Here is a 282,744-nt window from a genome sequence, read left to right as displayed (position 1 = left end):
CATTCCTAATTTTGTGCACCTTTCACAGCTGCTTACACCTGCACAAAGCATTACTGCTGTGCTGATACAGAAGTATTTGCCTCCATTTTACATTGGTATAATCAACAGCAAAGATGGGGACTTTATAGGATCAACACACACACACACACACACACCCTGAAACTGTATTTTTCCTGTAGTGTCAAAGCAGACCTGTGCTAATGTTACTCAACACCCCATCTCTAATAAACAGACACACAGCAAGGAAAGCCAGCAACAGGAGGGAGTAGGAATAAGTAGGTCATGCTCTTCATAGATCCATTTTCTCCTCCCTTGCAGGTATGTTAAGGGCTCAGATATGAATAAGTAGATGCAGAAGAATCTAACTGCACATGAGGGAGTCTAGCTTGTGCTGCTCAGAATGCATCCAAAAACTATCCATGTGAACAATTTGTGTTTCTTTGTTTAGATAATACAAGTAACTGGATTCTTAGGATGAAATTTTTCAAATTTAGCTTTTAATGAGACACTAATGTGTCCAGAAAACAGGAGTTCTTGTGTCTAGTGTGTTAAAAGAAAACTGATCACAATATGCTGTAAGCTACTGACAGAGATGTACTGTATAGCACAGGTTAATTTATTTTGTCAGATTTCCAAAGAACTACGAACGTGGGAGATGTCCTAACTTTAGTGTATATTTCTCTCTTGGAACTAAATGAAAAACAGATGTGCAAGCTCCACCAAGTTTTTTCACATCTCCTTGGAGAAAATTGGCTGCTTTTTGAGGGGTTAATGCTAAAAACATTTTTTTTTGTACTGCCAAGTCTAAAGTCCTCTTTCTATCTGTTCTAATTTGTCATGTTATGGGCAACAAGGTAGGAGAAGTATTGCTATGTTACTGTTACTGTGAGGTGAAGGACCCAGGAAAGCTCTCTGTTTTGCAAAAGGCTCAGTGCCAACACCTGCATCTCACTGGTAAGGTAATGTTTTAAGCAGCAGCAGTTACTTTCTTTACAGAGATTTGTCTTTGCTTAATGCAGGATAATGTGTTATATGGAGAGTGAAATTGTAATCTGTATTGTCAGGCATGAAAAGAGCAAAACAGCTGACAACTTAGATCAAATCATAGGAATAGCACTGCTCATTACTGCATAATATCCTTGTTCTCTTAATTCCTCAGAGACTAGAGCCAAGGAGGTCAGTTGGTCAGGTTTCTTGGGCTCCCTGTATAGTCAGTGGGGAAAGACTCCTCTAGAGGGCAAGTCTGAGCAGAAAATTAATTAAACTTTGAATTGCCTTCCCAAAGGAGTCTGTCTTTCTCTGTGCTGATAGTGGGAGAATGGTCTCCCTAGGCTAAACTTAACCATTGTGGTTACCCCTGAAGTTACTCAGTTGCACTACTGACACTGGAAGATATATTTTCTAGCTTGGCTGGAGTATCTCCAGAAATATCCACCTCATTTCCCCTTCTCTTGGTGTTCCATTTCCCAGGACCTTTTTTCTAATGTAGAGTGTGATTATTATTTTTTTATTTATCTACAGGCTTTGACTTCTTGTTCTGCCATTTTCTTGAATGCTGAATGTTGTTGTCAGTCACTTGTAGCTTAACTACATAGAAATTATTGTCTAAGCTTTGTCTGTATCCCCTGGTGCAGGATGAACTGTGCCATTGATGCTTTGTGTCCTTTGTCACTTTCCCAAACTTCATATCATTTTTTCCTTCTTTTTGTGGTTATTTTTTACTTTTCTATAGTGTCAAAGGTTGGAACAAAACTTCACACAGCATTCTAACTCAGCTAACAGACTTGCATATCTGGTCTGTGACCTCCTTCCCAGAACTGATGCTATTTAAAGCAAAAGAAATTAAGTGTTCTGCAAGTAAAAAGCCAGTCTTCCTTGTTCAGATGAAATGAAAGGAAGGTACCCCCCCATACACATACACTTCTCTGCAGCTCCCAGGGTAAAATGTCCTGATGCTTCTTATCTCATAGTTTCCCAGCTCTTTTTTCTCCAAGTGTATTTGGTTTACGGGGGGGGTGCTGCAGGGGTGGCCTCTGTGAGAAGAGACCAGGGGCTGCCCCTGTGTCAGACAGAGCCAGTTCTAGCCAGCTTCAAAACAGACCTACCGCTGGCCAAAGCTGAGCCAATCAGGGAAGCTGGTGGCACCTCTGTGAAAACATATTTAAGAAAGGATAAAAATCACTGTGCAGCAGCTGTGAGAGACAGGAGGGAGAAAATGTGAAAGAAACAGCCTGCAGACACCAAGGTCAGTGAAGAAGGAGAGAGAGGAGGTGCTCCAGGTGCCAGAGCAGAGATTCCCCTGCAGCCCATGGAGAAGACCATGGTGACGCAGGTTGTTCCCCTGCAGCCCATGGAGGTCCATGGTGGAGCAGATATCCACCTGCAGCCTGTGGAGAGCCCACACTGGAGCAGGCTCCTGGCAGGAACTGCGGTCTGTGGGGGACCCATACTGGAGCAGTCCATTCCTGAAGGACTGTACCCCCTGGAAAGGACCCATGCTGGAGCAGTTCTTGAAGAATTGCAGACTCTGGGAAGGACTCACGTTGGGAGCAGTTCGTGAAGGACTGTATCCCGTGGGAGGGACCCCACGCTGGAGCAGGGGAAGGAGTGGCAGACACAAAGCATTATAGACTGACCACAACCCCCATTCCCCACCCCCCCTGCGCTGCTCAGAGTGGGAGGAGGTAGAAGAGCCAGGAGTGAAGTTGAGCCTGGGAAGAAGGGGGGGGGGGGAAGGTGTTTTTAGATTTGTTCTCATTTCTCGCTATCCTACTCTGTTATTAATTGGCAATAAATTAAATTAATCTTCCCCAAGTCGAGTCTGTTTTGCCTGTGACAGTAATTGGTGAGTGATCTCCCTGTCCTTATTTTGACCCATGAGCTTTTTCATCTTATTTTCTCCCCTTGTCCTGCTGAGGAGGGGGAGTGAGAGAGCGGCTTTGTGGGCACCTAGCGTCCAGACAAGTTTAACCCACCATACCAAGATAGATACTGCATTTGACTTTTCAATCAATTGTGGATTTTTTTCCCCCTCACTCCCTTTGATTCAGTAAAATTTGTTTCACTGGTTCAGAGATTTTGTTCATTTATGTCAGTGCTGTAGATGGAATGAATCAGCTAGATTTAATGTCAATATTATGCACATTGACATTTTTCATTCTAGCTACCTGAATTACTGGGCACAATTCTACTGTCTGTCCTCAAGCAAACTTCCAGTGGGAGTTTTAACTCTATAACGACTGCAGGATTTGCCTGTTAACCAGTCATCACTTCTTTTTCTTGCACAAGCTTTTGTAACTCTTCTCTATCATTCTTAAGAAAAGATACAAAAGTGGCTACTGAATATTTTTCCTAGTGTCATGGTTTAACCCCAGCCAGCAACTGAACACCACGCAGCCGCTCGCTCACCCCCCACCTCTGGTAGGGTGGGGGAGAGAATCGGGAGGGCACAAGTAGGAAAACTCACGGGTTGAGATAAAAACAGTTTAATAATGGAAATAAAACAAAGTAGAACAGTAATAATAACAATGATAACAACAACAATAATAGAATATACAAAGCATGCGATGCACAATGCAACTGCTCACCACCCGCTGACCGACGCCCTGCGTGTCCCAAACTGCAAGAGCCCCCCCACCTCTAGTTTTTATACTGAGCATGACATCACATGGTATAGAATACTCCATTGGCCAGCTGGGTCAACCGCCCCGGCTATGCTCCCCCTGCCAGCTTCCCCTGCACTTGGCAGAGCATGGGAGGCCGAAAAGTCCCTGGTGCAAGCACCACCCAGCAACAACCAAAGCATCAATGGGCCATCAACGTTCCTCTCATACCAAACCCAAAACACAGCACCCCCCACCCCCAGCTACTGTGAAGAAAGTTAACTCTGTCCCAGCCGGAAGCAGGACACCCAGTTTTTCTTTTATTGTATCCTTCTTGCTCAAGACCATTGTTAAGGGATGTTAGGAATGGCCACACCTCCAGCAGCTCTGGCCCAGGACTCCCTCCTGCCCGGCCACTGGAACCCAGCCTGGTGCACCCAGGGACCTGGGGTTTCTGCCCAGGCTGAGGGACATAGCTGCCGCTTTCCCATTTGGAGGTTCAACCAGTAGCAAAGCTGAGCACATATCACAGAGACACATACACAGGACACTGAGATGGCCAGTCACACAGACTGCCACAGACAAGGCACTGCCTTCAACAGCACCTACATATAGGACTCACATAAAGCACAAACACAGACAGCCAAATCCCCTTCCTCCTCTTCGTCTGGCAGAGACAGAAGTTCACTAGTGAAGGCACACACACACACACCAACCTCTAGATTCACAAGCACATGCACATTTGCGGATCCCTTGAGTACCAGCACGGCCCCTCTGTCTGCCTGGTACACCTGCACGGATCCCCCTACTCACCAGCTGGTCCAACTTGCAGTTTGCTAGTGAGTTACGTGCACACACCTAGTCTGACTCCAGTTGCTGGCACCCAGTCCACTCACACCAGTCCCCCCAGTAGCTGGCACTTAGTCCTTGCAGCATGCATACACACAGGATAGAGAATGAGATTACACAGAGAGATAGTTAAGAAAGGATTTAATAAGAAGATAGGACGGACTGCAGTGATCAGGCACAGGGCTCAACCAGAAAAGCATACTGTCTGGCCCCGTTTTACATGCAACTAGCCCCTTTTATACCCCTTTTGTCTACCCCCACTTTGTTCCTCCTTGCTCCCCCTTCCCCTGCGTGTTGCCTCATCAGTTGGCATAGTTCCACTGACCCCTTCCAAAATCCTGGACCTGCTTCTCCTTTTGATTCCCACGTACAAATTGCTTCAGAGTCACTCCCAGCTCTGTGCAGGCTGCACAGAGGTGAAGGAAGAGGCATGTTCCAGCCCCATCATTCCTATCACACACCTTTACTCCAACCACCCTGCCCAAAAGAGGACTGCACACACCATATCTTTATCCTTGCAATGTATTCTTGTGCTCTCTTCCTCATTCTGTCTTAAGACCCTGGCTTACTTTGCACTGGTACAAATGTACTGGTTTGGGTTCATAGAGTTTTTGTTGTTGTCCCAGGCTCCCTGTAAGGTGCACTGTTGATTCCATGAACCAGATACCTTTGTTTTCTAGAACAAATGCACAGAGACAAGACCCTTCTCCCAGCTGCCATCAGTGCCTGACTGGAGGGAGTCAGGTGCTAACTCCTGCCTATATCTGAGAACACGTTGACTACTCTGTTCAGACAGTGACAGCAGCCGGAGGTACCTCTAGAGAGAGCTGTATGCCATTCTGATGAGCTTTCCCTCCCATAGTGCTATGGGTACTGTATGCTATTTTTAAGGAGAAGCTATTTGCTCTTCCTGTTATCAGTATTGTTATCTTCCAGGCAGTTTTATTTACAGAAAGTACCACTTCATTTTCTGTACATAACCAAATCAAAGATTAGAGATGGTTGTTCACCTCAGGCCTCCAGGACCCTGCAATATTAGCTTCTAGTGAAGATGTGAAGATTAGAAATGCACTGTACTTGTAGCACATTCAAGTGGATAATTTTATCTTGACAACTAGATATGTTTAGTGTATTGTTCTTGTGTTTACTTTTTTAGAGCAGCTGTCGTGCTTTAACCCCAGCCGGCACCTAAGCACCACACAGCCACTTGCTCACTCCCCCACAGTGGGATGGGGGAAGAGAACTGGAAGGGTAAAAGTGAGAAAACTCGTGGGTTGAGATAAAAACAGTTTAATAATTTAAATATAATAATAATAATAATAATAATAATGATGATGTAATGAAAAGGAAAATAACAAAGAGAGATAAATAAAACCCAAGACAAGTGATACAAATGAAAACAATTGCTCACCACCAACCTCTCTAACCTCTCTCCTCACCATTCCTCTCTAAATTGGAGAGGTATGGATTTGATGGGTGGACTTTCCGGTGGGTGAGGAATTGGTTGGATGGACGCATCCAGAGGGTAGTGGTCAACGGCTCAATGTCCAGATGGAGATCGGTGACGAGTGGTGTCCCTCAGGGGTCCGTATTGGGACCAGTCCTGTTTAATATCTTCATCAATGCCATAGACAGTGGGATTGAGTGCACCCTCAGCAAGTTTGCAGACGACACCAAGCTGAGTGGTGCGGTTGACATGCCTGAGGGACGGGATGCCATCCAGAGGGACCTGGACAAGCTCGAGAAGTGGGCCCGTGTGAACCTCATGAGGTTCAACAAGGCCAAGGGCAAGGTCCTGCGCCTGGGTCAGGGCAACCCCCGGTATCAATACAGGCTGGGGGACGAACGGATTGAGAGCAGCCCTGCCAAGAAGGACTTAAGGGTACCGGTGGATGAAAAGCTGGACATGAGCCAGCAATGTGCGCTCGCAGCCCAGAAGGCCAACCGTATCCTGGGCTGCAACAAAAGAAGTGTGGCCAGCAGGTCGAGGGAGGTGATTCTTCCCCTCTACTCCATTCTTGTGAGACCCCACCTGCAGTACTGCGTCCAGCTCTGGAGCCCTCAGCACAAGAAAGACATGGACCTGTTGGAGCGGGTCCAGAGGAGGGCCACAAAAATGATCAGAAGGATGGAACACCTCTGTCCTGGTTTCGGCTGGGATAGAGTTAAATTTCTTCCTAGTGCTGTGTTTTGGATTTAGTATGAGAAGAATGTTGATAACACACTGATGGTTTTAGTTGTTGCTAAGCACCCTGGTAGTCAAGGACTTTTCAGCTTCCCATGCTCTGCCAGGTGCACAAGAAGCTGGGAGGGAGCATAGCCAGGACAGCTAGCCCAGCTGGCCAATGGGGTATTCCATACCATATGATGTCATGCTCAGTATATAAATAGGAGGCGTGGTCCAGGAAGTAGCGATCGCTGCTTGGTCGGCGGGTGGTGAGCAATTGCATTGTGCATCACTCATTTTGTATATTCTATCATCATCATCATCATCATCATTATTGTGGCGAATAAGGACACGGACTCCGTCTGAGAGGGCACGAAGACGAAGACGAAAAAAACCCTTTATTATACAGCACAAGCGCCTTTTTATACCTCACATCATGCCACGTATGCACTTCAAAGAATTCCCTAGTACATCCCCTAAGCAAAGGTCATCTCGACACTCTTCCTCTAATTTCCTTATCTTTGTCACGCCCTCAGAACCGTTAACTGCCACCTCTTATCTCCCTTTTTCCCACGGCTTCTTTCACTTTCCATCTTCCCATGGCTTCTTGTTTACCAATGCTATGATACTGCTTGTACTCTCAGGCATTGATTCCTCCACATCTCCCCCTTTTTCTTTTACAACAAACACTAAGCTAACTGACTTTTCTATTATTCGTTTCACACATTGCAATAAACATAGTACACACAAGAATACATACAAATACAATCAAACGTATAACTCCCAGTTCAATCAAACTCATTACCCATTTTGCCAAGCCCCAATAATTCTATTTCTTGTGGCTCTACACTCAGGGGCGGACGGTACACCAAACATCCGTCCCAATTGTCAGTCACATTGCGGCCGCCACTACAAAGTGTTGCATGCAGCTCCATGAGACCTAGGGTCCAATTGTCCCATGGGAGCCCCACTAAGCAGATGGAAAAAGGATCTCCAGGTGACGAGAGCAAAAGGCAAATGGTCTCCTGGCCTGTCTGATTCGCAAGGGCGATCCAGATGTTCTCTTTGGGCTGCGGTGGGGCCCAAAACGCGCTTATGCCTGCGACAACGGCGAAAAAGACGGCTTGACGAACCGCGCTGGTACCCATCTTGGTCCTCGATCTGTGGAGACACAAGCATACCCTCGACCCCAGGTTATCAATGAAAACGGGCCTTCCCACTCATGAGATTCCAGGTTTCTCACCTTTACCCACGCCTTGTCCCTTATGATTGCCTCATGACCTTCAACAGAATCAAAATGTCTGCAAATCGGGGGTCCACCTTCCTCAGCCCACCGATTGAGAAAATTAAGAACATAAACGGCTTTTGCCAATCTTTCCTGTGGGGTCAAATCCCCTACTCCCCCTTTTTGTTTTGTTAACATGTCTTTGAGCGAACAGTGCGCGCGCTCAACAATGGCTTGCCCTGTGGGACTGTGTGGAATTCCCATGATATGAGTGATTCCCCATGTTTGCAGGAATGTCCGTGTGGCTTGGGCAACGTACCCGGGGCCGTTATCTGTTTTTATTTTGCTCGGTACTCCGAGAATGGAAAAAGCAAGAAGAAAATGTTTTCGGACATCCCGGGACTTTTCCTTCAGTGTGGGCTGTGGCTGCAATTGCTCCCGAAAATGTATCCACTGAGACGTGGACACATTTGAGTCGACCAAAGTCGGGAAGATGTGTAACATCAGTCTGCCAAAGTTCGAGCGCCTGCAAGCCACGAGGGTTGACTCCCCCCGGGTGTGGAGGGCCCGCACACTGGCACTCAGGGCATGCAGTGACAATTTGGCGTGCTTGCGTAAGTGGTAAATGAAACATTCTAGCCAAGGCCTTAGCGTTCTGATGATAAAAGTTATGTGAACGCCTCGCTTGCTCAAATTTCCCCGGGACAACAACAGCCCCTGCAAGCGAATCAGCCAACCGGTTTCCCTCAACCAGGGGCCCCGGCAATGCAGTATGAGATCTGATATGTAATATAAAAAAAGAGTGGATCCTTCGATGAATGTGTTCTCTGAGGGTTTCAAACAGAGCAAAAAGCTGGGCATTATTTACATCTTTCAAATAAGCAAACTCCATGCGGGACACTACCCCTGCAACATATGCAGAATCAGTCACGATGTTGACAGGGCATTGCCATTTTTCAAACACTCGTACCACTGCCGCCAACTCCACGATTTGTGGTGAACCATCTTGTTTCCGGATATCAGATTTCCATTGATCATGGTCGTCCTTCCAGACAAGGACAGACTTACCCGTGCGCCCGGACCCATCCGTGAAGACCGTTAGAGCGTCCAAAGGGGTCACGCTACATTTCGGCAATTGCTGCAGTGGTAGCGGGGACTGCAGCCATTTATGACTGGGAGGGTGAATAGAAATCGCTCCTGTAAAACCTTCCATAGCCATTTGAAAAGGTACAGACATTTGCATCAACCAAGTTAACATAGGCATCACGACAGGAATGTAAATGGTATGTGGCTCTTTTCCGCACAGCGCTATCAACCGTTGCCTTCCTCTCATGACCAGGGATGCAAACATTTCTGCTCTAGTGGTGGTGGTTTTTCCAAATTGGTGGGGAAGAAACACCCATTCTATGACCAACAACTGTTCGCCGCTGGGTGTTGGCTTCCATTGAAACAACAAACCATATGGTTGGAAGTCAGTGTTCACTATTGCTAACTGAAAAGGAAGCTCTGGATCACAGCGCTGTGCTTGCCGAGCCGATATCATTGTAGCAATCCGCTGCAACGCTTGCTGAGCCTCGGGGGTTAACGTTCGTCGAGACCCCAACGCAGGATCACCTTTTAGCAAATTAAACAGAGGTCTCAACAGCTCGTTGTTGATTCCCAACAGAGGCCTTACCCAATTGATGGTGCCCAATAATTTCTGCAAATCAGTCAGGGTGTGGACCTGACTACTGATCTTGAGCCCTTGCGGTATCACAGTTTGCTCAGTAATGCGCCACCCTAGATATTGCCAGGGAGTGGTCTGCTGCACCTTTTCTGGGGCAACTATCAAGCCGTTACGCTGGAGGCTCATTACGACAACCTCCATGGCCCCTCGTATCATGGCCTCAGAGGGGGTTGCTACAAGGATATCATCCATATAATGATAAATTACGACTTCAGGCAATTGGGCGGGGGCTGGACTAAGGGCCCGAGCCACGAACCATTGACATATGGTGGGACTATTTTTCATGCCTTGCGGGAGCACCGTCCAATGGTACCGTTGACTCGGCTGGGCTACATTGGTCGCGGGTACAGTAAAAGCAAACCGCAGCGCGTCATCTGGGTGTAGCGGAACGGTAAAAAAACAGTCCTTAAGGTCTATTATAGTGATGTGCCAGTTCATAGGTATCATGGTTGGTGAAGGGAGACCTGGCTGTAGAGCTCCCATGTCCTCTATAGCCTCATTTATACGTCTTAGATCGTGAAGGAGCCTCCACTTTCCTGATTTCTTCTGGATGACAAAAACTGGTGAGTTCCATGGGCTCGTGGATGGCACAATGTGCCCAGCGCACAGCTGCTCAGCAACTAGGTCCTGCAAGTGATGCAGTTTATCCGTGGGGAGGGGCCACTGATCCACCCATATAGGCTTTTCACAGGACCATTGCAACTTCAGGGTGTGCTGCCGATCAGTAGCCCCTAGGATAAATTTGTCCCCAGCATGATTCCCCATTGTGACAAACAGTCTTGTCCCCACAGCGTGAGAGGGGCCGGAAGAACGAACGGTCGGACATTGGCCCGCCGACCCTCCGGTCCCTCGATTTGAATTAATTGAACACTCTGCAGTGGTGCTGTCTGCCCTCCAATACCTGTAAGGGCAATTGGGACCTGTTTCGTCGGCCATTGAGCTGGCCAGTGTGACTGCGCAATGACTGTCACGTTGGCTCCGGTATCAATAAGGCCGCTGATGCGCACAGACTGCTGAGGGCCACCGCCTGACAGGCAGCAAGGCTGTTGCAGTCGCCCCGCAGCGACAGGCTGCGCCCACCACAGTTGTGGCGTGCCGGTGGAACCAAAACCTCCACTCCCCCGTTCCTGAGGCTCCGCCGCAGGAGGGGCAGCTCGAAAGTAGACGAGCTGTGCTATTCGTGCTTCTGCCGGCACGTAACAGGGCGGAGTAGGCGTCCACAACATGATTTTAATTTCTCCCGTATAGTCTGCATCGATAACCCCCGGGAGAACGAACAAGCCCTGTAACGTGGCGGATGAATGTCCCAGTACGAGTGCGCTGTAACTGCCACCTAGCAGCCCCCACACTCCGGTGGGCACTGCTTGAACAGCCGTAGAAGTCAGGTTCACTGGGTGGGAGGGGGCCAAGTCCACGCCGGCACTTCCCCATGTTCGGGCGGATAATTCGGAGGCACGGATGCCGGCAGGGGGCTGGGGGCAGTTTCCATCATCGCATGGGGGGCTGCTTGTGTCATCGCGCGGCCCCTCCCCGCGCTCCTGCAACCGTTTCCCTGGATAGGCTGACCGTCTTTATCATACCGCGACTGGCATTGATTCGCAACGTGCCGGCCCTTCCTACATTTTGGACACGTTCCCAGTTGTGAGTCAGCCAGTTCCCGCCTCCGCCTGCCTGCCTGCGGGCACTGCCTCTTAAAGTGACCGGGACGGCCACAGGTGAAGCACGTCTGTTGACTAAACTTAGAGTTTGCAAAAGCAGTAGCCATCGCCACAGCCTGGTGCTCCGTGGTCCCCACACGGTTGCATTCCTCTATCATTTCAACTACCGTAGGGTTTTTTAACGGATGGAGCACCTTCTGGCAATCTGCATTAGCATTTTCAATTGCCAATTTTTGTAATAATATTTTCCGCGCTTCCTCATTCTCTACTTGTTTGTCCAAAGCATCTTTTAATGTCTCGATAAATTTCATATACGGTTCCTGTGGTCCCTGCCTAATATTAGTAAATGAGCGTTGGGGCTTCCCTACATCGGGGACCTTCATAAATGCTAGGTAGGCAAGATTCTTTGAATCATTTAGGGCTTCCATTGGGAGCTGTGCCTGGACATGGGCAGTGGCATATCGACCCTCTCCTACCAATGCGTCAACTCCCAAGAATCTCACTGGATCTGTCGCGGGACGCTCCAAATACTCCAGTGCTTTTGCCTCACAGAGTCGCTGCCACTCCCCATTCCAGAGCATAAACTGAGCAGAGGAGAGCAACAATTGTGCCAGCGTTTTGCAATTGAGCGGACATAACGTATAACTCCTCATGACCGACCCTAGCATGTTTGCAGAGTAAGGGGCACTGAGGCCAAATTCAATCACTCCCCTTCTCAACTCCTTCACTACTTGGAAACTCAGAGCCTCCCACCGGGGCCTTTGATGAGCTTCATAAATCACCGGGAACGCCCGGACCTCACGGAGCTTAGCCGCGAGGTCAGAGTCCCCTTCTTTCTGTGCCTCCCTTTGAATCCCCTTCCACACATCATGCAGATGTGGGGGATATAAATCCGGCTCTTTCTCTGGGTTGACCGGTCCCTGATCGAATGGATTGGGATCATCACTGCCGCTACCCTGCTCCCCGCAGGCAGCCACTGCTCCAGCCTTCAGTGGCCGGGGGCGCAGAAGGCTCTTTGGCCACAGATGCACTCCCTCCTGAGTTTTCATCTCTCAGCTTGTCTTTAGCACTGACATGCTTTTTTAGGGTCTCATTCAGAGTCCTCCAAGGCGCTAGCAGTCCTGCAGCCACTGAGTCCGAACGAGTGGCAGCATCCCAAAGCTGGGTGCCTGCTTCATTCCAAATTTTTGGATCATAAATGTTAGTAGAATCGACTCCCTCAACGGTGGTTGTCACCCACTTCAGGAGTCGTCTCAAGTCCCCATTATCCATGGTTACTTGATATTTTTTCAGGATCAATTCCATGGTCCTGCAAACAGTTTTTTCCTCCTTTGTCATGTTTAAACCCATGACTACCGTCCCCCGCTGCTCACCTCTGTTCTGCAGAGACGATTCGATGTCACTATCCTGTTTCATTTCAACAGCTTTTCTCCCGTTTCCTTTCAACGGCTTTCTTCCTGTCTCTTTTCGACGGCTTTTTTTCCTGTTTCTCTTCAACAGCTTTTGTTCCTGTTTCTTTTCAACAGCTTCTATCCCGTTTCCTTCCAACGGCTTTTTTCCTGTTTCTTTTCAACAGCTTTGGCAGTTCAGCGGGGCTCGCCACCGGATCGGCAATTGCCGACTTTATGGCCCTTCAGACAGAATGTCCCTGTCCCTGTTCGGGCGCCATTTGTGGCGAATAAGGACACGGACTCCGTCTGAGAGGGCACGAAGACGAAGACGAAAAAAACCCTTTATTATACAGCACAAGCGCCTTTTTATACCTCACATCATGCCACGTATGCACTTCAAAGAATTCCCTAGTACATCCCCTAAGCAAAGGTCATCTCGACACTCTTCCTCTAATTTCCTTATCTTTGTCACGCCCTCAGAACCGTTAACTGCCACCTCTTATCTCCCTTTTTCCCACGGCTTCTTTCACTTTCCATCTTCCCATGGCTTCTTGTTTACCAATGCTATGATACTGCTTGTACTCTCAGGCATTGATTCCTCCACAATTATTATTATTATTATTATTATTATTATTATTATTATTATTATTTTCCCTTCCTTTTCTGTTCTATTAAACTGTCTTTATCTCAATCCACGAATTTTACTTTTTTTTTCCCCGATTCTCTCCCCCATCCCACTGCGGGGGGTGGGGGGAGTGAGCGAGCAGCTGTGTGGTGTTTAGCTGCCTGCCAGGTTAAACCACTACAGACCTTTTTGGCACCCAAAGTGGGGCACGCAGGGTTGAGATAACAACACATCTGACCCGAACGGGTTAAAACAAATTTGTTATAAGCATTCATTATACCAGTTTATTAGTTGCTGGTCACAATGTTGGTTTATTTGCTCTCAGACGTTAAACCACGACAGAGTTGTTGGATCTGTTCTTGGAGTTTTGGTATGTAGCACCTTACTGGCTGTCTATACTGCTGTTTGTCGGTATTTATGTGGGGTTTATCATCTCTGGGAGATGGATTAAGGTCATCGCTTTGCTACACTGTGTAACACTGGCTTATGGTATGATAAAATTATTGGTCAGGAGATTGTACTCAGCACTGCCGTCATCCCTGTGCTTCAGGAGCTCTCTCTCGGAAACTATTAATAATTACGCTTTTTACCTCTTCTCCTTGGAGAGCCAATTTATGGGGGAGACAGCTTCCTTCACCTTCCCCTTCTCCTCCAGGCTGATTACAATAGCTCTTGAGGATTTTGAATATCCTTGGGATGTTCAAACCAGCACGTTCCTATTCCTATGTCTCCTGAATGTGTTTCAGGCCTTGTTTAAGGTTAAACAACTATTTAAGAATACCACCCAGAGATCTGCCCCGAGGCGGGATAGTTATGAGTGGCAGGGTGTGTGGGATAGTATGGGCAAGTGGCTAGGACAGTGGTCACCTCCAATGTTTTGAAACTTCACCCCTGAACAAGTGCAGAATCCTGAAAAACTAGTAAAATATTTGGAAAACGTATGCTGTCACCCTGGCAATTCCAGAGAAACACAAATCACTGCAACGTGCTGGGGCCTGGCCCATGCCTACTGAGCCCTGTTCAACACTATTCAGAACCCTCAAGGGGGAGAGAAGGTCTCCAGATCTGACAACAAAACGACAGGCACTGCGGCTACTCCAACCCCAGCAACAGGTACTACAGCTGAACCAGAGGACCAACCCTTGCTGGTATCCGTTGCCCCTGTACATAAGAGGAAATCTTGTAAGCGAAAGTCAGGTCATTTAGAAAGGGATGATGGAAAAGCAGGGCCATCACGAGGAGGGGAGGAGGAAGAGGGAGAACTCATAAATGAGACGGAAACCACCCGATCCCTATCCCTGAGTGAGCTGCGAAATATGCGGAAAGATTTCAGCCGTCGTCCAGGCGAGCACATTGTCACCTGGCTGCTCCGATGCTGGGATAATGGGGCCAGTAGCCTGGAATTAGAGGGTAGGGAAGCCAGACAGCTGGGATCCCTTGCTAGGGAAGGGCGCATTGACAAAGCGATTGGACAAGGGGCACAGGCCCTCAGCCTCTGGAGGCGACTCCTGTCAGGCGTAAAGGAAAGGTATCCCTTCAAGGAAGATGTTATATGTCACCCAGGCAAATGGACCACTATGGAGAGAGGTATCCAGTACCTGAGAGAATTAGGCGTGCTGGAGGTGGTTTATAGTGACCTGGACGATGACCAAACACCCAAAGATCCAGATGAAATCCAGTGCACACGACCCATGTGGCGGAAGGTGGTACGGAGCGCACCAGTGTCGTATGCCAGTTCATTGGCAGTACTGTCCTGGAAAGAGGAAGAAGTACCAACGGTGGATGACGTGGTTAGCACACTCCGGGATTTCGAAGAAACTGTCTCCTCCTCCCTTGTCTCGGCTGTGGAGAAACTGTCCCGGGAGGTCCAGCAACTCTAAAAGGATATGTCCTATTCTCCACCTGCACGGACCAGTATCTCAGCCATTAGGAGTCAACGTTCTTCTGCTCAAGAGAGAGGATATAGAAAGTACACACCACGGGGCACCCTGTGGTTTTACCTGCGTGACCACGGAGAGGACATGAGGCAGTGGGATGGAAAACCTACCTTGACCCTAGAGGCACGGGTATGTGAGTTGCAAGGAAAAACAATCACACAAGGGGGTTCTCCCAGGAAAAGTGCTGCTCCAGTTTCCAGAAGAAACCTGTCTCACGACGGTCCAGTTTCCAGTGAACAGTTCCCCAGACAGAGTAGAAGGGCTGATCTTACTTTGGATTGGAATGAAGAAATTCTTGACTCGTATTTACAAGAAGTGAGTAACAAATACTATGACCAGGACTAGAGGGGCCCTGTGTCTGGCCAGGTGGAGGAAAGGGACAACCGGGTTTACTGGACTGTGTGGATTCGATGGCCTGGCACATCAGACCCACAGGAGTATAAAGGCTCTCGTAGACACCGGTGCACAGTGTACCCTGATGCCATCAAGCTATGAAGGGGCAGAACCCATCTGTATTTCTGGAGTGACAGGGGGATCCCAAAAGTTAACTGTATTGGAGGCCGAAGTGAGCCTGACCGGGAACGAGTGGCAGAAGCACCCCATTGTGACTGGCCCAGAGGCTCCGTGCACCCTTGGCATAGACTACCTCAGGAGAGGGTATTTCAAGGACCCAAAAGGGTACCGGTGGGCTTTTGGAATAGCTGCCCTGGAGACGGAGGAAATTAAACAGCTGTCCACCTTGCCCGGTCTCTCAGAGGACCCTTCTGTTGTGGGGTTGCTGAGGGTTGAAGAACAACAGGTACCAATCGCTACCACAACAGTGCACCGGCGGCAATATTGCACCAACCGAGACTCCCTGATTCCCATCCATGAGCTGATTCGTCGACTGGAGAGCCAAGGAGTGATCAGCAAGACTCGCTCACCCTTCAACAGTCCCATATGGCCATGAGAAATTCTAATGGAGAGTGGAGACTAACAGTAGACTACCGTGGCCTGAACGAAGTCACACCGCCACTGAGTGCTGGCATGCCGGACATGCTGGAACTTCAATACGAACTGGAGTCAAAGGCAGCCAAGTGGTACGCCACAAGTGACACCGCTAATGCGTTCTTCTCCATCCCTTTGGCGGCAGAGTGCAGGCCACAGTTTGCTTTCACTTGGAGGGGCGTCCAGTACACCTGGAACCGACTGCCCCAGGGGTGGAAGCACAGCCCTACCATTTGCCATGGACTGATCCACACCGCACTGGAACAGGGTGAGGCTCCAGAACACCTGCAATACATTGATGACATCATTGTGTGGGGCAGCACAGCAGAAGAAGTTTTTGAGAAAGGGGAGAGAATAATTCAAATCCTTCTGAAGGCTGGTTTTGCCATAAAACAAAGTAAGGTCAAGGGACCTGCACAGGAGATCCAATTTTTAGGAATAAAATGGCAAGATGGACGTCGTCAGATCCCAATGGATGTGATCAGTAAAATAACAGCCATGTCCCCACCAACTCGCAAAAAGGAAACACAAGCCTTCTTAGGCGTTGTGGGTTTTTGGAGAATGCGTATTCCAAATTACAGTCAGATCGTAAGCCCTCTCTATCAAGTGACCCGGAAGAAGAACGACATCAAATGGGGCCCTGAGCAACAACAAGCCTTTGAACAAATTAAACAGAAGATAGTTCAGGCAGTAGCCCTTGCGCCAGTCCGGGCAGGACAAGATGTAAAGAATGTGCTCTACACCGCAGCCGGGGAGAATGGCCCTACCTGGAGCCTCTGGCAGAAAGCACCAGGGGAGACTCAAGGTCGACCCTCAGGGTTCTGGAGTCGGGGATACAGAGGATCCGAGGCCCGCTACACTCCAACTGAGAAGGAGATATTGGCAGCATATGAAGGGGTTCGAGCTGCTTCGGAAGTGGTTGGCACTGAAGCACAGCTCCTCCTGGCACCCCGACTGCCGGTGCTGGGCTGGATGTTCAAAGGGAGCGTCCCCTCTACACATCATGCAACCGATGCTACGTGGAGTAAGTGGGTCGCACTGATCACACAACAGGCCCGAATAGGAAACCCCAGTCGCCCAGGAATCTTGGAGGTGATCACGAACTGGCCAGAAGGCAAAGATTTTGGCATATCCCCAGAGGAGGAGGTGACGCGTGCTGAAGAGGCCCCACTGTATAACAAACTACCAGAAAATGAGAAGCAATACTGATGGGTCACTGATGGGTCCTGTCGCCTTGTGGGGAAGCATCGGAGGTGGAAGGCTGCTGTATGGAGTCCTATACGACGAGTCGCATAAACTGCTGAAGGAGAAGGTGAATTGAGCCAGTTTGCAGAGGTAAAAGCCATCCAGCTGGCCTTGGACATTGCTGAATGAGAAAAATGGCCAGTCCTTTATCTCTATACTGACTCATGGATGGTGGCAAATGCCCTGTGGGGGTGGCTGCAGCAGTGGAAGCAGAACAACTGGCAGCGCAGAGGTAAACCCATCTGGGCTGCCCATTGTGGCAAGATATTGCTGCCCGAGTAGAGAACCTGGCTGTAAAAGTACGTCACGTAGGTGCTCACGTACCCAAGAGTCGGGCCACTGAAGAACACCAAAACAACCAGCAGGTGGACCAGGCTGCCAATAATGAAGTGGCTCAGGTGGATCTGGACTGGCAACATAAGGGTGAATTATTTATGGCCTGGTGGGCCCATGACACCTCAGGCCATCAAGGAAGAGATGCAACATATAGATGGGCTCGTGATCGAGGGGTGGACTTGACCATGGACGCTATTGCACAGGTTATCCATGAATGTGAAACATGTGCTGCAATCAAGCAAGCCAAGCGAGTAAAGCCTCTCTGGTATGGAGGACGATGGTTGAAATATAAATATGGGGAGGCCTGGCAGATTGATTATATCACACTCCCACAAACCCGACAAGGCAAGCGCTATGTGCTCACCATGGTGGAAGCAACCACAGGATGGCTGGAAACATATCCCGTGCCCCATGCCACCGCCCGGAACACCATCCTGGGCCTTGAAAAGCAAGTCCTATGGCGACATGGCACCCCAGAAAGAATTGAGTCAGACAACGGGACTCATTTCCGAAACACCCTCATAGACGCCTGGGCCAAAGAGCACGGCATTGAGTGGGTCTATCACATCCCCTACCATGCACCAGCCTCCGGGAAAATCGAACGATACAACGGACTGCTAAAGACTACACTGAGAGCAATGGGTGGTGGGATATTCAAGCATTGGGACACACATCTAGCAAAGGCCACCTGGTTAGTCAACACCAGGGGATCTGTCACTCGAGGTGGCCCTGCCCAGTCAAAACTCTTACGTACTGTAGAGGGGGATAAAGTCCCTGTCGTGCACATAAGAAATATGCTGGGGAAGACAGTCTGGGTTACTCCTGCCTCTGGCAAGGGAAAACCCATCCGTGGGATTGCTTTTGCTCAAGGACCTGGGTGCACTTGGTGGGTGATGCGAAAGGATGGGGAAGTCTGGTGTGTACCTCAAGGGGATTTGATTTTGGGTGAAAATAGCCAATGAACTGAATTGTATGATGTTAAATGTTGTATGATATTGTATGTCATCACTTCTATGGTTGTTATGAATGGTATTGCATTAAAAATCACCCAGATTAATGAAGAATGAACTAACTCTGATGAAACCGAGCAAAGTGCAACGATGATAGAACCGGACGAGTGCAGCGATAATGGAACCAGAACTGGCTTCAGTATGCAACCGTCCAACACCACACACCATCTCTCCGGCCCTGAAAGACTGTTATGACAGATGGAGCCCAAAGTCATGGACTAAATGAACCCAGTGGACATTTTAGAGGGATGGCCCATAGACTAAGGGAATGATATCTCTGTGTGTGTATGTGTATGTATATATAAAGACAAGAAAGGTGGTGGTGATTAATTGGGAAGTATTGAAAAATGTGACACCTAGGCATCACTGTCTCCCACAGCATTCTCCTAGATAAGCTGGCAGCTCACGGCCTAGACAGGTACACTCTTCGCTGGGTAAAAAACTGGCTGGACAGCCGAGACCAGAGAGTTGTGGTCAACGGAGTTAAATCCAGTTGGCGGCTGGTCATGAGCGGTGTTCCCCAGGGCTCAGTTTTATGGCCGATCTTATTCAATATCTTTATCAATGATCTGGACGAGGGGATCGAGTGCTCCCTCAGTAAGTTTGCAGACGACACCAAGTTGGGCGGGAGTGTTGATCTGCTGGAGGGTAGGAAGGCTCTGCAGAGGGACCTGGACAGGCTGGATCAATGGGCCGAGGCCAACTGTATGAGGGTCAACAAGGCCAAGTGCCGGGTCCTGCACTTCGGCCACAACAACCCCATGCAACGCTACAGGCTTGGGGAAGAGTGGCTGGAAAGCTGCCCAGAGGAAAAGGACCTGGGGGTGCTGGTTGACAGCCGGCTGAACATGAGCCGGCAGTGTGCCCAGGTGGCCAAGAAGGCCAATGGCATCCTGGCCTGTATCAGAAATAGTGTGGCCAGCAGGAGCAGGGAGGTGATCGTGCCCCTGTACTCGGCACTGGTGAGGCTGCACCTCGAATCCTGTGTTCAGTTTTGGGCCCCTCACTACAAGAAGGACATTATGGTGCTGGAGCATGTCCAGAGGAGGGCAACGAAGCTGGTGAAGGGCCTGGAGCACAAGCCTTATGAGGAGCGGCTGAGGGAACTGGGACTGTTTAGTCTGGAGAAGAGGAGGCTGAGGGGAGACCTCATCGTGCTCTACAACTACCTGAAAGGAGGTTGTAGCGAGGTGGGTGTTGGTCTCTTCTGCCAAGTAACTAGCGATAGGACGAGAGGAAATGGCCTCAAGTTGCGCCAAGGGAGGTTTAGATTGGACATTAGGAGAAATTTCTTTACTGAAAGAGTGGTCAGGCCTTGGAACAGGCTGCCCAGGGAAGTGGTTGAGTCACCATCCCTGGAAGTATTTAAAAGACGTGTAGATGAGGCACTTAGGGACATGGTTTAGTAGGCATGGTGGTGTTGGATTGGCGGTTGGACTGGATGATCTTAGAGGTCTTTTCCAACCTTGATGATTCTATAATTCTATGATTCTATGATGTAGATGATATAGAATAAGGGGTGGATACTGTCCTGGTTTTGGGTCGGGCAGAGTTAAATTTCGTCCTAGTGCTGGTATAGTGCTGTGTTTTGGATTTAGTATGAGAAGAATGTTGATAACACACCAATGTTTTCAGTTGTTGCTAAGTACCCTGCTAGTCAAGGACTCTTTAGAGGCTGGGAAGGAGCATAGCCAGGACAGCTGGCCCAGCTGGCCAACGGGGTATTCCATACCATATGACGTCATGCTCAGTATATAAATAAGAGGCGTGGTCCAGGAAGTAGCGTTTGCTGCTAGGGTCGGCGGGTGGTGAGCAACTGCATTGTGCAGCACTCATTTTGTATATTCTATCATTATTGTTGTTGTTGTTGCTATTATTATTATTATTAATAATATTAATATTTTCCCTTCCTTTTCTGTTCTATTAAACTGTCTTTATCTCAGTCCACGAATTTTACTTTTTTTTTTTTTCTATTGTCTCCCCTGTCCTACTGCGGGGTGGGGGGGGAGTGAGCAAGCGTCTGTGTGGTGTTTGGCTGCCTGCCGGGTTAAACCACTACAGCCTCTCCTATGAAAAAAGGCTGAGAGATTTGGGGTTATTCAGCCTGGAGAAGAGAAGGCTTCAGGGAGACCTTATTGCAGCCTTTCAGTACTTAAAGGGGGCTTATAAGAAAGATGGCAGCAAACTTTTTAGCAGGGCCTGTTGCGACAGGACAAGGGGGAATGGTTTTAAACTAAAGGAGGGTAGATTTAGACTAGCTATAAGGAAGAAATTTTTTAGAATGAGGGTGGTGAGAAACTGGTAAGTTGATTTAAGGAAAATTAAAAGCTGACTTCAAAAGAAATTATTACTTAAGTGAGAGGTATGTGAAGAAAAAAATCACCTTGAGCAAAAAAGTTCCCTTTTGCACAGTTACCAGGACATGGGAAAAGTAGATGTGGAAAATTGATCTGGTTTTGGTAGTCAGAGTTCCTGGTGCAGAGGATTTGCTGGATCAGGTTTTGGTTTGTTCAGTCTTTAGCTGCTTTGAAAAGCTGAGTCTGAACCATCTGTTTTATTCATAACTATAATAGCTCAAGTGACATTGTTTATCTAGCATTGGGGTAACAGTGTTGTGCTTCGGTGAGAAAATCAGTCACAAGGCATCTGCTTAAGGAGGATGTAAGGAGAAATTACATATAATTACATATAATGGTTAGGAAAAATGTTTCAGTACATTAATATATTTATAATTGTTCTAAATATTATATAGATACTTAAGACAGCTCAGAAATGGTACTGTATAAAGAGCTTCAAAGAATTGTCACTGTGGTTAGCCAGTAATAAGAAACAAGCTGCATATGAAAAGCCTTCCATGGAGTCCTTTTGTAGACTTAATAGGTTTTGGAATGAAAACTAAACTCTACTTCAGCCAAGAGCTCTGCTTGGCTTTGAGAAAACGCTCAAGTCCCACTCAAGTTTGAAGTTTAGTGTCTGTGTGTGTTTTCCTAAATTAGGGGCTAGTGACCTAGCCTTGCTTTTGTTGAAATTTAACAATAATGTTACTGCTATTTCACTGAAGCAGAATCAGGCCCTAAATTCAAATGTGCACCTGACACAGATTGTGTCTGTTTTGTGCTGTCTATAGCTGCTTAGTACTAATTATGGCTCCCACTGGTATTTTCTGTCACAGATGCTCCTGTACTAGGACCAGTGATGTAGATGGGAATTGGCAGAATGTTCAGGCGCTGATAGTGCAACTTGCTGTGCATCATTCCTCTCCTCCCATTGTGTTTGCATGCAGTTCCATTTATTGCCATGGGACTTCCCATGCAACTCGGATATAGAATCATAGAAAGGTTTGGGTAGGAAGGGACCTTCAAAGATCATCTAGTCCAACCCCATCACCATGGGCAGAGACATCTTTCACTAGAAACCTGACCTTGAACACTTCCAGTGATGGGGCATCCACAACTTCTCTGGGCAACCTGTTTTCCAGTGTCTCACCACCCTCGTCGTAAAAAAAATTCTTCCTTATTTCCAACCTAAACCTACCCTCTTTCAGTTTAAAACTGTTGCCCCTTGTCCTGTCATTACAGGTCTTGGTAAAAAGCCTCTCTCCATCTTTCTTATAAGCCCCCTTTATCTATTGAAAGGCCGCAATAAGGTCTGGACCCGCTCAAACAGGTCCATGTCTGTCTTGTGTTGGGGACCCCAGAGCTGGACGCAGTACTCCAGGTGGGGTCTTACGAGAGCGGAGTAGAGGGGGAGAATCACCTCCCTCAACCTGCTGGCCACGCTTCTTTTTACGCGGCCCAGGATACGATTGGCTTTCTGGACTGCAAGCACACACTGCCTGCTCATGTCCAATTTTTCGGCCACCAGTATCCCCAAGTCCTTCTCTGCAGGGCTGCTCTCAATCCATTCATCGCCCATTCTGTACTGATATTGGGGACTGCTCCGACCCAGGTGCAGGACCTTGCACTTGGCCTTGTGGAACTTCATGAGGATCGCATGGGCCCACTTCTCCAGCCTGTCAAGGTCCCTCTGGATGGCATCCCTTCCCTCTAGAGTATCAACTGCACCAGTCAGCTTGGTGTCATCTGCAACCTTGCTGAGGGTGCACTCAATCCCACCTACCTATGTCATTAACGAAGATATTAAACAGTATTGGTCCCAGTACGGACCCTTGAGGGACACCGCTCGTTACTGGTTTCCATTTGGACATTGAGCCGTTGACTTTAACTCTTTGGACACAGCCATCCGGCCAATTCCTTATCCATCTAATAGTCCATCCATCAAATCCTTCTCTCTCCAATTTAGAGGCAAGAATGTTGTGGGGGACCGTGTCAAAAGCCTTATAGAAGTCCAGGTAGAGGGCATCAGTTGCTCTTCCCTCGTCCACTGATGCAGTCACTCCATTGTAGAAGGCCACCAGATTAGTCAGGCACGATTTGCCCTTGGTGAAGCCAGGCTGGCTGTCTCCAATCTCCTCCCTGCCTTCCATATGCTTCACCATAGCTTCCAGGAGGATCTGCTCCATGATTATACCGGGCACAGAGGTGAGGCTTACTGGTCGGTCATTCCCAGAGTCTGCCTTTTTAAAAATGGGTGTGATATTCCCTTTTCTCCAGTCACCGGGGACTGTTCATGAGGGTAATGTCAATAGGCACTTTTCTTACAGGCGCAGCACCCAGCCGCACAGACAGCTAGAAGTAGCCTCACGTTCGCAGGCCCTGGTCCTCATGGGGGACTTGATCCATCCCAATATCTGCTGGAGGGACAACACAGCAGGGCATAAGCAATCCAGGAGGTTCCTGGAGAGCATCGATGACAGCTTCCTGACTCAAGTGATAGAGGAGCCAATGAGGAGAGGTGCTCTGCTAGACCTCCTACTGACCAACAAGGAGGGGCTCATTGGGGATGCAAAGGTCAAAGGCAGCCTTGGCTGCAGTGACCATGAGATGGTGGAGTTCAGGATCCCGAGAGGAGGGAGAAGGGTAAAAGGCAAGTTCACAACCCTGGACTTGAGGAGAGCAGACTTTGGCCTCTTCAGGGATCTGCTTGGTAGAGTCTCATGGGATAAGGCTCTGGAGGGAAGAGGGGCCCAAGAAAGCTGGTTGACATTCAAGGATCACCTCCTCCAAGCTCAAGAGTGGTCCATCCCAACGAGCAGAAAGTTGGGCAAAAATGCCAGAAGGCCTGCGTGGATGAGCAAGGAGCTCCTGGCCAAACTCAAGCACAAAAAGGAAGCCTGAAGAGGGTGGAAGCAAGGGCGGGTAACCTGGGAGGAATACGCAGACGTTGTTCGAGCATGCAGGGCTGAGGTTAGGAAAGCTAAAGCCCACCTGGAGATGAATCTGGCAAGGGATGTCAAAGGCTTGAAGGGTTTGTGTGTAAAGCAAATGTAAAGCAAAGGAAGGCAAGGGACCCTTCATTGGACTCCTCACAGAGGCATTAGTGGCCACTCGCACTTTGCTAAATGCTGATAAGAGGAAGCTCAAGATGCTTTACAGTGAGTCAAGTATGCAGAAGCACAAGCAGCTGCCTTTGAATCTCGTAGTTTTGTTAAGGAACGATTACTTCAACAATTGGAAACTAACCTCAGACCTCTGGCTTTACACCAGCTAGAGTAAGAGCATACATGCCCAGTCTCAGAGAGTGAGATCACTGAAAGAATACTGAGACCTGAAAATGAGGAGGATGATTCTGATTCTGACCCTGAATTTTCTGCCCCCACATCATTACCCAAATATAATCTGGATAGCACAGCTTCATTGTACCCTATAATTAAAACTTCCACGGTACAACTCCTGCCTGCCGGAGACAATGGCTGCTGCCTCAGGTCACGACGAACACTACAAACTATACTGCAGAACAGTTAAGGCAGATATCCTTACAGTTTGCCAAAAAGGCGGATAAGGACTGGATAGGATGGGTAGCATGGTGTTATCAAATGGGGGCTGGACAGACAGAAAAGCGTACTGACCAGCCCCATTTTACACGCGACCAGCCCTTTTTATACTCCTTTCTGTCTACCCCGTCTTTGTTCCTCCCCAATTCCTTTCCCCTGCACATTGCCTCATCAGTTGGCATAGTTCCACTGACCCCCTCCAACATCCTGGACCCTCAGGTGTGCATCCTTATCAGTTGCAAAGTCCCAGTTTGCCTGCACTTTCTTGATAGCCCATCAATTAGTGTGAATGACCAGGTTTGTTTCTGGTTATCTTTGTTAATGCTAATTGGTCAGGTTTTATGTCTCTGTGTGTTTGCCTCCCTCCCTTTCCGTATCCTCCCAGCTGAGAAAATGAACATTCTCACAATCCATATCATAGCCTTACCAATCAGTGCGACTGACCAGGTTTGTTCTCATCACGACCTCCCTTACCATGTGTGGGTCAGGTTTGTGTCTCTGTATGTTCTTGTGTATGGCTTCTTTGACCAGATACCCTTAAAGGAGCAGACACTCTCCTTCTACATACCCTTACAATGAAGTGGTCAAGGAACCTGGGTCATACTTTATTCTGCACAGGCAGAATGAGTATATTTCTACTAAAAATGTATCAAGGCTCTAGTGTTACAAAAGTTAATGCTAACACAAACATATAAAACCATGGCAAATACTGTGGATCAGGGTTTATGCTTTAGGCAGTAAGCAGTTTAGCTAGGGTACATATACATGAGGTGCAGTCACATAGTTTACTTCAGTGTAGACACACTCTAATTATTAGCAAGTGGAAGAAGCTGTTCATGAGGGTAAGGGACAGTTATCCTTGGAGATACTGAAAATTTCACTGGACAAGGCCCTGAACAACCTGATCTGATTGGACCTGCTTTGAGAAAGAGTCTCCATCAGTGGAGATATTCAAAACCCGATTGGACGATGTCCTGAGCAACCTGCTCTGGTTGACCCTGCTTGAGCAGGGGTGGTGGTGGTGGACTAGATGATCTCAAGAGATTCCTTCCAACCTCAGTGATTCTGTGATACCGTGTGATTCTGAGCAGCATGTTGGACCAGAGACCTCTAGACATCCCTTCCAACCTACATTATTCTATGATCATTCAGCTCCACCCATGACTCCTTCAATGACCTCCCCCCCCAGTGCTGTTTTGTTCTTAAGAAGATCAACTAAAAGGTCCTCTGTGAGTCATCTGTCTTAATCCTCAATTGCTCCAGGCTGTGCTGATAGAGCAGAGATCTCTCAGGCACAAACAGCTGCTGCAGAATCTCACCTGGTTGTTCAGGTGGACTGAGAAAGTCTTTTCTGATGCTTTGCACCTGACAAAGCCAAAGACAAAGCACTGTATGATCACACCTCTCTGCTGGCCAGAGGTTTCAGCACCATCTTTATCCATCACCATCTTGAAACTGTTGTCACTGTGTTATTCTCCAGCTTCAAGGATAGAGACACTGAGCTCGTCACTGAGCAGTCTCATCAGTAAGAGCCACTGTAAAAGACGTTGCTGCCCAAGGTATTACACTCCTTTTTAGTACCTGCCTTTCCTGGCACCATCACCTTGGCACTAGGAAATGGGACCCCGGGGCTCTCCATATTCCTTGTCAGACTCTCTGTTGGCATAAGGCTGCAGCAAAACCCTTTCTGTCCCTGGCATGCACGCCTCCTTGTTGGGCCGCTGGAGTCTAAGCCTTCCACTCTGTGATTAGAGGGCTGGTGCCCTCTGCCATTTCACAGCATTAGCTTGAGCAACCTTTCTCACTTGCATGAATCTTATTGGTCTTTCTGGGACTGGTTGTCCCTGGAGTTTTTGAGGAAGGCCACCAGCTTGTGCTTACATCTTCATGTGGTTGCAGAGGCTTGCCACAGCCTAGTGGACGTTTTCCATTATCTAAGCCCATCAAAGGGTTCCTTGCCCATCAGTAGGCCTTGCTGGAGCCAACCTTGGTGGTACAACCACCATCTTTTGTTGCCCTTAGGTGAAGCATGTGGAATGGTACTGTTGGGTTGTATTGGGCAAGTTAGCAATTATGTCCGATAACGGAGATCAGATTGGTATTGTGATTGAACCGTATATTGCAATTGCTATATTTTGCTAAGTGTAGCTCACATTTGTATTGTGATTTCAGCATATTTTGTATCACTCTGCTAAATTAGAAATCCTGTGTAACATCAACTATCTTCAAATAAGTAAATTTGATATCAAACATTACACCCTCCACACGTGGAATATCTAAAAGAACCTGGTCAGAGAATATTGGACTCTGACATCTGGTCATAGGGGATGCGCAAGAAAGCTGAGTCCCCATTAAAACTGATTCTGTCACAGTTTCCTTGTGTAACGTCATGCAAGTCATTTCACTCCTTAATCTTCCACTGATCACAAAAGTAATAACACTGCTCTGCCTTTGCGGGACAGGACTTGGTCATGACAGGAACCTGAACATGTGCACTGGAAGTGCAGGCCTCACAGCTGTGGGGGCTCTGAACTTTGCAATTGCCCAGTCTCTGCAAAACAAACCCTCAGTTGGAACTTCTTCATTCCTGACACTTCACAGATTGTATTTTTTTGCCAACTGCCTCTGATTTTCTCCCCACAGCCCCAACCCTTGACCCCACATGCTTTCACACCTCATTTTCATTTTTTGGTGGTGGGCACTCAAATATGTCAAAGCCATTTGACAGGCTTGTTTGACTGTCTTTCGGCACTTCCTCCTCCACTTTCATCTGTTTTCTGTTGTCTTGGATCTTACTTTGCTTCTGGATTTCCTCCAGTGGCATCCTTCCTCTCCAGTCATGGTACTGGCTTGTGTCTGGTTTTCTGGAATGTCTCTTCCCCAAGAAATTGTGGCAAGGAATTCACAGTTCCAGAGCCTGGTCTCAAGCATAGCAGGACAGGCCCTACAAAGGGAAGTAGGCAGCTGTTTAGCACTCACAGAGGACATTCAAAAACCAGCATTAAACAATGCATTAAAAAATCTGGAGGGGAAAATATTAAAGCACTTGACTGGAAAGATTTCTGGAGTTTATTCACTGTGGGGAATATTTTAGCCATTAAATCATTTTGGTTTATATCTATAATTTTTATGCATCTCATTTTCCTCTTTGCTTGTTTCTCTGGAAGTTAATGGACCCGAGAACTAACAGCACCTTACACACTGAACAACTGAAAGAGATTCGGGCTGCTCTCCACATGCCAGCCTTTGTTAATTCCATTCAGCTACTCCTGTGCTGTTGGTGCTGGCTGGACTCCAGTAGCCAGGGGGTAGATGTCTCCCTGGTATGATTCCGACTGCAAACAAATAGGAAATCCAGAGTCACATCGGACACTAGTTACAGTTAGGTTTGGCACCATGCTTAGGAGCATGGCAGAGGAAGTAATTTTTTTTATCTTGGTTTGAGATGTGCACCACAAACGTTTACCAGCACTGACACAAAATTTTCTCACCTGCCCTGAGCTTCCCTCCTCCTGATCTAAATCATTGCTTGGAAGAAGAGAATTTTGAAGGTCTATTTTAATTCATTTCAATAAGGCTTTTACACATCCAGACAACATATTGGGAGATGGGTAACGTGGCCCTTGTTAACACAATGGATACAAAGAATTGGCACAAGCCACAAATCATCAGCCAGTCTGAGATTAATTGGTTCAAGGAATAATGTTTGAGGAACACAGGCTACGCAGCCTGCTCACTTCTTACCGTAACTCTTCCAGTGGGCAACACAGCTCCTCCAAGACAGCACGCCTCCTGCAGAACAGAGGGCCTTCTCTCCTGGTGTCAGAGAGAGGCCCTAGGCACTCCCTGCAGCTTGGGACTTGGAGAGGTGTTTTTACAATCCAAAGCTCTGTCTGTGTTGAAGCCTCTGCCCTGGCAGGGACAGCTGCTCCAACAACTGCTGGGGAATCTGCCCTGTGGCATGTTACCACCATACCTGAGACTGTTAGGCTGGTACAAATTCAGCTGAGGCACCTTTCTGCACAAACTGGTGCACCTCTTGGCTGTGTCTGTTAGCTGCCTTCTAGGAGCTGCCTTCTAGGCCTGGCTCTTATATTGGCTGCCCCCAAGCACCGGCTAAAAGGGTGCTTGACCCTCCCTAATCAGGAGACAGCTGCAACAAAGGCTCCATGCACCTTGGAGCCTTGTATAGGACTTTCCTTATGTAGGACTTTTCCTTATCCAATTACTAGATAGCAGATCTGATATAATGTACTCTTTTTTTTTAAAGGGGAACTAGCGTGGTATTTTTATTGTTATGAGGTTGGCTGCCTTTCTGGCCCTTTTTAATTGGAGAGCATCCACTAGGTTTCATATGTAGTCTTCCCACTTAAACACCCTGGGCTCCAGTCCCTTTCCTCTAGCTGTGCTAACCCACCAGATCCATCTGAGTTCTGGCACAAAAGATATTTGGTTTTGGCAGTCCTGTGACATCAGTGAGGTTCTTGAATGAAATCTGAGTTCTGGAACAGTGTTTAGACAAGCTTTTAAAAAGATCTGCCACAGATATGTTACTGAGCTACTATTTGTCTGTTGATGATAGTCAGCCTACTGTCTTTTTGTGGCTCCACTAGAAAATGATCTTGCAAGTCTTTAAACCTGTGTGGTGGGTTGACCCCAGCTAGCAGCCAAGCACCACACAGCTGCTCGCTCACTTTCCCCTGCAGTGAGATGGGGAGAGAATAGGAAGAGCAAAAGCAAGAAAAACGTCACTCCTTCATTCCCAACTCCTCTACCTCCTCCCCCTCAGCGTTGCAGGAGGGATGGAGAATGGGGGGGTTGCAGTCAGTTCATAACAGTTCCTCTCTCCTGCTCCTTCCTCCTCACACTTTTCCTCTACTCCAGCATGGGTCCTCTCCATAGGCTGCAGTCCTTCAGGGAATATCATAGAATCATTAAGGTTGGAAAAGACCTCTAAGATCATCCAGTCCAACTGTCAACCCAACACCACCATGCCCACTAAACCATGTCCCTAAGTGCCACATCTACACGTCTCTTAAATACTTCCAGGGATGGTGACTCAACCACTTCCCTGGGCAGCCTGTTCCAAGGCTTGACCACTCTTTCAGTAAAGAAATTTCTCCTAATGTCCAATCTAAACCTCCCTTGGCGCAACTTGAGGCCATTTCCTCTCGTCCTATCGCTAGTTACTTGGCAGAAGAGACCAACCCCCACCTCGCTACAACCTCCTTTCAGGTAGTTGTAGAGCGCGATGAGGTCTCCCCTCAGCCTCCTCTTCTCCAGACTCAACAGTCCCAGTTCCCTCAGCCGCTCCTCATAAGACTTGTGCTCCAGGCCCTTCACCAGCTTCGTTGCCCTTCTCTGGACACACTCCAGCACCTCAATGTCCTTCTTGGAGTGACGGGCCCAAAACTGAACACAGGATTCGAGGTGCGGCCTCACCAGTGCCGAGTACAGGGGCACGATCACCTCCCTGCTCCTGCTGGCCACACTATTTCTGATACAGGCCAGGATGCCGTTGGCCTTCTTGGCCACCTGGGCACACTGCCGGCTCGTGTTCAGCCGGCTGTCAACCAGCACCCCCAGGTCCTTTTCCTCTGGGCAGCTTTCCAGCCACTCTTCCCCAAGCCTGTAGCGTTGCCTGGGGTTGTTGTGGCCAAAGTGCAGGACCCGGCACTTGGCCTTGTTGAACCTCATACAGTTGGCCTCGGCCCATCGATCCAGCCTGTCCAGGTCCCTCTGCAGAGCCTTCCTACCCTCCAGCAGATCAACACTCCCGCCCAACTTGGTGTCGTCTGCAAACTTACTGAGGGAGCACTCGATCCCCTCGTCCAGATCATTGATAAAGATATTGAACAGGACCGGCCCCAAAACTGAGCCCTGGGGAACACCGCTCGTGACCGGCCGCCAACTGGATTTAACTCCGTTCACCACAACTCTCTGGGCCCGGCCGTCCAGCCAGTTTTTTACCCAGCGAAGAGTGTACCTGTCTAGGCCGTGAGCCGCCAGCTTCTCTAGGAGAATGCTGTGGGAGACAGTGTCAAAGGCTTTACTGAAGTCCAGGTAGACCACATCCACAGCCTTTCCCTCATCCACTAGGCGGGTCACCTGGTCATAGAAGGAGTCATAGAACATCTCCAAGGATGGAGATTTCACAAATGCTCTGGGCCCCCATTTAGTGTTTGACAACCCTCATGGTAAATTTTTTCTTATATCTAATCAGAATTTCCCATGTTCCAACTTGTGTCTGTTGTCTCTCATCCTATCCCTGTGCACCTCTGAGAAGAAAATGGCTCCATCTTCTCTGCACCTTCTCATTAGGTAGTTGTATAGAGCAAAAAGATCTCCCCTCAGCCTCCTAATGCTGAACAAATTCAGTTCTCAGCCTCTCCTTATATGTCATGTGCTCCAGGTCCCTATAATCATCTCAGTGGCCTTCCACTGGACTCACTCCAGTATGTCCATAACTTCCTTGTACTGTGGAGCCCAAAACAGGACACGACACTTCACATGTAGTTTCACAGTTGCCGAATAGAGGGGAAGAATCACTTTCTTCAATCTGCTGACTCCACTCTTGCTAATGCAGCCCAGGCTACTGTTGGCCTTCTTTGCTGCAAGGGCACTTTGCTGGCTCATGTTCAACATTTTGTCCCCCAGGTCCCCCAGGTCCTTTTCTGCAAAGGTGCTTTCTAGTGAGCTAGCACCCTGCCTGTCCTGTTGCACTGGGTAATAACAAAGAGGACAAGCTGGCAAACTTAGTGTCATCTTCTGAGCATGAAGCTATTATAAAGCCATCAAATGGGTTCCACTTGATTTCCAGCGCATTCTCTTTGTTCCCACATATTTTGGGATAATGTGGGTCAAGCCTGCCTGTCTGGAAACAAACAAACAACTATATCAAATCCCAGGTGAGCCATGGAATTATGGGATGTTTTCAATCAACACCTGAGCCAGCTCCAAAGAGAAACACCTCTTTTTGCTTTGTACATTCCAAATGCCCCAAATGTTATCCAGAATACTCTCTCTGCTAAGAATGGGTTCTTGCTATCCCTGAAAAGCGAGTTTTGATCATACAACTGATAAGAAAGTACTCTGGTACTGCCTAGGCCCTGCCAAGTACACACTGCTAAGGGCTCAAGGCCCAAGTAGAAATTGAAACTGCTGAGGAAAGCAGGGATCAATTGGTTCAGCCACCAAACCAAAAATTAGAAGGGAAATTCTTCAGGGTGGACTGAATCTTTTACATTTTTTTAAAGATTTTTGGACAAAACAGAAACATCTCTTACTTTATTCTTGACCCAACACATTTCTTCCAAGAAGAATAAAACCCCTATTTGTTTCTGGATTTTTTTTTTTTTTTTGTCCCTGTACTGGTTTTGGCTGGGATGGAGTTAATTCTCTTCGTAGCAGCCCATGCGTTTCTATGTTTTGGATTTGTGACCAAAACATTGTTGATAAGATACCAATGTTGTAGCTATTGCTGAGCAGCGCTTGCACAGAGTCAAGGCCTTCTTTGTTTCTCACTCTGCCCCTCCAGTGAGTAGTCTGGGGGTGGGCAAGAGGCTTGGAGGGGACACAGCTGGGACAGCTGACCCGAATTGACCAAAGAGATATTCCATGCCGTATAACGTCATGCTCAGCAATAAAAAGTGTGGGTAGTCTTTCCAAGGTAGCTGTTGCTTGTAGACTGGCTGGGAATCGATCTGCTGGTGGGAGGTGGTGAGTGACTGCCTTTGCATCACTCGTTTTTTTTCTTTCCTTCTCTTATTAAACTGTCTTTATCTTGACCCATGAGTGTTCTCACTTTTGCCCTTCTGATTCTCTCCCCCATCCCACTGTGTGGTGGAATGAGCAAGCAGCTTGTGGGTGCTCAGTTGCTGGCCAGGGTCAACCCACCACAGTCCCTTCAACTACCTTTTTTTAATACAAAATGACATTTTGAAACAAATTGCAAACCCATTTTCTCTTCTGACAGGTTCAACATTTCTCTCTATTGTTTTGGAAACCCAAATCATTCACCGGATTCAGTTTGCACTCAGGATTCCCCCCCCCAATAAAGGCAGGTCTGAACAGTGTAGTCATTGAGAAAAATCACCCAGTTGTAGGAGTTAAGGAGCAGCGAGGACCTTATACCACAAGGGGACTGTTTTGGATCGGGATAAATCCTGACTGCTGACTCCACAGGTCGCATGAGAGTCTGCCAGAAGTGGCTACAAATTAAAGTCAATACATATGTATTAGAAAACAATGATGGGGATTTGGTTAACATCAGAAAAGCATTCTTCTTTTGCTTCCTCCTAGTAGGAACAGGAGTAATACATGGAGCTTTGAGAGCCACCCTTCTCTCCCCAGCCTTGTGTATGAGAGCAAAGGTTGGTCACAATGACAAGGACATGGTGGCAAGCTGGTTGTGATGGCATACCTATTGCCAGTTTTTATACCACGTGGAAGATTCATAAATGAACCTGTCATGAAAAATGCAAAGCATGTGCTTTTCTGGAAAACAGATGCTTTTGTGGGAGTACTCTCCACACATGCCTAGACATAGACATTACAAAGATAAGACTGAGAGGAAATAATTTTGTCCATAACCTGAATGTGTCTAGGATTTCATTCCCAGCCTTAAACTTCTACCAATTAAAATCTTTGAATGTAGAAAAGAAAATTATGTATAACAATTCTGGCTTTACTGGAAAGCTTGTCACATAGACTAGGACTAACCTGCTTTAAAGTGAACATCCTGAGGGCTTGAAAGATTTTTTTTTAGATTACAATCTAGAATAATTCATTTTAAAAACAGGGACATTCAAAGTGAAGACAGAACATAGATTAAAGGGTTTTATAAATAAACATTTCCTCACCCACTGCATTATCTTGCAGACAGGTTCTTCCTTCAGGGCTTGGTCTCAATCTAGCAACCCTGATCTATAGGAAAATTCTGTCACCTCTGAGATCTGGCTGCATCTGGATTCAGGTTCTCCCTGCTCCTCTCAGCAGACTCCCAGGCTGTTCTGTTGCTTGCTCACCCTGTGCTAAGCTCTGTCTATCTGCCTTATCCTGGAAGCTTCTTTTTCCCCTGCTGCCCCAGCAGGCTTGGTTGATCCCAAGAGAAGCTACTGCCCTCTCTCCAGTCAGTTCCACTGACCCAGTATAATCTAGCACCCTTGAAACGGAACAGAACATATGGTACATAATAAACTACAAACAAACCGTTTAATATCCTTAGTCTAAGATATACATCTATACATACAAATAAAACTCTTACATGCTGAGGGAATATTCTTTCTAGAGATGAAAACTCAGCAAATACATACATGTTGTACTTCACAGAGTGGTACCTGACATTTCAGTTTTCTTTGCAGAGGTGGAAAACAAGTTAAAAGATTAAATGGGAGCATGTACAAAAAATATGAAAAGACACTGGAGGAATGAGAATAGCCTCCCAAACCAGAGGTTGCTCACCCTGGCAAACATACATTATAAAACAAGTGGTACTGGTTTTGGCTGGGATGGAGTTAATTTTCTTCATAGTAGCTTGTATGGTGCTATGTTTTGGATTTGTAACCAAAACATTGTTGAAAAGACAACAATGTTGTAGCTATTGCTGAACAGTGCTTGCACAGTGTCGAGGATTTCTCTCTCCCCTTTCCCCCCGCTCCCCGGCGAGTAGGCTGGGGGTGGGCAAGGGGTTGGAGGGGACATAGCTGGGACAGCTGACCCCAACCAGCCAAAAGGATATTCCATACCATATGACGTTGTGCTCAGCAATAAAAGCTGTGGGGAAGAAGGAGGAAGGGGGGACGGTCGGAGTTATGGCATTTGTCTTCCTAAGTAACCATTACGTGAGATGAAGCCCTGCTTTCCTGGAAATGGCTGGTGTCCTGGTTTCGGCTGGGATAGAGTTAAATTTCTTCCTAGTGCTGTGTTTTGGATTTAGTATGAGAAGAATGTTGATAACACACTGATCTTTTCAGTTGTTGCTAAGTACCCTGTCAAGGACAGCTTCCATGCTACCAAGCAGAGGCTGGGAGGGAGCATAGCCGGGACAGCTGGCCAACAGGGTATTCCATACCATGTGACGCCATGCTCAGTATATGAATGGTGGGCATGATCCAGGAAGTAGTGATCGCTACTTGGTTATCGGTCAGCGCGGGTGGTGAGAAATTGCATTGTGCATCACTCATTTTGTATATTCTATCATTATCATTATTATTTTCCCTTTTCTGTTCTATTAAACTGTCTTTATCTCAACCCACGAGTTTTTCTCACTCTTACCCTTCCGATTCTCTCCCCGTCCCACTGCGGGGTGTGGGGGGAGTGAGTGAGCGGCTGCATGGGGTTTGGCTGCCTGCCAGGTTAAACCACGACAGCTGGACATCTGCCTGCCGATGGGAAGTAGTGAATGAATTCCTCGTTTTGCTTTGCTTGCGTGCACGGCTTTTGCTTTCCCTATTAAACTGTCTTTATCTCAACCCACAAGTTTTCTCTCTTTTACCCTTCTGATTGTCTCCCCCATCCCACTGGGTGGGGGAGTGAGCGAGCAGTTTTGTGGCGTTTAGCTGCCTACCAGGGTTAAACCACAACACAGGCCTTCCTTTGCTGACTGTAGGCTATTCTTTCCCTCCATGTGGGCCAGATGGAGTCCATTTGTATCTCTGCAAGGCCTCCATTAGTGGAGGGAAAGGAGCAACTGGTGTCAAAGTAGAATAGTGTCTTCTGCAAGTGTTATGAAGCAGTGGATAGCTGCGAATGCTATCAGACCTGGAATGGACACCAACATGGTGATATCAGGATGCTCAAACTGTCCAACCAGGTGTTTCCCTGTTAGCCAGGGAAAGCACCTGACCCTACTCCCATCCCAAGCCTACTGACTGCGGAAGCAGGTCAGACTTGTGTGGTATGATCAGTACAAAAGGTTTGATTTGTTGTTCTGCTCCAGCTGCAGTGATCAAGTGCACAGCTGCCTGACAGGGACCTCCGAACAACAACCATCACATCATTTGCATACCTTATTATCCCTTTTCCCATTTCTTGGCCCTCCTTTTCGCCACCCCAGTCTCCTCCCAAATAATGATTTTTTTCCCCATTGGTCCCAGTTTTGCTTCATCCATACCCAAATTTGGTATTTCTTATATCATTACGTAGGTCATCTTGGCTGTACATGGTATTACTGATGCAGTTACCTAGGCACTGCCGGCCTTGGAAGACTCTGCTCCCCAAAAGGTCCCCATCACTGCCCTTCAGTTAGCTGTGAAGCTTGGCCATCTCTCACATCACTCCTTGTGAAATCCAGCCACCCCTCACAGCACTGTCTGTAACTTCTGTCAGCTTCTCGCTCTGTTATCTGTCACATCCAGTAATTTCTCATGTCATGTCTGGTAGTTTCTCATGATCTGTTCAGTTAGTTAAACATCAGTCAGTGGCCTGCAGCCTTAATACCTCCTAGGTAGAATGGTTTGGAGATGAGTGGGGTAAGGAAAACATGAGACTTAAAGGCCTCCAGTTTTGTATTTTGAGGTCCTCCAGTCTGAGTGCTGGAGTACTGTAGCTGTTAAGAGATGTTAAGAGAGAGAGTGGCTACTTTCTCCAGCAGCTCTAGTCCAGGCCCCTCCTGCCCAGTGCACCCAGGGACCCTGGGTCTCTGCCCAAGGTGAGGGTCGTGGCTGCCGCTTTCCCATTTGCAGGTTCAACCAGTAGTGAAGCAGACACACACACACGCACACACAGAGGACACTGACATGGCTGGCTACAAAGACTGCCACAGACAAGGCACTGCCTTCAACAGCGCCGACATATAGGACTCACATAAAGCACACAGACAGCCAAGTCCCCTTCCTCCTCTTTGTCTGGCAGAGACAGAGGTCACTAGTGAAGGCACACACACGACACACTAGATTCACACACACGTTTGTGGATCACCTGAGTACCAGCATGGCCCCTCTGTCCATCCGGTACCACTGCCCAGATCCCAGGCCCTCTGACCTGCTTCACAGGTCCCCTACTCGCTGGCTGGTCCAGCTTGATGCTCGCTAGCAAATACACAGCACTCACACACTCGTCCCACAGGCACCCCACACTTGCAAGTTCCCCCAGATACCAGCACAGACCTTCTGCCCGCCTGATCCCCCTGCCCAGATCCCAGGCCCCTCTGCTTACTAGCTAGTCCAGTTTGAAGTTTGCTAGTGAATGACATGCACACCCCCAATGCACACCCAGTTTGGGGAAGATACAGACACTCGGACCCCCCAGCAGATGGCACCAGGCACACAGGCTGTGACCCGTAGTCCCACTCTAGCTGCTGGCACTGAGCCCCTTACTCATGCTGGTTCCCCCCAGTAACTGCTTTTTGGAACACACACTGTTCCCACCCCAGTGGTTGGCCGCCAAGACCCCCACCTGCTCCAGTAGCTGGCACTGAGAACCCCACTTGCTCCAGTAGCTGACACCACAGGCCGCGGGGCACCTACACTCCCAGTCTGATTCTAGTAGCTCACACACACACAGAGGTCTCGCCAGTAGCTGGCACCTAGTCCTTGCAGCACACATACACACAGGCTAGAGAGTGAGATTATGCAGGGAGATAGTTAAGAAAAGATTTAATAAAAAGATAGGACAGACTGTGGTGATCAGGCACAGGGCTCAGCCAGAAAAGCGTACTGACCAGCCCCATTTTACAGGCAACTGGCCCCTTTTATACTCCTTTCTGTCTACCCCCGCTTTGTCCCTCCCCAGTTCCCTTCCCCTGCACATTCCCTCATCAGTTGGCATAGTCCCACTGGCCCCCTCCAACATCCTGGACCTTCAGGTTTGCATTCTTATCAGTTGCAAAGTCCTGGTTTGCCTGCCGTTTCTTGATAGCCCAGTGTGACTGACCAGGTTTGTTCTCATCACTACCTGTCATTTGTTGGTCAGGTTTGTCTCTGTATGTTCTTGTTTATGGCTTCTTTGACCAGATACCCTTAAAGGAGCAGACACTCTCCTTCCACATACCCTTAAAGTAGATATAATTGTAGAGGACTGTTGTTATTTATTTCATTTTTTAAAGATATTTCTCTGATCATTTTGGAAAAGCAGAGATAACTCTAGAACAGATGTAATTTTTGAATGGAAAGAATTTTGAAAGTTTAGCTTGTTTTACCAACTATACTGGTCACTTATGGTTGTGCACTTCCTTCCATGTGGACAATTAAAACAGGCTAATATAACTTCCTTCTCTCCTTGCCTTCATTAAGACAAGAATTATTGTTTTCAATTGAATGGGAATATAAAGAGTGACTCCTATCTGTCTTATAGCCCATATAAACTGTTTACTAGTTGCCTAGTCTTGCACAAATACCAAAGTGAGTTTTTAGTCATACTGTCATCAACTGATAGAAAAAAATCCCCTTTTATCTAAACAGGCACAAGCTGGTGAGATAGCTAAGTTGCAGGATGACAACTGGACAAACATTAAAGGTGAAAGTTTTCATACCCATCAATATTATATCTAAAACTAGTTTGTTTTATGTAAAACTGGGCTTAAAGCCCAGTGTTGGTATCCATTCACTGAATTTTCAAACCAACAAAAAAGGACATTTAATAGAGGGAATCAGAACTGAACCGCTACCACGCCCTGGAAATAAGTCACTAAGCCGTGAATAGAGCAAGCGTTGCGACAAGGCTGCTCCCCGTGCATGCTGGGAACTATAGTTCACGAATAGCCTAGGGACCATTCATAGTTTTGCGCATGGCCCAGGACGTGGCTGAGGGCCAGTGTGTTTTGGGAGCTGCAGTTTTGGGTGGACCGCAGTGTTTGCCGGGAACTGTAGTCTAGTGAGGTAATCGCAGCATGACCGACTCGTGGCCTGTTACTGGGTCTCCTCCCTTTGATTCCCCATCCCCGGAACAACTAAGAGGGCGGGGTTTCTGAGGGTGGGTTTTTGTCGGTTCAAAATTCCCTGGATGTGGACATTAGTTTGGAATTTTCCAGAAAGGTTGTGAGTTGTAAGTTCTAGATTTTGTGTAGTGCGGTTTGATTCTTTCCTTCGATGAGGGGGTTAGTGTGTCCGTATGTTGGGATTAATTGCTTAGTGTTCTTGTAGGTCTGTCGCCATGGTGAAGGAGACCCTGTATTATGATGTGCTGGGGGTGAAGCCCAGTGCCTCTGCTGAGGAGCTGAAGAAGGCGTACCGTAAGCTGGCCTTAAAATATCACCCTGATAAGAACCCCAATGAGGGTGAGAAGGTTAGTGTTGAGGGAGCGGGAGCTGGACCAAAGCTGCTGAGGGGCTGGGGGGGAGTCACCCCTGATTTTTGCCTAGGGGTTGACTGGAGCGAGGGGCTTGGATGGGGAGATTATAAAGACCCTTCCAGATATTGTTGATGCTTTTGGAGGGGAGAGGTTTGGTTTGGGGGGACCCTATTGTCTGTGGGGAGGGAAGTATTCTCTTGCCAGGGGCCTGGTTGGAGTGGGGAGGGGTCTAATGGTAAATTGAGGGACCCTGTGGGGGAGGTTGGTAGGAATGAGAGCCCCTGGTGGAGAGAGGGGTTCTGGCTGGATCTGATTGGGGGGGGGGGAATGGGCACTTGAGGGAGGATTGTCAGGTTGGGGGCGGAGGGAATGGACTCTTGGGGGAGCTGCTGCTTAAGGATTGGGGTCTGAGGCTTAATGTGCATCTTTCACAGTTCAAACAGATTTCCCGAGCCTATGAGATACTGTCTGACCAGAAGAAGAGAGATCTGTATGATAAAGGTGGCGAGCAGGCCGTCAAAGAGGGTGGCTCCAGTAGTGGTTTTGGGTCACCCATGGACATATTTGACTTGTTCTTTGGAGGTGGTGGGAGGATGCAAAGGGAGAGACGAGGTAATGTTCCTACTTCTGATGCTGCCCTAGACTTAACAGTATGACCATTGTATGTGAAAGAGTGCTGAAGTTTGCCTCGGGTGAATAGTGTGGCTTGCAAGACTGCATCAAGGCTATTAAAATGATCTTATAGCTGTATTCTGGAAACCATATAAAACTGTTGTTAGCCTTTAAAGCCTAAAATGAGTAGGGAAAGGGGTGCCTGTGTAATGAGAAGGGTACTCATTTTATACACTAATAGTTTAGATCTGTGAGTTGTCTTATGTTAATTTAATACCTAGCTAGACTCTGCATTTGGGAAGCCTTTATCTAAGGATAAGCGTAGCTTTTAATAAAATAGAACAGGAATGGGATGGTAAAGTATCTTGGTAACTAAGGTACCGCAAGTGTACTGTCAAAATCTGAGTTTTTAAATCACTTCTAGCTGAAAGACCTTAGTTAAAAGCAACAACATATAAATAAAGTGAACAAAGCAGTTTTCATTTATGAGATCTCCTTGTTCTTCTATACTGTCCAGTGGAATTGGGTTAAAGCTGCAGTAAAGCTAAAATGCCAATCCAAATTGAAGTTCAGACCAATAGTATCAGCAAAGATGTCAATATTAATTTAAAAACTGTGTTTAAGAGTAGTGCTGATTATATCGCTTCTTAGTTCATACGCAGTGCTGGTAAATGAAAGAAAAGAAGGTCTTATATCAAAATGTCATACAACCTCATGTAGCAAAATATTTTCAGTAAGCAAGAACTTGTTAGCCTTACCATGGATTTGATTAGAACTTTACTTGGCGAAAACAGTTCCTGATTGTAAAAATCCAATTGCCCAACTGTTTTGGGAAACTTCTGGGGGGAAGGGGGGGGGTAGGGGTGGCAGTAGTATTTCTTTGGCTGTAGGAACTATCTCCTACTTCCCTGTAGTTATCCAAACACCTATTTTCACCCTTTAGACAAAGTTAAAATCTTAAACCTAAATCTCAGTGTATTTTGTTCTTATTATTATTGCTTATACTTTCATGGAGGAGTCTTCTGGCTCCTTCTGAAAAAGATTGCTAAGAAAGCAATGATAATTGTTACATAATTGTAAGATTAAATAGGAAAAACTATTGATAACAGCAGAAGTAGATAAATAGGAAGTGTTAAAGCTTTTAAAAACTTATTCTAATGCGTTTTGAACATAGTAACATGGGAAACTTATAATTTTGGGTTCAAGCTATCAAATTTGAATAAATATACTCTCCCCTCCCTCCCTTTCCCTTATAGGCAAAAATGTTGTTCATCAGTTGTCGATAAGCTTAGAAGATCTGTATAATGGTGCAACAAGAAAGCTGGCTTTGCAAAGGAATGTGGTCTGTGACAAATGTGAAGGTAACTTCAACACTAAAACTAGACATTAGTTATTTCTGAAGCTCCAAATGTATTTTGACCTTCTAGTTTCTTCTGGAAATATAACTGATTCTCACTCTGTCGTCAGGTCGTGGTGGTAGGAAAGGTGCAATAGAATGCTGTCCTAATTGCAGAGGCACAGGCATGCAAATCAGAATTCACCAGATCGGTCCAGGAATGGTGCAACAGATTCAGTCTGTATGTATGGAGTGTCAGGGGCATGGGGAGCGTATCAGCCCCAAGGACCGGTGCAAGAGCTGCACTGGCAGAAAAATTGTTAGAGAGAAGAAGATTCTGGAAGTTCACATTGACAAAGGTAAGGGTTTTACTAACTTGGAGTATTATATTTAAATAGATTGTCATTGGGGTTGGTGGTTTGTGGGGTTTTTTTTAGCACTAAAATAGGAGCTTCAGCAAATGCATGGTGTTGATCGCTTGTTATAATGAGTAACACTGTTGGATATGCATTCAGTACAATAGCCTGTTCCTATTCTTTAAAGGTAGACTTGCCTTTAAGCAAGAGTGATTACTTGTGTATTAGTGCCCACTTACTATATACATTACTAAGTGTTAATCCCAAAGCTTGTAATGATGCAATTAGTGAACTAATCTCCATAAGAGCAGGTTCAGAAACAAAAATGCTGACCAGTTAATTGGATTGATAAAAAGCGAATACATCACTTAGCTTATTAAGCAAGTTTAACTATTATCTTGACATTTTGGAGACCCTACAGAATCTGATCACTTATGGCATTTTACTGTGAAGGGGAGGACCGGGTCTCCTGAAGTGCGAAGACATTGCTAAGCCTATAACGCTTAGAATTAATTTTGTTATGTCACCCTGATGACATTGCGCAGTACAGATGTTCTGGTCTGTCCCCTTTATGTCTGGAAAAACTTAATTCAGAATTTAAATCCCCAGAATGAAAAGGGAACGTGAGGCTATTTAGCAGCAAACGCTTTTCTTCAGAGTAGGCTGCTCAAAAGTAGGTGGGAGCGGTCTTTGGGGGAGTTGGAGTTAAAAGATAAAATGCATTGGCAAGCATGTGGCTTACAATAGACTTGTACCTAACAGTAATCAGTAACTGTTTTGCATCTCTGCTTAAGCGTGCTTTATGTAATGTCTCATCTTTAAGAGGAGGAATATGATAGTAACACTAAACTTGAAGCTTGGCAAGAGTATATCACTGATATTTTTAAACACTGTTTTAAAAGTTACTGAAAAGAGCAAAATGTTGACTATTGTAGTCATCCTGGTTTTCTACCAGGTAGCATGAGGCTGCTAGAATTAATGGTGCAATAACCCTTCTGTAGGTGAAGTTGCTTTCTTGAGTGACAGTCACGCTCCTAGGAAGAGTGCTTCCTAAAGTGAAGGCATTGAGATCTTTTTTCTCAAGTAGTTCTGCCACAGACTTAAGAGACTTATCAACTTCTTAAAGCAAGCTTTGTGTGCAGTGTTTCTTCTATGCCTCTTCTGTAGTGGTTGTGCATATGATAGAAGCCATCTTGATAATATTTCCCTCGAGGATTTTTATCTTGGCAGGTGACTAATTTCTGCTAGAATGGGATTTCATGCTTATGAAACATAGCTCAAGTTGGCAGTACTAACATGTTTTGGAAAGATGAGTTGGTAAGATATTTGCTTCAAGCAAAGGTCCTAATGTTGCAATCTCAAGGTTCAGTACTATCCTAGTACAAGCTTGTGCCTATTAAAATATTTCACATTGTTACATTTGAGAGGAAAGAAACAAAAAGCTGAAATATGTGGTCTCTGCAATAGGAATGAAGGATGGTCAGAAAATAACATTCCATGGTGAAGGGGACCAAGAGCCAGGACTAGAGCCAGGGGACATAATTATCGTCTTAGATCAAAAAGATCACCCTACATTTACAAGGTAAACTCCATGAGTCTTTATGCATGCTCCTGAGATGCTTGTCTTCAAGCTTCCTCTGTTACCACTGGCTTTTTTTAGTAACTGGAAATGTTGTCAGATAGGACTATATGTCTAGAGCTCACTTGTGAGTTGGTTTGGGCTGTCAGATATTGACATGTTTATAGAAGTACTGGTAGAACTAGTCAAAGCAGTTGGTGCTCTAAACGTGCAAGGTTTGTGGTTATATGGTTTATTTTTTGGGTTGTTTGGAGTGAGTTTTTCTTTCTCTGGGGGTGGGAGAGGAAGTAAGACAAACCTAAGGGAGTTATGAATATTGGGAATTCACAAACTTCTAAGGACTACCAATGTTGGAAAATAATTGTTTCTTAATAGCTGTGAATATCTGTAGCAGTTGTTGTCTTACTAATTCCTTGTTCTTGCCTCCTTCTGTGAAAGTCTTCCAATACCAAACTCTGATCTAGCATAGGCAACTGCTTGTTATGTAGTTTCTTCTGCCTTGAAGCCAACCTTCAGTGCTTGTGCTATTTCTCAGGATCCTGTTTATGGCCGCCTTATGGTCAGAAGTGTGCATCCTATATGCATAATATCAAGGTGATCTGCCTCCTATGTGTTTTCCTTGCCTGAATGCATTGGGCAACATGAGGAATGGAGAGGACTGATAATTTGCGGAAGTGAAACTGAACTGGGTAGTGTCAACTATGTTAGTCATTGCCTAACAATGTTGCTTTGTGTCCATTGTTTCAAGTTACTTTGTGGAATGAGTCTGTCATGTAGTAGCTTCTCTTCTGGAAAAAGCAGCACTTTGGCCACCTCTAGAAGATGAGCAGTAGGTACCAAGTGCAACTAACTGCTGATCAGAGCATTCATGAAGGGAACAATGAATTTGGGAAGGCATTGGTCTCTTAATGTGGGGGCACTAACAGCTAACAGCTGTTAGACTAACAGCTCATTCCTTTGTCCCTGTAAGTAGGAATGACAGGTCAAAGGCTCTAGTGTAGCCTGTAGTCAATCTGATCAGCAGTCTTGTATGGTGCTTAACTCCAGAAGCTGGTGCCAAAACTTTGTGCTGAGGCAGGACAGATGGAATACTACTGTTAGCAGCTTCCAGCATTGAGCTCACAGATTAAAGAATCGGAACCTTCATGGCATTTGGCAGGCTAGTGATGAGCAATTTTCTCTACCCAGCTTCCAGTGAAACCAGGTGTTGAATCAGTTGTGTCAAAGGGTCTGTCTGGTCCATGCATTTATTATGTTACCTGGGACTTGAAGTTCTGACTGTACTGGAGTATTGATGTCCGTCCCCCTGCACTGGCTTCAGCTTTAACGTCCTTAGATGTTCCTTGATATCAGGTAGTTTTGTGGGGTTATGCTGAGGTAATGCCACTTCTGGGGCAGATGGAATGTACCTCCTGTCCCTTCAGGATCTAAAACTTTCCAGGCAAGTCTCTTTCCAGACACCTTTAAATTCATCCTTTTTAACAGATCCAAGTCCTTTTAATAGGCTTGAGGTGCCCTTAAACTAAATAACTACTGAACATCCCAGCACATGCAGACATCATTTGTGCTGACTTTAATGTAATTTCTTTAATTTTCAGTTCTGACTTAACTGGATGCATCCTGGTTTCATCTAAAAGCTCCTCTCAGAGTGACTCAGAGTTGCTTTCTAAACTTCCTTACCACCAGACCTTCAGAGGAAGTGTAGGAAACTCTGAAGGAGGCAACTGAGGCATAGGAGAGATGATTCCCTTACAGACTTCTTTCAATCCTGTCTTAAAACCTAGCTGGTTACTGGATATATTTTGTTGTTTAGGTGGTAGTAGCTGTTCCAGTTACTACCTTATGACAATTTCAAGCCTCTGGCTTTACACTGCTCATAAAGCCAAGTCCTATTTTGTTCTTATGATTCCATTTGGAAGGTTCTTTGAGGTTGTTGATACCTAAATATATTCAAGTTAAATATCAAGCTTAACTTCTTGAAACTAACTTGTACCTGCCTGTGTACATCAATGTATACAATAAATGTATACAACTGTCTTCCTTAATATTTAGACTACAGTATCTATAAGCAATTGCATTCCCTCCATTTTGCAAATCAAGCTCTTCTAGTGTTGAGGAGGGAGTTTTACTTGAGTTGTCATCTAATGTAGCTGAATAGAAATGTATGAGACTTGGAATTTTGCTACCATCTTGTTCAGTGGCGCAAATACTTTCCTATTTCTGCTGGAAATAGTTTTTGTGACTGGAACTGTTGACCTAGTAATTTCATTGCTACCTTTACACTTAATCATCTCCAGCTGAGCTTGCTGCATATATTAAGGTTTTAGTCTTCAAGTATGTGACCTAGAATTTTGTATTGATAAATCCCCAGTTAGACATCAGCCTTCAAGGCCAACTGGTTAACTAACTTCTTGCACCATATCTTTGTTTACTGTAGTCCAGATGAGAATACTGTCCCACAGCTATCTTCATTTAGAAAGCGTTGCAAAGTGTTTAGCATCTAAGGTACATATGGACATGAAATGAAATACAGGAAATTCCACTTAAGAAAAAACTCTTTTTTTACTTGGGGGGTGGTGATGTCAAACACTGGAATGGGTTGCCCAGAAAAGCTGTGGGGTTTCCATCCTTATAGTTATTCAAAACCCGACTGGACATGGCCCTGACCAACCTGCTCTAGTTGACCCTGCTTTGAGCAGGGGGGGTTGGACTAGAGACCTCCAAAGGATCCCTTCTAACCTCACCTATTCCATGATTCTTTGATAATTTATCCAGCTGCATTTAAAAGGCCCCCTTACTTATAACACAGGATTGAGTGTTCTTAAGTGTTCAGGCTGTCCCCTTCTCCATGTTAAAATTTCTCTTTTTAAACTGATTAGTGAAGTCAAGAGTTGTTTCTGACTTCTCTTGAAATAAAAGATTAGTTCTGAGCTCTCTGTGTTTTGTTTTCATTCTCACTAAAATTACTGTATCTACTTCATCTACGGTAACCTTCAGGTTATTATTTTTAATAGCAGAAAATATTAACTCTTTTTTTGGCTGAAGAGTTTCAAATTAAGATTTCTTTAAGCAGAAATGCTCAAGCTTTCACACTTGCAGTGGTGTTTACTGCAGACTAGGGAGATCCAGGTGATCCACTGAATTGCTAAAATGGCATTGAATGAAATTCTTCAGCAAAGGGTTTTTGAATATACTAAACTACTGAGGAGTGGAAGGGAATATTACATGGATAAATGACTGGCTAAAAAGTAGGAAACCAGGTAAAAATATAATTGCCTCTGATAAAGAAACATGATGGGACCCCGAATGAGTCCTAAAAAGAGCTGCACTGGGGACCTTTAATTGCATTTAAACTCTGAGGTGGTGACTTGATGATACAGAACTTTTGACAGGGTAAGGAAGATGGAAGTTGGTTAGAGTTGCAGAATGATTGCATGATATAATGCAACAAACATGACAATTTAAGTTGAATGTTAAATGTAAAATGAAGTGCACAAACTTAAATACTTGCACAATAGTGGGATCTCAGCAGTACCAAAATGTTGGTTGTAACAGATCTATGAATAGATCATTTCAATGCTAAGAAGCAAGTAAAATGTTAGGAATTCCAGGGGGGGAACATGGGACAATGACAACAAAACCAATTGCTGTCTATATAAAAATCTGTGGTGTGCCTGCACCTTGAATACTGCATGTAATGCAGATTTTACATTGCAAAGTGTGGTGGGTTGACCCCAGCCAGCAGCCAAGCACCCACAGAGTTGCTTGCTTACTTCCCCTCCTCCCCCCAGCATCCTGGGGGAGAGAATAGGAAGAGCAAAAGCAAGAAAACTTGTGGGTCAAGATAAAGACAGGTGAAAAGGTGAAAAGTAAGTCACAAATCTAAAACACAGCACCGCATGGGCTGCTATGAAGAAAGTTAACTCCATCCCAGCCAGACCCAGTACACAAAGATACAGTAGAACTGGAGAATCTTAAAGAAGGGTAATGAGGAAAAGATAGAATAGCTTCTATGTGGAGAGTGATTTTTTTTTAAGTAGATCCTTCCTTGTAGAAAAGAGGGGAGGAAGGAAGAGGGAGAATTTGTGTAGGAGCAACTGTTGTCTGTCTCTTAGTATCACTTGAGATACTACAGTTACTATTACCAGCAGGACAAGAGGCAGTGGGCACAAACTGAAGCACAGGAGGTTCTGTCTGAACGTAAGGAAACACTTTTTCACTGTGAGGGTGACCAAGCATTGGAACAGGTTGCCCAGAGAGGTCGTGGAATCTCCCTCCTTGGAGATATTCAAAAGCTGTCTGGACATGGTCCTGGGCAGCCTGCTCCAGGCGACTCTGCTTGAGCAGGGGAGCTGGACCAGATGACCTCCAGAGGTTCCTTCCAACCTCAACTGTTCTGTGGTTCTGTGAGGTTCAGAACTGGAAGTGGCGCTTTGTATGTGGATATGGAAATCTTTGGCATAAGATGCTGTCAATGGTTGATAGCCATCAATAGATTTCATGAAAGGGAGGGAAAAAATAAAACTACACTTCCAGGTTAAAGTCCTTGAGGTGTCCTGATAAGGGCTGGAAGCTGAGTGTATTCTGGGGCAGTGTCGTGTGCTTGTCTTGCTCTTGTACTCTTCCCTAGGCATCTGCTCTTGAAGTGAGGATATTTAAATTAGTCAAAGATCAGCTTTACCAGATTAGGGCAGCAGCCTGATCTCAGGGAAGTTGGTCTCCCCTAATGATGTAACTAAGTAGAAGGAAGGAGGAGGTACAAAATCATATTAGATCCCTAGTGTTGCCCACAACATCTGAAAGCCAAAAATGATGTTGGAGAAGAATAAAACAGATTGATTAAAAAAGTGTTGCTGCGTCTTGTTTCTTTAGATGATTGTGCTAATATATGACAGTATTGTGCAAATTTTTGTCCAATTTGGACAATGTTAAAGAAGGGATTAATTGTCCCAGCAGCAGAAGTTTGGAGGCTGAGACAAACCTTTTCCCAGAAGGGGGAAAGCATAGTGAAATGAAACTGAATGCTGTTGTGTGTGGTATGGTTTGGGGGGGGTTAGCTTTTGAATAACTGTCCTTGAGTAGTAAATGGCTCTTATCACAGGTATTATCCCTGAAGTAGTTGGCTTAGTTAATAGTTAATGTTCTCTATTTTACTGGTCAGGCTTCTTAGTATTAAGATTCCAACTTTATCGTCTTTACCAAATTTAATACCTGAGTTAGGCATGGTCCTTCTCACTCTTTCTATTCCCCCACCCCACCCCTGACTATTGTTGCTTGGTTCTACCATAGGCAAAGGGAAGACCTTGTTATGTGCATGGATATACAGCTGGTTGAAGCACTGTGTGGCTTTCAAAAACCTATCATAACACTGGATAATAGAACTATAATTATTACTTCTCATCCTGGTAAGTGTTGGCTTGCTTTGTGCTAAAAATCTGTATATCCAGCAAATGTAAGCTGAAAAGCAAGCAATTAGCATAGGGGAGCAGAAAGGATTGATCCTCAAAATACTACTTCTTTCCCCTCCCCCCCCCATCCCCAAGTCTTTACAGCAGAGCGCTTTAAACAAATAAAAGTTTTGCTTAGTGGGCAACAGTAACTACATGTTTCTTTGTACGACACAGTAACAAACTTTACTTCATGGATGTGCCAATATCCTGAGGATACTCCAGGTCTCTGAAGATAAATTTTTCAGACTTGCAACTCATGGAATACTTGACATTCATAGGTATGCTCCCTTTGAGAAGCATACAAAATGGTAGAATATAGCATAGATGTGTACCTGTTCTCCTACACAAAAGCTATCAGGCAGTAGGTCCCTATTAGACTACTGGATATCGGTAGTTGTTGAAACACAGCTTACAAGGCTGCACAAATGCATACTGAAAGGAATTGAAACTTGTTTTGCCTGCCTGGATTTTTTTTTCTTATTTTTTTATTTACTTAAGGCCAGACTGTCAAACATGGGGATATTAAATGTGTGCTGAATGAAGGCATGCCAATATATCGTAGGCCATATGAAAAAGGACATCTAATCATAGAGTTCAAGGTAAGTGAATTAACTTCCATGGTACAGCTTAACACTGAACATGCAGAACTTCAACATTAAGTAATAACTCAAGCAAGAAGAGACACATCAAGTGTCTTGTTTAGTGCGTTTCTTGCAGTGTGGTCAGATAACCTAATGCAATGCACAAGGCTATAGACAGAAAGTATCCAATTCTTTCTTGTACTGGTTTTGGCTGGGATAGAGTTAATTTTCTTCATAGTAGCCTGTATGGGGCTATGTTTTGGATTTGTGCTGAAAACAGTGTTGATAACACAGGGATGTTTTAGCTATTGCTGAACAGTGCTTACATGGTGTCAAGGCCTTTTATGCTTCTCGCACTGCCCCGCCAGTGAGTAGGCTGGGGGGTGCACAAGAAGTTGGGAGGGGACACAGCCGGGACAGCTGACCCCAGCTGACCAAAGGGATATTCCATACCATATGACATCACGCTCAGCATATAAAGCTGGGGGAAGAAGAAGGAAGGGGGGACATTCGGAGTTATGGCATTTGTCTTCCCAAGTAACCGTTATGTGTGCTGAAGCCCTGCTTTCCTGTAGATGGCTGAACACTTGCCTGCCCATGGGAAGTAGTGAATGAATTCCTTGTTTTGCTTTGCTTGCACACACAGTTTTTGCTTTACCTATTAAACTGTCTTTATCTCAACCCATGAGTTTTCTCACTTTTTACCCTTCTGATTCTCTCCCCCATCCCTCTGAGTGTGGGGGATTCAGCAAGCAGCTGTGGTGCTTAGCTGCCGGCCAGGGTTAAACTGTGACATTTCTAAATAGCTCTTTATTGAAAATATACTAAGTACTGAAATAACTTGTTTGGATATCCTGTGAATTTTCATGTTTGACATATTTTTTGACCTCCAATGTGTCTTAGGAAGAACTGAAATATAACTGACCTTGTATTGGAGCAAGGGGATCAGCTAGTTAATTGTAATTGCTGAAGAGAGTTTCATTAGTACTGATGGGAGGGGAATCAGGCTAATCTCTAACTGCTGTGTCCCCCTACTCTGGCTTTAGCTGAGGATATATTTTTTAGCCCTTTCAATATGGCAGTCTGAGGCAGAAAAAAGACTGAACTAGGCAAGACAGTGAAGTTGCCAAATATAGTAGAAATGCACTTTTGGCAGATGTGAAAGACTGGCAAGTGACCTAACTATTTCCTTAGCAATGGGGTTTCAAGTCTTCTGTAATTATAAAGCTGATGCTGGCAGATAATTGACCTGTAGTAAGTGAGATAGAGGCCATTTAAAGCTAAATTCAGTAACTGCAGCTCTTTATTTCAGGTGAACTTCCCAGGTAGTGGCTTCCTCTCCTCAGATAAGTTGTATTTGCTGGAAAAACTGCTACCTGCAAGGCAGGAAGTAGAAGAAACTGAGGAAATGGAACAAGTGGATTTAATGGACTTTGATCCGGCTCAAGACAGAAGACATTGCTATAATGGAGAAGCCTATGAAGATGATGAGCATCACCCTGGAGGTGGTGTTCGGTGTCAGACTTCTTAAAAGGGCCAGTTAATAACCACTGTGATGCCACTTTTATATGCGTCAGTAGACAAGTGAAGGACTGCAAGTGATTCACCCTCACTTCCTGATATTTTTTTTTGTTGCTGTTAAGTTCAGCTGTAGTTCATTCTAAAAGCATAAAGAAATTAAAGTGGTAATATGAAAACTGACTTTGCAATTTGTATAAAGCTCCAGGATGCAAGTGCAGATCAAACAACGTCTGTCAGACAAGCAGTCTGGAATAGTTTTCTTGACTAAATCTGCAATTCTTGTATCTGTGTTCAAGTGCCTGGTCTTAGACTAAGGTTCTGTAGCATTCTTGATGATCTGTAGAGCTGCAGTTTACTGAAGGATGCACAAGTATTTCTAATTCATGTCAAGATATATCTACAGTTTTTGGATTTGCACTGCTGTTTGTCAAATCAGAACTTGCTCTATAATGCAAATGTGCAATACGTGAACCTGACACAAATTTGTTTAATTTTTTTCATGTCCATTAAACTTGTGTGATTTACCAGTTTATTTAAGAATTAATAGTTTCTTGGTCTGCCATCTTTAGTCCTGATGTAGTGAGCTAGTTGTAAAACTTTTTGTTTCTAACCAGCTGCTACTTAAATACTGTTCTGTGCTATGCTGTGTATAGCCAATAGGTTGTTCATGACTAAAATACGGAATCTGTGTCGACCTACTGCCATGTGAAGCTTGGCTTCCACCTTCATTATTGAAATCATGTAATCTATAGTGATGTGTTAAGTAAAGGAGTAGCAGATGTGGTCATAGGAATAGGTGAGCCTGTAGAAGAGAAAAGCAGAGAGGTATTATTTTAACGTGGTTCTGTCTGAATGTTCTAATCACTGTAGATGAAAAATTTCAATGTAATTCTAACATTTTTTCAATGTTGCTTTTCTTAGACCAGTTTTCAGTTAGTCAAGAAAGGAGCTCTTGGAGCAGGCTCCTTGGGCTAGTTCTTCCCATAAATGTTATGGGTTTATTTTATGAAGGCAACTATTTACATGATCCTTGCCTCAAGTGGAATTCTTATTTTGGGCTCTTACAGATTAGAGGTCAAAATATAGATGAGTTCAAAAGAACTCTGCATATTCCACCTGGTCAGAATGAAATTTTGCAAGCCAAATTCCTTTTCCAAATTAACATTGATGAGTTTATAGTCAGCTACGCCCATGTGACTGATATGAGCATTTGCCTTATAAGTGGGACAATTCTCTTCAGACAGGAGAAGGAATAGAATGCAATTTCTAGCTCTTGGACTTGCTACGTTCAAAATATTGTTTATGGCTAAAGAGGAAGCACAACTTTTATTTTCATATATTTTGTCCTGGTTTCAGCTGGGATAGAGTTAAATTTCTTCCTAGTAGCTGGTATAGTGCTGTGTTTTGGATTTAGTATGAGAATAATGTTGATAACACACTGATGTCTTAGTAGTTGCTAAGTAATGTTTACGCTTAGTCAAGGACTTTTCAGCTTCCCATGCTCGGCCAGGTGCACAAGAAGCTGGGAGGGAGCATAGCCAGGACAGCTGGCCCAGCTGGCCAACGGGGTATTCCATACCATATGATGTCATGCTCAGTATATAAATAGGAGGCGTGGTCCAGGAAGTAGCGATCGCTACTTGGTAATCGGTCAGCGCGGGTGGTGAGCAATTGCATTGTGCATCACTCATTTTGTATATTCTCTCATCATTATTATTATTATTATTATTATTATTATTATTATTATTATTATTATTATTTCCCCTTCCTTTTCTGTTCTATTCAACTGTCTTTATCCACGAATTTTACTTTTTCTTTTCCGATTCTCTCCCCCATCCCACCAGAGGTGGGGGGAGTGAGCGAGCGGCTGTGTGGTGTTTGGCTGCCTGCCGGGTTAAACCACAACAGACCTTTTTGGTGCCCAACATGGGGCTCGAAGGGTTGAGATAACGACAGATCTGACCAAAGCGTGTTAAGGCAAAATGGGTTATAAGCATTCATTATATTGGTTTAATAGTCGCTGGTCACAATGTTGATGTATTGGCTCTCAAAGTTGTGGGGCTGGCTCTCAATGTTGGGTTATGTAATACCTTACTTGCAGTATGTGTTCCCTGTTGTGCTGTTTATCACCGCTCGGAGCTGGGTCAAGGTTATAATTTTGCTGCACTGTGTAACACACTTTTATGATATGATAAAATCATTGGTCGTGAGTCTAATCTGGTATTTGTTAGATGTCACCCAGGCAAGTGGACCACCATGGAGAGAGGTATCCAGTACCTGAGAGAATTAGCCGTGCTGGAGGTGATTTATGATGACCTGAACAAGGAGCAGTTATCCAAAGATCCAGAAGTCCAGTGCATGCGACCCATGTGGCGGAAGTTTGTGCGGGGCGCACCAGTGTCACATGCAAACTCATTGGCAGTAATGACCTGGAAAGATGGAGAGGAACAAACGGTGGATGAACTGGCTGGCCAACTCCGGCAATATGAAGAAAGTCTCTCTTCCTCCCTACGGGCCTGCATCTTGGCTGTGGAGAAACTTCCGGACATGATAGCTGAGAAACTGTCCCAGGAGTTCCAGCGATTCAAAGAGGATATGTCCTATTCTCCACCTGTACGGACCAGTATATCATCCATTAGGAGCAAGCGTCCCTCTGCTCAAGAGAGGAGATATGGTGGGTACACACCCCGGGGCACCCTGTGGTTTTACCTGCGTGACCACGGAGAGGACATGAGGAAGTGGGATGGAAAACCTACCTCAGCCCTACAGGCACGGGTACATGAGTTGCAAGGAAAAACAACCACAAAAGGGGGTTCTTCCAGGAAAACTGCTGCTCCAGTCTCCAGTGAGCAGTTCCCCAGACAGAGTAGAAAGGCTGATTCCACTTCCGACCTTAATAAAGGCACTTTTGATTCGCATTTACAAGAAATGAGTAACGAATACTATGACTAGGACGAGAGGGGCCGTGCCTCTGGCCAGGTGGAGGAAAGGGACAACCGGGTTTACTGGACTGTGTGGATTCGATGGCCTGGCACATCAGACCCACAGGAGTATAAGGCTCTCGTAGACACCGGTGCACAGTGTACCCTGATGCCATCAAGCTATAAAGGGGCAGAACCCATCTGTATTTCTGGAGTGACAGGGGGATCCCAAGAGTTAACTGTATTGGAGGCCAAAGTGAGCCTAACCGGGAACGAGTGGCAGAAGCACCCCATTGTGACTGGCCCAGAGGCTCCGTGCACCCTTGGCATAGACTACCTCAGGAGAGGGTATTTCAAGGACCCAAAAGGGTACCGGTGGGCTTTTGGTATAGCTGCCCTGGAGACGGAGGAAATTAAACAGCTGTCCACCTTGCCTGGTCTCTCACAGGATCCTTCTGTTGTGGGGTTGCTGAGGGTTGAAGAACAGCAGGTACCAATCGCTACCACAACGGTGCACCGGCGGCAATATCGCACCAACCGAGACTCCCTGATCCCCATCCATGAGCTGATTCGTCGACTGGAGAGCCAAGGAGTGATCAGCAAGACTCGCTCACCCTTTAACAGTCCCATATGGCCAGTGCGAAAGTCCAATGGAGAGTGGAGACTAACAGTAGACTATCGTGGCCTGAACGAAGTCACGCCACCACTGAGTTGCTGCCGTGCCGGACATGCTAGAAATCCAATACGAACTGGAGTCAAAGGCAGCCAAGTGGTACGTCACAATTGACATCGCTAATGCGTTCTTCTCAATCCCTTTGGCGGCAGAGTGCAGGCCACAGTTTGCTTTCACTTGGAGGGGCGTCCACTACACCTGGAACCTACTGCCCCAGGGGTGGAAACACAGCCCTACCATTTGCCATGGACTGATCCACACCGCACTGGAACAGGGTGAAGCCCCTGAACACCTGCAATACATTGATGACATCATCGTGTGGGGCAACACAGCAGAAGAAGTGTTTGAGAAAGGGAAAACAATAATCCAGATTCTTCTGAAAGCTGGTTCTGCCATAAAACAAAGTAAGGTCAAGGGACCTGCACAGGAGATTCAGTATTTAGGAATAAAAATGGCAAGATGGACGTCGTCAGATCCCAATGGATGTGATCAACAAAATAACAGCCATGTCCCCACCAACTCGCAAAAAGGAAACACAAACTTTCTTAGGCGTTGTGGGTTTTTGGAGAATGCATATTCCAGATTACAGCCTGATTGTAAGCCCTCTCTATCAAGTGACCCGGAAGAAGAACGACATCAAATGGGGCCCTGAGCAACAACAAGCCTTTGAACAAATTAAACAGGAGATAGTTCAGGCAGTAGCCCTTGGGCCAGTCCGGGCAGGACAAGATGTAAGGAATGTGCTCTACACCGCAGCCGGGGAGAATGGCCCTACCTGGAGCCTCTGGCAGAAAGCACCAGGGGAGACTCGAGGTCGACCCTTAGGGTTCTGGAGTCGGGGATACAGAGGATCCGAGGCCCGCTACACTCCAACTGAGAAGGAGATATTGGCAGCATATGAAGGGGTTCGAGCTGCTTCGGAAGTGGTTGGTACTGAAGCCCAGCTCCTCCTGGCACCCCGACTGCCGGTGCTGGGCTGGATGTTCAAAGGGAGGGTCCCCTCTACACATCATGCAACCGATGCTACGTGGAGTAAGTGGGTCGCGCTGATCACACAACGGGCCCGAATAGGAAACCCCAGTCACCCAGGAATCTTGGAGGTGATCATGAACTGGCCAGAAGGCAAAGATTTTGGCATATCCCCAGAGGAGGAGGTGACACGTGCTGAAGAAGCCCCACTGTATAATAAACTACCAGAAAATGAGAAGCAATATGCCCTGTTCACTGATGGGTCCTGTCGCCTTGTGGGAAAACATCGGAGGTGGAAAGCTGCTGTATGGAGTCCTATACGACGAGTCGCAGAAACTGCTGAAGGAGAAGGTGAATCGAGCCAGTTTGCAGAGGTAAAAGCCATCCAGCTGGCCTTGGACATTGCTGAATGAGAAAAATGGCCAGTCCTTTATCTCTATACTGACTCATGGATGGTGGCAAATGCCCTGTGGGGGTGGCTGCAGCAGTGGAAGCAGAACAACTGGCAGCGCAGAGGTAAACCCATCTGGGCTGCCCATTGTGGCAAGATATTGCTGCCCGGGTAGAGAACCTGGCTGTAAAAGTACGTCACGTAGATGCTCACGTACCCGAGAGTCAGGCCACTGAAGAACACCAAAACAACCAGCAGCTGGACCAGGCTGCCAAGAATGAAGTGGTTCAGGTGGATCTGGACTGGCAACATAAGGGTGAATTATTTATGGCCTGGTGGGCCCATGACACTTCAGGCCACCAAGGAAGAGATGCAACATATAGATGGGCTCGTGATCGAGGGGTGGACTTAACCATGGATGCTATTGCACAGGTTATCCATGAATGTGAAACATGCGCTGCAATCAAGCAAGCCAAGCGAGTAAAGCCTCTCTGGTATGGGGGACGATGGTTGAAATATAAATATGGGGAGGCCTGGCAGATTGATTATATCACACTCCCACAAACCCGCCACGGCAAGCGCTATGTGCTATGTGCTTACCCATGGCCCACCGAATGGCTGGAAACATATCCCGTGCCCCATGCCACTGCCCGGAACACCATCCTGGGCCTTGAAAAGCAAGTCCTATGGCGACATGGCACCCCAGAAAGAATTGAGTCAGACAACGGGACTCATTTCCGAAACACCCTCATAGACACCTGGGCCAAAGAGCATGGCATGGAGTGGGTCTATCACATCCCCTACCATGCACCAGCCTCCGGGAAAATCGAACGATACAACGGACTGCTAAAGACTACGCTGAGAGCAATGGGTGGTGGGACATTCAAGCATTGGGACACACATCTAGCAAAAGCCACCTGGATAGTCAACACCAGGGGATCTGTCACTCGAGCTGGCCCTGCCCAATCCAAACCCTTACGTACTGTAGAGGGGGATAAAGTCCCTGTCTTGCACATAAGGAATATGCTGGGGAAGACAGTCTGGGTTACTCCTGCCTCTGGCAAGGGAAAACCCATCCGTGGGATTGCTTTTGCTCAAGGACCTGGGTGCACTTGGTGGGTGATGCCAAAGGATGGGGAAGTCTGGTGTGTACCTCAAGGGGATTTGATTTTGGGTGAAAACAGCCAATGAACTGGATTGTATGATGTTAATTGCTATATAGATTCATAGAATCATTAAGTTTGGAAAAGACCTCTAAGATTATCCAGTCCAACCCTCAACCCAACACCACCATGCCCACTAAACCATGTCCCTAAGCGCCACTTAATACTGTATGTAATCACTTCTATGATTGCTATGTGTCATATCAGTGGTATTGCAGTAAGAATCACCCAGATTAATGAAGAATGAACTAACTCTGATGAAACCGAGCAAAGTGCAGCGGTGATAGAACCGGACAAGCGCAGCAATAATGGAACCAGAACTGGCTTCAGGATGCAACAGCCCAACACCACACGCCATCTCTCCTGCCCTGAAAGACTGTTATGACAGATGGAGCCCCAAGTCATGGACTAAATGAACTCAATGGACACTTTAGAGGGATGGCCCATAGACTAAGGGAATGATATCTCTTTGTATATATCAAAAGACAAGAAAAGTGGAGATGATTAATTGGAATGTATTGGAAAATGTGAGACCTAGGCATGACGTAGATGGTATAGAATAAGGGGTGGATACTGTCCTGGTTTCGGCTGGCATAGAGTTAAATTTCTTCCTAGTAGCTGGTATAGTGCTTTGTTTTGGATTTAGTACATGAATAATGTTGATAACGCACTGATGTTTTAGTTGTTGCTGAGTGGTGCTTACACAGAGTCAAGGACTTTTCAGCTTCCCATGCTCTGCCAGGTGCACAAGAAGCTGGGAGCTAGCATAGCCAGGACAGCTAACCTAACTGGCCAATGGGGTATTCCATACCATATGACGTCATGCTCAGTATATAAACTAGGGGGAGTTGTCCGAGGAGGGGCGATCGCTGCTCGGGAACTGGCTGGGCATCCGTTGGTGGGTGGTGAGCAATTGCATTGTGCATCACTTATTTTGTATATTCTTTTATAATTATTATTATTATTTTCCCTTCCTTTTCTGTTCTATTAAACTGTCTTTATCTCAGTCCATGAATTTTACTTTTTTTTTCCCCGATTCTCTCCCCCATCCCACTGGGGAGGGGGGAGTGAGCGAGCAGCTGTGTGGTGTTTGGCTACCTGCCAGGTTAAACCACAACATATATATTAAACATATATAAAGATAATATATATAAATAATATATTTTTATTTAAATTATGTAAATGTAATAACTTATTTTTAGTATAATGGAAATCTTAACAGTCTAATTGAACCATTATCATTAGTCTAGATCTAATAATTACAGGGAAAAAAACAGAGAATAATAATGCAGTTAGAGTACTTATATAGGAAAAAGTTATAATAATAAAATTAAGTGCAACATACACACACATGCACACACCCATACACACAGAGTTTCTATACTTCTTCCTGGTGTTATGCTCACCCTTTCTCTTCTTCTCTGAGTCCTAAGTTCAAATGCTGGTGTTTCTGGTGGGAGGGGGTGTTACAACGAGTTGTCAGCAGCTGGAGTCCTTTGCCAGGAGAAATATCATGTTCATGTTGATGGTTTCTTCTTCCTCCCTCTAGTATCCTCTCATGGTCACTTTTATACATTTGCTAACATGTTTTTATACCCGACTCCTTCTTCATTGCTCTGCAGCTCCAGGTTACATCTAAAATTACTATATATCTTGCCACTTATGTATGTTAGATGTTATTTCTTTGTTCTCTTTGTTACCCCTGAAACTTGTTTTGTCCAGCTCCAGGTCTGCAGGTTTTTTAAGTGACCATGGGTGAGTTGTTTATAGCTGTGGGATCTCCAGTGCCAGCATGTGCCCCATGTTTTATCATCCCATGCGTGTATACCTCTATGCTGCATCCTCTGTCTCTACGTCTTAGAGGCCTCTGCTGTTATATCGGACCTATATTTCTCTACATCATTGTGTTAGTTGTAAATATCTCATTCTACCTAGAACAACTGCTTCTTATTGCTATCTATATAAAACTGTGGTTGTATCACACAAAGATAAAAGAACTTGGTCATAGACACGTGGTCAATTAGAGGAATGGCTGTCACAGCTAAACTAAGTAAAACAAAGGTGCAGCCAGGTCAAGAAAATTTCAGACAGAGGCCTGACACGCCTGTCCCAAGGCCTTGCAAACTCAGTATAAAGCTTATGGCCTGTTACTAGCAATAGCAATACTGTATTACAGGGCTACATGGTTAGACTTGAGCTAAAAATGCTTTGGAAAAGTGCCTCAACCCAGATATGCAAACTCATTTTAGTAAATGCCATAAATGTGAAAACTCAGTACCTAGCCTGTGCCCATACTGCTATGTGAGTCATACTCAAGTCAGGAGATAAGGTGTTGATCCTACTGCCCTAATGACTTGTATCAACAGTGCTAACTTTGCTACTTGCAGCTTGGAAAAAGTGTTGACCCCATAGGTTGCCTGGACGCACCAAGAGCCTTATAATCTGCAAGGGCTGCTTGGACAACTTGAGCTGTCTACCAGCAACAGCTGCTGCTGCAGAAACAGCTACATCCTCTACCCTCAGTATGTCAGGAGGGGGAAGGCTATGAATTGGTCTACTGGAGGCCTAAGGACTTCAGCCAATCCTAATACTGAGAAATTAATGAGACATGGGTCTGCATCAGAGTACGAGAGCCATATTTAAGAGCATCACCTTTTGTCCTAGGCCTCCAAAACCCCCTTTAATGTCTGAACTGTGATCTGCTCATAATTAAGTGACAGCAACCTAGTGATCAGCCATCTCGCCTCCTAACGACAAAACAGTGACCCCAATGATGGCGCAGTCAGGCCACTGTGACATCTGTGCATGTCACCACATCTTCCAATGGAAGTGGAACCAATAGGAATTTGTTACTGGTGGGATGCTATTGTTACTAGTCACAAGAAGCTAGTGACATATTTCTACTGCTTTCTGTTTCATGATATCCCTGAACTTCAGTAAAGGTTTTCTTTCTGACCTCATGAGGGCTTAATCTTTAGAAGCTGTTTGTAAAGGAGTTGTTCTGTAAGCAATTACTCAGATTTCTGTGCAAGTCATCCTTCAGTTTCTAATAGGATGTAGAGAAAGTGGCTGATGGCTTGGTTTTGGGGTTTTTGTGTGTGTGTTTGTTTTTCTCCTTTGCAGGTAGTAAGCTGGTTATGGTGTCAGAGCAGGATTGTACTTGATAATGATGGGCACATATGTGCTACTTAGGCAGGGGTATTTCCCTAGGAACATAAAAAAGCAAGTTAAACCCATGCTTGCACAACTGTACAGAAACCTAAGACTATATTTTTTGCTGCAGGGGGCTATAGCTCTTGCACATACATTTTGCATGTGTAGATAGATAGGCTGTTGACACACAAGCCAGGCTGAAATTCATTAGTTCCTACCGCAGAAGTAGGAGGATTAAATCACTATGTAATGCTGGAACTGACCAACAAGACTTTAATTAAATGGTGCCCCTCATGCACAACATTTCCTATGCCTGTAGATAGGACACAGCTAGCTATTTTCAATAGAGCCAATTCATGAATAAAGTAATTCACATGGGCCAACAGTGTACAATAACTTTTAAATGTTAATTAAAGCACTAAATTGAGCCGCCTTCAACTCTTACAGGTAAAACTGCGTGGTATATGGAAGACTTGCCAGAGGTAAAGCCTCTTCCTAGATTATATAAGAAATTTAATAACGTTTTCCAAAATAGTATTGTAATTGTGTTGAATGCCAACAATTTTACAACTTACAACTGTAGCTAAGAAGATAAAGATTTTTACGGTATTATGGTAAATGTTAGTACTGTTCAGGGATGTTATAGGCAGCCACCACCTCCAGGAGCTCCAGGGCCTGGGGATTCCTCCTGTCTGGATGCTGGAGCCCAGACTGGGGACCTGGGGTCTCTGCCCAGACTGAGGGATGTGGCTGCTGCTTTCCTATTTGCAGGTTCGACCAGTAGTGAAGCTGAGCATGTATCCCAGAGACACACACATCCAGACGCTGACATGGCTGGCTACAAAGACTGCCAGAGACAAGTCACTGCCTTCAACAGCACCTACATATAGGACGCACATAAACCACATAACACAGACAGCCAAGTCCCCTTCCTCTGTGGCTGACACCACAGGCCTGGGGTGCCTATACCCCTGGTCTGACTGCAGTAGCTGGCACCCAGTCCACTTGCACCAGTCTCCCCAATAGCTGGCAACTAGTCCTTGCAGTACACACACACAGAGGATAGAGTGAGATTACACAGGAAGATAGTTAAGAAAGGATTTAATAAGAAGATAGGACAGACTGGTGATCAGACACAGGGCTCAGCCAGAAAAGCATACTGACTGGCCCCTTTTACACCCTTTTCTGTCTACCCCTGCTTTTTCCCCTCCCCAATTCTCTTCCCCTGCACATTGCCTCATCAGCTGGCATAGTCCCACTGGCCCCCTCCAACATCCTGGACCCTCAGGTTTGCATCCTTATCAGTTGCAAAGTCCCAGTTTGCCTGCCGTTTCTTGATAACCCATCCATTAGTGCCACTGACCAGGTTTGTTTCTGGTTATTGTCTTCGTTAAGGCTAATTGGTCAGGTTTTATGTCTCTGCGTGTTTGTCTCCCTCCCTTTCCTTATCCTCCCAGTTTGGCAAGGTCCTTAGTCAGATAATCTTACTGAAAAAATAAACATTCTCCCAATCCACATATCCTTGCTGATTTGTGGGACCGAACAGGTTTGTTCTTATCAGGCTCTCCTTTATCATTTGTCAGTCAGGTTTGTGTCTCTGTATGTTTTTGTTTATCACCTCCCCCGACCTGCTGGCCACGCTTCTTTTTACGCGGCCCAGGATACGATTGGCTTTCTGGGCTGCAAGTGCACACTGCCAGCTCATATCCAATTTTTCATCCACCAGTATCCCCAAGTCCTTCTCCACAGGCCAAAGTTGGCTTTTCCCTGCTCAAAGGAAAGGGAACTGTGGGCATACACTGCGTGCCACCCTGTGGTTCTATCTGCGTGACCATGGGGAGGACATGAGGAAGTGGGACGGTGTACCTGCCTCAGACCTGGAAGCCCGCGTATGGGAATTGTGGGAAAAAACAGCAGCTAATAAGGGTCCATCCAAGAAGATTACTGATCCGGTTGCTGTCAAGCAATTCCCCAGATGCAGTAGATGGGCTGAGGATACCTCTCCTCCTTCTGATACTGATCCAACAGACGTATGTCCACGTGGGTTCAAACTCCATGCCTGGTACCATGAAAGGACCATGCCGGTCAGTAGCGGGATCACACCTGTGAAAAGTCATTTCAGCATAGCCTGGGCAACACAGAGAGAGACTTGGGCTCCTTTCATGGTGAAAAGACTTCTGGTTTGCCATTACAGGAGTCAGGTAATGAGTGTTCTGATCAGGAATAGGGGGGACCTGCTTCTGGTCAGGTGAAGGAAAGGGACAATCAAATTTACTGGACTGTATGGATTTGATGGCCTGGCACATCAGACCCACGGGAGTATAAAGTTTTGGTAGACCCCGGTGCACAGTACACCCTAATGCCATCAGGGTACAGGGGGGTGGAACACATCTGGATTTCTGGAGTGACAGGGGGATCCTAACAGTTGTCTGTGTTAGAAGCTGAGGTGAGCCTAACAGGAAACAAGTGGGAGAAGCATCCTATTGTGACCGGTCTGGAGGCCCCGTGTATCCTTGGCATTGACTATCTCAAAATGGGTACTTCAAGGATCCAAAGGGGTACTGGTGGGACTTTGGTGTAGCCACTGTGGGTACTGAGAAGATTAAACAGCTGTCTAGCTTGCCTGGTCTCTCGGAGGATCCTTCTGTTGTGGGGTTGCTGTGTGTCAAAGAACAGCAGGTGCCGATTGCTACCATGACGGTGCACTATGCACTACCATGGAGAATGGCAATATCGCACAAACCGAGATTCCCTGCTTCCCATTCATGAGCTGATTCATCGACTCGAGAGCCAAAGAGTGATGAGAAAGACTCGCTCACCCTTTAACAGTCCCATATGGCCAGTGCAAAAGTCTGACGGAGGGTGGAGGTTAACAGTGGACTATCATGGCCTGAACAAAGTCACACCACCGCCACTGAGTGCTGCCGTGCCGGACATGCTAGAACTCCAATACGAACTGGAGTCGAAGGCAGCCAAGTGGTACGCCACAATGGATATCGCTAATGCGTTCTTCTCAATCCCTTTGGCGGCAGAGTGCAGGCCACAGTTTGCTTTCACTTGGAGGGGCGTCCAGTACACCTGGAATCGACTGCCCCAGGGGTGGAAACACAGCCCTACCATTTGCCATGGACTGATCCACACCGCACTGGAACAGGGTGAAGCCCCTGAACACCTGCAATACATCGATGATATCATTGTATGGGGCAACACAGCAGAAGTGTTTGAGAAAGGGAAAACAATAATCCAGATTCTTCTGAAAGCTGGTTCTGCCATAAAACAAAGTAAGGTCAAAGGACCTGCCCAGGAGATTCAGTATTTAGGAATAAAAATGGCAAGATGGACGTCGTCAGATCCCAACGGATGTGATCAATAAAATAACAGCCATGTCCCCACCAACTAGCAAAAAGGAAACACAAGCTTTCTTAGGCATTGTGGGTTTTTGGAGAATGCATATTCCAGATTACAGCCTGATCGTAAGCCCTGTCTATCGAGTGACCCAGAAGAAGAATGGTTTCGAATGGGGCACTGAGAAGCAACAAGCCTTTGAACAAATTAAACGGGAGATAGTTCAGGCAGTAGCCCTTGGGCCAGTCCGGGCAGGACAAGATGCGAAAAACGTGCTTTACACCACAGCCAGGGACCATGGCCCCACCTGGAGCCTCTGGCAGAAAGCACCAGGGGACACTTGAGGTCAACCTCTAGGGTTTTGGAGCCGGGGATATAGAGGATCTGAAGCCCGTTACACTCCAACTGAAAAAGAAACATTAGCAGCATTTGAAGGGGTTGGTACAGAAGCACAGTTCCTCTTAGCACCACGATTGCCTGTGCTGGGCTGGATGTTCAAAGGGAAGGCCTCCTCTACACATCATGCAACTGACGCTACGTGGAGTAAGTGGGTCGCACTGATCACACAACGGGCCCGAATAGGAAACCCCAGTCGCCCAGGAATCTTGGAAGTGTTCACGGACTGGCCAGAAGGCAAAGATTTTGGAATATCCCCAGAGGAGGAGGTGACGCGTGCTGAAGAGGCCCCACTGTATAATAAACTACCAGAAAATGAGAAGCAATATGCCCTGTTCACTGATGGGTCCTGTCGCCTTGTGGGAAAGCATCGGAGGTGGAAAGCTGCTGTATGGAGTCCTATACGCCAAGTCGCAGAAACTGCTGAAGGAAAAGGTGAATCGAGTCAGTTTACAGACTGTACTGACTCATGGATGGTGGCAAATGCTCTGTGGAGGTGGCTACAACAATGGAAGCGGACCAACTGGCAGCGCAGAGGGAAACCCGTCTGGGCTGCTGAACTGTGGCAAGATGTCCTGGTTTCAGAGCGGCTGTGTGGTGTTTGGCTGCCTGCCGGGTTAAACCACGACACAAGATATTGATGCCTGGGTAGAGAACCTGGTTGTAAAAGTATGTTATGTAGATGCTCACATACCCAAGAGTTATGCCACTGAAGAACATCAGAACAATGAGCAGGTGGACCGGGCTGCTAGAATTAACATGGGTCAGGTGGATCTGGACTGGGAGCGTAAAGGTGAGCTATTTATAGCTCGATGGACCCATGACACATCAGCGAGTAAAGCCTCCCTGGAAAAGAGGGTGGTGAGATATCAATATCGGGAGGCCTGGCAGATCAGTAATATTGGACCACTGCCACGAACCTGCCAAGGCAAGCGCCATGTGCTTACAGTGGAGGAAGCGACTACCGGATGGTTGGAAACCTACCCTGTGACCCACACTACCACCTTAAACAGTATCCCAGGCCTTGAAAAGCAAGTCTTAAGGCAACACGGCACCCCTGAAAGAATTGAGTCAGACAAGGGGACTCATTCCCAAAACAACCTCATAGACCAAGGGCCAAGGAGCATGGCATTGGCTGGGTGTATCACATCCCCTATTACGCACCAGCCTCCGGGAAAATTGAACAATACAATGGGATGTTAAAAGCTATACTGGGAGCAATGGGTGCTGGTATATTCAAGCACTGGGATACAAATTTAGCAGAAGCCACTTGGCAAGTTAACACAATCTGCCAGTCGACCTGGCCCTGCCCAATCAAAACGCCTATGTACTGTGGAAGGAGATAAAGTCATAGGTCATAGAATCATAGAAGGGTTTGGGTTGGAAGGAACCTTTAAAGATCATCTAGCCCACCCCCCCTGCCATGGGCAGGCACATCTTTCACTAGATCAGGTTGCTCAAAGCCCTGTCCAACCTGACCTTGAACTCTTCCAGCGATGGGGCATCCACAACTTCTCTGGGCAACCTGTTTTCCAGTGTCTCACCACCCTCGTCGTAAAAAAAATTCTTCCTTATTTCCAACCTAAACCTACCCTCTTTCAGTTTAAAACTGTTGCCCCTTGTCCTGTCACTACAGGCCTTGGTAAAAAGTCTCTCTCCATCTTTCTTATAAGCCCCCTTATAAATACTGAAAGGCCGCAATAAGGTCTCCCTGGAGCCTTCTCTTCTCCAGGCTGAACAACCCCAACTCTCTCAGCCTTTCGTCATAGGAGAGGTGTTCCAGCCCTCTGACCGTTTTCGTGGCCCTCCTCTGGACCCGCTCCAACAGGTCCATGTCTTCCTTGTACTGGGGACCCCAGAGCTGGACGCAGTACTGCAGGTGGGGTCTCACGAGAGCGGAGTAGAGGGGCAGAATCACCTCCCTCGACCTGCTGGCCACGCTGCTTTTTACGCGGCCCAGAATTCAATTGGCTTTCTGGGCTGCGAGTGCACGTTGCCGGCTCATGTCCAATTTTTCGTCCACCAGTACCCCCAAGTCCTTCTCTGCAGGAATGTTCTCAATCCATTCATCGCCCAGTCTGTACTGATATTGGGGACTGCCCCGACCCAGGTGCAGGACCTTGCCCTTGGCCTTGTGGAATTTCATGAGGATCGCACGGGCCCACCCCTCAAGCCTGCCAAGGTCCCTCTGGATGGCATCCCTTCCCTCTAGCATATCAACCGCACTACTCAGCTTGGTGTCATCAAGTCCCCATAGTACACATAAGGGACTGGCTGGGAAAGACAGTCTGATTTACTCCTTCCTCGGGAAAAGGCAAACCCATTCGTGGGATTGCTATTGCTCAAGGACTTGGGTTTACTTGGTGGGTAATGCAGAAGGATGGGGAGGTCCGGTGTGTACCTCAAGGAGATTTAACCTTGGGTGAAAATAATCCATGATTTGAGTTGTATGATGCCATTGCTGTATGATGCCAGTGTTATATGATGCTGTATGTCGCCACAGCAGGAGTCACCTGAACCAATGAAGAATGGATCTTGTAAGGAACTGGGCAAGTGCTGCGATGACGCAACCTGAGCTAGCTTCGGCGTGCAATAATCCAACACAACACACCATCTCTCCTGTCCTGAATGAGCATTGCAACAGATGGAGCCCAAAGTCATAGACTAAATGAACTCAAAGGACATTTTGTGGACATTTTACAAGGGTGGCCCATAGACTAAGGGAATGATATCTGTGTATATATCAAAGGACGGGAAGGGGGTGTCGCGAAATACTGATTTAGGATCCTGGCGACTGCGCCAATTTGTTGTGAATGAGTGGTTTTGAGGCTGCTTAAAGAATCACTGGCAAAGGTATCAGCAAAAGTGATTTTAATAGAAATTTATAAAAGCGCGACTTAACAGAATTTGATGGCAGGGTTCACTCTATTACTTATTACATGGATAAAGCATACACAGGGAAAATCCTGTCAGAATTGAGTTGGAATGATTTATAGAAAGACCGAGGACAAAAGGGGTAAGGAAGACCCTCCCGTTGACTCACGAGGTTCAGAGAAGACCCAGCTGGATCCAATCTTAGTCTCAGACTTGGACAACGGTTTGTGTCTAATACAAAAGGGATAAGGAGACCCTCCCATTGAGTCACGAGGTTCAGAGTAGACCCCCTTGCTTTCTAAACTCCTCAGAGAGGAGTCTAGGTGCGGCTGGATCTACCCCTAGTCTCAGACCTGGTCAATGGTTTATGCCTAAGGGATTATATGTGTTTGGCAGCAATTTAAAGTTCATTCACAGTTTTAAGGTAGATCATAAGATTTTGACAGCACTTAATCATTGACTAATTTAGCAGTTACAAAGTGAGTTAATCAAGTTTACTACAAGCGACTTGATTACAGATTATGCTTACTACTGGTTATCTAAATCAATACACACAAACACACACACACACACACACACGAGATCTAGATCAATTCACACATAAGGGCCCAAAGCTAGATAAATGTAAGGGCCCAAAGCTAGATAAATGTAAGGGCCCAAAGCTAGATAAATTTATAAAGGTATACCTGTTAAAAATTCCCCTCGAGTCTCGTGAAATACTCACGTTAAATGTCTTGGCATTTCTCAACGGGCGAAGGGTTGAGCCCCGAGGAGTGTCTCGGCCGAGGAGTGTTTCAGCCCAGGTCCCGACGGTCCTCCGAATATCGCAAACTCGAGAGTTTGCAAACTCTGAAAGACGTCCCACTCAGAGGGAGATTCTGGGCACAGCCCGCTGCGGTCCAGGAGAGCTCAAAGGGTCTCACTTAGGACCACCGTTTATAGGTTTGCCAGATGATTGGCTTTAGTCATCCGTAAACTTCTATACTGGCCACAGTCCAAGGTGTTAGTTTCAGCAACAATGGTGCCATTCCACTCGAGTTACGACTCAGATAGGGGTGTCAGGGGATGAGGGATTATCCCCAATTTCGTCCCCCACCTGGGTTAGGTAACAGGAGTTCTGGTACAGTCAGTGCCGTTCCCCCACTTCAGCCATGCAAGAGTTCTGGGTACAGTCAAGGGACGCTTCACCACCCAGCTCATTACACAAAGGCCAAAGTTCATTGGGAGTTTCTGAGATCATAGAGTGGCCCAGGAGAGAGCGGGGGGGAAGGAACGCACCACCACAGGGGGGAGGTGGCTAATGAGGATGTATTGCATAGTGGGTGCAATAAGGGGTGGAGATTGTACTGCTTTGGGCTGGGATAGAGTTAAATTTCTTCATAGTAGCTTGTATGATGCTATGTTTTGAATTTTTGATGAAAACAGTTTTGATAACACACTGATGTTTTAGCTATTGCTGAACAGTGCTTACATGGTGTCAAGGCCTTTTATGCTTCTCACACTGCCCCGCCAGTGAGTAGGCTGGGGGTGCACAAGAAGCTGGGAGGGGACACAGCCAGGACAGCTGACCCCAGCTGACCAAAGGGATATTCCATACCATATGACGTCATACTCAGCAATAAAACTGAGGGGAAGTTTGCCAGGGTTGATGTTTCTCGGGGACTTGCCGGGCTTGCTTGTGTTTCTTGGTTTTGTTTTTCTTTGTTTCTTTTAGTTTGTTTGTTTTTTTGCTTATTAAACTGTTTTTATCTCAACTCACACGATTTCTCACTTTTACCCTTCCGATTCTCTTCCCCATCCCACTGGGGAAGGGTGAGCGAGTGGCTGTGTGGTGCTTAGCTGCCTACCAGGGTTAAACCTGTGGCCTTTAAAACTGTTTTTAGCATGGGGTGCATGTCTCACAAATTACAGACTGACTGGAAAAAAGAATTTTTAAATCAGCCTTTAAGCAATTTGTTAAAGCAGTGTAATGTTCACCATTTTGTTACTAATAATGAGCAAAAGCATCCATCATAGAGCATTTGACAGGATGCTCAAAACCAAGATGTGGAGATATTTTATAGTGTGCAACACTTTTCTCTACACTAATGTATCAGAGTTTATAAGAAGCTATAACCATAGCTTCTACAGAACTATCAGAGCCAGGCCTGTGGACGTGAACACTTGAAACTCTGCAAGGATTTGGAAAACCATATATGGAGGTGTGTTTAAAATTAAAGAGTCTGCGCCTCTGCTCAAAAAGGGAGGCCATGTCAGAGTGTCTAGAACAAAAGAAAGATTTGAGAAAGGTTATGAGCAGATGTTCACAGATAAAATTTTCGTAATAGCTGAAATTGTGAGAAGGGGACAGATACTTGTGTACCGCTTAAGAGACTATGATCATGAAGCAATTGAGGGGACATTTTTCCCTAAAGAACTTGAAAAAGTGAATACAGACAAGGACAGAATCTACAAAATTGAGAAGCTCTTAGCTGCAAAAGGGAAAGGAAGAAATAAACAGCTGCTGGTGAAGTGGCCTGGCTGGCCCCAGAAATTTAACAGTTGGATAGAAACCTCCCAAGTCCAGGACATCTAGTGACTAGAAGTAGAGCAGGGAAAAAAAGAGGGATGGCAGATGGGGGTTTCTACATCACGCTACCCAGCAATGCCAGCAATGCCAGCACCAGAATCTTCCCACAAAACACCAGCTCAAACTTCATTATATATCTGGTGAGACTCCTGGAGCTCTCAGGCACGTGGGAGGTGGGGGCTGGCAGAAATACAGTACCCGCACAGCTGGAATAACATCAATGAAGACACAGCCTTTCAAATAGCACTGCAGGGCAGTATACTTTGTGGAAAGGCTATTATCCATCCCTCCCCACGTTGATGGAACATATGAAACGTTATTAACCCACACACCAAAGCTTCAGCTGTTGACTCTCCAGGCACAGGCCTGGTCTACAACCCTGTCATAAAGAAAACAAAGTTCAAAATGGATGAAAACCCTTACAGTTTATCTAGAACAGAGGATCTGGCACACATTTTGGTGTTTTTTCCAGGGGTTGTTGCTAAAAAAGTTCCCTTTATGGTGTAGACTACCAAAGGGTTTAACTCGCTCTACCTCTACACAGCTTTTGTACAGCACCAGCTTGTTGAGGACATTTTGGTTCCATTATTGTGCTGTGTCCTGACCAGCGGTAATAACTATGAGATCGTTATGGTGGCATATGATAAGCCACACTACATGCCAGTAAACCACCAGCACATTGACACCATCAGCACTGAAACAAAGACTGACCAGAACAAGCATGTCTCATTTCACTTTGGGAAGGTGATTGTGAAGCTGCATCTTTGGCCCAGGAAGCCTCTGATATTTTAAGAAACGACGTCAAAATGGTAGTGGTGAGGAATTATGGGGACCTGTCCTTGTACGTGAATTATTAGAGAGCCCAGGCCAGCAATGGTCTCCCTGGTTTTCAAGGCATTCCTGTTATGAGTGGGTTGAGTATTGGAGATATAATTTGTAGTCTGTTTAGAAAGGTCATCCCACTTTTGAAAAGGGGTTTGGAAACTGTTAAGCCACACGTTAAAAGCACCACGTTTTTCCAAGACTGTTCTGGACAAGTTGGAAACACTGGCACATCAGGAGGGCTAGGGGATCTTTTATATTCAATGAAAAAACCTTACAAGAGAGAGAGACATATCATACCCCCAAAGGAAAGGTCTGCCCCCCCTTTAAAAGAAAAAGGATTGGGGGTGCCAGACAACAGTCTGACCAGGAGAAGAAGAAGAAAAAGAACAAATCAGGCAGAACAGTGCAAAAGAAACAGAAAACCCAGAGAAAGAGGGTCCATTCTACTGCTAGAAAAGGAAATATATTTTAAAAGGGATGGCTTTCGTTCATGGCTGCTCAGAAGAATGTACCAAATCCGAGATGGATCTGTTTGAAGTGTCCCTGATGCAGACCAGCATTGAGAAAGGCCTGTTTACTGAGGTGCCTTCCTGTTTGAATTTCTCCACTTCTTGTTTCTTTCTCCTGCTGTAAAATGTTCTTCTGAACTTTTTTTGTACAAACCGATTTTAATTCGGGAGGCTTTAGCATGCCTGGGCCCAACCTTGCATCCACAGGCCAAATGTCTGTGGAATTTGACTCGGCATAGTGTGCTGAAGAGGCTCTGGAACCAGGCAAACAGAGCAGGGATATAGGTAGGAAACTCACAGTTATCTCCACGTAGCACAAGTGTAAATGTTAAGAAAGTTAATCATCTGAATCTGAGAAATTGCCACCCCCTCCTTCTGCAGGACGACAACATGGAAATGTGTGTGTTTAATGTAATGTTATGCATGCAAAATGCACCATTTGAGGGATGGGTGATGGAATTTGTTTTCCTGGTGATCACTGTGTGTATTGGACATAATTGGGAGGGTTTTGGTAGCGGGGGGGCTGCAGGGGTGACCCGTGTGGGAGGAGGTCATGGACTGCCCTGTGCCAGTCACAGCTGTTTCCAGCTGGCTCGGCAATGGATGACGCTGACCCACTGCACACCAAAACTTCAACCAATCAGAGGATCCTGCAGCGCCTCTACTCAAACATATTTAAGAAAGGGTGGAACCAACTAGGCGAAGGAGGCACAAAAGGAGATGAAGGAGGAGATAAACCTCTGAGGGGACTATGGCCAGTGGAGAAGCCACACCAGAGCAGAGAAAAGGAGTAAGAAGCAAGAAGCAGCAGAAAGAAACCGCTATGCCCTGACCTCAACCTCTTGTGCCGCCCATTGACTCACCAAAGGGACTGACTGTAACCTGTGATGAAAGCAAGGGGAGTGGAAACTAGGAAGAGGGGAGGAGAGATGTCTAGACTGAAGTTGAACCTGAGAAGGGGGAGGAAAGGTGTTTCCCTTAAATGCTTGTTTAATTGTTTGTTTGGGGTTTTTTTTTGTTTGTTTCTCAATACCTGGATCAGTAATTAAAAGTTTATGTTAATTGCCAATTGCTTTGGGTGTAAATGGCAAGGTTGGGGGGGACGGGCGCTGCAGAGGTGGCCTCTGTGGGAGGAGGCCAGGGGCTGCCCTGTGTCGGGGACAGCCGGTTCCAGACAGCTCAGCAACGGACCCACCGCAGGCCAAAGCTGAGCCCATCAGCGAAGTTTGTGGCACCTCTGTGAAAAAATATTTAAGGGCAGTAAACACTGAGGGGGAAAGAACACGGAGAGAAGGAGGGAACAGAGAGAGAGGAGCCAGCTGGACGTTACGCTGGGGGACCAACTGATAAGCCAGAGCAACAACTGCTACCCCTACCGTGCCTTCATTGAGTCACTTCGCAATTACAGCCATGACACGCTGTCCACACACTTCTCCGCGGGGCTGTTCTACAATGGCACAGCCGGGCAGCAGGAAGTGGTCATGCTGGATGGTGTAGGTAATCAGAGGTTTAAGCAACGCTCGGCTCTGATGGCCCAGCGTAGGAGGATTGAGCTATTTGGAACCCTCCACAGCGATCTGTTCTTTCAAGACAAGCTTTTGTTGAACAACATAGATATAAAAATTAAGCTGACACACAGCAAAGATAGCTTTTGTTTGATGAGCTCCCTGGCAGCAGGAGCCTGCAAGCTGGTTATTACCTCTGCCTTGCTGTTTGTGAAGAAGGTGCAGGTGGCACCCAGGGTGCGTTTGGGACATGCTGAGGCTTTACTTATGGCCAACGCTAAATACCCAGTGAACCAGGTGGGCATGAAAGTGTTCAGCATACCAACCGTCAGCCCTGTCAGAAACCAGGAAAATTTGTTTCTGGGACAACTGCGCAAGCTTGTTGTTATTGGGTTGGTAGATAATGACACTTTTAGCAGCAATTATGCTAAGAACCCTTTCCACTTTAAACATAATGATATAAATTTCGTGGCCCTCTATGTGGATAGTGAATGAACCTGGTGAAACCGCTGCAGCCTGATTTTGAGAATGGCTGCTGCCGTTCTGCCAGAGAATACATGCAGCTTGTTCAGACAATTGGCAGCCATATGAAAGACCATTCCCTGTTTGTCGACAGGAAAGAGTTTGCTATACTCTGTTCGCCTTTGACCTGTCTCCACACCAGGAATGTGCTGATCACGATTCCCTGATTAAAACAGGAAACCTGAGAGAAGAAATACAGTTTGCAGGGGCCTGGACCACTGCCATCAATATGACTGTGTATGGTGAATTTGACAAAATCACAGAAATAAACCAGAGGAGACATGTGCTTTTCAGCCACACGTGAGGATGCACATCGAACAGCTTTCCTGTTTCTTTTCAGCAGACCCTAATGCCAGAGAAGCATTTCTAGGCATGTACCTGACCAACTGACTCCCTAGGGCCCTGTTTCTCCAAGACCAGCAAGTATGATTATGAATAGGCATCCACATAACCAACCTGGAGCGTGTAAGGCTATGTGGAAGGAGTGTCTGCTCCTTTAAGGGTATCTGGTCAAGGACCTTTTTCAATGCAAAAAGGGATAATAAGTAAAGGAAGAAGCCATAAACAAGAACACAGAGAGACACAAACCTGACTGACAAATGATAAAGGAGAGCCTGATAAGAACAAACCTGTTCGGTCCCACAAATCAGCAAGGATATGTGGATTGGGAGAATGTTTATTTTTTCAGTAAGATTATCTGACTAAGGACCTTGCCAAACTGGGAGGATGTCGTGGTTTAACCACCCCTTATTCCATACCATTTACGTTATGCTTAGGTCTCACATTTTTCGATACCTTTCAATTAATCACCACTATCTTTTTATATATATACATATATAATACATATACATACATATATACATATAATACATATATATACATAAATATATAAAAATGTCCATTGAGTTCTGTTAGTCCACAACTTTGGGGTCCATCTGTCATAACAGTCTTTCAGGGCCAGAAGGATGGTGTGTGGTGTTGGGCTGTTGCATCCTGCAGCCAGTTCTCATTTCGGTACTGCTGCACTCGTTCAGTTCTATCATCGTTGCACTTTGCTCGGTTTCATCGGAGTTAGTTCATTCATTAATCTGGGTGATTTTCACTGCTACACCATTGATAGCAACCATAGCAATAATGATATACAATATCATATAACAATTGACATCATAAAATTCAGTTCATTGGCTATTTTCACCCAAAATCAAATCCCCTTGAGGTACACACCGGACTTGCCCATCCTTTCGCATCACCCACCAAGTGCACCCAGGTCCTTGAGCAAAAGCAATCCCATGGATGGGTTTTCCCTTGCCAGAGGCAGGAGTAACCCAGACTGTCTTCCCCAGCATATTTCTTATGTGCACGACAGGGACTTTATCTCCATCTACAGTACGTAAAAGTCTTGATTGGGCAGGGCCAGCTCGATTAACAGACCCCCTAGTGTTGACTAACCAGGTGGCTTTTGCTAAATGTGTATCCCAATGCTTGAATGTCCCACCACCCATTGCCCTCAGTGTTGTCTTTAGCAGCCCGTTGTATCGTTCGATTTTCCCGGAGGCTGGTGCATGGTAGGGGATGTGATAGACCCACTCAATGCCGTGCTCTTTGGCCCAGGTGTCTATGAGGGTGTTTCGGAAATGAGTCCCGTTGTCTGACTCAATTCTTTCTGGGGTGCCATGTCGCCATAGGACTTGCTTTTCAAGGCCCAGGATGGTGTTCCGGGCAGTGGCATGGGGCACAGGGTATGTTTCTAGCCACCCGGTGGTTGCTTCCACCATGGTGAGCACATAGCGTTTGCCGTGCCGGGTTCGTGGGAGTGTGATATAATCAATCTGCCAGGCCTCCCCATACTTGTATTTCAACCATCGTCCTCTATACCAAAGAGGCTTTACTCGCTTGGCTTGTTTGATTGCAGCGCACGTTTCACATTCATGGATAACCTGTGCAATAGCATCCATGGTTAAGTCCACCCCTCGATCACGAGCCCATCTATATGTTGCATCTCTTCCTTGATGGCCTGAGGCATCATGGGCCCACCGAGCTATAAATAATTCACCCTTATGTTGCCAGTCCAGATCCACCTGAGCCACTTCAATCTTAGCAGCCTGGTCCACCTGCTGGTTATTTTGATGTTCCTCAGTGGCCCGACTCTTAGGCACGTGAGCATCTACGTGACGTACTTTTACAGTCAGGTTCTCTACCCGGGCGGCAATATCTTGCCACAATGCGGCAGCCCAGATGGGTTTACCTCTGCGCTGCCAGTTGTTCTGCTTCCACTGCTGCAACCACCCCCACAGGGCATTTGCCACCATCCATGAGTCAGTATAGAGATAAAGGACTGGCCATTTTTCTCGTTCGGCAATGTCCAAGGCCAGCTGGATGGCTTTCACCTCTGCAAACTGGCTCGATTCACCTTCTCCTTCAGCAGTTTCTGCAACTTGGCGTATAGGACTCCATACAGCAGCTTTCCACCTCCGATGCTTTCCCACAAGGCGACAGGACCCATCAGTGAACAGGGCATATTGCTTCTCGTTTTCTGGTAGTTTATTATACAGTGGGGCTTCTTCAGCACGTGTCACCTCCTCCTCTGGGGATATTCCAAAATCTTTGCCTTCTGGCCAGTTCATAATCACCTCCAAGATTCCTAGGCGACTGGGGTTTCCTATTCGGGCCCGTTGTGTGATCAGTGCGACCCACTTACTCCACGTAGCATCGGTTGCATGATGTGTAGAGGGGACCCTCCCTTTGAACATCCAGCCCAGCACCGGCAGTCGGGGTGCCAGGAGGAGCTGTGCTTCAGTACCAACCACTTCCGAAGCAGCTCGAACCCCTTCATATGCTGCCAATATCTCCTTCTCAGTTGGAGTGTAGCGGGCCTCCGATCCTCTGTATCCCCGACTCCAGAACCCTAAGGGTCGACCTCGAGTCTCCCCTGGGGCTTTCTGCCAGAGGCTCCAGGTAGGGCCATTCTCCCCGGCTGCGGTGTAGAGCACATTCTTCACATCTTGTCCTGCCCGGACTGGCCCAAGGGCTACTGCATGAACTATCTCCTGTTTAATTTGTTCAAAGGCTTGTTGTTGCTCAGGGCCCCATCTGAAGTTGTTCTTCTTCCTGGTCACGTGATAGAGAGGGCTTACAATCAGGCTGTAATCTGGAATATGCATTCTCCAAAAGCCCACAACGCCTAAGAAAGCTTGTGTTTCCCTTTTGCTAGTTGGTGGGGACATGGCTGTTATTTTGTTGATCACATCCATTGGGATCTGACGACGTCCGTCTTGCCATTTTATTCCTAATAACTGGATCTCCTGTGCAGGTCCCTTGACCTTACTTTGTTTTATGGCAAAACCGGCTTTCAGAAGGATTTGAATTATTCTCTCCCCTTTCTCAAAAACTTCTTCTGCTGTGTTGCCCCACACGATGATGTCATCAATGTATTGCAGGTGTTCTGGAGCCTCACCCTGTTCCAGTGCGGTGTGGATCAGTCCATGGCAAATGGTAGGGCTGTGTTTCCACCCCTGGGGCAGTCGGTTCCAGGTGTACTGGACGCCCCTCCAAGTGAAAGCAAACTGTGGCCTGCACTCTGCTGCCAAAGGGATGGAGAAGAAGGCATTAGCAATGTCAATTGTGGCGTATCACTTGGCTGCCTTTGACTCCAGTTCGTATTGAAGTTCCAGCATGTCCGGCACAGCAGCACTCAGTGGCGGCGTGACTTTGTTCAGGCCACGGTAGTCTACTGTTAGTCTCCACTCTCCATTAGACTTTCGCACTGGCCATATGGGACTGTTGAAGGGTGAGCGAGTCTTGCTGATCACTCCTTGGCTCTCCAGTCGACGAATCAGCTCATGGATAGGGATCAGGGAATCTCGGTTGGTGCAGTATTGTCGCCGATGCACTGTTGTGGTAGCGATTGGTACTTGTTGTTCTTCAACCCTCAACAACCCCACAACAGAAGGGTCCTCTGAGAGACCGGGCAAGGTGGACAGCTGTTTAATTTCCTCCGTCTCCAGGGCAGCTATACCAAAAGCCCACCGATACACTTTTGGGTCCTTAAAATACCCTCTCCTGAGGTAGTCTATGCCAAGGATGCACGGAGCCTCTGGGCCAGTCACAATGGGGTGCTTCTGCCACTCGTTCCCGGTTAGGCTCACTTCGGCCTCCAATACAGTTAACTCTTGGGATCCCCCTGTCACTCCAGAAATACAAATGGGTTCTGCCCCTTTATAGCTGGATGGCATTAGGGTGCACTGTGCACCAGTGTCTACGAGAGCCTTATACTCCTGTGGGTCTGATGTGCCAGGCCATCGAATCCACACAGTCCAGTAAACCCGGTTGTCCCTTTCCTCCACCTGGCCGGAGGCAGGGCCCCTCTAGTTCTGGTCATAGTATCCGCTTCTCACTTCTTGCAAACGTGAGTCAAGAATTCCTTCATTACAGTCCAAAGTAAGATCAGCCCTTCTACTCTGTCTGGGGAACTGTTCACTGGAAACTGGACCGTCGTGAGACAGGGTTTTCCTGAAAACTGGAGCAGCATTTTTCCTGAGAGAACACCCTTGTGTGATTGTTTTTCCTTGCAACTCACGTACACGTGCCTCTAGGGTCAAGGTAGGTTTTCCATCCCACTGCCTCATGTCCTCTCCGTGGTCACGCAGGTAAAACCACAGGGTGCCCCGTGGTGTGTACTTTCGATATCCTCTCTCTTGAGGAGAAAAACGCTGACTCCTAATGGCTGAGATACTGGTCCGTACAGGTGGAGAATAGGACCTATCGTCTTTGAGTTGCTGGACCTCTCGGGATAGTTTCTCTACAGCCGAGACAAGGGAGGAGGAGATAGTTTCTTCGAAATCCCGAAGTCTGCTAACCACCTCATCCACCGTTGGTGCTTCTTCCTCTTTCCAGCACAGTACTGCCAACGAACTGGCATACGATGCTGGTGCGCTCCGTACCAACTTCCGCCACATGGGTCGGGTGCACTGGACGTCATCTGGATCTTTGGGTGTTCGGGCGTCGTCCAGGTCACTATAAACCACCTCCAGCACGCCTAGTTCTCTCAGGTACTGGATACCTCTCTCCATAGTGGTCCATTTGCTTGGGCGATATATAACATCTTCCTTGAAGGGATACCTTTCCTTTACGCCTGACAGGAGTCGCCTCCAGAGGCTGAGGACCTGTGTCCCTTTTCCGATTGCTTTGTCAATACCCGCTTCCCTAGCAAGGGATCCCAGCTGTTTGGCCTCCTTCCCCTCTAATTCCAGGCTACTGGCCCCATTATCCCAGCATCGGAGCAGCCAGGTAACAATATGCTCGCCTGGACGACGGCTGAAATCTTTCCGCATATCTCGCAGCTCACTCAGGGATAGGGATCGGGTGGTTTCCGTCTCATTTATGAGTTCTTCCTCTTCCTCCTCCCCTCCTTGTGATGGCCCTGCTCTTTCATCATCCCTTTCTAAACGACCTGATCTCCGCTTCCAAGATTTCCTCTTCTGTACAGGGGCAACGGATACCAGCAAGGGTTGGTCCTCTGGTTCAGCTGTAGTGCCTGTTGCTGGGGTTTGGGTAGCTGCAGTGCTTGTCATGGGGGTTGGAGTAATTGTAGTGCCTGTTGCCGGAGCTTGAGTGGCTGCAGTGGTTGTCGCAGGGGTTGGAGAAGCTACGGTGACTGTTGCCGGGGTTTGAGTAGCCACAGGGGTTGTCATGGGGGTTGGAGTAGCCGCAGTGCCTGTCGTGGGGTTTTGAGTAGCCACCGTGTCTGTAGCCGCCCCCGAGACTCGCCGCTCCGCCCGCCCCGATGAGGCACCGCTGCTTGCCCTCCCTCTTTTCTTGTTCCTGAGGGTTGATCTCTGGACAGTATTCCTGAATAGTTGTTTAACCCTAAACAAGGCCTGAACCACATTCAGGAGACATAGCAATACGAACATGCTTGTTTGAACATCCCAAGGATATTCAAAATTCTCAGGGAATATTGTGGACATCTTTGTGAAGAGGATAGAAGAAAAAGGAGTTTCTGACGATATGGAAGGGAAGATGAACAAGTGGGAGAGAGTGTCCCATCCCGTCTCCCCCTTAAATTCATTCTCCGAGGAGGAACAAGTGCAATTACCAATAATTTCTAAGAGGTGGTTCCCGAGGTACAGAAATGACGGCAGTGCTGAGTACAGATACCAGATTAGACTTACGACCAATGATTTTATCACCTCATAAAACAGCAACAAAATGATAATCTTGGCCCAGTTCCGACTGATGATAAACAGCACAAAAGGGAACACATACTGCAAGCAAGGTATTACATGACCCAATATTGAGAGCCAGCCCCACAACTTTGACAGCCAATACATCAACATTGTGACCAATCAATATAATGGATGCTTATAACAATTTTTCCTTAACACACTTTGGTCAGATCTATCGTTATCTCAACCCTTCGAGCCCCACGTTGGGCGCCAAAAAGGACTGTCGTGGTTTAACCTGGCAGGCAGCCAAATACCACGCAGCCGCTCACTCACTCCCCCCGCCCCCCCAGCGGGACGGGGAGAGAATCGGAAGGGTAGGAGTGAGAAAAAACTTGTGGGTTGAGATAAAGACAGTTTAATAGAACAGAAAAAGGGAGAATAATGATAATAAATAATGATAGAATATACAAAATGAGTGATGCACAATGCAATTGCTCACCACCCGCGCTGACCGATAACCAAGTAGCGATCGGTACTTCCTGGATCACGCCTACCCTTCATATACTGAGCATGACGTCACATGGTATGGAATACCCCATTGGCCAGCTGGGCTGGCTGTCCTGATTATGTTCCCTCCCATCTTGTGTACCTAGCTCAGTCAGTAGGCACGGGAGCTGTCCTTGGACTAGGAGGGCACTTAGCAACAACTGAAAACATCGGTGTGTTATCAACATTCTCCTCATACTAAATCCAAAACACAGCACTAGGAAGAAATTTAACCCTATCCCTGCTGAAACTAGGACAGAGGATAAGGAAAGGGAGGGAGACAAACACGCAGAGACATAAAACCTGACCAATTAGCCTTAATGAAGACAAAGGGGCTGGTCAGTACGCTTGTCTAGCTGAGCCCTGCACTTGATCACCGCAGTCTGTCCTATCTTATTAAATCCTTTCTTAACTATCTCTCTGTGTAATCTCACTCTCTAGCCCATGTGTATGTGTGCTGCAAGGAGTAAGTGCCAGCAACTAGTGAGACCTGTGTGAGTGAGTTTAGTGCCAGCTACTGGAGTCAGACCAGGGAGTATAGGTGCCCCTGGCCTGTGGTGTCAGCTACTGGAGTGAGTGAGGGTCTCAGCATCAGTAGTTGGAGGGGCCATAGTTCTCTGGATCGTTGCGGGTCCTACAGACTTTGTGCCCAGAGTGTCAGCTACTGGAGGGACTGGTGTGAGTGGATTTTGTGCCAGTTACTGGAGTCAGCCCAGGGGTGTAGGTGCCCCGGGCCTTTGGTGTCAGCTACTGGAGTGAGTGGGGTCCCAGTACCACCTACTGGAGAGGGTGGGTGTCTCGGCTGCCAGCTGCTGGGTTGGGAATGGTGTGTGTCCCAAAAAATAGCTACTGGGGGGACTGGCACGAGTGAGGCGAGTGAGGGGCTCAGCACCAGCGGCTGCAGCGGGGCCAGGGGTCACAGCCCATGTGCCTGGTGCCAGCTGGTAGCAGGGGCCGAGTGTCTGTATTTTCCCCAAACCAGGTGTGCGTGGGGGTGTGCATGTGTATTCGCTAGCAAACTTCAAGCTGGACCAGTCGGCGAGTTGGAGACCCTGGGTCCGGGCAGGGGGATCAGGCGGGCGGAGGGTCCGTGCTGGTATCTGTGGGGACCCATGAGTGTGGAGTGCCTGTGGGACGAGTGTGTGAGTGCTGCGTGTTTGCAGCAAGCATCAAGCTGGACCAGCCGGCGAGTAGGGGACCCGTGGGACAGGTTAGGAGGGCCTGGGATCCAGGCAGTGGTACCAGACAGACAGAGGGGGATGTATCGGTACTCGGGGGATCTGCAAATGTGCGTGTGCTTATGAATCTAGAGTGGTGTGTGTGTGCCTTCACTAGTGAACGTCTATCTCTACCAGCCGAAGAGCTGTCTATACTTTTGTTTAATGTGAGTCCTATATGTAGGTGCTGTTGAAGGCAGTGCCTTGTCTCTGGCAATCTGTGAAACCATCTGTGTCAGTGTCCTGTGTGTGTCCTTTACGTGTCTCTGTGTGTCTTTCTGGGAATATATGTACTCAGCTTTGCTACTGGCTGAACGTGCAAATGGGAAAGCAGCCGCAGTGTCCCTCAGCCTGGGCAGAGACCTTGGGGCCCCAGGAGCGCCAGGCTGGGCTCCAGCGGCCAGGCAGGAGGGGTCCTGGGCTGCAGCTGCTGGAGGAGGCGGCCGCTCTTAACAACCCTTAATAGAGAGCACTGGCTAGCAAGTTTCCTGGTAGATCAGGGTGTGTGTGTGAGTGGCTGTGTGTGTTCTTGGCTGCTAGCTGGGGCCAACCTACCACAGCAATAGACTAAAATTCAGTGAAATTCCCCAAGTCGAGACTGTTTTGCCTGTGACACCGTGTCATGATCCTTTCTTGAGGAAAGAGCAATCCAGTTGCCATTAATATTTCTTCTTGATGAGAAACCTGTAGAGCAATGGTGGATGGAACAGCTTGGAAAAGAGCCATCCTCCTCAAAGACGATTCAATCGCCTCTGTGCAAGTTGTTACAACTGATGATCAAACTGTATAACTCACTGTCCTGGTTTCGGCTGGGACAGAGTTAAAATTCTTCCTAGTGCTGCGTTTTGGATTTAGTATGAGAAGAACGTTGATAACACACTGATGTTTTTAGTTGTTGCTAAGTATCCTGCTATTCCAGCTTCCCATGCTCTGCCAAGTGCACAAGAGGCTGGGAGGGAGCATAGCTGGGAAAGCTGGCCCAGCTGTCCAACGGGGTATTCCATACCATATGACGTCATGCTCGGTATATAAATAGGGGGCGTGGTCCAGGAAGTAGTGATCGCCGTTTGGGCATTGCTCGGCAAGTGGTGAGCAATTGAATTGTGCATCACTCATTTTGTATATTCTATCATTATTATTATTATTATTATTATCATCATAATCATCATCATCATCATTTTCCCTTCCTTTTCTGTTCTATTAAATTGTCTTTATCTCAATCCACAAATTTTACTTTTTTTTTTCCCCCCGATTCTCTCCCCCATCCCACTGCGGGGGGGAGGGGAGTGAGCGAGCAGTTGTGTGGTGTTTGGCTGCCTGCCAGGTTAAACCACAACACTCTCTTAAGGAGTATATTCAGGAACACCCCAACTATTGAACCAGCAAATTGTATTGGTCATAGAGGAGACAAAGGCCCAAGAAAATAGGCCCTCTATGCTCTGCTCCCTGGAAGTTGGAAAAACAGTTACTTAAGAAATAAACAATTGCAAAAGGATTTCCTCACTTAAAAAGAAAAAATCAACCTATATGGGTCAAGACATCAAAACTCCCATTTGTGTTGAAAACCATACCTCCGGGAGGAAAAAGGTCCAAATCTTAACCCCATTACCCTATGAAAGAAAGTAGCATCCATCACTAAGGGGGTGAATGCAGAAAGAAAATGAAGTGATAGAGAGTTGCTTACAGGAATGGTGAACAGAGATGGAAGAGTTAAATGTTGAGGGGTGGCAGTCAAAGCTCCTGGAGAAGTGATAGCTGATGCATGCTGTCCTGGTGAAGAGGCTAATCACAAGAATGGGAGAAACAGATAAGAGCCCCAGGAGCACAGTTACAAAACAAAAGAAGGCCTATAATGTGAAGAGCCAGCATCTTTAATTAGCAACAGTGTTATAGGAAACCAGAAAGGGCTGGGAAATGGCCCAAGGTGCAGTAAATATCTCTGATTATAAGGAAAATTCAATGTAAAGAAACAGTTCAAACTCAAGTAAAAGAGGGATGCAACCTTGAGCAATGGAGGAGAAATTCAAATTGTAACTGCTTAGCAATGGCAGTTCATGACCAAGGAATGATCTGGCATGGAGGGCAAGAAGGCCCAAATGCAGAAGGGGTTAAACTGGCTGGAAGCAGGAATGCCAGAGACAGAGACAGAAGGACTCCATGTAAGGGAGTGAAGTTTCCCTTGGTGGTGAGATAAGAAACAGTATTTCAGTATTGTCTTGTAGCAATTGTGGAACGCAGTGCTCAGAGGCCACTTTTGGTCAACAGAACTGGTGCTGGGGGATGAACTGAACCAGGGCTAAGGCGCCTGATGCCGACACTCACGACTGGTGCAAGTGTAAGCATATATAAGGCATTGGCTTGTGACACATCTTTGTGGACTCCTTGTAGAACTGCTTATGGTGGTAGGACTGCGTCCAATGCATTGTTCATTAAATCTTTTTATATTTAAGCACAAACGTGTGTTTAATTCGCCTCAAGGGGTACAATAAAAATAAATTCCCCAACAATAATCTTAAGAGAAATGGTTTCATCAGCAACAGTCAAAGGCAAACTATAACACCCTAATGGCCTTGGTAGGTCTTTTTGTTTTGTTATACAGGGCGAGCCTCTGAAGAACAACAACTTGAAAAGAAGCAGCCAGACATAGTGATAGAATTGTCTGTTTCAGTCATGGGTTTTTTTTTTAGGCAAGTGTATAAGTAACAGAATGAATCTAGGAACCAGAATAGAACATCAAAGGAAGATGGCATAGATAAGTATTAGAGGCTACTCATACCTGTCTGATAACCAAGTTTAGCAGCTGTATTCTAGTGTTTCTAGGAGTTTACCCTGTATACTGCATGATCCTAAGTAAGGTGCGAACACCTTCCCTTGAAAGGAAAGAAAGAGGACAGTAAAATCTTTGCACAAATATAACAACTGCTGATTTGAGCTAAAGCGTAAAGTTTGCCTGTTTAGTATAGAGAAGACAGGGAGATAGATGGATGAGAAAAAAAAGTGACTTCATACCAGAAGCTGCTATAAAGGGAAATATTCCAGCTTGGGGAGCAAAGATAGCTATTAACAACAATCTTTTGTTAACCTTATCTTCAATAGGTAACACAGAAAACACTCATCCCAACCTTATAGATACTGATCTATGTACATTATGTGTGTGTACTTATGAGTATCACTTATGTGCGGGGAGAGATTAATTGCTGACAGACTCGCATAATCCTCCTGTGTAAACAGGTGGTCGGTCAGTACACTTGTCTGGCCATGCTCTGTGCCTGATCAGTGCAGGCTGTTCTGTCTTCTCATTAAATTCCTTTCTAACGCTTTTCCTGTGTGAGGGCGCTCTATTCTGTGTGCATGTGTGTGTATGGGGTGTGAGTGCCAGCAATTGGAGTCAGACAATGGCTAGAAGGGCTGTCCTGGTTTCGGCTGGGATAGGGTTAAATTTCTTCCTAGTGCTGTGTTTTGGATTTAGTATGAGAAGAATGTTGATAACACACTGATGTTTTCAGTTGTTGCTAAGTGCCCTCCTAGTCCAAGGACAGCTCCCGTGCCTACTGACTGAGCTAGGTACACAAGATGGGAGGGAACATAATCAGGACAGCCAGCCCAGCTGGCTAATGGGGTATTCCATACCATGTGACATCATGCTCAGTATATGAAGGGTAGGCGTGATCCAGGAAGTACCGATCGCTACTTGGTTATCGGTCAGCGCGGGTGGTGAGCAATTGCATTGTGCATCACTCATTTTGTATATTTGTTGTGGTTTAACCTGGCAGGCAGCCAAATACCACGCAGCCGCTCACTCACTCCCCGCACCCCCAGCGGGACGGGGAGAGAATCGGAAGGGTAAGAGTGAGAAAAACTCGTGGGTTGAGATAAAGACAGTTTAATAGAACAGGAAAAAAAAGGGAAAATAATAATGATAATGATAAAATATACAAAATGAGTGATGCACAATGCAATTGCTCACCACCCGCGCTGACCGATAACCAAGTAGCGATCGGTACTTCCTGGATCACGCCTACCCTTCATATACTGAGCATGACGTCACATGGTATGGAATACCCTGTTGGCCAGCTGGGCTGGCTGTCCTGATTATGTTCCCTCCCATCTTGTGTACCTAGCTCAGTCAGTAGGCACGGGAGCTGTCCTTGGACTAGGAGGGCACTTAGCAACAACTGAAAACATCAGTGTGTTATCAACATTCTCCTCATACTAAATCCAAAACACAGCACTAGGAAGAAATTTAACCCTATCCCAGCCGAAACCAGGACAATATTCTATCATTATTTATTATTATTATTTTCCCTTTTCTGTTCTATTAAACTGTCTTTATCTCAACCCACGAGTTTTTCTCACTCTTACCCTTCCGATTCTCTCCCCATCCCACTGGGAGGGCGGGGGGAGTGAGTGAGCGGCTGCGTGGTATTTGGCTGCCTGCCAGATTAAACCACGACAGTGGTCGGTGGTGTGTAAAAGTCAGTTCTTTGCCAGACAAGGAGGGAGCCAAGAATTACCAAGGGAATTTATTCTCTCATATTAGCTATGCACATAGCGGTGCCCCAGCCTAATGATTGGAGGACCCTGGTGCAGAGGAAAGCAGGGTTTATATATGTTACAATACAGTTGTGTAGACCAATCAAATTACTCATGTTAAGGGGTGGGCTAATCAGTTACTATTGCTCGTGTAATCACTATGTGCTTGTCCCGTGCAGGTGGTGAGGACGTATGGTCAGTGGTGTCTTAATGGTCATTGTTCTAAACCGATGTCCCGTGCAGGTGGTGGTGGGGGTTTATACTGGATTCTGGTCTGTTGCTGTTCTGGCCGTGGTTATACGCCTGTTTTTTTTTTTTTGAGAGATAAATCTTCTATTGTTTTATCGTCCGTATGAGGTGTTCTCAGCCAGTAAGAGCCGGCTTAGGTTGGGTCTTCAGGTCACATCGACCCTGAGGTAAAAGCTCATAGTCTCAGGTAGCATTCGTTCTTCTAAGCAAGTCATATTGCAGTTAGCATCTTGCCTTTCACAGGTGCCAGCAACACGAGTGAGTGTGGGTGTGCAAGTGTGTGTGATCACTGGCAAAGATCAAGCCAGATTAGCCAGTGAATAGGTGGAGCGGCCTGGGAGCAAGGGGGTGAGTGGGTCTCTAAGGACCAGCTGTGGGTGTGAGAGCGCCTGCGTATCTCTAATTGTGAGAGCATGGGGGGATTGGCTATGGGGACCTGGAAAGGCCTGGCCAGCTGTGTGTGTGTGTGTATGCGATGGTCTGTACTAGCAACTGGAGCTGGGCTGTGGCCTCAGAGGCTCGTTTGTCCAGGTGCCAGCAACTGGGGAGACTGGGATCCAGAGGCCAGCTACTGGGCAGGCTGAGTGTCTGAGCCCAGCTGCTGGAGGGATCCACCTTGTAGATATGTATGTGTGTATATATATATATTTTTTTTTTTCCTCACTAGTGGACTTCCATCCTGCTCAGCCAGAGAGGGGAGCAGGATAAGGCTGTTGGTGCTATGTTCTTGTGGGTGCTCTGATTGTCCGTTTGTGATCTGTGTGGCCGGCCATGTATATATGTATGTATGTATGCATATATGTAGTGTATCTGTGTGCTCTGTGTGTGTGTGTGCGCACGCGTGCCTGCTGGGAATACATCTTCAGCCTTGCTACTGGTTGGACTTGGAGACATGGAGTGGCGGCAGCCTCACCTATCTTGGGCTGTTAGATCCAGTGTGGTATATTTTCCTCTAACACTACCCTCTTCACCATTTCACCAGTAAGACTAACAAGGGATTTGTAAAACAGTCAACAAATGAGTAAAGAGCTAAACGATCATAGAAAGGTTATCTATCACCAAGATATCATCAATCAAATACCACCCAATCGTGAGCCTATTGTACATATAAAAAGAAAATGTTGTCCTTCGAATCTCCCTTAAGGCCACAAGGCTGCTACATGTGAAAACACATCCAAATGTACTGTTGTTTATATTAATTGTGTTAAGTACTGTCTAACTTCATGTAGTTGCATGTGGCATAGGTTCTGCTGATTACAATACACTATTGGGGGACTAACCCACCTGCTCCAGAACACCTGTGAGGCATGAGCAGATGTTGCCTCAACATGGCCTCATCAGTGAATGGTCAGTCGCTGTGATCGAGTTGGGAGCATCTGTGGAGCCAACTACTGCACTTACAGGAGGTTTGAGATACTGCTGTATGTATAGTCATCAAATTAACCACATTAACCCCATTATAGCGGGTCAACACAGTCCAAGGGGTGGAAAATCACAGACTGAAGCCTACATGGACCCAATATGTTTGAGGAGTCATTCTATCTGTTATTTTGGATGGAAGGCTTTAGACCCATGCTTTGATTTCTCCTTGGGTAGATCCCTCTATTCCAAATCACATTGTGCCAATTGATATTCAACAATGCCAAGAATGGGTTTCCACCATATGAGTATGCTTGAGTGTGGTGGGTTGACCACAGGAATGGATAGTGAGAAACAAAGACAAATTAAAACAACACCTTCCCCCACCCTCTTTTTCCCAGGCTCAACTTCAGTCCTTCATTCCCGACTCCTCTACCTCCCCGTGCCCCAAGTGGTGCAGGGAGGATGGGGAATGGGGGTTAAGGTCAGTACATAACAGTTCCTCTCTACTGCTCCTTCCTCCTCACACTTTTCCCCTGCTGCAGTCCTTCAGGATAAACCTGCTCCAGCGTGGGCTCTCCATGGGCCACAGTACCTTCAAGAAACATCCACCCACTCCGGCATTGGGTCCCCCACAGGCTGCAGTGTGGATATCTGCTCTGGAGTGGCAGTCCACAAGCTGCAGGGACTACCTGCTCCACTGTGGTCGTCACACGTCCCTTGACGGTATTATTTCCCCATTCCACCCCCCCCGCCAAACATCCATAAGAACAGTCGATGACTTGGGCCCCATCTGTCAAGGTGGTTGCTCAGGACAGGGGAGGCAGCAAGTTGGATTGTTGGGTGCCAAGACCGGATTGGGTTTGGTCACCACTGTACTCGCCTTGTGAGGCTCAAGTGGTTCCTGCTGCATTGCTTCCTATAACATACAATTCAAATTATGAATTATTTTCCCCCAATGTTAAATTTCCTTGAGGTACACATTGGATTTCCCTAACCTTCCTCATTACCCACCAAGTCCACCTGGTTCCTTGAGTGAAGACAATCCTGCGAATGGGTTTGCCTTTTCCCAAGGGAGGAACAACTCACATTGCCTTCCCCAGCCACTTCACTATGTGCACTACAGGGACCTTATCTCCTCCCACAGTAGGTAGGGGCTGTGTTTGGGCAGGGCCAGGGCAGTAAGCAGGTGCTCTGGTGCTAACCAGCCAAGTGGCTTCTGCTAAATTAACTTTCCAGTGCTTCCATTCCCCGGTGCCCAACGCTCTCAGCATAGTCCATAGTCTCACAGGGGGAAAAGGATTCTCGCTCATGAGTTGGCGGGGCTCATCGAGAGGGCTTTAAACTAGGTTCGAAGGGCGAAGGGGATAAAACCAGGCTCACTAGAGATGAGCCTAGGGGTGGCACACCAATGTTAGGGGCGAAATCGGTAGCCCAGCTCAAGTGCATCTACACCAATGCACGCAGCATGGGAGGCAAACAGGAGGAGCTGGAAGCCATTGTGCAGCGGGATAGCTATGACTTAGTCGCCACCACAGAAACATGGTGGGATGACTGTCACGATTGGAGTGCTGCAATGGATGGCTATAAGCTCTTCAGAAAGGACAGGCGAGGAAGGAGAGGCGGTGGGGTGGCTCTGTATGTTAGGGAGTGTTTCGATTGACTAGAGCTCGATGGTAGTGATGACGAGGTCGAATGCTTGTGGGTAAGGATGAGGGGGAAGGCCAACAAGGCAGATATCCTGCTGGGAGTCTGTTATAGACCACCTAGCCAGGACGAGGAGGCAGATGAAATATTCTACCAGAGGCTGGCAGGAGTCTCCCAGTCGCTGGCCCTTGTTCTCGTGGGGGACTTCAACTTTCCGGACGTCTGCTGGAAATACCACACGGCAGAGAGGAAACAGTCGAGGAGGTTCCTGGAGTGTGTGGAGGATAACTTCCTGGCACAGCTGGTAAGCGAGCCTACCAGGGGAGGTGCCTTGCTTGACCTGCTGTTCACAAACAGAGAAGGGCTGGTGGGAGATGTGGTGGTCGGAGGCCGGCTTGGGCTTAGCGACCATGAAATGATAGAATTCTCGATACTTGGTGAAGTAAGGAGGGGGGCCAGCAAAACCGCTACCATGGACTTCCGGAGGGTGGACTTTGGCCTGTTCAGGACACTGGTCAAGAGGGTCCCTTGGGAGACAGTCCTGAAGGGCAAAGGGGTCCAGGAAGGCTGGACATTCTTCAAGAAGGAAGTCTTAAAGGCGCAGGAGCAGGCTGGCCCCATGTGCCGCAAGAAGAACGGGCGGGGAAGACGACCGGCCTGGCTGAACGGGGAGCTCTGGCTGGGACTCAGGAAAAAAAGGAGAGTTTATCACCTTTGGAAGAAGGGGCAGGCAACTCAAGAAGAGTACAGGGATCTCGTTAGGTCGTGCAGAGAGGAAATTAGAAAGGCAAAAGCCCAGCTAGAACTCAACCTGGCCACTGTTGTGAGAGACAACAAAAAAATGTTTTTACAAGTATATTAATGACAAAAGGAGAGCCAAGGAGAATATCCATCCTTTATTGGATGCAGGGGGGAACGTTGCCACCAAGGACGAGGATAAGGCTGAGGTACTTAACGCCTTCTTTGCCTCAGTCTTTAATAGTCAGAGCAGTTATCCTCAGGGTACTCAGCCCCCTGAGCTGGAAGACAGGGACGGCGAGCAGGATAAACCCCCCATAATCGAAGAGGATGAAGTTAACGACCTGCTACGCCACCTGGATGCTCACAAGTCTATGGGGCCGGATGGGATCCACCCGAGGGTACTGAGGGAGCTGGCGGAGGAGCTTGCCAAGCCACTCTCCATCATTTACCAGCAGTCCTGGTTAACTGGGGAGGTCCCGGACGACTGGAGGCTTGCCAATGTGATGCCCATCTACACGAAGGGCCAGAAGGAGGATCCCAGGAACTACAGGCCCGTCAGCCTGACCTCGGTGCCGGGGAAGATCATGGAGCAGTTCATCTTGAGGGCGCTCACAAGGCATGTGCAGGACAACCAGGGGATCAGGCCCAGCCAGCATGGGTTCATGGAAGGCAAGTCCTGCTTGACCAACCTGATCTCCTTCTATGACCAGGTGACCCACCTAGTGGATGAGGGAAAGGCAGTGGATGTGGTCTACCTGGACTTCAGTAAAGCCTTTGACACTGTCTCCCACAGCATTCTCCTAGAGAAGCTGGCGGCTCACGGCCTAGACAGGTACACTCTTCGCTGGGTAAAAAACTGGCTGGACAGCCGGGCCCAGAGAGTTGTGGTCAACGGAGTTAAATCCAGTTGGCGGCCGGTCACGAATGGTGTTCCCCAGGGCTCAGTTTTGGGGCCAGTCTTGTTCAATGTCTTTATCAACGATCTGGATGAGGGGATCGAGTGCTCCCTCAGTAAGTTTGCAGACGACACCAAGTTGGGCGGGAGTGTTGATCTGCTGGAGGGTAGGAAGGCTCTGCAGAGGGACCTGGACAGGCTGGATCGATGGGCCGAGGCCAACTGTATGAGATTCAACAAGGCCAAGTGCCGGGCCCTGCACTTCGGCCTCAACAACCCCATGCAACACTACAGGCTTGGCGAGGAGTGGCTGGAAAGCTGCCCAGAGGAAAAGGACCTGGGGGTGCTGGTTGACAGCCGGCTGAACATGAGCCGGCAGTGTGCCCAGGTGGCCAAGAAGGCCAACGGCATCCTGGCCTGTGTCAGAAATAGTGTGGCCAGCAGGAGTAGGGAGGTGATCGTGCCCCTGTACTCGGCACTGGTGAGGCCACACCTCGAATACTGTGTTCCGTTTTGGGCCCCTCACTCCAAGAAGGACATTGAGGTGCTGGAGTGTGTCCAGAGAAGGGCAATGAAGGGCTGGTGAAGGGTCTGGAGAACAAGTCTTATGAGGAGCGGCTGAGGGAACTGGGGTTGTTTAGCCTGGAGAAGAGGAGGCTGAGGGGAGACCTCATCGCACTCTACAACTACCTGAAAGGAGGTTGTAGCGAGGTGGGTGTTGGTCTCTTCTCCCAAGTAACTAGCGATAGGACGAGAGGAAATGGCCTCAAGTTGCGCCAGGGGAGGTTTAGATTGGACATTAGGAGAAATTTCTTTACTGAAAGAGTGGTCAGGCCTTGGAACAGGCTGCCCAGGGAAGTGGTTGAGTCACCATCCCTGGAAATATTTAGAAGACGTGTAGATGAGGCGCTTAGGGACATGGTGTAGTGGGCATGGTGGTGTTGGGTTGACGGTTGGACACGATGATCTTAGAGGTCTTTTCCAACCTTAATGATTCTATGATCCAGACTGCACTGGAACAAGGTGCAGTCCCTGAACACCTGCAGTACAATGATGACATCATCGTGTGGGGCAACACAGCAGAGGAAGTGTTTGAGAAAGGGAAAAGAATAATCCAGATCCTTCTGAAAGCTAATTTTGCCATAACACAAAGCAAGATCAAAGGACCTTCACGAGAGATCCAGGTTTTGGGAATGCAATGGCAAGATGGGCATCATCATATCCCAATGGATGTGGTCAATAAGATAATAACCATGTCTCCACCAATAAACAAAAAAAGAAAGTCAAGCTTTCCCAGGCTTTTGGGGTTTCTGGTAGAGTGCATATTCCAGGTTACAGTCATCTTGTGAGCCCTCTCTATTGAGTGACTGGAAAGAACAACTATTTTGAGCGGGGTCCTGAGCAGCAACAAACCTTTGAACAGATCAAACAGGAGATGGCTTGTGCAGTAGCCCTTTGGCCAGTCCATACAGGACCAGATGTGCGAAATATGCTCTACACCACACCCGGGGAGCATGGCCTCACCTGGAGCCTCTGGCGGAAAGCACACGGAGAGACCTGAGGTCGACCTCTAGGGTTTTGGAGCCGGGGTTATCGAGGATCCGAGTCCCGCTACACCCCAATTGAAAAAGAGATATTAGCAGCATATGAGGGGGTTCAAGCTGCTTCAGAAGTTGTTGGTACAGGAGCACAGCTCCTCTTGGCACGGCAATTGCCTGTGCTGCACTGGATCCCCTCTACCCATCATGGAACAGATGATATGTGGAGTAAGCGGGTAGCACTGATTATGCAACGGGCCCAAATGGGGAACCCCAACCACCGCAGAATCCTGGATGAGATCATGGACTGGCCAGAAGGCAGAGATTTTGGAGCATCATGTGAGGAGGTGAGCCATGCCAAGGGGGCCCCACTGTATAATAAAATACCAGATAATGGGCAGCAATATGCTCTGTTTACGGATGGGTCCTGTTGTTTTTTGGGAAGCCACTGGAAAAGTAGAAAGCTGCTGTATGCAGTCCCACACAACAAGTCACAGAAACTGTAGAAGGAAAAGGCAAATTGAGTCAATTTTCAGAAGTGAAAGACATCCAGCTGGCCCTAGAGATTGCTGAACGAGAAAAGTGGCCAGTACTCTATCTCTATACCAAGTCATGGTTGGTGGCAAATGCCCTGTGGGGGTGGCTGCAGCAATGGAAGCAGACCAACCGGCAGCACAGAGGTAAACCCATCTGGGCTGCTTGAGGCTCATGAGATGGGCTCGTGACCGAGGGGTGGACTTGCCCACCAATGCCATCGCACAGGTTATCCATGAATGCCAATCCGGTAAAGCCTCTCCTACATGGAGGATGGTGGCTGAGAGATCAATATGGGGAGGCCTGGCAGATCGATTATAACACACTGCCATGAACATGCCTAGGCAAGCGCCACGTGCTTACAATGGCGGAGGTGACTACCGGATGGTTGGAAATATACCCTGTGACCCATACCACCACCCAAAACGCCATCCTGGGCCTTGAAAAGCAAGTCCTGTGGCGACATGGCACCCCAGAAAGAATTGTATCAGACAAGGGGCCTCATTTCTGAAATAACCTCATACACTCTTGGGCCACGGAACACGGCATTGATTGGGTGTATCACATCCCCTGTCATGCACTCCAGAGTGAGCGAGTGGCTTTGTGGTGCTTAGCTGCCAGCTGGGGTCAACCTGGTTCTCTCTCTCATGAGAACCAGAACACTGGTTCTCATTTTGGACTCTTTGAGCAGATTCAACTCAGTAACTTTGCAGAAAACTCTCTCCACTTTTTTTTCTTTTTTTCTTTTTTTCTTTTTTTTTCTTTTTTTCTTTTTTTTTTTTTTTTCTGCAATAATTTTCTGGTGGGCTAATGAGTTTCACTCACTCACTGCAGGGGTCTGATGAGCAGGGGAAAAGGGCAGGGGAAAGGTAAGGGAAAATCACAGGGGAAAGGTAGTAGAAAGAAGAGAAGGGAGCAGGACTTCCCACTTCCCCCCCTTTTGGGGACAGTGTCGTGGTTTAACCTGGCAGGCAGCCAAAATACCACGCAGCCGCTCGCTCACTCCCCCCGCCCCCCCAGCGGGACGGGGAGAGAATCGGAAGGGTAAGAGTGAGAAAAACTCGTGGGTTGAGATAAAGACAGTTTAATAGAACAGAAAAGGGAAAATAATGATAATAAATAATGATAGAATATACAAAATGAGTGATGCACAATGCAATTGCTCACCACCCGCGCTGACCGATAACCAAGTAGCGATCGGTACTTCCTGGATCACGCCTACCATTTATATACTGAGCATGACGTCACATGGTATGGAATACCCCATTGGCCAGCTGGGCTGGCTGTCCTGATTATGTTCCCTCCCATCTTGTGTACCTAGCTCAGTCAGTAGGCACGGGAGCTGTCCTTGGACTAGGAGGGCACTTAGCAACAACTGAAAACATCGGTGTGTTATCAACATTCTTCTCGTACTAAATCCAAAACACAGCACTAGGAAGAAATTTAACCCTATCCCAGCCGAAACCAGGACAGACAGCTACCCCCAACTTATGAAAATAACAACCTCTTTTGTGGGGCAAAAGCCTGGCTTTTACATCAGAGCAGAATTAGTCAGGAGAAGAGACAACCACCCGACCAGGAAGACCGAGCGGATGAGGCCCTCTATAGACAGATAGGAGCAGCCTCACGTTCACAAGCCCTGGTCCTCATGGGGGACTTCAACCACCCCGATCCCTGTTGGAGGGACAACACGGCAGGGCATAAGCAATCCGGGAGGTTCCTGGAATGCGTCGATGATAACTTCCTTCTCCAAGTGGTAGAGGAGCCAATGAGGAGAGGTGCTATGCTGGACCTTGTTCTCACCAACAAGGAGGGGCTGGTGGGGAACGTGAAGCTCAAGGGCAGCCTTGGCTGCAGTGACCATGAAATGGTGGAGTTCAAGATCCTTAGGGCACCGAGGAGGGCGCACAGCAAGCTCACTACCCTGGACTTCAGGAGAGCAGACTTTGGCCTCTTCAGGGAATCCGCTTGGTAGAGTGCCATGGGATAAAGCCCTGGAGGGAAGAGAGCCCCAAGAAAGCTGGTTAATATTCAAGGATCACCTCCTCCAAGCTCAGGAGCGATGCATCCCAACAAAGAGGAAGTCAGGCAAAAGCGCCAGGAGGCCTGCATGGATGAACAAGGAGCTCCTGGACACACTCAAACACAAAAAGGAAGCCTACAGAGGGTGGAAGCAAGGACAGGTAGCCGGGGAGGAATACAGAGAAATTGCAGCCAGGGATCAGGTTAGGAAAGCTAAAGCCCTGATAGAATTAAATCTGGCCAGGGACGTCAAGGGCAACAAGAAAAGCTTCTATAGGTACGTCAGGGATAAAAGGAAGACCAGGGAAAATGTGGGCCCTCTCCGGAAGGAAACGGGAGACCTGGTTACCCGGGATACGGAGAAGGCAGAGGTACTCAATGACTTTTTTGCCTCGTTCTTCACCGGCAAGTGCTCGAGCCTCACCGCCCAAGCCGCAGAAGGCAAAGGCAGGGACTGGGAGAATGAAGAGCCGCCCACTGTAGGAGAAGAACAGGTTCGAGACCATCTAAGGAACCTGAAGGTGCACAAGTCCATGGGACCTCATGAGATCCATCCGCGGGTCCTGAAGGACCTGGCGGATGAAGTTGCTAAGCCACTATCCATCATATTTGAGAAGTCGTGGCAGTCTGGTGAAGTTCCCACTGACTGGAAAAGGGGAAACATAACCCCCATTTTTAAAAAGGGAAAAAAGGAAGACCCGGGGAACTACAGGCCAGTCAGTCTCACCTCTGTGCCTGGGAAGATCATGGAACAGATCCTCCCGGAAGCTATGCTAAGGCACATGGAGGACAGGGAGGTGATTCGAGGCAGGCAGCATGGCTTCACCAAGGGCAAGTCCTGCCTGACCAACCTAGTGGCCTTCTATGATGGAGTGACTACATCAGTGGACATGGGAAGGGCTACTGATGTCGTCTATCTGGACCTCTGTAAGGCCTTTGACACGGTCCCCCACAACATCCTTGTCGTGGTTTAACCCCAGCCAGCAACTAAGCACCACACAGCCGCTCGCTCACTCCCCCCCTGGTGGGATGGGGGAGAGAATCGGAAGAATAAAAGTGTTAAAACTCGTGGGTTGAGATAAAGACAGTTTAATAAGTAAAGCAAAAGCCGCGCACGCAAGCAAAGCAAAACAAGGAATTCATTCGCTCCTTCCCATCGGCAGGCAGGTGTTCAGCCATCTCCAGGAAAGCAGGCCTCCATCACGCGTAACGGTTACTTGGGAAGACAAATGCCATCGCTCTGAACGTCCCCCTCCTTCTTCTTCCCCCCAGCTTTATATGCTGAGCATGACGTCATATGGTACGGAATACCCCGTTGGCCAGCTGGGCCAGCTGTCCCGGCTATGCTCCCTCCCAGCCTCTGAAGAGTCCTTGACTAGCAGGGTACTTAGCAACAACTGAAAACATCAGTGTGTTATCAACATTCTTCTCATACTAAATCCAAAACACAGCACTATACCAGCTACTGGAAAGAAAATTAACTCTATCCCAGCCGAAACCAGGACAATCCTTCTCTCTAAACTGGAGAGGTATGGATTTGATGGGTGGACTGTCTGGTGGGTGAGGAATTGGTTGGATGGTCGCATCCAGAGGGTAGTGGTCAACGGCTCAATGTCCAGATGGAGATCGGTGACGAGTGGTGTCCCTCAGGGGTCCGTATTGGGACCGGTACTGTTTAATATCTTCATCAATGCCATAGACAGTGGGATCGAGTGCACCCTCAGCAAGTTTGCAGACGACACCAAGCTGAGTGGTGCGGTTGACACGCCTGAGGGACGGGATGCCATCCAGAGGGACCTGGACAAGCTCGAGAAGTGGGCCCGTGTGAACCTCATGAGGTTCAACAAGGCCAAGTGCAGGGTCCTGCACCTGGGTCGGGGCAACCCCTGGTATCAACACAGGCTGGGGGATGAAGGGATGGAGAGCGGCCCTGCCGAGAAGGACTTGGGGGTACTGGTGGATGAAAAGCTGGACATGAGCCGACAATGTGCGCTCGCAGCCCAGAAGGCCAACCGTATCCTGGGCTGCATCAAAAGAAGCGTGGCCAGCAGGTCGAGGGAGGGGATTCTGCCCTTCTACTCTGCTCTGGTGAGACCCCACCTGGAGTACTGCGTCCAGCTCTGGAGCCCTCAGCACAGGAAAGACATGGACCTGTTGGAGCGGGTCCAGAGGAGGGCCACGAAAATGATCAGGGGGATGGAACGCCTCTCCTATGAAGAAAGGCTGAGAGAGTTGGGGTTGTTCAGCCTGGAGAAGAGAAGGCTTTGGGGAGACCTTATTGCGGCCTTTCAGTACTTAAAGGGGGCTTCTAAGAAAGATGGGGACGGACTTTTTAGCAGGGCTTGTTGCGACAGGACAAGGGGGAATGGTTTTAAACTAAAAGAGGGTAGATTCAGACTAGATATAAGGAAGAAATTTTTTACAGTGATGGTGGTGAAACCCTGGCACAGGTTGCCCAGAGAGGTGGTAGATGCCCCATCCCTGGAAACATTCAAGGTCAGGTTGGACGGGGCTCTGAGCAACCTGATCTAGTTGAAGATGTCCCTGCCCATGGCAGGGGGGTTGGACTAGATGACCTTTAAAGGTCCCTTCCAATCAAACAAATCCAATAGTTTTATTCTATGATTCTATGAACATTCAGAGAGACCAATTTTTTTAATTGGTATTACAGTATTATCCAGAGGCCCTAGGTTGTGATCAAGGTCCACAAAAATGGCCTGTAGTCTTTACAATGTTCTGAGCAGGTAAGTATAAACACAATAAGCAGTCTAATGTCTTTAGGGTAACTTTGGGGCTTCTGATGGATGGATGGCTATAATTTAAGCCCAAAAGGTTTATCAGGAGAATATGAAACAGGGGATCACTGACAGACAAGCATTGATTCAAGCAGGCTATGTGACAATTTTGGTGGTAATAAGATGTAACGTTGCTTCCAATAAATATAAGAAGGGAGGAAAATACAGTACACTAAGATATCGTATAATGAAATGTTGTCGTGATATTTGTGGAGAGCAAGTACTTGCAGCTTAAAAGGTGTGACGGTGCACCCACTCTGAGTGAGTGAACAGTACTTTGGTTCAGGCATCACTGACAAGGAGGCCTGACTGGAATCAGCCTTGCTGTGCAAACCGTGAGAACTGTGCTAGGCCGCATCTTCTCAGGAACTAAGGAATCTAGGCCATGTCTTATCAGGAGCTAACAGTACCATCCCGAGCTGGGACTAGACAAAACTAAAACTGCTACAGCTGCACACCTGCACATACACCAACGAGGCGGGGGTTGACTACGAGTCAATCACTTTACGCTATAAAAATCTGTAGCCCCTCCGAGCCCATTGAGCTCTCCTGTACGGCAGCAGGCTGCACGGCGGTGATCTCCCCCTTGAGCAGGGACACCTCTCAAGGTTACTCCTCGAGGCTGAGAGACCCCTTACCCGGCATCTGATACCTAGAACGAGGTAAGCGACATTTTACATTAGGCCTAAAAGTATATTGTATGCTAGCGACATTTATATATATCCAGCTATAGCTTAATTATTAGAAGTGTAGTAAGTAGTAGAGTGTTTGACGGCTGTCTAAATAATTGTCTAAATTATTGTCTAAATTATCGTCTAAATTATCATTTAAATCATTGTCAAATCATTGTTAAATCACTGTTTAACTAACATTCAATTATTGCTTAATCACCATTTGATTGTCATTTGATTTTCATTCAGTCATTGATTAATTACCATTTGATCATCGTTTGATCATTAATTAAACCCTTTTAGTTAACCCCATAACAATGACTTCTCTTAATAATTCACCTGCGACAAAAACCGGCATAGTCAGCAGGATGGCGGATTCAATCACTGACTACTTATGGAGTCACGGAGTTAACCCTTCACCGAAATTTTCGGATGATTGGGCGCGCGAAAAGCGGGATAATTGGAATAAGATAAAAGAACAGTTAAACCTTGTAAGAGGGAAACTGAAAGATGGTAAAGAGAAGGGAATAATATGCAAAATGTTGGGAACGTGTTTGGGAGCTGCATATCAGTATAAGAAATGTAAAGAACAGGAAATGAGAGTGTTACAAGATGAGGTTGAACAAAGAAAGCGACAAGAAATGCTGTTATCTCTGCGAATAGACCAATTGCAGAAAAAAACAGGGGAGGAAAAAGAAAAACGCAGGAATTTAGAGGATAAACTAGAACTCATGAGAATTTGGGACCCGGACCCCCCAGATCCTGTGAAAATTCGTAAGCTAATCGTTTCCTCGGAAGATTGGGACGGAGATATTTGGGAGGACCCCGATCAAGAACTTAGTGATGAGAGTGAATTAGATGAATCAGAATTTAAGGTAGCCCCTATTATTAAAACTGAGATATCTGCTGGACCTCAAGGGGGCAACCAGAGAGATACCATAAAGACCATTCCATGGGACCCCCTTCAACTGGCCAATCTGCACGAAAAATATGGGCGGAAGACTGGCAAAAGCGAGACTGAATATCTGTGGCGTGTCTCCTTAACTGGAGGTGATCGTATTATGTTAGATCAAAGCGAAGCGGATGGCTTTTGGGGACCAGGAGTGTTCTTGAATGAGGGACCAGCCCCTAACACTGAACCACACTCTATTACGCAGCGAGTAGCGTATTGGGCAGGGGGCATAGACCCTCGGGATAGAGGGGAGCCCACTGCTATACCAATAAGATCATTAAGCGAACTTTCTACTGCTGTTACAAAAGCAGCCTGCCTTCAGGCTATGAACGACAGGGGTGCATATGGTAATTACCCTATCTCTGCCCCTGTAGACCCCCAAGCCATGAGACCACTGATAAGGGGAGCCCCTGCTGTTTTAAAATCCTACCTCATTGCAAAAAAGGGATGAAATAAGACAAAACATAGAACATAACGCTCAGGAGGGTCAGGACAGCCAACCCCGCCTCTGACCCATCCTGACCTGGGCAGATTTGATGCATGGCATTGTAAATCATAGTCGAGAAATGGGGTGGGACGAACTGACACCAGCACGGCAATCCTGAGCTGATGCAGACAGCAGACGGATCCGGCAAGTAAAACAGACTCCCCAGAACCCCCGACACTTTCCCCAATCTCATAAACCCCTGGTGAGGTAATGGACTCCCGGAAAAGGCGTAATTAACTGTGGAGGAAAGCCTTAGCGCCAGGCATACCTCGGGTAGCCATACAGGGCCAGCCGACTGGGACTATACTTAGTCTGATCCAGGCTTTTGAAAAACAAAGGATGTCAGGGAATTTGGAACAAACCAAACAACCATCTGCCCCTAAAGACCCCGTGAATAACCCTTTCAGACCTCTTAAGGAGGAATTGCAAATCTTGACGCCAAAACACGAGTAAGTTCCGGCAACTTGGACTGCCTGTCCGGAGGATTGAAGCTTATCAATGGGATAACACAGACGGCCCTCATATTTATGTTCCAATCAGCCCCCAAAGACAACTAGTGAAATTTTTAATTGACACAGGAGCTCAAATTTCAATACTTTCAAATTTGGATGCCCAAAGAATTAACATTAAGCCCGGCCAACAAAGGGTTAAAATAATAGGATTTACCAGCAAAAGTGAAATATGCACCCTAGCTAAAGTAAACTTGTTATTGCAAGGGGAGAAAAGAATATCAAGACACCAATTAGCAGTAGTTTCAGGGAAGGAAAATGTTTTGGGCTTTGATGTATTACAAGGACGAGTTTGGAAACTGCCGGATGGTAGTGTTTGGTCTTTTGGCCGCCTGGAGTGTACTTGGTTAGCTGAGCAAAAATTAGCAGCTACCTGTGGGCATCAGTGAACTGGCATAGTTTGCTTGCTGCGAGCTGCATCCACGCTGCCTGACTCAAAAATAACTAATGTCCCTCAGTATCCTATCTTTGCCGCTGCCCAGACGGGTATTGCGGAGGTCAGAGCTGACCTAGAAAAAGACACATTATCTCCCGAACGCAGTCCCCATATAATTCCCCAGTGTGGCCAGTTAAAAAAACAGACAGGAGATGGAGCTTAACCATAGACTATAGAAAGTTAAATGCAAACTGCTCCTCTTACGGCCGCCGTCTCGAACATTGCTACATTAACTGCCGCCCTCCAAGCTGCCACTCACCCCTGGATGGCAATCCTAGATGTAAAAGATATGTTCTTTATAGTGCCGCTGCAGGAGGAGGATAAAAGAAAATTTGCTTTTACCTGGGATGGGATACAATTTACTTTTAACAGACTTCCTCGGGGCTATAAGCATTCATAGAATCCTAGAATCATTTAGGTTGGAAAAGACCTTTAAGATCATCGAGTCCAACCGTAAACCTAACACTGCCAAGTCCACCACTAAACCATGTCCCTAAGCACCACGTCTACACGTCTTTTAAATACCTCCAGGGATGGTGACTCAACCACTTCCCCGGGCAGCCTGTTCCAGTGCTTGACAACCCTTTCGGTGAAGACATTTTTCCTAATATCCAATCTAAACCTCCCCTGGCGCAACTTGAGGCCATTTCCTCTCGTCCTATCGCCTGTTACTTGGGAGAAGAGAACGACACCCACCTCGCTACAACCTCCTTTCAGGTAGTTGTAGAGCGCGATAAGGTCTCCCCTGAGCCTCCTTTTCTCCAGGCTAAACAGTCCCAGTTCCCTCAGCCGCTCCTCATAAGACTTGTTCTCTAGACCCTTCACCAGCTTTGTTACTGTTCTTTGGACCTGCTTGTGGTGGGTTGACCCTGGCTGGATGCCAGGTGCCCACCAAGCCGCTCTATCACTCCCCCTCCTCAGGAGGACAGGGGGAGAAAAATACGACGAAAGGCTAGTGGGTCAAGAGAGAGAGGAGGGAGAGATCACTCACCAGTTACCGTCATGGGCAAAACAGACTCGACTTGGGGAAATTAACTTAATTTATTACCAATCAAATCAGAGTAGGGTAATGAGAAATAAGAATAAATCTTAAAACACCTTCCCCCCACCCCTCCCTTCTTCCCGGGCTCAACTTCACTCCCAAATTCTCTACCTCCTCCCCCCGAGTGGCGCAAGGGGACAGGGAATGAGGGGTTGCGGTCAGTTCATCACACGTTGTCTCTGCCGCTCCTTCCTCCTCACACTCTTCCCCTGCTCCAGCGTGGGGTCCCTCCCACGGGAGACAGTCCTTCACGACCTTCTCCAATGTGGGTCCTTCCCACAGGCTGCAGTTCTTCACGAACTGCTCCAGCATGGGTCCTTTCCACGGGGTGCAGTCCTTCAGGAACAGATTGCTCCAGCGTGGGTCCCCCACGGGATCACAAGTCCTGCCAGCAAACCTGCTCCAGCGTGAGCTCCTCTCTCCACGGGGTCACAGGTCCTGCCAGGAGCCTGCTCCAGCGCGGGCTCTCCACGGGGTCACAGCCTCCTTTGGGCGCATCCACCTGCTCCGGCGTGGGGTCCTCCATGGGCTGCAGGTGGATATCTGCTCCACCGTTAACCTCCATGGGCTGCAGGGGGACAGCCTGCCTCACCGTGGTCTTCACCATGGGCTGCAGGGGAACCTCTGCTCCAGCGCCTGGAGCACCTCCTTCCCCTCCTTCTTCACTGACCTTGGTGTCTGCAGAGTTGTTTCTCTCACATATTCTCACTCCTCTCTCCCAGCTGCTGTTGCGCAGCAGTTTTTTCCCCTTCTTAAATATGTTATCACAGAGGCGCTACCACCAGCACTGATTGGCTCAGCCTTGGTGTCGTGGTTTAACCTGGCAGGCAGCCAAATACCACGCAGCCACTCGCTCACTCCCCCCGCCCCCCCAGTGGGACGGGGAGAGAATCGGAAGGGTAAGAGTGAGAAAATCTCGTGGGTTGAGATAAAGACAGTTTAATAGAACAGAAAAGGGAAAATAATGATAATAAATAATGATAGAATATACAAAATGAGTGATGCACAATGCAATTGCTCACCACCCGCGCTGACCGATAACCAAGTAGCGATCGGCACTTCCTGGATCACGCCTACCGTTCATATACTGAGCATGACGTCACATGGTATGGAATACCCCATTGGCCAGCTGGGCTGGCTGTCCTGATTATGTTCCCTCCCATCTCGTGTACCTAGCTCAGTCAGTAGGCACGGGAGCTGTCCTTGGACTAGGAGGGCACTTAGCAACAACTGAAAACATCCGTGTGTTATCAACATTCTCCTCGTACTAAATCCAAAACACAGCACTAGGAAGAAATTTAACCCTATCCCAGCCGAAACCGGGACACTTGGCCAGCAGCGGGTCCATCTTGGAGCCGGCTGGCATTGGCTCTATTGGACATGGGGGAATCTTCTAGCAGCTTCTCACAGAAGCCACCCCTGTAGCCCCCCCCCGCTACCAAAACCTTGCCACGCAAACCCAATACAGTGCTCCAGCACCTCAATGTCTTTCTTGTAGTGAGGGGCCCAAAACTGAACACAGTATTCGAGGTGCAGCCTCACCAGTGCCAAGTACAAAGGGACGATCACTTCCCTAGTCCTGCTGGCCACACTATTTCACCCACTATAGCTCAGTGGAGCTAAACATTGCATTAGTGCTAGGTGGATATATCCTAGCTATTATTTAAAAGGGGTAACCAGTCTGGAGTCACCCCGCTGAGACTTGTGTTATTTTCTCTTTCCAGAAACGGTACCAGAAATGCTACCGGAATGCCTCCCTTGGAGATCAGATTTATCATCAGAGGAATATTCATCCTTCTTGCAGGAGCAATCATCGCCAATGTGAACCAGATCCAGTTTACACCACAACAAGCCCGACGCATGGGGTGGAGGCCCTCACTTCTTTTACTTGTGCTAATCAATACGGTAACTGTAGTACATTCTGCACCATACATGTTTAAAATTGTTGGAAATACAGGAATATTGGGAGAACCAACACAAAACCTAACAATGACAATCACTGGTGATCACACAATTGTAAAGGCAAATAAGTGTCACCTTATTTCTGTTACACCAAGTGACAGAATCTCTACTGAATGTAATGTGACAAATTATTCAAAGGGAAACACTTATGTGGTCGTCTTTTGTTTGTGCTAGTCAATACGGTAACTGTAGTACATTCTGTACCATACATGTTTAAAATTGCTGGAAATACAGGAATATTGGGAGAACCAAAAATAAAAAATAAGAATAAAAGCTCCATAAAGTCAAAGGTACTATACAGACACATTTAAAAATTAAGATGTTTAGAACTTGATATGCACTGTGCCAGTTTATTTTAAAAAGTGTTCAACTTTTAATAGCTTGTATTGGGTTTATGTGGCAAGGTTTTGGTAGCAGGGGGTGGGGCTGCAGGGGTGGCTTCTGTGAGAAGAGATCAGGAGCCGCCCCCATGTCAGACAGAGCCAGTTCCAGCTGGCTCCAAAACGGACCTGCCGCTGGCCAAATCTGAGCCAATCAGCAATGTTGGTGTCGCCTCTGTAAAAACATATTTAAGAAAGGGTAAAAAATGCTGCACAGCAGCTGCGAGAGAGAGGAATGAGAAAAATGTGAGAGAAACAACTATGCAGACACCAAGGAGAGGGAACAAGGAGAGGGAGGAGGTGCTCCAGGTGCCGGAGCAGATATTCCCCTGTAGCCCATGGAGAAGACCATGGTGAAGCAGGTTGTCCCCCTGTAGTCCATGAAAGACCACGTGAGAGCAGATATCCACACAGTAGCCCATGGAGGACCCCACGACGGAGCAGGCAGATATGCCCTGAAGGAAGCTGCAGCCCATGGAGAGCCCACGCTGGAGCAGGCTTCCGGCCCATGGAGAGGAACTGTGGCCCATGGGGGACCTACACTGGAGCAGTCTGTTCCTGATGGTCTGTATACCTTGGAAAGGACCCACACTGGAGCAGTTTGTGAAGGACTGTATCCTGTGGGAAGGACCCCATGCAGGAGCAGAACATCGTGAGGAGGAAGGAGTGGCAGAGACAAAGTGTTATGAACTGACTGCAACCCCTATTCTCCATCTCCCCAGCGCCACTTGTGGGGGGAGGAGGTATAAGATTTAGCAGTGAAGTTGAGCCTGGGAAGAAGGGAGGGGTGGGGGGAAGGTGTTTTTAGTTTTGTTTTTGTTTCTCACTATCCTACTCTATTTTTAATTGGCAATAAATTAAACTGATCTTCCCCAAGTCGAGTCTGTTTTGCCCGTGACAGTAATTGGTGAGCGAACTCCCTGTCTTTATCTTGACCCACGAGCTTTTCTTCATTTTATTTTCTTCCCCTGTCCTGCTGAGGAGGGGGAGTGACAGAGCAGCTTGGTGGGCATCTGGTGGCCAGCCAAGGTTAACCCACCACATAACTTTATCCTTGTGTCCTGAAACTATTAACATGATCCCTCCTTAACTTTACTAAAATAAAATGGCATCCCCAATTATATAGAAGAGCAATTTTCTCTTATTTTGCTGAAAAATTGAGGTAAATTGTAAATAACAACAGCAACATTAGTCCAACTTGCAACTCGGTGATGCAGATCAATAAATTATTCCCCTATAGCAGCTAAGCTATCATTGCTTTTTTACAACAATATGAAAAAATAGATTGAAGTATTCAGACTCTGAATCACTTACCTGCTGATGAGAGAATTTCACTTTGGGATTGTTGTCAATTTCCCATAATCCTTCATTGAAGCCTTTTCTTTTATTTGGTTTGCCATATTTTTCTTTATTTTCATAATAAGGGAATATATCCTTTGGTCCCAAGAACGCCCTTCAAGAGATGAAAACATTAGTTACCAGAAACATCACATTTTTAAATTGCTACTCTTCAAATTAACTTTAGTAGCAGATATTAAAAAAAAAAAATTCATTAATGAGGCATCTGACGTGATATTCTGTAATCAGCAAAGTGCTGCTACTGAAGCATCTTTAGTCTTCTAAACTTTTGCTTTCAACAAACCCAGTTTTCCATTAGTACTACCACACTCACTGCTCTCTCCTAGGTGTTGAGTGTCCAGGCAAGAAACAGTCAATGCTATGTCTTGAATGTTATGTCTTGTTAAGATCACAGTTGACAGAGCCACCCACCACTGTCAAACAATGATTAAAAACTGAGCAGCTGACTGATGTACAGAAAGAGCCATTGCTTCCTTAGCAAACCAAGCTAAAATGTGAAGAAATAAAGATTCCTTAAATCCTGGAAACATAATGCAAGATAATGAGTACGAGTATAAGAAGATACGGCTTCAAGCCAAAGAAAAATCTTTCAAAATTATTAAATTAAAACCAATACGTCTGGGATGACAAAACAAAGTTGGGATAGAATGATTGCCTAGATCTTTATAAGAATGCTATATAGTTTATCCGGAAAGACATGGAAAACTAACCAAAAACATATACAACTTTATTAAATGTTTTACATTAAATGCTCAACATTTCTGTCTTTAAGTATCTTGTATATCTGAATGAAAAGCAGCTTATCAAGAAAATGATAAAGATAATTTTGCTGTTCAAAGATACTTAAAAAGGCCTAAAACCTTTGCTTAAGTTAATAGTGTTTTGAAATGAGGTGGCACAGAGTTGGAAACAAACTTACAATTTTTGTATATTCTGTTTTTTAATTGATTAGCTTTTTTTAGTTTAAGTGTGAAGAGAGAGATACTCAATAATTTGGCTAGTAGAAGTGTTAAATTGCTCCTTATTTTAAATTTCTTCTCCATCCCTAATCATAAAAAGAAACGTGAAAAAAAAATTAATCTACTCTTGAAGCCTTGGACAGTTGCAAATTATGTAAATAATGTGTAAGACAGTTATAAGCTTAAACAATATGTACTCTTAGGTTAGTGTTCGTCACTACTTCTGAGGAGTGCGATGAATTGTCATTCTCTTATCAAGGATGTAGCTCTTCTGTTCCTCCCAAACCTTTCTGGAATACATCATCCTTAGTCCCTGAGATAAGCAGTGTCAAGATGACCTGAACATATAGAAAAGGCTGTATTTCAAAGACTGTTTTAATAAGACTTGAATGGTTGCCAGGGTCGTCCTTGATAAAGCAGCAAACCTGTGCCCCAAAACTGAACTTTGCCTCAAAATGAGGAGGGGGCACCTCCCCGAACGACCACCGACGACCACCAGAGACTCCCGCGCAAGCGCAGAAGGACTGGGAAGAATGCCAAGGAAGATAAGAAGTAACGCTTACACGATCTCATGAATATGTATTAGTTAGGCATGGCTTTAGGCGTGGTTTTGCTAATTTTGTACTATAAAGGAGAGCCTGGAGTTTGTGGCGGTGTGCTTGATTTGTGGAAAATATCCACCTTGCACCCTGCGCAGAATAAAGCAATGTCTCCTCTCTAAACATACTCGTTTGTGTGTTTCGAGGGCTTTAAATCGACAACACTCTCAGTATCTGGGGCTTAAAACTGCTTCTTTTTATCTTTGTTTTCATCTACAGAAACTGGCCTCCCCTAAGGCAGGCAAAAAATCCTCCCCCTAAAACCCATACATTAGTATCCGTAGTGCAAGTTGCACAACTATGGCTATTAGACTGGCACCTTTTCCCACAAATTGCAGTATCTACACTGCAATTTTTTCTAAGCCAGACCTGGGAAAACAAGGTAATAAAGTACTAAACACCAATATTCTACTTTGTACTGCAGAACATCAAGGCACGTGAAGTTTCTGCTGTAGTACCATGTCCTCTAGAGTTAGGATTTCATAGTAGCAATCCAACTGCTGTTAACAGCAAAACAGAAAAACTCAGTGACCAACGTTCTCATTTTCACCCCTGTGCCTATATCCAGCTCTGTCTGACAAAGTATAAATCTAAGACCCAATTGCTTGAAGTGAAGATGCTGCTACTGTTTTTATGAGAGAGTTCATGGTAAAGTTCAAACAAACAAAAAACCCCCTAAGTTTCATTTCCCCATTTTTTTCATCATCTCTGTAATGAAGTATTTGAGACTTACTCCCTATTCATTTAGATAAGATAAAGAGAAGTTGCAAGTCATCTACGAAGCTTAAGCATTTACTACTCCAGTAGTGTAAAACAATCTAATCTTTCACAGTGGCTATCATCCATCTCTTTGCAGAAGACTGTTAGAGAGCATCCAGCCAGGGATCCACACACTCGCAAAGCCTACTTAACCAGAGCAAAAGGGGGAATGGGGGGAATAGAGAAAGACAGGCCAGAGGAAAGAGAAAAAATTGCTTCTTTTCTTTCCTTTGCTCTGAAAGGAAGCATTTTTCCACAGTTGCAAGTCTCTACCCACACTGTTCAGACTTGGAGAAATACTAGAAATTAGCTACCTTGCTAAGGTCACGTAGCTTACTGGGTTTTTGCAGTTAAATCCCCATACACAAGAAGGAGAAAAGGTCAAGGAAACCTAAACAGGACAGATATCACCCTGACGTATAGGGTCCAGGGTCTTGAGTCCAGAGTATGACCTTCTGCCTGCCTGTGACTAGCTAAAATTTGTGCTTATGTGATTTACTCACATAAGAAATTCACATAAAGCTTTGTTAAAATACAAATATCTAGTTTATAACTAGTTTTCCTTTAGAAAAGGGTAATATTTCTAAAACAAGATGACAGCTGGCAAATATCTTGAAAAGAAGAAATAGGCTCTTAGGGTTTTGTTTTGTTTTGTTTTTTCAAGAATATCAAGAAGCCACAAATTTAGTTTTTGGTGAAGCTCAGAAGAAAGCAACAATGAAAATCAAAGTACAAGCTTATACTTTAGAATCATAGAATCATTGAGGTTGGAAGGCAACACCTCTGGAGATCGTCTAGTCCAGCCCCCCGTGCTCAAAGCAAAGTCAGCTAGAGCAGGTTGCTCAGGGCCATGCCCAGTCAGGTTTTCAGCATCTCCGAGGATGGAGATCCCACAACCTCTCTGGGCCACCTGTTCCAGAAGAAAGGAAGTACTTTGCAACACTGTAAGATATGAGAGGCACAGATTCAAAAACATTTTTCAAAGTTATATTCTAAAGAAAATATTTGAGAACTTTGAAATACAGTAGCTCTGAGTCTACCACATTACCAAAACCAGATTTCAGTAAAACTGCTTTGCGTGAGTATCAAAGAGTGGGTATAAGGTTTCAAATTTGCCAATAATCTACATGCAATCAAACATGATTTCAGAACCTAAGTCACATTTGAAAAAAGGTCATTGTGCTTCTCAAAATTCTACAGAAACTTTTAAGATTACATATAAATTCATTTCTTTCTACCCTACACTTGATCTGTGTTCCTGAATACATCTTCAGGAATGACAGTAAAAACAAGTAGTGCAATCCAGGACGGCATACGTTAAAAAGGAGAGAAGTAAAAGGGTGCTTTATTTTAACCATCAAAACACCCTGAAAAGGGTACAAACCTACTGAACAGTATAAAGCAAGGACAAAAAAGGGGGGAGAACAGAATTCAAACCTTGCTTCCTCTCCCCACAAAACCACAAAAAATAATTGAGCCTATATAGAACTATATGGAGTGATGTGAACAGCCAATGAAATGCATGGTTATAGGAGCCAAACATGCACAAAGCTCATTGACAGAGAAGTCACTTCTTAAAAAGAGTCAAACAGAAAGTAGTGTCAGTGAGAGCTGATAGTGCTTTCTTTTCAATTCATCAGAATACCGGCTAAATCTGAGCAAATCAGCAATGTTGGTGTCACCTCTGTAAAAACATATTTAAGAAATAGTAAAAAATGCTGCACAGCAGCTGTGAGAGAGAGGAATGAGAAAATGTTCAGCCGGCTGTCAACCAGCACCCCCAGGTCCTTTTCCTCCGGGCAGCTTTCCAGCCACTCTTCCCCAAGCCTGTAGCGTTGCATGGGGTTGTTATGGCCGAAGTGCAGGACCCGGCACTTGGCCTTGTTGAACCTCATACAGTTGGCCTCAGCCCATCGATCCAGCCTGTCCAGGTCCCTCTGCAGAGCCTTCCTACCCTCCAGCAGATCAACACTCCCACCCAACTTGGTGTCGTCTGCAAACTTACTGAGGGTGCACTCAATCCCCTCATCCAGATCGTTGATAAAGATATTGAATAAGACCGGCCCCAAAACTGAGCCCTGGGGAACACCACTTGTGACCGGCCGCCAACTGGATTTAACTCCGTTCACCACAACTCTCTGGACTCGGCCGTCCAGCCAGTTTTTTACCCAGCGAAGAGTGTACCTGTCTAGGCCGTGAGCCGCCAGCTTCTCTAGGAGAATGCTGTGGGAGACAGTGTCAAAGGCTTTACTGAAGTCCAGGCAGACCACATCCACAGCCTTTCCCTCATCCACTAGGCGGATCACCTGGTCACACATAGTCGTAAAGGAACTGGGTGAAATCCCACATGCACTGGATTTAAAGCAGGAAGGGGGAGAAGGAACTGAAATTGACAAGAAGAAAGCCTAGAAGTAGTAACAGACTTCCAGCTAGTCAGGTATAAGGTCTGCCACACCCCATCCCCACCAGTTCTAAGCACTCCTCACCCGCCTCACTAGCCCTCTTCCATTCACCAGCCTCCCTCAGTGTCCTGCCCTATCAGCTCACTCCATCTCCCTGAGCCTCAGCCCAACTCTCCAACTACCTACTATCTCCTGTTTCCCACCACTCCATGTCTCTGCAGTTGCTAGCATGGAGCTGCAGTCACAGGACACTGGGATGGTCAGTACAGGCCAAGTAGGCTTCAGCAAGGCACTGAAACAGGCCAGTCCTGTTTCCCAGAAGGAAGGAAGTGTACAAGCTAAATCTCAATGGCCACAGGAGACATTTGCAATGGTTACTTCTGGTAACACCACCATGATCATCTCACTCCATTCCAGTTGCTGTGGAGCGGTGTTTTTGATTGGAAGGGTGGAGCATTGTGACACAGCACATTTGGACTGGATGGAGACAAAGAACAAGCAACCCTAGCTGGGTGTTGGAAGGTGGGGCATGGCACATGCATAGTAGGTGAAGGTGAACAGGGCCTAAAGAAGGTACACATGGAAGAAGTGCCACTCTTGCCTTATCTCAGTCGGGTAGGCCAGGGGCTGCTTCTCTTGTAGGCTGTGTCCAGTTTCAGTTAATACCCCAACCTTTTTGGAAATAAAAGTGCTTTAGACAATTTCAGATGCTCCTTTTTGCAGCCAAGCTCTTCAGCAAACAGTGATGCTATATCCCTGCAGGCAAGAAGATGTGTGATTTCGTTTTCCCTGTGCAGATGTAAATCACTAAGCAGGACAACTTAAAAGAGTGGGAGAATGGCTCAGGTTACCATAAGCCTGATGTGCTCTCTTTTTTCCACCCAGAAGTTTTGTCTAGTACACTTTGAGGATTTCTTATGGTTATCCAAGATTTCTGGATATATGAAAATATCACCAGGCCTGTTAGTTGCAACCATATCTAGAAACACTAGCCATATCCTCATCCTGCATACCAATCAACTGTGCTAGAAGGGCATGTGACTGTGCAGCACAGTCTTTTCTGGAAACACTGGACAGATGTATTAACAGAGCATGTGGATCAAACCCAAAGCATCCCCAGAAGAACTCATTTACTGAACATGTACAGGGAGCCTGTACAATGTACGAGATAAATCCATTATTTCCCAGAACTGCTCAATATATATACACACATGCATATGTTTGTCTGCCAAATACCAGGCATGTTTTAGGGATAGTAGTTCTCACTCAGGAAAACATGATACCTAATACCATATTTAAAGTACAACTGGTTGCTTCAGATTCTGAATTGGGTTTAGGCAAAAGCATGACATCATAATTACAAAATATTGTTATATCAGGTAAGGTCCCTTGGCACTTTTTATTACAAGATTAATTCCTGTTGCTTTTAGCTTTACCAAAATGCTACTGTTTGGGTTGAAATTTTCTAAGCTGTGGGGTCAGAGACAGCCTGATAGCTATGTCCTTCAGGATACAGACTGAAAATGTAAACGGAAGGGGCAAATAGCTCCCTCAAATTTTCACACCCTCCAAAGCAACAGTCACAGTTCTTTATCCTCAGTTTGTGATCTGATCTACACAAATGTCCTTTATCTGTATTTTTGCTATTTCTGAATCATATAGTATTTTTTAAAATTATTCATTATATGCTAAATGAATAATCTTGTTTGACTTTGTCCAGGTGCATGCAGTTGAAAGACATTGTGATGTAGCTCTGAAAAATAAAACAGTACTTTCTTGATGATCAAAAACTCAGTACTGAACAGGGCTTCCTCTCTGTTGCCTGTCTGCAGTCTGAAAATTAGTTTGAAACTGAATCAGTTGGAAAATGGTATTGGCTCTAGGAAACCAGATAAATTATGGGATGGCATGGAAGGACTCATAGAGATTTAAATACCATGTTCCCAAATTCCAATAGGGTTTAGCACTATAATAATTTACCAAGCATTTGACCCTACTAGCAGACTAATGTACCTGCCTAAAATACTGTGTATATCTTTTAAAAAAAACCAACAAAGCACAGTAGTACACATTCACTAATTGACAAAAGTTACTTCAGACAAAATAGTGTTGCTGCACTCGTTTAGGCTAGTACAGCTGTATTACTATAGCAAGACAGACAAGCAAAACCATTTCCTTCCTCCTATATTAAAAAAAAAAAACATATAATGTGTAAAAGGTCTTACATATTACTGTAAAGCCAAGAAATATTTCAGTCTAAATAAAGACATAATATTTTAGCAAGGTAGAAAGAAATCAAAACCATAATATTAATTGAATTTAACATTAACTTATTTTTGTGAAAAAGATTCTGTACAGAGATTTATTTATAATGCGCAGTGCTTGACATTCAGGAGAATAGGAATGAAAATACAGTATTTCAGTGTGGTTCTGACCTCAGGAAGAGTAAGGAGCAACTGTTTCATATTCAGACAGCATATCAACTTGCCTCTCTGCAAGGTAATGTAACCCACACCTGCAGGAAATCAGTTGGAACTACTGTTTTAAACACACAAGATCCAGCTAACCAACTGCTTGTGGGGAGGAAGTGGTTCTAAGTTCATATAGGCTCTGTGAAACCGGTGTGGCAACAACAATTTACTGCTTATTAGTGGACTAGTGTCAGGTAATAGCTCTCTATTGGGTTTATGTGGCAAGGTTTTGATAGCAGGGGCTGCAGGGGTGGCCTCTGAGAAGAGACCAGGGGCTGACCCCATGCCAGACAGAGCCAGTTCCAGCCAGCTCCATAATGGACCCTCTGTTGACCAAAGCTGAGCCAATCAGCAACATTGGTAGTGCCTCTGTGAAAAGATATTTAAGAAAGGGTGAAACACTGCACAGCAGTTGTGAGAGAGGAGTGAGAAAAAAAGTGTGAGAAACAACCCTGCAAACACCAAGGTCAGTGAAGAAGGAGGGGGAGGAGGTGCTCCAGGTGCCGGAGCAGAGATTCCCCTGCAGCCTGTGGTGAAGACCATGGTGACACAGGTTGTCCCCCTGTAGTCCATGGAGGTCCACAGTGGAGCAGATATCCACTCTGCAGCCCATGGAGGACCCCATGCCACAGCAGCTAGATATGAAGGAAGCTGCAGCCTGTGGAAAGCCCATGCTGGAGCAGGCTTCTGGCAGGAACTGTGGCCTGTGGGGGACCCACGCTGGAGCAGAGAAAAAATGTCAGGAGGAAGTAGTGGCAGAGATGAGCTGTTATGAACTGACTGCAACCCCCCATTCCCCATCCCCCCTGCACTGCTCTGCAGTGGTGGAGGTAGAGGAGTTGGGAATGGAGGAGTTAAATTGAGCCTGGGAAGAAGTGGGAAAGGGTGGGGGGAAGGTGTTTTTTAGCTTTGTCTTTTTTTCTCAACATCCTACTCTATTTTTAATTGGCAATAAATGAAAATATTTTTCCCCAAGTTGAGTCTGTTTTGCCCGTGATGGTAACTGGTGAGTGATCTCCCTATCCTTATCTCGACCCATGAGCTTTTCCATCTTATTTTCTCCCCTTGTCCTGCTGAGGGGGGGAGTGAGAGAGCGACTGGATGGGGGTCTGGCAACCAGCCAAGGTCAAACCACCACAAGCTCTCTACTTGAAGCTCTACAGATATTGTCATTCAGAATAAAACCATTTGCTGGAAAAAATGGTGATATGATCCTACTCAAAATTTAAAAGCAATAATATAGCTTTTTACTTCACTGTACAGTTTATATCATAAAGACTGCTTGCAGAATATATACTTTTCCATTCTATTAGAGGCTGTACTTGAATGTTTTATTTGGCTTCAGTTTTATGTTTACTTAACAATGCATAAATGAACCCGATTACAAACAAAATATAAGCCTCTTAAATTTCTTCAGTATTTTTTTTCTCTACTTCTTAAATTGCATTTAATATACTTTCTTTCCATTTTCTGGAAGCAAGCATACTTTAATCAGTTCTTTCCTTAAAGAAAATATTTTCAGTTAAGGCTTGCACAAGGTGCAAGGCTTCTAATTCCTGAGAAACATTAATTTTCAAAAAGTCAGCTTCAAAAGACTGAAAAAATGACCATGTCCTCAAGAGATTTCAAACTAAAATATAAACTTATTTAATAATATGTGTGTTATAAATGATTTAGTCCCAAACAGGATTCCAATTTAAGTTAACAATTTATTAAACGAATAGAGGCAAGCAAACAGCTCTGGGTGTACCGGGAGTCTCCGCTCCACCAAGACGCGCACACCGTACAGTTCCCGCCTTCGGTTTATATCCCATCTGCTAATACATATTCATAACTATTCCACGAATGGCGCATCTTCTTCGGCGCATGCGCTCTTGCTTATCACTATGCAGTTAGCAACAAAACCGGTTTGGTGGCTTTTGCAAGAGGCAAGATATGCCCTCTTGCTTAACAACAAAACCGGATTGGCTGCTTTTGCAAGAGGCAAGAACAGAAGTTGAAACTTAGTTTCAAAGATAGGGCTCCTCCACCCAAACAACCAGGATGCAGAGGCCCCGCAGACACAACCCTCAAGGCACCATCAGGACAGTCCGTCTGGAACAGACCCGATGAACTATCTTCCTTTCAGGGCAACCACTAGCCTGTGGCTATACAAGAACAATCAGAATGGTTAAAGATTACATATACAGAGAGGGTCACATTTCACCATGTGGTCCTAGCATTGTTCCATATTGACACGAATCAAGTGAACACATTTCACAATGTGGAAGACAAATACAACTGTAGGATTAAACAGAAATTGTGGTGAGTTGACTCCAGCCATAACCAAGCACCCACACAACTGCTCGCTCACTACCCTCTCCCCCAGGACAGGGGGAAAACAGAAGGAAGGTGAGAAGACTCATAGGTTGAAATAAAGACAGTTTAATAGGTGAAATAAAAGCTGCATGCACAAGGAAAGCAAAAAGAGGAATTCATTCACTACTTCCCATCGGCAGGCAGGTGTCCAGCCACTTCCTGGAAAGCAGGGCCTCAGCACATGTAATGGTTACTTGAGAAGACAAACACCATAACCATGAATGTCTCCCCTCTCTCCTTCTTTCCCTGAGCTTTTATTGCTGAGCATGACGTCATAGGGTATGGAGTATCCCTTTGGTAAGTTCGGGTCAGCTGTCCCAGCTGTGTCCCCTCCTAACTTCTTGTGCATCTCCAGCCTATTCGCTGGGGAGGGTAGAGTGAGAAACAGAGAAGGCCTTGACGCTGTGCAAGCACTGTTCAGCAATAGCCAAAACACTGGTGTGTTATCAACACTGTTTTGATCACAAATCCAAAACACAGCACCATAGGGTCCCAAATGGTCAGGCATTTGTGTGTAGGAGGTGAGGAAAATACAGGGGTTTTTTTGTCCCTGTCAAACGTGTTAGTGATGTTTCATTTTTTGATAAGCTCTTGTGCTTCCTTTAGGAACTTGGTATTTGTGCTAGGGATAGGAGTTTTTTTTCTGCCTCCACAAAAATAAGCTAAACTTGACCATGCCATTAGTTTTAGCTAAATATCATTATGAGAACATCACAGGAGCTAAGCACCAACAAGATTTGAGAAATTCCAGAGTCAGGATTGCATATCACATCTCAAGTCTATCTTCACATATTTAAAGTACACATATTTCAGTTTTCTCTCTCACTGATTATAAAGAACAGTAAAGAACAGTATTTCAGATGATCTGTAACAATGTCATGCTCTGTGATTCCTGAGCAAGTACATCTAACTTTTGAGAGATAGTGGAACAAACATAGGCATTCCACATTCCTGGACAAACTATGTGCAACCTTTTGAGTAACTTTCTAGCCACACACTTGAAGATCTAAGGTACAAAAATATCATAAGTACATCCTGAAGCACGCACAAGTAAAAAGTTGATGAAAAGGGTTGAAGACCTAAGTCATGAAACTCTGTAATTACCAGACTGCAGCTAATGAATGTAATACTAGCAGAATTAGTCACACGCAGTTCTGAAAAAATGGTATTCTACACTGCATGTGAGCCATCGCCAAAATAAAATGTTTGGATGAAAAGTCATTGCTTAACTACAGTTGGTCCTTGACACTCTCTTGCTTTTCATTCTTTGGAAAGCTTGCAATGCAGTTTCATGTTGGTGTTCTGATTATACCCTGCTTTGAGGAGGTCGTCTCTTACAAACAGCCCCAGAACCAACTGTTACTTTTTTTTCCTCAGTGCCCCAAAAGTGTACTTGCAAAGTAGAGGTGAATTGCCAACCTGAACTATCACTAGCAATAACCATTGCCCTTCGGAGGTGGCAAACAGGGAACACAGCTTTGCGTACCTAAGGGAAGAAATGATGCAGGCTTCTGAAGCCAAGATGAAGCCGCCTCAGACAGAACAAACCTTTCCCCCGCCCCCGGCAGTCCAGGATCAGTGCTTCTCAGCGGACTTTTCTCTCTGTTTCTGCACAGTTGTCGCCAGGAGCTGCCTGCGGGCTTCTGTCCGGGGGCAGCTCCCTCCCAGGTAACTGCCTGCGCAAGCAGGTCAAACTTGCTAAGGTCAGTACGTCACAACCACTGTCTGGAATGGAGAAGTTACTAGACGAATATTGCAGTACTTAGTACATGCTGACCGTCTCTTCCCTCCGCCTTGCCTGAACACAGCCGCCACTGCCTCCTCTACGGAAGTGCTTCTCTTTCCCCTATTCCCAACTGTGACAGATACCACATCCCCTCCTCCCCCCCTCCCCAAGCAGCAGCCGCGAAAGAAGGAATGAACTATTTCATCTGCTCTATAGGGGGAGAACACAAATTAGGGTCTCTTTCCCTTCTCTAACGCAGGAAGACAATATCACTTATTTCTTTTCCCCTTTAGCCTTCTACATGCCCACACGGGAAGGGATTAAGCTCCTTTCAGCAGGGCTTGCTTATTTTTTCTTTCTCTTTTTTTTCTGTTTTTTTTTTGTTTGTTTGTTTTGTTTTGTTTTTCTTTTCGCTGCGGTTAGTATCAACAAGCTTTCTAGAGGGAGAGAGGGAGCATAGTGGTATTTTCTACCGCAGGCTGAAGTGAACTGTGGGATTGGACATGAAGGTGGTAGAGACTAGACTGCAACGGTTGAAGCTACGGGGGAAGGGCAAGCAAAATTTTGTTCCTCCGCCCCTCTTCCTGTTCTGGCGCGTGCGCATACGTGTGGGGTGGGGGCAGATGGTACGGCGGGAGCACTGTTGGCCTCGGGGAAGCTCTAGTAGAGGGGTGTGTATATATATATCTCGTATTTATGTATGTATATTATACAAAGCACGTATCATATGCATGTGTGTGGTGTTGATTGCTTGGGGAAGGGGAGTGAGAGAGCATGGGCAGAGAGGGGAAGTCACATGTGCGAATGTAAGCAGGTTGGGACGAGGTTGGGGGGTGCTGCGCATGGGCGGAGAGGGATCTCTGGGGGTCAGAGATGAGGTTGGGTGGTGTCTGCGCTGGGGGGGGTGCGTGCGCGCGTGTAGATGTAGATGTAGATGTAGATGTATTCGGCAGTTTGGTTTCAGTATCCCTCTTCTAGCCAGAAGGTGGGCGGGAGGGTAATGACATGGGGTGGGGGCTACCTTTGGTGGAGCGCTCTGTTGGCATCGTCTTCCTATCCCCTGCTGTTTCTATCTCTGGCAGTGTGATTTTGAGCGGCTGGAAGCACCTCGGTGGCGGGAAAAGGAGGTGCAGATCCCTCCCCCGACCTTATTCGTCTCGTAGCAACAGGCATCACATCGCTGTGAAAACATGAGCCGAGATTTCAAACCCGGAGACTTGATCTTTGCTAAGATGAAAGGTTATCCCCATTGGCCAGCCAGGGTAAGACACTCCCTCCTCTATGTGCAGGCTGCTGCTACCTCTTTACCTGTCCTTTTTTCCTCGTCATTGCCTTTTCTGCTCTTCCAGTTTTGTGTCGAGTGTTTTCAGACACGTATAGAGAAGAAAACAGATAAATTGTGTCGTGTCTCTGTCTTGCCAATGTGTGTGTGGGTGTGTGTCTGTGTGTGGTAGCACTGCTGTTGCTGAAAGTGACTTCTAAATCACACTGCAGATCCCACACTGTGGTTTGTTCTTGGCTTATGGTGCTTTATAAGTCTTTTTTGACATGTAGCACTGTCTAGTAGTCATTAGCTGTCATTAGGTTTTTTAAGTTGTGGAAGGGCTGCTTGAATTCTGTATGTGAAGATATGCATTGGGTTTGTGTTAAAGTCAAGCAGTAATTTTTGAGAGTCTTAAAATCTGGAAATGAATTAATTAATAGTGTTTTTAGGAGGAAAAAGTCCTAGTGAACTTCATATTTATTTCTTTAAAGCTTTCTATATGTCTGTGGTGGGTTGACCCTGGCCAGTAACTAAACACCCACCAGCTGCTTGCTCACTCCCCTCACAGCAGGATGGGGGACAAATTAGAAGAGAAAAAGCGAGGAAAAACATGTGGGTTAAGAAAAAGACAGTTTATTAAGTGAAGGAAAGGGAGGAAAAAAAACCGGAAGTGATGCAGAAGCAATCATTCACCACCTCCCACCAGCAGACTGACACCCAGGCAGTCTCCAAGCAACGGCTACTTTGGAAAGACCGAACCCCCATTTTTTTATTGCTGAGCATGACTTTATATGGCATGGAATATCCCTTTGGTCAATTTGGGTCAACTGTCCCAGCTGTGTGTCCTCCCAAATACTTGCTCAAGCCTAGTCTATTTGCTGGGGGGGGGGGGGGCAGAGTGGGGAAAAAGAGAGAAAGCCTCCACACTGTGCAAACACTGTTCAGCAACAGCCAAAACATTGGTGTGTTATCAACACTGTTTTAGCCACAGATCTAAAACACAGCACCATACGGGCTGCTATGAAGAAAGTTCCCAGCCAGATCCAGTACAATGTCTTTTTGTGACGTGTAGATATTTTCAAATAGAGAATTTGATACTCTGTTTTTGTGATAAATCAACAAAAGCACTTGAGTTTTCTCATAATGTAAGTTCATTTTTAGAAATGAAGACTGCTATACCATTAGCACAACAAATTCTGAGATTGTACAAGAACCAAATGGTACAGAAATGCTACTGCCAAATAGCTGATCCTTTGTGATAAAAAAACCCTCCCAAAAACTTAAGTTTTGGTAGGAGTACTCTTGACTATTAAAGTTAGCTATTCCTATTTCTATAAAGTAGGTTGAGGGAGCAAGTATGTAATAAGTCTTCCAGTCCTCTTTCCTGTTCTCCCTGCTCCCTTCAAGACTCAACAAAGCGCAGCTAACAAAGTCAGCCAACAAACGCAGCAGTTTACACAGAAGGGTGCAAAGAAAAGGACCTCAGCTGAACTCATACCAGAGTAAACAGTATGGTGGTTCTAGTCTAAGGCAATTTATACATGAACAAATCCTGCTTCACTGCTCCCAGGAAACCAACTGACCCACCTTTGGGGAAATGTGCTACCCAGAAGGTTACGCTAAGTTCTCACCAATCATTGTGCCTGTGTCGTATCATGGACAAACACCACCATGTCATTCAGAAAGGTTCATCGTATATTTTCCTCTGAAAGTGAATGCAATAGCGCTACTGCAATATAGAGCATACACATTTTGCTAGGTTCATAGTGTAGTTTGCAGGGAAAACTTACATTTATTCACTTACAATGTCTATATAAAATAATTAAAAATAAAACAGAGGACAGAGTAGATATTAAATCAAACTGTTTTTGTAAGATCCTCTGAAGGTGCTTTCATTCTGATCAAAAGGTCAGTGCTTTGTGTCCTGATCCTGCAGTCACTTAACACTTGCTTATCTGAAGGTCATGATTATTCCACTGAAGCTCCATACCTGTGCATGTGTATGAGTTGGGAAAATGAAAGGCCTTACCTCCAGATTCATGGAAGCATCTTTATACAAACTTGGAGTAAGTTCAACCCATTTAAAATGCTTTCCTGACCTGGGATAGTGGTGACCAGCCGAGTTTACGCATCAAATAGGCAAATCACGGCATCATTGAAGCCAGTGGCAATACCATCGCAAATTCCGAGGGGAACAAGATTTGACACATGGATATAAACATGGATATAGAATACTGTTCTTTTAAGAAAATGGACTGCTATATACCTTCTTATGGACAACGCAAGGTAGGAGTCGGCGTTGAGTTGCCAAACTTGCACGTGATAGGGAACATGGGGTATGGTGGCTTTAAGCCATGATTTTTGCCCTACCAACCCTGGGTTATTCAAGGGGTTGGAAATGCTACCAATATAAACTAAACTGAATGTACGTAAAGGGTGTGGAGGTAGAATGGCACCTTGCATGTAGAATCTCCGTTATTCAATTTGATTACTTGTCCTTCCCCAACTTTAAATTAATGCTATTGCCTATTAAATATAAACACTCCTCTCTGTAGCTTGCATTGAAATACAATATTATTAATCAAAGACAGCTTCTCAACAAAGATAGATGGTACAGAAATATTTGCAAATGAACATATAACCCATCTCAGAGAATTAGACATGTATATGCTCATCAAGTAGAGAAGCTTAATATCATTACCATCTATGCAAAAAGTAATAGCACTAATGGGCAGAGAAATGCTAATTTCTGTAAGCAAGCCAACTGATATGCTAGAACTGTCTCTTTGGAAAATTACAACTAATTTATGGAAGGTGCCAGAGTCATTTTACATACTGGATTTGCACCATTTGTGTGCAGCTGCCAACAAACAAATGAAAAAGAAAATAACCAAACACAACTTGTCCCTTTTTTAAAACAAGAAAGAATATTCTGACATAACGCCTTGGTGATGTTCGTTAAGAAACTCTTCAAATGTTTCGAGAGAAATATTCAAAGCTAATGCCTTGCACTGTGTAAATTCCATATAACATTAGGGAAACTCAGTATAATTACAGCAATTATATCTGTAACAGGTACACAGCTCTGGGATAATTTTGCTTGTGTAACAGCATCCCTGATTAAAAATTAAAGAAAAATTTAAAAATTAGGCCCTATGTGTCAGCCTTCCAGGGAAGAATATTTTATCTTAACAGAGCACTTACTGAGTGAAATTAGTCTGTATCCAGAAATTACTTCTCTGGACCAACTGTTCTAAATAAATGCTAAATTCTTCCATGGAAAGGAAGCATTAATAGCTAACAATTTCACAACAACAAATACATTATGCAACCACCACAGATGGAGAAATAACCCCTTGATATAACAAAAAGAAGCAGCTGTGTAACTAACACACCTGAGAAGCTTCCACAGGCTCTGAGTTACAGAGGCTTCTTTGTGTTAAAATAAAAAAAGAAACTGACCATCAATAGGAATAAGGTGAGGATTTCAGGCTCAGTGTGTGTATTTCACGACGACATCATGCTGTAATGTCTATAGATAATGTCCAGTGTTCACATGGTGATATTAGCTCTCTCAGTTTACACACAGAAAAAAACCCCAAGCATAAATATATTTGGGTTTACCTTAGACTTCTCTTTTCTGAGGACTGTAATCATCTCACTGCCCAATTTTCTGGTTTGTTTTGTTCATTTGAAATGTCTCATTCTTACTTCTCTGGTAGGCTCCTTGATAAGGTCACAGAATCACAGAATGGATCTTTCCACACTCTGAGAAGGATATTGCCTAGCACGTGATTCTGTGCATTAGTCATGGAGGCCTGGTTCTCATTCTCCAAGCTGCCTGTCATTAGTTAGAAGCCTCTGTATTTGGAACTACTTGAATAGATTATTCTGTGCAATCTGTCTTAATGTAATCATTATTCTAGCTTAAAATTGAACAAAGCTTAAAATTCAATAAATTTCCCATTTTTAGAATCATAGAATCATAGAATGTCTGAGGTTGGAAGGGACCTCTGGAGGTCATCTGGTCCAAGCCCCCTGCTCAAGCAGGGCCACCTAGAGCACGTTGCCCAGGACCACCGTGTCCAGACGGCTTTTGAATCTCTCCAAGGAGGGAGACTCCACAACCTCCCTGGGCAACCTGTTCCAGTGCTCAGTCACCCTCACAGTGAAAAAGTGTTCCCTTATGTTCAGAGGGAACCTCCTGTGTTTCAGTTTGTGCCCATTGCCTCTGGTCCTGTCACTGGGCACCACTGAAAAGAGCCTGGCTCCGTCTTCTTTGCACCCTCCCTTCAGGTATTTATATACATTGATTTCCCCCTGAGCCTTCTCTTCTCCAGGCTAAACAGTCCCAGCTCCCTCAGCCTTTCCTCATAGGAGAGATGCTCCAGTCCCTTCATCATCTTCGTGGCCCTTTGCTGGACTCTCTCCAGTAGCGCTCTCTCTCTCTCTTGTACTGGGGACCCCAGAACAGGACACAGGACTCCAGGTGTGGCCTCACCAGTGCTGAGTCGAGGGAAAGGATCGCCTCCCTCGACCTGCCAGCAATACTTTGCCTGATGCAGCCCAGGATACCATTCGCCTTCTTTGCAGTAAGGGCACATTGCTGGCTCATATTCAACCTGGTGTCCACCAGGACCCCCAGGTCCTTTTCTGCAAAGCTGCTTTCCAGCTGGGTGGCCACCAGCATATATTGGTGCATGGGGTTGTTCCTCCCCAGGTGCAGGACTTGGCACTTCCCCTTGTTGAACTGCATGAGGTTCCTGTCGGCCCATTTCCCCAGCCTGTCAAGGTCCCTCTGGATGGCAGCACCACCCTCTGGCATATCAGCCACTCTTCCCAGTTTTGGTGCTGTCTGCAAAGTTGCTGAGGGTACGCTCTTCCCCATCATCCAGCTCATTAATGAAGGTCTTGATCATGACTGGACCCAGTATTGACCCCTGGGGTACACTGCTAGTCACTGTCCTCCAACTAGACTTTGCACCGCTGATCACCCTCTGGGCCCGGCCATTCAGCCAGTTGTCTGCTCATCCAGATATGTTGGGGATCCTGAGTACAGAGGTCACAAGCTTGAGCTGCACATTTCTTTCCCAAAGATAGCAAGGAGTCTTGGATACCTGGATAACTCCAGGGGTCACCAACTTCTGGCACCCCACGCTGGAGCAGGTGGATATTTCCTGAAGGAACTGCGGCCCGTGAAGAGCCCATGCAGGAGCAGGTTCTCCTGACAGGAACTGTAGCCCGTAGAGAGGACCCATGCTGGAGCAGGAGAAAAGTGTGAGGAGATAGGAGTGGCAGAGAGGAACTGTTATGTACTGACCGCAACACCCCATTCCCCATCTCCACTGCGCCACTCGGGGCAGGAGGGAAGTAGAGGAGTTGGGAATAGAAGAGTGAAGTTGAGCCTGGGAACAAGGCGTGGGGGGAAGGTGTTTTAGGTTTTGTCTTTCTTTCTCACCATCCTGCTCTATTATTTTAATTGGCAATAAATTAAATTAATTTCCCCCAGGTGCCCACCAAGCTGCTCTCTCACCTCCCCCCAGCAGCTGGCAGCAGGCACATGGGCTGTGGCTCGCAGTCCTACTCCAGCCACCAGTTTTGAGCCCCTTACTTGCCTCACACATGCCAATCCCTCCCAGTAGCTGGTTTTCAGTACTCACCCTGATGTTGCCCCAGTGGCTGGCGGCCAAGACCCCCATCCACTCTAGTAGCTGACACCACAGGCCAGGGTGTGGTGGGTTAACATTGGCTGGCTGCCAGGTACCCACCATGCCGCTCTTTCACTCACCCTCCTCAGCAGGACAGGGGGAGAAAATAAGATGAAAAAGCTCATGGGTCAAGATAAGGACAGGGAGATCACTCACCTGTCACCGTCACGGGCAAAACGGACTCGACTTGGGGAAATTAATTTAATTTGTTGCCGCCAATTAAAAATAGAGTAGGATAGTGAGAAACAAAACAAAACTAAAACCGCCTTCCCCCCACCCCACCCCTTCTTCCCAGACTCACCTTCACTCCTAACTCTTCTACCTCCTCCACCCACAAGTGGCGCAGGAGGGATGGGGAACGGGGGTTGCTGTCAGTTCATAACACTTCACCTCTGCTGCTCCTTCCTCCTCACACTGTACCTCTGCTCCAGCATGGGGTCCCTCCCACAGGAAACAATCTTTCAAGAACTGCACCAACATGGGTCCTTTCCACAGGGTGCAGTCCTTCAGGAACAGACTGCTCCAGCGTGGATCCCCAATGGGCCACAGTTCCTGCCAGACAACCTGCTCCTGCATGGGCTCCTCTCCACGGGCCACAGTTCCTGCCAGGAGCCTGCTTCTGTGTGGGGTCTCCACAGGCTGCAGCTTCCTTCAGGGTATATCCACCTCCTCTGGTGTGGGGTCCTCCACAGGCTGCAGTGTGGATATCTGCTCCACCATAGACTTCATTGGGCTGCAGGGGGACAACCTGTGTCACCTTGGTCTTCACCACGGGCTGCAGGGGAATCTCTGCTCTGGTGCCTGGAGCACCTCCTTCCCCTCCTTCTTCACTGACCTTGGTGTCTGCAGAGTTGTTTCTCTCACATTTTCTCACTCCTCTCTCCCAGCTCTCTTGCACAGCCTTTTTTTACCCTTTCTTAAATATGTTGTCACAGAGCTGCCACCAGCATCGCTGATTGGCTCAGCTTTGGCCAGCAGTGGGTCTGTTTTGGAGATGAATGGAACTGGCTCTGTCTTGCACAGGGGCGGCTCATTTTCTCACAGAGGTCACCCCTGCAGCCCCCGCCCCCTGCTACCAAAACTGCGATATGTAAACCCAATACATGCGCCTACATCCCCGGTCTGACTCCAGTAGCTGGCACTTAGTCCTTGCAGCAAACATACACATGGGATAGAGAGTGAGATTACACAGAGAGAGAGTTGAGAAAAGATTTAATAAGAAGATAGGACAGACTGCAGTGATCAGGCACAGGGCTCAGCTAGACAAGCATACTGACCAGCCCTGTTTTTAACCCTTTCTTTCTACCTCCCTCTTTGTTTCTCCCTGCTCTCTGTTTGCCCAACATGTCCCTTCATGGGTTTGCATAGTTCTATTGATTCCCTTACCCCTCCCAGTCTGGTGTCCAGGATCTCCCCTGGTTTATAATCTTAGTTGCAAAGTCCAGGTTGATCTTCCTGGAAGTGGCACCTGTAGTTTCTCGATAGCCTATCAATTAGTGTGAGTGGCAAGGTTTGTTTCTTCTCACTCTCTCCGTGTTTGTTTTGTCAGGTCTGTGTTTCTGCATATTTTGTTTCTGGCTTCCCCCTTTTCCTTAGTTTCCCAACTGACAAGGTCCCTGATTAGATAACCTTGCTGGAATAAACATTCTCACACTCCACATATCCTTAACAATTAGAGTGAGTGAACAGGTTGGGTTCTGGTCGCTGCATCCCTTATTTGTTGGTCAGGTTTGTATCCCTGTATATTCTTGTTTATGGCTTCCTTCTTTTCTTATTATACCTTTTTTGCATTGAAAAGGTCCTTGACCAGATACCCTTAAAGGAGCAGACACTCTCCTTCTACATACCCTTACAAATATCACTCGTTTCTTTGGGGTTTTTTTTATATATAATCCTTGAGTCTTGTTTTGTTTAAATCTCTCTCACTTTTTCGATAGTATTTTGTTTCTTCAGGTTAATACTTAACACTTAAGTGTTTTCCCCTAGAGTGTTTTTAATTGTTACTAAACTTTAATTCTAGTCTCTCTTTCTCTTAGGTGGATGAAATTCCAGATGGAGCAGTAAAACCTCCTATGAATAAAATGCCTATATTCTTTTTTGGCACTCATGAGACGTAAGTCCTTTAGATTAAAGGGCATATTGTTTTCATTGCAGGATGTCTTAACAGTAGCTTAACAGTTTGCATTGTGTGTTTGAAAATTATGTGATTCAGTGGCAGACTATATTTTCTTAAATTAATCTCTAGCGGCAAGATAGGCAGCTTTCTTTCCACATTTGCTGTGAAATGGTGTGGTTATAGTCTACTCTTCCCTGCAACATGCACTTTTTCCTGCTCAGTAAAAAAGCAAGAGCCTACCCAAAGTGGTATGATTGACATATCTATCTTTCTTTTGTAAGGGTTTTTAATTATAGTCCCATGTATCCTCAAAACTGTGTTCTAAAGGAAAATGAAATAAAGCTGAAAACTATGGAATAAGTAGCATTTGAGTCCTTTGAGGGGGAGAGGGGGAAGGTTTGAGAAAAAGTAAAGAGGTGCATTTGAAGCCCAAGGTCTCACCCCAGTTAGTTTCATGCCTGGTATTATATGAAGTATCCAAGAAAGATGAATATTTTTGGCAACACTAACATTTTGCAATGGAACGTAACATTTCCTTTGAAAGGACTCTATTTTTCCCACTTCTAAATATGTTTTTTTGCTATTCTCTGACTATTATAGTGAAATTTGTCATGCTACTTCATAATGTTGTTCTACTGTAGATTACAGAGATCTTTAATTCAGTGCTAATTTCCTGTTTGACTTGTGGGGGAAATGCTGTTTTTATTCCCTTTTTTTAATAAGCTGCAAATAGTATTGTAAAGCAAGTCACAGAGCTAGTTGTCGCCTGTATAATTGTTTCATTTCTTGTACGGCTTACAGAAAGCTTTTTTTGTCCTCCTTCAGACCATTAAGAAATCTATAAAAATCTCTCTAAGGTGGTACTTCCTACCTATCTTTAAAAATAAATGTGGTAGAGAAAATACAGTATTCTGATGAATTGAAAAGAAAGCACTATCAGCTCTCACTGACACTACTTTCTGTTTGACTCTTTTTAAGAAGTGACTTCTCTGTCAATGAGCTTTGTGCATGTTTGGCTCCTATAACCATGCATTTCATTGGCTGTTCACATCACTCCATATAGTTCTATATAGGCTCAATTATTTTTTGTGGTTTTGTGGGGAGAGGAAGCAAGGTTTGAATTCTGTTCTCCCCCCTTTTTTGTCCTTGCTTTATACTGTTCAGTAGGTTTGTACCCTTTTCAGGGTGTTTTGATGGTTAAAATAAAGCACCCTTTTACTTCTCTCCTTTTTAACGTATGCCGTCCTGGATTGCACTACTTGTTTTTACTGTCATTCCTGAAGATGTATTCAGGAACACAGATCAAGTGTAGGGTAGAAAGAAATGAATTTATATGTAATCTTAAAAGTTTCTGTAGAATTTTGAGAAGCACAATGACCTTTTTTCAAATGTGACTTAGGTTCTGAAATCATGTTTGATTGCATGTAGATTATTGGCAAATTTGAAACCTTATACCCACTCTTTGATACTCACGCAAAGCAGTTTTACTGAAATCTGGTTTTGGTAATGTGGTAGACTCAGAGCTACTGTATTTCAAAGTTCTCAAATATTTTCTTTAGAATATAACTTTGAAAAATGTTTTTGAATCTGTGCCTCTCATATCTTACAGTGTTGCAAAGTACTTCCTTTCTTCTGGAACAGGTGGCCCAGAGAGGTTGTGGGATCTCCATCCTCGGAGATGCTGAAAACCTGACTGGGCATGGCCCTGAGCAACCTGCTCTAGCTGACTTTGCTTTGAGCACGGGGGGCTGGACTAGACGATCTCCAGAGGTGTTGCCTTCCAACCTCAATGATTCTATGATTCTAAAGTATAAGCTTGTACTTTGATTTTCATTGTTGCTTTCTTCTGAGCTTCACCAAAAACTAAATTTGTGGCTTCTTGATATTCTTGAAAAAACAAAACAAAACAAAACCCTAAGAGCCTATTTCTTCTTTTCAAGATATTTGCCAGCTGTCATCTTGTTTTAGAAATATTACCCTTTTCTAAAGGAAAACTAGTTATAAACTAGATATTTGTATTTTAACAAAGCTTTATGTGAATTTCTTATGTGAGTAAATCACATAAGCACAAATTTTAGCTAGTCACAGGCAGGCAGAAGGTCATACTCTGGACTCAAGACCCTGGACCCTATACGTCAGGGTGATATCTGTCCTGTTTAGGTTTCCTTGACCTTTTCTCCTTCTTGTGTATGGGGATTTAACTGCAAAAACCCAGTAAGCTACGTGACCTTAGCAAGGTAGCTAATTTCTAGTATTTCTCCAAGTCTGAACAGTGTGGGTAGAGACTTGCAACTGTGGAAAAATGCTTCCTTTCAGAGCAAAGGAAAGAAAAGAAGCAATTTTTTCTCTTTCCTCTGGCCTGTCTTTCTCTATTCCCCCCATTCCCCCTTTTGCTCTGGTTAAGTAGGCTTTGCGAGTGTGTGGATCCCTGGCTGGATGCTCTCTAACAGTCTTCTGCAAAGAGATGGATGATAGCCACTGTGAAAGATTAGATTGTTTTACACTACTGGAGTAGTAAATGCTTAAGCTTCGTAGATGACTTGCAACTTCTCTTTATCTTATCTAAATGAATAGGGAGTAAGTCTCAAATACTTCATTACAGAGATGATGAAAAAAATGGGGAAATGAAACTTAGGGGGTTTTTTGTTTGTTTGAACTTTACCATGAACTCTCTCATAAAAACAGTAGCAGCATCTTCACTTCAAGCAATTGGGTCTTAGATTTATACTTTGTCAGACAGAGCTGGATATAGGCACAGGGGTGAAAATGAGAACGTTGGTCACTGAGTTTTTCTGTTTTGCTGTTAACAGCAGTTGGATTGCTACTATGAAATCCTAACTCTAGAGGACATGGTACTACAGCAGAAACTTCACGTGCCTTGATGTTCTGCAGTACAAAGTAGAATATTGGTGTTTAGTACTTTATTACCTTGTTTTCCCAGGTCTGGCTTAGAAAAAATTGCAGTGTAGATACTGCAATTTGTGGGAAAAGGTGCCAGTCTAATAGCCATAGTTGTGCAACTTGCACTACGGATACTAATGTATGGGTTTTAGGGGGAGGATTTTTTGCCTGCCTTAGGGGAGGCCAGTTTCTGTAGATGAAAACAAAGATAAAAAGAAGCAGTTTTAAGCCCCAGATACTGAGAGTGTTGTCGATTTAAAGCCCTCGAAACACACAAACGAGTATGTTTAGAGAGGAGACATTGCTTTATTCTGCGCAGGGTGCAAGGTGGATATTTTCCACAAATCAAGCACACCGCCACAAACTCCAGGCTCTCCTTTATAGTACAAAATTAGCAAAACCACGCCTAAAGCCATGCCTAACTAATACATATTCATGAGATCGTGTAAGCGTTACTTCTTATCTTCCTTGGCATTCTTCCCAGTCCTTCTGCGCTTGCGCGGGAGTCTCTGGTGGTCGTCGGTGGTCGTTCGGGGAGGTGCCCCCTCCTCATTTTGAGGCAAAGTTCAGTTTTGGGGCACAGGTTTGCTGCTTTATCAAGGACGACCCTGGCAACCATTCAAGTCTTATTAAAACAGTCTTTGAAATACAGCCTTTTCTATATGTTCAGGTCATCTTGACACTGCTTATCTCAGGGACTAAGGATGATGTATTCCAGAAAGGTTTGGGAGGAACAGAAGAGCTACATCCTTGATAAGAGAATGACAATTCATCGCACTCCTCAGAAGTAGTGACGAACACTAACCTAAGAGTACATATTGTTTAAGCTTATAACTGTCTTACACATTATTTACATAATTTGCAACTGTCCAAGGCTTCAAGAGTAGATTAATTTTTTTTTCACGTTTCTTTTTATGATTAGGGATGGAGAAGAAATTTAAAATAAGGAGCAATTTAACACTTCTACTAGCCAAATTATTGAGTATCTCTCTCTTCACACTTAAACTAAAAAAAGCTAATCAATTAAAAAACAGAATATACAAAAATTGTAAGTTTGTTTCCAACTCTGTGCCACCTCATTTCAAAACACTATTAACTTAAGCAAAGGTTTTAGGCCTTTTTAAGTATCTTTGAACAGCAAAATTATCTTTATCATTTTCTTGATAAGCTGCTTTTCATTCAGATATACAAGATACTTAAAGACAGAAATGTTGAGCATTTAATGTAAAACATTTAATAAAGTTGTATATGTTTTTGGTTAGTTTTCCATGTCTTTCCGGATAAACTATATAGCATTCTTATAAAGATCTAGGCAATCATTCTATCCCAACTTTGTTTTGTCATCCCAGACGTATTGGTTTTAATTTAATAATTTTGAAAGATTTTTCTTTGGCTTGAAGCCGTATCTTCTTATACTCGTACTCATTATCTTGCATTATGTTTCCAGGATTTAAGGAATCTTTATTTCTTCACATTTTAGCTTGGTTTGCTAAGGAAGCAATGGCTCTTTCTGTACATCAGTCAGCTGCTCAGTTTTTAATCATTGTTTGACAGTGGTGGGTGGCTCTGTCAACTGTGATCTTAACAAGACATAACATTCAAGACATAGCATTGACTGTTTCTTGCCTGGACACTCAACACCTAGGAGAGAGCAGTGAGTGTGGTAGTACTAATGGAAAACTGGGTTTGTTGAAAGCAAAAGTTTAGAAGACTAAAGATGCTTCAGTAGCAGCACTTTGCTGATTACAGAATATCACGTCAGATGCCTCATTAATGAATTTTTTTTTTTTAATATCTGCTACTAAAGTTAATTTGAAGAGTAGCAATTTAAAAATGTGATGTTTCTGGTAACTAATGTTTTCATCTCTTGAAGGGCGTTCTTGGGACCAAAGGATATATTCCCTTATTATGAAAATAAAGAAAAATATGGCAAACCAAATAAAAGAAAAGGCTTCAATGAAGGATTATGGGAAATTGACAACAATCCCAAAGTGAAATTCTCTCATCAGCAGGTAAGTGATTCAGAGTCTGAATACTTCAATCTATTTTTTCATATTGTTGTAAAAAAGCAATGATAGCTTAGCTGCTATAGGGGAATAATTTATTGATCTGCATCACCGAGTTGCAAGTTGGACTAATGTTGCTGTTGTTATTTACAATTTACCTCAATTTTTCAGCAAAATAAGAGAAAATTGCTCTTCTATATAATTGGGGATGCCATTTTATTTTAGTAAAGTTAAGGAGGGATCATGTTAATAGTTTCAGGACACAAGGATAAAGTTATGTGGTGGGTTAACCTTGGCTGGCCACCAGATGCCCACCAAGCTGCTCTGTCACTCCCCCTCCTCAGCAGGACAGGGGAAGAAAATAAAATGAAGAAAAGCTCGTGGGTCAAGATAAAGACAGGGAGTTCGCTCACCAATTACTGTCACGGGCAAAACAGACTCGACTTGGGGAAGATCAGTTTAATTTATTGCCAATTAAAAATAGAGTAGGATAGTGAGAAACAAAAACAAAACTAAAAACACCTTCCCCCCACCCCTCCCTTCTTCCCAGGCTCAACTTCACTGCTAAATCTTATACCTCCTCCCCCCACAAGTGGCGCTGGGGAGATGGAGAATAGGGGTTGCAGTCAGTTCATAACACTTTGTCTCTGCCACTCCTTCCTCCTCACGATGTTCTGCTCCTGCATGGGGTCCTTCCCACAGGATACAGTCCTTCACAAACTGCTCCAGTGTGGGTCCTTTCCAAGGTATACAGACCATCAGGAACAGACTGCTCCAGTGTAGGTCCCCCATGGGCCACAGTTCCTCTCCATGGGCCGGAAGCCTGCTCCAGCGTGGGCTCTCCATGGGCTGCAGCTTCCTTCAGGGCATATCTGCCTGCTCCGTCGTGGGGTCCTCCATGGGCTACTGTGTGGATATCTGCTCTCACGTGGTCTTTCATGGACTACAGGGGGACAACCTGCTTCACCATGGTCTTCTCCATGGGCTACAGGGGAATATCTGCTCCGGCACCTGGAGCACCTCCTCCCTCTCCTTGTTCCCTCTCCTTGGTGTCTGCATAGTTGTTTCTCTCACATTTTTCTCATTCCTCTCTCTCGCAGCTGCTGTGCAGCATTTTTTACCCTTTCTTAAATATGTTTTTACAGAGGCGACACCAACATTGCTGATTGGCTCAGATTTGGCCAGCGGCAGGTCCGTTTTGGAGCCAGCTGGAACTGGCTCTGTCTGACATGGGGGCGGCTCCTGATCTCTTCTCACAGAAGCCACCCCTGCAGCCCCACCCCCTGCTACCAAAACCTTGCCACATAAACCCAATACAAGCTATTAAAAGTTGAACACTTTTTAAAATAAACTGGCACAGTGCATATCAAGTTCTAAACATCTTAATTTTTAAATGTGTCTGTATAGTACCTTTGACTTTATGGAGCTTTTATTCTTATTTTTTATTTTTGGTTCTCCCAATATTCCTGTATTTCCAGCAATTTTAAACATGTATGGTACAGAATGTACTACAGTTACCGTATTGACTAGCACAAACAAAAGACGACCACATAAGTGTTTCCCTTTGAATAATTTGTCACATTACATTCAGTAGAGATTCTGTCACTTGGTGTAACAGAAATAAGGTGACACTTATTTGCCTTTACAATTGTGTGATCACCAGTGATTGTCATTGTTAGGTTTTGTGTTGGTTCTCCCAATATTCCTGTATTTCCAACAATTTTAAACATGTATGGTGCAGAATGTACTACAGTTACCGTATTGATTAGCACAAGTAAAAGAAGTGAGGGCCTCCACCCCATGCGTCGGGCTTGTTGTGGTGTAAACTGGATCTGGTTCACATTGGCGATGATTGCTCCTGCAAGAAGGATGAATATTCCTCTGATGATAAATCTGATCTCCAAGGGAGGCATTCCGGTAGCATTTCTGGTACCGTTTCTGGAAAGAGAAAATAACACAAGTCTCAGCGGGGTGACTCCAGACTGGTTACCCCTTTTAAATAATAGCTAGGATATATCCACCTAGCACTAATGCAATGTTTAGCTCCACTGAGCTATAGTGGGTGAAATAGTGTGGCCAGCAGGACTAGGGAAGTGATCGTCCCTTTGTACTTGGCACTGGTGAGGCTGCACCTCGAATACTGTGTTCAGTTTTGGGCCCCTCACTACAAGAAAGACATTGAGGTGCTGGAGCACTGTATTGGGTTTGCGTGGCAAGGTTTTGGTAGCGGGGGGGGGCTACAGGGGTGGCTTCTGTGAGAAGCTGCTAGAAGATTCCCCCATGTCCAATAGAGCCAATGCCAGCCGGCTCCAAGATGGACCCGCTGCTGGCCAAGTGTCCCGGTTTCGGCTGGGATAGGGTTAAATTTCTTCCTAGTGCTGTGTTTTGGATTTAGTACGAGGAGAATGTTGATAACACACGGATGTTTTCAGTTGTTGCTAAGTGCCCTCCTAGTCCAAGGACAGCTCCCGTGCCTACTGACTGAGCTAGGTACACGAGATGGGAGGGAACATAATCAGGACAGCCAGCCCAGCTGGCCAATGGGGTATTCCATACCATGTGACGTCATGCTCAGTATATGAACGGTAGGCGTGATCCAGGAAGTGCCGATCGCTACTTGGTTATCGGTCAGCGCGGGTGGTGAGCAATTGCATTGTGCATCACTCATTTTGTATATTCTATCATTATTTATTATCATTATTTTCCCTTTTCTGTTCTATTAAACTGTCTTTATCTCAACCCACGAGATTTTCTCACTCTTACCCTTCCGATTCTCTCCCCGTCCCACTGGGGGGGCGGGGGGAGTGAGCGAGTGGCTGCGTGGTATTTGGCTGCCTGCCAGGTTAAACCACGACACCAAGGCTGAGCCAATCAGTGCTGGTGGTAGCGCCTCTGTGATAACATATTTAAGAAGGGGAAAAAACTGCTGCGCAACAGCAGCTGGGAGAGAGGAGTGAGAATATGTGAGAGAAACAACTCTGCAGACACCAAGGTCAGTGAAGAAGGAGGGGAAGGAGGTGCTCCAGGCGCTGGAGCAGAGGTTCCCCTGCAGCCCATGGTGAAGACCACGGTGAGGCAGGCTGTCCCCCTGCAGCCCATGGAGGTTAACGGTGGAGCAGATATCCACCTGCAGCCCATGGAGGACCCCACGCCGGAGCAGGTGGATGCGCCCAAAGGAGGCTGTGACCCCGTGGAGAGCCCGCGCTGGAGCAGGCTCCTGGCAGGACCTGTGACCCCGTGGAGAGAGGAGCTCACGCTGGAGCAGGTTTGCTGGCAGGACTTGTGATCCCGTGGGGGACCCACGCTGGAGCAATCTGTTCCTGAAGGACTGCACCCCGTGGAAAGGACCCATGCTGGAGCAGTTCGTGAAGAACTGCAGCCTGTGGGAAGGACCCACATTGGAGAAGGTCGTGAAGGACTGTCTCCCGTGGGAGGGACCCCACGCTGGAGCAGGGGAAGAGTGTGAGGAGGAAGGAGCGGCAGAGACAACGTGTGATGAACTGACCGCAACCCCTCATTCCCTGTCCCCTTGCGCCACTCGGGGGGAGGAGGTAGAGAATTTGGGAGTGAAGTTGAGCCCGGGAAGAAGGGAGGGGTGGGGGGAAGGTGTTTTAAGATTTATTCTTATTTCTCATTACCCTACTCTGATTTGATTGGTAATAAATTAAGTTAATTTCCCCAAGTCGAGTCTGTTTTGCCCATGACGGTAACTGGTGAGTGATCTCTCCCTCCTCTCTCTCTTGACCCACTAGCCTTTCGTCGTATTTTTCTCCCCCTGTCCTCCTGAGGAGGGGGAGTGATAGAGCGGCTTGGTGGGCACCTGGCATCCAGCCAGGGTCAACCCACCACAAGCAGGTCCAAAGAACAGTAACAAAGCTGGTGAAGGGTCTAGAGAACAAGTCTTATGAGGAGCGGCTGAGGGAACTGGGACTGTTTAGCCTGGAGAAAAGGAGGCTCAGGGGAGACCTTATCGCGCTCTACAACTACCTGAAAGGAGGTTGTAGCGAGGTGGGTGTCGTTCTCTTCTCCCAAGTAACAGGCGATAGGACGAGAGGAAATGGCCTCAAGTTGCGCCAGGGGAGGTTTAGATTGGATATTAGGAAAAATGTCTTCACCGAAAGGGTTGTCAAGCACTGGAACAGGCTGCCCGGGGAAGTGGTTGAGTCACCATCCCTGGAGGTATTTAAAAGACGTGTAGACGTGGTGCTTAGGGACATGGTTTAGTGGTGGACTTGGCAGTGTTAGGTTTACGGTTGGACTCGATGATCTTAAAGGTCTTTTCCAACCTAAATGATTCTAGGATTCTATGAATGCTTATAGCCCCGAGGAAGTCTGTTAAAAGTAAATTGTATCCCATCCCAGGTAAAAGCAAATTTTCTTTTATCCTCCTCCTGCAGCGGCACTATAAAGAACATATCTTTTACATCTAGGATTGCCATCCAGGGGTGAGTGGCAGCTTGGAGGGCGGCAGTTAATGTAGCAATGTTCGAGACGGCGGCCGTAAGAGGAGCAGTTTGCATTTAACTTTCTATAGTCTATGGTTAAGCTCCATCTCCTGTCTGTTTTTTTAACTGGCCACACTGGGGAATTATATGGGGACTGCGTTCGGGAGATAATGTGTCTTTTTCTAGGTCAGCTCTGACCTCCGCAATACCCGTCTGGGCAGCGGCAAAGATAGGATACTGAGGGACATTAGTTATTTTTGAGTCAGGCAGCGTGGATGCAGCTCGCAGCAAGCAAACTATGCCAGTTCACTGATGCCCACAGGTAGCTGCTAATTTTTGCTCAGCTAACCAAGTACACTCCAGGCGGCCAAAAGACCAAACACTACCATCCGGCAGTTTCCAAACTCGTCCTTGTAATACATCAAAGCCCAAAACATTTTCCTTCCCTGAAACTACTGCTAATTGGTGTCTTGATATTCTTTTCTCCCCTTGCAATAACAAGTTTACTTTAGCTAGGGTGCATATTTCACTTTTGCTGGTAAATCCTATTATTTTAACCCTTTGTTGGCCGGGCTTAATGTTAATTCTTTGGGCATCCAAATTTGAAAGTATTGAAATTTGAGCTCCTGTGTCAATTAAAAATTTCACTAGTTGTCTTTGGGGGCTGATTGGAACATAAATATGAGGGCCGTCTGTGTTATCCCATTGATAAGCTTCAATCCTCCGGACAGGCAGTCCAAGTTGCCGGAACTTACTCGTGTTTTGGCGTCAAGATTTGCAATTCCTCCTTAAGAGGTCTGAAAGGGTTATTCACGGGGTCTTTAGGGGCAGATGGTTGTTTGGTTTGTTCCAAATTCCCTGACATCCTTTGTTTTTCAAAAGCCTGGATCAGACTAAGTATAGTCCCAGTCGGCTGGCCCTGTATGGCTACCCGAGGTATGCCTGGCGCTAAGGCTTTCCTCCACAGTTAATTACGCCTTTTCCGGGAGTCCATTACCTCACCAGGGGTTTATGAGATTGGGGAAAGTGTCGGGGGTTCTGGGGAGTCTGTTTTACTTGCCGGATCCGTCTGCTGTCTGCATCAGCTCAGGATTGCCGTGCTGGTGTCAGTTCGTCCCACCCCATTTCTCGACTATGATTTACAATGCCATGCATCAAATCTGCCCAGGTCAGGATGGGTCAGAGGCGGGGTTGGCTGTCCTGACCCTCCTGAGCGTTATGTTCTATGTTTTGTCTTATTTCATCCCTTTTTTGCAATGAGGTAGGATTTTAAAACAGCAGGGGCTCCCCTTATCAGTGGTCTCATGGCTTGGGGGTCTACAGGGGCAGAGATAGGGTAATTACCATATGCACCCCTGTCGTTCATAGCCTGAAGGCAGGCTGCTTTTGTAACAGCAGTAGAAAGTTCGCTTAATGATCTTATTGGTATAGCAGTGGGCTCCCCTCTATCCCGAGGGTCTATGCCCCCTGCCCAATACGCTACTCGCTGCGTAATAGAGTGTGGTTCAGTGTTAGGGGCTGGTCCCTCATTCAAGAACACTCCTGGTCCCCAAAAGCCATCCGCTTCGCTTTGATCTAACATAATACGATCACCTCCAGTTAAGGAGACACGCCACAGATATTCAGTCTCGCTTTTGCCAGTCTTCCGCCCATATTTTTCGTGCAGATTGGCCAGTTGAAGGGGGTCCCATGGAATGGTCTTTATGGTATCTCTCTGGTTGCCCCCTTGAGGTCCAGCAGATATCTCAGTTTTAATAATAGGGGCTACCTTAAATTCTGATTCATCTAATTCACTCTCATCACTAAGTTCTTGATCGGGGTCCTCCCAAATATCTCCGTCCCAATCTTCCGAGGAAACGATTAGCTTACGAATTTTCACAGGATCTGGGGGGTCCGGGTCCCAAATTCTCATGAGTTCTAGTTTATCCTCTAAATTCCTGCGTTTTTCTTTTTCCTCCCCTGTTTTTTTCTGCAATTGGTCTATTCGCAGAGATAACAGCATTTCTTGTCGCTTTCTTTGTTCAACCTCATCTTGTAACACTCTCATTTCCTGTTCTTTACATTTCTTATACTGATATGCAGCTCCCAAACACGTTCCCAACATTTTGCATATTATTCCCTTCTCTTTACCATCTTTCAGTTTCCCTCTTACAAGGTTTAACTGTTCTTTTATCTTATTCCAATTATCCCGCTTTTCGCGCGCCCAATCATCCGAAAATTTCGGTGAAGGGTTAACTCCGTGACTCCATAAGTAGTCAGTGATTGAATCCGCCATCCTGCTGACTATGCCGGTTTTTGTCGCAGGTGAATTATTAAGAGAAGTCATTGTTATGGGGTTAACTAAAAGGGTTTAATTAATGATCAAACGATGATCAAATGGTAATTAATCAATGACTGAATGAAAATCAAATGACAATCAAATGGTGATTAAGCAATAATTGAATGTTAGTTAAACAGTGATTTAACAATGATTTGACAATGATTTAAATGATAATTTAGACGATAATTTAGACAATAATTTAGACAATTATTTAGACAGCCGTCAAACACTCTACTACTTACTACACTTCTAATAATTAAGCTATAGCTGGATATATATAAATGTCGCTAGCATACAATATACTTTTAGGCCTAATGTAAAATGTCGCTTACCTCGTTCTAGGTATCAGATGCCGGGTAAGGGGTCTCTCAGCCTCGAGGAGTAACCTTGAGAGGTGTCCCTGCTCAAGGGGGAGATCACCGCCGTGCAGCCTGCTGCCGTACAGGAGAGCTCAATGGGCTCGGAGGGGCTACAGATTTTTATAGCGTAAAGTGATTGACTCGTAGTCAACCCCCGCCTCGTTGGTGTATGTGCAGGTGTGCAGCTGTAGCAGTTTTAGTTTTGTCTAGTCCCAGCTCGGGATGGTACTGTTAGCTCCTGATAAGACATGGCCTAGATTCCTTAGTTCCTGAGAAGATGCGGCCTAGCACAGTTCTCACGGTTTGCACAGCAAGGCTGATTCCAGTCAGGCCTCCTTGTCAGTGATGCCTGAACCAAAGTACTGTTCACTCACTCAGAGTGGGTGCACCGTCACACCTTTTAAGCTGCAAGTACTTGCTCTCCACAAATATCACGACAACATTTCATTATACGATATCTTAGTGTACTGTATTTTCCTCCCTTCTTATATTTATTGGAAGCAACGTTACATCTTATTACCACCAAAATTGTCACATAGCCTGCTTGAATCAATGCTTGTCTGTCAGTGATCCCCTGTTTCATATTCTCCTGATAAACCTTTTGGGCTTAAATTATAGCCATCCATCCATCAGAAGCCCCAAAGTTACCCTAAAGACATTAGACTGCTTATTGTGTTTATACTTACCTGCTCAGAACATTGTAAAGACTACAGGCCATTTTTGTGGACCTTGATCACAACCTAGGGCCTCTGGATAATACTGTAATACCAATTAAAAAAATTGGTCTCTCTGAATGTTCATAGAATCATAGAATAAAACTATTGGATTTGTTTGATTGGAAGGGACCTTTAAAGGTCATCTAGTCCAACCCCCCTGCCATGGGCAGGGACATCTTCAACTAGATCAGGTTGCTCAGAGCCCCGTCCAACCTGACCTTGAATGTTTCCAGGGATGGGGCATCTACCACCTCTCTGGGCAACCTGTGCCAGGGTTTCACCACCATCACTGTAAAAAATTTCTTCCTTATATCTAGTCTGAATCTACCCTCTTTTAGTTTAAAACCATTCCCCCTTGTCCTGTCGCAACAAGCCCTGCTAAAAAGTCCGTCCCCATCTTTCTTAGAAGCCCCCTTTAAGTACTGAAAGGCCGCAATAAGGTCTCCCCAAAGCCTTCTCTTCTCCAGGCTGAACAACCCCAACTCTCTCAGCCTTTCTTCATAGGAGAGGCGTTCCATCCCCCTGATCATTTTCGTGGCCCTCCTCTGGACCCGCTCCAACAGGTCCATGTCTTTCCTGTGCTGAGGGCTCCAGAGCTGGACGCAGTACTCCAGGTGGGGTCTCACCAGAGCAGAGTAGAAGGGCAGAATCCCCTCCCTCGACCTGCTGGCCACGCTTCTTTTGATGCAGCCCAGGATACGGTTGGCCTTCTGGGCTGCGAGCGCACATTGTCGGCTCATGTCCAGCTTTTCATCCACCAGTACCCCCAAGTCCTTCTCGGCAGGGCCGCTCTCCATCCCTTCATCCCCCAGCCTGTGTTGATACCAGGGGTTGCCCCGACCCAGGTGCAGGACCCTGCACTTGGCCTTGTTGAACCTCATGAGGTTCACACGGGCCCACTTCTCGAGCTTGTCCAGGTCCCTCTGGATGGCATCCCGTCCCTCAGGCGTGTCAACCGCACCACTCAGCTTGGTGTCGTCTGCAAACTTGCTGAGGGTGCACTCGATCCCACTGTCTATGGCATTGATGAAGATATTAAACAGTACCGGTCCCAATACGGACCCCTGAGGGACACCACTCGTCACCGATCTCCATCTGGACATTGAGCCGTTGACCACTACCCTCTGGATGCGACCATCCAACCAATTCCTCACCCACCAGACAGTCCACCCATCAAATCCATACCTCTCCAGTTTAGAGAGAAGGATTGTCCTGGTTTCGGCTGGGATAGAGTTAATTTTCTTTCCAGTAGCTGGTATAGTGCTGTGTTTTGGATTTAGTATGAGAAGAATGTTGATAACACACTGATGTTTTCAGTTGTTGCTAAGTACCCTGCTAGTCAAGGACTCTTCAGAGGCTGGGAGGGAGCATAGCCGGGACAGCTGGCCCAGCTGGCCAACGGGGTATTCCGTACCATATGACGTCATGCTCAGCATATAAAGCTGGGGGGAAGAAGAAGGAGGGGGACGTTCAGAGCGATGGCATTTGTCTTCCCAAGTAACCGTTACGCGTGATGGAGGCCTGCTTTCCTGGAGATGGCTGAACACCTGCCTGCCGATGGGAAGGAGCGAATGAATTCCTTGTTTTGCTTTGCTTGCGTGCGCGGCTTTTGCTTTACTTATTAAACTGTCTTTATCTCAACCCACGAGTTTTAACACTTTTATTCTTCCGATTCTCTCCCCCATCCCACCAGGGGGGGAGTGAGCGAGCGGCTGTGTGGTGCTTAGTTGCTGGCTGGGGTTAAACCACGACAAGGATGTTGTGGGGGACCGTGTCAAAGGCCTTACAGAGGTCCAGATAGACGACATCAGTAGCCCTTCCCATGTCCACTGATGTAGTCACTCCATCATAGAAGGCCACTAGGTTGGTCAGGCAGGACTTGCCCTTGGTGAAGCCATGCTGCCTGCCTCGAATCACCTCCCTGTCCTCCATGTGCCTTAGCATAGCTTCCGGGAGGATCTGTTCCATGATCTTCCCAGGCACAGAGGTGAGACTGACTGGCCTGTAGTTCCCCGGGTCTTCCTTTTTTCCCTTTTTAAAAATGGGGGTTATGTTTCCCCTTTTCCAGTCAGTGGGAACTTCACCAGACTGCCACGACTTCTCAAATATGATGGATAGTGGCTTAGCAACTTCATCCGCCAGGTCCTTCAGGACCCGCGGATGGATCTCATGAGGTCCCATGGACTTGTGCACCTTCAGGTTCCTTAGATGGTCTCGAACCTGTTCTTCTCCTACAGTGGGCGGCTCTTCATTCTCCCAGTCCCTGCCTTTGCCTTCTGCGGCTTGGGCGGTGAGGCTCGAGCACTTGCCGGTGAAGAACGAGGCAAAAAAGTCATTGAGTACCTCTGCCTTCTCCGTATCCCGGGTAACCAGGTCTCCCGTTTCCTTCCGGAGAGGGCCCACATTTTCCCTGGTCTTCCTTTTATCCCTGACGTACCTATAGAAGCTTTTCTTGTTGCCCTTGACGTCCCTGGCCAGATTTAATTCTATCAGGGCTTTAGCTTTCCTAACCTGATCCCTGGCTGCAATTTCTCTGTATTCCTCCCCGGCTACCTGTCCTTGCTTCCACCCTCTGTAGGCTTCCTTTTTGTGTTTGAGTGTGTCCAGGAGCTCCTTGTTCATCCATGCAGGCCTCCTGGCGCTTTTGCCTGACTTCCTCTTTGTTGGGATGCATCGCTCCTGAGCTTGGAGGAGGTGATCCTTGAATATTAACCAGCTTTCTTGGGGCTCTCTTCCCTCCAGGGCTTTATCCCATGGCACTCTACCAAGCGGATTCCCTGAAGAGGCCAAAGTCTGCTCTCCTGAAGTCCAGGGTAGTGAGCTTGCTGTGCGCCCTCCTCGGTGCCCTAAGGATCTTGAACTCCACCATTTCATGGTCACTGCAGCCAAGGCTGCCCTTGAGCTTCACGTTCCCCACCAGCCCCTCCTTGTTGGTGAGAACAAGGTCCAGCATAGCACCTCTCCTCATTGGCTCCTCTACCACTTGGAGAAGGAAGTTATCATCGACGCATTCCAGGAACCTCCCGGATTGCTTATGCCCTGCCGTGTTGTCCCTCCAACAGGGATCGGGGTGGTTGAAGTCCCCCATGAGGACCAGGGCTTGTGAACGTGAGGCTGCTCCTATCTGTCTATAGAGGGCCTCATCCGCTCGGTCTTCCTGGTCGGGTGGCCTGTAGCAGACCCCCACCGTAATGTCACCTGTCCCTGCCCTCCCTTTAATCCTGACCCATAAGCTCTTGGTCAGCTCCTCATCCATCCCCAGGCAGAGCTCCATGCACTCCAGCTGGTCATTGACATAGAGGGCGACACCCCCTCCTCACCTCCCCTGCCTGTCCTTCCTAAAGAGCCTGTATCCCTCCATCCCAACTGTCGTGGTTTAACCTGGCAGGCAGCCAAATACCACGCAGCCGCTCACTCACTCCTCCCACCCCCAGTGGGACGGGGAGAGAATCGGAAGGGTAAGAGTGAGAAAAACTCGTGGGTTGAGATAAAGACAGTTTAATAGAACAGAAAAAGGGAAAATAATAATGATAATGATAAAATATACAAAATGAGTGATGCACAATGCAATTGCTCACCACCCGCGCTGACCGATAACCAAGTAGCGATCGGCACTTCCTGGATCACGCCTACCGTTCATATACTGAGCATGACGTCACATGGTATGGAATACCCCATTGGCCAGCTGGGCTGGCTGTCCTGATTATGTTCCCTCCCATCTTGTGTACCTAGCTCAGTCAGTAGGCACGGGAGCTGTCCTTGGACTAGGAGGGCACTTAGCAACAACTGAAAACATCAGTGTGTTATCAACATTCTCCTCATACTAAATCCAAAACACAGCACTAGGAAGAAATTTAACCCTATCCCAGCCGAAACCAGGACACCAACACTCCAATCATAGGAGCCATCCCACCACGTCCCTATGATGCCAATAAGATCGTAGCCCTGCAGGCGTGCGCACGTCTCTGACTCCTCTTGTTTATTCCCCATGCTACGTGCGTTTGCCTAGAGGCATTTAAGTTGGGCCCCCGATGAAGCTGTCTTACTGGCTGGGGTTCCTTTGTGCTGCTCTTCAGGCGCTCTCCTGCTGACCTGTGATCCTTCTCCAGGCTCTGGGCATCTATTGCTGGCCCTGGCATCAAACTGGTAGGAGTGGGGTGGATTGAGGTTCCCCTCCCCCGGCAACTTTAGTTTAAAGCCCTCTTCAACAGCTTGGCAAGCCTATGACCTAAGATGCTCTTCCCCTTCTCTGACAGATGGACCCCATCAGCCCTTAGTAGACCAGGTTTCTCAAAGCGAGTCCCATGGTCTAAGTAGCCGAACCCCTGGCTGTGGCACCAGTCCTGTAACCATTCGTTGACTCGCCAGATTTGACTGGCCCTTTCAAACCCCTTCCCTTTGACCAGCAGGATTGATGAAAAAGCCACCTGCGCTCCAGAGTCCCTTACTGCTGCTCCCAGGGCTCTGTAATCCTTCTTGACAGTCCTCAGACTGCTCCTGGCTGTATCACTGGTGCCCACGTGAAACAGCAGCAGCAGATAATAGTCAGTGGACTGTACGAGGCTTGGTAGCCTCTCGGTGACATCCCTGATACGAGCCCCCGGTAAGCAGCACACCTCTCTAGAGAGTGCGTCCGGTCGGCAAATGGGCGCCTCTGTACCTCTCAGAAGAGAGTTGCCTACTACTACCACCCGTCGCCTTTTCTTAGTTGCGCTGGTTGTTATACAGGGGGCAGATCGGGCTACCTTACTCAGCTCCAGCGTCTCTCCTGATGTGGTGGGTCTTTCCTCTTCAGCCTGCAGAGCGGTGAAGCGGTTCTGCAAGGGCACCTCAGGCTTCGGGGGAAGTGTCTTCCTCCTGCTGGTCCTTGCCATTGCAAGCTTCCATTCTTCTGCATTATTGGCCCCTCTCCCTTCTGCGTGTGCCGGTGGGGGAGTTTTTGGCTGTTTGGCCGTGGGCTGTGGGTCCACTGCAGACTGCGCTTGGAACCAGCTATCTAACTCCTTCTCCGCCTCCCTGATGTTACGCAGCCTTCTCACCATCTGCAGCTCAGCCTCCTGCTACAGGAGGTCCTCCACCTGGGCACACCTTTTGCAGGCAGGTCTGCCGCCTGTCCCTGCCCCAGGAGAGAGGTCTAGGCACCTCCTGCAGTCTGAGGTCTGCACTGCAGCCTCTCCCTTTGGCAGCTGTCGCAAATGAGTGGTTTAGAGGCTGCTCAAAGAATCAGTCGAAGTTATTAGCAGAAAGTGATTTTAATAGAAATTTATAAAAGCGCGACTTAACAGAATTTGATGGTAAGGTTCACTCTATCACTTACTACACGGATGAAGCATACAAAGGAAAAGAGCATGGGAAGCTGAAAAGTCCTTGGCTATGTAAACACTACTTAGCAACAACTCAGCGTGTTATCAACTTTATTCTCATACTAAATCCAAAACACAGCACTATACCAGCTACTAGGAAGAAAATTAACTCTATCCCAGCCGAAACCAGGGTATCGTGTTAGAATTGAGTTGGGATGATTTATACAGAGGCCGAGGACGAAAAGGTTAAGGGAGACCCTCCCGTTGAGTCACGAGGTTCAGAGTAGACCCAGCTAGATCTACCCCTAGTCCCAGACTTGGTCAACGGTATATGTCTAAGGGATTATATGTGTTTAGCAGAAGATAGATCATAAGATTTTAGCAGACTATATTTGCTAGCGGGTACTTCCATCAATTCACACACACGCACACGGATGCAAAGATAGATAAATATACAAAGATATACCTGTTAAAAATCCCCCTCGAGTTCAGTGAAATACTCACGTAAAATGTCTTGGCATCTCTCAATTGGCGAAGGGTTGAGCCTCGAGGAGCGTTGCAGCCCAGGTCCCGTGCCAGCTGGCGACGGTCTTCCAAATATCGCAAACTCGAGAGTTTGCAAACTCTGAGGAGCATTCATCTCAGAGGGAGATTCTGGGCGCAGCCCGCTGCGATCCAGGAGATCTCAAAGGGTCTCACTTGGGACCGCTGTTTATAGGGTCGCAAGATGATTGGCTTTAGTCATCTGTAAATTTCCATCCTGGCCACAGTCCGAGGCAGTAGTGACTAAAATTCTGAAGGTTTCAGTGTTGTTACAATTGAGCTACAACTCAGATAAGATGACGCCTGGGCCAGGCAGTGGGAGTACGTTCCCAGCCTCAGCCATGCAGAGTTTCTGATATGGTCAAGGTGCGCTCAACCGTCAGACTCAGTACACCAAGGCCGAGGTTTCATGGGAATTTCTGAGATAGACGATCGGCCCAGGGAAAAGGCGGGGATGCACCACCACAGCAGCTCCATCTGGGTGGAGGCATCGGCCACCGCTGGGGTAAATGGTGCAGACCCCCCAGCCGGAGCTGCAGCCTTTGCTCTCAGACAAGTGCCCACGATTCTGCCTTGAGGGTCAGGTAGGATGAGTGCCCTTGACCTGTGCAGATGGTCACAGAACGGTGCCCAGTTGCTGGGTTATGTGTACGCCAAGTCTCTCACTCGGCCCGTGGAATGCCCCTCCTTCAAAGAGGTGCCCTCCCTGCGTGCCCTCCCGCGCGAACTGCTGGGATAGCCCAAGCTGACGTGCCACACCCTGTTTGCCCGTCCTGTTGGCAGCGCTTCTGGTTGCTAGCACTCCCTGGGGCTGCCTTTTGTGGGAGTGGGGGGTGGCCGCTGTTACTCCTGGCCCTGCCCACGCTGCATCAGCCGCCCTTGTGAGAGCTGCCGGCTCCCGGCGGGTCTCTGCGCTCCCCTGGGGTTTCCCCAGCTCAGGAAACCCCCCTGTACGCCACGATCCGCCGCTCCGCTGCGGGACGCGCCTGCACTGGAGCTGATCTCCTCTGCGAGTATATTGTTTATTCCCCATGCTATATGCGTTTGCCTAGAGGCATTTAAATTGGGCCCCCAATGAAGCTGTCTTACTGGCTGGAGTTCCTTTGTGCTGCTCTTCAGGCGCTCTCCTGCTGACCTGTGATACTTCTCCAGGCTCTGGGCATCTATTGCTGGCACTGGCATCAAACTGGTAGGAGTGGGGTGGACTGAGGTCCCCCTCCCCCAGCAACTTTAGTTTAAAGCCCTCTTCACCAGCTTGGCAAGCCTATGACTGAAGATGCTCTTCCCCTTCTCTGACATATGGACCCCAATGTTCCTCATTACTTTCATGTGAAATACTAGATATCCTTTTTGCATTGGTAATCTCTGCTTCACAAGACTTCTCTAGTTACTGTGTGCCTAGTTTAAAGGACAACTTCACCGTGGCAGACCAGTAAAGTTCCTGCTGACTGGAAAAGGGGAAACATAACCCCCATTTTTAAAAAGGGGAAAAAGGAAGACCCGGGGAACTACAGGCCAGTCAGTCTCACCTCTGTGCCTGGGAAGATCATGGAACAGATCCTCCCGGAAGCTATGCTAAGGCACATGGAGGACAGGGAGGTGATTCGAGGCAGGCAGCATGGCTTCACCAAGGGCAAGTCCTGCCTGACCAACCTAGTGGCCTTCTATGATGGAGTGACTACATCAGTGGACATGGGAAGGGCTACCGATGTCGTCTATCTGGACCTCTGTAAGGCCTTTGACACGGTCCCCCACAACATCCTTCTCTCTAAACTGGAGAGGTATGGATTTGATGGGTGGACTGTCCGGTGGGTGAGGAATTGGTTGGATGGTCGCATCCAGAGGGTAGTGGTCAACGGCTCAATGTCCAGATGGAGATCGGTGACGAGTGGTGTCCCTCAGGGGTCCGTATTGGGACCGGTACTGTTTAATATCTTCATCAATGCCATAGACAGTGGGATCGAGTGCACCCTCAGCAAGTTTGCAGACGACACCAAGCTGAGTGGTGCGGTTGACACGCCTGAGGGACGGGATGCCATCCAGAGGGACCTGGACAAGCTCGAGAAGTGGGCCCGTGTGAACCTCATGAGGTTCAACAAGGCCAAGTGCAGGGTCCTGCACCTGGGTCGGGGCAACCCCCGGTATCAATACAGGCTGGCAGATGAAGGGATTGAGAGCAGCCCTGCCGAGAAGGACTTGGGGGTACTGGTGGATGAAAAGCTGGACATGAGCCGACAATGTGCGCTCGCAGCCCAGAAGGCCAACCGTATCCTGGGCTGCATCAAAAGAAGCGTGGCCAGCAGGTCGAGGGAGGTGATTCTGCCCTTCTACTCTGCTCTGGTGAGACCCCACCTGGAGTACTGCATTCAGCTCTGGAGCCCTCAGCACAAGAAAGACATGGACCTGTTGGAGCGGGTCCAGAGGAGGGCCACGAAAATGATCAGGGGGATGGAATGCCTCTCCTATGAAGAAAGGCTGAGAGAGTTGGGGTTATTCCACTCTCCATCATTTACCAGCAGTCCTGGTTAACAGGGGAGGTCCTGGACGACTGGAGGCTTGCCAATGTGACGCCCACCTACAAGAGGGGCCGGAAGGAGGATCCGGGGAACTACAGGCCGGTCAGCCTGACCTCAGTGCCAGGGAAGATTATGGAGCGGTTCGTCTTGTGGGCGCTCACAAGGCACGTGCAGGACAAGCAGGGGATCAGGCCCAGCCAGCACGGGTTCATGGAAGGCAGGTCCTGCTTGACCAACCTGATCTCCTTCTATGACCAGGTGACCTGCCTAGTGGATGAGGGAAAGGCTGTGGATGTGGTCTACCTGGACTTCAGTAAAGCCTTTGACACTGTCTCCCACAGCATTCTCCTAGAGAAGCTGGCGACTCACGGCCTAGACAGGTACACTCTTCGCTGGGTAAAAAACTGGCTGGACGGCCGAGCCCAGAGAGTTGTGGTCAACGGAGTTAAATCCAGTTGGCGGCCGGTCACGAGCGGCGTTCCCCAGGGCTCAGTACTGGGGCCGGTCCTGTTCAATATCTTTATCAACGATCTGGACGAGGGGATCGAGTGCTCCCTCAGTAAGTTTGCAGACGACACCAAGTTGGGCGGGAGTGTTGATCTGCTGGAGGGTAGGAAGGCTCTGCAGAGGGACCTGGACAGGCTGGATCGATGGGCCGAGGCCAATTGTATGAGATTCAACAAGGCCAAGTGCCGGGTCCTGCACTTGGGTCACAACAACCCCATGCAACGCTACAGGCTTGGGGAAGAGTGGCTGGAAAGCTGCCCAGAGGAAAAGGACCTGGGGGTGCTGGTTGACAGCCGGCTGAACATGAGCCGGCAGTGTGCCCAGGTGGCCAAGAAGGCCAACGGCATCCTGGCCTGTGTCAGAAATAGTGTGGCCAGCAGGAGTAGGGAGGTGATCGTGCCCCTGTACTCGGCACTGGTGAGGCCGCACCTCGAATCCTGTGTTCAGTTTTGGGCCCCTCACTCCAAGAAGGACATTGAGGTGCTGGAGTGTGTCCAGAGAAGGGCAATGAAGGGCTGGTGAAGGGTCTGGAGAACAAGCCTTATGAGGAGCGGCTGAGGGAACTGGGACTGTTTAGTGATTAGACATTAGGAGAAATTTCTTTACTGAAAGAGTGGTCAGGCCTTGGAACAGGCTGCCCAGGGAAGTGGTGGAGTCACCATCCCTGGAAGTATTTAAAAGACGTGTAGATGAGGCGCTTAGGGACATGGTGTAGTGGGCATGGTGGTGTTGGGTTGACGGTTGGACTCGATGATCTTAGAGGTCTTTTCCAACCTTAATGATTCTATTGTTCTATGATTCTATGATCCTATGATTCTATTCAGCCTGGAGAAGAGAAGGCTCCGGGGAGACCTTGTTGCAGCCTTTCAGTACTTAAAGGGGGCTTATAAGAAAGATGGGGACAAACTTTTTGGCAGGGCGTGTTGCGACAGGGCAAAGGGGAGTGGTTTTAAACTAAAAGAGGGTAGATTCAGACTAGATATAAGGAAGAAATTTTTTACAGTGACGGTGGTGAAACACTGGAACAGGTTGCCCAGAGAGGTTTTAGATGCCCCATCCCTGGAAACATTCAAGGTCAGGTTGGACGGGGCTCTGAGCAACCTGATCTAGTTGAAGATGTCCCTGCCCATGGCAGGGGGGTTGGACTAGCTGACCTTTAAAGGTCCCTTCCAACCCAAACCATTCTATGATTCTATGACAGCTGATGAAAGAGTTTGAGTTTCGGAAGTAAGACCAGCAGATCAGATATTCTCTTCTGGATGAGTATTTTCTCTGCTTACATATACAGAAAGGTGGTGATCTACTCATGGCAGTGGAGAAAGACTGTATTAACAACGGACATGTACTTTTCCCTATTTGGAAAAAAGGAGTCAGTATACTTTTTCACCATTTCCTTGTGAAGTAAAGTTGTAAGAATTTCAGTTCACACTGCAGTAGTACCCAGCAGCCCTAGTCATAAACAAAAACCTTTATTGCATATGGCATTCTACAACTGCAGAAAAGATTGATAGCCCTTTACAACTGAAGAGAAAACAGTGGGTGAAGGGAGCATAAAAAACCATGGAAGGATGTTCATCATCCTGATAGGCCGTAATCTCTGCATCTGGCATAATTACCAGTTAACCTGGTTTTTTGTTTTGTTTTCTTCTTAGTGGGGGAAGGTAAATAGGTTCAAATAAGAATTTGATGCAAGGTAGTTGTGTGGTTTTATGGATATTTATGAGGAAGCTTTTGCTCATTTTGGGAGCAGCATATGAGGAAACAAAATTGGTTGAAAGCGGCAGAGGCAGAAGCTGAGACCTCAGTAGCTGATGAGGAGGGGTCCAAAACAGGATGAAAGTAGGCAGTGAAAGGTCTTGAAAGCTAAAGGCATGCAGTTTCTCATGGAGAATGAAGAGTCAGTGGAAAAGTGATGTGGACAATCTGACAAGCTAGGAAAATGGATTTTTCCAGCAGTGTTCAAAGTGGGTCTGTGTACAGCCAGTACATTGCAGTTATCACTACACATGGTTATGAGTAGACTGTCAAGGTTTTTTAGCTGTGTTGTTGGAGAGGAAAAGATGCATATTAAAGATGTTTTTTGATCTACGTATGCATTATTTTTTTTTTTTAAATTTGTACCTACTTAGAGGAGGCATAGTTTTTGGGACAGTAGCAGGGAAGACAATGTAGCTGTCCCCAGTGTCCGGAAAATGAAGGGTGAATAGAGAACTCTGGCCACATGCAGAATAAGTTAATAGTGGGATATTCAGACTGAGATGTCAGAATAATTGAATTTTTAATTTGGATGTGAGATGGGCTTAGAGTAAAGGGATAAGACATTAATCATTACTAGGGGATGATTAATTTTTATTTCACAGATTTTTTATTGTTATTATTATTATTTTTAACTCCCTTCCCTAAGTATACTTTATCTTGAAAAGTCTTTGAGAGCTTCATTTTATGTTCAGCTGACAGAAGTAGCTAGAATGTTCCAAAGGCATTATTTATACTTTGCAGAGATAATTGTAATTGTTAGGGAGGTGGAGAGTAAAAGGGAGCTTGTGGCTTGGGTTTTAATCTAGAGCCACTTTCTCAATGGGAGGAAAAAATTAAGAGTTGAGGGAGTTCTGCCAGTTTTGTGCAAAAGGGCTAAGATTTAATAATGAGAACATTATTCATAAAATAATCTAATTAAAAATAGTAATTTTGGCTTCTCTTCCTCTACTTCCATGTCTTTTACTTTAATTCTTCAGGCTTTTGAAATATTAATCTACTAATGTTTTCAGGAAAAGAATAATTGCTTTCTGTGCTCACTTAGTATTGACAGCTAATTAAAAAAATGGATTTCTTGGCCAGGAAGAAGGTTAACCATGCTTTTTGGTATTATTTAAAATAAAAACTGTACAAAAGTTTTAAATAGTGGATTTGGGTTTCTTGCATTTGTTAATGATGAATTGCTGATTGGCTTTATTAAATTTATAGGTATATACAAGAATGCACTTATGGAGTTTGCCATATGTTTGGAAAAGGTACCCCATGATGGAATTTATTTCTGGTGTAACTTCATCTCTTGGCCAAAGATCCTGACAAGTCATGTTTGACTCGGAACTCTTCCATTTATTAAATTGCACTTCAGAAAATGTTCCCCTACAGTATCTATAACCTAAATATAAGCTGCTGTTAGTGCATGAGAGCTTGAAAGGTAGATAATGAAAATACTGTCACTTCTCAATTAAACTGAGAATTAATAAATTAGATAAGTTGTTTTAACATTCTTGCAGCTTTAACCAGAGGTTACTTAGATCTTCAGATACAGTGCAACTTTTAATATCATTATTCTCTAGTTTAGGAAGGTATTTAGATTTCAAGTGTGATGTTTTTGTATTTTAGTCCCGTCCAGCTGTTAACAGTGCTGTCAAAGAAACTATTTGCAAAAGTTGTCAAGAGCCTACTGAGGGCAATGAAGAAAAAGGAGAGGCCAAAAGGAGGAAGCCTGTTATTTCCAAAGTGAGTGGCTAAATTAATTAGGTTTGTTTTATCAGAAAATCTTTCAAGTTTAAAAATATATTGCTAAAGTCATAATTACTTTAAATTAGCAGTGTGTCAGTGTTGTGACTGTTCTTTTTTCTTGTTTTCAGGCTTGAACAATATAACATTTTTGTCCTTCTGTAGTGCTTTTCAGGTGCTTTAAATATTTGTGAAACTGAATTATTTTACAGATCTAGTTTTCTGAATCAGAATACACTTAATGAAAACTTATACAGCATTTTTAGCTAAGTGAAAGGGGAAATGACTGTCAAGATTTAGTATTGTTTCACAATTTCTTTCTGAAGGCTGTTTAATAGCTTGAACAGGTAGGGGTCTCTGTGACAACTTTGGCTGAAAAATCTACAACAACATTAGATTCTGTCTAGGCTAAAAGAGTACTCTTTCACTAAACAGATTTTTTTCTTTAAGAGTGTCGTGGTTTAACCTGGCAGGTAGCCGATCCTATCCCAGCCGAAACCGGGACAGAGAGTCAATTTAAATTACTACAAATCTTCATATGATGCATGTAAGGGTTTTCATACTCATCAAATTTTTGCATCAGGAAGTCTCTATCAGTAACTGGTATATGCTAGTTTATGTAGACAAAGTTTTTCTTTTTGGCTTGCATAAGCATGTATTTTTTTTAAATCCTACTGAAACTAGATTGTGTCCTTTTAAAATATATTGTACTTGAACTTAAACTGCATTTATCTGAAATGTCTGCTGTTTATTGCTGCCGTATGTAGTCTCTACTACACGGGAGAGAGGGAAAAACCTATCTACTTCACTATGCATTTGGTATTACAGTGTAACAAACATCTTTAGATTTACATCCTTAATTTTTTTAGCTCCGTTCATGTGATGTACACATGCACTCACACACACACACATACATACACAGAGTATGGAAGAGAGGTGTGTGGTCTCTTTTCATGAAAGTGTTGGTGGTATGTGTGGTCTAAATAATCCTAAAAGCACAAAACTAGGTGAGGATGGTAGTGATACATCTGTAGTATCTCAGTTATTTCCGACTCATTTCTGGAAACTACTATATTACAGGATATCAGTGTCCTTTTATTTTAGGTGTTAAATTCTCAACAGTTTTAGATACTACATTGATGGATCTTGTCAAGAGTTCTTTTGTTACAATGAGTTGGTAGTAGGAAGGAGACTGTAGATATGTCAGGATTTCTTATTTTCTAGATTCTCTCCCAACTTCTTCTTGCTTTGAGGTTTTTCTTTAATGTTTCCAACCCATGTTTCTAAGGACAGTATGATTTGGCTTCTCTGCTACACATTAGGGGCACGGTTTGTTAAGTAACTTCATGGTAGTATTACTTAGCCTGTTGCTGGCTGCTCTTTCCTGCCATCGTACTGTGCTGATAAAAGCATTTGTTCATTGATGTGAGGAGCTGACCCTGCTTTTGGGAGTGGGGGAAACAATTTTATTTATTTTTTTAAGCTGGACTACTTCGCTGGGAAGCTGTGCAAAAGCTTGTGTGGTGCTGGGGACGGCAGTGGGCTTAAAGCCACAGGTATTTTTTCAAACTCTCTCAAGTTGGTGCTGCCAAGGTAAATGGGCAAAAGTACATGGAGAGCCCTTTAAATGAGAAGATGGGATGATAAAAGCCTGAGGGACTCCTTTTCCATAGGCCTCTCTAATTAGTCTTTTAATCAGCTAATCAAAGGCAAGTGAAGGACCAGTTTTATTAGCTGTCTCTCTCTCTGTGTGTATGTGTGGCTGCCTGTCTCTCGTTGTGCATCTGTCTCTCCGTTGTCTCTCTCTAGTTCTGTCTCGTCTCTTGCGCGTCTCTCGTTCTGTCTCTCTCTCTCTAGTTGTGTGTCTGTGCCTGTCTCGCATGCCTGTCTGTCTCTCTCTCGTGTCTGTCTCTCTCATTGTGTCTCTCTCATGTGTCTGTGTATCTCATGTGCGTGTCTGTCTCATTGTGTGTCTGTCTCTGTCTCATGTCTCTTGTTCTGTCTCTAGTTCTTTCAGTCTCATCTGTCTGGCTCTTGATGCGTCTGTCTCTCTCATTGTGCCTCTCTCTCTCTCTCTCACCTTGCTCTCCCGTTGTGCCTGTCCTGTTGGCTCCTCTCTCTCTCTCTCTCTCTCTCCAGTTGCGGGTCTGTCTCTCGTCTCTCTCCCTCCCATCACTCTCTTGTCGTGTCTCGTGTCTGTCTTGTGTCTCTTGCTCCCTCTCCCATCGTCTCTCTCGTGTCTCTCTCTTGCGCCTCGTCTCTCACCTCTCTCTCTCTCGTTATGCGTCTGTCTCGCATGCTTGTCTCATTGTGTGTCTCTTGGCTCTTGTCCGGTGTCTCTCTTCTTGTCTCTCTCTCTCGTTGTGTGTCGCTCTCTCATCGTGCCGGTCTCCATCTCACTCTTGGAGTCCGTCTCTTGCTGCGTGCCTCTCTCGCATCTCATTCTGCCTCTCTCGTTGTCTGTGTCTCTGTCTCATTGTGCCTGTCTTGTGTGTCTGTCTCTGTCTCATCTCTCTCTCTTATGTCTGTTTCTCTCGTCTCTCTCGTTCTGTCGCGCTCTCTAGTTGTGCCTGTGTCTGTCTCGTGTCTCTCCCATCTCATGTTCTGTCTCTCTATTTGTGTGTGTCCCCCTGTCTCATGGTGTCTGTCCGTGTCGGCCTCGTGTGCTTGTCGCCTCTCGTTCTCTCTCTCTCGAGTCGTGTATGTCTCGTGTCTGTCTCTCATTGTGTCTGTCTCTCTCATGTGTCTGTCTCTGTCTCTCATGCATCTCTTGTGCTCGCCTCATTATGTGTCTGTCTGTCTCTCGTCTCACGTTGTCTCTCACGTTTTCTCACGTTCTCTCTCACGTTGTGTGTGCCTCTCAAGCTTGCACGCTGTCTCTCTCCTGCTGTACCTCTTTCACGTTGTCTGCGTGTCTCTGTATCTCTCACATTGCATGTGTGCGCCTCTCATGTTGTCTGTGTGTCTCCCTCCCACCTTGTCTCTCTCCCCCTCCCTCCACCTTGTCCCTCTCCCTTCCCACCTTGTCTCCCCCGCCTTGTCTATCGCACCTTCTCTCTCACCTTGTCTCTCTCCCTACCTTGTATCTCTCTCCTCCCTCGCTCTCCCCGCTTCCCTCCCCCTCTCTCTCCCTCCCCCCTCACCCGGTCTAAAGCTCTTTATGTCTTTTGACCACTCTCTCAGTCCCCCCCCACCCCCGCCTCTATCTTGCTCTATTTCACATGCTACTTCACATTACTATTTCTCATGTCTAACGACATGGACCTGTTGGAGCGGGTCCAGAGGAGGGCCACGAAAATGATCAGGGGGATGGAACGCCTCTCCTATGAAGAAAGGCTGAGAGAGTTGGGGTTGTTCAACCTGGAGAAGAGAAGGCTTCAGGGAGACCTTATTGCAGCCTTTCAGTACTTAAAGGGGGCTTCTAAGAAAGATGGGGACAGACTTTTTAGCAGGGCTTGTTGCGACAGGACAAGGGGGAATGGTTTTAAACTAAAAGAGGGTAGATTCAGACTAGATATAAGGAAGAAATTTTTTACAGTGACGGTGGTGAAACACTGGAACAGGTTGCCCAGAGAGGTGGTAGATGCCCCATCCCTGGAAACATTCAAGGTCAGGTTGGACGGGGCTCTGAGCAACCTGATCTAGTTGAAGATGTCCCTGCCCATGGCAGGGGCGTTGGACTAGATGACCTTCAAAGGTCCCTTCCAACCCAAACTCTTCTATGATTCTATGATTCACAGTCTCTTAATTTATCTCGCTCTCAGGCCCTTGGTCTCTATCTCCGTCGGGCTCTCGTCCCAGCTATCTCCCTCTCCGCCCCTCCGTATCAGTCTCTCCCTCAGTATCTCTGGGTCTCTCTCCCTGAAGTCTTACTCCCTCAGCCTCTCTCCCCCTCTTACCTTGCCCTCTGTCTCTTACTCCGTCTCGCATACTCTCTCTCTCTCTGTCTCTCTCAGTCTCTCTCCCTCCCCCGGTCCGTCTCTTGCCATCTCTCCCCCCATCTCCCTCCGTCTCCCTTTGTCTCCCCCCCCGTTGCATGCTCCCTCTCCCTCCCCCCACCCTTGCTCTCACTCTCCCCACCCTGCTTGCCCCCACCCTGATCACCCCATCTCTCTCAGCCCCTCTCTCAGACTCCCTCTCACTCACTTTCTTTCTCCCCATCTCTCTTTCTCAGTCTCGCTCACACTCTCGATCTCGGTCCGTGTCTCTCTCCCCGCCAGTCTCTCTCCCATGCTCTCTCTTGGTCTCCCTGCCTCTTTCTAGCTGTGTATCTGTTTCACTCTCTCGATCTCTCTGTCTCTCTCCCTTTCTCTCTATTGGTACCTCTCTCTCAGTGTCTCTTGGTCTACCCCACTGCTCGGTCTCTCTCTTGCTCTCTCTCTCAGAGCCTCCCTCAGCACCTCTCCCTTGTTCAGCTTCTCCCGCACTCACTTTATCTCTCCCCATCTCGCTCTCCTGGGGTCACTCTCCCCAGCTCTCTCAATTTCTCTCTCTCATTCTCAGGATCTGCCCCCCTCCCCCCCCCCCCCAATTTTCTTGGTCTCTCTCACATGCTCTTGGTCTCTCTCGCACTCTCCCTCTCAGTGTTGCCTGGTCTGTCTCGGTGCCCCCCCTCCCCATCTCAGTCTCTTTCTCTCTCTCCTCTCTCTTCATCTCCATCTCTCTGTCTCCCCCTCTCTCTCATTCATTCATTCTCATTCTCCCTTTCCTTCTCCCGGTCTCAGACTCTCCCTCCCTGACTCTCTTCCTCCCCCTCCCCCCGACTCTCTCCCTCTCTCTGACTCTTTCTCATTTGCACCCATCTGACTTTCTTGGTCTCCCCTTTGCAAGCTCTCTCACACTCTCTCACCCTCTCTCACTCACTCCCTCGGTACCCCTCCCTCCCCCCCCGCCCCTGGTCTCTCGCTGGTTTGGGCATCTCTATTTCTCTTGATCACACTCTCAGTCTCTCTGTGTGTGCGTGACTCTCTTTCAGCCCCCTCCTCCCTTTCTCTCTAGCCCCCCCGCCCCTCCTCTCTCAGACTTGGACACCCCCCTGGTCGCAATTACACGCTCTCAGTCTCCCTCTGTCTTGGTCTTAGCCCCACCTCCCTCTCTGTGCTACCACACCTCTCTCTCTCCCCACCATCTCTGTTTCCCCCCCACCTCCCCCCACCCCGCTTTTTTTGGTCTCAATAACTCTCTTTGCCTACCCGCTGCTCTCTCCCTCTTCTCTGTCTCTCCCTCCCCTCTCCCTTCCCCCCCCCTCCTTCTCTTATCCTTTTCTATTTCCCTTTCCTTCCCTCTTTGTGTCTCTCCCTCTCTGTTTCTTCTCTTTTCCCTCTCTCTTTCTCCCTCTTTTCCCTTAATTTTTTCACTCCCTCCCTATCTTCCTCCCCTGCTATTTATTCCACGCTCTCTCTTTTCCCTCTGTCCTTTTCTCTTTCTCCCGCTCTTTTTTCTGCCTCTTTCTCCTTCTCTCTTCCTCCATCTCTCTCTCTCGCACGCACTCTCTCTCTGCCTCTTCCCCCTCTCTGTTTCTCCTTCTTCTTCTCTCCTTCTCTCTCTCTTTCTCCCCCCATCTCCTGTATCCCTCTCGCCCTCCCCATTTCCCTCCCCCTGTCTCCCCCTTCCCTCTATTCCTGTCGCAGTTTAACCCCAGCCAGCAATTAAGCACCACACAACCGCTCGCTCACTCCCCCCCAGCGGGATGGGGGGAAGAGAATCGGAAGGGTAAAAGTGAGAAAACTTGTGGGTTGAGATAAAAACAGTTTAATAATTGAAATAAAATAACAATAATAAAAATAATAATAAAAATTGTCATGAAAAGGAAAATAACAAAGAGAGAGAAATAAAACCCAAGAAAGACAAGTGATGCAAATGAAAACAATTGCTCACCACCAACCGACCAATGCCCAGCCAGTCCCCGAGCAGCGGCCCCCTCGCCAACCTTCCCCCTAGTTTTATTGCTGAGCATGATGTCATATGGTATGGAATATCCCTTTGGTCAGTTGGGGTCAGCTGTCCCGGCTGTGTCTCCTCCCAACTTCTTGTGCACCCCCAGCCTACTCGCTGGTGGGGTGGGGTGAGGAGCAGAAAAGGCCTTGACGCTGTGTAAGCACCGCTCAGCAATAACTAAAACATCTCTGTATTATCAACGCTGTTTCCAGCACAAATCCAAAACATAGATGCATACTAGCCACTATGAAGAAAATTAACTCTATCCCAGCCAAACCCAGCACATTCTCCACCCTTTATTCCATACCGTTTACGTCATGCTCAGGTCCCACACTATCCAATACATCCTCATTACCCACCACCCCCCTTCCCATCCTTTGATATAATACACAGATATCATTCCCTTAGTCTTTGGTCCACCCCTGTGAAATGTCTGTAAAATATCCATAAATGTCCACAAAATGTCCATTGAGTTCATTTAGTCCATGACTCTGGGCTCCATCTGTTATGGTGGTCACTCAGGACAGGAGAGTGGTGTGTTGCGTGGAGTTACTGGGCACCAAAGCCAGCTCAGGTCGGGTCACTGCTGCACTTGCACTGCTTCTTGTGAGGCTTGTCCTCCATTGGTTCAGGTGGTTCCTGCTATAGTAATTCCTATAACATGCAACTCAAATCATGGGTTGCAACAATTTAAAGGTGTATGCATTACAACTTCCACCCCTGGTCCCTTTGGGCCAGGCTATAGGGTTTGACATTGCAATGAACTCCTCCCCTTGCTCCTAGCCTGGCTAGCAACAAGGGGTTCCTGCTATAGCAATTCCCATAACATGCAACTCAAATCATGGATTATTTTCACCCAGGATTAAATCACCTTGAGGTACACATTGGACTCCCCCATCCTCCCACATTACCTGCCAAGTGCACCCAGGTCCTTGAGCAAAAGCAATCCCACGGATGGGTTTTCCCTTGCCAGAGGCAGGAGTAACCCAGACTGTCTTCCCCAGCATATTCCTTATGTGCACGACAGGGACTTTATCTCCATCTACAGTACGTAAGGGTTTGGATTGGGCAGGGCCAGCTCGATTGGCAGATCCCCTGGTGTTGACTAACCAGGTGGCTTTTGCTAAATGTGTGTCCCAATGCTTGAATGTCCCAGCACCCATTGCTCTCAGCGTAGTCTTTAGCAGCCCGTTGTATCGTTCGATTTTCCCAGAGGCCGGTGCATGGTAGGGGATGTGATAGACCCACTCAATGCCGTGCTCTTTGGCCCAGGCGTCTATGAGGGTGTTTCGGAAATGAGTCCCGTTGTCTGACTCAATTCTTTCTGGGGTGCCATGTCGCCACAGGACTTGCTTTTCAAGGCCCAGGATGGTGTTCCTGGCGGTGGCATGGGGCACGGGATATGTTTCCAGCCATCCGGCGGTTGCTTCCACCATGGTGAGCACATAGCGCTTGCCGTGACAGGTTTGTGGGAGTGTGATATAATCAATCTGCCAGGCCTCCCCATATTGATATTTCAGCCATCGTCCTCTATACCAAAGAGGCTTTCCTCGCTTGGCTTGCTTGATTGCGGCGCACGTTTGACATTCATGGATAACCTGTGCAATGGCATCAATAGTCAAGTCCACCCCTCGATCACAAGCCCATCTATATGTTGCACCCCTTCCTAAATGTCCTGATGTGTCATGGGCCCACCGAGCTATAAATAGCTCACCCTTATGTTGCCAGTCCAGATCCACCTGAGCCACTTCAATCTTAGCAGCCTGGTCCACCTGCTGGTTGTTTTGGTGTTCTTCAGTGGCCCGACTCTTGGGTAAGTGAGCATCTACGTGACGTACTTTTACAACCAGGTTCTCTACCCGAGCAGCAATATCTTGCCATAATTCAGCAGCCCAGATGGGTTTACTTCTGCGCTGCCAGTTGTTCTGCTTCCATTGTTGTAGCCACCCCCAGAGAGCATTTGCCACCATCCATGAGTCTTTCTCCCCCCATCTCCTGTATCCCTCTTGCCCTCCCCATCTCCCTCCCCGTCTCCCCCTTCCTTCTGTTCCTCTCTCCCTTTCCCCCTTTCCCTTCTCTCTTTCTTTATTTACATCTTCTCCCACTTCTCTCTTTCTCTCTCTTTCTCCTGCTCTCTTTCTCTCCCCCTCTCTACCTTTCCCTCTCACGTCTTCCTTACCTACCTCCCCCTCCCCCTCCCCCTGGCGCTCTCTGACTATTTTCTCTCTTTCTCTCTCACTATCTTTTGCATCCTCTTTCTCCCTATCTTTTTATCTCTTTTTCTCTCTCACTTTGCACGCGCCCTCTTTCGCTCTCTTTTTCTTTCTCTCACAGGGCTAAGGTGATTATTTCCAAGTATTACAAACTCTTGATCGTCAAGCTTAGATATATCTCTAAAATAGATCTAAATATATATCTCTAAAAACCAGCTCTTCTAAAGGTTTTTTGTTTTGTTGTTTTTAAAGCATAGCATTGTCAAAATCCAGTTACTGATGATCAGTGTTACCGAATTTTAGCTCATAAACCATTAAATGCCTTGTCTGTAGTCTACTGCATTTTGTTTGTACACCTTTACATTCATATTGTTTGCTCGTTCTGATCCATGACTCTTATTCATATACATAGATAAGCAGTTGTCCAGATGAATTTTTTAGTGTTGGTATGAACATTTAGAAGTACTGATATGGAGAAATGTAATGATGTTACCACGAACATAAAATGGAATAAAATAAGTGCTGGTGTAATTTTTTTTTTTTTAAGTTCTGTCATGGTATGTTGCAATATTTTTGACCCGTTCTGACAACTGTCTGTAAATATGAAAGAAATGTAGAGAGCAAGAGGTACACATATGAAAATGAACATGTTTGATTTGGGGGTATTGATGTCTATCTAAAGAAGCAATGTGCATATATAGCCATAAACTATTTAAACCGAAAGTGCAAAGCAGTCTGATAGTTGAGTTCCTCTTTTTCACTTCTGTTTTTCTACAAATGAACTAACTCCATGTTAATTTTTCCATTTTCAGTCATCAATTAAACAGGATAATAATTTACCTACAGAAGACAAAGAGATGGATACTGTCAAAGAAGATGATGTCCCGTTTGAAAAACTCAGTAGCAAAGTACGTGGAATGTTACTCTTTTTAACCTAAGGAAGTTAACTTCAATCCTGTGTACTTTGACTTGCAACTGTATCTTCAAATACTTAGAAGCTACAGTTGCTAGCACTGTGACTGTCTCAGGAGTGGTTTAACATGTAAAGTTTCATATGTATTCAGATATATTTATACCACTCATTGAAGCTAATGGGAATTAGAGGTATCATCAGAGAGCAAACTTTAATGTAATGATATTTACTAACAGAAAGCGTCTTGATGTGATGAAATTTTTTGCCTAAGTCGCATATCAGAAGCTTCAGTTATGTGATTTCCCTGAGAAATTCTTGATCATTTAAACTATATCTTAAGTTTGCTAAGACACTTTATTTTTTCTTATCTTCATAGGATGTGATGAAAACAAACAATATATGCATTCCTAAAGTTGTTAGAAGAGGAAGGAAGAGAAAGGTAACAATATATTTAACTAACTTGTTAGAATCTGGATTGGAAGGTAATTTCTTATGGGATAGTCTGATTTCTTTAATAATAGATTGCGTCAGTTTATAGTGCTTTTACCTTCCCCTGTGCGCACCACCACCACCCCACCCCCCCGATTTGAAAGGGTTGTAGTAACTTCTGTTTTCCCAGAGGCCATTTTGCCACTCACAATTCTGTGTTTGAACTTGATGCAAAGTAGGGAGCTCCCATCTTTTCCTGGTTTAGTGTAAATAAGAAATGTTAAGGAATAAGTTGTTGTTAAACCACTAACAAAATAATCTCTTTTGACCCCCCCCCAACATTTCTGTAACGTGTTCATAATACCGAATCAAACACTTGAAATACTGTCCCTTTTCATGAGGCTACGCTTATGTAGTCACATCAATTTGGCATAAATCTGGCCGCCTTCTGAAAGCAGTGGTCCCAGCTGCTTGCACTTCTTGTGCAAGCATTAATGCTCATGTAGCCACACAGCAAGCCAGATCGGGGAGTTGATCTAGAATAAAGTGGGGTAAAGTCTAATTTTAAGTTGAAGCCATTTCCTGACTCGCTTGATTAGTGCTGGCAGCAGAAATGAGTAGGAAGGTATAACCGTGGCCTTAGTGTGCTATGCCATGAATCATTAGCATATTGAATATCAGAAAGATAAAGAAAGATGCAGCATTTGTATGTCCTTATAAGAATTACTTCTCTTTTTTAAAAAACAGAGTTTAAATAATACCTTATTAAAAATCCAACCTCCAACCTGGGACACTGATTGTGTGGGTGTTTGGGGTTTTTTTAACTTCCCAAAGGGACAAAAACCTCTCAGATGACACTCTGAAAGAGAGATCTCATTCTTGAACTTTTTAAACACTTGAGCTTTCTGGTTCTTTGGCCTCAAAATGGCTTCCAGGCCCAAGATGATTTTCTCTGTCAGGCACGTGCAGCTCTGCTCAGATGAAAAAGGTGTTTGAAAACTTCTCCCATAAGTTCTTTAAAATGAATTAAGATTTTTTTTTTTTTTAAGTCTGAGCCTGACCTTATTCATATAAAACTGGACTAATTGCATCCATCCCCATGTCAGTGGTATGAGCTAGAACTAGTTTTGATACTTTTGGTACTAACAAGGCTACAAGTATACGTAGTGGACAAAGATGTACAAAGGGGTACATTTTCTTTAATCTTCCTTTTCTGTCCAACGTACCTGTAGTATGTGTGTCAGTCAGGTTTGTCTCTGTATGTTCTTGTTTATGTCTCCTTTGACCAGATACCCTTAAAGGAGCAGACACTCTCCTTCCACATACCCTTACAAAGACATGCAGCTAACTGCCCACACCAACACAAGTGCTCACAGCCAAGTTCTCTTGTCAACTACACTTGCTGTTTGCAGCCCATTCTTGTGTTACAAGACAAGAGTTTTGGCTACAAGACAAGAGCTTTGAACTGTGACAAGAATGGGCTGTAGAAGGGAGGTGTGGGCAGGTAGGAGAATTTGGCTGTGAATATTGTGTTGGCATGGGCAGTGTCTGCAGGTCCTTGCGCAGTCAAGAGAACAACTTGTTGGTAAAGATGGGTTTTGGCTAGTGAGCGAGGAGAGTGCCCAGAGCTTCAGTCAGAGTGCAACAAGAATTAGCTGCAGAAGGCAGTTGTAGGCAGGAAAGAGAAAATGGCTGTGAGCACTTGTGTTGGCGTGGGCAGTGGCTGTGTGTCCTTTTTAAGTGAGCAGTTGAGATGAGCACTTAGTGGTAGACATGAGTTTCAGCTGTCAAGCAAGGGGAAGCAAGGTGCTCGACTGCAGTGAGAGTGCAACAGAATGGGCTGTGGAAGGCAAGGCATATGCAAGAAAGAGAAGTTGGCTCTGAGGACTTATGTTGGTGTGGGCAATGGCTGCATGCCCTTAAGAAGTGCACAGTTCAGATGAGAGCTTAGCAGTAGAAGTGAGTTTTGGCTAGTGTGTGTGGGGAAGCCCAGAGCTTGGGTCGGAGTGTGACAAGATGTCCCGGTTTCGGCTGGGATAGGGTTAAATTTCTTCCTAGTGCTGTGTTTTGGATTTAGTATGAGGAGAATGTTGATAACACACTGATGTTTTCAGTTGTTGCTAAGTGCCCTCCTAGTCCAAGGACAGCTCCCGTGCCTACTGACTGAGCTAGGTACACAAGATGGGAGGGAACATAATCAGGACAGCCAGCCCAGCTGGCTAATGGGGTATTCCATACCATGTGACGTCATGCTCAGTATATGAATGGTAGGCGTGATCCAGGAAGTCCCGATCGCTTCTTGGTTATCGGTCAGCGCGGGTGGTGAGCAATTGCATTGTGCATCACTCATTTTGTATATTCTATCATTATTTATTATTATTATTTTCCCTTTTCTGTTCTATTAAACTGTCTTTATCTCAACCCACGAGTTTTTCTCACTCTTACCCTTTCTGATTCTCTCCCCGACCCACTGGGGGGGTGGGGGGAGTGAGTGAGCGGCTGCGTGGTATTTGGCTGCCTGCCAGATTAAACCACGACACAAGAATTTACTGCAAAAGGCATTGTAGGCATTCAAGAGAATTTGACTGCAAGATTGTGTTGGAGTGGGCAAGGGCTGGCAGGGAGGATAAGGGTTGGGCAATGACAGGGGTGGGCTGGTAGGGTAGGGTTTTGGCTTGGAGGAGTTGGTGTGCAGGGTAAGGGTTGGTCTTGGAGTGGTTGTCAGGTAGGGTATGGGTTGGGCTTGGAAGAGTTGGTGGGTAGGGTAAGGATTGGTCTTAGAGGGGTTGCTGGTAGGTCATGAGTTGGGGTTGGTGAGCAGGGAAAGGATTGGGCTTGGAGGGGTGGGTGGGTGGGAGAAGGGCTGGAGCTGGAGGGATTGGGTAGAGTACAGATTGGACTTGGAGGGGATGGTCTTGGAGAGGTTTGGCTTGCTTTGAGGGGTTGGGTGTGGAACGGTTAATGGGCTTGGGAGGGATGGACTTGGAGGGGTTGGTGGGAGGGGTAAGGGTTGGGCTTGGGGGATTTGGGGTTAGGGTAAGGGTAAGGATTGGGCTATTTGAGTTTGGGCTTGGAGGGGTTGGTGGGAAGGGTAAGGGTCGGGCTTGGGGGATTTGGAGTTAGGGTAAGGGTTGGGCTATTTGGGTTTGGGCTTGGAGGGTTTGGCGGGCAGGGGTTGGTGGGTAGGATAAGGGCTGTACTTGGAAGGGGTGGGGTTGAAGGAGTTGGTGGGCATGGAAAGGGTTGGGCTTGGAGTATTTGGGGTTAGGGAAAGTGTTGGGCTTTGACAGGTTGACAGGCAGGGTAAGGGTTGGGCACTGAGGGGTTGGCGGACAGGGTAAGGGTTAGGCTTGGAGGGGTTGGTGGGCAGGGTAAGGATTGAGCTTGGAGGGGTTGGCAGCAGGGCTTGGAAGCATTGGGCCTGGAAGGTTTGGTGGTTAGGGGAAGGGTCAGGGTAAGAGGGGTTGGCATTTGGGTTGGGTAAAGTGTTGGAGTTTAAGGAGTTGGGGGGTCAGGCTGAGGGTTGGGCTCAGAGGGGTCGATGGTTAGGGTAAGGGTTTTGGTTAGAGGGGTGCGGTTAGGGTAGAGCGTTGGTGTTGGCAAGTTTGGTGGTTAGACTAGGCCTTCTGTTTAGAGGGGTTGGGGGTTAGGCTGGGGGTTGGGTTTGAGCTGCTTTCAGTTGGGGTTAGAGTGGTTGGGTTTTAGGCTAGGGGTACGGGTTGGGCTTGGAGGAGTTGGCAGGAAGGGTAAAAGTTGGGGTTGGAGGGGTTGGCTAGGCCTTGGGCTTACAAGGGTTGGTGGTTAGAGATGTTGGCAGTTAGAGGAGTTGGGGTTTAGGCTAGAGGTTGGGCTGAGAGGGGGTTGGTGGATAGGGTAAGGTTTGGGCCTAGAGTGCTTGGTACTTAGGGTTAAGGGATGGGCCTGGAGGGGTTGGGCTTAGAGGGGTGAGCAGCTAGGTTTAAGGGTAGGTCTTTGAGGGCTTAACTGTCTGGATATGGGTTGAGCTTGGAGGGCTTGGTGGATAGGGTAGGGGTTGGGATTGGAGAGATGGGTAGACAGGGTAAGGGTTGGACTTTGAGGGTTTGGGTTTGGAGGGGTTGGCAGGCAGAGTAAGGGTTGGGCTTGGAGGGGTTTGCTGGCAAGGTAAGAGTTGGGCTTGGAGGGGTTGATGAGTTTGGATGTGTTGGGCTTTGAAGTCCTTCATGGGTAGGGGGAGGGTTGGAGCCAGAGGGGTTGGCAGTTAGGGGATGTGTCAGGGCTTGGAAGAGGTTGGTGGGTAGAGGAAGAGTTGGGGTTGGCTATTAGTGGAAGTTTTGGGCTTGGATGGGTTGGCGGTTGGGGTATGTTTGGGGGTTAAAGGACTTGGAGGTTAGGCTAGGGGTTGGGCTTGGAGGGGTTGATGGATAAGAAAAGGGTTGGGCTTGGAGGGGTTGGTGGGTAGGGTAAGGGTGGGCTTGGAGGATTTGGGGTTGGGGTGAGGGTTGGGATTGGAGGGGTTAGCGCATAGGGGAAGGGTTGGAGAGATGTATTGGGCATAATTGGCAAGGTTTTGGTAGCAGGGGCAGGCTGCAGGGATGACCTGTGTAGGAGGAGGTCATGGACTGCCCTGTGCTGGTCACAGCCAGTTCCAGCTGGCTCAGCAACAGACAAAATGGACTGACTGCGCACCAATACTGAACCACTCGGATGACTACAGCGCCTCTGCAAAAACATATTTAAGGGTGGTAAATGCTGAGAAAACAATGCCAGAGCAGGACGACCGGCCCGTGGGGAACCCATGATGGAGCAGTCTGTTCCTGAAGGATTGTACCCCGTGGAAAGGATCCACGCTGGAGCAAGGGAAAAGTGTGAGGAAGGAGCGGCAGAGACGAACTGTTATGAACTGACTGCAACCCCCCCATTCCCCACCCCCCCCACACCGCTCATGGGGGCAGGAGGTAGAAGAGTCGGGAACAAAGGAGTGAAGTTGAGTCTAGGAAGAAGGGGTGGGGTGGGGTGAAGGTGTTTTTATTTTTGTCTTTGTTTCTCACCATCCTGCTCTATTTTTAATTGGCAACAAATTAAATTATTTTTCCCCAAGTCGAGTCTGTTTTGCCCATCATGGTAATCGGTGAGCAATCTCCCTATCCTTATCTCGACCCATGAGCTTTTCCATCTTATTTTCTCCCCTTGTCCTGCTGAAGAGAGGGAGTGAGAGAGTGGCTGGATGGGGGTCTGGCAGCCAGCCAAGGTCAACCCACCATGGTGTGTATTTTTATTTGTATTGTATACCTCTGTTTGTTTGTGTGCCTACTGGGAATACATGCTTAGCCTCGCTACTGGTTGGACCTGGGGACACGGAGCTGTGGCAGCCTCGCTTCTCTCAGGCTGTCGGATTCAGAAACCCCTAACATCAGGGACAGAGAGAGAGGGAAGGCAGAGAGAGGGGGAGAGAGAAGGGGAAGATAGAGAGAGGGCAAAAGGAGGGGCAGAGAAAGAGAGGCTGAGAGAGAGAGGCAGTGTCGTGGTTTAGGTCAGAACAGACTAAACGCATGCATTAATTACTATGCAATAATTGTATCCACGTGAAGGAGTTTGGCAATTTATTGCCTCTGTGAAAGAGTGATTATTAATGCATAGAACCCTATCTCAAATGTCTACAGGGACAATTTTGTTTTGTTCACTGTCTATTCATAGCCATGGAGATGTCAAGCTATGCGTCCATAACTGACCAGCCATTATGACTGGTAATTCCGCTCCTTGGGACGTATGTAGCCCACACAGGTTGGTTTTTCCACCTAATTCTTAGAAGTGCCCTTGCATCTTAGGTGTGCAGCTCACAGCTAAGTACTTCTCCTATTGAAGTGTTAGGAAGATGTAACATACGGGCTCCGCTATCCCAATGTTTTCCTTTGCAGATTAACCACACTTGTTCATTATTAGTAAAGTGGCCAGTTGCATACTTTGGCAGGTAGTGACCAAAGAGTCATTCTGAACGCCAGTAGAAAGAGTCTTAGATACGTTTTTCATGACTTCCCAGGTCTGTCTTTCTGTTCAGTGCAATTGGAGGTGAGACATTTCTAATCGGATAGCAGCTTTAGCTAGCCCCTCAAGGCGCTGAGAGGTTAGTTGTCCAACCAGTTGCAGCTGGGCTTGGAGGGCTTGGATATCCATGGTGTTTAGGGCAACTCCTCCAAGTCCTAGCAGTCCTGATATGTGTCTTTTAGTTCTTCTGTGGATGCCTTGTTCAGGGAACATGGCATGTTGAATCCTTATAATAAAAGGTGCACAGGTGGTATTGTGTCAACTTACATTCCAGTCCCACTTGATGTGGTACTCTTTCTCTTATTGGATTACTCCAAGTAAAGTTTGCCACTTGCCTATGGTAAACATATCGGAGGGTGGTGTTACAAATTGTGGGGTTCACTATGTTCTTTGCCAAGATAATATTGAGGTTAATTCACTAGTGTTGGTTTGTGTTTCTTCCAGTAGACAGGGTCTCATATTTAAATTCTAATCTTAGATTGTTTTGGGTACATTTATAAATACTTGTGAAGTTGGTGGTCCAATTAAGTCTAGTCATCATACTGGTGAGAAGTCCTTTATGTTCACTAATATAGCCTACATACCAGGCTTCATTTTTACCTGCTCCGCTCTGGCTGCTATTCTGAGTTAACTGGGTTGTGTTATCATTAGGGACTATTATACAGTAACACATTCCCCTTCAATTTCCTACCATACCGTGAATCCTCCAATATCTTTTTTTTTGTTACGGTTCATTTCATATAATTCCCTCTCATTCCATGGTGGCATGGTAGCTTGCAACCAGCACTGGGGGGTGGTTGGTTGTGCCACTGTTAAGGTCAAAGTCCAGACTGCTGTCCATACCAAAATAGGGTTCATCTTCCTGTGTATAATGAGGTTCACAGGTGGTTAATTGCAGTCAGTGTGTGTGTAGGTACACATTTAATTTCTCTGTTTTGTAATATTACTCATGCTGTATGTCCCGGTCCATGTGCAAACACTACCACCCCCCACCCCTGTGTGTCGTGGTTTAACCCCAGCCAGCAACTAAACACCACGCAGACGCTCGCTCACCCCCCACCTCCGGTAGGATGGGGGAGAGAATCGGGAGGGCACAAGTAGGAAAGCTCCCGGGTTGAGATAAAAACAGTTTAATAATTGAAATAAAACGAAGTAGAACAGTAATAATAACAATGAGAACAACAACAACAACAGAATATGCAAAGCAGGCGATGCACAATGCAACTGCTCACCGACCACTGACCGCGTGTCACGAACAGGGGGCAAGCCCCCCCGCACCCCTGGTTTTTATACTGAGCGTGACGTCACATGGTATAGAATACCCCATTGGCCAGCTGGGTCAATGGCCCCAGCTATGCTCCCCCCTCCACAGCTTCCCCTGCACTTGGCAGAGCATGGGAGGCTGAAGAAAAAGTCCCCGGTGCAAGCACCACCCAGCAACAACCAAAGCATCAATGGGCCATCAACATTCCTCTCATACCAAACCCAAAACACAGCACCCCCCAGCTACTGGGAAGAAAGTTAACTCTGTCCCAGCTGGAACCAGGACAATATCCACCCCTTATTCTATACCATCTGTGTCATGCCCAGGTCTCACATTTTCCAATACATTCCAATTAATCATCACCACTTTTCCTGCCTTTTGATATATACGCACACAGATATCATTCCCTTAGTCTATGGGCCATCCCTCTAAAATGTCCACTGAGTTCATTTAGTCCACGACTTTGGGCTCCATCTGTCATAACAGTCTTTCAGGGCCGGAGAGATGGTGTGTGGTGTTGGGCTGTTGCATCCTGAAGCCAGTTCTGGTTCCATTATCACTGCGCTCATCCGGTTCTATCATCGTTGCACTTTGCTCGGTTTCATCGGAGTTCCTTCTCCATTAATCTGGGTGATTCTGACTGCAATACCGTTGATATGACATATAGTAACCATAGAAGTGATGACATACAGGATTATATAGTAACTAACATCATACAATTCAGTTCATTGGCTATTTTCACCCAAAACCAAATCCCCTTGAGGTACACACCGGACTTCCCCATCCTTTCGCATTACCCACCAAGTGCACCCAGGTCCTTGAGCAAAAGCAATCCCACGGATGGGTTTTCCCTTGCCAGAGGCAGGAGTAACCCAGACTGTCTTCCCCAGCATATTTCTTATGTGCACGACAGGGACTTTATCCCCCTCTACAGTACGTAAGGGCTTTGACTAGGCAGGGCCAGCTCGATTGAAAGATGCCCTGGTGTTGACTAACCAGGTGGCTTTTGCTAGATGTGTGTCCCAATGCTTGAATGTCCCAGCACCCATTGCTCTCAGCGTAGTCTTTAGCAGCCCGTTGTATCGTTCGATTTTCCCGGAGGCTGGTGCATGGTAGGGGATGTGATAGACCCACTCAGTGCCGTGCTCTTTGGCCCAGGCGTCTATGAGGGTGTTTCGGAAATGAGTCCCGTTGTCTGACTCAATTCTTTCTGGGGTGCCATGTCGCCATAGGACTTGCTTTTCAAGGCCCAGGATGGTGTTCCGGGCAGTGGCATGGGGCACGGGGTATGTTTCCAGCCATCCGGTGGTTGCTTCCACCATGGTGAGCACATAGCGCTTGCCGTGACAGGTTTGTGGGAGCGTGATATAATCAATCTGCCAGGCCTCCCCATATTTATATTTCAACCATCGTCCTCCATACCAAAGAGGCTTTACTCGCTTGGCTTGCTTGATTGCAGCGCATGTTTCACATTCATGGATAACCTGTGCAATAGTTTCCATGGTCAAGTCCACCCCTCGATCACGAGCCCATCTATATGTTGCATCTCTTCCTTGATGGCCTGAGGTGTCATGGGCCCACCGAGCTATAAATAATTCACCCTTATGTTGCCAGTCCAGATCCACCTGAGCCACTTCAATCTTAGCAGCCTGGTCCACCTGCTGGTTGTTTTGGTGTTCTTCAGTGGCCTGACTCTTGGGTACGTGAGCATCTACGTGACGTACTTTTACAACCAGGTTCTCTACCCGGGCAGCAATATCTTGCCACAATGCGGCAGCCCAGATGGGTTTACCCCTGCGCTGCCAGTTGTTCTGCTTCCACTGCTGCAGCCACCCCCACAGGGCATTCGCCACCATCCATGAGTCAGTATAGAGATAAAGGACTGGCCATTTTTCTCGTTCAGCAATGTCCAAAGCCAGCTGGATGGCTTTCACCTCTGCAAACTGGCTCGACTCACCTTCTCCTTCAGCAGTTTCTGCGACTTGGCGTATAGGACTCCATACAGCAGCTTTCCACCTCCGATGCTTTCCCACAAGGCAACAGGACCCATCAGTGAACAGGGCATATTGCTTCTCATTTTCTGGTAGTTTGTTATATGGTGGGGCCTCTTCAGCACGCGTCACCTCCTCCTCTGGGGATATTCCGAAATCTTTGCCTTCTGGCCAGTTCGTGATTGCTTCCAAGATTCCTGGGTGACTGGGGTTTCCTATTCGGGCCCGTTGTGTGATCAGTGCGACCCACTTACTCCACGTAGCATCGGTTGCATGATGTGTAGAGGGGACCCTCCCTTTGAACATCCAGCCCAGCACCGGCAGTCGGGGTGCCAGGAGGAGCTGGACTTCAGTACCAACCACTTCCGAAGCAGCTCAAACCCCTTCATATGCTGCCAATATCTCCTTCTCAGTTGGAGTGTAGCGGGCCTCCGATCCTCTGTATCCCCGACTCCAGAACCCTAAGGGTCGACCTCGAGTCTCCCCTGGTGCTTTCTGCCAGAGGGTCCAGGTAGGGCCATTCTCCCTGGCTGCGGTGTAGAGCACATTCCGTACATCTTGTCCTACCCGGACTGGCCCAAGGGCTACTGCATGAACTATCTCCTGTTTAATTTGTTCAAAGGCTTGTCGTTGCTCAGGGCCCCATTTGAAGTCGTTCTTCTTCCAGGTCATGTGATAGAGAGGGCTTACGATCTGACTGTAATCTGGAATATGCATTCTCCAAAAGCCCACAACGCCTAAGAAGGCTTGTGTTTCCTTTTTGCTAGTTGGTGGGGACGTGGCTGTTATTTTGTTGATCACATCCATTGGGATCTGACGACGTCCGTCCTGACATTTTATTCCTAAAAACTGGATCTCCTGTGCAGGTCCCTTGACCTTCCTGTGTTTTATGGCAAAGCCAGCCTTCAGAAGGATTTGAATTATTCTCTCCCCTTTCTCAAAACCTTCTTCTGCTGTGTTGCCCCACACAATGATGTCATCAATGTATTGCAGGTGTTCAGGGGCTTCACCCTGTTCCAGTGCGGTGTGGATCAGTCCATGGCAAATGGTAGGGCTGTGTTTCCACCCCTGGGGCAGTCGGTTCCAGGTGTACTGGACGCCCCTCCAAGTGAAAGCAAACTGTGGCCTGCGCTCTGCCGCCAAAGGGATGGAGAAGAACGCATTAGCGATATCAGTTGTGGCGTACCACTTGGCTGCCTTTGACTCCAGTTCGTGTTGGAGTTCTAGCATGTCCGGCACGGCAGCACTCAGTGGCGGCGTGACTTCGTTCAGGCCACGGTAGTCTACTGTTAGTCTCCACTCTCCACTGGACTTTTGCACTGGCCATATGGGACTGTTAAAGGGTGAGCGAGTTTTGCTGATCACTCCTTGGCTCTCCCGTCGACGAATCAGCTTATGGATGGGAAGCAGGGAGTCTCAGTTGGTGCGGTATTGTCGCCGGTGCACTGTTGTGGTAGCGATTGGTACCTGCTGTTCTTCAACCCTCAGCAACCCCACAACAGAAGGGTCCTCTGAGAGACCGGGCAAGGTGGACAGCTGTTTAATTTCCTCCGTCTCCAGGGCAGCTATACCAAAAGCCCACCGGTACCCTTTTGGGTCCTTGAAATACCCTCTCCTGAGGTAGTCTATGCCAAGGATGCACGGAGCCTCTGGGCCAGTCACAATGGGGTGCTTCTGCCACTCATTCCCGGTCAGGCTCACTTCGGCCTCCAATACAGTTAACTCTTGGGATCCCCCTGTCACTCCAGAAATACAAATGGGTTCTGCCCCTTTATGGTTTGATGGCATCAGGGTGCACTGTGCACCGGTGTCTACTAGAGCCTTATACTCCTGTGGGTCTGATGTGCCAGGCCATCGAATCCACACAGTCCAGTAAACCCGGTTGTCCCTTTCCTCCACCTGGCTGGAGGCAGGGCCCCTCTAGTTCTGGTCATAGTATCCATCTCTCACTTCTTGCAAACGTGAGTCAAGAATTTCTTCATTGCAATTACAATCCAAAGTAAGATCAGCCCTTCTACTCTGCCTGGGGAACTGTTCGCTGGAAACTGGACCGTCGTGAGACAGGTTTTTCCTGACAACTGGAGGAGCATTTTTCCTGGGAGAACCCCCTTGTGTGATTGTTTTTCCTTGCAACTCACGTACACGTGCCTCTAGGACGAAGGTAGGTTTTCCATCCCACTGCCTCATGTCCTCTCCGTGGTCACGCAGGTAAAACCACAGGGTGCCCCGTGGTGTGTACTTTCTATATCCTCTCTCTTGAGGAGAAAAACGCTGACTCCTAATGGCTGAGATACTGGTCCGTACAGGTGGAGAATAAGACATATCCTCTTTGAGTTGCTGGACCTCCCGGGACAGTTTCTCCACAGCCGAGACAAGGGAGGAGGAGATAGTTTCTTCAAAATCCCGAAGTCTGCTAACCACCTCATCCACCGTTGGTGCTTCTTCCTCTTTCCAGCACAGTACTGCCAACGAACTGGCATACGATGCTGGTGCGCTCCGTACCAACTTCCGCCACATGGGTCGCGTGCACTGGACGTCATCTGGATCTTTGGGTGTTCGGGGGTCATCCAGGTCACTATAAACCACCTCCAGCACGCCTAGTTCTCTCAGGTACTGGATACCTCTCTCCATAGTGGTCCATTTGCCTAGGCGATATATAACATCTTCCTTGAAGGGATACCTTTCCTTCACGCCTGACAGCAGTCGCCTCCAGAGGCTGAGGACCTGTGTCCCTTTTCCAATTGCTTTGTCAATACCTGCTTCCCTAGCAAGGGATCCCAGCTGTTTGGCCTCCTTCCCCTCTAATTCCAGGCTACTGGCCCCATTATCCCAGCATCGGAGCAGCCAGGTGACAATATGCTCGCCTGGACGACGGCCGAAATCTTTCCGCATATCTCGCAACTCATTCAGGGATAAGGATCGGGTGGTTTCCGTCTCGTTTATGAGTTCTTCCTCTTCCTCCTCCCCTCCTCGTGATGTCCCTGCTTTTCCATCATCCTTTTCTACACGACCTGACTTCCGCTTCAAAGATTTCTTCTTCTGTACAGGGGCGACGGATACCAGCGATGGTTGGTCCTCTGGTTCAGCTGTAGTACCCGTCGCGAGGGTTTGGGTAGCTGCAGTGCCTGTCGCGGGGGTTGGAGTATTTGTAGTGACTGTTGCCGGGGTTTGAGTGGCTGCAGTGCCTGTTGCGGGGGTTGGAGTAACTGTAGTGACTGTTGCCGGGGTCTGAGTAGCCATAGTGGTTGTTGCGGGGGTTGAAGTAGCCACGGTGCCTGTCACAGGGGTTTGAGTAGCCACAGTGGTTGTCGTGCGGGTTGAAGGAGCTACAGTGCCTGTCGTGGGGGTTTGAGTAGTCACTGTATCTGTTGCTGGGGTTGATCTCTGGACAGTATTCCTGAAGAGTTGTTTAACTCTAAACAAGGCCTGAACCACATTCAGAAGACATAGCAATATGATCATGCTTGTTTGAACATCCCAAGGATATTCAAAATTCTCCGGGAATATTGTAGACGTCTTCATGAAGAGGATAGAAGAGAAAGGAGTTTCTGAAGATATGGAGGGGAAGGTGAACAAGTGGGAGAAAGTGTCCCATCTTGTCTCCCCCCTAAATTCATCCTCTGAGGTGAAGACGTAAGAAGTGTAATTATTAATAGTTTCCAAAAGATAGCTCCCAAAGAACAGGAATGATGGCAGTGCTGAGTACAGGCTCGTGACCAATAATTTTATCATAACATAAAGCCAGGTCACACAGTATAGCAAAGCAATGACCTTAATCCATTTCCCAGAGATGACCAACCCCACATAAAAACTGATAATCAGCAGTATAGACAGCCAGTAAGGTGCTACATACCACAACTGCAAGAACAGATCCAAAAACTCTGAGAGCAAATAAATCAACATTGTGAACATCGAGTACTAAACTGATATAATGAATGCTTATAACAAATTTGTTTTAACCCGTTCGGGTCAGATGTGTCGTTATCTCAACCCTTCGAGCCCCACGTTGGGCGCCAAAAAGGACTGTCGCGGTTTAACCTGGCAGGCAGCCAAATACCACGCAGCCGCTCACTCACTCCCCCCACCCCCAGCGGGACGGGGAGAGAATCGGAAGGGTAAGAGTGAGAAAAACTCGTGGGTTGAGATAAAGACAGTTTAATAGAACAGGGAAAAAGAAGGGAATATAATAATGATAATGATAATGATAAAATATACAAAATGAGTGATGCACAATGCAATTGCTCACCACCCGCGCTGACCGATAACCAAGTAGCGATCGGTACTTCCTGGATCACGCCTACCCTTCATATACTGAGCATGATGTCACATGGTATGGAATACCCCATTAGCCAGCTGGGCTGGCTGTCCTGATTATGTTCCCTCCCATCTTGTGTACCTAGCTCAGTCAGTAGGCACGGGAGCTGTCCTTGGACTAGGAGGGCACTTAGCAACAACTGAAAACATCAGTGTGTTATCAACATTCTTCTCATACTAAATCCAAAACACAGCACTAGGAAGAAATTTAACCCTATCCCAGCCGAAACCAGGACACAGCCCAAACAATCATGTTTCCCATCCAGTCGTGGCCTGTCACGATTGGAACCTTATCTCCAGCTACTGTTCTGACAGGCTGTGAGCAAGAGGTCCCACTGGAATATTGGGCTTCAAAACTAGCTAAGGCCTCTGATGGGAACCAGAGGTGCGATGAAAACTCATCAAGGGCAGAAGTATGGTGTGAGCACTAACTGGGTTATGTCATTGCTCTGGTATGTAAACTGCTTGTGCTTAATTAGGAGTAGGTAGGGGTATCAAGGCTAGAGTAAGATAATTCTGTCCAAAAAGCATATAATGGAAACAAAATATAACCAGCATGGACCATAGAGTCAGAAGGGAGTTGTTGTGGTTTAACCCCGGTAGGCAGCTAAGCACCACACAGCCGCTCGCTCGCTCCCCACCCCCCACCCCCAGTGGGACGAGGGAAGAGGAAAAGAAGAGTAAAAGCAAGAAAACTCATGGGTCGAGATAAAAATTAATAAGCGAAGGAGAAGTGGAAGAAGAGAGGAAGAAAACAAAACAAAACAAGTGATGCAAAGGCAATCACTCACCACCTCCCATGGGTAGACCGATGCCCAGCCAGTTCCTGAGCAAAAGATGGCTAACCTACCTAAACTCCTCTCCTCTCCGTTTTATTACTGAGCATGACGTTATACAGCATGGAATATCTCTTTGGTTAGTTCGGGTCAGCTGTCCTGGTTGTGTCCCCTCCCAACCTCTTGCGCACCCCCAATCTGTTCACCGGGGGGGGGCGGGCAGAGTGAGAAACAGAGAAGCCCTTGACGCTGTGCAACCAGTGTTCAGCAATAGCTAAAACATTGGTGTGTTGTCAGCATTGTTTTGGTCACAAAGCTAAAACACAGCACCATACAAGCTGCTATGAAGAAAACTAACTCCATCCCAGCCAGACCCAGTACAGGAGTCTTGGGATGCAAGGCCACCTTCATCTAGGTAACTGTATCAGTAATACCGTAATACCATATTAGGCCGAAATTGCCTAGGTAACAGTGTCGGAAACACCGAATTTGGGTACAGATGTAACAGAATTGTGACCAATGAGGAAAAAGTAATTAGGGGTGGGTTGTTTGGGACGTGTTTGGGTGGAGAAAAGGAGGTTGCAGGGGTGGTTAAAAGGTGTGTTCAGGAAAAGAAAAAAATGGGGAATAAGGTATAAAATCATGTGGAGGACAAAGTAGTGGGGGATTTTGCAACGGTAGAAGTGCAGAGGCCTACAGGCGGTGGTGAAGCTGACTTGCAGACCCAAGCTCCCCAGGACACTGGAGGGAACCCCCTTGGACAACCTGCTGGACTCTCCATCAGGCCTATGTCCATAACACTTGGTGTGGGAGGATGGTGTAAGAAGGAATAAACTTGTATGGAGGGATAGACTTGTGCCTTACTACTAAGTGCAGGAGGAAAGGCAATAGAATTGCAACTTAATAGCACTTATGTGTGTGTTTTATAAGTTTTCTTCATAGTAATATAGCTGTGTGTCAATAATGATACTACTAATAAGCAATAGAATCATAACTCAATATTACTTGCAGTGATATAATTGTGTACTAATATTACTAATAATAGTGGTGAGTTTGTTAGCCAACTAAGGTTTTATTAGCTTTTTAAAGGTGTGTTGCTTAATCAGTAAAGATAACCATCTCGATCAGCTATGTCTCAAGCCTCCAATCTAAAAGGGGAGAGTCGGACTTAGGGAGGTAACACAGGTCTAGCCTGGCCTGGGCCTGGTTGGGATGATGCCTCTCCAGTGTTTACAAGCCAAGTGGCTTCTGCCAAATGAACATCCCAATTTCTCATATCCCCTTTTCCCCGGGCTTGTAGCATGGTTTTCGGGAGTCCATTATGCCATTCTACCTTTCCCAAGGCCTGGGGATAATAGGGAATACAGTATATCCAGTCAATTCCATGTTCAGCTGTTCCTAACTTTATCATTTCATTTTTGAAATGACAGCCATTGTCAGACTCAATTCTTTCAGGTGTACCATGTCTCCACAAAATTTGTTTTTCGAGACCTACTACTGTGCTTTTAGCAGTGACATGGGTCACTGGGTAAGTCTCCAGCCAGCCTGTAGTCATTTCTACCATGGCTAGGACCTATCAATGCCCCCTAGTAGTCCTGCACAAAGGTCCAATGTAGTCTACTTGCCACGCATCTCCAAATTGGTGGTTTAAATGTCATCTTCCATGCCTCAATATTTTTTGTTGTTTAGCTTTTTCACTAATGCACAAATTTCAGTCCTTTGCTATTTGTATAATAGAATCTTTAGACAAGTCCACCCCTTGGTCTCTTGGCCAGCTATAGGTGACATCTCATCCTATATGTCCTGATGTTTCATGAGCCCATCGAGCTACAAATAGTTCCCCTTTATGTTCCCAATCCAGGTCTTTGTCGATTGTGGCAATCTGAGCAGCTTGGTCCACTTGATGGTTGCTGATTTGTTCTTCAGTGGCACTTCCCTTTGGGACATGGGCACTGTGGGACATGGGCTCAAACTCCCTTCATATGCTGCTAGTAACATTTTTTCAGTTGGGGTGTAGCAGGCCTCAGATCCTCTATATCCTCAGCTCCAAAACCCTAGAGGTCGACCTCGAGTCTCTCCGGGTGTTTTCCGCCAGAGGCTCCAGGTGGGGCCATGCTCCCCGGCTGCGCTGTAAAGCATGTTTCTCACAGCTTGTCCTGTCTGGCTACCGCATGAACAATTTCCTGTTTAATCTGTTCAAGGCTTGTCCCTGCTCAGGGCCCCATCCGAAACCCTTCTGCTTTCAGGTCACTCAATAGAGAGGGCTCACAATCTGACTGTAACCTGGAATATGCATTCTCCAAAAACCCACAACACTTAAGAAAGCTTGTGTTTCCTTTTTGCTAGCTGGTGGAGACATGGCTGTTATTTTGTTGATCACATCCGTTGGGATCTGACGATGCCCATCTTGCCATTTTATTCCTAAAAACTGGATCTCCTGTGCAGATCCTTTGACCTTGCTTTGTTTTACGGCAAAACCAGCTTTCAGAAGGAAACACAAACTCTTCCTCTGCTGTGTTGCGCCACACGATGATGTCATCGATGTATTGCAGGTGTTGAGGGGCTGCACCCTGTTCCAGTGCAGTGTGGATCAGCCCATGGCAAATGGTAGGGCTGTGCTTTCACCCCTGGGGCAGTCGATTCCAGGTGTACTGGACACCCCTCCACCACATGAAAGCAAACTGTGGCCTGCACTCTGCCGCCAAAGGGATCGAGAAGAACGCATTAGCGATATCAGTTGAGGCATACCACTTGGCTGCCTTTGACTCCAGTTCATATTGGAGTTCTAGCATGTCCGGCACGGCAGCACTCAACGACAGCGTAGTCCACTGTCAGCCTCCACCCCCCCGTCAGACTTTCGCACTGGCCATATGGGACTGTTAAAGGGTGAGCGAGTCTTGCTGATCACTCCTTGGTTCTCCAGTCAATGGCAAAAAAACTCATGGATGGGAACCAGGGAGTCTCGGTTGGTGCGATATTGTTGCCGGTGCGCTGTCATGGTAGCAATTGACACCTGCTGTTCTTCGACCCACAGCAAGCCCACAATGGAGGGATTCTCCAAGAGGCCGGGCAAGGTAGACACCTGTTTAATCTTCTCTGTACCCACGGCAGCTACACCAAAGGCCCACTGGTACCCTTTTGGGTCTTTGAAGTACCCACTCCTGAGGTAGTCTATGCCAAGGATACATGGAGCCTCCAGGCTGGTCACAATAGGATGCTTCTGCCACTTGTCCCCTGTTAGGTTCACCCCAGCCTCCAATACAGACAACTGTTGGGATCCCCCTGTCACTCCAGAAATCCAGATGGGTTCTGCCCCCTTGTACCCTGATGGCATTAGGGCACGCTGTGCACTGGTGTCCACCAGAGCCTTATACTCCCGTGGGTCCGATGTGCCAGGCCATTGAATCCATACAGGCCAATAAACCCGATTGTCCCTTTCCTCCACCTGGCCGGAGGCAGGGCCCTTCTATTCCTGGTCGGAGTATTCATTACCTGACTCCTGTAACTGCAAACCAGAAGTCCCTTCATTAGGATCAGAAGGAGGATCAGCCCTTCTACTCTGCCTGGGGAATTGCTCAACAGCAACCGGAGCAGTAATCTTCCTGGATGGACCCTTTTTGGCCACCGTTTTTCCTCGCAAGCCACTTACCTGATCTTCTAGGTTCGAGGTAGGTGCACCGTCCCACTTCCTCATGTCGTCCCTGTGGTCGTGCAGATAGAACCACAGAGTGGCACGAGGCGTGCGCACACAGTACCCTTTCCCTTGAGAAGAGAAAGGCAGGCCAGTCTAGCCACAGTTGGTGCCTCGATGTCTGTCCCATCCATTATCACCAGGGTATTGGCACATGACGTTGGTGCACTCTGTACAAACTTCCGCCACATGGACCATGTGCACTGGACTTCATCCGGGTCTTTGGATCCCTGGTCGTTGTCCAGGTTGCTGTAGATCACCTCCATCGCTGCTTATTCCCTCAGATACTGGATACTTCCCTCAGTGGTGGTCCACTTGCCTCGGTAGTTTACAAGATCTTCCTTGAGGGGATACCTTGCCTTCACGCTTGACAGGAACTGCCTCCAGAGGCTGTGGATTGTTGCCCCTCTTCCGATCCCTTTGTCAATACCCTGGTCCCTAGCGAAGGATCCCAGCTGCTGGGCTTCTTTGCCCTCTAATTCCTGACTGTTGGCCCCAGTATCCCATCATCGGAGCAACCAGGTGATAATTTGCTCGCCTGGATGATGGCCGAAATCTTTCTGCATATCTTGCAGCTCACTCAGGGATAGGGACCGGGTGGTTTCTGACTCGTTTATGATTTCTGTCTCTTCCCTCTCCTGTTCTTGTGACTGCTCTGCTGCAGAACAGGCTGCTGCTTCTGATTCTTCTTCTCCTGCTCCCTCTTAGGAGAAGCTTCTTCCTCCCTTACTAACCGAGTTGACTTCCCTTTCCATTGGTTCTTCTTGACTATAGGAGCGACGGTTGAGGGTTGGGTCTCTGGTTTAGCCACAGTGTCCATTTGTATGTCTTCAGATCCAGAGACCCTCTCGCCCCCTTGAGGGTGCTGAACAGTAGCTCAGTAGGCATAGGCCAGGCCCCAGCACAGTGTGAGGAGTTGTGTCTCTTTGGCATAGCCAGGGCATCCTTTTTTCAAGTGTTCTGTTACTTCGTCAGGATTCCGCACTTGTTCGGGGGTGAAGTCCCAGACCATCGGAGCTGAAAACCGCTCTAGCTACCTGCCCATATTCTCCCACGCACCTTGCCACCCATGACCAGACTGCGTCAGGGCACATCCCTGTGTGATATTCCTAAATAGTCGGTTAACTTTGCTTTTTCCGGAAAAGCTGGAAACAGATTCTTGACTTTACTGATTTTGGCTGGGATAGAGTTAATTTTCTTCATAGTAGCTAGTATGGGGCTATGTTTTGGATTTGTGCTTACACAGCGTCAAGGCCTTTTCTGCTTCTTGCTGTATTGGGTTTGCGTGGCAAGGTTTTGGTAGTGGGGGGGGGGGCTACAGGGGTGGCTTCTGTGAGAAGCTGCTAGAAGATTCCCCTATGTCCGAGAGAGCCAATGCCAGCCGGCTCCAAGATGGACCCGCCACTGGCCAAGGCCGAGCCAATCAGCGACAGTGGTAGCGCCTCTGTGATAACATATTTAAGAAGGGGAAAAAAAAAACCCCACTGTGCAACACCAGCACCAGTCAGAAGAGGGGAGTGAGAATATGTGAGAGAAACAACTCTGCAGACAGCAAGGTCAGTGGAGAAGGAGGGGGAGGAGGTGCTCCAGGCGCCGGAGCAGAGATTCCCCTGCAGCCCATGGTGAAGACCACGGTGAGGCAGGCTGTCCCCCTGCAGCCCATGGAGGTTAACGGTGGAGCAGATATCCACCTGCAGCCCGTGGAGGACCCCACGCCGGAGCAGGTGGATGCGCCCAAAGGAGGCTGTGACCCCGTGGAGAGCCCGCGCTGGAGCAGGCTCCTGGCAGGACCTGTGACCCCGTGGAGAGAGGAGCCCACGCTGGAGCAGGTTTGCTGGCAGGACTTGTGACCCCGTGGGGGACCCACGCTGGAGCAGTCTGTTCCTGAAGGACTGCACCCTGTGGAAGGGACCCACGCTGGAGCAGTTCGTGAAGAACTGCAGCCCGTGAGAAGGACTCACATTGGAGAAGTTCATGGAGAGCTGTCTCCTGTGGGAGGGACCCCACGCTGGAGCAGGGGAGGAGTGTGAGGAGTCCTCCCCGTGAAGAGGAAGGAGCGGCAGAGACAACATGTGATGAACTGACCGCAACCCCCATTCCCCATCCCCCTGCGCCGCTCGGGGGGAGGAGGTAGAGAAAATCGGGAGTGAAATTGAGCCCGGGAAGAAGGGAGGGGTGGGGGGAAGGTCTTTTAAGATTTAGTTTTTATTTCTCATTACCCTACTCTGATTTGATTGACAATAAATTAAGTTAATTTCCCCAAGTCGAGTCTGTTTTGCCCGTGATGGTAACTGGTGAGTGATCTCCCTGTCCTTATCTCAACCCACAAACCTTTCGTTATATTTTCTCTCCCCTGTCCAGCTGAGGAGGGGAGCGATAGAGCGGCTTTGGTGGGCACTTGGCATCCAGCCAGGGTCAACCCACCACACTTACACCACCCCACCAGTGAGTAGGCTGGGGGTGCACAAGAAGTTGGGAGGGGACACAGCTGGGACAGCTGACCCCAACTGACCAAAGGAATATTCCATACCATATGACGTCATGCTCAGCAATAAAAGCTGCGGGGAAGAAGAAGGAAGGGGGGACATTCAGAGTGATGGCGTTTGTCTTCCCAAGTAACCGCTACGCCTGATGGAGCCCTGCTTTCCTGGAGATGGCTGAACACCTGCCTGCCAATGGGAAGGAGTGAATTAATTCCTTGGTTTGCTTTGCTTGCGTGTGCGGCTTTTGCTTTACCTATTAAACTGTCTTTATCTCAACCCACGAGTTTTCTCACTTTTACCTTTCCGATTCTCTCCCCCATCCCACTGTGGGGGGAGTGAGCGAGCGGCTGTGTGGTGCTTAGTTGCCGGCCGGGGTTAAACCACGACATTGACACACACCAATATGAGCATTCTGATTACCCAAGGATGTTCAAGAAACTGAAGAGCCATTGTTACAAGGCAGAAAACATCTACCCCACAGGAGAAGAAGGGGAAGTTGCCATCTTTTGTTTCCTCCATAAATTGGCTCTCGGAGAAGAGGAAAAAGGTGTAATTGTTAATTCTCTCCACCAGATGGTTCCCGAAGTACTGGAACAGCAGCAATGCAGGGCCCAAATACCTGATTAGGCTCAAGGCCAGTGCTTTTATCATAACTCTGCCAGGCAAAACACAACAAAGTGATAAACAGCACAGCAAACTGCAGAAGCCAAAACCAACCTTTAACAAGCCCTCAAATTTGATGTACAGCAAGAGAGGAAGTATGGCATGGAGCAGGTAAGGGAACAAATAAACCAGTGTTGAGAACAATTAAGTCAACATCGCGACCAGCAACAGCAAGTAACAACTTGTCAAGCAACAGCTAAACAGGTATAACAACTGTAAATTCCATCTAGCATGCTACGGTCAAATCTGTTGTTATCTCAAACCCCTCAAGCCCCATGTTGGGTGCCAAAAAGGACTGTGGTGGGTTGACCCCGGCTGGCAGGTAAGCCCCTACCCAGTTGCTCGCTCACTTCCCCCCCCCAAGAGATGGGGGAGATGATTGGAAGGGCCAAAGTGAGAAAACTTGTGGGTCGAGATAAAGATAGTTTAATAAGGGGCGGGGGGAGAAAGTAAAAACAAAAAAGTGATGCAGAAGCAATCACTCACCACCAGCAGACCGATGCCCAGCCAGTTCCCAAGCGACGGCTACTTTGGAAAGACTCCCTCCCCCCTGCCTTTTATTGCTGAGCATGTCGTTATATGGTATGGAATAACTCTTCAGTCAATTCAGGTCAGCTGTCCTGGCTGTGTCCCCTCCCAGCCTCTTGCCCACCCCCAGCCTACTCCCTGGGGGGGGCCAGAGTGAGAAACAGAGAAGGCCTTGACACTGTGTAAGCACCGTTCATCAATAGCTAAAACATCGGTGTGTTATCAACACTGTTTTGGTCACAAATGTAAAGCACAGCACCATAGGGGCTGCTATGAAGAAAATTAACTCCATCCCAGCCAGACCCAGTACACGCATCGACGTGTCACACTGGCACATGAAGTTTTGCCAAATCCTGTGCGATGTATTCCCTCAAGTTAGCCATCCAAATAGGTTTTCCTTGTCTCTGCCACTTCCTCTGTTTCCGCTGTGTGAACCAGCCCCAGAGGGCGTTGGCCACCATCCAGGAGTCAGCATACAGGTATAACCTAGGCTATTTCCTCTGTAATGCTACATCGATGGCCATTCTTATGGCTTGGACTTCAGCGAGCTGACTCAATTGTCCTTCACCTTCATCTGTTTTTATCACCCATTGGACAGGATTCCAAATGGCAGGTTTCTATCTTCTCTGATTGCCGATAATTCGTCAAGAGCTGTCAGTGAACAGGGCATATTGGCGCTCTTCTTCAGATAGCTTGTCATATCCTGAGGCTTCTTGAGCATGTGGTAATACCCTGGGTGAGACTCCAAAATCACGATTTTTCAGGCCATTCCATCAGCTCTTCTATCAGGCCCGGATGTCTCTGAGCCCACTGGGTAATCAGGGCTGTCCATTTACTCCAGGTAGCACTTGCCACATGATGAGTCGAGGGCATTTCTCCTTTCAGCATCCAGTGAAATACTGGTAGCCGAGGTGCCAGCAGCAGTTGTGATTCCGTCCCCACCGCTTCAGATGCTGCCCACATTCCCTCATAGGTGGCTAATATTTCTTTTTCCGTCGGGATATAGTTTTCGTCAGCAGCTTGGTAGCCTCGGCTCCAGAATCCAAGGAGTCTTCTCTCTGGTCTCTCCTAGTGCTTTCTGCCATAAACTCCACTGGCTTGTTTTGTCCCCTGCTGATGTGTATAGTACGTTTTGGACATTTGGACTGGTTCTGATGGGCCCCAGGGCAACCGCATGTGCTGCTTCTTGTTTTACCTGGTCAAAGGCTTGTTGTTGCTCGGTTCCCCACTCAAATGAGTTCTCTTTTCTGGTGACTTGGTACAGCGGGTTCACAAGCTGACTGTATCTGCGGATGTGCATTTGCCAAAATACTACCATTCCAAGAAACATTTGTGTTTCCTTTTTATTGGTTGGTGGTGCCATTGCCACAATCTTGTCAATCATGTCAATAGGAATGAGATGGCACCCATCTTGCCATTTGACACCCAGAAAATGTATTTCTTGGTGCAGGTCCTTATTCCTCTTGATCACAAATCCTGCATTTAGTAAAATTTCAGTGATCTGTTTGCCTTTGCTATACACCTCTTGGGTGGTGTTTCCCCATACTATGATGTCATCAGTGTACTGTAAGTGATCTGGGGCGTTGCCCTCTTTCAAAACCTTTTGTATAAGTCTGTGACAGATGGTGGGGTGTATTGGGTTTACATGGCAAGGTTTTGGTAGTGGGGGGGCTGCAGGGGTGGTCTCTGTGAGAAGAGGCAAGGGACTGCCCTGTGCCAGACACAGCCGGTTCCAGCCAGCTTGGCAACAGACCCACTGCAGGCCAAAGCTGAGCGCCTCTGTGAAAACACGTAAGAAAGGGTAAAACACCGCATGGCAGTGTGAGAGTAGTGAGGAAAAAAAAGTGTGAGAAACAACACTGCAAATACCAAGGTCAGTGAAGAAAGAGGGGGAGGAGGTGCTCTGGGCACCAGAGAAGATATTCCCCTGCAGCCTGCGGAAGAGACCACAGTGGAGCAGATATATCCCTGCAGCGCATGGAGAGGACCACACCAGAGCAGGTGGATATTTCCTGAAGGAACTGCGGCCCGTGGAGAGCCCACGCTGGAGCAGGTTTTCCCCACAGGAAGTGCAGCCCGTGGAGGAGCCCATGCAGGATCAGGTTCTCCTGGCAGGAACTGTAGCCCATGGAGAATCCATGTTGGAGCAGATTTTTTTCCTGAAGGTCTGCAGCCCGTGGAGAGGACCCATGCTGGAGCAGGGGAAAAGTGTGAGGAGGAAGGAGTGGCAGAGAGGACCTGTTATGAACCTCCCATTCCCCCTGCGCTGCTCTGTGGGGCGGGGGGGGGGAAGGGGAGGTAGAGGAGCTGGGAATGAAGGAGTGAAGTTGAGCCTGGGAAAAGGGGGGGAGAGGGGGAGGAAAGGTGTTGTTTTAATGTTTGTGTTTGTTTCTCACCATCCAAATGTATTTTAATTGGCAATAAATTAAAATAATTTTCCCCAAGTTGAGTCTGTTTTGCCCGTGGCAGTGATTAGTAAGTGTCTTTGTCTCGACCCACGAGCTTTTACATCTTGTTTTCTCCCCCAGTCCTGTTGAGGAGGGGGAGTGAGAGAGCGGCTGGCTAGGTATCTGGCAGCCAGCCAAGGTCAACCTACCACATGGGGCTATGCTTCCATCCTTGTGGCAGACAGTTCCAGGTGTATTGTACTCCTTTCCCAGTATAGGCAAACTGTCATTTATACTCAGGTGTCAGGGGAATTGAGAAAAAACACGTTAACTATGTCAATGGTCTCATGTCAGGCAGCATTCTTCACTTCGGGTTCATACTGTAGTTCTAGCATATCTGCTACTGCTGCACTCAAGGGTGGTGGTGTTGTCCCTCAAGCGGGGTTCGTTACCCGGTGTGCAATAAGCCAATCTCACACACACAGAGCCGAGATACTTGTTTATTTCATGCCTGCGCAGAGATGGGTGCTGGGTGGTAACTCCACAAAGCTAGCACACCTCAGTTAACACACGGTAAGCATTTTATACATTCCGAGCAACAGTTATCAGTACTTTTACATCTACGCTTAGTCATCCTTGCTTCTAATGGTTCTTGTAATGCCTCGTCTTCACTTAAAGTCACAGTGTCCTTTCTTTTTACTGCGCATATTCAGTGGGGAAGGGCTTTGTTGGGTAGGGGGCCTTCCTGCCTGTGGGTGGGGTTTTTACTATGCTAATTAGAATAGGTCAGAGTGGGTCAGACTACTCTAGAGGAATTTGCTGGGAAACAATGGGGTTAATTGGTATCTCTTATCTAGGTTCAAGGATGTACCTCCTCACTTATCTCACCATCCCGCCCCCCCCCCCCCCCTCCCCCCCGACCCACCACTCCCCGCGCCTCCAATCCCCAAGACAAACAATGCCAATGCAAACCAAAAGCCAACCCAAACACATGGATCTGATCAGACTACAGTGTTACTTCATTCAAACCTCAGTAGTCTATGGTTGATCTCCCTGTTGGATTTTCACACCAGCCAGATGGGGCTGTTGAAGGATGAATGGGTTCAAGTAACCACCCCTTGACTTTCAAGCTCTTTGATAAGACTGTATATGGGACTGAGCGAATTCCTTTTGGTCCGATATTGCTGTCGGTGTACCATTTGGGTTGCCACTGGCACCGACTGAGGTGATGCCTGTAGCAGTCCTACTACTGACTCTCCCTCTGAGAGACCAGGTAGTTGAGGTATCAAAGGTGTGTCTATAGGGGTATGTGGAAGGAGAGTGTCTGTTCCTTTAAGGGTATCTGGTCAAAGGAGCCTCACTTCCTTGTGCTTCAGGCGTTCTTCTATGTTTTTTTTTTAAACTGTCTTAAGTTATTGGAAAGGAGTTTTAGTAAAGACAATTGGGAAGCTTTCAACATCATTCTACTTTACTAATAAGAGCTAACAATTAATCTGGATGATATGTGTCGTGGTTTAACCCGGCAGGCAGCCAAACCCCACGCAGCTGCTTACTCACTCCCCCCACCCCCGCAGTGGGACGGGGAGAGAATCGGAAGGGTAAGAGTGAGAAACACTCGTGGGTTGAGATAAAGACAGTTTAATAGAACAGAAAAGGGAAATTAATAATAATAATAATAATGATGATAATGATAGAATATAGAAAATGAGTGATGCACAATGCAATTGCTCACCACCCGCGCTGACTGATAACCAAGTAGCGATCGCTACTTCCTGGAACACGCCTACCATTCATATACTGAACATGATGTCACATGGTATGGAATACCCCGTTGGCCAGCTGGGCCAGCTGTCCCGGCTATGCTCCCTCCCAGCCTCTTCCAGAGCATGGAAGCTGAGTGTCCTTGACCAGCAGGGTACTTAGCAACAACTAAAACATCAGTGTGTTATCAACATTCTTCTCATACTAAATCCAAAACACAGCACTAGGAAGAAATTTAACTTGATCCCAGCCGAAACCAGGACAATATGCTGTTAAGAGTATAAAAGCCTTTTCTTCTCAAATGACAAATTCCTTTATGTTACACTGTCCAGTAGTGCTTGAACTACACTGTTGTGATACATGTTCAGTTACGTGGCACGCAGATGGCAAAAGCTGATACTCCTTCTAATGCCACAGACCGTAGTACGCATGGTAAACTTAACACTGTTAGAGAAAAGGTGGAAGTACAGGCTTCCTCAAAGGAACATTTAAGAGGTTTTTCTACATACTGTTTAACAGCTTTTCACAAGATAGAAAAGTTAGGATTTTTAATTTCACTAATTTATTTATTCTCGCTTTCTCTCCTTATTTTCACTTTTTGCAAGAGCCCTTCTCTTCAGGCAACAACAATAAAATAGACTCAGAAAACATACACACACAGTAATAAATTTTACCCTTAAACTTGATACTTGGTCATAAGAATACTGTCTTTGAATATTTCAAATAGCCTAAATGTTTTGATAGACGGGTGAAACTCTTACAAGACTGCTTCAGGCATCATTTGCGTAAGGGTATGTGGAAGGAGAGTGTCTGCTCCTTTAAGGGTATCTGGTCAAAGGAGCCATAAACAAGAATATACAGAGACAAACCTGACCAACACATGATAAGGGAGGTTCTGATAAGAACAAACCTGGTTAGTCACCCTAATTGGTAAGGATATGTGGGGTGTGAGAATGTTTATTTTTTCAGGTGCATGATAAGGAAAGGGAGGGAGACAAATACAGAGAGTCATAAAATCTGACCAATTAGCATTAACAAAGACAATAACCAGAAACAAACCTGGTCACTCACACTAATTGATGGGCTATCAAGGAACTGCAGCCAAACTGACTTTGCAACTGATAAGGATGCAAACCTGTGGGTTCAGGAGGGGGTCCAGGAGGAGGTCCAGGAGGGGGTCGGTGGGACTATTCCAGCTGATGAGACAATGTCCAGGGGAAGGGGGAGCAGGGAGGAACAAAGAGGGGGGTAGACAGAAAAGGGTATAAAAGGGGCCAGTCGCATGTAAAATGGGGCTGGTCAGTATGCTTGTTTGGCTGAGCCCTGCTCCTGATCACCACAGTCTGTCCTATCTTCTTATTAAATCTTTTCTTAACTCTCTCTCTGTGTAATCTCACTCCCTAATCCCCCTGTGTATGTGTGCTGCAAGGGCTAAGTGCCAGCTACTGGTGAGACTTCTGTGAGTGGATTTAGTGCTAGCTACTAGAGTCCGACCAAGGGTGTGGGCGCTCCCAGCCTGTGGTGTCAGCTACTGGAGCAAGTGAAGGTCCTAGCATCAGTAGTTGGAGGGGCCATAGATCTCTGGATCTAGGGAGGGTCCTACAGACTTTGAGCCCGGAGTGCCAGTGTACTGGGTCTGGTTCAGATGGAGTTAACTTTCTTCATAGCACCCAGTATGGTGCTGTGCTTTGCATTTGTGGCTAAAAAGGCGTTGATAACACACTAATGTTTTGGCTATTGCTGAACGGTGCTTGCACAGCATCAAGGCTGTCTCTCCAACACCCCCCCACCTCCCCCAAAGGCTGGAGTGTGGGCAAGAGGTTGGGAGGGGACACAGCCGGGACAGCTGACCCCAACTGACCAAAGGGATATTCCATACCATATGACGTCGTGCTCAGCAATAAAAGCTCAGGGAAGGGGGAGGGAGGATGGGGGGGACAGTAAATCCTGTTATCCTCTGTAACATCTTCATCATCCCTTTTCCCAACCTGGCTGGAGGCAGGGCTTCCCTATGGGAGGTTTATCGGAGCCAGTTCTTCCAGGAGAAAGGTGTAGGAGGAGTCTTCCGCTGGTGGGGCTGATGGCGTGAGGCCATTCTCAGCCTGCTGTGGCTTGGCGGATGTCCTTTGTTGCTGTTGGAGTTCATGTACCTTGGTGGCCAACTCCCTGGTGCTTCTGCCATGCCACCGGGCCATGTCCTTCCCTTGCTCTTACAGCTCCGTGGGTCACTCTGGGGCATCTGCTCCTTCAGTCCATCAGCAGGTGGCACCGGGCCCCCTTGTTCTCGCATGGCGGCCACCTGCGCCTTCACAGGGGAGGAGGCAGAAACTTCACAGATGGAGTGCATCACCTACTTCCCCCACCAGGGCCAAGGGGTTGGTTCCCAAGATCATCCCAGCCATGGTACTGGCTAACCAAGGGGGGCCCCCCACGAACCAATCACTTCCAAATGGCCTGGGTCACCCCCTCTTGGTCCAGATCAATCAAAGGTGGGCTGTCTGTCATGCCATACACCACTTTGACCGCCGCTCATTCCCTTAACCTCTGAATCCCTTCTCCAGCCATATGCCACCACTCCTGGATGCACATATCCAGAAGGTCCTCTTTCTGTAGATCACATCCTCTCACCCCAGCAAGCAGTCTATGTCACAGATTAGTTTCACCACAAGATCTGATTGCACAATCCACAGCTCCATCATTGGACAGAGACCATGGTGCCTCCCGGTTATCTAGCTCTAAGCCGCTGGCGCCCACATCCCAGAACCTTAATAGCCAGGTTAGCAGGTTTTCTTATACTCCCCGCTTAAAATCAGCCCTTAGGTCTCTGTGGTGGGTTGAACTTGGCTGGCTGCCAGGTGCCCACCAAGCCACTCTGTCACTCCCCCTCCTCAGCAAGAAGGGGGGGGAAAATAAGATGAAAAACTGGTGAGTCAAGATAAAGGCAGTTTAATGAAAGAAAGCAAAGGCCGCGCCCGGAAGCAAAGCAAAGAAGAAAAAAAAAAAAAAGATTTATTCTCTACTTCCCATCAGGAGGCCATGTCCAGCCACTTCCTGGGAAGTAGGGCCTCACTATGCTTCGGAAGAGAAACGCCTTAATAACAAATGCCCCCCCTCCTCCTCCTTTCTCTTAGCTTCTATTGCTGAGCACGAGGTCATATGGTATGGAATATCCCTTTGGTCAGTTTGGGTCAGCTGTCCTGGCTATGTCCCCTCCCAACCTCTTTCTAGCTACAAATACAAAGCACAGCACCATGAGGGCTGCTATGGGGAAAGTTAACTCCATCCCAGCCAGACCCAATGCAGTCTCAGAAATCAGCACTATGTAAAGATAATATGGTTTCAGTTTCTTCCTCTTCTTCCAATGTACCCTCAGAGGTGGATGGGCCACCGTGATCCCTGACACTGTCATTCCCCCCCCCCCATGTTTGCATTAATCATTCTGTTCCCTTCCTTTTCCATTGCCTAGTTTGGTCTAAGGGGGCAACTCCAATGAAGTAAGCCATTATTGCGCTCTAGAGCAGCTGCTCGGCTCTCTGCTTCTCACACCCACAGCTGGCCTTTACAACTCCGTTCTAAAAGAGGCCAGCATGCAAAGGCACACCCCCACATCAGCGTGGTGCATTTTTCATCATTTCCTTGTAGGCATGTGGTGGGTTGACCCCAGCCAGCAGCAAAGCACCCACCAGCTGTTCACTCACTCCCCCTCGCCCCCGAGAGATGGGGAAGAGAATTGGAAGAGCAAAACTGAGAAAAAACTTGTCGGTCAAGATAAAGACAGTTTAATAGATGAAGGAAACAAAGGAAAAAACCACGTGATGCAAAGGCAATCACTCACCACTTCCCATGGGTAGACCGATGCCCCAAGCAACAGCTACCTTGGAAAAACTCCCCCCTCCCCTCCCCACCCCACCCCCTCCTCGTTTTTATTGCTGAGCATGACGTTATATGGCATGGAATTTCCCTTTGGTCAATTTGGGTCAGCTGTCCCAGCTGTGTCTCTTCCCAACCTCTTGTCCACCCCCGGCCTACTCCCTGGGGAGGGTGGCAGCGTGAGAAACAGAGAAGGCCTTGATGCTGTGCAAGCACTGTTAAGCAATAGCTAAAACATTGGTGTATTATCAACACTGTTTTAGTCACAAATGTAAAGCACAGCGCCATAAGGGCTGCTATGAAGAAAATTAACTCCAGCCCAGCCAGACCCAGTACAAGGCATTAAAGCCTTTTCCCAGTTGGGTTGCCAATTCTTTCAGGCTCTTGGTGTGCTTGGGTTTCAGTTCCCAAGCCACTGGAGGATGCATCCAAACCAGGCACTGAGCCAAAGGCACCCATTCCTCATCCCATCCAGGTACTGGAGGTTCAGGAGTCACTTCCCAGGTTCCCTTGCTCTTATGTTAGAACAAGTTTCAAAATGTTTGTGCTGTCCTACCTCAAGTAAGAGTACTAAACGTACTTCCTGCCAGACTCTTGCCCCCGAGCGCCCACCCTCAAGATCTGCAAGATTACACTCGGGCAAACGAATTTGGCAGCTGTAGGTGGTCTCTGCGTTGTGGACGTTTGTTGGGTGCACTACAGCTGTACAATCCTCTTTTCACAGTCCAAAGCTTCCTTCGGATCCCACTTCTGACAGCAGTTTTAGTAACATCATTGTTTAGGTCTGGACAGACTAAATGCATGCATTGATTACTATGCAATAATTGGTTCTGTGTGAAGGAGTTTGGACATTTATTGTCCCTGTGAAAGAATGATTATTAATGCAAAGAACACTACAAAGTTACAGGAAAAGTGGCTATCTACTTCCCCTTTCCTTGCTGACAGGAGCAGCAGTTGTCAGAGGTTGGGAGGAGTAGGGTGCTGAGGGTGTCCGTTCTGGCCATGCACGAGCATGGTCCCAGGCATCCCCAAAGGCAGAGTCATACTGCCCCCCCTTCAGGCTGAGGTGGATGTGTTTTATGAGGTGGAGAGCACCTTCCAGATTATTTCATCTTTAGTTGTTGGACTGCTCTGAACTGTCGCTCGTTGATTGGTGTAGCGAGTCGCCAGGCAAATATTCTTGTATAAGTTTAGTTCTGCTATTTCTGCCAATTATGTGGGTTTTTATAACACCTGCTTCATTGTGCTTCATCTAACAAAAGTTACAACCCTAACAACTACATAGCAACATACCAAAGGTCAAACAGTGGGCCTCCAACATCAGTCTAGTTATTCGAGTGATGTCAGCTCAGTAGGCCAAGACAACCAGAGGAGGGCAGAGAGCACAGGGGGCAGACACAGCACAGGGGTTAGAGAGGGGGGCCAGGGGGGCAGAGAGAAAGAGAGAGAGCTCAAGGGGGCGGGGGGGGGGGGGTGCATGAGAGTGGGGGCAGGGCTGAGGGATTTTACAAGTGTAGCACTTCTCTGTCTCCTTCCTTTCTTGCCTTCAGCAATCTTTACAAGTTTTTTTTTTGAAAACCTAAGTTCTAAACCCCTCAAGTTCATGCCAAGGAAAAGTTATTAACAGCTTTGATTTAGACATTCCAACAGTTATGGCCCTTATGAATGCCTTAATTTATACAATTTGAACATTAAACTCATACAAAGAAGTTGATTCTTAAAGACTTTAATTTTTTTAAAAAGCATTCAAGACTGTTTTCTAACCAATGTGCATCATCAACAGGTTCAGTGAAAACACCAGATTTCTTCCTAGTATGACATCTATAATACCAAAAGCATACTATGAGAATTCACGCAGCATAAATTGGTACAATTGGTACATAGCATCACTCGGTACAATGTTTTACAAGAACAAAATTAAACTTTAACATTAACCGCTATAAAAACAATGTTTCCAACTCGTACAAAGCACAGTAAAAAGCCATCCTGACACATGTTGAAAAACTACACACTAACAGGTCAGTATGACTGGAAGAGAGTATGTTTTATACAAATGAAGCAATTAAGCAGTTGAAAAACTATTTACACTCTTTCCTGCTATTAACTGGACAAACATACAGGAGTCAGATTAAAACATACTACAACTCTGTCTCCTGTTTTCTGAATGGGATTTTGAGATGTGTATTGCTTATTAATACTGGATAAAACCATCAGCAAAGCATTTAAATACTTTTCAAATGAAGATTAAAGGGGCTGTTATTCCACAAAATTTAACATTAAAACAATATGCTTATAAAATTTTTAAAACTTTTGGTCCGTAGATTTCAAATGCAAAACTTAATAACTTTTATTTTGTATTTAAAAACAAAAAAAAAGACTCCAGTGGCATCATTTCTTTTCAAAGAGATTCCTTTGGATTTTCAAGCTCACTCTCTTCACCTGATGTTCTAGAAAAATAATAAAGCAACATTAATAGCCATATAAAGAATTTTAGACATAAGTCTTATTTTAAAATTAATTCACCTGGAATAAGACTAGAATCTCAGTGTGTTGATGCACATTCAGCAGTAGATGAAGTTTGGAAGACTGAAGCAATTAGTGATGCCAGCTTCTCTCCTTGAGAGGACTGTGTCCCCCACACACACCCCCACACACCAATTGAGCTCAAGTCAACGTGCCAAGCTGTGAACTGCAGTTATTCAGGATCTGATTTGTATTCCATTCAGGCGTTCCTGAATAGTAAGCCAAACAGTTTTTTACTGTAGTTCTGACACTGGTACCAGTACCAAACTCAATGCCCTTGGAAGTGTAGAAGATGGAATCCAATATTCTTTTTGTGCTGGAAAAAGAAAAGGAAGTTTGTGTTGACTGCAGGACCATGCCATCAGCAGTGTGCACATTCAAGCTTGTAGCTTCCTTTCACTCCAACCAGCACTAATGTATTGGTTTGCTAGAAAACTTTTCACATCCTTCTTCTGGATTTTAGCAGTGGGGTTTCTTCCGCTGAGTTATAAAACCTGAATGATTGCAGCATATTGCTCCAAGTTGTTTGCAGTGACCACTGCAACAATCATTTAAGGTTTACTTTCCCCCTTATAAACAGAGTGTTTTGTCCCAAATATTTATGAATTTTTATCCAGAAACTATTGGGCTTTTAATGCATCCTTACTCTACTAAACTATTTTTTTCATTTTTTAGCGGTTTAGAAATATATTTTATGCAATATTTTAGGAAGCAAGTAAGAAATAGCTGCTTTATGGGGAGAGGGTCTATGGTTTTAATTTGTGAATTGCTTTCTTTAAATTAGGCTGAAAAACAAGCTGAAGCTGCGGAAACTGCAGTGGTAGCAGCTGCAGTGGCTGTGACTCCAAAAGTAAGCCCTAAAAGAGGAAGACCAGCAGGTAACTTTAAACAAAAAGGAATTTTATTTATTTTTCCCCATACAAAATAACTTAATAGAGATGGTCGGAGGATTTATTGCCCCCAGATCTCCAGAGTATTACAGAATAATTCCTAATATGTAAACTTCCAATTTTTATTTTTATTTTTATTTTTATATATATATATATATATAAAAATATATATACACATCTAAACTATCCTACATGGCAACCTGAGGTATTTAGCGATGTAACACATAAAGGGCCTTAAAACGTTTATGGTTATGCTGGGTCCTCTGAAATAAGGATCATTGTATCCCCTTGCAAGTATCACCTTTAGGAAAGCCTCCATAGGATTCTGCTAACTTACAGACTATGCAATAAGACCTCTGTTTCACTGTGGCTTCACAAAGGTTTATATTAATCAAAGATGTATAAAATTGGTACTTAAGTTGTGTTAGAATATCCACAAAACAAGTTTAAAAAAAAAGGGGGAGGGAGACTGTCTATAGGTAGAGCTCAGAGGACAGTAAAAACAAGTGAAGAGCTGGAGAGATTTTGCTGAAAAGACGTTTAAAGGAAATCTCTGTAGATCGATAGACAACTGAGAAGAAAATATAGCTATTAGAAGCAGCATGTAATTTAAAAGATTTTGCTAATAGTCCTGCAGTACTTGTTTGTGAAAGTAGCAATGATTTAATTGTAATTCTTATGGCAAGTTTGCAAGTATTCTTGAAGGAAACATTTTAAATTTGTTTACTGCTAACATGGGGAAAGTTATTGGAACACTTAAATATGCTATATGAGCATTTAGTCTGGGAAACAGATAATTTAATACTTTATACTCACCTGTATCTGGTAGCATTATGAAAATAACTTTTAGAAACCATAGTTAGCTCCCAAGGCAAACTATTTAAGACTAGATATGAGGAAGTATTACCTTAGTACTTCACCCACTTTCATTATATTTATTAAATGAACATTTTTAATATTTTAATATGTGTGGGATTATATTGATCTTTCAAATGAATTGTGTTTATACAAGCTATTGTCTGTAAGAGCAGGAAAGGACCTTTACAAGAGATGCTTTGGCACCCTATGGGAAATGTGTTACTAGATGATGTACTGTGCAGCATTCTCTCGCATTAATATGATGCATGCATCTCTTGCTTAGCAGTGCTTCACACTAACATCAGCAGCACTTCAAACACTGGGCTGTTAGTTTTTTTCCTAACAGAATGTTCACTGGGGATAGCAGATAAGCATGTTCCATAAATTTCAATCCGTAATGGCAGCATACTAAGTATTTTAATTTTACAGAATTCGAAGGGTATAAACATCGAGAAGGTGGATAAACTATTTAGCTCGCTTTAACACTGAAACATGGTGAAAATGAGAAAATGCAGAACTGTGCTGTATACCTCAGTGTGGTGGTAGAATTTCTTGACACTGATTTACTCTCAGGGAAAGGGATGGAAGCTCCATGAAGCTCTTAAAACTACTACCAATAAATAGGCTGAGTTTAGATTTACACACTAAATTACTTAAGTTTTTTCCCCCCACTTATTATTGTCTTATTATTCCACTTATTATTCTCTTGTTTCAGGCTTATTTTTTTTTATTAGCTGCATAACATGAGGCAGGGCCATTCTGAGTGCACTGGGTGGAAAAGGCACAGGAATAGATGGTTTAAACCTCTTAGACTGCTATCTTAAAGTACCAAAGTGTTGGTTGAGATTTTAATTTTTCAAAGGGATCTCGATTAAACTTTGATACACAGTTCCAACATTTGAATTTTTTTAAATAGAGTATTTACCCTACTAAGTTTGACTCAAGTGTTGCTTCTATGTGTTGACATGAGAAACAATCCTTTTAGATAAGGAATGGGTGGTGGCTGTAGACTAACCTGTTCTTTTTGTATAATTAGCTACTGAAGTAAAGGTTCCAAAACCGAGAGGGAGACCCAAATTGGTGAAACCACCTTGTCCTTCAGAGACCGACATGTGAGTTGGCTTTTTATATAAAATGCCTGTCTTTATTGTAAACCAAGTGGTTGCATTTGATGAGCTGTCATGACTTACTGAGTTCCTGCCCAGCATTTTCCTTGTAGTACTCAGTATAAGTTGGATGTTGCAGTCAGGATGGGTGGACAACCAGATGGGTAAAAAAGTGGTTGGATGATTGGGCTCAGAGGATAGGGGTTAATAGGTTGTTTTCTACCTGGAGGCTGGTAACAAGTGGAATACTGCAGGGGTCTATCCTGGGACCTGTCCTGCTTAACATCTTTATCAATGACCTGGAGGAGGCGACAGAGTGCACTCTCTTCAAGTTTGCAGATGACCGCAAATTGGCAGGGGGAGCAGTCAATACACTTGAGGGCAGAGCTACCATCCAGAGGGAACTAGACAGGTTGGAGGAACAGGCTGACAGGAACCTCATGAAATTCAACCAGCACAAATGCAAAGTCCTGCCCCTGGGAAAGAAGAACCCCTGGCAATGGTACAGGCTGGGGACTGACTGCAGAGCAGCTCTGCTGAAAAGGACCTGGGGATCCTGGTAGACAGAAAGCTGACCATAAGCCAACAGTGTGCCCTGGCAGCAAAGGAGGCCAACAGTATCCTGGGCTGTATGAACAGGAGCGTAGGCAGTTGTATTGGGTCTGGCTGGGATGGAATTAACTTTCCCCATAGAAGCCCTCATAGTGCTGTGCTTTGTATTTGTAACTAGAACAGTGTTGATAGCACACCAATGTTTTGGCTGTTGCTGAGCAGTGCTCGCACAGCATCAAGGCTGTCTCGCCACCCCCCCCACCTCCCCAAAGGCTGGAGGGTGGGCAAGAGGTTGGGAGGGGACATAGTTGGGACAGCTGACCCCAACTGACCAAAGGGATATTCCATACCATATGACGTCGTGCTCAGCAATAAAAGCTCAGGGAAAGGGGGAGGATGGGGGGGCATTCGTTATTAAGGCGTTTGTCTTCCAAAGCAATCGCTACACGTACCGAGGCCCTACTTCCCAGAAAGTGGCTGGACATGGCCTCCTGATGGGAAGTAGAGAATAAATTTTTTTTTTTTTTTTTTTTTTTGCTTTGTTTCTGGGCGCGGCGTTTGCTTTCTTTCATTAAACCACCTTTATCTCGACCCATGAGTTTTTCATCTTATTTTCTCCCCCTGTCCTGCTGAGGAGGGGGAGTGACAGAGCGGCTTGGTGGGCATCTGGCAGCCAGCCAAGGTCAACCCACCACAGCAGTAGATTGAGAGAAGTGATTATCCCCCTCTATTCAGCACTTGTTAGACCACATCTAGAATCCTGGGTCCCCCAATACAAGAAAGATGATGACTAACTGGCGCGAGTTCAGCAGAGGGCCACCAAGCTGGTCAGAGGGCTGGAACACATGTCCCATGAGGGGGGGCTGAGGGAGCTGGGCTTGTTCAGCCTGGAGAAGAGAAGGCTTTGGGGGAGATCTAATAACAGCCTTCCAATACCTACAAGGAGTTCATCAAGAAGAAGGAGCCAGGCTCATCACAACGGTGCACGGTGGAAGGATGAGAGGCAATGGGCATAAATTGAAACAAGAGAGGATCAGACCGGATGTAGGGAAATACTTTTTCACCCTGAGGACAGTCAAGCAGTGGGGCAGGTTGCCCAGAGAGGTTGTCCAGTCTCCATCCTTGGAGGTTTTCAAGACCAGACTGGAGAAAGCCCTGAGTAACCTGGTCTGAACCACCCCCAGCAAGGGGTTGGACAAGAGACTTCCAGAGGCCCCTTCCAACCTGAATTATCTGATGATCCTATGAAATGAAAGATCTAAGAGTGAGCCAACTTTGTGCAGGTGGAGGATTTGATAGTAAAAACTAAAAAGTACATCTTCCTGAATTGAGAGTTAGGTTCTCTTTTAAACTGGGTATAGATAATGAATATGAAGCTTAAATAATTTACTGTGTTTTAGTGTTCATGAAGAGGAGAAGACAAAGAAAAAAGGACTGGAAGAAAAGCCCCCAAAACAAGGGAAAAAAGATGAGGAGAGTCAGAAGGAAGAAGACAAATCGAGGAAGGAATTTGATAGAAGAGAAGCAAAGAGGGAGACCGAACCAAAAAGGAGAAATACTTCCCAAGTGGGTTCTGCATCAGCGTCTGATTCTGAAGAGGATGAAGGAGAACATGAAGGTGATAAGGTATATTGCTCTTTATTGACTTACTTATTGTAAAGAACAGTAGTTCACTGAAAATATTTCTTAAAGCTAATACTAGGTCTTCAATTTTGTCTATTAAGTGTTGGAGCCTTGTGTCTGGCTAATATAGATGCATGTCTTGGAAATGAGAAGTTGCAGAATTCCTTTCTGTCAAATAATCTTTTCAATAACTTTTAGGAATTTACAAAGAAAAAAACTTTCTAATACTTTATTTTTTTAAAAGATGGATTTAAATGTAAGTGATTTATTGTAGCAAAAGTTTGTTGGGTTTTTTTTTGTTGGGTTTTTTTGTTTGTTTGTTTGGTTTGGTTTTTTAATATGCTTACTTGAATGCATTTTTTTTTTTGTCCTGAGTGTTGAGAATCTGCAGGGTCTGTGAAATATATTTTTGAGAGATAGGAAGCTGTCTCTAGCTGATCATTTGGGAATGGCTTTGGGTTTTTTGGTGTTTGGGATATTCTTTTCCATATCTGAGAGAAAGCACTAATAAAACTCAGCTTCTTATCTGCATATAAAAGATTTGGATTTAGTTACAGAGGAATGCTAACTCTCATCAGGGTGTTTCATGGACTAGAGCAATAATGTGTAGACATCTAGAGCAGGTAGGTTTAACTATTAATGTTTTTGACGTTCGGTAATCTAAAGACTCCTTCCCTCTTCTCACCCTAAAATCCTAAATAAAAACAGAAGAAAAAAGGAGGGAGAAACTTTCAAGGAGCTCATAGAAGAAACATGTTACAAGGCCAACATGAGAGAGAACTGACAGAAAGAAAGTGTAAGCAAGAGGAGCAAATGGAATCCGAGCCGTGAGTATGCTTTAATACATAGTGTCTGTACATTGTGGTAGTACTTTGAAACTAAGAGGCGGCACAAAACCTGACAAAATTCCCAATTGGTTTGCACTGTGTTCTGTGTCCTCCCTCTGCCTTTTTTTTTTCCCCAAGCATTATTTAACTTTTAAAGTGGAGAATAAAAAAGCTCTTGTAAATCAATACGTTGTATTGTGAGAGGATGGGAAAAACTGAATCCAGAAATTAAGTGATGTCAGTCTTTCAGTGACTTAGATTTCCTAACACTAGGACAGAGTTGGTGGGTTCTGTATCCTGAGAATACCTGAAGAGAGAGCTAACTCTCTTGTTCCAGCAGGGCCATGTATTACATTTTAAGTAAGTCTTGAATACATGAGATGATTGAGATTTATATCAAAATTCTATAGCCATGAATTAAGTTGCTCAGGTTGTGGAATACATAGGGTTCCCTGGAAAACACTTCCTTCTCTGTCTGGCAGCTGGAGGCTATACTATCAGACAGAACAAGGAAAAAGTTATGATTTATGCTACTCTGGCAAACTCTGCAAAGCCAGTTGAGTAATATCAAGCAGTTTGCAGTCAGAAGATAAATTATCACAAATGAACCAAGCATTAGCATGGAGAGAAGATCCTGCCAAAAACTTAGGGGGTTGGGACAGCAGGAAGAAATCGATCTGACCCATTCTCAAGACCTATTCCACAAGTGGGTGAAGAAGCCACCACCATGAGATCGAGATGTTCCCATCCACACAGTTCTTGGGAAGGAGGAAGAAGGGGGAGAACAAGGTAAAAATTCTGGGAATTAGGAGAAGGAAACGGTCCCCTTCATCTATAACAATAAAATTATAACCTTTCTCTATCCTTTAACAAGAAGCTAGATTTATTTATTCCCCCCCTCCCCCCAAGTGATTTTGTCTCTTCCTTGTCAGTTATTCTTTCTCTAGAAACCTAAACACGCTTCTTCCTTGGGGGCAAACCTAAACTTTTCCAATGTCCCAAAGACACTAAATTGTTTTTAGCATTTCTGCAATTCTTAATATATTATTATGTAAATCTGACATGCTTTTTGATTTCTGCAATAAATTGTCATGTGTTGTATTGGTTATCATAGAATGGTTTGGGTTGGAAGGGACCTTAAAGATCATCTAGTTCCAACCCCCCTGCCATGGGCAGGGGCACCTTCCACTAGATCAGGTTGCTCAAAGCCCCATCCAAGCTGGCCTTGAACACTTCCAGGGAGGGGGCATCCACAACTTCTCTGGGCAACCTGTTCCAGTGTCTCACCACCCTCACAGTAAAGAATTTCTTCTTAATATCTAATCTAAATCTACCCTCTTTCAGTTTAAAACCGTTACCCCTCGTCCTATCACTACACTCCCTGATAGAGTCCCTCCCCATCTTTCCTGTAGGCCCCCTTTAAGTACTGGAAGGCTGCTATAAGGTCTCCCCGGAGCCTTCTCTTCTCTAGGCTAAACAACCCCAACTCTCTCAGCCTGTCCTCATAGGGGAGGTGCTCCAGCCCCCTGATCATCTTCGTGGCCCTCCTCTGGACCCGCTCGAGCAGGTCCATGTCTTTCTTATGCTGGGGGCCCCAGAGCTGAACGCAGTACTCCGGGTGGGGTCTCACGAGAGCCGAGTCTTCTTTACTTTTAAAAAGATTTCATATTTTATGCATCTAGGGAACTATACAGAGCTCCACTTCAGTAAAAGTAAGGAGCAGCAGCTTATCTTAGTGACTGTGCATAGTTTAGATTATACCTGATGCCTAATTATTAAGCACAAAACCTAATATTGATAAAATGCGAAAAGGTTTATTTTTCTTTTTGCTTTCTTGCAACTTCCTCTGTCAGCATAATGGATAGAAATTGAATTTTTGTTTCATTTTTTAAATCATTATTTTCCATTTTTCTGGTCTAGGTAGCTACCCGATTAATATTTGTTAGGCAAACTCAATTCGGTGCTTTGTACACAAGACACAACCTTGCTTAAAGAATGTGAGTCTGTGCAGGTTGTCCTGGTTCCTGCTGGGACAGAGTTAACTTTCTTTCTGGTGGCTGGGGGCGGTGCTGTGTTTTGGGTTTGGTATGAGAGGAGCGTTGATGGCCCACTGATGTTCTGGTTGTTGCTGGGTGGTGCTTGCACCGGGGACTTTTTCTTCAGCCTCCCATGCTCTGCCAAGTGCAGGGGAAGCTGTGGAAGGGGGAGCATAGCTGGGGTGGTTGACCCAGCTGGCCAATGGGGTATTCTATACCATGTGAAGTCATGCTCAGTATAAAAACCGGGGGGGGGGGGGGGAGGGCTCGCCCCCCGTTCGTGACACGCGGTCAGTGAACAGTTGCATTGTGCATTGCCTGCTTTGTATATTCTGTTATTGTTGTTGTTATCATTGTTATTATTACTGTTCTACTTTGTGTTATTTCCATTATTAAACTGTTTTTATCTCAGCCCAGGAGTTTTCCTACTTGTGCCCTCCCAATTCTCTCCCCCATCCTACCGGAGGGAGGGGGGTGAGCGAGCAGCTGCGTGGTGTTTAGTTGCTGGCTGGGGCTAAACCACGACACAGGTACAACTGTGTTGCTCCTCAGTCTACTGCCAAATTTGTGCCAACATCCTCAGCTATTCATCCTCTCAGTTGGTAAAAAGAAACAAAGAATCTATTGAACCATGTTGCAGAAAAGACCTTGACTTTTGCTGATTTAACATGCATTACCAACTACAGCTTTTCTTAGTACCAATGAATAATTCAACACGTCCCAAACTTTAAAAAGATAACTTAAGGAAACAGCATATATGCCTATCAACACAATTGAAAGTAGTTCTTAAGCACAATCACTTGGAATACATTATTTTCTAGAATGCACAGAATCATAGAATAATTCAGGTTGAAAGGGACCTCAGGAGGTCATCTAACTTCAACCTCTGGCTCAAAGCAAGATTAGCTATGGGATCAGATTGTTCAAGTACATATTCAAAAAGATATGAAAGCATCTTATCTCTAGTTAACAAATGGAGTAAAGTTACAGCAATATTTAAAATACAGAACACGAAGAGACATTTACAAACCATTTGCTCAGACGCAATACTCAGTGCTTACGAGTGTTTTGTAAATTCATGTTTTGCTCATGTTTACTCTGCTTAATGGTCTCTTCTTTAAACAATTTAACACTGCATATGAAATTGTAAGCAAGTTTCACATGACGGAAATATAGTTTGCAGATTGTTTGAGTTTTAACATGTGCAGCATATGCATTTCTCAGCATGAAAGGTGTACCGGTTTAGTCAGAGTGGTAAGCTTACAAGTGGACTTTTACTGCAAAAACTGTAAACTAACATTGGTTTAAGCAAGATAGGTTTGTGTTATGCACACGTTGTTTGATAATGGCTAATCCAAATAAATTGCTCTTAAGTAACCATACAAGGGTTTATGTAAACAGGTTTGATGTCTTCATTTAGATGAGTCAAACAACGCTAACTGGAGCTTAGAGTTCAAGCCAATGCAAATACACACACACACACACACACTCTCTCACTCTCTCTTGAATAGAGGGAAATGTATATTGGCAGAACGTAACACTACCACTGGCTCAATTCTTGGAGGATATACTTGCAAGTTTTAAAGGACAAAAGCACAATATTGTGCTGGAATATTTTTTAAAAAATATATGAATTAATTTGCCTATAGTTGCTTGTTTGAGACAACCTGGTCAAGACATCTTGTGCAAGTATGTGAAGTGTTCGTCTTCAGTTTCTTTTGACCAGTAATGACCACTGGCGTGTCATGTCTGCACCCAAATAGCCTTATGCTTTTAACAGGAAATAAAAAGGGCAATCTGACTCAGTTTGTCTCTTGCCACTACAAAAATCCAAGTGTTGTCAGGTTCTGTAGAAACAAGGAAGTGGAACAGGTCATGAAAAATGTACCTTGGAGAGACAGTTATTAAAAGTGGCCATTTGTTTTCAAGTGATTGGCCACATACATTCCACTGTCCAACTGCTTCATTTACAATTTCAATTAACTCAGATGCCACACTGCATTAATATCATATTGCATTTTGAACAACTCATTGATTTAAGCACAGTGCTGTGTTGCATAACTTGGGTTCGGAACCTGCACTGATCTCTTATTCAGAAAAGATACTCCTTTAGTATGCCACTCATCCAGGCAAAACAAACATTTGTAATTATCATTATTTAGCTGAAAACTCCCAAATGACATTTTTCAAAGCTGTCCAATCAGAAACCAATAATTCCAAGACTACCTCTGGAGCAAAATCTAATTCCTGTTCATCTAAAAGAAGAGATAAAACATAAGTTTACCCTACTGCAATTAATAGTCAACATGTCCCACAGATTTATATACAAAGTTTTAGCTTCCAGGCAGCCAAAAGGAATGCTGGACACCACAAGTCTCTCAGACTCTTTCATGCTTCTAAAACCAAGGAGAACACTGCTGACAGTATAGCTTCCCCCAACAAATACTGATGGGCAAAAACAATCTGTGAGCACTGACTACAGGAGTACTTGAAGAAAAGAAACTAGCACTTCAAGAAAAGAGTACAGCTAAACGCTGATCTTAGAATTTTTCCCCCTTGTGGTTTAACCCAGCAGGCAGCGAAACACCACACAGCTGCTCGCTCACTCCCCCCCCACAGTGGGATGGGGGAGAGAATCAAAAAAAAAGTAAAATTCGTGGATTGAGATAAAGACAGTTTAATAGAACAGAAAAGAAAGGGAAAATAATAATAATAGTAATGATGATAGAATCTGCATCCAGCTCTAGAGCCCTCAGCACAAGAAAGAGATGGACCTGTTGGAGCGGGTCCAGAGGAGGCCACAAAAATGATCAGGGGGATGGAACGCCTCTCCTATGAAGAAAGGCTGAGAGAGTTGGGGTTGTTCAGCCTGGAGAAGAGAAGGCTTTGGGGAGACCTCATTGCAGCCTTTCAGTACTTAAAGGGGGCTTATAAGAAAGATGGGGACAGACTTTTTAGCAGGGCCTGTTGCGACAGGACAAGGGGGAATGGTTTTAACCTAAAGGAGGGTAGATTTAGACTAGCTATAAGGAAGAAATTTTTTAGAATGAGGGTGATGAAACCCTGGCACAGGTTGCCCAGAGAGGTGGTAGATGCCCCATCCCTGGAAACATTCAAGGTCAGGTTGGACAGGGCTCTGAGCAACCTGATCTAGTTGAAGATGTCCCTGCCCATGGCAGGGGGGTTGGACTAGATGACCTTTAAAGGTCCCTTCCAACCCAAACCATTCTAATATACAAAATCAGTGATGCACAATGCCGACTAGTCCTTGACTAGTTGTCCTGGTTTCAGCTGGGATAGAGTTAATTTTCTTCCTAGTAGTTGGTATAGTGCTGTGTTTTGGATTTAGTATGAGAATAATGTTGATAACACACTGGTGTTTTAGTTGTTGCTAAGTAGTGTTTACACTAGTGTTGTGGTTTAACCCGGCAGGCAGCCAAACACCACACAGCCGCTCGCTCACTCCCCCACCCCCCGCAGTGGGATGGGGGAGAGAATTGAAAAAAAAGTAAAATTCGTGGATTGAGATAAAGATAGTTTAATAGAACAGAAAAGGAAGGGGAAATAATAATAATAATGATGATGACAATATACAAAATAAGTGATGCACAATGCAATTGCTCACCACCCGCTGACCGATGCCCAGCCAGCCCCCGAGCAGCGATCGCTGCTTCTGGGACCACGCCTCCTAGTTTATATACTGAGCATGACGTCATATGGTATGTAATACCACGTTGGCCAGCTGGGCCAGCTGTCCTGGCTATGCTCCCTCCCAGCTCCTTGTGCACCTGGCAGAGCATGGGAAGCTGAAAAGTCCTTGACTCTGTGTAAGCACTGCTTAGTAACAACTAAAACATCAGTGTGTTATCAACATTCTTCTCATCCTAAATCCAAAACACAGCACTATACCAGCTACTAGGAAGAAAATTAACTCTATCCCAGCCGAAACCAGTACACCCCTCTTTTACAAAATTCTGCAGAATTATATAATAATCTTAAGCTTTTGGAAGTCTGAATAAAATGTGAAAGGAGTATAGAAACTGATATACATGCAGGATTTTTATTTAATGGATGCTTATTTTTATGACATTTGGAAAAACTCAGAGAATGGTGGAATATACCAATTAAAATAAGACTTTTAAATTGTATGATAAAACAAGACTGAAGACTTGATAAATAGGGTTTGTTTGGTTTTTTTTTTCTGAATATTTTATGAGTTTTCTTTAAAGATTGTGGTATCCTTATAGCTTACTTATTTCTGTACTTCTAGTAGAGTTGCTGTGGGAGTTATTTTATTTGTCATATAAACAATCTTTTTCCCATAATTCCCTGAGGTAAACTTGAATGTCAGTTTTAAATTTGGGTCCTCTTACAATATTCTCTCTCCATCAATCTTTTTCATGCACTGTAATTTTATCTTAATTTTTACATTTTAATAATACTTTCATTTGCCGCTTCTAGGGGAAACAGTCTGCTAATCTGGAGGATTGCTTATCTGCAGTATCTTAATAAATAAAGTTATTTAATTTATTTTGGTCTTTGAAGAAACCAGAGTTTGACTTCTGTATTTTTACAAACAGTTTGAATATCTCAAAACATCTCATTTAAAAATAAGAATAAAAAAAAGACTCAAGACTTTAGAAGACAGCATTGTAAAAATGCCTTCATGTTTTGATAGGCAAAATAAAGAAGAAGGTAAGAAATCAGAAGTTAAGAGGATGGAGAAGAAGAGAGGTTAGTTTAAAGAATATTAAATATTCTGTATATATATATATACACACACAGAATATATAAATACACAATATTTTTTACTCTCAGTTTTTTTTAAAATAAGTACATGTCTAGACTTACTGCTAAGGGGGTTTTTGGATCTCAGTCAGAGATGTTTGATCTGTGATTACTTCCTTCGGATCTTTGAAGCAGTGTTTTCTTGTTTTAGGTCTTCTACATTCTTTCCTTCAGCGGTGTGTTAGAACTGTTCTTCAGTATTCTCATCTTATTGTCACCCTAGTTTTTAAACCTTTTACACGTTCTCCATTCACCAGCATATGAAATCAAAGGTTCTGTTTCTTTGAACTGAATCACTTCAGTTCTTTATCTTCACAACTAATTTTCTGTTCCATCATAGCAGAATAATCAGAGGGGACCCCTTGCAAATAGTCAGATGGTATCCTTTTCCAGGGAAGGGGCTTAGGTTTGGGATAGTTACTGAGTTCTTGTCCACCAGACCAGACTTCCAAACCAACTTTTACAATAAGACAACATTCTCTTCTTAGTGTCCCTACCCTTCTTAGATATGTCTTAAGGGCAGTTCAAACCACTGCCTTCAGGTTCTTTTGTTATATAGTAGAAATCCAGTGGTTTAAACTGGAACTAATTCCAGTGTTGGCAGGAGGAGAGATTTTTATATAAATGTGTCCAAGACTGATGGGACAAACAAAATAAGTAGTTTGCCTGCAATATTACTTAGTATGTATACCACTTGTATACTGAAGAAAATCCAAATAAATGTTGTGATGGGTTGACCTTGGCTGGCTGCCAGACCCCCAACCAGCTGCTCTCTCACTCTCCCTTCTCAACAGGACAGAGGAGAAAATAAGATGGAAAAGCTCATGGGTCGAGATAAAGACAGGGAGATCACTTACCAATCACCATCAGGGAGAAAAACAGACTTGAGTTGGGGAAAATTAATTTAAGTTATTGCCAATTAAAAATAGAGTAGGATGGCGAAAAACAAAGACAAAAACTAAAACACCTTCCCCCCACCCCTCCTTCCCAGGCTCAATTTCACTCCTTCATTCCCAACTCTTCTATCCCCTCCCGGCCCCTAGCAGCACAGCAGGGATGGGGAAAGAGGGGTTGTGGTCAGTTGATAACAGTTCATCTCTGCTGCTCCTTCCTCATCACACTTTTCACTGCTCAGTGTGAGTCCTTCCCACGGGCTGCAGTTCCTGTCAGGAGCCTGCTCCAGCATGGGCTCTCCACAGGCTGCAGGGTGGATACTTGCTCTGGCGTGGTCCTCTCCACGGGCTGCAGGGGAATCTCTGCTCTGGCACCTGAAGCACCTCCTCCTCCTCTGTACTGGGTTTATGTGGCAAGGTTTTGGTAGCGGACGGGGGCTGCAGGGGTGGATTCTGTGAGAAGAGATCAGGAGCCGCCCCCATGTCAGACAGAGCCAGTTCCAGCTGGCTCCAAGACGAGCCCACCGCTGGTCAAATCTGAGCCAATCAGCAACGTTGATATCACCTCTGTAAAAACATATTTAAGAAAGGGTAAAAAACACTGCACAGCAGCTGCAAGAGAGAGGAATGAGAAAAACGTGAGAGAAACAACCCTGCAGACACCAAGGTCAGTGAAGAAGGAGGGGGAGGAGGTGCTCCAGGCGCTGCAGCAGAGATTCCCCTGCATCCCGTTGTGAAGACCATGGTGAGGCAGGCTGTCCCCCTGCAGCCCATGGAGGACCTCATGCCGCCGGAGCAGGTGGATGTGCCCTGAAGGAAGCTGTGACCCCGTGGAGAGCCCATGCTGGAGCAGGCTCCTGGCAGGAACTGCAGCCCATGGGAAGGACCCATGCTGGAGCAGGTTTTCTGGAAGGACATTTGGTCCCACGGGGGACCCACGCTGGAGCAGTCTGTTCCTGAAGGACTGCAGCCTGTGGGAAGGACCCACGTTGGAGAAGGTCGTGAAGGACTGTCTCCTGTGGGTGGGACCCCACGCTGGAGCAGAGGAACAGCGTGTGGAGGAAGGTAGCAGCAGGGACAAAGCATTATGAACTGACTGCAACCCCCATTCCTTGTCTCCCTGTGCTGCTTGGGGGAGGAGGTAGAGAAGTCAGGAGTGAAGTTGAGCCTGGGAAGAGGGGAGGGGTGGGGGGAAGGTTTTTTTAGATTTGTTCTTATTTCTCATTATCCTATTCTGATTTGATTGGCAATAAATTAAGTTAATTTCCCCAAGCCGAATCTGTTTTGCCCATGAAGGTAATTGGTGAGTGATCTCCCTGTCCTTATCTCAACCCACGAGCCTTTTGTCGTATTTTCCTCCCCTGTCCTGTTGAGGAGGGGGAGTGGCAGAGCAGCTTGGTTGGCACCTGGCAGCTAGCCAAGATCAACCTGCCACACCCTCCTTCTTCACTGACCTTGGTGTTTACAGGATTGTTTCTCACACTGTGTTTTTTTTTTTCTTTGTTTTTTTCCTCTCACTCCTCTCTCTCACACTCTGCTGCACAGTGGTTTTTACCCTTTCTTAATTACATTTTCACAGAGGCACCACCAGCTTTGCTGATTGGCTCATCTTTGGCCAGCAGTGGGTCCATTGCAGAGCCGGCTGGAATCGGCTCTGTCTGGCACAGGTGCAGCCCCTGATCTCTTCTTACAGAGGTTACCCCTGCAGCCCCCCCCCAAGACCTTGCCACATAAACCCAATACAGACCTTTAGCACCTATGAGTTAGAGATCAACTTATTCGTTTGTCTTTACTGCTTGTTAGGGCACGTGCATTGTGAACTACTTTATTTGGATAGATTTGGACTATGACTGTGTCCAAGTCTCTGAAATCCAAAGCATCAATATTCAGGTATCCTCTCATCATAAAGCTTCTAGAGTTTCCCAGCTCTTACTATTTATTGAAACTTTCTTTTAACCTGGGTTAACTTCTAGAAGGTGACAGTTGGATATTACAGCAGAAAAATGTTCAGTTGTAACTCCATGTTGCTGTTGTGTGTCCAGTTAAAAAAAAAAAAAGTTATATTATTTGCTACCTTAATGCACCTTAGGAAAACTTAATATGAGTTGCCTACTCATAGTTTTTTGCCTTCTGTATCTCAAGTTCAGGTTTGTAGGAATGTTTCTTCAAAAACATCTCATGAGATTATTAAATATTCATGCCTGCTGTTTCTGATCTTTAGAAACATCAATGGATTCTAGGCTTCAAAGGATACACGCAGAAATTAAAAACTCGCTCAAAATTGATAATCTAGTAAGTATATTTTGTTCATTGATGTATGTGTACAATTCAGGTAGGAAATATTTTTTGAATGCCTGGTTTGAAGTATGATTTATTAAACAATATATCTTGAGAAGTAAAGGAATTCTTTAATTTGCAAGACCTGGTTTGAGGAACTACTTTCTTGATTACTTACCTGGTTTTCTCAGAGTGCCATCATGTGAAAAGTGTTGAAAGGGATTTGGCCTCTGACTTAGCACTTTTACTTCATGAAGGCTATTTGTGTAATGAGAAACTAGTTTAAGTGAAGAAGTCTTTCACAACAAACACTACAGTGGCTTCTGCATTTAGCAGCATGAGAAGCAGTGAGCAGTTTCAACTCAGTCTATGAGTTTGTGCTGTCATGCTAAAGAATAAAACATTTGTTTCTAGTACAGCCAACTCTTAAGTCTATAAAAATTTTCTGAATTCAAAGTAATTCATATTAAACTTAAAAATTTTCACCTCAAAAAAATGGTTCAGTTTAAATATTGTTTTTATCAGCTGAACTCCAGATAGTAAATTCACTTCAAATGTAAAAATACTTGAAATAAAAGATCACAGAGATATAATCTTATTCTTGCCTGGATTAGAAGATTTTATAAGATTGGTTGTAGAGCTAGAGTAAAGATGCTTTCATTATTGTATTTATCACTGAGTAAGTGTGGCAACTACCATATTCTGCTGAGAGTAGTCCCGAATCCTTCTTTTTCTCTGCCAGGTACCCAGGTGGTTTCTACAACTTGAGCATCTTTGTATATAATTTGATGAGTGAAGATCTCACCTCTTTAGAGAGAGATCTAAGCAGTGTCTGACTTGCTTTTTTGCTACTTTCCCCCAAGAACAGGAACTAAAACTCAACATTGCCTTCAATTTTATATTTTTTCCCTCTTAATGTGGCTACCAAAGATTGTTAGCATTTAAACAAAGTCTTCAAATCAAACTTTTGTTTCTATACAGGATGTGAACAGGTGCATTGAGGCTCTTGATGAGCTTGCTTCCCTTCAGGTCACAATGCAACAAGCTCAAAAACACACAGAGATGATTTTGACTCTAAAGAAGGTGAGTTTTGCAACTTCATTTAAAGTAACTTCAAAAGGGAAACTTTTTTTATTTTAATTGACATCAAGTTTATTTACTACTTTGGAGTATGTTTCACTTCAAGTCTAAACATAGCATACAACGAGTTAAGAATTTCATATAGTACTTACTGAGATTAAGTAGATACGTATATACATAAGTGGAGTTGACTGTTTTACCTTTTCATTTTCAGATACGGAAGTTCAAAGTTAGCCAAGTTATAATGGAAAAATCTACAATGCTCTATAACAAGTTCAAGACCATGTTTCTAGTTGGAGAAGGAGATTCTGTTCTCTCACAGGTACTAAATAAATCACTTGCTGAGCAGAAGCAGCATGAGGAAACCAAAAAACCCAAAGAACATTGGAAGAAAGGTCCAACCAAAAAAATAGAAAAGGAAAAAGATTTAACAGGTAGGTGTTGGTGTACTTCATCCCACTCTCCCCAGGTGACTTCACTATAGTAGCACAGAGGCTGAAATGTTACCGGCTATATTTGTGCTATATTTTTTAATGAACTTTATAGTACAGTAGGATTTATTTAATAACTAATTACACTGCAGTTATCTTCCAAGTTGCATCATGGGAGTAGGGAATGAAGAGGATTAGTATTGAAGTCAAGTCAGTTGGCATACTTTTAGGAGTGTAATAGCTGAATGAGCTTCCATAGTTAATACTTTATGTGGTGTTTTAAATAAAATAGTTCTTTCAGTTAGCCTCACAGTTCATTTTTAGTTTCTTGTTTATATCTCATCTCCACTACTTTGTGAGCCAAGTTCAAGTTGTTAAGGGATATTCAAGAGTGGCTGCTTCCTCCCACAGCTCTGGCCCAGGACTCCCTCCTGCCTAGCCACTCTTGAAATATATGTTGATCACTTCAGGTTAACTGTCATACACTTAATACTTCTCAAGTTAATTTTCTGATGTTCTTGAGTTTGTCTTGAAATGTGTTGTGAATTACCTTGAAACTGTAGCCTTCAGCAATGTTTTATATGCTTGCTCATTTTATTTAGATAACACAATTTATGGGACTGAGGTATACTGAATTCTTAAAAGTCACCATAATATCTATTCTTGCTTTTATATATAGCTTCAGCTGGTAGATTTCAAGATTATAGGGAAAACATTTGTAGTGTTGGAGTTGATGCTTCTTACGAAAGAATTTTGCTTTTCTTGCTTCCTGCAGTGTTGATTCTTTCCCCTTCATTTTAAAGGTGTGAAGACATTAAATGGAGGGTCTGAAACTCAGGACATCAAACAATCACAAAAGAATGGAGAGAACACTGAGGAAAAGAAAGAGAAGCATGAAGTTGGCACTAAGAAAAAGTGAGTTAATGTTAGTAAGTTCACTGAACTAATAATTTCTAATTTGAAGCTACTTAATCATGTTTAATTAATGTTTTCTTTACAGGGTTTTCTCCTCAACTTTATAGAAATATAATAGTATGTTAATTCAACTCTAGTTTTGAATAAACATTTTTAGAAGAAATGCTTCACTCATTTCTATAGTGTAGGTAGAAGGAACTTCTATAGGATGTTCTGCTAGTAGGCTAGATAGCTTGAGGTGGGACAGAGTTCTGTATACACTTTCTTCTGTGTTTTAGAGTGGTATTAAGCTGGAAGCAAAGGAAGCTTGGACCATATTCCACAAAAACACATGAGACATCAAATTTTTACAAATTCTCTTATTCTAGTCAGTAGGCAAGTAAATACAATGTAAGAGAATTGCCATAAATATAGTTAACTAGCATTAGAACTTCTGCCTATGAAATTTCAGAACTTTTTGGCTAAGTGTGACAGGTGTATAAAGTTGGCAAATTAAACTGTTCTGGTCAAAAATCCATAAGAATGCTTGAATTTGTACATATACATTTCTTCAAGTACTCCTGTAGTCAGTGCTCACAGATTGTTTTTGCCCATCAGTATTTGTTGGGGGAAGCTATACTGTCAGCAGTGTTCTCCTTGGTTTTAGAAGCATGAAAGAGTCTGAGAGACTTGTGGTGTCCAGCATTCCTTTTGGCTGCCTGGAAGCTAAAACTTTGTATATAAATCTGTGGGACATGTTGACTATTAATTGCAGTAGGGTAAACTTATGTTTTATCTCTTCTTTTAGATGAACAGGAATTAGATTTTGCTCCAGAGGTAGTCTTGGAATTATTGGTTTCTGATTGGACAGCTTTGAAAAATGTCATTTGGGAGTTTTCAGCTAAATAATGATAATTACAAATGTTTGTTTTGCCTGGATGAGTGGCATACTAAAGGAGTATCTTTTCTGAATAAGAGATCAGTGCAGGTTCCGAACCCAAGTTATGCAACACAGCACTGTGCTTAAATCAATGAGTTGTTCAAAATGCAATATGATATTAATGCAGTGTGGCATCTGAGTTAATTGAAATTGTAAATGAAGCAGTTGGACAGTGGAATGTATGTGGCCAATCACTTGAAAACAAATGGCCACTTTTAATAACTGTCTCTCCAAGGTACATTTTTCATGACCTGTTCCACTTCCTTGTTTCTACAGAACCTGACAACACTTGGATTTTTGTAGTGGCAAGAGACAAACTGAGTCAGATTGCCCTTTTTATTTCCTGTTAAAAGCATAAGGCTATTTGGGTGCAGACATGACACGCCAGTGGTCATTACTGGTCAAAAGAAACTGAAGACGAACACTTCACATACTTGCACAAGATGTCTTGACCAGGTTGTCTCAAACAAGCAACTATAGGCAAATTAATTCATATATTTTTTAAAAAATATTCCAGCACAATATTGTGCTTTTGTCCTTTAAAACTTGCAAGTATATCCTCCAAGAATTGAGCCAGTGGTAGTGTTACGTTCTGCCAATATACATTTCCCTCTATTCAAGAGAGAGTGAGAGAGTGTGTGTGTGTGTGTGTGTATTTGCATTGGCTTGAACTCTAAGCTCCAGTTAGCGTTGTTTGACTCATCTAAATGAAGACATCAAACCTGTTTACATAAACCCTTGTATGGTTACTTAAGAGCAATTTATTTGGATTAGCCATTATCAAACAACGTGTGCATAACACAAACCTATCTTGCTTAAACCAATGTTAGTTTACAGTTTTTGCAGTAAAAGTCCACTTGTAAGCTTACCACTCTGACTAAACCGGTACACCTTTCATGCTGAGAAATGCATATGCTGCACATGTTAAAACTCAAACAATCTGCAAACTATATTTCCGTCATGTGAAACTTGCTTACAATTTCATATGCAGTGTTAAATTGTTTAAAGAAGAGACCATTAAGCAGAGTAAACATGAGCAAAACATGAATTTACAAAACACTCGTAAGCACTGAGTATTGCGTCTGAGCAAATGGTTTGTAAATGTCTCTTCGTGTTCTGTATTTTAAATATTGCTGTAACTTTACTCCATTTGTTAACTAGAGATAAGATGCTTTCATATCTTTTTGAATATGTACTTGAACAATCTGATCCCATAGCTAATCTTGCTTTGAGCCAGAGGTTGAAGTTAGATGACCTCCTGAGGTCCCTTTCAACCTGAATTATTCTATGATTCTGTGCATTCTAGAAAATAATGTATTCCAAGTGATTGTGCTTAAGAACTACTTTCAATTGTGTTGATAGGCATATATGCTGTTTCCTTAAGTTATCTTTTTAAAGTTTGGGACGTGTTGAATTATTCATTGGTACTAAGAAAAGCTGTAGTTGGTAATGCATGTTAAATCAGCAAAAGTCAAGGTCTTTTCTGCAACATGGTTCAATAGATTCTTTGTTTCTTTTTACCAACTGAGAGGATGAATAGCTGAGGATGTTGGCACAAATTTGGCAGTAGACTGAGGAGCAACACAGTTGTACCTGTGTCGTGGTTTAGCCCCAGCCAGCAACTAAACACCACGCAGCTGCTCGCTCACCCCCCTCCCTCCGGTAGGATGGGGGAGAGAATTGGGAGGGCACAAGTAGGAAAACTCCTGGGCTGAGATAAAAACAGTTTAATAATGGAAATAACACAAAGTAGAACAGTAATAATAACAATGATAACAACAACAATAACAGAATATACAAAGCAGGCAATGCACAATGCAACTGTTCACTGACCGCGTGTCACGAACGGGGGGCGAGCCCTCCCCCCCCCCCCCCCCCGGTTTTTATACTGAGCATGACTTCACATGGTATAGAATACCCCATTGGCCAGCTGGGTCAACCACCCCAGCTATGCTCCCCCTTCCACAGCTTCCCCTGCACTTGGCAGAGCATGGGAGGCTGAAGAAAAAGTCCCCGGTGCAAGCACCACCCAGCAACAACCAGAACATCAGTGGGCCATCAACGCTCCTCTCATACCAAACCCAAAACACAGCACCGCCCCCAGCCACCAGAAAGAAAGTTAACTCTGTCCCAGCAGGAACCAGGACAACCTGCACAGACTCACATTCTTTAAGCAAGGTTGTGTCTTGTGTACAAAGCACCGAATTGAGTTTGCCTAACAAATATTAATCGGGTAGCTACCTAGACCAGAAAAATGGAAAATAATGATTTAAAAAATGAAACAAAAATTCAATTTCTATCCATTATGCTGACAGAGGAAGTTGCAAGAAAGCAAAAAGAAAAATAAACCTTTTCGCATTTTATCAATATTAGGTTTTGTGCTTAATAATTAGGCATCAGGTATAATCTAAACTATGCACAGTCACTAAGATAAGCTGCTGCTCCTTACTTTTACTGAAGTGGAGCTCTGTATAGTTCCCTAGATGCATAAAATATGAAATCTTTTTAAAAGTAAAGAAGACTCGGCTCTCGTGAGACCCCACCCGGAGTACTGCGTTCAGCTCTGGGGCCCCCAGCATAAGAAAGACATGGACCTGCTCGAGCGGGTCCAGAGGAGGGCCACGAAGATGATCAGGGGGCTGGAGCACCTCCCCTATGAGGACAGGCTGAGAGAGTTGGGGTTGTTTAGCCTAGAGAAGAGAAGGCTCCGGGGAGACCTTATAGCAGCCTTCCAGTACTTAAAGGGGGCCTACAGGAAAGATGGGGAGGGACTCTATCAGGGAGTGTAGTGATAGGACGAGGGGTAACGGTTTTAAACTGAAAGAGGGTAGATTTAGATTAGATATTAAGAAGAAATTCTTTACTGTGAGGGTGGTGAGACACTGGAACAGGTTGCCCAGAGAAGTTGTGGATGCCCCCTCCCTGGAAGTGTTCAAGGCCAGCTTGGATGGGGCTTTGAGCAACCTGATCTAGTGGAAGGTGCCCCTGCCCATGGCAGGGGGGTTGGAACTAGATGATCTTTAAGGTCCCTTCCAACCCAAACCATTCTATGATAACCAATACAACACATGACAATTTATTGCAGAAATCAAAAAGCATGTCAGATTTACATAATAATATATTAAGAATTGCAGAAATGCTAAAAACAATTTAGTGTCTTTGGGACATTGGAAAAGTTTAGGTTTGCCCCCAAGGAAGAAGCGTGTTTAGGTTTCTAGAGAAAGAATAACTGACAAGGAAGAGACAAAATCACTTGGGGGGAGGGGGGGAATAAATAAATCTAGCTTCTTGTTAAAGGATAGAGAAAGGTTATAATTTTATTGTTATAGATGAAGGGGACCGTTTCCTTCTCCTAATTCCCAGAATTTTTACCTTGTTCTCCCCCTTCTTCCTCCTTCCCAAGAACTGTGTGGATGGGAACATCTCGATCTCATGGTGGTGGCTTCTTCACCCACTTGTGGAATAGGTCTTGAGAATGGGTCAGATCGATTTCTTCCTGCTGTCCCAACCCCCTAAGTTTTTGGCAGGATCTTCTCTCCATGCTAATGCTTGGTTCATTTGTGATAATTTATCTTCTGACTGCAAACTGCTTGATATTACTCAACTGGCTTTGCAGAGTTTGCCAGAGTAGCATAAATCATAACTTTTTCCTTGTTCTGTCTGATAGTATAGCCTCCAGCTGCCAGACAGAGAAGGAAGTGTTTTCCAGGGAACCCTATGTATTCCACAACCTGAGCAACTTAATTCATGGCTATAGAATTTTGATATAAATCTCAATCATCTCATGTATTCAAGACTTACTTAAAATGTAATACATGGCCCTGCTGGAACAAGAGAGTTAGCTCTCTCTTCAGGTATTCTCAGGATACAGAACCCACCAACTCTGTCCTAGTGTTAGGAAATCTAAGTCACTGAAAGACTGACATCACTTAATTTCTGGATTCAGTTTTTCCCATCCTCTCACAATACAACGTATTGATTTACAAGAGCTTTTTTATTCTCCACTTTAAAAGTTAAATAATGCTTGGGGAAAAAAAAAAGGCAGAGGGAGGACACAGAACACAGTGCAAACCAATTGGGAATTTTGTCAGGTTTTGTGCCGCCTCTTAGTTTCAAAGTACTACCACAATGTACAGACACTATGTATTAAAGCATACTCACGGCTCGGATTCCATTTGCTCCTCTTGCTTACACTTTCTTTCTGTCAGTTCTCTCTCATGTTGGCCTTGTAACATGTTTCTTCTATGAGCTCCTTGAAAGTTTCTCCCTCCTTTTTTCTTCTGTTTTTATTTAGGATTTTAGGGTGAGAAGAGGGAAGGAGTCTTTAGATTACCGAACGTCAAAAACATTAATAGTTAAACCTACCTGCTCTAGATGTCTACACATTATTGCTCTAGTCCATGAAACACCCTGATGAGAGTTAGCATTCCTCTGTAACTAAATCCAAATCTTTTATATGCAGATAAGAAGCTGAGTTTTATTAGTGCTTTCTCTCAGATATGGAAAAGAATATCCCAAACACCAAAAAACCCAAAGCCATTCCCAAATGATCAGCTAGAGACAGCTTCCTATCTCTCAAAAATATATTTCACAGACCCTGCAGATTCTCAACACTCAGGACAAAAAAAAAAATGCATTCAAGTAAGCATATTAAAAAACCAAACCAAACAAACAAACAAAAAAACCCAACAAAAAAAAACCCAACAAACTTTTGCTACAATAAATCACTTACATTTAAATCCATCTTTTAAAAAAATAAAGTATTAGAAAGTTTTTTTCTTTGTAAATTCCTAAAAGTTATTGAAAAGATTATTTGACAGAAAGGAATTCTGCAACTTCTCATTTCCAAGACATGCATCTATATTAGCCAGACACAAGGCTCCAACACTTAATAGACAAAATTGAAGACCTAGTATTAGCTTTAAGAAATATTTTCAGTGAACTACTGTTCTTTACAATAAGTAAGTCAATAAAGAGCAATATACCTTATCACCTTCATGTTCTCCTTCATCCTCTTCAGAATCAGACGCTGATGCAGAACCCACTTGGGAAGTATTTCTCCTTTTTGGTTCGGTCTCCCTCTTTGCTTCTCTTCTATCAAATTCCTTCCTCGATTTGTCTTCTTCCTTCTGACTCTCCTCATCTTTTTTCCCTTGTTTTGGGGGCTTTTCTTCCAGTCCTTTTTTCTTTGTCTTCTCCTCTTCATGAACACTAAAACACAGTAAATTATTTAAGCTTCATATTCATTATCTATACCCAGTTTAAAAGAGAACCTAACTCTCAATTCAGGAAGATGTACTTTTTAGTTTTTACTATCAAATCCTCCACCTGCACAAAGTTGGCTCACTCTTAGATCTTTCATTTCATAGGATCATCAGATAATTCAGGTTGGAAGGGGCCTCTGGAAGTCTCTTGTCCAACCCCTTGCTGGGGGTGGTTCAGACCAGGTTACTCAGGGCTTTCTCCAGTCTGGTCTTGAAAACCTCCAAGGATGGAGACTGGACAACCTCTCTGGGCAACCTGCCCCACTGCTTGACTGTCCTCAGGGTGAAAAAGTATTTCCCTACATCCGGTCTGATCCTCTCTTGTTTCAATTTATGCCCATTGCCTCTCATCCTTCCACCGTGCACCGTTGTGATGAGCCTGGCTCCTTCTTCTTGATGAACTCCTTGTAGGTATTGGAAGGCTGTTATTAGATCTCCCCCAAAGCCTTCTCTTCTCCAGGCTGAACAAGCCCAGCTCCCTCAGCCCCCCCTCATGGGACATGTGTTCCAGCCCTCTGACCAGCTTGGTGGCCCTCTGCTGAACTCGCGCCAGTTAGTCATCATCTTTCTTGTATTGGGGGACCCAGGATTCTAGATGTGGTCTAACAAGTGCTGAATAGAGGGGGATAATCACTTCTCTCAATCTACTGCTGTGGTGGGTTGACCTTGGCTGGCTGCCAGATGCCCACCAAGCCGCTCTGTCACTCCCCCTCCTCAGCAGGACAGGGGGAGAAAATAAGATGAAAAACTCATGGGTCGAGATAAAGGTGGTTTAATGAAAGAAAGCAAACGCCGCGCCCAGAAACAAAGCAAAAAAAAAAAAAAAAAAAAAAATTTATTCTCTACTTCCCATCAGGAGGCCATGTCCAGCCACTTTCTGGGAAGTAGGGCCTCGGTACGTGTAGCGATTGCTTTGGAAGACAAACGCCTTAATAACGAATGCCCCCCCATCCTCCCCCTTTCCCTGAGCTTTTATTGCTGAGCACGACGTCATATGGTATGGAATATCCCTTTGGTCAGTTGGGGTCAGCTGTCCCAACTATGTCCCCTCCCAACCTCTTGCCCACCCTCCAGCCTTTGGGGAGGTGGGGGGGGTGGCGAGACAGCCTTGATGCTGTGCGAGCACTGCTCAGCAACAGCCAAAACATTGGTGTGCTATCAACACTGTTCTAGTTACAAATACAAAGCACAGCACTATGAGGGCTTCTATGGGGAAAGTTAATTCCATCCCAGCCAGACCCAATACAACTGCCTACGCTCCTGTTCATACAGCCCAGGATACTGTTGGCCTCCTTTGCTGCCAGGGCACACTGTTGGCTTATGGTCAGCTTTCTGTCTACCAGGATCCCCAGGTCCTTTTCAGCAGAGCTGCTCTGCAGTCAGTCCCCAGCCTGTACCATTGCCAGGGGTTCTTCTTTCCCAGGGGCAGGACTTTGCATTTGTGCTGGTTGAATTTCATGAGGTTCCTGTCAGCCTGTTCCTCCAACCTGTCTAGTTCCCTCTGGATGGTAGCTCTGCCCTCAAGTGTATTGACTGCTCCCCCTGCCAATTTGCTGTCATCTGCAAACTTGAAGAGAGTGCACTCTGTCGCCTCCTCCAGGTCATTGATAAAGATGTTAAGCAGGACAGGTCCCAGGATAGACCCCTGCAGTATTCCACTTGTTACCAGCCTCCAGGTAGAAAACAACCTATTAACCCCTATCCTCTGAGCCCAATCATCCAACCACTTTTTTACCCATCTGGTTGTCCACCCATCCTGACTGCAACATCCAACTTATACTGAGTACTACAAGGAAAATGCTGGGCAGGAACTCAGTAAGTCATGACAGCTCATCAAATGCAACCACTTGGTTTACAATAAAGACAGGCATTTTATATAAAAAGCCAACTCACATGTCGGTCTCTGAAGGACAAGGTGGTTTCACCAATTTGGGTCTCCCTCTCGGTTTTGGAACCTTTACTTCAGTAGCTAATTATACAAAAAGAACAGGTTAGTCTACAGCCACCACCCATTCCTTATCTAAAAGGATTGTTTCTCATGTCAACACATAGAAGCAACACTTGAGTCAAACTTAGTAGGGTAAATACTCTATTTAAAAAAATTCAAATGTTGGAACTGTGTATCAAAGTTTAATCGAGATCCCTTTGAAAAATTAAAATCTCAACCAACACTTTGGTACTTTAAGATAGCAGTCTAAGAGGTTTAAACCATCTATTCCTGTGCCTTTTCCACCCAGTGCACTCAGAATGGCCCTGCCTCATGTTATGCAGCTAATAAAAAAAAATAAGCCTGAAACAAGAGAATAATAAGTGGAATAATAAGACAATAATAAGTGGGGGGAAAAAACTTAAGTAATTTAGTGTGTAAATCTAAACTCAGCCTATTTATTGGTAGTAGTTTTAAGAGCTTCATGGAGCTTCCATCCCTTTCCCTGAGAGTAAATCAGTGTCAAGAAATTCTACCACCACACTGAGGTATACAGCACAGTTCTGCATTTTCTCATTTTCACCATGTTTCAGTGTTAAAGCGAGCTAAATAGTTTATCCACCTTCTCGATGTTTATACCCTTCGAATTCTGTAAAATTAAAATACTTAGTATGCTGCCATTACGGATTGAAATTTATGGAACATGCTTATCTGCTATCCCCAGTGAACATTCTGTTAGGAAAAAAACTAACAGCCCAGTGTTTGAAGTGCTGCTGATAGTGTGAAGCACTGCTAAGCAAGAGATGCATGCATCATATTAATGCGAGAGAATGCTGCACAGTACATCATCTAGTAACACATTTCCCATAGGGTGCCAAAGCATCTCTTGTAAAGGTCCTTTCCTGCTCTTACAGACAATAGCTTGTATAAACACAATTCATTTGAAAGATCAATATAATCCCACACATATTAAAATATTAAAAATGTTCATTTAATAAATATAATGAAAGTGGGTGAAGTACTAAGGTAATACTTCCTCATATCTAGTCTTAAATAGTTTGCCTTGGGAGCTAACTATGGTTTCTAAAAGTTATTTTCATAATGCTACCAGATACAGGTGAGTATAAAGTATTAAATTATCTGTTTCCCAGACTAAATGCTCATATAGCATATTTAAGTGTTCCAATAACTTTCCCCATGTTAGCAGTAAACAAATTTAAAATGTTTCCTTCAAGAATACTTGCAAACTTGCCATAAGAATTACAATTAAATCATTGCTACTTTCACAAACAAGTACTGCAGGACTATTAGCAAAATCTTTTAAATTACATGCTGCTTCTAATAGCTATATTTTCTTCTCAGTTGTCTATCGATCTACAGAGATTTCCTTTAAACGTCTTTTCAGCAAAATCTCTCCAGCTCTTCACTTGTTTTTACTGTCCTCTGAGCTCTACCTATAGACAGTCTCCCTCCCCCTTTTTTTTTAAACTTGTTTTGTGGATATTCTAACACAACTTAAGTACCAATTTTATACATCTTTGATTAATATAAACCTTTGTGAAGCCACAGTGAAACAGAGGTCTTATTGCATAGTCTGTAAGTTAGCAGAATCCTATGGAGGCTTTCCTAAAGGTGATACTTGCAAGGGGATACAATGATCCTTATTTCAGAGGACCCAGCATAACCATAAACGTTTTAAGGCCCTTTATGTGTTACATCGCTAAATACCTCAGGTTGCCATGTAGGATAGTTTAGATGTGTATATATATTTTTATATATATATATATATATAAAAATAAAAATAAAAATAAAAATTGGAAGTTTACATATTAGGAATTATTCTGTAATACTCTGGAGATCTGGGGGCAATAAATCCTCCGACCATCTCTATTAAGTTATTTTGTATGGGGAAAAATAAATAAAATTCCTTTTTGTTTAAAGTTACCTGCTGGTCTTCCTCTTTTAGGGCTTACTTTTGGAGTCACAGCCACTGCAGCTGCTACCACTGCAGTTTCCGCAGCTTCAGCTTGTTTTTCAGCCTAATTTAAAGAAAGCAATTCACAAATTAAAACCATAGACCCTCTCCCCATAAAGCAGCTATTTCTTACTTGCTTCCTAAAATATTGCATAAAATATATTTCTAAACCGCTAAAAAATGAAAAAAATAGTTTAGTAGAGTAAGGATGCATTAAAAGCCCAATAGTTTCTGGATAAAAATTCATAAATATTTGGGACAAAACACTCTGTTTATAAGGGGGAAAGTAAACCTTAAATGATTGTTGCAGTGGTCACTGCAAACAACTTGGAGCAATATGCTGCAATCATTCAGGTTTTATAACTCAGCGGAAGAAACCCCACTGCTAAAATCCAGAAGAAGGATGTGAAAAGTTTTCTAGCAAACCAATACATTAGTGCTGGTTGGAGTGAAAGGAAGCTACAAGCTTGAATGTGCACACTGCTGATGGCATGGTCCTGCAGTCAACACAAACTTCCTTTTCTTTTTCCAGCACAAAAAGAATATTGGATTCCATCTTCTACACTTCCAAGGGCATTGAGTTTGGTACTGGTACCAGTGTCAGAACTACAGTAAAAAACTGTTTGGCTTACTATTCAGGAACGCCTGAATGGAATACAAATCAGATCCTGAATAACTGCAGTTCACAGCTTGGCACGTTGACTTGAGCTCAATTGGTGTGTGGGGGTGTGTGTGGGGGACACAGTCCTCTCAAGGAGAGAAGCTGGCATCACTAATTGCTTCAGTCTTCCAAACTTCATCTACTGCTGAATGTGCATCAACACACTGAGATTCTAGTCTTATTCCAGGTGAATTAATTTTAAAATAAGACTTATGTCTAAAATTCTTTATATGGCTATTAATGTTGCTTTATTATTTTTCTAGAACATCAGGTGAAGAGAGTGAGCTTGAAAATCCAAAGGAATCTCTTTGAAAAGAAATGATGCCACTGGAGTCTTTTTTTTTGTTTTTAAATACAAAATAAAAGTTATTAAGTTTTGCATTTGAAATCTACGGACCAAAAGTTTTAAAAATTTTATAAGCATATTGTTTTAATGTTAAATTTTGTGGAATAACAGCCCCTTTAATCTTCATTTGAAAAGTATTTAAATGCTTTGCTGATGGTTTTATCCAGTATTAATAAGCAATACACATCTCAAAATCCCATTCAGAAAACAGGAGACAGAGTTGTAGTATGTTTTAATCTGACTCCTGTATGTTTGTCCAGTTAATAGCAGGAAAGAGTGTAAATAGTTTTTCAACTGCTTAATTGCTTCATTTGTATAAAACATACTCTCTTCCAGTCATACTGACCTGTTAGTGTGTAGTTTTTCAACATGTGTCAGGATGGCTTTTTACTGTGCTTTGTACGAGTTGGAAACATTGTTTTTATAGCGGTTAATGTTAAAGTTTAATTTTGTTCTTGTAAAACATTGTACCGAGTGATGCTATGTACCAATTGTACCAATTTATGCTGCGTGAATTCTCATAGTATGCTTTTGGTATTATAGATGTCATACTAGGAAGAAATCTGGTGTTTTCACTGAACCTGTTGATGATGCACATTGGTTAGAAAACAGTCTTGAATGCTTTTTAAAAAAATTAAAGTCTTTAAGAATCAACTTCTTTGTATGAGTTTAATGTTCAAATTGTATAAATTAAGGCATTCATAAGGGCCATAACTGTTGGAATGTCTAAATCAAAGCTGTTAATAACTTTTCCTTGGCATGAACTTGAGGGGTTTAGAACTTAGGTTTTCAAAAAAAAAACTTGTAAAGATTGCTGAAGGCAAGAAAGGAAGGAGACAGAGAAGTGCTACACTTGTAAAATCCCTCAGCCCTGCCCCCACTCTCATGCACCCCCCCCCCCCCGCCCCCTTGAGCTCTCTCTCTTTCTCTCTGCCCCCCTGGCCCCCCTCTCTAACCCCTGTGCTGTGTCTGCCCCCTGTGCTCTCTGCCCTCCTCTGGTTGTCTTGGCCTACTGAGCTGACATCACTCGAATAACTAGACTGATGTTGGAGGCCCACTGTTTGACCTTTGGTATGTTGCTATGTAGTTGTTAGGGTTGTAACTTTTGTTAGATGAAGCACAATGAAGCAGGTGTTATAAAAACCCACATAATTGGCAGAAATAGCAGAACTAAACTTATACAAGAATATTTGCCTGGCGACTCGCTACACCAATCAACGAGCGACAGTTCAGAGCAGTCCAACAACTAAAGATGAAATAATCTGGAAGGTGCTCTCCACCTCATAAAACACATCCACCTCAGCCTGAAGGGGGGGCAGTATGACTCTGCCTTTGGGGATGCCTGGGACCATGCTCGTGCATGGCCAGAACGGACACCCTCAGCACCCTACTCCTCCCAACCTCTGACAACTGCTGCTCCTGTCAGCAAGGAAAGGGGAAGTAGATAGCCACTTTTCCTGTAACTTTGTAGTGTTCTTTGCATTAATAATCATTCTTTCACAGGGACAATAAATGTCCAAACTCCTTCACACAGAACCAATTATTGCATAGTAATCAATGCATGCATTTAGTCTGTCCAGACCTAAACAATGATGTTACTAAAACTGCTGTCAGAAGTGGGATCCGAAGGAAGCTTTGGACTGTGAAAAGAGGATTGTACAGCTGTAGTGCACCCAACAAACGTCCACAACGCAGAGACCACCTACAGCTGCCAAATTCGTTTGCCCGAGTGTAATCTTGCAGATCTTGAGGGTGGGCGCTCGGGGGCAAGAGTCTGGCAGGAAGTACGTTTAGTACTCTTACTTGAGGTAGGACAGCACAAACATTTTGAAACTTGTTCTAACATAAGAGCAAGGGAACCTGGGAAGTGACTCCTGAACCTCCAGTACCTGGATGGGATGAGGAATGGGTGCCTTTGGCTCAGTGCCTGGTTTGGATGCATCCTCCAGTGGCTTGGGAACTGAAACCCAAGCACACCAAGAGCCTGAAAGAATTGGCAACCCAACTGGGAAAAGGCTTTAATGCCTTGTACTGGGTCTGGCTGGGCTGGAGTTAATTTTCTTCATAGCAGCCCTTATGGCGCTGTGCTTTACATTTGTGACTAAAACAGTGTTGATAATACACCAATGTTTTAGCTATTGCTTAACAGTGCTTGCACAGCATCAAGGCCTTCTCTGTTTCTCACGCTGCCACCCTCCCCAGGGAGTAGGCCGGGGGTGGACAAGAGGTTGGGAAGAGACACAGCTGGGACAGCTGACCCAAATTGACCAAAGGGAAATTCCATGCCATATAACGTCATGCTCAGCAATAAAAACGAGGAGGGGGTGGGGTGGGGAGGGGAGGGGGGAGTTTTTCCAAGGTAGCTGTTGCTTGGGGCATCGGTCTACCCATGGGAAGTGGTGAGTGATTGCCTTTGCATCACGTGGTTTTTTCCTTTGTTTCCTTCATCTATTAAACTGTCTTTATCTTGACCGACAAGTTTTTTCTCAGTTTTGCTCTTCCAATTCTCTTCCCCATCTCTCGGGGGCGAGGGGGAGTGAGTGAACAGCTGGTGGGTGCTTTGCTGCTGGCTGGGGTCAACCCACCACATGCCTACAAGGAAATGATGAAAAATGCACCACGCTGATGTGGGGGTGTGCCTTTGCATGCTGGCCTCTTTTAGAACGGAGTTGTAAAGGCCAGCTGTGGGTGTGAGAAGCAGAGAGCCGAGCAGCTGCTCTAGAGCGCAATAATGGCTTACTTCATTGGAGTTGCCCCCTTAGACCAAACTAGGCAATGGAAAAGGAAGGGAACAGAATGATTAATGCAAACATGGGGGGGGGGGAATGACAGTGTCAGGGATCACGGTGGCCCATCCACCTCTGAGGGTACATTGGAAGAAGAGGAAGAAACTGAAACCATATTATCTTTACATAGTGCTGATTTCTGAGACTGCATTGGGTCTGGCTGGGATGGAGTTAACTTTCCCCATAGCAGCCCTCATGGTGCTGTGCTTTGTATTTGTAGCTAGAAAGAGGTTGGGAGGGGACATAGCCAGGACAGCTGACCCAAACTGACCAAAGGGATATTCCATACCATATGACCTCGTGCTCAGCAATAGAAGCTAAGAGAAAGGAGGAGGAGGGGGGGCATTTGTTATTAAGGCGTTTCTCTTCCGAAGCATAGTGAGGCCCTACTTCCCAGGAAGTGGCTGGACATGGCCTCCTGATGGGAAGTAGAGAATAAATCTTTTTTTTTTTTTTCTTCTTTGCTTTGCTTCCGGGCGCGGCCTTTGCTTTCTTTCATTAAACTGCCTTTATCTTGACTCACCAGTTTTTCATCTTATTTTCCCCCCCCTTCTTGCTGAGGAGGGGGAGTGACAGAGTGGCTTGGTGGGCACCTGGCAGCCAGCCAAGTTCAACCCACCACAGAGACCTAAGGGCTGATTTTAAGCGGGGAGTATAAGAAAACCTGCTAACCTGGCTATTAAGGTTCTGGGATGTGGGCGCCAGCGGCTTAGAGCTAGATAACCGGGAGGCACCATGGTCTCTGTCCAATGATGGAGCTGTGGATTGTGCAATCAGATCTTGTGGTGAAACTAATCTGTGACATAGACTGCTTGCTGGGGTGAGAGGATGTGATCTACAGAAAGAGGACCTTCTGGATATGTGCATCCAGGAGTGGTGGCATATGGCTGGAGAAGGGATTCAGAGGTTAAGGGAATGAGCGGCGGTCAAAGTGGTGTATGGCATGACAGACAGCCCACCTTTGATTGATCTGGACCAAGAGGGGGTGACCCAGGCCATTTGGAAGTGATTGGTTCGTGGGGGGCCCCCCTTGGTTAGCCAGTACCATGGCTGGGATGATCTTGGGAACCAACCCCTTGGCCCTGGTGGGGGAAGTAGGTGATGCACTCCATCTGTGAAGTTTCTGCCTCCTCCCCTGTGAAGGCGCAGGTGGCCGCCATGCGAGAACAAGGGGGCCCGGTGCCACCTGCTGATGGACTGAAGGAGCAGATGCCCCAGAGTGACCCACGGAGCTGTAAGAGCAAGGGAAGGACATGGCCCGGTGGCATGGCAGAAGCACCAGGGAGTTGGCCACCAAGGTACATGAACTCCAACAGCAACAAAGGACATCCGCCAAGCCACAGCAGGCTGAGAATGGCCTCACGCCATCAGCCCCACCAGCGGAAGACTCCTCCTACACCTTTCTCCTGGAAGAACTGGCTCCGATAAACCTCCCATAGGGAAGCCCTGCCTCCAGCCAGGTTGGGAAAAGGGATGATGAAGATGTTACAGAGGATAACAGGATTTACTGTCCCCCCCATCCTCCCTCCCCCTTCCCTGAGCTTTTATTGCTGAGCACGACGTCATATGGTATGGAATATCCCTTTGGTCAGTTGGGGTCAGCTGTCCCGGCTGTGTCCCCTCCCAACCTCTTGCCCACACTCCAGCCTTTGGGGGAGGTGGGGGGGTGTTGGAGAGACAGCCTTGATGCTGTGCAAGCACCGTTCAGCAATAGCCAAAACATTAGTGTGTTATCAACGCCTTTTTAGCCACAAATGCAAAGCACAGCACCATACTGGGTGCTATGAAGAAAGTTAACTCCATCTGAACCAGACCCAGTACACTGGCACTCCGGGCTCAAAGTCTGTAGGACCCTCCCTAGATCCAGAGATCTATGGCCCCTCCAACTACTGATGCTAGGACCTTCACTTGCTCCAGTAGCTGACACCACAGGCTGGGAGCGCCCACACCCTTGGTCGGACTCTAGTAGCTAGCACTAAATCCACTCACAGAAGTCTCACCAGTAGCTGGCACTTAGCCCTTGCAGCACACATACACAGGGGGATTAGGGAGTGAGATTACACAGAGAGAGAGTTAAGAAAAGATTTAATAAGAAGATAGGACAGACTGTGGTGATCAGGAGCAGGGCTCAGCCAAACAAGCATACTGACCAGCCCCATTTTACATGCGACTGGCCCCTTTTATACCCTTTTCTGTCTACCCCCCTCTTTGTTCCTCCCTGCTCCCCCTTCCCCTGGACATTGTCTCATCAGCTGGAATAGTCCCACCGACCCCCTCCTGGACCTCCTCCTGGACCCCCTCCTGAACCCACAGGTTTGCATCCTTATCAGTTGCAAAGTCAGTTTGGCTGCAGTTCCTTGATAGCCCATCAATTAGTGTGAGTGACCAGGTTTGTTTCTGGTTATTGTCTTTGTTAATGCTAATTGGTCAGATTTTATGACTCTCTGTATTTGTCTCCCTCCCTTTCCTTATCATGCACCTGAAAAAATAAACATTCTCACACCCCACATATCCTTACCAATTAGGGTGACTAACCAGGTTTGTTCTTATCAGAACCTCCCTTATCATGTGTTGGTCAGGTTTGTCTCTGTATATTCTTGTTTATGGCTCCTTTGACCAGATACCCTTAAAGGAGCAGACACTCTCCTTCCACATACCCTTACGCAAATGATGCCTGAAGCAGTCTTGTAAGAGTTTCACCCGTCTATCAAAACATTTAGGCTATTTGAAATATTCAAAGACAGTATTCTTATGACCAAGTATCAAGTTTAAGGGTAAAATTTATTACTGTGTGTGTATGTTTTCTGAGTCTATTTTATTGTTGTTGCCTGAAGAGAAGGGCTCTTGCAAAAAGTGAAAATAAGGAGAGAAAGCGAGAATAAATAAATTAGTGAAATTAAAAATCCTAACTTTTCTATCTTGTGAAAAGCTGTTAAACAGTATGTAGAAAAACCTCTTAAATGTTCCTTTGAGGAAGCCTGTACTTCCACCTTTTCTCTAACAGTGTTAAGTTTACCATGCGTACTACGGTCTGTGGCATTAGAAGGAGTATCAGCTTTTGCCATCTGCGTGCCACGTAACTGAACATGTATCACAACAGTGTAGTTCAAGCACTACTGGACAGTGTAACATAAAGGAATTTGTCATTTGAGAAGAAAAGGCTTTTATACTCTTAACAGCATATTGTCCTGGTTTCGGCTGGGATCAAGTTAAATTTCTTCCTAGTGCTGTGTTTTGGATTTAGTATGAGAAGAATGTTGATAACACACTGATGTTTTAGTTGTTGCTAAGTACCCTGCTGGTCAAGGACACTCAGCTTCCATGCTCTGGAAGAGGCTGGGAGGGAGCATAGCCGGGACAGCTGGCCCAGCTGGCCAACGGGGTATTCCATACCATGTGACATCATGTTCAGTATATGAATGGTAGGCGTGTTCCAGGAAGTAGCGATCGCTACTTGGTTATCAGTCAGCGCGGGTGGTGAGCAATTGCATTGTGCATCACTCATTTTCTATATTCTATCATTATCATCATTATTATTATTATTATTAATTTCCCTTTTCTGTTCTATTAAACTGTCTTTATCTCAACCCACGAGTGTTTCTCACTCTTACCCTTCCGATTCTCTCCCCGTCCCACTGCGGGGGTGGGGGGAGTGAGTAAGCAGCTGCGTGGGGTTTGGCTGCCTGCCGGGTTAAACCACGACACATATCATCCAGATTAATTGTTAGCTCTTATTAGTAAAGTAGAATGATGTTGAAAGCTTCCCAATTGTCTTTACTAAAACTCCTTTCCAATAACTTAAGACAGTTTAAAAAAAAAACATAGAAGAACGCCTGAAGCACAAGGAAGTGAGGCTCCTTTGACCAGATACCCTTAAAGGAACAGACACTCTCCTTCCACATACCCCTATAGACACACCTTTGATACCTCAACTACCTGGTCTCTCAGAGGGAGAGTCAGTAGTAGGACTGCTACAGGCATCACCTCAGTCGGTGCCAGTGGCAACCCAAATGGTACACCGACAGCAATATCGGACCAAAAGGAATTCGCTCAGTCCCATATACAGTCTTATCAAAGAGCTTGAAAGTCAAGGGGTGGTTACTTGAACCCATTCATCCTTCAACAGCCCCATCTGGCTGGTGTGAAAATCCAACAGGGAGATCAACCATAGACTACTGAGGTTTGAATGAAGTAACACTGTAGTCTGATCAGATCCATGTGTTTGGGTTGGCTTTTGGTTTGCATTGGCATTGTTTGTCTTGGGGATTGGAGGCGCGGGGAGTGGTGGGTCGGGGGGGAGGGGGGGGGGGGGGGCGGGATGGTGAGATAAGTGAGGAGGTACATCCTTGAACCTAGATAAGAGATACCAATTAACCCCATTGTTTCCCAGCAAATTCCTCTAGAGTAGTCTGACCCACTCTGACCTATTCTAATTAGCATAGTAAAAACCCCACCCACAGGCAGGAAGGCCCCCTACCCAACAAAGCCCTTCCCCACTGAATATGCGCAGTAAAAAGAAAGGACACTGTGACTTTAAGTGAAGACGAGGCATTACAAGAACCATTAGAAGCAAGGATGACTAAGCGTAGATGTAAAAGTACTGATAACTGTTGCTCGGAATGTATAAAATGCTTACCGTGTGTTAACTGAGGTGTGCTAGCTTTGTGGAGTTACCACCCAGCACCCATCTCTGCGCAGGCATGAAATAAACAAGTATCTCGGCTCTGTGTGTGTGAGATTGGCTTATTGCACACCGGGTAACGAACCCCGCTTGAGGGACAACACCACCACCCTTGAGTGCAGCAGTAGCAGATATGCTAGAACTACAGTATGAACCCGAAGTGAAGAATGCTGCCTGACATGAGACCATTGACATAGTTAACGTGTTTTTTCTCAATTCCCCTGACACCTGAGTATAAATGACAGTTTGCCTATACTGGGAAAGGAGTACAATACACCTGGAACTGTCTGCCACAAGGATGGAAGCATAGCCCCATGTGGTAGGTTGACCTTGGCTGGCTGCCAGATACCTAGCCAGCCGCTCTCTCACTCCCCCTCCTCAACAGGACTGGGGGAGAAAACAAGATGTAAAAGCTCGTGGGTCGAGACAAAGACACTTACTAATCACTGCCACGGGCAAAACAGACTCAACTTGGGGAAAATTATTTTAATTTATTGCCAATTAAAATACATTTGGATGGTGAGAAACAAACACAAACATTAAAACAACACCTTTCCTCCCCCTCTCCCCCCCTTTTCCCAGGCTCAACTTCACTCCTTCATTCCCAGCTCCTCTACCTCCCCTTCCCCCCCCCCGCCCCACAGAGCAGCGCAGGGGGAATGGGAGGTTCATAACAGGTCCTCTCTGCCACTCCTTCCTCCTCACACTTTTCCCCTGCTCCAGCATGGGTCCTCTCCACGGGCTGCAGACCTTCAGGAAAAAAATCTGCTCCAACATGGATTCTCCATGGGCTACAGTTCCTGCCAGGAGAACCTGATCCTGCATGGGCTCCTCCACGGGCTGCACTTCCTGTGGGGAAAACCTGCTCCAGCGTGGGCTCTCCACGGGCCGCAGTTCCTTCAGGAAATATCCACCTGCTCTGGTGTGGTCCTCTCCATGCGCTGCAGGGATATATCTGCTCCACTGTGGTCTCTTCCGCAGGCTGCAGGGGAATATCTTCTCTGGTGCCCAGAGCACCTCCTCCCCCTCTTTCTTCACTGACCTTGGTATTTGCAGTGTTGTTTCTCACACTTTTTTTTCCTCACTACTCTCACACTGCCATGCGGTGTTTTACCCTTTCTTACGTGTTTTCACAGAGGCGCTCAGCTTTGGCCTGCAGTGGGTCTGTTGCCAAGCTGGCTGGAACCGGCTGTGTCTGGCACAGGGCAGTCCCTTGCCTCTTCTCACAGAGACCACCCCTGCAGCCCCCCCACTACCAAAACCTTGCCATGTAAACCCAATACACCCCACCATCTGTCACAGACTTATACAAAAGGTTTTGAAAGAGGGCAACGCCCCAGATCACTTACAGTACACTGATGACATCATAGTATGGGGAAACACCACCCAAGAGGTGTATAGCAAAGGCAAACAGATCACTGAAATTTTACTAAATGCAGGATTTGTGATCAAGAGGAATAAGGACCTGCACCAAGAAATACATTTTCTGGGTGTCAAATGGCAAGATGGGTGCCATCTCATTCCTATTGACATGATTGACAAGATTGTGGCAATGGCACCACCAACCAATAAAAAGGAAACACAAATGTTTCTTGGAATGGTAGTATTTTGGCAAATGCACATCCGCAGATACAGTCAGCTTGTGAACCCGCTGTACCAAGTCACCAGAAAAGAGAACTCATTTGAGTGGGGAACCGAGCAACAACAAGCCTTTGACCAGGTAAAACAAGAAGCAGCACATGCGGTTGCCCTGGGGCCCATCAGAACCAGTCCAAATGTCCAAAACGTACTATACACATCAGCAGGGGACAAAACAAGCCAGTGGAGTTTATGGCAGAAAGCACTAGGAGAGACCAGAGAGAAGACTCCTTGGATTCTGGAGCCGAGGCTACCAAGCTGCTGACGAAAACTATATCCCGACGGAAAAAGAAATATTAGCCACCTATGAGGGAATGTGGGCAGCATCTGAAGCGGTGGGGACGGAATCACAACTGCTGCTGGCACCTCGGCTACCAGTATTTCACTGGATGCTGAAAGGAGAAATGCCCTCGACTCATCATGTGGCAAGTGCTACCTGGAGTAAATGGACAGCCCTGATTACCCAGTGGGCTCAGAGACATCCGGGCCTGATAGAAGAGCTGATGGAATGGCCTGAAAAATCGTGATTTTGGAGTCTCACCCAGGGTATTACCACATGCTCAAGAAGCCTCAGGATATGACAAGCTATCTGAAGAAGAGCGCCAATATGCCCTGTTCACTGACAGCTCTTGACGAATTATCGGCAATCAGAGAAGATAGAAACCTGCCATTTGGAATCCTGTCCAATGGGTGATAAAAACAGATGAAGGTGAAGGACAATTGAGTCAGCTCGCTGAAGTCCAAGCCATAAGAATGGCCATCGATGTAGCATTACAGAGGAAATAGCCTAGGTTATACCTGTATGCTGACTCCTGGATGGTGGCCAACGCCCTCTGGGGCTGGTTCACACAGCGGAAACAGAGGAAGTGGCAGAGACAAGGAAAACCTATTTGGATGGCTAACTTGAGGGAATACATCGCACAGGATTTGGCAAAACTTCATGTGCCAGTGTGACACGTCGATGCGTGTACTGGGTCTGGCTGGGATGGAGTTAATTTTCTTCATAGCAGCCCCTATGGTGCTGTGCTTTACATTTGTGACCAAAACAGTGTTGATAACACACCGATGTTTTAGCTATTGATGAACGGTGCTTACACAGTGTCAAGGCCTTCTCTGTTTCTCACTCTGGCCCCCCCCAGGGAGTAGGCTGGGGGTGGGCAAGAGGCTGGGAGGGGACACAGCCAGGACAGCTGACCTGAATTGACTGAAGAGTTATTCCATACCATATAACGACATGCTCAGCAATAAAAGGCAGGGGGGAGGGAGTCTTTCCAAAGTAGCCGTCGCTTGGGAACTGGCTGGGCATCGGTCTGCTGGTGGTGAGTGATTGCTTCTGCATCACTTTTTTGTTTTTACTTTCTCCCCCCGCCCCTTATTAAACTATCTTTATCTCGACCCACAAGTTTTCTCACTTTGGCCCTTCCAATCATCTCCCCCATCTCTTGGGGGGGGGAAGTGAGCGAGCAACTGGGTAGGGGCTTACCTGCCAGCCGGGGTCAACCCACCACAGTCCTTTTTGGCACCCAACATGGGGCTTGAGGGGTTTGAGATAACAACAGATTTGACCGTAGCATGCTAGATGGAATTTACAGTTGTTATACCTGTTTAGCTGTTGCTTGACAAGTTGTTACTTGCTGTTGCTGGTCGCGATGTTGACTTAATTGTTCTCAACACTGGTTTATTTGTTCCCTTACCTGCTCCATGCCATACTTCCTCTCTTGCTGTACATCAAATTTGAGGGCTTGTTAAAGGTTGGTTTTGGCTTCTGCAGTTTGCTGTGCTGTTTATCACTTTGTTGTGTTTTGCCTGGCAGAGTTATGATAAAAGCACTGGCCTTGAGCCTAATCAGGTATTTGGGCCCTGCATTGCTGCTGTTCCAGTACTTCGGGAACCATCTGGTGGAGAGAATTAACAATTACACCTTTTTCCTCTTCTCCGAGAGCCAATTTATGGAGGAAACAAAAGATGGCAACTTCCCCTTCTTCTCCTGTGGGGTAGATGTTTTCTGCCTTGTAACAATGGCTCTTCAGTTTCTTGAACATCCTTGGGTAATCAGAATGCTCATATTGGTGTGTGTCAATGTCGTGGTTTAACCCCGGCCGGCAACTAAGCACCACACAGCCGCTCGCTCACTCCCCCCACAGTGGGATGGGGGAGAGAATCGGAAAGGTAAAAGTGAGAAAACTCGTGGGTTGAGATAAAGACAGTTTAATAGGTAAAGCAAAAGCCGCACACGCAAGCAAAGCAAACCAAGGAATTAATTCACTCCTTCCCATTGGCAGGCAGGTGTTCAGCCATCTCCAGGAAAGCAGGGCTCCATCAGGCGTAGCGGTTACTTGGGAAGACAAACGCCATCACTCTGAATGTCCCCCCTTCCTTCTTCTTCCCCGCAGCTTTTATTGCTGAGCATGACGTCATATGGTATGGAATATTCCTTTGGTCAGTTGGGGTCAGCTGTCCCAGCTGTGTCCCCTCCCAACTTCTTGTGCACCCCCAGCCTACTCACTGGTGGGGTGGTGTAAGTGTGGTGGGTTGACCCTGGCTGGATGCCAAGTGCCCACCAAAGCCGCTCTATCGCTCCCCTCCTCAGCTGGACAGGGGAGAGAAAATATAACGAAAGGTTTGTGGGTTGAGATAAGGACAGGGAGATCACTCACCAGTTACCATCACGGGCAAAACAGACTCGACTTGGGGAAATTAACTTAATTTATTGTCAATCAAATCAGAGTAGGGTAATGAGAAATAAAAACTAAATCTTAAAAGACCTTCCCCCCACCCCTCCCTTCTTCCCGGGCTCAATTTCACTCCCGATTTTCTCTACCTCCTCCCCCCGAGCGGCGCAGGGGGATGGGGAATGGGGGTTGCGGTCAGTTCATCACATGTTGTCTCTGCCGCTCCTTCCTCTTCACGGGGAGGACTCCTCACACTCCTCCCCTGCTCCAGCGTGGGGTCCCTCCCACAGGAGACAGCTCTCCATGAACTTCTCCAATGTGAGTCCTTCTCACGGGCTGCAGTTCTTCACGAACTGCTCCAGCGTGGGTCCCTTCCACAGGGTGCAGTCCTTCAGGAACAGACTGCTCCAGCGTGGGTCCCCCACGGGGTCACAAGTCCTGCCAGCAAACCTGCTCCAGCGTGGGCTCCTCTCTCCACGGGGTCACAGGTCCTGCCAGGAGCCTGCTCCAGCGCGGGCTCTCCACGGGGTCACAGCCTCCTTTGGGCGCATCCACCTGCTCCGGCGTGGGGTCCTCCACGGGCTGCAGGTGGATATCTGCTCCACCATTAACCTCCATGGGCTGCAGGGGGACAGCCTGCCTCACCGTGGTCTTCACCATGGGCTGCAGGGGAATCTCTGCTCCGGCGCCTGGAGCACCTCCTCCCCCTCCTTCTCCACTGACCTTGCTGTCTGCAGAGTTGTTTCTCTCACATATTCTCACTCCCCTCTTCTGACTGGTGCTGGTGTTGCACAGTGGGGTTTTTTTTTTCCCCTTCTTAAATATGTTATCACAGAGGCGCTACCACTGTCGCTGATTGGCTCGGCCTTGGCCAGTGGCGGGTCCATCTTGGAGCCGGCTGGCATTGGCTCTCTCGGACATAGGGGAATCTTCTAGCAGCTTCTCACAGAAGCCACCCCTGTAGCCCCCCCCCCCACTACCAAAACCTTGCCACGCAAACCCAATACAGCAAGAAGCAGAAAAGGCCTTGACGCTGTGTAAGCACAAATCCAAAACATAGCCCCATACTAGCTACTATGAAGAAAATTAACTCTATCCCAGCCAAAATCAGTAAAGTCAAGAATCTGTTTCCAGCTTTTCCGGAAAAAGCAAAGTTAACCGACTATTTAGGAATATCACACAGGGATGTGCCCTGACGCAGTCTGGTCATGGGTGGCAAGGTGCGTGGGAGAATATGGGCAGGTAGCTAGAGCGGTTTTCAGCTCCGATGGTCTGGGACTTCACCCCCGAACAAGTGCGGAATCCTGACGAAGTAACAGAACACTTGAAAAAAGGATGCCCTGGCTATGCCAAAGAGACACAACTCCTCACACTGTGCTGGGGCCTGGCCTATGCCTACTGAGCTACTGTTCAGCACCCTCAAGGGGGCGAGAGGGTCTCTGGATCTGAAGACATACAAATGGACACTGTGGCTAAACCAGAGACCCAACCCTCAACCGTCGCTCCTATAGTCAAGAAGAACCAATGGAAAGGGAAGTCAACTCGGTTAGTAAGGGAGGAAGAAGCTTCTCCTAAGAGGGAGCAGGAGAAGAAGAATCAGAAGCAGCAGCCTGTTCTGCAGCAGAGCAGTCACAAGAACAGGAGAGGGAAGAGACAGAAATCATAAACGAGTCAGAAACCACCCGGTCCCTATCCCTGAGTGAGCTGCAAGATATGCAGAAAGATTTCGGCCATCATCCAGGCGAGCAAATTATCACCTGGTTGCTCCGATGATGGGATACTGGGGCCAACAGTCAGGAATTAGAGGGCAAAGAAGCCCAGCAGCTGGGATCCTTCGCTAGGGACCAGGGTATTGACAAAGGGATCGGAAGAGGGGCAACAATCCACAGCCTCTGGAGGCAGTTCCTGTCAAGCGTGAAGGCAAGGTATCCCCTCAAGGAAGATCTTGTAAACTACCGAGGCAAGTGGACCACCACTGAGGGAAGTATCCAGTATCTGAGGGAATAAGCAGCGATGGAGGTGATCTACAGCAACCTGGACAACGACCAGGGATCCAAAGACCCGGATGAAGTCCAGTGCACATGGTCCATGTGGCGGAAGTTTGTACAGAGTGCACCAACGTCATGTGCCAATACCCTGGTGATAATGGATGGGACAGACATCGAGGCACCAACTGTGGCTAGACTGGCCTGCCTTTCTCTTCTCAAGGGAAAGGGTACTGTGTGCGCACGCCTCGTGCCACTCTGTGGTTCTATCTGCACGACCACAGGGACGACATGAGGAAGTGGGACGGTGCACCTACCTCGAACCTAGAAGATCAGGTAAGTGGCTTGCGAGGAAAAACGGTGGCCAAAAAGGGTCCATCCAGGAAGATTACTGCTCCGGTTGCTGTTGAGCAATTCCCCAGGCAGAGTAGAAGGGCTGATCCTCCTTCTGATCCTAATGAAGGGACTTCTGGTTTGCAGTTACAGGAGTCAGGTAATGAATACTCCGACCAGGAATAGAAGGGCCCTGCCTCCGGCCAGGTGGAGGAAAGGGACAATCGGGTTTATTGGCCTGTATGGATTCAATGGCCTGGCACATCGGACCCACGGGAGTATAAGGCTCTGGTGGACACCAGTGCACAGCGTGCCCTAATGCCATCAGGGTACAAGGGGGCAGAACCCATCTGGATTTCTGGAGTGACAGGGGGATCCCAACAGTTGTCTGTATTGGAGGCTGGGGTGAACCTAACAGGGGACAAGTGGCAGAAGCATCCTATTGTGACCAGCCTGGAGGCTCCATGTATCCTTGGCATAGACTACCTCAGGAGTGGGTACTTCAAAGACCCAAAAGGGTACCAGTGGGCCTTTGGTGTAGCTGCCGTGGGTACAGAGAAGATTAAACAGGTGTCTACCTTGCCCGGCCTCTTGGAGAATCCCTCCATTGTGGGCTTGCTGTGGGTCGAAGAACAGCAGGTGTCAATTGCTACCATGACAGCGCACCGGCAACAATATCGCACCAACCGAGACTCCCTGGTTCCCATCCATGAGTTTTTTTGCCATTGACTGGAGAACCAAGGAGTGATCAGCAAGACTCGCTCACCCTTTAACAGTCCCATATGGCCAGTGCGAAAGTCTGACGGGGGGGTGGAGGCTGACAGTGGACTACGCTGTCGTTGAGTGCTGCCGTGCCGGACATGCTAGAACTCCAATATGAACTGGAGTCAAAGGCAGCCAAGTGGTATGCCTCAACTGATATCGCTAATGCGTTCTTCTCGATCCCTTTGGCGGCAGAGTGCAGGCCACAGTTTGCTTTCATGTGGTGGAGGGGTGTCCAGTACACCTGGAATCGACTGCCCCAGGGGTGAAAGCACAGCCCTACCATTTGCCATGGGCTGATCCACACTGCACTGGAACAGGGTGCAGCCCCTCAACACCTGCAATACATCGATGACATCATCGTGTGGCGCAACACAGCAGAGGAAGAGTTTGTGTTTCCTTCTGAAAGCTGGTTTTGCCGTAAAACAAAGCAAGGTCAAAGGATCTGCACAGGAGATCCAGTTTTTAGGAATAAAATGGCAAGATGGGCATCGTCAGATCCCAACGGATGTGATCAACAAAATAACAGCCATGTCTCCACCAGCTAGCAAAAAGGAAACACAAGCTTTCTTAAGTGTTGTGGGTTTTTGGAGAATGCATATTCCAGGTTACAGTCAGATTGTGAGCCCTCTCTATTGAGTGACCTGAAAGCAGAAGGGTTTCGGATGGGGCCCTGAGCAGGGACAAGCCTTGAACAGATTAAACAGGAAATTGTTCATGCGGTAGCCAGACAGGACAAGCTGTGAGAAACATGCTTTACAGCGCAGCCGGGGAGCATGGCCCCACCTGGAGCCTCTGGCGGAAAACACCCGGAGAGACTCGAGGTCGACCTCTAGGGTTTTGGAGCTGAGGATATAGAGGATCTGAGGCCTGCTACACCCCAACTGAAAAAATGTTACTAGCAGCATATGAAGGGAGTTTGAGCCCATGTCCCACAGTGCCCATGTCCCAAAGGGAAGTGCCACTGAAGAACAAATCAGCAACCATCAAGTGGACCAAGCTGCTCAGATTGCCACAATCGACAAAGACCTGGATTGGGAACATAAAGGGGAACTATTTGTAGCTCGATGGGCTCATGAAACATCAGGACATATAGGATGAGATGTCACCTATAGCTGGCCAAGAGACCAAGGGGTGGACTTGTCTAAAGATTCTATTATACAAATAGCAAAGGACTGAAATTTGTGCATTAGTGAAAAAGCTAAACAACAAAAAATATTGAGGCATGGAAGATGACATTTAAACCACCAATTTGGAGATGCGTGGCAAGTAGACTACATTGGACCTTTGTGCAGGACTACTAGGGGGCATTGATAGGTCCTAGCCATGGTAGAAATGACTACAGGCTGGCTGGAGACTTACCCAGTGACCCATGTCACTGCTAAAAGCACAGTAGTAGGTCTCGAAAAACAAATTTTGTGGAGACATGGTACACCTGAAAGAATTGAGTCTGACAATGGCTGTCATTTCAAAAATGAAATGATAAAGTTAGGAACAGCTGAACATGGAATTGACTGGATATACTGTATTCCCTATTATCCCCAGGCCTTGGGAAAGGTAGAATGGCATAATGGACTCCCGAAAACCATGCTACAAGCCCGGGGAAAAGGGGATATGAGAAATTGGGATGTTCATTTGGCAGAAGCCACTTGGCTTGTAAACACTGGAGAGGCATCATCCCAACCAGGCCCAGGCCAGGCTAGACCTGTGTTACCTCCCTAAGTCCGACTCTCCCCTTTTAGATTGGAGGCTTGAGACATAGCTGATCGAGATGGTTATCTTTACTGATTAAGCAACACACCTTTAAAAAGCTAATAAAACCTTAGTTGGCTAACAAACTCACCACTATTATTAGTAATATTAGTACACAATTATATCACTGCAAGTAATATTGAGTTATGATTCTATTGCTTATTAGTAGTATCATTATTGACACACAGCTATATTACTATGAAGAAAACTTATAAAACACACACATAAGTGCTATTAAGTTGCAATTCTATTGCCTTTCCTCCTGCACTTAGTAGTAAGGCACAAGTCTATCCCTCCATACAAGTTTATTCCTTCTTACACCATCCTCCCACACCAAGTGTTATGGACATAGGCCTGATGGAGAGTCCAGCAGGTTGTCCAAGGGGGTTCCCTCCAGTGTCCTGGGGAGCTTGGGTCTGCAAGTCAGCTTCACCACCGCCTGTAGGCCTCTGCACTTCTACCGTTGCAAAATCCCCCACTACTTTGTCCTCCACATGATTTTATACCTTATTCCCCATTTTTTTCTTTTCCTGAACACACCTTTTAACCACCCCTGCAACCTCCTTTTCTCCACCCAAACACGTCCCAAACAACCCACCCCTAATTACTTTTTCCTCATTGGTCACAATTCTGTTACATCTGTACCCAAATTCGGTGTTTCCGACACTGTTACCTAGGCAATTTCGGCCTAATATGGTATTACGGTATTACTGATACAGTTACCTAGATGAAGGTGGCCTTGCATCCCAAGACTCCTGTACTGGGTCTGGCTGGGATGGAGTTAGTTTTCTTCATAGCAGCTTGTATGGTGCTGTGTTTTAGCTTTGTGACCAAAACAATGCTGACAACACACCAATGTTTTAGCTATTGCTGAACACTGGTTGCACAGCGTCAAGGGCTTCTCTGTTTCTCACTCTGCCCGCCCCCCCCCGGTGAACAGATTGGGGGTGCGCAAGAGGTTGGGAGGGGACACAACCAGGACAGCTGACCCGAACTAACCAAAGAGATATTCCATGCTGTATAACGTCATGCTCAGTAATAAAACGGAGAGGAGAGGAGTTTAGGTAGGTTAGCCATCTTTTGCTCAGGAACTGGCTGGGCATCGGTCTACCCATGGGAGGTGGTGAGTGATTGCCTTTGCATCACTTGTTTTGTTTTGTTTTCTTCCTCTCTTCTTCCACTTCTCCTTCGCTTATTAATTTTTATCTCGACCCATGAGTTTTCTTGCTTTTACTCTTCTTTTCCTCTTCCCTCGTCCCACTGGGGGTGGGGGGTGGGGAGCGAGCGAGCGGCTGTGTGGTGCTTAGCTGCCTACCGGGGTTAAACCACAACAACTCCCTTCTGACTCTATGGTCCATGCTGGTTATATTTTGTTTCCATTATATGCTTTTTGGACAGAATTATCTTACTCTAGCCTTGATACCCCTACCTACTCCTAATTAAGCACAAGCAGTTTACATACCAGAGCAATGACATAACCCAGTTAGTGCTCACACCATACTTCTGCCCTTGATGAGTTTTCATCGCACCTCTGGTTCCCATCAGAGGCCTTAGCTAGTTTTGAAGCCCAATATTCCAGTGGGACCTCTTGCTCACAGCCTGTCAGAACAGTAGCTGGAGATAAGGTTCCAATCGTGACAGGCCACGACTGGATGGGAAACATGATTGTTTGGGCTGTGTCCTGGTTTCGGCTGGGATAGGGTTAAATTTCTTCCTAGTGCTGTGTTTTGGATTTAGTATGAGAAGAATGTTGATAACACACTGATGTTTTCAGTTGTTGCTAAGTGCCCTCCTAGTCCAAGGACAGCTCCCGTGCCTACTGACTGAGCTAGGTACACAAGATGGGAGGGAACATAATCAGGACAGCCAGCCCAGCTGGCTAATGGGGTATTCCATACCATGTGACATCATGCTCAGTATATGAAGGGTAGGCGTGATCCAGGAAGTACCGATCGCTACTTGGTTATCGGTCAGCGCGGGTGGTGAGCAATTGCATTGTGCATCACTCATTTTGTATATTTTATCATTATCATTATCATTATTATATTCCCTTCTTTTTCCCTGTTCTATTAAACTGTCTTTATCTCAACCCACGAGTTTTTCTCACTCTTACCCTTCCGATTCTCTCCCCGTCCCGCTGGGGGTGGGGGGAGTGAGTGAGCGGCTGCGTGGTATTTGGCTGCCTGCCAGGTTAAACCGCGACAGTCCTTTTTGGCGCCCAACGTGGGGCTCGAAGGGTTGAGATAACGACACATCTGACCCGAACGGGTTAAAACAAATTTGTTATAAGCATTCATTATATCAGTTTAGTACTCGATGTTCACAATGTTGATTTATTTGCTCTCAGAGTTTTTGGATCTGTTCTTGCAGTTGTGGTATGTAGCACCTTACTGGCTGTCTATACTGCTGATTATCAGTTTTTATGTGGGGTTGGTCATCTCTGGGAAATGGATTAAGGTCATTGCTTTGCTATACTGTGTGACCTGGCTTTATGTTATGATAAAATTATTGGTCACGAGCCTGTACTCAGCACTGCCATCATTCCTGTTCTTTGGGAGCTATCTTTTGGAAACTATTAATAATTACACTTCTTACGTCTTCACCTCAGAGGATGAATTTAGGGGGGAGACAAGATGGGACACTTTCTCCCACTTGTTCACCTTCCCCTCCATATCTTCAGAAACTCCTTTCTCTTCTATCCTCTTCATGAAGACGTCTACAATATTCCCGGAGAATTTTGAATATCCTTGGGATGTTCAAACAAGCATGATCATATTGCTGTGTCTTCTGAATGTGGTTCAGGCCTTGTTTAGAGTTAAACAACTCTTCAGGAATACTGTCCAGAGATCAACCCCAGCAACAGATACAGTGACTACTCAAACCCCCACGACAGGCACTGTAGCTCCTTCAACCCGCACGACAACCACTGTGGCTACTCAAACCCCTGTGACAGGCACCGTGGCTACTTCAACCCCCGCAACAACCACTATGGCTACTCAGACCCCGGCAACAGTCACTACAGTTACTCCAACCCCCGCAACAGGCACTGCAGCCACTCAAACCCCGGCAACAGTCACTACAAATACTCCAACCCCCGCGACAGGCACTGCAGCTACCCAAACCCTCGCGACGGGTACTACAGCTGAACCAGAGGACCAACCATCGCTGGTATCCGTCGCCCCTGTACAGAAGAAGAAATCTTTGAAGCGGAAGTCAGGTCGTGTAGAAAAGGATGATGGAAAAGCAGGGACATCACGAGGAGGGGAGGAGGAAGAGGAAGAACTCATAAACGAGACGGAAACCACCCGATCCTTATCCCTGAATGAGTTGCGAGATATGCGGAAAGATTTCGGCCGTCGTCCAGGCGAGCATATTGTCACCTGGCTGCTCCGATGCTGGGATAATGGGGCCAGTAGCCTGGAATTAGAGGGGAAGGAGGCCAAACAGCTGGGATCCCTTGCTAGGGAAGCAGGTATTGACAAAGCAATTGGAAAAGGGACACAGGTCCTCAGCCTCTGGAGGCGACTGCTGTCAGGCGTGAAGGAAAGGTATCCCTTCAAGGAAGATGTTATATATCGCCTAGGCAAATGGACCACTATGGAGAGAGGTATCCAGTACCTGAGAGAACTAGGCGTGCTGGAGGTGGTTTATAGTGACCTGGATGACCCCCGAACACCCAAAGATCCAGATGACGTCCAGTGCACGCGACCCATGTGGCGGAAGTTGGTACGGAGCGCACCAGCATCGTATGCCAGTTCGTTGGCAGTACTGTGCTGGAAAGAGGAAGAAGCACCAACGGTGGATGAGGTGGTTAGCAGACTTCGGGATTTTGAAGAAACTATCTCCTCCTCCCTTGTCTCGGCTGTGGAGAAACTGTCCCGGGAGGTCCAGCAACTCAAAGAGGATATGTCTTATTCTCCACCTGTACGGACCAGTATCTCAGCCATTAGGAGTCAGCGTTTTTCTCCTCAAGAGAGAGGATATAGAAAGTACACACCACGGGGCACCCTGTGGTTTTACCTGCGTGACCACGGAGAGGACATGAGGCAGTGGGATGGAAAACCTACCTTCGTCCTAGAGGCACGTGTACGTGAGTTGCAAGGAAAAACAATCACACAAGGGGGTTCTCCCAGGAAAAATGCTCCTCCAGTTGTCAGGAAAAACCTGTCTCACGACGGTCCAGTTTCCAGCGAACAGTTCCCCAGGCAGAGTAGAAGGGCTGATCTTACTTTGGATTGTAATTGCAATGAAGAAATTCTTGACTCACGTTTGCAAGAAGTGAGAGATGGATACTATGACCAGAACTAGAGGGGCCCTGCCTCCAGCCAGGTGGAGGAAAGGGACAACCGGGTTTACTGGACTGTGTGGATTCGATGGCCTGGCACATCAGACCCACAGGAGTATAAGGCTCTAGTAGACACCGGTGCACAGTGCACCCTGATGCCATCAAACCATAAAGGGGCAGAACCCATTTGTATTTCTGGAGTGACAGGGGGATCCCAAGAGTTAACTGTATTGGAGGCCGAAGTGAGCCTGACCGGGAATGAGTGGCAGAAGCACCCCATTGTGACTGGCCCAGAGGCTCCGTGCATCCTTGGCATAGACTACCTCAGGAGAGGGTATTTCAAGGACCCAAAAGGGTACCGGTGGGCTTTTGGTATAGCTGCCCTGGAGACGGAGGAAATTAAACAGCTGTCCACCTTGCCCGGTCTCTCAGAGGACCCTTCTGTTGTGGGGTTGCTGAGGGTTGAAGAACAGCAGGTACCAATCGCTACCACAACAGTGCACCGGCGACAATACCGCACCAACTGAGACTCCCTGCTTCCCATCCATAAGCTGATTCGTCGACGGGAGAGCCAAGGAGTGATCAGCAAAACTCGCTCACCCTTTAACAGTCCCATATGGCCAGTGCAAAAGTCCAGTGGAGAGTGGAGACTAACAGTAGACTACCGTGGCCTGAACGAAGTCACGCCGCCACTGAGTGCTGCCGTGCCGGACATGCTAGAACTCCAACACGAACTGGAGTCAAAGGCAGCCAAGTGGTACGCCACAACTGATATCGCTAATGCGTTCTTCTCCATCCCTTTGGCGGCAGAGCGCAGGCCACAGTTTGCTTTCACTTGGAGGGGCGTCCAGTACACCTGGAACCGACTGCCCCAGGGGTGGAAACACAGCCCTACCATTTGCCATGGACTGATCCACACCGCACTGGAACAGGGTGAAGCCCCTGAACACCTGCAATACATTGATGACATCATTGTGTGGGGCAACACAGCAGAAGAAGGTTTTGAGAAAGGGGAGAGAATAATTCAAATCCTTCTGAAGGCTGGCTTTGCCATAAAACACAGGAAGGTCAAGGGACCTGCACAGGAGATCCAGTTTTTAGGAATAAAATGTCAGGACGGACGTCGTCAGATCCCAATGGATGTGATCAACAAAATAACAGCCACGTCCCCACCAACTAGCAAAAAGGAAACACAAGCCTTCTTAGGCGTTGTGGGCTTTTGGAGAATGCATATTCCAAATTACAGTCAGATCGTAAGCCCTCTCTATCACATGACCTGGAAGAAGAACGACTTCAAATGGGGCCCTGAGCAACGACAAGCCTTTGAACAAATTAAACAGGAGATAGTTCATGCAGTAGCCCTTGGGCCAGTCCGGGTAGGACAAGATGTACGGAATGTGCTCTACACCGCAGCCAGGGAGAATGGCCCTACCTGGACCCTCTGGCAGAAAGCACCAGGGGAGACTCGAGGTCGACCCTTAGGGTTCTGGAGTCGGGGATACAGAGGATCCGAGGCCCGCTACACTCCAACTGAGAAGGAGATATTGGCAGCATATGAAGGGGTTTGAGCTGCTTCGGAAGTGGTTGGTACTGAAGTCCAGCTCCTCCTGGCACCCCGACTGCCGGTGCTGGGCTGGATGTTCAAAGGGAGGGTCCCCTCTACACATCATGCAACCGATGCTACGTGGAGTAAGTGGGTCGCACTGATCACACAACGGGCCCGAATAGGAAACCCCAGTCACCCAGGAATCTTGGAAGCAATCACGAACTGGCCAGAAGGCAAAGATTTCGGAATATCCCCAGAGGAGGAGGTGACGCGTGCTGAAGAGGCCCCACCATATAACAAACTACCAGAAAATGAGAAGCAATATGCCCTGTTCACTGATGGGTCCTGTTGCCTTGTGGGAAAGCATCGGAGGTGGAAAGCTGCTGTATGGAGTCCTATACGCCAAGTCGCAGAAACTGCTGAAGGAGAAGGTGAGTCGAGCCAGTTTGCAGAGGTGAAAGCCATCCAGCTGGCTTTGGACATTGCTGAACGAGAAAAATGGCCAGTCCTTTATCTCTATACTGACTCATGGATGGTGGCGAATGCCCTGTGGGGGTGGCTGCAGCAGTGGAAGCAGAACAACTGGCAGCGCAGGGGTAAACCCATCTGGGCTGCCGCATTGTGGCAAGATATTGCTGCCCGGGTAGAGAACCTGGTTGTAAAAGTACGTCACGTAGATGCTCACGTACCCAAGAGTCAGGCCACTGAAGAACATCAAAACAACCAGCAGGTGGACCAGGCTGCTAAGATTGAAGTGGCTCAGGTGGATCTGGACTGGCAACATAAGGGTGAATTATTTATAGCTCGGTGGGCCCATGACACCTCAGGCCATCAAGGAAGAGATGCAACATATAGATGGGCTCGTGATCGAGGGGTGGACTTGACCATGGAAACTATTGCACAGGTTATCCATGAATGTGAAACATGCGCTGCAATCAAGCAAGCCAAGCGAGTAAAGCCTCTTTGGTATGGAGGACGATGGTTGAAATATAAATATGGGGAGGCCTGGCAGATTGATTATATCACGCTCCCACAAACCTGTCACGGCAAGCGCTATGTGCTCACCATGGTGGAAGCAACCACCGGATGGCTGGAAACATACCCCGTGCCCCATGCCACTGCCCGGAACACCATCCTGGGCCTTGAAAAGCAAGTCCTATGGCGACATGGCACCCCAGAAAGAATTGAGTCAGACAACGGGACTCATTTCCGAAACACCCTCATAGACGCCTGGGCCAAAGAGCACGGCACTGAGTGGGTCTATCACATCCCCTACCATGCACCAGCCTCCGGGAAAATCGAACGATACAACGGGCTGCTAAAGACTACGCTGAGAGCAATGGGTGCTGGGACATTCAAGCATTGGGACACACATCTAGCAAAAGCCACCTGGTTAGTCAACACCAGGGCATCTTTCAATCGAGCTGGCCCTGCCTAGTCAAAGCCCTTACGTACTGTAGAGGGGGATAAAGTCCCTGTCGTGCACATAAGAAATATGCTGGGGAAGACAGTCTGGGTTACTCCTGCCTCTGGCAAGGGAAAACCCATCCGTGGGATTGCTTTTGCTCAAGGACCTGGGTGCACTTGGTGGGTAATGCGAAAGGATGGGGAAGTCCGGTGTGTACCTCAAGGGGATTTGGTTTTGGGTGAAAATAGCCAATGAACTGAATTGTATGATGTTAGTTACTATATAATCCTGTATGTCATCACTTCTATGGTTACTATATGTCATATCAACGGTATTGCAGTCAGAATCACCCAGATTAATGGAGAAGGAACTCCGATGAAACCGAGCAAAGTGCAACGATGATAGAACCGGATGAGCGCAGTGATAATGGAACCAGAACTGGCTTCAGGATGCAACAGCCCAACACCACACACCATCTCTCCGGCCCTGAAAGACTGTTATGACAGATGGAGCCCAAAGTCGTGGACTAAATGAACTCAGTGGACATTTTAGAGGGATGGCCCATAGACTAAGGGAATGATATCTGTGTGCGTATATATCAAAAGGCAGGAAAAGTGGTGATGATTAATTGGAATGTATTGGAAAATGTGAGACCTGGGCATGACACAGATGGTATAGAATAAGGGGTGGATATTGTCCTGGTTCCAGCTGGGACAGAGTTAACTTTCTTCCCAGTAGCTGGGGGGTGCTGTGTTTTGGGTTTGGTATGAGAGGAATGTTGATGGCCCATTGATGCTTTGGTTGTTGCTGGGTGGTGCTTGCACCGGGGACTTTTTCTTCAGCCTCCCATGCTCTGCCAAGTGCAGGGGAAGCTGTGGAGGGGGGAGCATAGCTGGGGCCATTGACCCAGCTGGCCAATGGGGTATTCTATACCATGTGACGTCACGCTCAGTATAAAAACCAGGGGTGCGGGGGGGCTTGCCCCCTGTTCGTGACACGCGGTCAGTGGTCGGTGAGCAGTTGCATTGTGCATCGCCTGCTTTGCATATTCTGTTGTTGTTGTTGTTCTCATTGTTATTATTACTGTTCTACTTCGTTTTATTTCAATTATTAAACTGTTTTTATCTCAACCCGGGAGCTTTCCTACTTGTGCCCTCCCGATTCTCTCCCCCATCCTACCGGAGGTGGGGGGTGAGCGAGCGTCTGCGTGGTGTTTAGTTGCTGGCTGGGGTTAAACCACGACACACAGGGGTGGGGGGTGGTAGTGTTTGCACATGGACCGGGACATACAGCATGAGTAATATTACAAAACAGAGAAATTAAATGTGTACCTACACACACACTGACTGCAATTAACCACCTGTGAACCTCATTATACACAGGAAGATGAACCCTATTTTGGTATGGACAGCAGTCTGGACTTTGACCTTAACAGTGGCACAACCAACCACCCCCCAGTGCTGGTTGCAAGCTACCATGCCACCATGGAATGAGAGGGAATTATATGAAATGAACCGTAACAAAAAAAAAGATATTGGAGGATTCACGGTATGGTAGGAAATTGAAGGGGAATGTGTTACTGTATAATAGTCCCTAATGATAACACAACCCAGTTAACTCAGAATAGCAGCCAGAGCGGAGCAGGTAAAAATGAAGCCTGGTATGTAGGCTATATTAGTGAACATAAAGGACTTCTCACCAGTATGATGACTAGACTTAATTGGACCACCAACTTCACAAGTATTTATAAATGTACCCAAAACAATCTAAGATTAGAATTTAAATATGAGACCCTGTCTACTGGAAGAAACACAAACCAACACTAGTGAATTAACCTCAATATTATCTTGGCAAAGAACATAGTGAACCCCACAATTTGTAACACCACCCTCCGATATGTTTACCATAGGCAAGTGGCAAACTTTACTTGGAGTAATCCAATAAGAGAAAGAGTACCACATCAAGTGGGACTGGAATGTAAGTTGACACAATACCACCTGTGCACCTTTTATTATAAGGATTCAACATGCCATGTTCCCTGAACAAGGCATCCACAGAAGAACTAAAAGACACATATCAGGACTGCTAGGACTTGGAGGAGTTGCCCTAAACACCATGGATATCCAAGCCCTCCAAGCCCAGCTGCAACTGGTTGGACAACTAACCTCTCAGCGCCTTGAGGGGCTAGCTAAAGCTGCTATCCGATTAGAAATGTCTCACCTCCAATTGCACTGAACAGAAAGACAGACCTGGGAAGTCATGAAAAACGTATCTAAGACTCTTTCTACTGGCGTTCAGAATGACTCTTTGGTCACTACCTGCCAAAGTATGCAACTGGCCACTTTACTAATAATGAACAAGTGTGGTTAATCTGCAAAGGAAAACATTGGGATAGCGGAGCCCGTATGTTACATCTTCCTAACACTTCAATAGGAGAAGTACTTAGCTGTGAGCTGCACACCTAAGATGCAAGGGCACTTCTAAGAATTAGGTGGAAAAACCAACCTGTGTGGGCTACATACGTCCCAAGGAGCGGAATTACCAGTCATAATGGCTGGTCAGTTATGGACGCATAGCTTGACATCTCCATGGCTATGAATAGACAGTGAACAAAACAAAATTGTCCCTGTAGACATTTGAGATAGGGTTCTATGCATTAATAATCACTCTTTCACAGAGGCAATAAATTGCCAAACTCCTTCACGTGGATACAATTATTGCATAGTAATTAATGCATGCGTTTAGTCTGTTCTGACCTAAACCACGACACTGCCTCTCTCTCTCAGCCTCTCTTTCTCTGCCCCTCCTTTTGCCCTCTCTCTATCTTCCCCTTCTCTCTCCCCCTCTCTCTGCCTTCCCTCTCTCTCTGTCCCTGATGTTAGGGGTTTCTGAATCCGACAGCCTGAGAGAAGCGAGGCTGCCACAGCTCCGTGTCCCCAGGTCCAACCAGTAGCGAGGCTAAGCATGTATTCCCAGTAGGCACACAAACAAACAGAGGTATACAATACAAATAAAAATACACACCATGGTGGGTTGACCTTGGCTGGCTGCCAGACCCCCATCCAGCCACTCTCTCACTCCCTCTCTTCAGCAGGACAAGGGGAGAAAATAAGATGGAAAAGCTCATGGGTCGAGATAAGGATAGGGAGATTGCTCACCGATTACCATGATGGGCAAAACAGACTCGACTTGGGGAAAAATAATTTAATTTGTTGCCAATTAAAAATAGAGCAGGATGGTGAGAAACAAAGACAAAAATAAAAACACCTTCACCCCACCCCACCCCTTCTTCCTAGACTCAACTTCACTCCTTTGTTCCCGACTCTTCTACCTCCTGCCCCCATGAGCGGTGTGGGGGGGGTGGGGAATGGGGGGGTTGCAGTCAGTTCATAACAGTTCGTCTCTGCCGCTCCTTCCTCACACTTTTCCCTTGCTCCAGCGTGGATCCTTTCCACGGGGTACAATCCTTCAGGAACAGACTGCTCCATCATGGGTTCCCCACGGGCCGGTCGTCCTGCTCTGGCATTGTTTTCTCAGCATTTACCACCCTTAAATATGTTTTTGCAGAGGCGCTGTAGTCATCCGAGTGGTTCAGTATTGGTGCGCAGTCAGTCCATTTTGTCTGTTGCTGAGCCAGCTGGAACTGGCTGTGACCAGCACAGGGCAGTCCATGACCTCCTCCTACACAGGTCATCCCTGCAGCCTGCCCCTGCTACCAAAACCTTGCCAATTATGCCCAATACATCTCTCCAACCCTTCCCCTATGCGCTAACCCCTCCAATCCCAACCCTCACCCCAACCCCAAATCCTCCAAGCCCACCCTTACCCTACCCACCAACCCCTCCAAGCCCAACCCTTTTCTTATCCATCAACCCCTCCAAGCCCAACCCCTAGCCTAACCTCCAAGTCCTTTAACCCCCAAACATACCCCAACCGCCAACCCATCCAAGCCCAAAACTTCCACTAATAGCCAACCCCAACTCTTCCTCTACCCACCAACCTCTTCCAAGCCCTGACACATCCCCTAACTGCCAACCCCTCTGGCTCCAACCCTCCCCCTACCCATGAAGGACTTCAAAGCCCAACACATCCAAACTCATCAACCCCTCCAAGCCCAACTCTTACCTTGCCAGCAAACCCCTCCAAGCCCAACCCTTACTCTGCCTGCCAACCCCTCCAAACCCAAACCCTCAAAGTCCAACCCTTACCCTGTCTACCCATCTCTCCAATCCCAACCCCTACCCTATCCACCAAGCCCTCCAAGCTCAACCCATATCCAGACAGTTAAGCCCTCAAAGACCTACCCTTAAACCTAGCTGCTCACCCCTCTAAGCCCAACCCCTCCAGGCCCATCCCTTAACCCTAAGTACCAAGCACTCTAGGCCCAAACCTTACCCTATCCACCAACCCCCTCTCAGCCCAACCTCTAGCCTAAACCCCAACTCCTCTAACTGCCAACATCTCTAACCACCAACCCTTGTAAGCCCAAGGCCTAGCCAACCCCTCCAACCCCAACTTTTACCCTTCCTGCCAACTCCTCCAAGCCCAACCTGTACCCCTAGCCTAAAACCCAACCACTCTAACCCCAACTGAAAGCAGCTCAAACCCAACCCCCAGCCTAACCCCCAACCCCTCTAAACAGAAGGCCTAGTCTAACCACCAAACTTGCCAACACCAACGCTCTACCCTAACCGCACCCCTCTAACCAAAACCCTTACCCTAACCGTCGACCCCTCTGAGCCCAACCCTCAGCCTGACCCCCCAACTCCTTAAACTCCAACACTTTACCCAACCCAAATGCCAACCCCTCTTACCCTGACCCTTCCCCTAACCACCAAACCTTCCAGGCCCAATGCTTCCAAGCCCTGCTGCCAACCCCTCCAAGCTCAATCCTTACCCTGCCCACCAACCCCTCCAAGCCTAACCCTTACCCTGTCCGCCAACCCCTCAGTGCCCAACCCTTACCCTGCCTGTCAACCTGTCAAAGCCCAACACTTTCCCTAACCCCAAATACTCCAAGCCCAACCCTTTCCATGCCCACCAACTCCTTCAACCCCACCCCTTCCAAGTACAGCCCTTATCCTACCCACCAACCCCTGCCCGCCAAACCCTCCAAGCCCAAACCCAAATAGCCCAACCCTTACCCTAACTCCAAATCCCCCAAGCCCGACCCTTACCCTTCCCACCAACCCCTCCAAGCCCAAACTCAAATAGCCCAATCCTTACCCTTACCCTAACCCCAAATCCCCCAAGCCCAACCCTTACCCCTCCCACCAACCCCTCCAAGTCCATCCCTCCCAAGCCCATTAACCGTTCCACACCCAACCCCTCAAAGCAAGCCAAACCTCTCCAAGACCATCCCCTCCAAGTCCAATCTGTACTCTACCCAATCCCTCCAGCTCCAGCCCTTCTCCCACCCACCCACCCCTCCAAGCCCAATCCTTTCCCTGCTCACCAACCCCAACTCATGACCTACCAGCAACCCCTCTAAGACCAATCCTTACCCTACCCACCAACTCTTCCAAGCCCAACCCATACCCTACCTGACAACCACTCCAAGACCAACCCTTACCCTGCACACCAACTCCTCCAAGCCAAAACCCTACCCTACCAGCCCACCCCTGTCATTGCCCAACCCTTATCCTCCCTGCCAGCCCTTGCCCACTCCAACACAATCTTGCAGTCAAATTCTCTTGAATGCCTACAATGCCTTTTGCAGTAAATTCTTGTGTCGTGGTTTAATCTGGCAGGCAGCCAAATACCACGCAGCCGCTCACTCACTCCCCCCACCCCCCCAGTGGGTCGGGGAGAGAATCAGAAAGGGTAAGAGTGAGAAAAACTCGTGGGTTGAGATAAAGACAGTTTAATAGAACAGAAAAGGGAAAATAATAATAATAAATAATGATAGAATATACAAAATGAGTGATGCACAATGCAATTGCTCACCACCCGCGCTGACCGATAACCAAGAAGCGATCGGGACTTCCTGGATCACGCCTACCATTCATATACTGAGCATGACGTCACATGGTATGGAATACCCCATTAGCCAGCTGGGCTGGCTGTCCTGATTATGTTCCCTCCCATCTTGTGTACCTAGCTCAGTCAGTAGGCACGGGAGCTGTCCTTGGACTAGGAGGGCACTTAGCAACAACTGAAAACATCAGTGTGTTATCAACATTCTCCTCATACTAAATCCAAAACACAGCACTAGGAAGAAATTTAACCCTATCCCAGCCGAAACCGGGACATCTTGTCACACTCCGACCCAAGCTCTGGGCTTCCCCACACACACTAGCCAAAACTCACTTCTACTGCTAAGCTCTCATCTGAACTGTGCACTTCTTAAGGGCATGCAGCCATTGCCCACACCAACATAAGTCCTCAGAGCCAACTTCTCTTTCTTGCATATGCCTTGCCTTCCACAGCCCATTCTGTTGCACTCTCACTGCAGTCGAGCACCTTGCTTCCCCTTGCTTGACAGCTGAAACTCATGTCTACCACTAAGTGCTCATCTCAACTGCTCACTTAAAAAGGACACACAGCCACTGCCCACGCCAACACAAGTGCTCACAGCCATTTTCTCTTTCCTGCCTACAACTGCCTTCTGCAGCTAATTCTTGTTGCACTCTGACTGAAGCTCTGGGCACTCTCCTCGCTCACTAGCCAAAACCCATCTTTACCAACAAGTTGTTCTCTTGACTGCGCAAGGACCTGCAGACACTGCCCATGCCAACACAATATTCACAGCCAAATTCTCCTACCTGCCCACACCTCCCTTCTACAGCCCATTCTTGTCACAGTTCAAAGCTCTTGTCTTGTAGCCAAAACTCTTGTCTTGTAACACAAGAATGGGCTGCAAACAGCAAGTGTAGTTGACAAGAGAACTTGGCTGTGAGCACTTGTGTTGGTGTGGGCAGTTAGCTGCATGTCTTTGTAAGGGTATGTGGAAGGAGAGTGTCTGCTCCTTTAAGGGTATCTGGTCAAAGGAGACATAAACAAGAACATACAGAGACAAACCTGACTGACACACATACTACAGGTACGTTGGACAGAAAAGGAAGATTAAAGAAAATGTACCCCTTTGTACATCTTTGTCCACTACGTATACTTGTAGCCTTGTTAGTACCAAAAGTATCAAAACTAGTTCTAGCTCATACCACTGACATGGGGATGGATGCAATTAGTCCAGTTTTATATGAATAAGGTCAGGCTCAGACTTAAAAAAAAAAAAAATCTTAATTCATTTTAAAGAACTTATGGGAGAAGTTTTCAAACACCTTTTTCATCTGAGCAGAGCTGCACGTGCCTGACAGAGAAAATCATCTTGGGCCTGGAAGCCATTTTGAGGCCAAAGAACCAGAAAGCTCAAGTGTTTAAAAAGTTCAAGAATGAGATCTCTCTTTCAGAGTGTCATCTGAGAGGTTTTTGTCCCTTTGGGAAGTTAAAAAAACCCCAAACACCCACACAATCAGTGTCCCAGGTTGGAGGTTGGATTTTTAATAAGGTATTATTTAAACTCTGTTTTTTAAAAAAGAGAAGTAATTCTTATAAGGACATACAAATGCTGCATCTTTCTTTATCTTTCTGATATTCAATATGCTAATGATTCATGGCATAGCACACTAAGGCCACGGTTATACCTTCCTACTCATTTCTGCTGCCAGCACTAATCAAGCGAGTCAGGAAATGGCTTCAACTTAAAATTAGACTTTACCCCACTTTATTCTAGATCAACTCCCCGATCTGGCTTGCTGTGTGGCTACATGAGCATTAATGCTTGCACAAGAAGTGCAAGCAGCTGGGACCACTGCTTTCAGAAGGCGGCCAGATTTATGCCAAATTGATGTGACTACATAAGCGTAGCCTCATGAAAAGGGACAGTATTTCAAGTGTTTGATTCGGTATTATGAACACGTTACAGAAATGTTGGGGGGGGGTCAAAAGAGATTATTTTGTTAGTGGTTTAACAACAACTTATTCCTTAACATTTCTTATTTACACTAAACCAGGAAAAGATGGGAGCTCCCTACTTTGCATCAAGTTCAAACACAGAATTGTGAGTGGCAAAATGGCCTCTGGGAAAACAGAAGTTACTACAACCCTTTCAAATCGGGGGGGTGGGGTGGTGGTGGTGCGCACAGGGGAAGGTAAAAGCACTATAAACTGACGCAATCTATTATTAAAGAAATCAGACTATCCCATAAGAAATTACCTTCCAATCCAGATTCTAACAAGTTAGTTAAATATATTGTTACCTTTCTCTTCCTTCCTCTTCTAACAACTTTAGGAATGCATATATTGTTTGTTTTCATCACATCCTATGAAGATAAGAAAAAATAAAGTGTCTTAGCAAACTTAAGATATAGTTTAAATGATCAAGAATTTCTCAGGGAAATCACATAACTGAAGCTTCTGATATGCGACTTAGGCAAAAAATTTCATCACATCAAGACGCTTTCTGTTAGTAAATATCATTACATTAAAGTTTGCTCTCTGATGATACCTCTAATTCCCATTAGCTTCAATGAGTGGTATAAATATATCTGAATACATATGAAACTTTACATGTTAAACCACTCCTGAGACAGTCACAGTGCTAGCAACTGTAGCTTCTAAGTATTTGAAGATACAGTTGCAAGTCAAAGTACACAGGATTGAAGTTAACTTCCTTAGGTTAAAAAGAGTAACATTCCACGTACTTTGCTACTGAGTTTTTCAAACGGGACATCATCTTCTTTGACAGTATCCATCTCTTTGTCTTCTGTAGGTAAATTATTATCCTGTTTAATTGATGACTGAAAATGGAAAAATTAACATGGAGTTAGTTCATTTGTAGAAAAACAGAAGTGAAAAAGAGGAACTCAACTATCAGACTGCTTTGCACTTTCGGTTTAAATAGTTTATGGCTATATATGCACATTGCTTCTTTAGATAGACATCAATACCCCCAAATCAAACATGTTCATTTTCATATGTGTACCTCTTGCTCTCTACATTTCTTTCATATTTACAGACAGTTGTCAGAACGGGTCAAAAATATTGCAACATACCATGACAGAACTTAAAAAAAAAAAAATTACACCAGCACTTATTTTATTCCATTTTATGTTCGTGGTAACATCATTACATTTCTCCATATCAGTACTTCTAAATGTTCATACCAACACTAAAAAATTCATCTGGACAACTGCTTATCTATGTATATGAATAAGAGTCATGGATCAGAACGAGCAAACAATATGAATGTAAAGGTGTACAAACAAAATGCAGTAGACTACAGACAAGGCATTTAATGGTTTATGAGCTAAAATTCGGTAACACTGATCATCAGTAACTGGATTTTGACAATGCTATGCTTTAAAAACAACAAAACAAAAAACCTTTAGAAGAGCTGGTTTTTAGAGATATATATTTAGATCTATTTTAGAGATATATCTAAGCTTGACGATCAAGAGTTTGTAATACTTGGAAATAATCACCTTAGCCCTGTGAGAGAAAGAAAAAGAGAGCGAAAGAGGGCGCGTGCAAAGTGAGAGAGAAAAAGAGATAAAAAGATAGGGAGAAAGAGGATGCAAAAGATAGTGAGAGAGAAAGAGAGAAAATAGTCAGAGAGCGCCAGGGGGAGGGGGAGGGGGAGGTAGGTAAGGAAGACGTGAGAGGGAAAGGTAGAGAGGGGGAGAGAAAGAGAGCAGGAGAAAGAGAGAGAAAGAGAGAAGTGGGAGAAGATGTAAATAAAGAAAGAGAGAAGGGAAAGGGGGAAAGGGAGAGAGGAACAGAAGGAAGGGGGAGACGGGGAGGGAGATGGGGAGGGCAAGAGGGATACAGGAGATGGGGGGAGAAAGACTCATGGATGGTGGCAAATGCTCTCTGGGGGTGGCTACAACAATGGAAGCAGAACAACTGGCAGCGCAGAAGTAAACCCATCTGGGCTGCTGAATTATGGCAAGATATTGCTGCTCGGGTAGAGAACCTGGTTGTAAAAGTACGTCACGTAGATGCTCACTTACCCAAGAGTCGGGCCACTGAAGAACACCAAAACAACCAGCAGGTGGACCAGGCTGCTAAGATTGAAGTGGCTCAGGTGGATCTGGACTGGCAACATAAGGGTGAGCTATTTATAGCTCGGTGGGCCCATGACACATCAGGACATTTAGGAAGGGGTGCAACATATAGATGGGCTTGTGATCGAGGGGTGGACTTGACTATTGATGCCATTGCACAGGTTATCCATGAATGTCAAACGTGCGCCGCAATCAAGCAAGCCAAGCGAGGAAAGCCTCTTTGGTATAGAGGACGATGGCTGAAATATCAATATGGGGAGGCCTGGCAGATTGATTATATCACACTCCCACAAACCTGTCACGGCAAGCGCTATGTGCTCACCATGGTGGAAGCAACCGCCGGATGGCTGGAAACATATCCCGTGCCCCATGCCACCGCCCAGAACACCATCCTGGGCCTTGAAAAGCAAGTCCTGTGGCGACATGGCACCCCAGAAAGAATTGAGTCAGACAACGGGACTCATTTCCGAAACACCCTCATAGACACCTGGGCCAAAGAGCATGGCATTGAGTGGGTCTATCACATCCCCTACCATGCACCGGCCTCTGGGAAAATCGAACGATACAACGGGCTGCTAAAGACTACGCTGAGAGCAATGGGTGCTGGGACATTCAAGCATTGGGACACACATTTAGCAAAAGCCACCTGGTTAGTCAACACCAGGGGATCTGCCAATCGAGCTGGCCCTGCCCAATCCAAACCCTTACGTACTGTAGATGGAGATAAAGTCCCTGTCGTGCACATAAGGAATATGCTGGGGAAGACAGTCTGGGTTACTCCTGCCTCTGGCAAGGGAAAACCCATCCGTGGGATTGCTTTTGCTCAAGGACCTGGGTGCACTTGGCAGGTAATGTGGGAGGATGGGGGAGTCCAATGTGTACCTCAAGGTGATTTAATCCTGGGTGAAAATAATCCATGATTTGAGTTGCATGTTATGGGAATTGCTATAGCAGGAACCCCTTGTTGCTAGCCAGGCTAGGAGCAAGGGGAGGAGTTCATTGCAATGTCAAACCCTATAGCCTGGCCCAAAGGGACCAGGGGTGGAAGTTGTAATGCATACACCTTTAAATTGTTGCAACCCATGATTTGAGTTGCATGTTATAGGAATTACTATAGCAGGAACCACCTGAACCAATGGAGGACAAGCCTCACAAGAAGCAGTGCAAGTGCAGCAGTGACCCGACCTGAGCTGGCTTTGGTGCCCAGTAACTCCACGCAACACACCACTCTCCTGTCCTGAGTGACCACCATAACAGATGGAGCCCAGAGTCATGGACTAAATGAACTCAATGGACATTTTGTGGACATTTATGGATATTTTACAGACATTTCACAGGGGTGGACCAAAGACTAAGGGAATGATATCTGTGTATTATATCAAAGGATGGGAAGGGGGGTGGTGGGTAATGAGGATGTATTGGATAGTGTGGGACCTGAGCATGACGTAAACGGTATGGAATAAAGGGTGGAGAATGTGCTGGGTTTGGCTGGGATAGAGTTAATTTTCTTCATAGTGGCTAGTATGCATCTATGTTTTGGATTTGTGCTGGAAACAGCGTTGATAATACAGAGATGTTTTAGTTATTGCTGAGCGGTGCTTACACAGCGTCAAGGCCTTTTCTGCTCCTCACCCCACCCCACCAGCGAGTAGGCTGGGGGTGCACAAGAAGTTGGGAGGAGACACAGCCGGGACAGCTGACCCCAACTGACCAAAGGGATATTCCATACCATATGACATCATGCTCAGCAATAAAACTAGGGGGAAGGTTGGCGAGGGGGCCGCTGCTCGGGGACTGGCTGGGCATTGGTCGGTTGGTGGTGAGCAATTGTTTTCATTTGCATCACTTGTCTTTCTTGGGTTTTATTTCTCTCTCTTTGTTATTTTCCTTTTCATGACAATTTTTATTATTATTTTTATTATTGTTATTTTATTTCAATTATTAAACTGTTTTTATCTCAACCCACAAGTTTTCTCACTTTTACCCTTCCGATTCTCTTCCCCCCATCCCGCTGGGGGGGAGTGAGCGAGCGGTTGTGTGGTGCTTAATTGCTGGCTGGGGTTAAACTGCGACAGGAATAGAGGGAAGGGGGAGACAGGGGGAGGGAAATGGGGAGGGCGAGAGGGATACAGGAGATGGGGGGAGAAAGAGAGAGAGAAGGAGAGAAGAAGAAGGAGAAACAGAGAGGGGGAAGAGGCAGAGAGAGAGTGCGTGCGAGAGAGAGAGATGGAGGAAGAGAGAAGGAGAAAGAGGCAGGAAAAAGAGCGGGAGAAAGAGAAAAGGACAGAGGGAAAAGAGAGAGCGTGGAATAAATAGCAGGGGAGGAAGATAGGGAGGGAGTGAAAAAATTAAGGGAAAAGAGGGAGAAAGAGAGAGGGAAAAGAGAAGAAACAGAGAGGGAGAGACACAAAGAGGGAAGGAAAGGGAAATAGAAAAGGATAAGAGAAGGAGGGGGGGGGAAGGGAGAGGGGAGGGAGAGACAGAGAAGAGGGAGAGAGCAGCGGGTAGGCAAAGAGAGTTATTGAGACCAAAAAAAGCGGGGTGGGGGGAGGTGGGGGGGAAACAGAGATGGTGGGGAGAGAGAGAGGTGTGGTAGCACAGAGAGGGAGGTGGGGCTAAGACCAAGACAGAGGGAGACTGAGAGCGTGTAATTGCGACCAGGGGGGTGTCCAAGTCTGAGAGAGGAGGGGCGGGGGGGCTAGAGAGAAAGGGAGGAGGGGGCTGAAAGAGAGTCACGCACACACAGAGAGACTGAGAGTGTGATCAAGAGAAATAGAGATGCCCAAACCAGCGAGAGACCAGGGGCGGGGGGGGAGGGAGGGGTACCGAGGGAGTGAGTGAGAGAGGGTGAGAGAGTGTGAGAGAGCTTGCAAAGGGGAGACCAAGAAAGTCAGATGGGTGCAAATGAGAAAGAGTCAGAGAGAGGGAGAGAGTCGGGGGGAGGGGGAGGAAGAGAGTCAGGGAGGGAGAGTCTGAGACCGGGAGAAGGAAAGGGAGAATGAGAATGAATGAATGAGAGAGAGGGGGAGACAGAGAGATGGAGATGAAGAGAGAGGAGAGAGAGAAAGAGACTGAGATGGGGAGGGGGGGCACCGAGACAGACCAGGCAACACTGAGAGGGAGAGTGCGAGAGAGACCAAGAGCATGTGAGAGAGACCAAGAAAATTGGGGGGGGGGGGGAGGGGGGCAGATCCTGAGAATGAGAGAGAGAAATTGAGAGAGACGGGGAGAGTGACCCCAGGAGAGCGAGATGGGGAGAGATAAAGTGAGTGCGGGAGAGGCTGAACAAGGGAGAGGTGCTGAGGGAGGCTCTGAGAGAGAGAGCAAGAGAGAGACCGAGCAGTGGGGTAGACCAAGAGACACTGAGAGAGAGGTACCAATAGAGAGAAAGGGAGAGAGACAGAGAGATCGAGAGAGTGAAACAGATACACAGCTAGAAAGAGGCAGGGAGACCAAGAGAGAGCATGGGAGAGAGACTGGCGGGGAGAGAGACACGGACCGAGATCGAGAGTGTGAGCGAGACTGAGAAAGAGAGATGAGGAGAAAGAAAGTGAGTGAGAGGGAGTCTGAGAGAGGGGCTGAGAGAGATGGGGTGATCAGGGTGGGGGCAAGCAGGGTGGGGAGAGTGAGAGCAAGGGTGGGGGGAGGGAGAGGGAGCATGCAACGGGGGGGGAGACAAAGGGAGACGGAGGGAGATGGGGGGAGAGATGGCAAGACACGGACCGGGGGAGGGAGAGAGACTGAGAGAGACAGAGAGACAGAGAGTATGCGGGACGGAGTAAGAGACAGAGGGCAAGGTAAGAGGGGGAGAGAGGCTGAGGGAGTAAGACTTCGGGGAGAGAGACCCAGAGATACTGAGGGAGAGACTGATACGGAGGGGCGGAGAGGGAGATAGCTGGGACGAGAGCCCAACAGAGAGAGAGACCAGGGGCCTGAGAGTGAGATAAATTGAGAGACTGTGTGATAGAGCAAGAGGCAGGGGGGAGGTGACTGAGAGAGATGGGGAGAGAGACAGAGGGGGAGGGGGAGAGAGCAAGCACAAGATGGGGAGAGATATATGCAGAGAAAGAGACCGGGGGGGGGGGCGTGCCAAGAGAGCGAGAGTCTGAGAGAGTCCGGGAGAGGCCAAGACAAGGAGGACTAGAGAGGGAGGGGAGGGGAAGAGAGAGAGTCTGAGACAGAGAGAGTCCAAGATAGATAGGGCATCGAGATACTCTGGTAGACAAGGTGAGGGGGAGAAAAAGCAAGGGAGGGAGAAAAATAGAGGGAGGAGGGAAAATGAGGGATAGAGAAGCGGGGGAGGAGGGGGAGGAGAGAAGTGAACAGAGGCAGAGAGAGATGTGGAAAGTGACAGGGGACAATAAAAGAGTTAGGGGGAAAGAGAGACACCAAAAGACAGAAAGAAAAAGGGTGAGAAAGCAAGAGAGGGAAGAAGAGAGACAAAGTGAGAGAAAAAATGTTAAGCGAGTGAGGGAGCGAGCGAGAGAGAAAAAGTGAGAGGGAGTGAGGCGAGAGGGGGCAAGGGGGGGCAGGGGCAAGGGGAGGGAGAGAGGTGATGGAGGAGAGTCAGGGGAGAGAGGTTGGGGGGAGAGGCGGGGAGAGGTGGGGAGAGAGGTGAGCAGGGAGGGGAGAAGTAAGGGGGAAGAGAGGCAGGGGGGGAACCTGGAACAGGTTGCCCAGGGAAGTTGTGGAGTCTCCCTCCTTGGAGATATTCAAAAGCCATCTGGAAATTGTCCTGGGCAACTGGCTCTAGGGGGCCCTGCTTGAGCAGGGGGGTTGGACAAGAAGACCTCCAGAGGTCCCTTCCAAATTCAACCATTCTGTGATTCTCCGATTCTGACTGTGAAATAATAGAGATGAGAGAAAGTTGAGTGATGAGAGGAATGAGAGAGGGAAAAGAGACAATAGAGTAATGAGAGACGGGAGAGAAGTGAGAGAGAGGTGAGACGATAGAGACAGAGAGACAGAGCAACGAGATGAGAGACAGACAAGAGAGGAGAGGGGAGAGAGAGACAAGAGATGAGATAGATGAGAGACAAGGGAGACAAGAGGTGAGAAGGACAAGTGGGGAAGAGAGATGAGAGTGATGAGAGGGGCAAGAGGGACGAGAGACACAAGAGATGAATGAGAGGTGAGAAAGGCATGAGAGACGAGATGAACAAGATGCACTGAGACACGAGAGAAACGAGAGACGGGGGAGATAGAGAGAGTAGAGAGACACAATAGAGGGGGTAGAAGCATGAGAAAAATGAGACGTGAGAGACGACAGGGGAAAGAGATGAGAGAGGAGAGAGATGGTACAGCCAAGAGAGAGGTGAGAGGGGGGGAGAGAGACGGAGATGGGACAGATGAGACAGCCTTGAGAGATTAGATGAGAAAGATGAGCGAAAGAGGAGAGCGGAACGAGAGAGAGATGTGAGAGGGGCATGGCAGAGATGAGAAAGATGAGAGAGATGAGAGGTGAGAGACGAGAGCGATGAGATACGTGATGTGAGAGAGCCATGAGAGACAAGGGGGAAGAGAGACACTGAGAGATGGGAGAGACAAGAGAGAGCCAAGAGAGAGACATGAGAGACGGGGGGGGGGGCAGAGCCAGAGAGGAGAAAAAGGAGACTGGACAGAGAGGAGAGAGAGGAGAGAGAAGGTACAGATGAGACAGGTGAGAGGGCAAAGAAACAAGAGAGACGAGAGAGAAAAGAGATGAGACACGAGACACATGAGAGACGAGAGGTACAAGAGAGAGCTGAGAGATGAGAGAGACAAGAGATGGGAGATGAGAGAGAGGAGTGAGAGAGGAGAGAGTATAGAGAGGTGGTGGGTTGACCTTGGCTGGCTGCCAGGTGCCCACCAAGCCGCTCCATCACTCCCCCTCCTCAATAGGACAGGGGGAGAAAATATGATGAAAAAGCTTATGGGTCAATATAAGGACAGGGACATCACTCACCAACTACCATCACGGGAAAAAGACTCGACTTGGGGAAGATTAATTTAATTTATTGCCAATTAATAACAGAATAGGATAGTGAGAAATAAAAAAACTAAAAACACCTATCCCCCCTTGCCTTCTTCCCAGGCTCAACTTCACTCCCAACTCTTCTACCTCCTCCCCCACTGAGCAGTGCAGGGGGGATGGGGAATGGGGGTTGCAGTCAGTTCATAACACTTCATCCCTGCCACTCCTCCCTCCTCACACTGTTCCCCTGCTCCAGCATGGGTCCTTCCCACGGGCTGCAATTCTCCAAGAACTGCTCCAGCATGGGTTCTTTCCATGGGGTACAGTCCACCAGGAACAGACTGAGAGAGATGACAGAGACTATGGAGATCAAAGAGATCAAAGAGATAGACGAAAGAGATGAGAGAGACATGAGAAAGAGATGAGAGAGGAATGAGAGAGACTCAAGAATCGAGATCACTGGCCCTCTTACCCACTTCACGGGTCCCCTACTCACTGGCTAGTCCAGACTGATGCTCACTAGCAAACACACACACACACTCACACACTCGCCCCCCCAGGCACTCCATATTTGCAAGTCCCCCTGGGCATACCAGCACAGACCCTTGCCTGCCTGATACCCTGGCCCAGACCCGAGGCCCCCGCTACTTGCCAACTAGTCCAGCTTGAAGTTTGATAGTGAATACACATGCACACAAGGTTGGGGAAGATATAGACACTTGCCTTCCTCCAGCAGCCAGCACCAGCCACACAGACTGTGACCCACGGTCCTGCTCCAGCTGCCGGCACTGAGTGCCTCGCTCACCTCACTCACACCAGTCCGCCTGCCCAGTAGCTGGTTTTCAGGACCTACGCTGTTCCCACCCCAGTGGCTAGAGGTTAAAGACTCCCACTCACTCCAGTAGCTGGAACTGAGACCCCTCCACTCACTCCACTAGCTGACACCACAGGCCAGGGATGCCTACAACTCTGGTCTTACTCCAGTAGTTGGCACCAAATTCACTCATGCCCCCAGTAGCTGGCAGTCTGGGCACAAAGTCTGTAGCACCCTCCCTAGATTCTACAGATTATCATCTGCTCCTACTATTCCAAGTAGGGTCTAATGATACTGTAAGGAGGCAATTTAGAACCATCAAAAGAGACTATATGTCCCTCGGAGCAATGTTAAAAGGATCAGGAGCACAGGTGGTGGTCTCCTCTATCCTCCCAGTCAGAGGAAGGGGTCCAGGAAGGAGGAGACGAATTGAACAGGTGAACACCTGGCTGCGTAGCTGGTGCCATACGCAAGGTTTTGGCTTCTATGATCATGGATCTACCTTTGAGAAGCCGGGTCTGTTGGGAGCCGATGGGATTCACCTGACCAAGCGGGGCAAGAGGGTCTTCGCCAACAAGCTGGCCAGACTTACAAGGAGGGCTTTAAACTAGACTCAGCGGGGGAAGGGGATGGAGTTTTGAGCAACAGAGAAGAGCCAGGGGCTGCTGATGCATTAGGAACCAACAGGGAAAAACTTGAGAAATGCCACAAAGGAATTAGGCTGTGTTCCTCTAAATAGGTGAGAAGGTCGATAGGCCCACTAAAGTGCCTCTATAGCAATGCACACAGCATGGGTAACAAACAGGAAAAGATGGAAGCCACTGTGCACCTGGAAAGCTATGATTTAATCGCTATCACTGAAACTTGGTGGGACGAATCGCACAACTGGAGCGCTGCAATCGATGGCTATAAACTGTTCAGAAAGCACAGGCAAGGAAGGAGGGGTGGGGGGGTTGCCCTCTATGTAAAAAAATGGATTGACTGCACAGAGCTGTCTTTGAAAAACAGCAATGAACAGCTTGAGAGCTTATGGGTAAAAATAAGGGAAAAGCCAACAAAGGAAACCTTGTGGTTGGTTTTTACTACAGGCTGCCCAATCAAGGGGAGCCTGTTGACAAAGTGTTCTTACTTCAACTACAGGAAGCATCACGCTCGCAGACTCTGATTCTGCTGGGGGACTTCAATCACCCTGACATCTGCTGGAAAAGCAGCACAGCAAGCTGTAAGCAGTCCAGGAGACTCTTGGAGTACGTAGAGGATAATTTCTTAATCCACGTGATAGACAGCCCAACCAGAGGAGAAGCGTTACTGGACCTGTTGCTTACCAACACAGATTAACTAATTAGGGATGTCAAGATTGGTGGCAGCCTGGGCTGCAGTGATCATGCCCTGGTGGAATTCATGATCTTGAGGGATATGGGTCAGGTGAAGAGTAGAGTCGGGACCCTGAATTTTAGGAGAGCGAACTTTCAGTTGTTTAAGGAATTAGTGGATGGGACCCCCTGGGAAACTGCCCTCAGGGACAAAGGAGCTGAACAGAGCTGGCAGCTCTTTAAGGACATTATTCTTAGAGCGCAAGAGCTGTCAATTCCCACATGTAAGAAATCAGGCAAGGAAGGCAGAAGACCAGCATGTCTCAGTAAGGATATCCTGATTAGAGAAAGGAGTAAGTAGAGTGATTAGAGACAGCCAACATGGCTTCACCAAGGGCAAATCATGCCTGACTAATCTAGTGGCCTTCTATGATGGAGGGACTGCATCAGTGGACAAGGGAAGAGCTACGAATGTCATCTACCTGGACATCTGTAAGGCCTTTGACATGGTCCCCCACAACATTCTTGCTGCTAAATTGGAGAGATATGGGTTTGATGGATGGACTGTTAGATGGATAAGGAACTGGCTGGATGGCCACATCCGAAGAGTTACAGTCAACAGCTCAATGTCCAAGTGGAAACTGGAAACAAGTGGTGTCCTTCGAGGGTCCGTACTGGGACCAATACTATTTAATATCTTCATCAATGAAATAGGCAGTAGGATTGTGTGCATCCTCAGAAGGTTTGCAGATGACGCCAAGCTGAGTGGTGCAGTTGATTCACTAGAAGGAAGGGATGCTATTCAGTGGAACCTTGACAGGCTTGAGGAGTGGGACCGTGCGATCCTCATGAAGTTCAACAAGGCCAATTGCAAGGTCCTGCACTTGGGTCAGGGCAATCCCTAATATCAATACAGACTGGGGGATGAATGGATTGAGAGCAGCCCTGCCAAGAAGGACTTGGGGATACTGGTGGATGAAAAATTGGACATCAGCTGGCAATGCGCACTTGCAGCCCAGAAAGCCAATCGCATCCTGGCCTGCATAAAAGGAAGCACGGTCAGCAGGTTGAGGGAGGTGATTCTGCCCCTCTACTCCGCTCTTGTGAGACCCCACCTGGAGTACTGCATCCAGCTCTGGGGTCCCCAGCACAAGAAAGACATGGACCTGTAGGAGCGGGTCCAGAGGAGGGCCACAAAAATGATCAGAGGGCTGGAACACCTCTCCTATGAGGAAAGGTTGTGAGAGTTGGGGTTGTTCAGCCTGGAGAAGAGAAAGCTCCAGGGACACCTTATTGCGGCCTTTCAGTACTTAAAGGGGGCTTCTAAGAAAGATGGGGACAGACTTTTTACCAGGATCTGTAGTAACAGGACAAGGGGCAATGGTTTTAAACTAAAAGAGGGTAGATTTAGATTGGACATAAGGAAGAAATGCTTTATGATGAGGGTGGTGAGATACTGGAACAAGCTGCCCAGATGTTGCGAATGAGTGGTTTAGAGGCTGCTCAAAGAATCACTGTTGAAGGTATTAGCAGAAAGTGGTTTTAATAGAAATAAGATAGTGAGAAATAAAAACAAAACTAAAAACAACCTCCCCCCCCTTTCTTCCCAGGCTCATCTTCACTGTGGAGGATGGGCGGCAGGTGTTTTTAGTTTTTGTCTTTGTTTCTCACTATCCTACTCTGTTATTAATTGTCAATAAATTAAATTAATCTTCCCCGAGTAGAGTCTGTTTTGCCTGTGATGGTGTAACGGTCACGGTCTCGATCTATGTTGGTTACCCGACCCGCGGGTGTGTAAATATCGTGACTGTGGGGTTCTCAAGATTCTGCAATGCACAAGGACATGGAGGTCTGGGTTTCTGAGAATTTCTTTATTACAAATTACTACAAAACTACTATTAGTAAAACCAAATATATATACACACACACACACTACAAGTCACTACAAAATTATCACTAGGAAAGCAAGTGTGTATATATATTACAAGAGCAAAGCAACTATATGTATATTACAAGTTATTACAGAATTCCAACTAGTGAAGCAAGTATATACTTGTGAATCTTTACCTGTGTGCGTGCCTATAAATATATTATCTGAGGTGTTACTGGTATGACACTCACAAACCGCTCCCAGGAGTGGGGCTAACGGACGAAGGGAAAAAAAAAGTCTCACTTCAAAGATGATCCCCGACACGGAGTACGGAGTCAGCCAGGTGTCCACAGCAAGGGTCCGGTCTGTATGGGACATCTCCTGCACGGAGGCTCTTTCAGAGAAGCTCATTTTGGGTAGGTAGCGAGTTACTTTTTATACCTTTTTGGTGAAGATACATAAGTGGGTGTAGGACATCAGTTCCTGGAATACTTGTTAGTGACTCCTGTTTTCCTTATAGGTCAGTTCATTATCACAGTTTCTTTGTCCTGCACCCATCAGGGTTTCTTTGTCCTGCCGACTACTCCCCATCAAGGAGGTTTCAGCTTATCAGGGATGTCCTGGGACTCCCAGCTAAGGAGATATCCTTCTTTGTCAGTATGTTTACCAGGTGGCCTTTGTGGCAGTTACATCAGATGGTAATTAGTGAGTGATGTCCCTGTCCTTATCTCGACCCATGAGCTTTTTCATCATATTTTCTCCCCCTGTCGTGCTGAAGAGGGGGAGTGAGAGAGCGGCTTGGTGGTCACTTAGTGGCCAGCCAAGATAAATCCACCGTATTATCCCTTTTTACATTGAAAAAGGTCCTTGACCAGATACCCTTAAAGGAGAAGACATTCTCCTTCCACATACACTTACAGCTCAGGACATTGTCCAGTCAGGTTTTTACTATTGGCAAGGATGGAGACTTCTGGGCAGCCTGGTCCAGTGTTTGACCACCCTTAGAGTAAAAAAGAGTTTTCTTAAGTTTAAATGGAAGTTCTTGTATTTCAGTTTGTGTACATTGTCTCTCATCCTTTCACTGGGCACCACTGAGAAGAGTTTGGCTCCATTTTCTTTACTCCCCTCCCTCTACTGGGTATTTATATACATTGATAAGATCCCCCCTGAGCCTTCCATTCTCCAGGCTAAACAATCCCAGCTCTCTCAGCATCTCCTCCTATGTCAAACGCTCCAGTCTCTTGATCATCATAGTGGCCCTTCGCTGGACTCACTCCAGTATTTCCATGTCTCTTGTATTGAGGATGTCAGAACTGGACACAATACTCCAGGTGTGGTCTCTGAATAGAGACTAGAGGGGAACAATCACCTCCCTTGACCTCCTGTCAACACTGTTCCTAATGCAGCTCAGGATACCATTGGCCTCCTTTGCTGCAAGGGCACGTTACTGGCTCACGTTCAGCTTGTTGTCCACCAGGACCCCCATGTCCTTCTCTTGCAAAGCTGCTTTCCAGCCAGTCAGCCCCTAGCCTGCACTGGTGCATCGTGTTATTCCTCCCCAGGGGCAGGACTTGGTATTTCCCTTTGTTGGACTGCATGAGGTTCCTGTCTGCCCATTTCTCCAGACTGTCGAGGTCCCTCTGAATGGCACAACAGCCATCTGGTCTATCAACTGCTCCTCCCAATTCTGTATCATCTGCAAACTTGCTGAGGGTGCACTCTGTCACATCGTCCAGGTCATTAATGAAATTGTTAAACAGTATTGGCCCAAGGATCAACCCCAGGGGACACCACTAGAGGCTGGCCTCCAGCTAGACTTTATGCTTCTGATCACAACCGTCTGGGCCTGGCAGTTCAGCCAGTTTTCAGTCCACCTCACTGTCCACTTATCTAACCTGTACTTTGTTAGCTTGTCTATGAGGATGTTATGGGAGACAGCGTCGAAAGCCTTGCTAAAGTCAAGATAAACAGCATCCGCTGATCTCCCCTCGTCCACCAAGCTGATTGACTCATTGTAGAAGGCTGGCAGGTTGGCCAAGCATAATTTTCCCCTTGTAAATCCACGGTGACTACTCCAAATCACCCTGTGTCCTTTATGTGCCAGGAAATGGTTTCCATTATTATTTTCTCCATCACCTTTCCAGGGATCAAGGTGAGGCTGACCAGCCTGTAGTTCCCTGGATCCTCCTTCTTGCCCTCCTTGAAGACTGGAGTGTCATTTGCTTTCTTCCAGTCCTCAGGAACCTCCCTTGATCACCATGACCGTTCAAAGATAATTGAGAATGGCCTTGATGTAGTAGGTACAGTATCTACTATTCCATACTGCTTGCTTCTGTAATTCTAAACAATGAAGACTTGTTGCTTAGAAGTCAGGTAACTAGCAGGTGTTGTGTTTGCAGGTGTGTAGAATTGTAACTAGTCTAAATTGTGTATCCTGGAAGCATCGTTAGGCTCTAGTGAAGAATAACCGTGGAAACTATAAACAAACGTGGTCCAAGCATGGCTCAGGGACAAACTGCGACCCTATAAGGTAAAGAGGAAATAAGTTCATGAAGAGTTCACTACCCTGACGACCACCAGAGACCACCCGAGACCCTCAAGAAGACCCTAAAGGCTTTAGTGCGCATGTGTTTAAGATGATGTAATATTATAATTAGTTCTCGGAAAGGTAATGAATATGTAAAAGAGAAGTTTAAAATATGTATGAGAAGCATGGATATAAACATAAAGGTGACTAGACCAGGTGTGCTTGATTTGTGGCAAGTCCACCGAGCACCCAGGCCTGAATAAAACAATATCTCTCCTGAGCGTGTGGAATTGGTTACTTGCACGCTGGGCACGAATCCGCTTTTAAGACAACAGCCTCACAATGACATCAGCCAGCTCCCTCAGCACTCATGGGTGCATCCCATCAGGTCCCATGGACTTGTGCATCTCCAATTTGTTTAAATGTTTTCCTAACTGGGTCCTCCTCTATTTAGGAGAATTCTTCCTTGCTGCAGACTTTCCCTCTGGTCTCAGAGGCCTGGGATTCCTGAAGGCAATCCTTACCAGTAAAGATTGAGGTGAAGAAGGCATTCAGTACCTCAGCCTTCCATCAGGTCCCCCACCTGATTCAGCAGCAGGCTCATATTTTCCTTAGTATTTCTTTTAATGCTGATGTATCTGTATGTCGTTGTTTAACGCAGCTAAACACCACACAGCCGCTCACTCACTCCCCTCCCCCAGTGGGATGGGGGAGAGAATTGGAAGAGTAAAATGAGAACACTTATGGGTTGAGATAAGAACAGTTTAATAATTCAAATATAATGTAGTAATAATAATAATAATAATAATAATAATAATAATAATAAATGAAAAGGAAGATAACAAAAAGAGAGAGGAATAAAACTCAAGAAAGACAAGTGATGCAAATGAAAAAAAAAGAAAAACAATTTCTCACCACCAACCGACTGATGCCCAGCCAGTCCCTGAGCAGCAGCCCCCCGGCCAGCTTTCCCCTAGTTTATATACTGAGCATGATGTCATATGGTATGGAATATCCCGTTGGCCAGTTTCGGTCAGTTGTCCTGGCTGTGCCCCCTCCCAGCTTCTTGTGTATCTCCAGCCTTCTCAGTCTGTAGAGCATGAGAAGCTGAGAAGGCCTTGACTCTATGTAAGCACTTCTCAGCCATAATGAAAACATCTCTATATTATCAACACTGTTTCCAGCACAAATCCAAAACATAGCCCCATACTAGCCACTGTGAACAAAATTAACTCTATCCCAGCCAAAACCAGCACACTGTAGAAGCCCTTCTTGTTGCCCTTCACATCCCTTGCCACATTCAACTCTGGGCGGGCTTTGGCTTTCATAACCCCATCCCTGCATGCTCAGACAGTGTCTATATATTCCTTCTGGGTGATCTCCCCCTTTTTCCACCTCTTGTATGCTTCCTTTTCATGTTTGAGTTTAGTCAGGAGCTTCTTGGTCGTCCACGCCAGCCTCCTGCCACCTTTGCTTGATTTCCTGCTCATTGGGATGGACCATTCTTGATCTTGGAGGAGGTGGTCCTTGAATATCAACCAGCTTTCCTCGACCCCTTTGCTCTTCAGGCCTGTAGCCCATGGAATTCTTCCAAGGAGATCCCTGAAAAGGTCTAAGTCTGCTCTCTTCAAGTCTGGGGTAGTCATCCTGCCATTTGCCTTGCTCCCTCCTCTCAGAATCCTCCACTTCACCATCTCAGCCAAGGTTGCCTCTGACCTTCACATCCCCAACTAGTCCTTCCTTGTTTGTAAGAATCAGGTGCAGCAGACTCTCTCCCCTCATCAGCTCTTCAGTCACCTATGTCAGGAAGTTGTCATCAATGCACTCCAGAAAACTCCTGGATTGCTTGTGCCCTGCTTTGTTGCCTTTCCAGCATATATTGAGGTGGTTCAAGTCACCCATGCGGGCCAGGGTCTGTGAACATGAGCTTCTTCCTGCAGTCTGTAGGAGACACCCACCGCGGTGTCACCCATACTGGTCTGCCCTCTAATCCTTACCCATAAGCTCTCAGCTGGCACATCATCCATCCCATGCATTCCAACTGCCCTCTCACATAAAGGACAACTGCCCCTCCTCACCTTCCCAGCCTGTCCTTCCTAAAGAGCCTGTATTCCTCCAAATCAGCACTTCAGCCATGTGAGCTATCCCACCATATCTCTGTGATCTCAATAAGGTGGTATCCTTGCATCTGCACACAGACCTCTCATTCCTCTTGTTCGTTCCCCATACTAGATGCCTTAGTGTTGTACAGGTACTTCAGAGGGGCCACAGTTATGCTGATTTCCCAGAAAAGGTATGAGAGCTTCCCCTATAGTGCTATCCTATCATCTCTTCATCTCTTCATTATTGTGTGCATATACTTGGTGTGAGGCCCCCTTCTGTCCTTTTTTTTTAAAAAAAACAACAAAAAAATCAGTTTCTTGTCTGCATCACCCTGCACTCTGCTTCCCAACCCAGTGAATCACTTCCTCACTTGATAGTTCCTCCCTCATCATTCCTTGTTTTAAGCTCTTCTCACCAGGTTGGCCAGCCTATTGACAAAGATGTTTTTTTGCCCCACTTCATCAGATAAATAACATCTCTTCCAAGCAATCCTTGATCCTCAAGGCAAGTCCCCATGATCATAAAATCCAGAGTCCTGTTGTCAACATCAGCTGCATAAACAGATTTTGACCGATCTAGTCCTCTTCAAACCCTTTCCCTTCGCTGGCAGAATTGAGGAGAACACCACCTGGGTCCCCATGCCCTTGACCATTGCCCCCAGAGCCATATAGTCACACTTGATATGCTCATACTTAAACCATCTTTATACTCAACATTCAGAGTTATACATTCTCATTGACTACTATCCCCTGTCCCTTAACAGATAGATATTATTTTCCCATTCCATGGGCTTCCGCCACTCCTCCAAATGTTCATAAGAACAGGCTATGACTTGGGCCCCATCTGTCAAGATGGGTGCTCAGGACAGGAGAAGCAGCAGAAGCTTGGTTTGGGTCATTGTTGCACTCGCCAGGTTCCTCGTGAAGCTCACTCTTCGTTGGTTCAGGTAGTTCCTGCTACGTTACTTCCTACAACATACAACTCGCATCACAGATTATTTTTCTCCCAAGGTTAAATCTCCTTGAGGCACACACCAGGTCTCCCCATCCTTCCGCACTGCACACCAAGTACACCCAGGTCCTTGAGCAAAGACAATCCCACAAATGGGTTTGCCTTTTCCCGAGGGAGGAGCAACCCACACTGCCTTCCTGTCGTGGTTCAACCTGGCAGGCAGCCAAATATCACACAGCCGCTCACTCACTCCCCCCACCCCCCAGTGGGACGGGGAGAGAATCTGACTGGTAAGAGTGAGAAAAACTCGTGGGTTGAGATAAAGATAGTTTAATAGAACAGAAAAGGGAAAATAATAATAATAATAATAATGATGATGATGATGATGATGATGATGATGATGATAGAATATACAAAAGGAGTGATGCCCAATGCAATTGCTCACCACCCGCGCTGACCGATAACCAAGTAGCAATCGCTACTTCCTGGAACACGCCTACCATTCATATACTGAGCATGACATCACATGGTATGGAATACCCTGTTGGCCAGCTGGGCTAGCTGTCCTGGCTGTGCTCCCTCCAAGCCTAGCTTGGTAGCACAGCAGCTGTCCTTGACAGGGTACTTAGCAACAACTGAAAACATCAGTGTGTTATCAACATTCTCCTCATACTAAATCCAAAATACAGCACTAGGAAGAAATTTAACCCTATCCCAGCCAAAACCAGGACACTTCCCCAGCCACTTTCCTATGAGCACTACGGGGACCTTATCTCCTCCCACAGTATGTAGAGGCTTTTGTTTGGGCAGGACCAGGATGGTTAGCAGATCCTCTGGTGTTAACCAGCCAAGTGGCTTCTGCTAAATTTATAACCCAGTGCTTCCATGCCCCAGTGCCCAATACTCTCAACATAGTCTTTAACAGTCCATTATATCTCTCGGTCTTTCCAGAGGCTTGTGGGTGATAGGGGATGAGATACTGTCACGAATAAGTGGTTTAGAGGCCGCTTAAAGAACCACCACCAAAGATATTAGCAGAAAGTGATTTTAATAGAGATTTATACAGGTGCGACCTAACAATTCGATGGCAAGGTTCACTCCATTACTTATTACATGGATGAAACATTGTCGTGGTTTAACCCCAGCCAGCAAAAATAAACCCCACGCAGCCGCTCGCTCACCCCCCACCTCCAGTAGGATGGGGGAGAGAATCGGGAGGGCACAAGTAGGAAAGCTCCCGGGTTGAGATAAAAACAGTTTAATAATTGAAATAAAACGAAGTAGAACAGTAAGAATAACAATGAGAACAACAACAATAACAGAATATACAAAGCAGGCAATGCACAACGCAACTGCTCACCGAACGCCGACCGCGTGTCACGAACGGGGGCGAGCCCCCCCACACACCTGGTTTTTATACTGAGCATGATGTCACATGGTATAGAATACCCCATTGGCCAGCTGGGTCCACCACCCCAGCTGTGCTCCCCCCTCCCGGTGCAAGCAACAGCCAAAGCATCAATGGGCCATCAACGCTCCTTTCACACTAAACCCAAAACACAGCACACCCCCAAGCTACTGGGAAGAAAGTTAGCTCTGTCCCAGCTGGAACCAGGACAATATCCACCCCTTATTCTATACCATCTACATCATGCCCAGGTCTCACATTTTCCCATACCTTCCAATTAGTCACCACTACTTTTCCTGCCTTTTGATATATACCCACACAGAGATATCATTCCCTTAGTCCATGGGCCATCCCTCTAAAATGTCCATTGAGTTCATTTAGTCCATGACTTCGGGTTCCACCTGTCATAACAGTCTTTCAGGGCAGGGGAGATGGTGTGTGGTGTTGGACTCTTGCATGCGGAGGCCAGTTCTGGGCGCTCGTCCGGTTCTATCATCGTTGCACCTTGCTCAGTTTCATCGGAGTTCATCCTACAATAATCTGGGTGATTCTTACTGCAATACTATTAATATGGCATACAGCAACCATAGAAGTGATGACATACAGTATTATATAGTAACTAACATCATACAATTTAGTTCATTGGCTATTCTCACCCAAAATCAAATCCCCTTGAGGTACACACCGGACTTCCCCATCCTTTCGCATCACCCACCAAGTGCACCCAGGTCCCTGAGCAAAAGCAATCCCACGGATGTGTTTTCCCTTGCCAGAGGCAGGAGTAACCCAGACTGTCTTCCCCAGCATATTTCTTATGTGCACGACAGGGACTTTATCCCCATCTACAGTACGTAAGGGTTTTGATTGGGCAGGGCCAGCTCGAGTGACAGATCCCCTGGTGTTGGCTTAACCCGGTGGCTTTTGCTAAATGTGTGTCCCAATGCTTGAACGTGCCACCACCCATTGCCCTCAGTGTAGTCTTTAGCAGCCCGTTGTATCGTTCGATTTTCCCAGAGGCTGGTGCGTGGTAGGGGATGTGATAGACCCACTCAGTGCCGTGCTCTTTGGCCCAGGCGTCTATGAGGGTGTTTCGGAAATGAGTCCCGTTGTCTGACTCAATTCTTTCTGGGGTGCCATGTCGCCATAGGACTTGCTTTTCAAGGCCCAGGATGGTGTTCCAGGCGGTGGCATGGGGCATGGGATATGTTTCCAGCCATCCGGTGGTTGCTTCCACCATGGTGAGCACATAGCGCTTGCCGTGACAGGTTTGTGGGAGCGTGATATAATCAATCTGCCAGGCCTCCCCATATTTATACTTCAACCATCGTCCTCCATACCAGAGAGGCTTTACTCGCTTGGCTTGCTTGATTGCAGCGCATGTTTCACATTCATGGATAACCTGTGCAATAGCGTCCATGGTCAAGTCCACCCCTCAATCACGAGCCCGTCTATATGTTGCATCTCTTCCTTGGTGACCTGAAGTGTCATGGGCCCTCTGAGCTATAAATAATTCACCCTTATGTTGCCAGTCCAGATCCACCTGAGCCACTTCAATCTTAGCAGCCTGGTCCACCTGCTGGTTGTTTTGGTGTTCTTCAGTGGCCCGACTCTTGGGTACGTGAGCATCTACGTGACGTACTTTTACAGTCAGGTTCTCTACCCGGGCAGCAATATCTTGCCACAACGCGGCAGCCCAGATGGGTTTGCCTCTGCGCTGCCAGTTGTTCTGCTTCCACTGCTGCAACCACCCCCACAGGGCATTTGCCACCATCCATGAGTCAGTATAGAGATAAAGGACTGGCCATTTTTCTCGTTCAGCAATGTCCAAGGACAGCTGGATGGCTTTCACCTCTGCAAACTGACTCGATTCACCTTCTCCTTCAGCAGTTTCTGCAACTTGGCGTATAGGACTCCATACAGCAGCTTTCCACCTCCGATGCTTTCCCACAAGGCGACAGGACCCATCCGTGAACAGGGCATATTGCTTCTCATTTTCTGGTAGTTTGTTATATGGTGGGGCATCTCCAGCATGCATCACCTCCTCCTCTGGGGATATTCCAAAATCTTTGCCTTCTGGCCAGTTCGTGATCACTTCCAAGATTCCTGGGCGACTGGGGTTTCCTGTTCGGGCCCGTTGTGTGATCAGTGCGACCCACTTACTCCACGTAGCATCGGTTGCATGATGTGTAGAGGGGACCCTCCCTTTGAACATCCAGCCCAGCACCGGCAGTCGGGGTGCCAGGAGGAGCTGTGCTTCAGTACCAACCACTTCCGAAGCAGCTCGAACCCCTTCATATGCTGCCAATATCTCCTTCTCAGTTGGAGTGTAGCGGGCCTCGGATCCTCTGTATCCCCGACTCCAGAACCCTAAGGGTTGACCTCGAGTGTCCCCTGGTGCTTTCTGCCAGAGGCTCCAGGTAGGGCCATTCTCCCCGGCTGCAGTGTAGAGCACATTCTTTACATCTTATCCTGCCCGGACTGGCCCAAGGGCTACTGCCTGAACTATCTCCTGTTTAATTTGTTCAAAGGCTTGTTGTTGCTCAGGGCCCCATTTGAAGTCGTTCTTCTTCCGGGTCACTTGATAGAGAGGGCTTACGATCAGACTGTAATTTGGAATATGCATTCTCCAAAAACCCACAACGCCTAAGAAGGCTTGTGTTTCCTTTTTGCTAGTTGGTGGGGTCATGGCTGTTATTTTGTTGATCACATCTGTTGGGATCTGACAACGTCCATCTTGCCGTTTTATTCCTAAAACCTGGATCTCCTGTGCAGGTCCCTTGACCTTACTTTGTTTTATTGCAAAGCCGGCCTTCAGAAGGATTTGGACTATTCTCTCCCCTTTCTCAAAACCTTCTTCTGCTGTGTTGCCCCATGCGATGATGTCATCAATGTATTGCAGGTGTTCTGGAGCCTCACCCTGTTCCAGTGCGGTGTGGATCAGTCCATGGCAAATGGTAGGGCTGTGTTTCCACCCCTGGGGCAGTCGGTTCCAGGTGTACTGGACGTCCCTCCAAGTGAAAGCAAACTGTGGCCTGCACTCTGCCACCCAAGGGATTGAGAAGAACGCATTAGCGATGTCACTTGTGGCGTACCACTTGGCTGCCTTTGACTCCAGTTCGTATTGGAGTTCTAGCATGTCCGGCACGGCAGCACTCAGTGGCGGCGTGACTTCGTTCAGGCCACGATAGTCTACTGTTAGTCTCCATTCTCCATTGGACTTTCGCACTGGCCATATGGGACTGTTGACTTGTGAGTGAGTCTTGCTGATCACTCCTTGGCTCTCCAGTCAACGAATCACCTCAAGGATGGGGATCAGGGAGTCTCGGTTGGTGCGGTATTGCCGCCGGTGCACTGTTGTGGTAGCGATTGGTACCTGTTGTTCTTGGACCTTCAACAACCCCACAACAGAAGGGTCCTCCGAGAGACCGGGCAAGGTGGACAGTTGTTTAATTTCCTCCGTCTCCAGGGCAGCTATACTAAAAGCCCACCGGTACCCTTTTGGGTCCTTGAAATACCCTCTCCTGAGGTAGTCTATGCCAAGGATGCACGGAGCCTCTGGGCCAGTCACAATGGGGTGCTTCTGCCACTCATTCCCGGTCAGGCTCACTTCGGCCTCCAATACAGTTAACTCTTGGGATCCCCCTGTCACTCCAGAAATACAAATGGGTTCTGCCCCTTTATAGCCTGATGGCATCAGGGTACACTGTGCACTGGTGTCTACGAGAGCCTTATACTCCTGTGGGTCTGATGTGCCAGGCCATCGAATCCACACAGTCCAGTAAACCCGGTTGTCCCTTTCCTCCACCTGGCCGGAGGCAGGGCCCCTCTAGACCTGGTCATCATATTTGCTATCCACTTCTTGTAAGTATGAATCAGAAGTCCCTTTATTAAGGTCGGAAGCGGAATCAGCCCTTCTACTCTGTCTGGGGAACTGCTCACTGGAGACTGGAGCAGCAGTTTTCCTGGAAGAACCCCCTTTTGTGGTTGTTTTCCCTTGCAACTCATGTACCCGTGCCTGTAGGGCTGAGGTAGGTTTTCCATCCCACTTCCTCATGTCCTCTCCGTGGTCACGCAGGTAAAACCACAGGGTGCCCCGTGGTGTGTACCCACGATGTCTCCTCTCTTGAGCAGAGGGACGCTTGCTCCTAATGGCTGAGACACTGGCCCGTGCAGGTGGGGAGCAGGACATATCCTCTTTGAGTTGCTGGACCTCCTGAGACAGTTACTCCACAGCAGAGACACAGGCCCGTAGGGAGGAAGAGAGTCTTTCTTCGTATTGCTGGAGTTGGCCAGACAATTCATCCACCGTTTGTTCCTCTCCATCTCTCCAGGTCATTACTGCCAATGAGTTTGCATGTGACGCTGGTGCGCTCCGTACAAACTTCCGCCACATGGGTCGGGTGCATTTGACTTCATCTGGGTCTTTGGAAAACTGCTCGTTGTTCAGGTCATCATAAATCACTTCCAGCACATATAATTCCCTCAGGTTCTGGATACCTCTCTCCATGGTGGTCCACTTGCCTGGGTGACATATAACATCTTCCTTGAAGGGATACCTTTCCTTTACGCCTGACAGGAGTTGCCTCCAGAGGCTGAGGACTTGTGCCCCTTGTCCTATCGCTTTGTCAATGCCCCCTTCCCTAGAAAGGGATCCCAGCTGCTTGGCTTCCCTACCCTCTAATTCCAGGCTACTGGCCCCATTATCCCAGCATCGGAGCAGCCAGGTGACAATGTGCTCGCCTGGACGACGGCTGAAGTCTTTCTGCATATCTCGCAGCTCACCCAGGGATAGGGATCGGGTGGTTACCATCTCATTTACGGGTTCTGCCTCTTCCTCCTCCTGTTCTGTGATGGCCCTGGTTCATCTTCATCCCTTACTAGACGGGCTGATTTTCTTGTGCATTTTCTTTTTTGTATAGGGGCGACTGATACTGGCATGGGTTGGTTCTCTCTCGCAGGGGGCGGAGTAGCTGCCGTGCCTGCCGTGGGGGGTGGGGTAGCCACAGGGCCTGTTGCTTTGTCATCAGCTGCAGAGATGTTTCCTTCCCCTTGGGGGTTCTGAGTGGTGTTAAACAGGGCTCGGTAGGCATGGGCCAGGCCCCAGCACATTGCAGTGATTTGCGTCTCCCTAGAATGGCCAGGGTGACAGCATACTTCTTCCAAATATTCTACTAATTTTTCAGGGTTCTGCACTTGTTCAGGGGTGAAGTTCCAGAACACTGGGGGTGCCCATCGTCCTAGGCATTTGCCCATGCTATCCCACTTGCCCTGCCACTCATAACTATCCAGCCTTGGGGCAGATCTCTGGATGACATTCTTAAATTGCTTACTAACCTTGGATAAAACCGCAACAATATTCCCAAGGAGTACCAATAGATGTATCTTAACTACCCAGGGATGTTCAAGGTACTGGCAAGTTATTTTAACAAAGGAGATGACATCATAGAGGAAGGTAGCGAGGGTGCCATTCTCTATTTCCTCCATAAAAAATCTCTCAGAGGAAGAGGTATAATTGCTAATGGTTTCCATGAGGTGGTACCCGAAATACAGAAACGGCTTCATTACGAATCCCAAATACCAAATAACCCCCAATGCCAGCGTTTTAGTAACAAATCTCCCAGGTAAAACATCGTTAATCACTGCAGAGCACAGCAGACTACAAAACCCAACTCCAATCTTTAACAGGTACAGTAAAAACAAGAGCATGGTGCAGAACAAATTAATATGTTACCAGATATAAATTCCTTAATATGTTCTAATTAATCTGTTGTTATCTCAACCCTTCGCTGCCCCACGTTGGGCGCCAAAAAGGAATGTCGTGGTTTAACCCCAGCCAGCAAAAATAAACCCCATGCAGCCGCTCGATCACCCCCCTTCCTCCGGTGGGATGGGGGAGAGAATCGGGAGGGCACAAGTAGGAAAGCTCCTGGGTTGAGATAAAAACAGTTTAATAATGGAAATAAAACGAAGTAGAACAGTAATAATAACAATGAGAACAACAACAATAACAGAATATACAAAGCAGGCAATGCACAACGCAACTGCTCACAGACCACCAACCGCGTGTCACGAACGGGGGCGAGCCCCTCCCCCCACACCTGGTTTTTATACTGAGCATGATGTCACATGGTATAGAATACCCCATTGGCCAGCTGGGTCCACCACCCCGGCTGTGCTCCCCCCTCCCGGTGCAAGCACCACCCAGCAACAGCCAAAGCATCAATGGGCCATCAACGCTCCTTTCACACCGAACCCAAAACACAGCACACCCCCCAAGCTACTGGGAAGAAAGTTAACTCTGTCCCAGCCGGAACCAGGACAAACATATAAAGGAAAATCATCTAAGGGTTTATATTTCAGGGACTATATGTGTATGGCAGCAGTCTAGGTTTCATTCACAATTTAGCAACACTTAATTATCAACTAATCATTTACAAACTTTAGTAACACTTAATCATTAACTAATTCAATATTTGCAAAGTGAGTTAGTAAGTCTACTACAATCACAACTTAATTACAGATTATGCTTGCTATCAGTTCACACACACAGAGAAACATATATATATAAAAAAAAATACAGAAGGTACCTGTTAAAAATCCCCCTCGATTTCAGTGAAGAAATATTCACGTCGAATATCTAGGCATTCCCTCTCAACGGGTGAAAGGGTTGAGCTTCGAAGGGGACTCAGCCCAGGACCCAACGGTCCTCTGAATATCGCAGGCCCGAAAGATCGCAAGCTCTGAGAGGCGTCCCACTCAGAGGGAGATGCTGGGTGCAGCCCGCTGCGGTCCAGGAGAGCTCAAAGGGCCTCACTTAGGACCACCGTTTATAGGTTCGCAAGATGGTTGGCTTTAGTCATCCGTAAATTTCCATCCTGGCCACAGTCCCAGCTGGTAATTACTAAAGAATTCTCAAGGTTTCAGTGTTGTTCTGCTGGACACCCGGGCCAGACAGTAGGAGTATGTTCCCAGCCTCAGCTATGCAGAGTTTCTGATACAGTCAAGGAGTGCTCAACTGCCAGACTCAATACACCAAGGCCGAGGTTTCATGGAAATTTCTGAGATCAACAAGCGGCCCAGATCACAAGCGGCCCAGGGAAGAAAAGGGGAGTGTGTGAATGCACCACCACAGATACACCCAGTCAATGCTGTGCTTCTTGGCCCAGGAGTTTATGAGGTTATTTCGGAAATGAGTCCCATTATCTGATTCAATTCTTTCTGGGGTGCCATGTCACCACAAAATTTGCCCATCTGTATGTTGCATCTCCCTAGATGTCCTGATGTTTCGTGGGCCCATCGAGCTACAAATAGCTCACCCTTATGCTCCCAGTCCAGGTCCACCTGAGACACTTCAATTTTGACAGCCTTGTCTACCTGTTCATTGTTTCAATGTTCTTCAGTGGCGTGGCTTTTGGGCATGTGAGCATCTACATGGCGTACCTTTAGAGCGATGTTTTCTACCTGGGCAGCAATGTCTTGCCACAATTCAGCAGCCCAGATGGGTTTACCCCTGTGCTGCCAATTGGTCTGCTTCCACTAATGTAGCCACCCGCATAGGGCATTTGCCACCATCCATGAGTCAATACAGAAAGTACTGGATACTTTTCTCATTCAGCAATCTCCAGGGCTAGTTGGTTGGGTTTCACTTCTGCAAACTGACTTGACTCACCTTCTCCTTCCATGGCTTCAATGACTTGTCCTGTGGGACTCCACACAGCAGCATTCCACTAACGATGGTTTCCTACAACACGACAGGATCCATCAGTAAACAGAGCATATTGCCTTTCATCTTCTGATAACTCATTATATGGTGGTGCCTCTTGGGCATGAGTCACCTCCTCAATCAATGCTCCAAAATCTCTGCCTTCTGGCCAGTCCATGATCTCTTCCAGGATTCCTGGGTGGTTGGGTTTCCCCAGTCGAGCTCGTTGCGCGATCAACGCTACCCACTTACTCCATGTAGCGCTGGTTGCATGATGTGTAGAGGGGATGTTTCCTTTGAACATCCAGTGTAGCACAGGCACCTCGTGGTGCCAAGAGGAGATATGCATCTGTACAAACAACTTCTGAAGCGGCTCAAACCCCCTCATATGCTGCTAGTATCTCTTTTTTGGTCGGGGTGTAACGGGCTTCTGATCCTTGATACCTCCGGCTCCAAAACCCTAGAGGTCGACCTCAGGTTTCTCCTGATGTTTTCTGCCAGAGGCTCCAGGTGAGGCCATGCTCCCCACCTGCAGTGTGGAGTACATTTTGCACAGCTGGTCCTGTCTGGACAGGTCGAAGAGCTACCGCATGAGCTATCTCCTGTTGGATCTGTTCAAAGGCTTGTTGCTCAGGGCCCCACTCAAAATAGTAGTTCTTTCAGGTCACTCAGTGCAGAGGGCTCACAAGCTGACTATAACCTGGAATATGCATTCTCCAGAATCCCACAAGACCTAGGAAAGCTTGTGCTTCTTTCTTGTTAGCTGGTGGAGACATAGTTGCTATCTTGTTGATCACATCCATAGGGACATGATGACATCCATCCTGCCATTTTATTCCCAAGAACTGGATCTCCTGTGCAGGTCCCTTGACCTTGCTTCTTTTTATGGTGAAACCAGCTTTCAGAAGAATCTGAATCACTCTTTTTCCCTTCTCAAACACTACTTCTGCTTTGTTGCCCCACACGATGATGCCATTGATGTATTGTAGATGTTCAGGGGTATCACCCTATTGCAGTGCAGTTTGGATCAGTCCATGACAAATGGTAGGGCTGTGCTTCCACCCCTGGGGCAGTCGATTCCAGGTGTATTGGACACCCCTCCACGTGAAAGCAAACTGTGGCCTGCATTCTGCTGCCAAAGGGATCGAAAAAAACACATTGGCAATGTCAATTGTAGCATACCACTTGGCTGCCTTTGACTCCAGTTCATATTGGAGCTCTAGCATGTCAGGTACAGCAGCATTCAGTGGTGGTGTGACTTCGTTCAGGCCACGATAGTCTACTGTTAACCTCCACCCTCCGTCAGACTTTTGCACTGGCCATATGGGACTATTAAATGGTGAGTGAGTCTTGCTGATCACTCCTTGGGTCTCCAATTGATGAATCAGCTCATGGATGGGAGCCAGGGAGTCTCGGTTCATGCAATATTGCTGCTGGTGCACTGTCATGGTAGCAATTGGCACCTGCTGTTCTTCAACTCGCAGCAATCCCACAATGAAAGGATCTTCCAAGAAGCCAGGCAGGGTATATATAGCTGTTTGATCTTCTCTGTGTTCACAGTGGCTACACCAAAAGCCCATCGGTACCCCTTTGGGTCCTTAAAGAACCCTCTCCTGAGGTAGTGTATGCCAAGGATACAAGGGGCCTCTGGGCCGGTCACAATGGAGTGCTTTTGCCACTTATCCCCTGTTAAGCTCACCTCAGCCACCAATACAGACAATTCTTGGCATCCCCCTGTCACTCCAGAAATCCAGATGGTTTCTGTGCCCCTATACCCTGATGGCATTAGGGTACACTATGCACCAGTGTCTACCAAAGCCTTGTACTTCTGTGGGTCTGATGTGCCAGGCCGTCGAATCCACACAGTCCAGTATACCCGGTCATCCCTTTCCTCCTCCTGGCTGAAGGCAGGGACCCTCTATTCCTGTTCCTGGTCGGAGTATTCACTGTCTGACCCTTGCAGTGCCAGACCAGAAGTCCCCTCACCAGGATCAAGGGAGGTGATCTCAGTCCTTCCTCTATGTCTGGGAGATTGCTGATTGCCTTCTTGTGTCTCTACAGCAACTAAGCTGACAGCCTTCTTGGGTGGCCCCTTCTTAGCAGCTGTCTTCCCTCTCATTTGTGTACACGGGCTTCCAGCTTAAAGTGGGGTTCACCATCCCACTTCCTCATGTCCTCCCCCTGGTCATGCAGGAAGAACCAGAGTGCGTCACGCGGCATGCGCCTGGGGCTCCCTTTCCCTCTGACCGTGGCAGGAGGGGACTGACTTCATGGGGCGCCCCTGATAGCCAAGGTGCTGGCCTGTGGGGATGAGGAGGGACAGAGATTTTCTTCAAAGTTTTGGAGCCAAGAAGATGCTCTCTCCACAGTTGGTGTATCCATATCCGGGCAATACATTGTTGCCAAGCTGTTAGAATATGACGCTGGGGCATTTTGAATCACCTTCCTCCACGTGGCCCGTGTGCACAGGACGTCATCTGGATCTTTGGAGACTTTGTCATTGTCTAGATCACTGTAGATGACTTCCAGCACCACTAATTCTCTCAGTTACTGGATGCTTTCCTCAGCGGTAGTCCACTTTTCTTGGTAGTTCACAAGATCTTCCTTGAATGGATATCTTGCCCTCACACTTGAGAGGAGCCGTCTCCAGAGACTGCAAATTGCTGCCTCTTTTCCAATTCCTCTGTCAATTCACCAGTTCCTAGCAAGGGATCCCAGCTGTTGGGCTTCCTTACCTTCCAATTGCTGACTGTCGGCCCCGTTATCCCAGCATCGGAGCAGCCAGGCAGAAATCTGCTCACCTGGCTGGTGGCTGTAATCTTTCCACGTCTTGAAGTTCTTTTGAGGTCAGGGACCAGGTGGTTTCTGCCTCTTGTATGATTTCTCTCACTTCTTACTCCTGTTTCTTTGCTGAAGGACTGGCTTCCTGATCAAACCCTTCCTCCTCCTCCCTTATTAATCGATGATATGGACCCATTGATCTCCTTGTCCACTGTTTCTTTTTCACTACTGGGGCAATTACTGTAGTTGTTGTTGTTTGGGTCCCTATCTCAACCATGGTGTCCTCAGATGCAGTTTGGGTCCCTATCTCTACTATCATGTCCTCAGATGCAGTTTGCACCCCGGTCTCAATCATGACATTCTCAGAGGTGGTTTGGGTCCCTGCCTTAACCACAGTCCTCTAATAGTACTGAACTGTGGCTCGGTAGGCACAGGCCAAGCCCCAGTACAGTGCTGGAAGCTGCTGGTTTTCATTGGGGTAGGCAAGGCACCTTTCTATCAGGTAGCACGTCAGTTTACCGGGGTTACTTGCCTGTTCAGGTATAAAGTCCCAGGCTATGGGAGGCGATAACTGCCCTAGGCACCTGCCCAAATCCTTCCACACACCCTGTGTGGTGGTGCATTTCCCCCCCTTCCTCTG

The 282,744-nt window shown here is 46.5% G+C and overlaps 3 protein-coding genes across 3 annotated transcripts; 2 read left to right on the top strand and 1 right to left on the bottom strand.

The window, feature by feature from the left end:
- The first annotated feature begins 38,602 nt into the window (after positions 1 to 38,602).
- LOC142075096 (dnaJ homolog subfamily A member 1-like) lies at positions 38,603 to 50,730 on the top strand. The gene is made up of 9 exons (XM_075136114.1): positions 38,603 to 38,627; positions 38,733 to 38,874; positions 39,315 to 39,492; positions 40,749 to 40,853; positions 40,960 to 41,187; positions 42,652 to 42,766; positions 48,053 to 48,168; positions 48,712 to 48,812; positions 50,107 to 50,730. Exons 2-9 carry the CDS (start codon positions 38,743 to 38,745, stop codon positions 50,323 to 50,325), a joined length of 1,194 nt encoding a protein of 397 aa, XP_074992215.1. The 5' UTR covers positions 38,603 to 38,627; positions 38,733 to 38,742; the 3' UTR covers positions 50,326 to 50,730.
- A 65,324-nt stretch (positions 50,731 to 116,054) lies between these two features.
- On the top strand, positions 116,055 to 209,682 carry LOC142074884 (lens epithelium-derived growth factor-like). Its single transcript, XM_075135818.1, has 16 exons — positions 116,055 to 116,113; positions 116,525 to 116,704; positions 124,451 to 124,527; positions 129,305 to 129,443; positions 149,519 to 149,635; positions 158,598 to 158,693; positions 159,075 to 159,137; positions 192,187 to 192,280; positions 194,187 to 194,262; positions 196,209 to 196,434; positions 197,140 to 197,258; positions 203,973 to 204,028; positions 207,197 to 207,267; positions 208,234 to 208,335; positions 208,547 to 208,766; positions 209,567 to 209,682. The coding sequence occupies exons 2-16, from the start codon at positions 116,633 to 116,635 to the stop codon at positions 209,680 to 209,682; spliced, it is 1,644 nt and encodes a 547-aa protein (XP_074991919.1). The 5' UTR covers positions 116,055 to 116,113; positions 116,525 to 116,632.
- A 5,072-nt stretch (positions 209,683 to 214,754) lies between these two features.
- LOC142074990 (lens epithelium-derived growth factor-like) lies at positions 214,755 to 280,903 on the bottom strand. The gene is made up of 8 exons (XM_075135986.1): positions 280,787 to 280,903; positions 279,291 to 279,362; positions 253,321 to 253,416; positions 252,877 to 252,939; positions 219,734 to 219,827; positions 217,755 to 217,830; positions 215,583 to 215,808; positions 214,755 to 214,877 (listed from the first exon to the last, which is right to left on the bottom strand). Exons 1-8 carry the CDS (start codon positions 280,901 to 280,903, stop codon positions 214,755 to 214,757), a joined length of 867 nt encoding a protein of 288 aa, XP_074992087.1.
- Positions 280,904 to 282,744: the final 1,841 nt, after the last annotated feature.

The sequence above is a fragment of the Calonectris borealis genome, chromosome W (assembly GCF_964195595.1).
Source record: "Calonectris borealis chromosome W, bCalBor7.hap1.2, whole genome shotgun sequence".
NCBI classification, from domain to species: Eukaryota; Metazoa; Chordata; class Aves; order Procellariiformes; family Procellariidae; genus Calonectris; species Calonectris borealis.
The sequence above is the reverse complement of the archived record's forward strand: the minus strand, read 5'-3'. Positions and strand labels throughout refer to the sequence as shown.

What these genes read in the sequence shown, in the direction of transcription:
- LOC142075096 (XM_075136114.1), top strand. Translation starts at nt 38,743, where the DNA reads ATGGTGAAGGAGACCCTGTATTATGATGTGCTGGGGGTGAAGCCCAGT. An exon ending in GATCACCCTACATTTACAAG is followed by an intron (nt 42,767 to 48,052) that starts GTAAACTCCATG and finishes GTTCTACCATAG; the next exon opens with GCAAAGGGAAGACCTTGTTA. An exon ending in ATCTAATCATAGAGTTCAAG is followed by an intron (nt 48,813 to 50,106) that starts GTAAGTGAATTA and finishes TCTTTATTTCAG; the next exon opens with GTGAACTTCCCAGGTAGTGG.
- LOC142074884 (XM_075135818.1), top strand. Translation starts at nt 116,633, where the DNA reads ATGAGCCGAGATTTCAAACCCGGAGACTTGATCTTTGCTAAGATGAAA. An exon ending in TGAAATTCTCTCATCAGCAG is followed by an intron (nt 129,444 to 149,518) that starts GTAAGTGATTCA and finishes TTTGTATTTTAG; the next exon opens with TCCCGTCCAGCTGTTAACAG. An exon ending in TTGAAAAACTCAGTAGCAAA is followed by an intron (nt 158,694 to 159,074) that starts GTACGTGGAATG and finishes TTATCTTCATAG; the next exon opens with GATGTGATGAAAACAAACAA.
- LOC142074990 (XM_075135986.1), bottom strand. Translation starts at nt 280,903, where the DNA reads ATGGGCTTTTGGTGTAGCCACTGTGAACACAGAGAAGATCAAACAGCT. An exon ending in TTGAAAAACTCAGTAGCAAA is followed by an intron (nt 252,940 to 253,320) that starts GTACGTGGAATG and finishes TTATCTTCATAG; the next exon opens with GATGTGATGAAAACAAACAA. An exon ending in TAAAAGAGGAAGACCAGCAG is followed by an intron (nt 217,831 to 219,733) that starts GTAACTTTAAAC and finishes TTGTATAATTAG; the next exon opens with CTACTGAAGTAAAGGTTCCA.